This window comes from Bos grunniens, chromosome 24, assembly GCF_055505025.1.
Source record: "Bos grunniens cultivar Pamir isolate PY7600 chromosome 24, Bosgru_T2T1.0, whole genome shotgun sequence".
NCBI lineage: Eukaryota > Metazoa > Chordata > Mammalia > Artiodactyla > Bovidae > Bos > Bos grunniens.
Window position 1 is genome coordinate 62,994,652 of NC_141188.1, and position 220,454 is coordinate 63,215,105.

General features: G+C 49.0%; 1 protein-coding gene and 3 long non-coding RNA genes across 6 annotated transcripts; 3 read left to right on the top strand and 1 right to left on the bottom strand.

The window, feature by feature from the left end:
- Nucleotides 1–24,408: 24,408 nt before the first annotated feature.
- BCL2 (BCL2 apoptosis regulator) lies at nt 24,409–216,571 on the bottom strand. 2 transcript variants are annotated; one of them, XM_086373717.1, is made up of 2 exons: nt 214,958–216,571; nt 24,409–24,577 (listed from the first exon to the last, which is right to left on the bottom strand). In XM_086373717.1, the coding sequence occupies exons 1-2, from the start codon at nt 215,510–215,512 to the stop codon at nt 24,443–24,445; spliced, it is 690 nt and encodes a 229-aa protein (XP_086229843.1). In that variant the 5' UTR covers nt 215,513–216,571; the 3' UTR covers nt 24,409–24,442. The 2 variants fall into 2 exon arrangements, with proteins under 2 accessions (XP_086229843.1, XP_086229844.1); XM_086373718.1 differs by lacking the exon at nt 24,409–24,577 and adding an exon at nt 195,223–195,882 and having other exon boundaries at nt 214,958–215,656.
- Nucleotides 37,124–43,384, top strand: LOC147346417 (uncharacterized). The gene is made up of 2 exons (XR_015154181.1): nt 37,124–37,464; nt 43,162–43,384. It is a non-coding gene; the product is annotated as an uncharacterized LOC147346417 (long non-coding RNA).
- Nucleotides 55,314–61,258, top strand: LOC147346418 (uncharacterized). Its single transcript, XR_015154182.1, has 2 exons — nt 55,314–55,450; nt 59,391–61,258. It is a non-coding gene; the product is annotated as an uncharacterized LOC147346418 (long non-coding RNA).
- On the top strand, nt 131,368–141,005 carry LOC147346419 (uncharacterized). Of its 2 annotated transcripts, none has more exons than XR_015154183.1 (2): nt 131,368–131,880; nt 140,757–141,005. It is a non-coding gene; the product is annotated as an uncharacterized LOC147346419 (long non-coding RNA). The 2 variants fall into 2 exon arrangements; XR_015154184.1 differs by lacking the exon at nt 131,368–131,880 and adding an exon at nt 132,920–133,122.
- Nucleotides 216,572–220,454: the final 3,883 nt, after the last annotated feature.

The following is a 220,454-nucleotide window of genomic DNA, read 5'->3' on the forward strand; positions in this document are numbered from 1 at the left end:
TTTGTTTCTTTCAGAAAGGACATTAACTCTGGGGGCAGTAGAAACGTACCATATTTCACACCAGCCCCCTTCCTCGAACAAGGGAAATACCTTGATGGACCTCATTGATCCCTTAGGAAAGGTAGATTAGAATCCAACACAAAATGAGGTCTTAACGCAGGTTTTATGTTGTGAGAACCAGGACTCTGGTGCTCAGGAGTGCTTCTAAGCCGAAAATTTTAACTCCATTTAACTTTTTGCTTTTTGCGTTGAATATGTAGTTCATAGGCTTCCATCTTAAAAGCTTTCTGATCGAAAGCAAGGAGCCAGCTCTCTTATCTAACTGAACTCAGTTCCCACCTTCTCTCCAAAAACCCAGAACATCCAGGAAGGCCAAACAGATGGTAGAAGAAGTTGTCCTGTTCTTTCTTGTCTGATGCCGTGAGTGATCGAGTTGTAACTGAAAGGCACTCAACAGTTCCTCTCTCCTTTCTCCACTGGATGCTAAGTGGTCTCGCCAATCACAGAGCAAGCGTGTGGTTTGCTGTCCCCTGCAGCATTCTCTCGCTCACTCAGCTGGAGGTCTGAGAGCAGAGGAGTCACTCCCTGCAGTTGTGATAGCTAACCATAGACCCAAGGCCACCCAGTCCCAGAACATCCGCCTCCACCCACTTGTGATTTTCCCTACGTCAAAATGGACCCATTAGGACTTCCCCGGTGGTACAGAGGATAGGAGTCTGTCTGCTAATGCAGGGGACCCAGGTTCAATCCCTGGTCTGGGAAGATTCCACATGCCTTGGAGCAACTACTGAGCCCAAGTGCTGTAACGCCTGAAGTTCGTGCGCCTAGAGCCCGTGCTCCACAGCAAGAGGAGCCACTGCAGCGAGAAGCCCACGCACCTCCAAAGCCGAGAGAGCCCCCGCCCTCCAAAGCCAGAGAGAGCCCCCGCCCTCCAAAGCCAGAGAGAGCCCCCGCCCTCCAAAGCCAGAGGGATCCCACACACAGCAGAGAGGACCCAGTGAAGCCAAAAATAAAAGAACTTTTTTAAAAACATGGACCCCTTAGGGTTGTCCTGTCCAATGCATAGCCACTAGCCACACGTGGCTATTCACGTGGAATCAAATGATATGAAATTTGAAATCCAGCTCGTCAGTCACTCTAGATGCACGTCGTGTGCCCAGGGCGGCTGCTGTAATGGCCAGTGCGGATACAGGACCCTTGTGTCATCACAGAAAGTTCTCCTGAACCGCACTGCTTCAGAGATTAGCCAGCCAGGGGCTTCATCAGTGCTGAATTTTAAGAAACTGAGACTCATAAAGGTTGAATGACTTTCCCAAGGAGATCCAAGAATTTATAAAAAATATATATTTTGGCTGTTTTAGAATCCTGAGGATGTCCTTTATTTCAGTCTTGATTTTTGAAAGAATTTTCTGTATCATATGCATATTTGACTTTTAATTGAGACTCAAACTGTAGAAGTACTTTGAAAAGTGAAAGTGAAGTTGCTCAGTCGTGTCCGACCTTTAGCGACCCCATGGACTGCAGCCTACCAGGCTTCTCCGTCCATGGGATTTTCCAGGCAAGAATACTGGAGTGGGTTGCCATTGCCTTCTCCAAGAAGTACTTTGGGCAGTATGAAATTATGTGTTTCCATATTCTGTGTTGGTTTGCAAGTAAAGGAATCTAATGTAATGGTGGTCTTGCAGTATAAAAACACTGATTCTTCTTTTTTTAGTTAATTACTCTGTGGCAGTGCTGGGTATTCATTGCTGCTTGAGGGCTTTCTCTAGTTGTGACAGGAGGGGGCTTCTCTAGCTGCGTGCTCAGGCTTCTCACTGTGGGGGCTTCTCGTTGCAGAGTGCAGGCTCTGGCGGGGGCAGGGGGTGCAGGCTTCAGTACTTGTGGCACATGGGCTTAGTCGCCCCACTGCACGTGGGATCTTAGTTCCCGGACCAGGGATCGAACCTGTGTCTCAGTACTGGCAGGCAGATTCTTAACCACCGGACCACCAGGGAAGTCCCCAAAACACTGATTCTTTCTGGAGTTGCTCAACCTGTCATGGTTAATTATGTCTAAGTTATTTTCCTTTTTTTTAGTGACCTGTGAATTTCACAAGAAAAAGGAAGTCTGGGTTAATTTTTGGAGAAATTGCTTCATTTATTCCCTCTCCTGGACTGTGCTAGTAATGTTTGCTATGCCCCTTAGGACACTTGGAAACTGGAATCAATTAGATGAGAAGGCCTGGCAGTCACAAGACCCATCGTTCTAACATCGACGGTCGGTTAGCATCATTGGTCAGAATCAGGATGGGAAGACTGCTAGAGACTTACCGCTCGTGTGTGTCCCGAATGTTCTTTGAAGACGCTTAGCTTCACTTAGAGCCACAACAGACAGTAAATGTCTCTCTCACTCAGCCGTGTCGAGGATTTATGCAGTGCCGGGTGTGACGAGGGGCCAGGATTCATCTTGGGTGGTAGGGCTGAAGCCTGGCTCAGGTACAGAAATGAAAACAAAGCTCCACAGAGCCCTAGGGATGGGGAATTCAGGACTTGGGGACTCTTAAAAAAGGCCTCCCCACCCAGAGGGGGGCCCAGAAACTTCCTCTGAGAGCCCCCTTTGCTGCTAGGCTCCCCTGGATACAAGGAATTTGTCCCCATGGAGATCAAAGAGAATTCTGGACCATTGTTTTAAGTTATTAATTAAGTGAGATTGATCTGCAATTATTTCAACAGTTAACCAAACCACGGTAGAGAGAGAAGATAAAAGAAAGAATCTGGGCTCGCTGTGCTTCTTATTAACTTCTTCTTCATAATGAATACCTCTCCTTGTGTTCCACCAAGCCCTTGCCCATCCTCTTGCAAAAAGGAAACACCAAAGAAAGTAGCAAAGCCTCTTCTCTTGGCACAAGAGATGTGTGTCTCTCTAACTCTTGGGCCTTGACTTGCTGGAGGAGACACCATAAAAGGCTGATGTGCCCTGGGCATGCCATTCTATTGAACAGACACTGAGTTACTGGGGCAGTGGGAGAAGTTCTGTCCCAGTATTCCTGGGCTTCCGTGGTGGCTCAGACAGTAGAGAATCCGCCTGCAATGCAGGACACCTGGGTTCCATCCCTGGGTTGGGAAGATCCCCCTGGAGGATCTTGGGTGAATTACATGACCTGTTTGTGCTCAGTCGTGACCAACTCTTTGAGACCCCTTGGACTGGAACCCACCAGGTCCTCTGTCCATGGGATTCTTCTGGCAAAAATCCTGGAGTGGGTTGCCATTTCCTCCTCCAGGAGATTTTCCTGACTCAAGGATCGAACCTGTGTCTCTTGGGTCTCCTGCATTGGCAGGCAGATTCTTTACCACTGAGCCACTGGGGAAGAATTACATGATAAGAAAGTGCATTGCATTATAGCAAACCAACTAGTGGGATTTGAAACAAGAGACCAAGTCATGAAAAAACAGATGAAGCACTTCATCCATGGAATACTGCAGGGTGAGGCAACAGAGGACTGGAGCCTGGAAGGTTGGAGAATTTGCAAGCTTGGCAGTAGTGTTCTGGCCTCTGGGAATTCTGCCTGGTATGGCTGAGCAAGGGCTCCCCTAGATTTTTTATCATCAAGTGAAAGTTAACACACTCAGTCTTGTCCGACTCTTTGCAACCCCATGGACTGTATAGTCCATAGGATTCTCCAGGCCAGAATACTGGAGTGGGTAGCCTTTCCCTTCTCCAGGGGATCTTCCCAACCCAGGGATTGAGCTCAGGTCTCCCGCATTGCAGGTGAATTCTTTACCAGCTGAGCCACCTGGGAAGCCCTCCCTTATGGTCAAGAGGGAGGGTTAAAGTGGAGTAGAAGGCAAGGCCTCAGTGGCGATGCCGAGAGCATCCTCCTCTCCTGGAGCTGAGCCCGTCTCCTGCCCAGACTCAGCCTGGAGATGTGTCTGTGGTACCGGTTTCCGGAACGGGTCCTCTTTCCTCAGCACTCTGACCATCCAGGGGCTGGTGGCTCCACGCTCCTTGGAGATGACCGTCTGTTAAACCAGACATGCTTCCAAATTCCGAGGGGTTATAAGGAGGAGCTGGAGGAAAGGCAGCGCCCCTGTGTGCTCTGAGGAAGAGCTGGGGGATCTTAAGGGCTCCTGAGCGGGGAAGAGGGGCGTGGGGAGGACGACCTGAAACCGGAGAGCTGCCAGGCTGTGGCTGCAGACACGTAGGTGGGCTCTGGGCTGGGGCAGACCCCAGACCTGGACCCTGCGGGGCTGGTGCCCCGACTGCAGGTCTTCCCCATCAAGGTGTGCACGTTACTGGGAGACAGTTGTGTCGGTAATGGTCTTGGGAACCAAGATACCAGGAAGGGCAAAAGTGAAGGTTACACTTTGCACACGTGACCCTGCACTGAGTTTGGCCTCAGAGGCATTGCTGGTGAACTCATAGAGGAAGTCTGATGTCGCTGGAAAACGCAAACCTGAGCTGCACTGCCGTGAGCCGAGAGGCTCTGTGACAATAAACCAACCTCTTTGAGCCTCGGTTTCTACTGTGGTAGGCTGGATGATGACCCCGTTGCCCCCGAAACATCCACGTCCGCATCTCTGGAACATGTGAATATGTCACCTTACGTGGTAAAATGGACTTTGCAGGTGTGATTCTATACACTGAGCTGTGTGGCTGCCCTGGGTCTCGTGGCTGCCTGAGGGCTTTCTCTTGGTGTGGTGAGCAGGCTCCTCACCGGGCTGACTTTGCTCATGGCGGGGCACGGGCCCCGGAGGGAGGCTCCGCGGTGGTGATGCTCAGCCCAGCCGTCGCACCCCATGTGGAATCCTCCTGGACCGGGGATGGAGCCTGGGTCCCCTCCACCGGCAGGCGGGCTCTCACCCCCGGGCCGCTAGGGAAGTTGGCAGATGTGACTCAGTTAAGGCTCCTGAGATGAGGAGCGCCCCGTGTGGTCTGGGCGGGCCCAGTGTCGTCACAGGGGTGCTAATGAGGAGAACGCAGGTCAGAGTGAGAGTGAGAGGGGCTGGGGGAAGCAGAGGTTGGAGCGATGCATAGAGGGGGCCCCGAGTCAAGGCTGGGGGCGGCCTCTGGAATCCAGAGAAGGCAGGCGAGTGGAGCCTCCCCCGGGGCCTCCAGAAGGAAGGTGGCTCAGACGACACCTTGACTTTAGCTCAGTGGAACCTGTAAGACGCAGCAGTCACGGTCCCCACCCCATCGGGCTGCTGTGACATTTAAATGAGACCATGTATCTGAAGCACTTAACAAAGCAGAAGTCAAATACATGGTAGATGGCTTTATCATGTGTTTTAAAAAGTCATATTATCAGAGATGCTCCTGAGTCCATTGTCCCAGAAGACTTTGGGAACCCACAGACGTGTGACTGAAGTCCTGCATCCCAGCTCCCACAGCCGTGATCCTGAAGGGCGTTGTAAGGGCTGGAGGTGAACCCAAGGCACTCACTCCAGTAATGTCACAGTGGCGACTGAAGAATGTCACCAAGCCGTGTGGCTGTGACGGGGGCGAGAAGGACTTGGAGGATGCCATTAACAAAACGCTGGGTGGTTGCCAATATATGGCATAACCCTGATGACTTCATTCCACAACTTCCTGATCACTCCCTTCAATCCCTTCGGCCGTTCTGACAGCTTTGTTTTGCACCTGGGAGACTGCACACTCAAAGGGGCGGGGCCAGGCCTTATTTGAAAAACAGAGCTCTGACCCACCACCCGCAGCAACCAGCCCAGGAACCTGCCCACCACCTACAGCCGCAGCCCAAGTAGACAGCCTGCTCTCTGTAAATCAGACTGCAGGACATCAGACCTGGTCTCCAGTAACCGTCCAAGATGCCAAGCGATAGCCTCTGAAGCAGTCAGCCCTAATTGACCAGGATTTGGTAACTGGCAGCTTGCCTGATGTTTGCCCTCACTTCCGACTCAGGACCAAGCAGAGGAAGCCTGACTTGCCCCCCAGCCAGTCGCACAGGCTGCCACCTCCGGCTGGCTGTCCTTTAGCTTCCGGGTCGGCAGCCTCCAGTTGGGGTAAGCGCCTGCTTTTCTCCACTGGAGAGCCTTCCCATTCATGCTCAGTTGCTCTCTTGTGTCCGACTCTGTGCAACCCCATGCACTCTAGCCATCCAGGCTCCTCTGTCTGTGGGATTCTCCAGGCAAGAATTCTGGTTGCCATCTCCTCCTCCGGGGCATCTTCCCAACCCAGGAATCGAACCCACATCTCCCGTGTCTCTTTCCTTGGCCGGTGTCTTCTTCATCACTCCACCACCTGGGAAGCCTTCCCACTCCTCTGCCTGCCTTTGAGTCTCTGCCAGAGGCAAGGGAGGGTGACTGGCTCCCTTGCTGTTTATAGCAAGGTCTGAACAAACAGCCTTTGCTTGTTCTCACTGGGCTGGCTTTTGTTTGCTTGTTTTGTTTGGCTGGCTCTTCACTGCGGGGCACAGGATCTCTAGGTGGGCACAGGGGCTTCTCTGCCCCACAGCACGTGGGATCTTAGTTCCCCAACCAGGTATGGAACCCTCATCTCACACATTGGAAGGCAGATTCGTGTTTTTGTGTTTAAGGTCAACTCTTTTCTTAAAATACTTATTTTTCATTATGTATTTGGCTGTGCTGGGTTCTGGGTCTCTGTTGCTGCGGGGGCTTTTCTCTAGTTGCGGCGAGCGGTGATTCTTCACTGTCGAATGTGGGCTTCTCACTGAGGTGGGTTCTCCTGTTGCAGGGCACGCGTGGGCTTCCGTAGTTGTGGCTCCCAGGCTCCAGGGCACAGGCTCCACCGTGGTGCTGCTCGGGCTTAGTTGCTCTGCAGTAGTGTGGGATCCTCCTGGAGCAGGGATGGAACCCGTGTCTCCTGTATTAGCAGGCAGATGCTTCTACTACTGAGCCACCAGGAAAGTCTCCCTCTTTTTGGTATGCGAGATCTTTAGTTGAGGCATGCAAACTCTTAGTTGGAGCACGTGTGATCTAGTTCCCTGATGAGGGACTGAACCCATGCCCCTTGTGTTGGGAGCACGTGTGATCCAGCTCCCTGATGAGGGACTGAACCCAGGCCCCTTGTGTTGGGAGCTCGGGGTCCTAGCCCCTGGATCACCAGGGAAGTCCTGGAAGGCAGCTTCTTAACCGCTGGACCAGGGAAGCCCCTCCCATTGGGGTGGTCTTCATTTACACACAACTGGCAGGTTTGGATTTCAGAATGAGAGCATGCTCTATGCTCCCAGACAGGGATGAATTTGGTCACATGTTAACGGATCAGAGTGACAGCTGTGGCCTCATGAAGCCCAAGACCCTTCTTGGTTTCTCTCTGTGGAATGTGTGTGCCTGGCTTCCCCACGGGCAGGGATTGAATGTGATGACATAATGACTAACTTCTGAATTAGCTGTGGTACCACTGCATGAGACATAAAGGAAGTAATTAGTGAAGGCAAATGGGAAAGGTCCAAAATTGAAATTTTGTTTTTAAGTAACACTTGGGAGAGAACCATTTAGGAGTGAAGACAACATATTTCCCTTGTCCCCTGCACACTAATCTCATTTTAAAGAAAACAATGAGAAGGTAATGTTTAAGTGGTGTCGCAGGAAATGTTAGAAGCTAATGTTACTAATCTAAAAGCTATCAGGGCAAGACTATCCAGGTGGTTATGGGGTAGAGAGATTGCAGGAACTCTCCATAGACATCTCAAATTGGGGGTCTTTGAAAATAAGGTCCACGTGCAATGTTCTCTGTGGAGTCACTGTCAAGATGGTTATGAAGTTGATAGTTGGGTATTACCCAGGTGGATTCTCAGGGTGTGTACCTGGCTCCAAGGTCCGCAGTTATCCTGGGGATTATTTATCATTTTCTCTCTTTTTCTGTCTCTCTCAGTAAATACAGATGAAAAGTCAAGGTTGGAAATAATTAAGAAAATGATTAATATTGTGGGTAATTATAGGAATTTATTTCTTTGATTCAGTTTCCTCATATAAATCCTTCTGCTGTCTTTGTAAATATTGTGGATTGTGGTTTTCCATGGCTGCACAGTCTGTAATGCTTTGAAATAATAAATAGTGTGATTTTCTATTTTGGATGGCACTTCCAAACACCTTCACATTCACCATTTTGATCTTCACACCACTGCCCCAGATGGCCGGTAGGACATGCCGGGACTACAGCCCATGGAACCGATGAGAAACCTTATTTAAAAAGGTGGAATGCTTTCCCCAAGCTCGTACCTTTCGCCAGCCGGAATTTGAATCCAGATCTTCTGATAGCAAGTGTCCAAAGGCCGCCATGAGGGTTTACAATATTTTGATTGAACATACAGCAATATAGTTTCCCATATGACCTAAGAGCAAATATTTCAAAAGTAAGAATTCTTTTGGGTAAGTCTGAAACAGAGGGGTTGAAGTTTTGCAGGAAGGGGGACCCTCTCCAGAGAGTGGGCTCTTATGTAACACTGAGAAATGACTTGTCCGAGGAAGCAAGTGCGCTGACCGAGTAAGAGACTGAATCGGGAAGGAAACCGGGTGGAAGGCAGCGGGGCCAGGGACCCCAGGAGAGCTGCCCTGCCGTGTGGCTCACAGTGTCAGGCTTTATGGTGATGCAGTCACTTTCCAGGAGGTCTCCGGTCAATCGTTCCAACTCAGGGTCCTTCCTGTTGGCGCACGCATCACTCAGCCAGGACAGACTGCAGCGAGAAGGGTTCTGGGGGTTGGTAGGACTAGGCGCTGGGCTCTGCTCTCTTCTTTCCGCCTTTCCCAGTCCTTCCTGTTGGCGCACGCATCACTCAGCCGGGACAGACTGCAGCGAGAAGGGTTCTGGGGGTTGGTAGGACTAGGCACTGGGCTCTGCTCTCTTCTTTCCCAGTCCTTCTGGTTGGTGGTGGTCTGTCAGTTCCAAGTTCTTACCAGGACTTCGGGTCGTAAGACAACTCACGCAAGTGGTCACTGTCGTGCCTGGTCAGTTTCGGTCAGTGGGTCCCCTAACAGAGGCAGTAGGAGAGAAAGATGGTTTCCAGCCTTCCCGACTTAATTAGCACAGGGGTAGGGGGAGTGGGGTCCATGGACAGAGGAGCCTGCTGGTCTACTGCCCATAGGGTCGCACAGAGTCAGACACAACTGAAGTGACTTAGCGTGCAGGAGGACGGGGGCAGGCAGAGGAAGGCGTTTTACAGGCATATTGTTCACGTGTGAGCAGTAAACGTCTGCACAGAGTCTAGAGTGCGGCCGTGCAACGTGGGCGACACCAGCCCCTCATGGCACGTGAGCCCCTGAAACCTGGCTCTGGAATTGAGATGCTCTCCCACTGTCAATTCCACGCTGATTTCAAAGATTTGAGATAAAAAAGAGTGGAATTTCATTTAGTTTATGTTTTCCAGCTTCTCCATCTCTTTTTTTTTTTAATGTTCTTTCTCAAGCCTTTATCAAGTGCAGTAGAAAAGCTTTTGTGCGGGGCTTCCCTGGTGTCTCAGATGAGAATCCACCTGTAATGTGGGGAACCTGGGTTCTGTCCCTGGGTTGGGAAGATCCCCTGGAGGAGGGAACGGCAACCCACTCCAGTATTCTTGCCTGGAGAATCCCATGGACAGAGGAGCCTGATGGGCAGTTTGTATAATATATGTATTTTAGAAAATGTATGAATTTTTGCCTAACTAAAAAATTTATGACATTTTAATTCCACTTGTTTGACTTAGTATGAATAGAATTCTAGATTTCTAATTTTAAAAAATAGATATGCAACAAGCAACGAAGATTTACTGTATAGCACAGGAAACTACAGTCAATATCTTGTAATAACCTATAATGGAAAATAATCTGAAAAATAATATATGTGCATATGCATAGCTGAATCACATTACTGTGCTCCTGAAACGCTGTGTCAACTATACTTCAATAAATATATATATTCAGAAAAAAAAGGTGGAAACAACCTTATTCATCTTCATACTGATTGTGTGTTGATATGATATATTGGGTTAAAAGTGTTATTTAAATTGTTTATTCACTATTAAAATGAACTCCATGTACTGTTTTAATTTCTAAAATGAATCCTGTTTACGAAAAAGCACAAGCAAGGGTCACGTTCTATTTCTATTGGAGGGCGTTGCTCCAGAGGTTTCCCCTCGGACACAGCTTAGGTGAGGCTGAGTGAGGGCAGGAGTCCAGCCATGCTTCGGAGAAGACAGAACTCCTGGATCAGACGGCCAGGGGACAACTGGTCCACCCTGCCCTGGGGGTGGGCCCCCCTGTTATGCAAGCACGCTAGAGAAGCAGCAGGAGTTCCATGTGGCGATTTCAGTGGAAACGAGTTCACTTCTGAGACCTAGTTTCTTTCCTAAACTCCACCCAAGGCAAAATGGATTATTGCTTCCTGGAAACTCAACCAGGGGACTTGAAAGTGTTCCATATTAAAAACAGAGAAACCCAGAGGAGAAAAATAATTATATTTCTAAAAGCTTTTAGAACAAATGATTGCTTGTGAGGAATAATTTTCCTATAAATACTTGATTCCTCCTTTTCTTTCCTGGGTCCCCTGGCTGAGGAGTTCCACGTGGACACGGGGTTCCCCTTGGGTGTAAGCTCGGGGCCGCCGGCCCCTCGCTGTTGAGCTCTCCTCCCAGGCTGCGCAGCTTCCCCAGCCTAACTTGCTGGGCCCTGAGATGAAGTGGGCTCAAAAGTTTGGAAAAAACAGAAAAGGCAGAGAAAAATCCATAGCTACAAAGCATCTAAGCCAGTTTTTTTCAGACAGAACGTTCCAAGGCTTGGCTAGGAAGAGATGTTTATGAGTTTTGTCTGTAGGAAATTGTCCCTAAAGAACCCTTAAAATTTTTTTTTTAATTAATTAATTCATTTTTTGGCTTCACTGGGTTTTCATTGCCGTGTTCAGGCTTTCTCTAGTTGCAGTGAGTAGGGGCCACTCTGATTGCAGAGCTTGGGCTCTGGGCGGGGCACGTGGGCTCAGTAGCTGCCGCTCCAGGCTCTGGGGCACAGACTCCACAGCTGTGGTGCACGGCCTTAGTCGCTCTGGGGCAGGTGGTATCTTCCTGGACCATGAACCAAACCCATATCCCTTGCACTGGCAGGCAGACTCTTAACCACTGGACCACCAGGGAAGTCCTGCTGCTGCTGCTGCTGCTGCTGCTGCTGCTACGTCGCTTCAGTCGTGTCCGACTCTGTGCGACCCCAGAGACGGCAGCCCACCAGGCTCCCCCGTCCCTGGGATTCTCCAGGCAAGAACACTGGAGTGGGCTGCCATTTCCTTCTCCAATGCATGGAAGTGAAAAGTGAAAGTGAAGTCACTCAGTCATATCCGACTCTTAGCGACCCCATGGACTGCAGCCCACCAGGCTCCTCCGTCCATGGGACTCTCCAGGCAAGAGTGCTGGAGTGGGGTGCCACTGCCTTCTCCGAGGGAAGTCCGAAACCAACCCATTTCTGAAGAGCGCGTACTGATGTAAATAGCAAGTTGGCCTGATTGATGTAAGATGACCTCAGAAAACAAAGAGCTTATTCAATGTTTACTAAATCTTTGTCAGTAAACATTGAATAAGCTCAAAATGGATTAAAGATCTAAACGTAAGACCAGAAACTATAAAACTCCTAGAGGAGAACATAGGCAAAACACTCTCCGACATACATCACAGCAGGATCCTCTATGACCCACCTCCCAGAATATTGGAAATAAAAGCAAAAATAAACAAATGGGACCTAATTAACCTTAAAAGCTTCTGCACATCAAAGGAAACTATTAGCAAGGTGAAAAGACAGCTTTCAGAATGGGAGAAAATAATAGCAAATGAAGCAACCGACAAACAAATAATCTCAAAAATATACAAGCAACTCCTACAGCTCAACTCCAGAAAAATAAACGACCCAATCAAAAAATGGGCCAAAGAACTAAATAGACATTTCTCCAAAGAAGACATACAGATGGCTAACAAACACATGAAAAGATGCTCAACATCACTCATTATCAGAGAAATGCAAATCAAAACCACTATGAGGTACCATTTCACACCAGTCAGAATGGCTGCGATCCAAAAGTCTACAAATAATAAATGCTGGAGAGGGTGTGGAGAAAAGGGAACCCTCTTACACTGTTGGTGGGAATGCAAACTAGTACAGCCACTATGGAGAACAGTGTGGAGATTCCTTAAAAAACTGGAAATAGAACTGCCTTATGATCCAGCAATCCCACTGCTGGGCATACACACTGAGGAAACCAGAAGGGAAAGAGACACGTGTACCCCAGTGTTCATCGCAGCACTGTTTATAATAGCCAGGACATGGAAGCAACCTAGATGTCCATCAGCAGATGAATGGATAAGAAAGCGGTGGTACATATACACAATGGAGTATTACTCAGCCATTAAAAAGAATACATTTGAATCAGTTCTAATGAGGTGGATGAAACTGGAGCCTATTATACAGAGTGAAGTAAGCCAGAAGGAAAAACATAAATACAGTATACTAACGCATATATATGGAATTTAGAAAGATGGTAACAATAACCCGGTGTACGAGACAGCAAAAGAGACACTGATGTATAGAACAGTCTTATGGACTCTGTGGGAGAGGGAGAGGGTGGGAAGATTTGGGAGAATGGCAATGAAACATGTAAAATATCATGTAGGAAACGAGTTGCCAGTCCAGGTTCGATGCACGATGCTGGATGCTTGGGGCTGGTGCACTGGGACGGCCCAGAGGGATGGTATGGGGAGGGAGGAGGGAGGAGGGTTCGGGATGGGGAACACATGTATACCTGTGGCGGATTCATTTTGATATTTGGCAAAACTAATACAATTATGTAAAGTTTAAAAATAAAATAAAATTAGAAAAAAAAAAGAAAAGAAAATCAAATAAGCAAGACATGATGTCAAAAGCTCAGCTTCTCTGTACGCTGGTGCCAAATCAAATCTCAGAGACCCCGTTTTGGGTGAAGTGGGAAAAAATAGCTTTATTCAAGGGGGCCTCAGCGGCCTAATGCCCTCAAAACTGTCCCAACTTGGGGGAGATAATGAGAAGTTTTCTAGTAATTATTCAAAGATGGTGTGGTCGGCTCGTGGACAGTCTTCTGATGAGTTGGTGGTGAGGTAAGTAGGAGTCAGCATCGTCAACCTTCAGGTCTAAGTGGTCTGGGGTCTACATGCTTGTGGGCAGCATACCATCATAAATAGTTAACTTCTCCCACCTGGAGGGGTTTCAGTGTCTGTAAAATAGCTCAGAGGTATTCTTGTGTGTATCCGTTGATGGGGAAACAGGACCTAGCCCCAAAGGTGCTCTTGACTGTTTCTCCCTGGTCTTGCATCCCCTCCCTTCCCTAATTAGCAACTGCCTGTCTGCCCATTGAAACTCAGGGTTGGTCAGGGACGCTGAATGAAGACGGTTTCCCATAATCAAAGAAATGGGGGACACAGTAAGACCACGTGCCCAGGGGCCCCACAGGGCCCTGCATGGCCTTAGACACTAGGTAGAGAGCTCCTGGGACGACGACTGGCTCGGTCCCACGCTGTCCTAGGAGTCGAGCGCAATAAACATTCATTGAGCTGTTGGATCTGCTCATCACCCCGTGCAAAGAGCGCTGAGCAGGAGTGACCGGCCAAAGGTGTTGAAACTGAGACCCCCCAAAAACCAAGTTCCCCTCCTGAGATGACAATTAATCTCTTTATCCAAAACAGTATTCCCTTGCTTTTCCCGCCCCTCTGCCCCTCAAGACTGAGGACTATCAAAAAAAGGAGGGTATTTTATCTTTGAGGATCAGCAGCACTGAGTCAGCTCTTAGCTAAGGAACCATGATTGTATTTTCTGTAATCCTTTTAAAGAGATGTTGGTACACGGGGTGTGTCCAGTGGGGGGAATTAGGACGGAGTAGGGCTGAGAACTGTGGCTAGAACATTCAGCCTCAAGGAGCGACGCCCACAGGGGTTCATTTTGCAGTCTTTGCACTTAGGCCTGACCTGCAGCAGGGGTGGGCTTGTCGGGGTCACTCTTAGGAGACAGTTCACCACGGGCCTGTCATGTTTCTGTTGATGCTGCACGCGAGGCGCGGACTGCTCTTTGGTCCAGACCACCTCTCCAAGGATGTTGGAAGGCAGAGATTAAGTGTCTTCCAGAGCAAAGCTTTGTAGCCTTAGAGGAGAGACCTGGTGTCTTCTTCCACGGTGAAGGGCTGATGTGCCGACTGGTCACCGTCAAAGATAAGTGCTTCCTAAGCTCCTAAACTCGAGAAGGCAATGGCACCCCACTCCAGTACTCTTGCCTGGAAAATCCCATGGGCAGAGGAGCCTGGTAGGCTGCAGTCCATGGGGTCGCTAAGAGTTGGACACGACTGAGCGACTTCACTTTCGCTTTTCACTTTCAAGCATTGGAGAAGGAAATGGCAACCCACTCCAGTGTTCTTGCCTGGAGAATCCCAGGGACGGGGGAGCCTGGTGGGCTGCCGTCTCTGGGGTCGCACAGAGTCGGACACGACTGAAGCGACCTAGCAGCAGCAGCAGGCTCCTAAACGCAGAGCTCCTCTCCTAGATCATGCCCCTTTGCGTGCAGATGTCTTCTGTCCCTGCTTGTCATTTGGTGGGGCAGGAGTTGGATAGCCATCTCAGAAGTGCCGATACTGTGGCTACCGCCGTGGCTGTGAGTGACATGCTGTCCTTGTTGCTGACCCAGGAACTTCACGTTCTCACCAGCATCCATGAGATGGTGGCAGGCTGACATAGTAACTCGCAAGCAGGGGAGATTTCAGGCTCTCCAGAGTTTTCGACAGTTGCTCTGAGATTCTTATTCTGAGTCTGTGGGGGACTGTAGGAGACCAGTCAGAGGGCTCTCGGGGGTGAGGAAAGACAAAAGGAAAGGTCACACCCTGAGAGCCTTTCCTGCTGGAAGGTTTTGGTTTGTTCGTGTGGCTGCGCTGGGTCTGTGTTGCTGTGTGGGCTTTCTCTAGCTGCGGCGTGCGGGCTTCTCATTGCGGTGGCTTCTCTCCGTTTCGCAGCACAGGGTCTAGAGCGCCCAGGCTTCAGGAGTTTTGGCTCCTGCGCTTAGCTGCCCCGAGGCATGTGGGAGCCTCCTGGACCAGGGATTGAACCCGTGTCCCCCGCATTGGCGCCACCAGGGAAGCCTGCCTTTCCTTGCAGACATGGGCTCAGCACTTCATCAGCATAGATCCAACATGATACGAGAGCCACAGCCAAGGACACACAGGCAGAAAATTGACGAGCAGGGTAAAAAGGGCAATCAGCAGTAGTTTTGTGGGGTTTTTTAATGCAAAAGAAACAGAATTAAGGGATTTTAAGACATAAGTATGGAAAGAAAACAGTACATTTATACCTGACTAGCCTCCACACTTCTCTGTGACAGCAGTGTGCTTGTGCATTTAACTGAGTTTTTGTAATCCTAAGGCTTTGTTTTTATTTACTAATTGTTTTGTTCCTGAAATTCCCTGGCAGTTCAGTGTCAGGACTCTGCTCTCATTGTCAAGGGGGCCTGGGTTCCACCCCTGGTTGGGAAACTAAAATCCCATAAGCCCTGCAGTGCAGCCAAAAACAAAATAACCACCCCACAGGGAGAGTTTAGAGGGGCAGACAGGGCAGGGGTCTTCCAACAGCTGCAGACGTGCCCTTGAAAGAAGCGTGAGAAGGCACGCACCACCCTTCAACATGGTCAAGCTGACATTTAACTTTTAAATGTTAAATATAAATAGTTGCAAAGGATTTTCTTTCAGATTCGTTGTGAGTAGTAGGAGAAAGAAAACTGTCCCCAAACTACTTACGGCAGAGCTTTTTTGTGTGAGGTAATTTATAACCCCTTCTGTGAAGTACTTATGATTCTTGATAAAATGCTCGAGTAATTTCCGGATGGACTTGAATGGGATTAAGGAAACCTGAGCGGTCAGGGTCCTTGCTCAGCTCTCTTAAAATACGCCCATCAGACCCGGGCCGGCCTTTGGTTGTGGCACCATCCCTTCATCTCTGAACGTCTCTTCCAAGAAAGAACCCTGAATTGAGGCCAGTTTGAAACGGAATGTTGATACACACTGATGATGCGTTTATCTGAGAAGGCATTTCAGCAAATGACATTGTACGATACCTCTGTTGCCTCGATTTTTAATCCTAGACAGGGGAATCTACATACGATAATAACCTGATACTCAGCATCAACTACATGAAAAAAACAGGAACAAGTTATTTTTTGACACCAGGAAATCTTACATTGTTCCTTTTCTTCTCTCAAATTCATCTCTCTAATCCTCCATTTTATCCTAATATGGTATGTCTTCCAATGGAAAGTTTAAAGTTGGTTAACCTCTCATAACTTGCAACAACATAATAAGTCTATGAGTTTTTGTGACCATGTTAGTTGCTCAGTGGTGTCCAACTCTTTATGAACCCACGGACTGTAGCCCGCCAGGCTCCTCTGTCCATGGGATTCTCCAGGCAAGAATACTGGAGTGGGTTGCTATTCCCTTCGCCAGAGTATCTTCCTGACCCAGGGATCGAACCCTGGTCTCCTACATTGCAGGCAGATTCTTTACTATCTGAGCCACCAGGGAAGCCCATAAGGCTTTGTATTTTTGTTCCCAGGTTGAAGACTTCTGGAGTGGGTAGCCTATCCCTTCTCCAGTGGATCTTCCCAACCCAGGAATCGGACCGGGGCCTCCTGCATTGCAGGCGGATTCTTTACCAACTGAGTTATGAAGGAAGCCCATACAATATTATTACCCCACCGAGAAAAATATACAAATATATTATACATTTTGATAAACCATTATTAAATATAAATTTTTACTTTTATTGGAATACTGAATACACGTGGGTTTTGGTTTTGGGTGATATTTATGTATCTGGCTGTGCCGGGTCTCAGTGGTGGCGCTCGGGCGCTTCCATCAGAGCTTTAGTTGCAGAATGTAGAATCGTTCAGTCGTGGCAAGTGGAATCTACTTCCCTGACTAGAGATTGAACTCAGGCCCCCAGCGTTGGGAGCTCGGAGTCCGAGCCCAGGGACCACTGGGGAAGTCCCTGACTAGAAATGATAATGGAATAAATAGGGCTGGTTTGTCATCCTCCCCCTCCATCCTCCCCCTCCCCACCAAGAAGGACATGTATCTATAATACATGTTATTATATGTATAATATATACATATTATATATCGAAAGAGCTAGTAAGCCTCTTCTTTGTTTTTCAAGCCCATTCTTTGTTTTTATGGATGTAAGTGCCGAGGAATGCCGTTCGAATACTGAGAATGAGGCAGCGGAAGGAGTTTTGTTATAGTAATGTTACTCAGCTCCAGATTTCTGAGTTATATTCTGAAATCACATTAAAAAAAACCACACACAAACAGAACTACACCTGCCATCTGTCTCAGTAGGTGCTCTTTCACCTATGTTGAAAGCAACGGATTGGAAAAGCGATTTGCAAAAGGATTAGCTCCCCAGGCATTAGTGTCCAGTCCAGCCCAAGGATTTCCTATCGTATCTTTTGGTAACCGAGTGGTTTTAATACCCCAGGACAATGCCTAGGGGCGTGCAGGTAAACTGGCTCTCTGGGAAAAAAGGAAGAAGCAAGCACGCAAGAGGGACAGAAAGCTCTGCTTTGCAACCTGTGCTCATTTCTATGGTGTAAATCCTTCCACCGGGGCCAATTTCAAGCTACCAACTTGACTTCACTGACACGGAGTTGGGAAGAGATGATGCTCCCTGCAGTCATGGCGAGGCCGCTGGCACAGGGCGCAAAGCCTCACAGCCAGACTCCAGAAGGGACGGCTGTGTGTGCCTCTGTTTTATGAGCTGCTGCAGATGATCGTGTAGGGACAGTGGGAGAGGAGAACTGGCCTGACCTCAGGGCTGTCTAGGACAGAGAGCACCCCAGGATGCCCAAGAATGTGGATTCTTCCCATCACCCCAAGCTGGCCTACCCCTCACAAAGGCTGTGCCCCAAGGCTCCCGTGTGCGGACGACTGAAGGACACTGCTGGGGAAGCAAGGCCCGGGAGGAGCCAGGCTGCGGCTCAAACCCTGCCTCTGCAGTTCACGAGGTTTGAGGACTTGGGTATATTGTCTATGAGTCTCAGTTTTTGCCTATAAAATAGAAGCCAACACCCACCTTCCAAGGTCCTGAGAACCCGGGTGGGCAGCCAGCAGAGACTCGACAGCTGGATGCTGCCATCAGGGCCCGACCAGCTGAGTTGGAGGGAAGAGCCTTGGAGGACTGAGGCCTGTCTAGGGTAGCAGTACCACAGGGAAACACAGCCTCCCTGATGTGAGACTTGGACCATAAAGAAGACTGAGCGCCAAAGAATTAGTAATTTCGAGTGGTAATGCTGGAGAAGACTCGAGAGTCCCTTGGTCTACGAGACCCAACCAGTCCATCCTGAAGAAAATCAGTCCTGAATACTCACTGGACTGATGCTGAAGCTGAAGCGCCAATACTTAGACCACCTGATGCAAAGAGCTGACTCACTGGAAAAGACCCTGATGCTGGGAAAGATTGAGAGCAGGAGGAGAAGGGGACGACAGAGGATGAGATGGTTGGATGGTATCACTGGCTCAATGGACATGAGTCTGAGCAAACTCAGGGAGATAGTGGAGGACAGGGAAGCTTGGTGTGCTGCAGTCCAGCAGCTGAACAACAACAGGTGCCCAGCTATTTAAGGTCTTTATGTTCCAAAGCAAGTGACTGCTTTGGTTATCTTAAAACACTCACTTCAAACCGTAACTTTTAGATTCTTTCTCCCCTTTCCATACAATCTTACGCAACACAGAGGCTGGGATCCTCACTTGGTGTGAAGGAACACAGCCAGCAGGCACAATGGCTTCCTCCAGAAGTAGAACTCAAGGCTGGTCCACCTTGGGTCACAGCAGGAGGGTGAGTAACCAAGAAATAAAGCCTCCTTCTAAGGTGGCTTCTCCAGAAGGACAGATCCATAGACTGAGCCCCCAGGGCTTTAGGTTCCCAGTGGCTCTGCTGGCTCGTTAAGAAGTGCTTTGAACGATGGAGCAAAATCACATTACCACATTACAAACAATTCCAGGGCACAACCAACACCTTACACGGTACTTTACTTTTCTTCACAATATTAACTGAACAGACAAGGAGAGTTGAGTGGTAGCATGGCTCTCCCCAACAACACAAAGGAAACCTCGTGATATTTAACACTGGCCGACTAGAGACTCACTTTATCGTAACTGTCTAAAGCTCACTTAGCACATATTTTTGTGTGTGTACAGTGTTGCAGGATGTCAGCCACCCCTAAGAAATATCCATGTTACAAACAGCCCATGGAAGGGAGAAGTGTGAACATCTTGATAACAAAAGCTTCCAATACAAAACCACTTTTTACACATTTATTTTATTGAAAATGATCTCAGTAATTCAAAACAAAAGCAAAACTTGGTTGAAAACTTAAGAAGATAGTATAATAAAAACAGGCTTCCGCCAAAGAAATGTGATCGGGTATCACACCTTCAAACACTACCCCAGAGGCAAAAACAATGAAGTGAGCTGGCTGGAAGGCCTACTGCAGATTCCCTAAAAGGTTTAGGAATACGGAGTTACTGATACACTATAGTCATATTTAGTAACAGGCCTGGATCTTTTGATTAAGCCTTTCCATCTTCCACAAGTGTTTTTGTCTGCTGAGCTTACCTTGGGACCCAAAACAACCTTGTCATTGGTTTTTATGCATTGGCTTTCAGTCATTTTCCTGGGGTAGTTATGATGAATTGGGGCAATACCATTCATACTCCATGTGGTTTTCTTTCTGCCCTGGGAGATGTGTATTTCATGGCTGTCTAATGCTAGTCTTATGAGCACAGACATGGAGCTGAATGATTCTTTGGGTAAGGATAAGGGACTTGTATTATTATTACTTACCCAATTCAGTCTCACTTCCCCACCCCTACCCCCTGTATTGTGCGCAATAAAGCATTTAGAAATACATGTCCCTACCAACCAGAAGGTTTTCATTAACCATCCCATTGGTTAAAAATTGCAAATTTACTGTTTAAATAGCCATTAGACATATCCAGGCTTGAAATTAATACCATTGATGGCAGATGTTTAGAATTTTGGTTCATCTGCATCATCATAGAGCTGGACTCTGAGTGGTTCTGTTGTCTCTAGAAGCTAAATATACCACAGAACTTAAAAGTGTTTCTTGTTTGTTGCATAAAGTCTTTCCCAGAGGCATCACACTGATCCTTGTGAAGTTCTCACTTGGTTCTATTTCATATCCTACAGTCCTGGCTGTTCTGAAAGACTCCACACCCTGATCCAATCTTGAGAATGTTTTGCTCATTTGAAAATTCCTCCTCCCACCCCTGCAACAAATGTCCTTTGTCTCATAATAATTAAAAAAAAAATCCCTGGGAAGATTCAAATTGAGTAACAATAAAGATCTGATTAGAATGTTCATAAGCCTGACAATGTACAATTGTATTTCTTAAGAAGTGTGTAGCCACAGTTGTCTGGGCTGCAAAAGACACCACAGAATAAGATCAGAATAGAATTTCAACTGACTCCCTAATTTCCTTAGAATGGCTTATATTTCAAGCCCTTCCTGTTTTTTTCTGATAGAAGAGGTGTACATTACTAACTATAAGTGATAAGGAAGTATAAAACAGCCGCTGCCTTTAAAGTATAATTGAAATTAGAATTTAAGTTCACATTATAAATCTCTCGCTTTAGCATAAGTTTAATTGCAATACAATTTGCAATTCACCCACAGACCCTCGGTGTGAAAAAGCAGACATGTATGGGACTGCCCTACGTACTTAAGGCTAACCCTACTTATTAGAGCTTCTCTTGATTTACAGCCGCTTCCTAACTTCCCACACTGGGCTAGGACTAGCTCTTTAAATGGTAAGCATAAACATGTACTAATGAAACAGAAGTCACATCTAAATGGAAGGTCATATCTGAGTAGGCAGAGATAAGTGGGCTGGGGCAGAGGATGTTGGGTTTTGGCTTGAACCATAGCAAAGTGCTTCCTTCTTTCAGAATGTGACTTTAATCCAAATCTCAAGCCCATAAGACTTTTCAGCCACTGTAAAATCTGAGATGAGCTGTTTGCTGCAGAAGATGCGATTTGTCATTTGATCCCTCTTTCGGGCTGTCTGTGCAGCAAGGGCTTGGGAGGACCCAGGAGGTTCTTGAGTGCTTTGCTCCTTGTGGTTTTTTTTTTTTTTTAGAGCCCTGGAACTCCATTTCGGGAGTGCACCGTGTTCTGTTGAACCCTGACCTGGGTGGCCTGCGTACCATGCTGAGGGCAATTCTGGTGTGAATCCCTCCTCCCCACCAAATAGGTAGGAATTCAGTCTATGCTGTCCAAATGCAAGATAACTGAGAAAATGCAAAAAGGGTGGAGGAAAAAAAATGACTAGCCCAGGCTTTTATATACATTCATTGCTTCTAACGTTTTTAACAACAAGAAAAATGCAACTTCAACTACTCTTAGCGATAACATTTTGCTTAAAAATTAGAATCATTCAAAGGTCTGATCTCTTTGAGAGAGTGCAGCCACAATACTGTACAGTTCTGGGGTCAGGCAACCAGCAACACTTATCATTAAAACCAGATAATGGAATCCCACAGCAAAAGGAAACCAGCCTGAAATTAGCCTCTATGACCTTTTTTATATATACATTTTTAGAATACTCTGCAAATCTCAATTTGAACAATAAACAACAACAACAATAACCAAAGACAAACAAGTTTTATATTAAAAATGTCCGTGCTCTTCATGGTTACTTCTAAAGCAGCTTGGAGGAGCTCGCCAGTTGGAGTGTACTGCAAACTGACTCCATTACAATGATCTTGGCAGGATAGCAGCACAGAATTTGATATTCCATATTCATCACTTTTGACAGTGTAAACCTTTCATAAGATAACATTTTGCTTAAAAATTAGAATCATTCAAAGGTCTGATCGTCTTGTTCCCTGAGGCCCGCCAGGGAGGTCTGGCTTCATACCATGGGTTTCCAGCTTTCTCTGCATGGGGCCTAAGTGCCACTGCATTTCAGGAAGAACTTGAGGATGGCCACGGAGAAGGACCATGGAAGGAGAGTTGGAGGGCTCTAAATAGGTTTCCATGGAAACAGGCCCCAGAAACCATCTTTAAAGGTGAAACCATCAGAGCCAGAATTTAATCCCCTGGTCATTTTCCATCTGGATTTCAAAGTGAATGAACCTCATGGGTTTAACCAAACATGTATGCACTCTTAAATGATGTAAGTTAAATTCTGATTTGGCCAAGACAGGTGAACCTAAAGGAAAAGGGTCAAAGGGACAACAAATACTGTCCCTCACAATAAACAATTTTGTTGACATGGAAGTGGATGTAGATTGATTGACACAAAGTGGTTGAGTGGCCAGCAAGCTCCAGGATTTCTCAGGTAGCTGAGAACCAGGGCTTGTCTCACCTCCTCAGAAATTCTTTTAAAGAATTAAGAGCCAAAAATCTCAAAAGGGAAAAATGATCATTTTGCTAACAGTTAGTGTAGAGGCCATAACTAAACACATTTTTTAAAAAAAGATGCTGAGATGCATGTATCTTTTTTTTTAAAGCAGCTTTCGAAATATTAACCACAGCATTAAACACTGAACACAACTGCATTCCAAAGTTAATACAGATAAATGGTATACGGATAAATGTTATAATGCAATAATGCCGCAGCTGCTCCACATACATCTCAAGGCTGACTCTAAACTTGAAAAAAATATTTTGTAGTTTATGAGCTGGAGATTCTTCTTCTTTTGCTCCTCCTCTAGCGTCTTCCAGCACTGCCTTTTCTCTTCTCCTTTTCTAACGCCCCAGGATATATAGATAATCCCCGCATTCCACACCGGGAGCTTCCCTGCCCGCCCCGCCCCCATCCCTTTCCGTCAGGTTTTCAAATAAAACCAAACTACAATGACAAGATAATGCTTTACATCCTAATTCCACAGACATAGGTCAGTTAATCCATTTCAACGCTTCCTTTAGGATTTATAACGCTCCCCAGAGTCTTCCAAAACTCTCACTTCAGGCGGGGCGCGCAGGCTGGCGGCCCAACGCACAGCAGGCCGCGCGGTGCTCGGGGGCGGCTCCCATGCCTCCCCACCTGCGCAGTTTCCTCCGCCCCAGAGACGACTCCGACCTCCCGCTCCGTTTCCTCCACAGAGTCGGCGCCGTAGCGCGGAGGCTGGCGGCCGCGGCCCAGCGCGCGCAGGCCGCGCGTTTCTCCGCGGCGGCCCGCGTCGCTCGCCTCCGCCTCGGTTTCCTCCGGAGACGCGCGCCCTCAGAGCCTCAGCCCCGCTCCGCGCTCCAGGCGGGCCTGCCCGGGGCCCAGGGTGGCGGGCCCAGGCCTCCCGCCTCCTCTCCCGGCCGCCCGCGGGCACGCGGCTCGTTCCAAGGCTCGGCGCCAGGACGAGGCCGCAGGCCGGCCGAGGCGCGGCTGCGGGCCGCGGCCTCCGGCGCAGAAGCCGGCGCTCGGGGCGCTGGTGCCGACGACGTCACGGAGCGCGTCCGCGTCCTCGGCCCGAGGATTCCGCTTCCTGCGCAGACAGAGCCAAGCCAGGATTTGGAGGGGGAGCGAGTCCAAAATATGTGAAGAAGCACGTCAGGCCTTAAGGTACTGGATGATATTGTGTAAGTTGCTTCTCGGCACAATCGGCAGCTTAAAAAAATACTTTCCTATGGTTTAAGGGCATTCTTCCCGCCACGGGCCTTTGCGGTGGAGGTCTTGGCAAATACGAAGTCCAAGTAGACCAGAAGCTCAAACGCTTTTGGTCCAGTGAAGAGGGGCAGACAGCAAACCAAACTTACTAGTATCGTGGAGCGTATTAGGGGGTTGTAAGTGCGAACGGGAAAACAAAAGAGAAGAGCAGTAGAAATACTGGAGGCTGTGCATTCCCCGATGTTTTCTTCTTCCAACCTGGTGTGTACCAAAGGCGCAGTGCCCCTTCTTCGGGCCAGGGAAGAAAGGCCTCCCCTCCGAGCACCTTCCCTCTAAGAACACAACCTCCAGGCACCCCCCCCCCCAATTAAAAAAAAAAAAAAGCAAATGAACACCTTCTGCCGAACCTCCAACAGCCAGAAACCCGGCTTCTGGAACAGTCGGGTCCTTTGTCACTTTGTTTGCTTTTCAGCTGGCTGACTCAGTCCAGCCAACAGTATGGAACAAAAATCTGTGTTTACAGGCACGAGAGAGCCAGGTAGAGCCATCCAGGTGGGGCTTGGTAATTCGTGGTGGGGTTTCCAAAGACAGATTCAACGGGACTCTGTTAAATAAATAAATCTTATTTTTCTTAATAATGTAAAAAATAAATTGTATTTCCCTTTGGCAGTAAGTAGCTGATTCAACGTTGAGCCTGAAAGCTGTTTGTGGTGGTGGTGTTGGTTGATTGGTTGGTTATTTTTTTTTCTTTTTAAGAGACTACAGCTTCACTTCAGTGGTGCATCAGCAACAATGCATATTATTTCTGCTGCTTCTTGAATCTTCTGCATATTTGTTGGCGGCAGGCCTCTGGGCTTCACTTATGGCCCAGATAGGCACCCAGGGTGATGCAAGCGCCCACCAGGGCCAGACTGAGCAGTGCCTTCAGAGACAGCCAGGAGAAATCAAACAGGGGCCGCATGCTAGGGCCATACAGCTCCACAAAGGCGTCCTGTAGAGGGGGAGAGGGCGGGAGAAAAAGAGTATTAGAGTATTAAATATTTCCTGTTACTATAACAAAAAAAGTGCCAGCGCAGTGCCAGCTGACAGGGGCAGAGGCATCTGAAGTGCCTGTACCTTCAGAAGGCTGAGGGCAAAGGTCAAATGTACTTCGGGGATAATGATTTCAGACCCACTCCTTTCACTTTCATTCAGGAAATACTTCCTGAGACCTTACACACAAACCAGGCACAGCAGAGATACAGCCGTGAGTGAAATAGACCAAAAGCGCAAACGTTTTTGGTCCAGTGAAGGGGCACAGACAGGAAGCAGAACTTACACGTGTCGGAAAGCGCATTAGAGAGCGGGAAGTGCTAACGGGAGAAATAAAAGAGCAAAGCGGTAGAAATACTGGAGGCTTTGCAATTTTAGCTAGCGTGGACATTCATAAAAATAATTTTTAAAAACCCCAACTACTCCTTTACTGAATGCTTGCTGTAGGCCAGGCACTTGTAACGGATGCCGACATGCATTATTTTCTTTCTTCTTCATGCCCGTCTTAAAGAGTCCTTTACTTTGTTCTTGTGCTGTAAGGAAAAAGCTGAGACCATTGAATGCTCATTTCTTAGATTTGCTGGGGAAGAGTAGATTCTGTGTTTGGACCCAATGAGTATTTGGACAACTCTGTCTGAATATATGGGCTTCCTAGGTGACTCAGTTGGGTAAAGAATATGCCTGCAGTGCTGGAGACGCAGGCAGATGCGAGATCAATCCTCAGGTCAGGAAGATCCCCTGGAGGAGGGCATGGCAACCCACTCCAGTATTCTTGCCTGGAAAATCCCATGGACAGAGGAGCCTGGTGGGCTGTAGTCTTTTGGGTCACAGAGAGTTGGACTGGACTGAAGCGACTGAGCGTGCATGCATGCATATCTGAAGGTATAAAGCAGTAAGTGAAGTGTTTTCCCTTGGTGGATTAATCAGGTATGAAGGGGAAAACAAGGTATAGTTCCAGTTAGCCCCCCAAACCTGGAATTAGAGCAGAGAGTTTCACTGAGGGAGACGGAGCACACAGGTCCAGCATCCCTGTGTGAGGGTCTGATGACGCTGACTGTGCTTTTGTCCGCTGGGGGCAGGTATTGCAGTAGAGGGATCAGGTATTATTTTTGTCTACCCAGTGCTGTGCATGGTCTTAGTACATGTAGGTGTTCGAGAAATGTTTGTTCAACTAATGATTAAGGTTTTCCAACATCAAACATTGGTTTGAATTCTGTATTTGGCCTAATACATTACCCAGATACTCTGCCTATTTGAATTATTCCTTTTACATACAACCATCTATGGGAATCTTGGCAGTAATCTCGAAGGTGAACATTTAAGGCATCATTAGGGGAACTTCCTGTGTTAGTAAATATAAATGTGCACAGTTATTTTTCATGACTGCATAATTTTCCACCACGTATATTTATATATCTGTATCTATGCTGTACTTTATTTAACCAATTCTTTTTATTTTTTAATTAATTATTTTTAATTGGAGGATCATTGCTTTTCAACGTAGTACTGATTTCTGCTGAACAACACACAACCGCTCAAATACTCCCTCCCTCCGGAGCCCCTCTCCTCCCCCATCCCACCCCTCTAGGTCATCACAGAGTGCCAGGCTCGGCTCCCTGTGTTATAGAGGTACTGGATTAGCTTTTACCAGGAGAGGGCGCAAGGGCTTTCTTCTTTCTTAATCTGTTGTTAAACAGTTTTCTAAGTTTGAGTCTCAGCAAAGCCGGGCAGTAGATGCAGATGACACGCGTGCTGAGTGCCCTTGGCCTGGAGCTGAGCCAGCCATCACGGCTGCGTGTCAGGACCCCGGCCTCCCTAATGTCGGGGCAAATGGGGCAGGAGGAGTCAGGACCAGCACAGAGACTTGCCTCTTGCAGCGTGCGCCCCGGACACAGCCCTCCCCTCCCTGCTGTTTTCTCTCACAACGGGAAGGCTGGAACCCCCACACCAGCCAGAGGCGCCCCGACTCCTCGGAAGGGCGCACTGGGCGGTAGGCACTTCAGCTCCGTGTTGGGAGGGTCGGCAGCTGGGCCCTGCATCCCTTTAGTTATCGATGGAGTTGTCTTTGGCGGGATATGGAAGAGACTAAGGCCTCAGCCACCTGACCCTTCCAGACCAGGCGCCCCCCTCGGGAGATGGGGGAAGCAGGGAGACTCAGGCCGCTCTGCCTGGTGCTCGACCCGCCCTGGGGAGACGAGACGCCTCTCCCAGCACCCCACCCCCGGGGCTGGAAGACCTCCCTGCCCAGCCCCAGCCGCTTGTATAAATAACTGTGCTTCACGGCCCATTTCTGATGTGCATTACAAAGAAAGAAATCATTTCTGAAGTGGGATGAGCTAACATAGCATCTCTTAACCCAAAGCATGGGCACAGAGGGATCTGGGAACGAGCCCTGAGCTCAAGGGAGGAGGTCTGCGTGGAATCCTAGCTTTGACATTTTATTGCCTGTGACCTTGAACAAATTACCCGAGGCTGAGCTTCATTTATCTCACCCATAAAACTGGTTATTGTGAAGATAAACGTAGGTGACTCGGGCCATTTGTAAACGTGGCCCCGAGCGTGAACTGGAGGAAACATCACCGCGCTCTCTGGTCTGTCCTCTTGCTAACCTGTGGTGATACTCCTCAAACTGCCCTGGCCTCCAGGCGGTCTGCTGAGCCTGCTAATTTTCAGAAACAATTGTCCAACTCCCTCTAAGGTGTCAGCTCTTGGTTCTGAAGATACTTGGTGATTTCTAAAGAAATCGTGAATTCAAACATACACACATGATGTGTTCTGGTGGAAAATTGGAAGCGGTAACACACGCCCAGCTTTACTTCCTCATATATTAAGTCAGGCTGTAGGGCTGAGAGGCATCATTTAACGCGCCCCCCCCCCCCCCCCCCCCGCCCCTGAGATGGAATCTACCCCATAATCTGCCCATCTATGATTCTAAAGTGCAGAGCAGACCCTGTGGTTTCAGGAGTGAAGCTCCAAAAGCTGTTTTCATGGGGGAGTCTTCTTGCTTTTTCAAACATCCTGATCAGGGTGATTTCCGAAGTCTGTTTGAACAGTCTGTCATTATTTGTTTAAGTCTGAAAGCTGTTTTAAATAAACACATGCTCATTTTATGTATTAAAAGCAACAAAGAGGGAAGAAGAAAACCTGGGCCATCGTCATGTGATTTGGACAAAACCCCCGCCTATATGTTCAGGGTGCACTCAGCCCCTGGTCGTGTCGGGACTGGCCAGGGCTCTGCCCGACCTCAGGGATGGGCACGGCGGGTTTCCAGGGGAGGGCCCTTCTCCTTCTGTTAGCCCCCGACTTCAGAGGGGAGGCAGGCAGCACCCCAGCTCTGGAGGCCCTTTTGCAGACAGCTTCCCCACAGACTTCACATCCAGAGGCCACAGATGGCCGGCGTCTGAGTTCCAGCAGCGCCGACCTCAGAGGAGCAGGGCAGCTAATGCCCCAAGCCCAGGCTCTGGCTGCAGGGCTGGGAGTCGGCCAGGGAGGTGTGGACTGACCAGGTAGGAACAGACAGCTCAAGTCAGCGAAGGTGGGGGTAGGGGGTCAGAGGGTCTTCTCCCTGCGCTGGGACCACTCAGCCCCATCCCTCCCGCCCCCGTCCCCCCGACACCTCCCTCAAGGCAGCCCACTCTCCAAGATTTTCCTTTCCCCTTCAGATCCTTCAAAAAGTTTCATTTAAACCTGGCTCCGAATAAAATGAGATTTAAAACCAAATGAATCACAATGTCAAGAACTGAAGAAGACCACTGAGTTCCACTAAAACAGGATGGTGTGGGGATGGGGGCGGGAGCCCAGATACTCTCACACAACTCAGGGGCTCTCCGGAGCAGGGAGGTGGAGAGGCCGTTCATGTTCGGAAATGCACAACAGAAGCTTTAAAAATACCGTTCATGTGTTAGTGATTCTACTTCTAATTATTTATCTTGAAAAAATTAATAAAACTTTAAAACAAAAACATCTGAAAATATGATAATGAATATGTTATAGTTTAGTCGCTCAGTCGTGTCTGACTCTTTGTGACCCTGTGGACTGTAGCCCGCCGGGTTCCCCTGTCCATGGGATTGCCCAGGCAAGAACACTGGAGTGGGTTGCCATTCCCTTCTCCAGGGGATCCTCCTGATCCAGGGATCAAACCCGCACCTCCTGTATTGGCAGGTGGGTTCTCTACCACTGAGCCACCAGGGAAGCCCAATGGAATATGGATCAGTCACTAAAAATTGTGCCCTATATTTATTGGCAAGGAAGGATGTCCCCAACATAACACTGAGTGAAACGGCGCAGCAGCCTCTGCCAGTCCAGGCTCCCCGCTGGCTCTTAGCACTCACAGGGAAATGGAAAGGTGACCTCGGTCGGCTGTGAACAGACAGGAGATTCAGGTACGCTCCAGCCTTTGAGCTGACTGTGGACGCCTTACATGATCGTGGAAGAGGCTGAGTGGGGAGCCGTCCCGCCCTTAAACAGATCCTAGCCTAGAGAACGGGCTCGTGTGCTTCCATGAGCATGTGAACCTCAGCCAGATGGAGGCCTGCCGCCATTTCTGCTCTGCATGGAGCAAAAGCAAGGAGAAAATCAGAGGGCGCTAAGAGGAAGCCAAACGCTGCCATCAGACGCCTTCGGTATTTTCTGTTACCCGAGGCTTTACCATTTTACTCCACGGGGATCGCCTCCCACATGACCACCTGAGGGCCAGTGCAGAGCACGCACCTTCCGTCATTTCAGCAAGTGGCTAGGGAGCTGGGGTGTTTATACACCAACTCCTCCCACTCGCTGGCTAAGGGTTGCTCCTATGGAGGCATCCGTACTCCAGCACTTCTGGCTGGTCCTGTGCACAGGAAGGGGTTAGAGAAAGCCGCTGGGGGAAGAGGTCCAGATGCTACGTCTCCCGTAGCGTGAGGTCAGGCTAGAGAGCTCTGAGGTGGTGAGGGCAAGGCGAATTCTACAGGGCAGGATATGAGCCCTGATCTGGCCCCTCACTGTTTCTCTTGCCTCATTGCCTTCTCTCCCCAGGATCAGTGCTGGGATTTCCCACCTAATTTCTCTGCCTTTAGTCAAGTGCCCTACCCTTCAATCTTCTCTCCCTGCTGCAGCCAGAGGATCCATTCAGAAGCCAGTCTGTCACTTCTGTGCTGCGATCAAGATCCTTTAACATGGCACGCAGGCTCCCAGTGCTCTCCCCACCCAGCTTCCTGCTCAGCTCTTGTCACTTGATAAGTTCATCCAGTTCCCTCACGAATTCGGTGCAGTCGTGTACTGCAGGCAACTTTCTCCAGGTCCCTGGGCTGAGCTAAATAATCCGCAGCCAGTCCCTGCTCACTGTATTCTCTGAAGGTCATCTGTTTACATGTCTGTCTCCCCTCATTCAGCTATTAGCACCTGGAGGTGCAGGGACCATGTTTTATTTATCCTTGGATCCCTGGAGCATGTTTCTGTCACATGTCAGGCACTCAGCATATGCTTGTGGAGCTGAAATACACCTTACTGTAGACCAGGCTTTCCAAACACACTTTAATAGATGATGTTTTTCAAAAGGAGCATATACAAAGGACAAATAAACTTTGCACTGGAACAAAACCAGATGCCTTTTTTTTTGCTGCAGCAGCTTCTAGTGTCTTCCGGTGAAGAACTCAAGTTCAGATCGTTCAGAATGGTCAGCGCTGGATGTCACTGGTCGGTGTCCGTGCCACATTGGTGGTGGCATTGTGATATTCAACAGTTTTGAACAGTATCCCACCTGAACGCCCTGGAGTCTCCACAGGAGGTATAAGCTGTGGGGCATTTCCAAGCCCTCTGAACCATCTGTCCCTCTGTCAGGGAGATCCCTGTCTTGTGAAGACTGAGAATGCAGAGTGGAGCTAACAAAGCAGTAATTCTGCGCACGGCGGTAGAGGCAGAGCTGATGCCCCCTGTACAGGACAGGGCAGATGGTCAAAGGTGTCAAGGCGATCCTAGACCTTCATGGGAACATCAAGACCGCTGGTGGCTCCTTGTCTTGGAATCTCCTAAGAGGTATGAGTGTGTGTGCGCACACTCACTTGCTCAGTCGTGTCTGACTCTTTTTCGACCCCATGGACTGCAGGCTCCTCTGTCCATGGGATTTTCTCCAGGCAAGGATCCTGGAGTGGGTTGCCATTACCTCCTCCAGGGGATCTTCCTGACCAAGGGTCGGACCTACGTCTCCTGCATTGGCAGGTGGACGCTTCACCTAGGGCCACCTCGGAAGCAAGGGGTGTGAGCCTTGTTCCCAGTAAACAGGACCCATGGTTTCTCCAGTGCCCAGAGGCAACTGACGTCCAAGCCCCACTCGAGCAGGAATGGTGGGAAGAAGAGGAAGCCACGCAGGGAGGGAGACACCTGCAGAGCAGAGAGCAGGGCTCTGCCTGAAGCCGGGAGGCAGCGATGCCTGGACGCCCACTGGGGCTGAGATCAAAGGGGGAGCGGTGGCCAGGCCGCTGGGCGCGGTGGCCTGCGCAGCACACTCGAGGAAGCCAGGGCTGTGTCTACCTGAACACAGCAGCTGGTGAGGAAGTGACTCCACTTCCCGCCTTATCATTGGCCCGGCAGGATTTCCTCTGCAGCCACTTTGTGCTGAATGAGTCTGGAAGGTTCCGTCTGGAGCAGAGAGCCACGGTGGGCGGTGGCCAACTCCAGTCCCCTGGGCGCTTCCTCCCTCCTCCCCGCCCCGCCTTTACTCCCGAAGTATTGATTCCGGGCTCCGGGGAAAAGGAAACAGAAAAAACCTTGACAACTGGAGCATATAACTGAAGGACACACAGCTGCCTGGCCTGCAGATGGGGGCCCACGTGAGAGACGGCGGGACCCTTAACCGAGGTCCGCAGGGGCTCCCAGCCTCGCAGTAAAGGGGGCTCCACCTTGGAGGCACGCTGGGCCCAGGGGGAGGGGCTCGTTGCATCAGAAGCCAAGGACATAAAAATGAAACCTAATCCAAGTGTCATCTGGGTGTAACCAGAAACCTGCTAGAGAACCGATGGCAGGAGATGAGAAGCCCACACAGGACTGGCCCAGCCCGCCTCCGCCTCCTTGGATCCAGGGAAGACTGGGTGTATTTTGTGATGCAAATTGAGCTGAGGATGCAAATCAGGCAGGGGCCCAAAGGAGGAGCGAGAGAGAGGGCAGAAAAATGAGAACCCCAAGGGTTCCTTCCCTTCTAGAGCAGGGCAGAGTTTGAACCTCATTTGCAAAGGCGTCTATTGCTCTGGGGACCCCGCAGCCATGGGGCCAGCTCCAAGGCAGCGGGCCCCGTCCATGTGCTGGAGGCCGGAACCAGAGGCTGCCGGCCGGTGGGACCTCAGAGGTTCTGCTAGTCTCACTGCTCTAGGGCTGGGTAGTTGCTGCAGTCTGGAGAGAAGTGCAGTGAGGAATTCCAGGCTGCGCTGGCTGTGTAAATACTGCAGGAGTGGGGACTCGGCCACCTGTGGGCTTAGGAGGTGAGAACAGTCCAGAGATTCAAAAGGTGTCTGTGGAAATGGGCCAAGCAATCCATCTACAGCAAAATGTGCTTAAAACAAACAAACAAACATGTTAAATAATTGTACCGTTTGGTTCATCAGGTTCAGATGATAAACCAACGTGAGACTAAAGCCGTTTCTGTAGAAGACCCTGAAATCTCATCTTTGACTTGCTGATTCATTTGGGAACCAGACATTTTTTATAAGGTGCTGAGGAGTCTTAAAGCTAAATAAGACACAGGCCTGGATTATAAGAATGGCTCCTTGATATTCTCACGCATTCACAGCAGCTTTGGTGAGCAGGAGAGTTCTATAAATGCATGCGTGTGCGTGTGTGTGTGTGTGTGTGCGTGTGTGCGTGTGCGTGTGCGTGCATGTGTGTGTGTGTGTGGGTGCGTGTGTGTGTGTGTGTGGATGCATTCTGGGGCTTCCCAGGTGCCTCAGTGTTAAAAAGAATCTGCCAGTGTAGGACATGCAGGTTCAATCCCTGGGTCAGGAAGATCCCCTGGAGAAGGAAATGGCAACCCACTCCAGTATTCTTGCCTGGGAAATCCCATGGACAGAGGAGCTTGGCGGGCTGCAGTCCATGGGGTTGCAAAGAGTCGGACACAACCAAGCGAGTAAACAACAAAGGCATTTGCCCTTCGGGCTCTGGGGTTCGAGGAAGGAGACCACGGCTGCTGTCCTCCTTCAAAGGGTGGCTCCCCCAGGACCCTTCAGGCCCAGAGGCTGCAGGAAACTGCCTTGCAGGGTTTTGGCTTTGAAACAAAGTGACTTCATTTTTCTTCCTGACCTTCCTCATTCCACTACCTTCTTTTGGCAAGAGAGCCGTGCATTTTCTGGCACTTGGTCCTTTCTTGCTCTGGGTTTATGTTATTTTCACTGTTAGGGGGAAACATCCCATTATGATGGAATTTTGTTGGAATGAAAGCACATCAACAAAAAATAGTGTAATTATTATAACTCAACAATAAAAAGACGGATAGCCCAATTAAAGAATGGGCAGAGATTTGAATAGATATTTCACAGAAGAAGATCTCCAAATGGTCTAGAAGCTCATCAGTCATTTAGGGAAATGCAAATGGAAACCACAATGAGATGGCACTTCACCCCGACCAGCATGGCTTTCACGTCAAAAGTGGACAATAACCAGTACCGACAAGGAAGGAGAGAAAGCAGAGACCGCACCCATCACTCACGGGAAAAGAAGCAAGCGCGGCCTCTGTGGAAAAGAGTGGGGCTTCCTCAGAGAGGTGAGCGGTTACCCCCCGACCCGGAAATTCTGCTCCTAGATGTACACCCAAGGTAACTGAAAATATATGTTCACACAGAAATGTGAACACACATATTCACATCAGTGTGATTTATAATAGCCCAAAGTGGAAGTGACCCAAATGTCTACCAGCTAATAGAAAACAGTAGGGTGCCATCCCCACCATGGGATATTATGCTGCCACAGAAAGGGATGAAGCATTGATACGAGCCGCAGCATGGATGCAGCTTGGAAACGTTACTCTGGATGAAAATGCCGGGCATAAAGGGCCGCATGTTGCGCGATGCTATGGAGGGGCATCTGAGGCCTGGTGGCTCAGATGGTAAAGTCTGCCTGCGGTGGGGGAGACCCAGGTTCGATCCCTGGGTCAGGAAGATCTCCTGGAGAAGGAAATGGCAACCCACCCAGAACTCATGCCTAGAAAATCCCATGGACGGAGGAGCCTGGCGGGTTACAGTCCATGTGGTCGCAAAGTTTGAGACGAGACTGAGCGACTTCACTTTCATTTCTATGACATGTCCAAATTAGACAAATCCCTAGGGACAGGAGTGGGTTGGGGCTGGAGAGGGACGAGAGGACAGTGACTGCTAACAGGCACAGGACTTTTTTTTTTTTTTGCCAGAGTGATAGACAGTTCTGGAATTAGAGAACAGTGATGGGTCTCACGACCTTAGAAATACTAAAACCAAGCAGTCAGCTTCCCTCGTGGTCCAGTGGCTTCCCACTGGTCCAGTGCTTTGCAATAGAGGGGACATTGGTGTGACCCCTGGGGGAAGATCCCACATGCCACTGGGCAGCTGAGCCCATGCACCACAGCTGCCGGGCCCAAATATGAGCCGGCGGCCTAGAGCGCGCGCTCCACAGCAGGAGGAGCCGCCGCGGGGAGTGGCCGGCGCCGCAACTGGAGAGCAGCCCGCCCGCAGCGGCCAAGACCCAGCACCGCCGGAAAGAAACACTTTTTAAAAGTCAGTCACTTCGAATTGAATTTTAAGGTTTGTCAATTATTCTTTAAAATCGTATTTTTTACACTACACGAAGAAGGGCACTAAGCTATTTTTATGCCGCACGGAATTGGACTGAAGGAGCCGCTTGTTCTGGAATCCTTGCTCACAGGGGTGGCCCCCTCGCCAGGGTCCAGACCTGCCGGGGTGTGAGCGTGGCCTTCACCGGGAGACGCGCCCCCGCCCCAGAGGGCCCCCTCTGGGCTGCGCCGGCCACGTGGCCGGTGAACGCGGGGTCCGGCCGGCGAGGAACCCACGGCCCTCCCTGCCGCCCCAGAGTGAATTCATAGGCTGGAGACGGGAACTGGGCGGATGCTCGCCGAGCCCCGCAGCGCGGTCTGAGTGCTGTCATCGGGACACCTGATGGGGGCGGGGGTGCGTGGGTCCCTGATTTCCCAGACAGACCCGAGTCGAGGGCCGCAGGCCTGACTCTCCGCTGGTTTAAGTCAGCAGGTGTTGACTGAGGCTGGTGTGGGGAGAGCGCAGAGAAGCGCATTCCTAACAGGAACTTGCTGAAAGTGGCCTCGGACCTGGAGGGCGTGTGTCCAGTGGCGGAGCAGGAAGGGGCGCCGTCCTCGGCGGCCCGCCAGCCCCCGGCCTGACCTGCGCTGACACCTGCTTTCAGGACTGGCTGAGAAACCAACACGGCATCTCTTCTGGAAGCTCCGCGCCACGCCGGGCCCGGGCCTTCCCTCCAGGACGGGCTCAGGAACCCGTCTGCCGCCCCCACCGCGAGGGGGGCGCATCCCGCCCCCGCCTCGACGCTGCTGATCCTGGGTCCTCAGTCCGTGGCAAGTGAGTCGCTATTAATAGCCCTGCTTTGCCTCCCAGGACGCTCACATCCTGCAGAGAAGCACCCCAGGATACAATAAGCCGTACCCTGTTGCCATCTGCCCAGTGAGTCACTGTGCGACGGTCCCTGCGCACCCGGGACCCACCCGCCTTCCAGAAAGACTGAGCGCTGGGGAGGGGCCGGGGGCGTGGTGGTGACCTGCTCAGTGGGCTCCATGTGGGCGTGCCAGGGGAAGGTCTGCTTTCATTTTGCAGCTTATGATTAGTTCAGTTCACCTGGAAGGACTCAACACGAATGGAAACAGATGCATCTCGAGGCGCGCTGCCCGCTCTCGGACAAGCCTCCTCCTCCCGCACAGTCCTCCCACGTCCAGGGAGGAGAGCAGACCTCTCCTCAAGGAGCACGCGGCGGCGGCCTCCGCCTCGGCCCGCAGAGCCGGGCACCGGCCGCGCTCGGGTCCTGGACGTGGGCTCCTTCACTAGGTGCAGCTTTGCCGGTGTGGCTGCTCGTCCAGATAGATGCTCCCTGGGAAGGCCTTCTGACGGCGTGTGCTCTGCCGCCAGAACGACATGGGCTTTAAATACGCATAGAATGAGAGGGGCACTCACAGGGAGAGACAGAGGAGAGACAATCAGAGGACAAGAGAGACAGACAGAGGCAGACAGCAGAGACACAGGGAGACTGATACATACAGAGAGGGAGACAGACACACAGAGTCACAGAGACAGCGAGACAGAAACAGAGAAAGGGAGACAGACGAGAGACTCACGGGAAGAGACAGGAGAGACACAGAAAGAGAGACAGGGAAAGACTGAGAAGAGAGAGAAACAGAAAGAGGGGGGTGGAGAGACAGAGACACGGATGGGATTCTCAGGCCAGAACACTGGAGTGGGTTTCCATTCCCTTCTCCAGGGGATCTTCCCGGCCCAGGGATCGAACCCAAGTCTCCCACATTGCTGGCGGATTCTTCAAGAGCTGAGCCACAAGGAAAGCCCAAGAATACTGGAGTGGGTAGCTTATCCCTTCTCCAGAAGATCTTCCCGACCCAGGAATCCAACCCGGGTCTCCTGCATTGCAGGCGGAGTCTTTACCGTCTGAGCCACCCCGAAGCCCGTGCACATACACAGAGCCGGAGACAGACGACTCCCAGGGAGAGCGGGGATCCCGGATTGGCTTCGAGTGGGTGGAGGGGCTGAGAACCTTCCGTCAACACAGCCTCTGGGGGACCGCTGACTCCTCACGAGGGCCCCTTGCCGTGAAGCGAGCCGGCTGTGGACGCCAGCAAGGCACGAGAGGACGCGTGCGCCCTGAGCCAGGCCGTCAGTGTGGCTAGCGGTGGGCCCGCTGAGGGGCGGAGGGCCTGGATGGGGGTGGTGGCGGGTCTGTGGAGGGCGGCGGCCACGATGGGGGGCGGCGGGCCCCGCTGGGGGACAGCGGGCCCAGGGAGCCGAACTTCCCAGGCCACCGGCCCTCTCGATGCGAGCTCAGCCGAGTGCCGGGCTGGCCGAGTAGAGCCTGGGGGCCCGCCTCCAGAGGGGCTTGGGCGTGGCCGGCTGGACCCAAGGTGGGCTCTGACCCACACTCGGGCCTCCTCCACCATCTCCTCCTCTGCGAGTGGCCAGCCCGGGACTCTTACGTGGCCCCGGCAGGTCAGTGCAGGTGTCCCGTCCAAAGGCCCTGCCTCACAGCTCCTCCTGCCCTGACCCCTGGGAGCAGCACCACTGGAGCTGAACTCCAGGATGCAGGCTCACAGCTGTTGCCTGCTCCACACCCAGCCCTGCGCTCAGAGAGACTCAGGGGACCCTGGCTTCCCTGTGACAGTGCACTCCTCCACCCAGTTGCCGTTGTTCAGTCGCCAAGTCGTGTCCGACTCTTCGCAACCCACGCACTGCAGCACACCGGGCTTCCATGTCCCTCACCATCTCCCAGAGTTTGCTTAAGTCAGTGTCCACTGAATCAGTGATGCCATCCAACCATCTCATCCTCTGCCACCCTCTTCTCCTTCTGCCCTCAATCTTTCCCAGCATAACGGTCTTTTCCAATGAGTCAGCTCTTTGCATCAGGTGGTCAAAGTGTTGGAGCTTCAACATCAGTCCTTCCAATGAGTATTCAGGGTTGATTTCCTTTAGGATGGACTATCTCCTTGCTGTCCAAGGGACTCTCCCACCCAATGCCGAGCTTCAGATCAAGGACTCAGCAAATGTTCTCCTAGTGCGATGGCTCAGAGACGCAAGTATCCCCCTGGAAACTTCATTTACCCCTAAGGTCACAAGGATGAGTTCAAGTTTGGGGTGGTGAAGCCTTCAGGTAAGACTTTGGTTCTAACAAATTGTTATTTTCACCGAGGGAATCTCTTGGCCAAGAGCATGGATCTTGGATCCACGTGTAAAATGCTTCCTACAATAAAAATGGTAAAAATTCTGGACAGGTTTTGCAGGCACTGCATGGGGCTTTTTCATGAGAGCAGCCTTCATTCCTCTGGCTTTGATTTCTTCTTTGGATGCATCTGAAGCAAGCAATCCAACCCCAGTCAAACCACTCATCCCAGCATGTATTTAAAGTCGACTTCTGGGATGAGTAGAGAGAACTGCTGCACCAACCCCATGCGGTGACTCCTAAACAACATTACATATTGGCCTTCTGGCTAAGATCAAGTGCAGTATTGGGGTTTCCCAGGTGGTGCCGTGGTAAAAGAAAATCCACCTGCCACTGCAGGAGATGCAGAGACACAGGTTCGATTCCTGGGTCGGGAAGATCCCCTAGAGGAGGAAATGGCATCCCACCCCAGTATTCTTGCCTGGGAAATCCCATGGACAGAGGAGCCTGGCAGGATACAGTCCATGGGGTCGCAAAGAGTCAGACACAACTGAGCGACTGACAGAAAAGATGAGTTGAGGTTATTCAACTTGGTCAGAGGTCAGAGAGGTTATACAACTTGCCCAAGGTCACACAGCTGCAGTCAGAACTGTTCAGCCCCTAGGTATGGCTCCAGGCCTGCGGGAGTTTGCATAAGGGGTGAAAGGAGGTGCTGGATTTCAGCGCAGGAGACTCAAGGCAGGGTCGGGGCCACACCACGGTGGGTAAGCCTGTGCGTGCAGGCTGGGTGTGGGGCGCAGGGCGCCTCTAGCAGAAGCAGCGCCGTGAGCAGGGAGCACGCACAACTCCGGAGCCCCCCGCCCAGTGGCTCTGCAGTCTGGATCCCCTGGAACACGTGTGGCTTCCTGGAATCCCTCTCTGTGGTTTGGCCCTGGTGGCTGCTCCTGCATGCGCCTCCTCAAGAGCATTCAAAAAGGATGTGCAGAATATATTTTAGAAAACTTAGGAATTTTTGCCTAACTAAATTTATGACATTTTGATTCCACTTGTTTGGCTTAGTATGCATAGAATGCTAGGTTTCTAATTAAAAAAAAAAAAAACAGATATGCAACAAGCAACAAAGGTTTACTATAGGGCACAGGAAACTATAGTCAATATCTTGTAATACCTATCATGGAAAATAATTTCAAAAATAATACATGTGTCACTGAATCGCCTCGCTGTGCACCTGAAACAGCAAGTCAGCCGTGAAAGTGAGAGAGTGGAGGTGGTGGTCGCTCAGTCAGGTCCGACTCTGCGGTCCCATGGACTATACATAAATTAAAAAATAAAAATGACGTGGATAGAGATGTGAGTCCGGAAGGAGAAACTCCTTCCGCCTCCTTGCAGGGTTGTTTCACCGGGACGTCTGGAATGTGAAGCACTTTCCCTGCGTCTCAAAAACCAATCCAGCTTGAGGCCTGTTCAGCACACTAGCAAGGGAGACTCCGGCACCTCCCCTGTGGGGAGAGGATTTCGGCCCTTGCGCAGGCTCGGTTCACGGGCTCCGCTGAGTCACAGCGACCGTGTCCCCACCACCCCGTCGCGGGCAGCGCGGGGGGCCGGGAGGCCCAGCCACGGGCACAGACCCCGCCTGGGAGCCCACGCCCAACGCAGACCACGGGCCGTCCTCTCCGCTGACTTCCGCTCGGACGTGTTTTCATGACTGAACAAAGCCAGAGGCCTTTGCATCCCTAGGAAGCTGCCCACGGAGCTTTTTACAAAACCCGTCTGCTTGCTGGGCACGCCATCCTTTCATGTTCCGTTTGTGTCTGGCAGGCTGGACGTTTGCGGGGCGAGTTGGTGATTGTCGCGGTCAGGCCGAACTTCGAAGTGCTTTTTTCATTTTTAAACGATTCAGGAGTGGCAGCTGAGAGAGAGCATGTTCAGGACAAGGCCTCTAAGCAAACTAAAGACGCACAAACGCAGGCAGTGTTAGTCGCTCGGTCGTGTCCGACTCTTGCAACCCCATGGACTGTAGCCCGCCAGGCTCCTCTGTCCATGGGATTCTCCAGGCCAGAATGCTGGAGTGGGTTGCCATTCCCTTCTCCAGGGGATCTTCCCGACCCAGGGATGGAACCCGAGTCTCTTGCATCGCAGGCAGGTTCTTTCCCACCTGAGCCACCAGGGCAGCTCTGAGATGGACAAGCGGAGCACAGTGGCTCGTGTGCAGTGGCTCTCAGCCAAGCCCGCTCCCCGCCGCCCCCAGTACACGAGGCCTGGCATCCTGCCGGCGGGGCACTGGGCAGGGGAGGGGAGCCTCAGTGCTGGTTCCAAGCCGGTCCTCTGAGCCCCGCAACCCGCCTGCCTGAGTTTCCCGGGAGAGACTGATGTCCACCCTCTCGGATGTATGGAGGGCTGCATGTGGGCTCTGTGGGACCAGTGCCATCTCGGCAGCCACGGGAAGGCCAGGTGAGGACCTCCCAGCCCTCCTCCTGGCTCAGTGACCCAGCTCATGGGCACAAAGGGACCTGAAGGTCACAGGAGATGGGGCAGGGTCATGTGAGGCGTCCGTGTGGCCCTCCAGCCACGGTACCTGGAGAGGACGCCGGGCCTGAGATCCTGGCTGGAGTCTGAGCCAGCCGCTGGCTCCAGAATCCTCCGTTAACCCTTGTGGGGTTAAATGCCGGCAGGGGAGTGATGGGCCAACTGGAGAGGGATTTGTGCCGGATAAACGGGCAGAATGAAAATGTCTAATTGTGTGCTTTCTTTGTGAGTTTTCACCTCTGCCAAATTCTTGAAATTCTTAGGCCTTACAATTTTATGTGCTTTCCATTTCCATTTGAACCTGAAACGTCATTTAAATGTCTTCTGAGGTAATCCTCACCTACTCAACTCCCAAAATTGAAAAAAAAATTAAGGTTGACTCACACCTGGAGAGTTTTTGAAGGATATCTGACCACAGTCATAAGCTCTTGGTTGATGAATTGCAGATTCAAATAGGTAAGTTTTACTACTTGGTACATCAGCTGGGAAAGGTCATTTTATTAAGGGTCATTTTAAATGTTAAAAATTATAATTTCACTGCCATCATGTCTATAAGACCTTTTATATAAACTTCTATATATAAAATAAGTAATTCCTTTTAGCAACTTTCATATAGTATGTTTGAAAGTTGTTAAAAGAATTGATTTTATAACTTGGTGAGGGATGCTTGTTAATAAGACACCGTGGTGATCGTCTTGCAATGTATACACAGAGTGAATCACCACTGTGCATCTGAAGTGAGGCCGCATTTTACATCGGTCGTATCAATTCAGGACTTCCCCGGCGGCCCAGGGGTTAGGAGTGCGCCTGCCAATGCAGGGGACGCAGGTTCGACCCCTCACGAGCCAGAGAGCGAATGAGCCCATGTACCACAGCCGCTGCAGCCCAGCCCTCTGGAGCCTCAGCTCTGAAACGAGAGAAACCGCTGCAATGAGACGCTCACGCACCACCTCTAGAGAGCAGCCCCCTGCTCCTTGAAACTAGAGAAAGCCCACCCGCAGAAGGAAGACCCAGCACCGCCAAAACATTAAAAATTTATATTATTTAAAAACATGTAGGATTTGACTGCCATCAAGTCTGTAAGATCTTTGATGAGAGGGTAAGAAATTCCCTAGTTCTAATGTTGAACGAGGGAGCACACCCTCTTGGAGGCAAGAGCCTGAGCAGATGTGTGCCTTTGCTGAGAAGCCCATTGTACCTTCCTTATTCCCATGACCACCCACACAGTGGGCAAGCTATGGGGTCTGAGCGTCAGCTACCCCAGGCCCAGATCCTCTCCTTGCCGTCAAGGGAGTCTCTGCTCCAGGTTTCAAGGGCCTTATTTGTGGCAGGAAGAGAAAGGCCCCTCCTGTCCTCTGAAGGCCCTTTCCGGTCCTAAATATCGTAACTTGAAGATTCTGGGGCTCCATTTTAAGTGTCTGTGCACCAAAAGCAGGCAGAAAAAAGGTTACATAATTGGGAGACTGGGCGACATAGTCCACTAGGGACTTCTTGGTTCTAATTAAAAGTTCCAGGGTTGCCATTCCGTCTGTTCTAGGTACAGTGGATGCCTGGATCCTAGAGCTGATCTGGGGGGAGGAAACTGGAAGCTAGGAACATGCTGCTACTCTAGGCGTCAACAGCAAGAAGCACTCAAACCTTCAAGGCACTGGCTTCCCTGGTGGCTCAGCAGTAAAGAACCTGCCTGCCAACGCAGGAGACCCAGGTTTGATCCCTGAGTTGGGAAGATCCCCTGGAGAACGAATTGGCAACCCACGCTTTGCCTGGGAAATCCCATGGACAGAGGAGCCTGGCAGCTACAGTCAATGGGGTCGCAAAAGAAACACAGCTGAGCAACTAAACACCAACCAACCTACAAGGAACCAGAAATGAGACTCCTGGGCAGGGCCCCTGACGTTCCCACCATCCACTCCTGCTTATAAGTCTGTGTGACAGTGATACAGAACTACATTTCAAATGGAATGAAAACAGATTTCAATAACTCAGAGATGATTTTCCGAAAAACTAAGAGATGCCTTCCCTGGGTATATCCTGCTTCAGTTCAGTTCAGCTCAGTCACTCAGTTATGTCCGACTCTTTGTGACCCCATGGACTGCAGCACACCAGGCCTCCCTGTCCATCACCAACTCCCGGAGTCCACCCAAACCCATGTCCATCGAGTCAGTGATGCCATCCAACCATCTCATCCTCTGTCGTCCCCTTCTCCTCCTGCCCTCAATCTTTCCCACCATCAGGGTCTTTTCCAATGAGTCAGCTCTTCACATCAGGTGGCCAAAGTATTGGAGTTTCAGCTTGAACATCAGTCCTTCCAATGAACACCCAGGCCTGATCTCCTTTAGGACGGACTGGTTGGATCTCCTTGCAGTCCAAGGGACTCTCAAGAGTCTTCTCCAACACCACAGTTCAAAAGCATCAGTTCTTCAGCACTCAGCTTTCTTTACAGTACAACTCTCACATCCATACATGACCACTAGAAAAACCATAGCCTTGACTAGACGGACCTTTGTTGGCAAAGTAAGGTCTCTGCTTTTTAATATGCTGTCTAGGTTGGTCATAACTTTCCTTCCCAGGAGTAAGCGTCTTTTAATTTCATGGCTGCAGTCACCATCTGCAGTGATTTTGGAGCCCAGAAAAATAAAGTCAGCTACTGTTTCCACTGTTTCCCCATCTAGTTGCCATGATATCCTGCTTATCACCCATAAATAACACTCACTAGTGGTAACTTTGGATGATCTGTTAGTACCTCAACCAAAGGGATCCTACGGGTTTCATCCGTCCCTCAGATAACAGGTGGGTGCGTGAGCGCGTGCCGCCAGCGCATGCCCCTTGTGCTCCACTGTGTAGGGGTCTTTGTGACCTTTGGACTGTAGGCTCCACTATCCATGGGATTTTTTAGGCAAGAACACTGATGTGGGTTGCCATTTCCTCCTCCAGGGGATCTTCCCGACCCAGGGATTGAACTTCTGTCTCTTGAGTTGGCAGGCAGGTTCTTTACCGCTGAGCCACCAGTGAACTCAAGGTTGCCCGTTCTTTCTTTCCAGCCCCAGAAATTACAGAGAGAATGCATTCAGTCATTTTCGGGTTATCACGCTGTGGAAAATTTGTTTTTCAATCCAGAAGACTGTTGAACTGGTTTTTTTTTTTTTTTTTTTTTCATTGCAGATAACTCAAAACTGGTTTGGCTCCATGACATCAACCTTGGCACATACGGAGAGCAGAGAACTTTGCCTTGTTTGGAACCGAGAGGAACCTCTACTTTCTCTTTTCCATTTTTATGAAGACAGTATTTTTTCCTTTTAGCTGGATGATGTATACTTTTAACATTCCAGGGGGAAAGTGTCAGTGATATGCAAGTCATAATAAAAGAAAATCAAAAGAAATGCAATTACAAGGGACAAGGAACTTCATCATTTTTAGTATGAAATGCCCAGAGGAAAATCTGATTTTAAAAATTACCGGCACCATATGAAGGAGACAAGAATATACAGAAAGATTTGTTACTTTAAAAATTAACTTAATTCTTAATCTTTCTGGGTCTTGGGCTTTATTTTTAAAGGCCAAAAATTATCATTTGATGTTGGATAAGGAGTAAAGCTCACATCACTGCGATGTGATACTGGGAAGTGACAATGGAATGCCACTGGTCTCTGTTTCTGGCTTGCTGGCTGGAATGCAGCAGGGCACTTAACGAGTTATTAAGAGTGAATGTATATTGAGGATGAAACCATGTCTCTTTCCCATTAATATACAGGTACCTATTAAAAATGAAAACGTGGACTTACCTGGTGGCCCAGTGGTGGTTAAGAATCCACCTGCCTATGCAGGGGAAATGGGTTCAATCCCTGGTCTGGGGAGATCCCACATGCCTCAGAGAAACTGAGCCCACACCACAACTCCCAAGCCCCAGGCACCCTGGAGCCCGAGCTCGGCTGCAAGCGAGGCCACCACCACGAGAAGCCCTCGCAGCAACTGGAGAGTAGCCCCCAGTCAGCCGTTAAGAGAAAGCTCGCGCACAGCAGCCAAGACCAGCACAGCCCAAAATAAAAAATAGTAACAAATAAAGTGTTTTTAATGAAGATGAATATTCATGGGGCACCCTGCAGTTGATAGGACTCTTCCATATCCATCAACTGGCCTGATCCTCCCAACGACTTATAGATAAGTCGTGACTCTTGTCGCCTCTACTAGACGGATGCTCACGAAGAGGTTACTTTTCCAAAGACATATGGTCAGCTGATGGCGGGACCAGGACTCAAACCCAGAATTCTGACACAAAGCAACCCACTGTCCACTATCTCACACGGCCACCCTGATCGGAGTTCTATGACTCCCAGCTAAACGGGCTTGCACAGAACCAAGATGGCATAAGCTGAATACAGCTGTGATTTGCTTATTTATAACAGCTCTGTCTCTTTGAAAAAGAGACATCATTTAACAATTATGAGACAAAAAATCAAGCTCACTTCTATCATAAATGTTGGCTGACATTAGGGGGCTTTGACTTATTTCTAACCCAGTGAGATTTAATTCTGCCACCCTCAACCCATACTAAGAGAAATTGGAATCATTCATTATTTAGAGGGAGAGTCCAAATAATATTGCAGTATCACAGGCTTCCTTTAAAAGCCCTTCTCTTGATGGAATCTCTGATTTTCCTTTCAGGCATGAAAAATAACACTGTTATTATTAGAGGGGCCTGGCCGAGGGTTAGCAGTGAGGAAGGAAGGAGATGGCGTGAATAATATTGATTTCTTTTATCTAGTTTTTGGTTGGAATCAAGTTCAGTGTTCAGCTCCATAGCTTTCTCTATAGTAAGGATTCTCTTGACATAAGGCTTTTAGATTTGAGAAGACAAATTTCCTTTGTCCAGATGTGATTTTTCTGCACTTGGCTGGAGTCAGCCTGAAAGTGGAAGACACAGAGGTCTGGTAGAAAGATTCCTAAGGGTTCTGTCCTTTTCAAGAGTGGATTCCACAGAAAGCTCTCTGCCCTCATCTGCTAGCAGTGGCCGGTCTAGCAGGCTCAGAGGAGAAGAGAGGCATCGCTTTCCTGTCCACTGCCCGTTATAATGAGTTTTTTATTTTTTATTTTTTTTTTGGCAGTACCACATGACTTGCAGGATGTTAGTTCTCTGACCAGGGGTTGAATCTGGGCCCAGAGCAGCAAAAGCACCTAACCACTGGGCCACCAAGGAATTCCTGTTTCTTCTTTTATTGCTCTGTACGTCTACTCTTTGTCCTTCCCTTGTATCTCTTAATGTGCCATCCTTTCACCTTCTCTTTGCATCTGTCTTTGCTCCCATCTAGCTTGTCTCAAGGCACAGTCTTCCCAAGCTATGAAACTACACTACTGAGCCTTTCCTGAACCCCCACAGCCTGGCACAAATTCTAGAACCAGGCTCTGCCCAGGCTTCTAGTGAGGTGTTTTAGGTTGATACACCAACAGTCTCCACGTAGGGATAAACAAGTAGACCCAGATGGGATTCCTAAAAACCCTGAAGCTTAGTAAGCATGTTTTCTTAAAACTTCTGGCAGTAAATGTCCTTGGAATGCTGGAATGCAACATAAAATTTGCTGCCTAGGAAGGCATTACCAAGGTTTCGAGAATGGAGATGAATTCTCCAACCTCCACTGGGTGACTCTTGTCATGTTCTTCTAATTGAACAGGCAATATTCTTCAAAAAGTCCTAAGCCACGTCTCCACTGAGAAGGCAAATGGGCCTCTTTTCAACCTGCCTACACTGAGCCCTCATGGTGGTTTCAATAAACGACTCGAGAAGTCATCTCGGTTTCCTCTTCTGTAATGAGATGAGGGACACCCCCTGCTTCTCTTTCACCTCGCTCGCTGCTCAAAGGGAATTTTCCCCTTTCTTGTGCATTTTCTATAAATTAGCCTAGTAGATGGGTCAAATGAATCTGTTCAGACTTCCCCCCAAAATTCCCTTCCCTGCCCTGACAGTATCTGTCCTGACCCTAAGCTGCTTCCCCTTGTGGCTCACCCCTCTGCCATCCCAAGTGCCTGACCGTCTGTCCTACAGGATTTCCCGGGCATCAGCTCGGAGGCCAGTAGGACCTCAGCTCTGAGGTGGACTTGGGGGAGAAGCGCCGTTCCTCCCACCCGGTTGCAGACAAGTGTGCGGGAAGGCAGGAGGGGGTGCATGAGAAGGCGGCCCTGGGGCAGGCGTGTCATGGCCACGTGGCCCTTGAGTGGGCTCACAGAGGAGGGGCCGGGGTCTGCAGGCCATCCAGGCCCAGGGGCCTCCGTGCGGGAGCCCCGCGTGAGAGTGGAGGGAGGGGATCCATGTCCACGAGCGACTCCGGGCCGCTTAGCTTTCCAAACAAAAAGCTCCTGGAAAGGATAGTTGAAATGGACGTCACAGCCTGTTCCATTTCTGGAGGCCCAACCCAAGTTCTCCTCCTTCCCAGCCCTGTGGATACACGCTCATTTCCTTGGCAGCCTTAGATAAAGCTCTTAATGTGATCTGAGTGCCTCAGAGATTAGCATGATTATAAATATGAGTGTTCAAACACAAGCAAGTTGAAACCAAATGCCCCTCAAACACTGGCTCTCTGTGATAGGAAGGTTTTCAGTGGTGCCTTGAGCCCTTGGACAAACGAGCTGGAAAATAGAGTGAAATGGGCCCGCTGGTGAATCCCCAAGGCCAGGCTCCCACACAGCTAGGAGGAGACACAGTCGCTGCTCCCGATGTATACTATCTACGGTGGCTGGCAGCAGAGCTCTTGGCGAGAATCTGAGAAATACTAATTCAGAACTTTGGGCGATACAGAGGCTCTGATCAAAACAGGCGGTCTTTACTCCACAGCCAACCTGCAAAACATCCACTTCACGTTCTAACTGCCTGGTGGGGCTTATGAGAGACTCACTAACCAATAGTTATAAATAGCCATCAAGGAGTTTGTTTATTTAACTAAGAGAAAACACTGTTCAAGATTTTTAAAAACATGCATTTGACACCAAAGAGATATAACTGCTATGGGCGAAGAAACAACACGCCAGACCGAGCCTGCTGTTTTGATGTGGTCACTTTGCTCAGCAGACCTGCCGCTTGGCAACACTCTGTGTGCCCAATTCTAGTATTTGAAAGTTTAAAAACACACCTCTTTCAAGAAATTTTAAAATGAAAGATTTTTTCATTAATTCGTCAAAACCTTTCCCCAAGTTAGTCCAAAAGCCTGAGATTTCACTTGTCAAGTCATGTGAAGGCAGAAGGGATCCTGATGGCCAGATCTCTTCTTTAATCTCCTAGCACTGGTATTACCAGCTTTTGTCAACCTAACCGGCCAACTTATTTATAGAGCGCTACTCCTAAATGTTAATGATGAAGTGTAAAAAGTGTTCCCAGGAGGCAAAAGGTAGTAACTTAGAAGCCGACTGTCAGCGCCTACAGCTTTTTTTAATGTAAAAAGCTTTTGTTTGGGATATAACTGATTACCATGTTGTGACAGTTTCAGGTGAACAGCGAAGGGACTCAGCCATGCGTGTACATGTATCCCTTCTCCCCCAAACTCCCCTCCCATCCAGGCTGCCCCTCACATTGAGCAGAGTTCCATGCGCTCTACAGTAGGTCCTTGTTGGTTGTCCATTTAAAATATGGCAGTAGAATCCAGTGTGGGATTGGAAGATACAGTTATGTGGGTCTGGTGAAATTCTAGGACACCCACTGTATCAGGATGGTAGGTGATCAGGGGAAAATGCCTCATCAGTCTTCAATTTCAGTGTTTTCTACCTACGTATCTGACCATGGAGGGCTTCCCCGGTGGTTCAGCTGTAAAGAATCTGCCTGCAATGCAGGAGACATAGGGGACATGGGTCCAATCCCTGGGTCAGGAAGATCCCCTGGAGGGTATGGGATTCTCTCTGTGGGAGGATCCCATGGACAGAGGAGTCCGGTGGGCTGCAGTCCACGGGGTCACAAAGAGTCGGACTCGACTGAAGGCGATGAGCACACACAGTCTGACCACGGTGCCTTTGGCCGTGGGTACGGGAGGCTAGCACACCCATGGAACATGGTTCTGCCTGGATGCCAGCTCTCATCCAATACCACGAGATGCCAGTTCTATCCACAGCTAGGCTAGCTCAGAACTGGCATCCAGTCCAGCTGCATGAAGATCCACCACCTGTCACTCTGTCACCTGAAAACCTATTTCACTTGGCCTCTGATTCTGCACTCCACCCTTTGCCCCCCGGAGGCGGCGTGATGCTAAGGACAGAGCACACACGTCAGAGGAGACAGAACTGGACTGCGACCTCAACTCTGCAAACCCCCAGCCGTGTCAACGAGTCGGGTGAGCTTGTTGTTCTCTTTTCTTCCCCCGGAATGCTTCAATCTAACTTGGGAGATGAGATCTTCAACGTCTCGGAGCCTCCATGTCTTAATTCATAAAATACAGAAAAGAAGGCTCTAGTTCGAGTGTTGTCATCAGAATAAATGACTTCTGGAAGCATTTTAGCGTAGGCACTGCCATCAGCCATTGTGAATGCGTCTACTCCCCTCATCTTTCCGCTTAACTGTCAGAGGTCTCAATTTTCCTCTTCTTTCAAAGAAGTGATAGGAAATGCAAATATGAAAAAAGCCGTGTGGAAAGCTTGAAGCTGGTAAAGTTCTTTTTGCAGGATTTGTAGTTTTTGATTTGAGGATCTTATTAATATTCCCTTAACATCATTAGTCAAGGGAAGTTCTTGAAAAAACCACTCAAACTAGACTCGATACCTCTGAGCCATCAGACCCAAGCCTGCAAGAGCTGTGGAGTCAGAAACAGCTATGCCTTCCCGACCTCAGTGCAGAAGGGCTAGCCCGTCCTCATCAAGCTGGCATTTCCACCCCAACAGAAAAAACTTCTGATTTTTCCTCAGCCATGAGGTCCCCACCTGGAATATTCTATGAGAGCCAGCTACTTCAAAAAGTCAATGGCAGGTCCAGAGGTGGATGGACAGCGGACACAGTCAGGGTAGATGAACCTTCCATAAGACAATATTTAAAAATCATGAGTGGCTCTGGAAAGAGGAAACCTGAATACATATGCTAGAGATATTCATGTAACTTTTACTGGTACCAAAAGGATGAAAACCACTCCTTCGTCACACACCTGAACCTTCCAATTCTGGGCAATTGGAGTTTAGGGACTAAGTCTGGTTTTGGGACAAAAGACAATGCAACACTATATCACAAGATTTATGGAGATGGGCACATACCTTCCCCAAGGAGCTGACACCTCACATCCTTCCTAACAAGTCAGCTACAACCTTGCTAACAGGCTTGTAGGCTGATGGCTCCCAAATTTCTTATGAGCCCCTAATCCTAAATTGTTGTTGTTCAGTCGCTCAGTCGTGTCTGACTCTTTGCGACCCCATGGACTGCAGCACACCAGGCCTCCCTGTCCATCACCAACTCCCGGAGTTTGCTCAAACCAATGTCCATTGAGTCGGTGATGCCATCCAACCATCTCGTTTTCGTCATCTCCTTCTCCTCCTGCCTTCAATCTTTCCCCATCAGGGTCTTTTCCAAGTAAATCCTAATTTAGAATCAAATATATCCACATATCTCAGTGACTTCAAGCCCAGCAATCCCCAAAGGGAGCTCATTAAGCTTTCCTCAATCTGCCTTTAGAAACCCTGTCAGCTCCTCTGAAGCCATAGCCCCGCTAGAAGCCCGCAAGTGACCTTCCCCCTCTCTGCTCCCGCCCACCGCCGCCTGCGCCGAGGCCACCTCCTCTTCCTCGGCTCACCACTGCTGACCCCTCAGCCCCGCTGCCTCGCTCTAGTGCTCCCCGCCTCGCCTCGTCCCTCCAGCCTGCTCCGGGTGCTGCTGCCAGGGAGTGCCCCTCAAACAGCAGAGCAACTGCACCCTTCTCTCTCATTCCCAGGCCCTGAGCGGCTTCCCGTCCACACTGAGCTGGCCCCGCTGACGCCCTCAGCCCCACCTCTCCGCAAGCCCGTCTGCCGCCTTCAGCTCCCTGTGCTGCTGGAAGCATCAGCCCAAAGCCCGGCCTTTCAGCTGACCCCGGCTCACACTGCATTGCCATGCTCCTCAGGACTCTGCCCAGACGCAGAGGATGGACCGGTGGGCCCCGCGGGGTCGGGGAGGCTGGGGCGAACTGGGGGAGCAGCACCGAGAGGCAACAGCTCGCTGGTGGGGAACGGCTGCTCACACGGGGAGGCGGTCAGCGCTCTGCGGCAACCGAGAGGTGGGAGGCCCGCGCGCAGCAGGGAGGCGCGCGCGGGAAGGGACACGTGTGCTCCGGCCAGTTCACGTTGGTGTACAGCGGAAACCAACACAACATTGTAAAGCAACTCTTCTCCAATTACAATTCTTTAAAAGAAGATGCAAAAGAAAAAAAAGACTGCTCAAACACCACCTCTTCTACGAAGCCTTTCTTGACCAAGCCCCACCACCTCCCTACCATGCCCACTTCTCATCCTGCCCATCACCGCCCCCTGGTGAGCCCTCATGTGCCTCCTCTCCCCAAGGGCAGGGCCTGCATCTCATTCACCTTATTCACCAGGTTCCGACGGCGCCTGGCACCGGGTAAAAGCTGTGAAAGGATCTGTGGGATGAATAAATAAATAAATTGGAATCAAGACAATTGAAACAGCTCAATCCGTAAAGACTGTGCCATGCTCCAGGAAGATGGACTCTTGACACACGAAGCATCTCAGGACTGTCTGGAGCTGGGCCCGCGTGGTATGTGGTTGAGTCTAGAGCGCTGAGGCGGACTTCCGAGTCTACGACGTCGTAGCTCTAAGACTCTGCCTGAGATGTCCAGTCCCTCTGAGCACGTTTATTCATCTACAGAGACGAGGGCATGGCGCCACTGGCTCGCAGGGCTGGAGTGAGAGCGGCCTTGAGACAACTTTCCCCAGCGGGTCCCTCGGACGGGGCGTGGAGGGCAGGCCTCTCCACCCACAGAGGGCTGAACGGGGCCCTGCGGCCTGGGGCCACGGGACCGAGCACAGCTCCCGCCTCGAGGGACCGACGCTCCGCCTGAAGCGGCGAGGCGCCCTCACTGGAGAGGCTGAGAAGCCGCCCACGAGGCTGATGGTATCAGATGGGTCAGGAAGCCACACACAGCCAGGCTGGCGCGGCGGCGGAGCGGGGCGGGGCGGGCCTGCGGGCGGGCGGCAGCGGGGCCGGGGAGGGGGCGTCCGAGAGGCGCTCCGCCCGCGCCTCTGCTGCCCCCTGTCGGCGCGACGGAGCAGAGGGCGGGCAGGGGGCCTGCTGGCGGGCGGGACACCCACCCGGGCCTGCGGAGCCCTCTCCTTTCTGTCCCTGGAGTGCTCGTCACAGCCTCTCTTTTCTGCCCTCAGCGCCCCCCTCCACTTTCTCTCTCAGGTCGGAGGTCACCACCGGGGGTCTCCCAGGCCCTGGTGTGGACCATCGATGGGACGGAGAAAGGGCGCTGAGCACGGCCGGGCCTCCGGTTCTCCTGCCCGGCCTGCCCGCGGGTCTCCCCGAGGGGGCCCAGAAGCCTGTTGCCCTGAACGCCTCAGTGAGCATTCACTCAGTTAGATGGGGGGCGGCTGCGGACAGAGGGGAGGACGAAGAGTGGACGGCAAGGCCCTCGGGCAGCAGAGGGCTCGTCCATTCAACTTTTCCATTCAAACAGCCCAGCGCTTTCAGCTCACCGAACGCGACTAGGCCGCGGGCGTGGGCCACTCCAGGTAAACCTGTGCTGAGACGGGATTTCCAGCAGAGCCCCTGGCCTTCACGCACTGGACTCCAGGAGAAGCCCCAGCCTCCTCGGGACAACAGAGACACCGGCCGACCTTGCCACTGGGCCCTGGGAGGCAGGCTCGCCCTCCGGGAAGCCCTGCCGCCCAGCCCTGGGGGCTCCCCCAGACGCCAGGCTGGGCGTTCCCCTGCACCTCGCCCGACCTGACGCTGCAAGAATGCCCCCTGTGCTCGCCCCGTCCGCCTGAACGTCCAGAAAGAGAAACAAGGCCTGGGAGGCCCTCTCCCGTTCTGCTCAGGAACTGCCAACCTGTGGGTTTCGGAACCGCAAGGGGCTCTTCGCCTGCAGTCCTAACCTCCCCATGTCTTGGACACCCGGAGCCGCGGGTCAGAGCGCTTGCCCAGAGGCAGCTCAGGGCTGGAGGAGCGAACCCTGATGGTCGGCCAGCCGTCTTCTCCTCCATTTTCTCTTCCCTGCGCTGGCTGCTTGGTGAGAAAAAGACACAGCGGCGACTCACGTGAGCCCAAGCTGGAGCCCACCCTCCGACACACAGACAGTCCTGAAGCTGTTAATAAATAAAGCCTTCACACAAGTAAACAATTACATTAATTGTGGCTCTGACGGTTTTATCCTCAAGGAACCAAGTCCTCAACTGGGGTTAGGAAGAAGACAAAGGAAGCAAGAAAACGGAGTCCCAGAGAAGTGAAATGTCAGCCAGCATGGACGACAGGACCAGACGCCTCATGATGTAAAGGGTGGCCCCAGGGCACAAGGGGCCCTCAGTGAGTGTCACCCAATACGTCTGGACTGTGAGAGACGGCGTATCCCATGGAAATCCCTCACCTGGGTGGGGTTGGTCCGTAAAACAACAGAAGAGGCAACTGAACAGAGCCCCCAGAGGGGCTCCCCCAGCTGGCTCTGCGATGCTGTTTTCAGTGAAAATTAGTACTGGCTGCTTCCGGCTTTCACCTTGAACTCAGCTGACTGTATCTTCCCTCACTCGTTATAATGGTAACACCGTGTACGGCGTAAAGGTCACACCTGTGTTTATACGTCATATGTCATCAAAATACCGTGAAGAGAACACTATGTGGTCTCAATCAGAAGATCAAAAAGAAAAAAAGAAGAGCAAGAGGCAGGCCCAGCTTCTGACGCAGGGCATCTTGGCTCTTCTCGAACCCCATCCCGGGGCCCACCGAGGCCACCAGAGGTGGTCAGGCCAAGTACACACTGTTTATTGACAGAGATACAAACTGCACCTGCCTGGTTTCAGGGTGACCAGGGAATTTCCAATCTGGATACGAGAAAACTTTTACACTGTACCCATTCTTTTTTTCTTTCAAAAGCCAAAATTAGAAAGAAAACAAACATATTTGGGGCTCAACGTAGCAGGAAAAAGAAACTCAGAGGTCAAGAGATTTCATAAGAAAAGCTCTGACCGGGTCTCACCTCACCTGGCCTAGAGTCCAGGGGTCCTGGGATTGGGGTGGGAGCAGGCTGTGGCCCCCCCAGGGCCCTGGGAGGCTAGCTGTCCTCAGAAAGGTGCCCAGGTAGAGGTGCCCCTGGTTCCCCCGCTGCAGGAGCGGGTCACGAGGACGCCGGGGGAAGGAGGGCAGAGGATTCCTGGAGGAGCGTTTTTCAAGTCTACCCTGGTAGTGCCTTGAGGTGCAATTAATAAGTAACTGCCAAGAACAACTGGACAGGAGGCACTTAGCCACTGCCTCCCTCGGCCAACGCAGAAATAACCCGATACTGTTTACCTGGCCGCCTGGTGACCCGGCCCTCGCAGGCATCTCGCTAATTAGCATATTCCCGGTAGCCCAGGCCTCGGACTGGCTGTCACACACTCTCCTACATTCCAGGCCTCAGTCCCCTCGCCGCGGGGGCCCTCCAAGCCCCCCAGGCGGTCTGCCAGCCACTCAGGGGACAGTGAGATCCGTTCCTCCCTCCAGGGGCCCTTCCACCTGTGGGCACACCGGCTTCTAGCCCCAGGGTCCAAGACCCGCATCCATCTTCAAGAAGGCATCCTCCGAAGCGGTGTGGGAAAAAAGCTTTTTTGCTTGAGAATCACCTTGTATTGTACTGACTTGGAAACAGGTCAGTCAGCTTCCCTACAACCAGGTTGTAACTGAAACCAATCAGTCTTCATCAACACGCAAGATGCCAGGAGTGCTTTATAAAGCTGCCGGCAGCATCCGGGCAGTCGTGGGTCATTCAGTTTGCGTGAGGTCATTCAGGTTATGAGATACGGGATGAATCCATGATCTAAGACCATGTGAAGATAGGTTTATACTCAGGTGATTTTTTTTTTTAAGTACCTCAGTTGGGTTCTTTTCTCCCAGGCAGTGAAAATCAAGTTATCCTCTGCCCCGCCTTCTTCAGCCCCTGATTCTAAAGAGAGCTGAGGAAAATAAACTAAAGAGAGCTGGCATCAAGTCAGACTTAAACAAAACAGAGGTAGGGCTGGGCAAGTGATTTTCACCAAAATCACAAAGCACAACTGAAAGAGAACTATTCTTAAGAAAGACTCGTGTACCATAAAAGGGGAATTTCCAGAAGCCTCTCATATTAGCAATTCGCTCTTCCATTCCCTTCCTCTCTAGTTTCAAGATGAGATGATGACAAAAAGTCTGACTTGTCAGAAGGAAAAAAAAAAAAACACATGAAACTCCGTATACAAACGTGTAAACGGACAGAGTTGACACTTGTGGGAATTTCCACACCTGTTCTTCTGAGCGGCCATAAAGAGAAGAGAAGAGAGAGAGAAAGCAAAGGGAAGCTTTGCCCCTCACCCACATTCATTCAGAGTCGTGAACGCTGTTTTCTTACTTTTAAATAAATATCACTACTTACTGAGCACATGTTTTGTTTTTCTTGTGGGGCAAAAATAGTTTCCCCAAGTAAAAGTTCTGAAATGGATTCTTTTTTTTTTTTTTTTTTTCAGAAACTGACATAGCTGGGAATTTTCTGAAAACTGCAAGTGTATATGTTTCTCCTTTCACTTTCCATTTTTACACAAGCATTGGAGGCCAACATGCACTGGCTCATTTCAGTAGATTGTTCCAGAGCGTGGGGAAGGACACCATCCCAGGGGATGAGGGGACATTTCTTGGGCATTTGTTTTCCATAAGGCCTGGGATATCTGGTACTGTGGGGGAGTCAGATTCAGGAAATAGAAGAAAAAAATCCAATTGAATAGGGAAATAAGCCAAACAAAAATGGACATCAAGATAACAAACCACATATGAAAACACAGACGCATGCACATAAGCAGCTGTAGCTTCTACGAGCTGGGCTGAACCTGCTCACCTTGCAAAGATTTCCCGCACGGGGCGGTGGGGTGGGGAGGGGAGACTGCCCACGTATAGTTCTTAGTTTCTACTGGCCAGCTCTTAATGTTTTTGAAATCCCTTTCAGTGGAGTCATTTACATCATGTCCACTTTTTATTTTTTCCACACCCAAGCCACTTTATTAATCTTAAACATTTTCCTAGAGGTGTAATTTACCTATAGAAAAATGAACATTTGTGTGTGTGTATACAGTTGGATGGATCTGGACTAAAAGCGGAAGCCACTCCCCTCTGAAGATACGGACGCTTTTCCATCCTCCCGGAAAGATCCCTTGAAGCCATTTCAGTTTGAAAATTATTTGCATCTGAATGTTTCAGCATGGAGATGATCAGAGCCAAATGTGTGGGAAGCCAGCCTCATCATCAATCATTTACTGCAGACATAGCTTGTGAAGGTTCCGGAGACGCGAGGTGAGCCTGCACGGACACGCTGGCAGGGATGGGCGTTTGTAAGAGATGCCAAGGGACTTTTCAGGGACAATAGCACGTGGGCCCTTCTCAGCAGCCCTGCTGGCAACCTGACCGTGCCACTGGAGACCCAGAACGTTTCTTTTCTGGTTCTGTTCTTCAGGCATCGGGGTGAACGTGTTTAGAAAGAGGGAAGTTGAGGCGGGATAGTCAAATCGACCATATTCTCAAAGGAGCAGAGACTCTCTCTGACAGGGAGGGTGCGACCACGGCTCTGAGCACTCTTTTCCAAAATTCTATTGCAACATCGAAAGAGGAGTTCACATGACCGGGCAAATTAGACATTTTCTCCACATTTCCTGTTTCCCAAACTTCCGAGGAGACTTCAGGGGAATGTCTGGCCCGGAGTCACCAATTCAGGGTGAGGGACAGAGACTCTGTTTTTCGAGGCTGCAGCCCTACTGGCAAGGGCGGGGGCGGGGCTGGGAGAAGAAACAAGGCCAAAGGCACTTCCTTTGGGGAGCGTGGAGGGGTGCCCCGACCCACTGAACCCGAATTCTGGCAGAGAGGCCAGGGGCAGAAGACCAGACGAAGCAGGAGCCGCACCTCTAGTCTCGTTTCTCACGAAGGGCGGAGCTGCTTCATGGACATTTGAATCGGACGCCTTCAAAGCAAAAACAGAGTTAAAAAAAGTCCTAACACACTATGCAGAAAGCAGGTGTTTTGTTTTTTTTTTTCTAAATCACTTTTCCAAAATGGTACCCCGAGGTAATCCTTTCTTAAATCTTCCAGCAATCAAAACAATGTGGTTACAAAAGTTTACAACTTTAAAACCTTTCAAAGGTCACCTCCCTGCCTCACATCCTCTCATATAAGAGCATAACGGATATTTTGAGTCACACATATTGTTCTTTGTTCAATTTGCATTTGGTGAAATCCCTCCTTTGGGCTAATTTAGCAAGCAGTGCCTTGGCCTCCCTTGGTGATTGTTCTCTCGTCTTCTCTATTTTTTGCGTGTGTCAAAAAAGTTGAGACTCCCAACGGAGCCAATGAGGGGCAGCCTTTGTCTCTGAAGTGCTCTTTTTGCTCAGATGGTTTTTCCACCTTGCTTGGGATGGAATTCCTTCTCCTTCACGGCTCCGCTGAGGTTCCTGTCCTCCAAGACCCTCACAGACCTCCTCTCCTTGGCCCCTCCAGACCTGACCTCTTGTCCAGCCGAAACACTGCTCCATAATTCAGGCTCAGATGCTTGGTCTCCACCATCTGACTGTTACTGAAGGCCTCAATCAAGAGTTCTCACCGGTGCTCGGTGACAGCCTGGAGGGACTGGTGGGGAGGGGGCTGGGAGAGGCTTTAGGAGGGAGGGGACACCGGTGTGCCCGTGGCAGACTCATACTGATGTTCAGCAGAGGCCGTCACAACATCTCGAGTCCTCATCCTCCAAGCCATATGTGTAGATACACACGCGTTCTTGGGACTTCCCTGGTGGTCCAGGCATGAAGACTTCACCTTCCAAAGCAAGGGCTGCAGCTTCCATCCCTGGTCAGAGAGAACAGGTGCCTCAAAGCCAAAGCCCCAAACATAAAACAGAAGAATTGCAACCAGTTCAATAAAGACGTTAAAAATGGTCCACAACGACGACAACAGCAACAGTCTCAAAAAAAATCGAAGAGCCGTTGTGCCAAAGTGAGACTGTATGAGGAAGACAACAGTCGTTGTGCTGAAGTGAGACTGTATGAGGAAGACTGGAGTCGTTGTGCCGAAGTGAGACTGTATGAGGAAGACTGGAGTCGTTGTGCCGAAGTGAGACTGTATGAGGAAGACTGGAGTCGTTGTGCCGAAGTGAGACTGTATGAGGAAGACTGGAGTCGTTGTGCCGAAGTGAGACTGTATGAGAAAGACTGGAGTCGTTGTGCTGAAGTGAGACTGTATGAGGAAGACTGGAGCCGTTGTGCCGAAGTGAGACTGTATGAGGAAGACAACAGTCGTTGTGCCGAAGTGAGACTGTATGAGGAAGACTGGAGTCGTTGTGCCGAAGTGAGACTGTATGAGGAAGACAACAGTCGTTGTGCCGAAGTGAGACTGTATGAGGAAGACTGGAATCGTTGTGCCGAAGTGAGACTGTATGAGGAAGACTGGAGTCATTGTGCCGAAGTGAGACTGTATGAGGAAGACAACAGTCGTTGTGCCGAAGTGAGACTGTATGAGGAAGACTGGAGTCGTTGTGCCGAAGTGAGACTGTATGAGGAAGACTGGAGTCGTTGTGCCGAAGTGAGACTGTATGAGAAAGACAAGAGCCGTTGTGCCGAAGTGAGACTGTATGAGGAAGACAGGAGCCGTTGTGCCGAAGTGAGACTGTATGAGGAAGACAGGAGCCGTTGTGCCGAAGTGAGACTGTATGAGGAAGACAACAGTCGTTGTGCCGAAGTGAGACTGTATGAGGAAGACTGGAGTCGTTGTGCCGAAGTGAGACTGTATGAGAAAGACAAGAGCCGTTGTGCCGAAGTGAGACTGTATGATGAAGACAACAGTCGTTGTGCCGAAGTGAGACTGTATGAGGAAGACAGGAGCCGTTGTGCCGAAGTGAGACTGTATGAGGAAGACTGGAGCCGTTGTGCCGAAGTGAGACTGTATGAGGAAGACAACAGTCGTTGTGCCGAAGTGAGACTGTATGAGGAAGACAGGAGCCATTGTGCCGAAGTGAGACTGTATGAGGAAGACAAGAGCCGTTGTGCCGAAGTGAGACTGTATGAGGAAGACAACAGTCGTTGTGCCGAAGTGAGACTGTATGAGGAAGACAGGAGCCATTGTGCCGAAGTGAGACTGTATGAGGAAGACAAGAGCCGTTGTGCCGAAGTGAGACTGTATGAGGAAGACAAGAGCCGTTGTGCCGAAGTGAGACTGTATGAGGAAGACTGGAGTCGTTGTGCCGAAGTGAGACTGTATGAGGAAGACAAGAGCCGTTGTGCCGAAGTGAGACTGTATGAGGAAGACAAGAGCCGTTGTGCCGAAGTGAGACTGTATGAGGAAGACTGGAGTCGTTGTGCCGAAGTGAGACTGTATGAGGAAGACTGGAGTCGTTGTGCCGAAGTGAGACTGTATGAGGAAGACAAGAGCCGTTGTGCCGAAGTGAGACTGTATGAGGAAGACAGGAGCCGTTGTGCCGAAGTGAGACTGTATGAGGAAGACAGGAGCCGTTGTGCCGAAGTGAGACTGTATGAGGAAGACAGGAGCCGTTGTGCCGAAGTGAGACTGTATGAGGAAGACAGGAGCCGTTGTGCCGAAGTGAGACTGTATGAGGAAGACTGGAGTCGTTGTGCCGAAGTGAGACTGTATGAGGAAGACTGGAGTCGTTGTGCCGAAGTGAGACTGTATGAGGAAGACAACAGTCGTTGTGCCGAAGTGAGACTGTATGAGGAAGACTGGAGTTGTTGTGCCGAAGTGAGACTGTATGAGGAAGACTGGAGTCGTTGTGCCGAAGTGAGACTGTATGAGGAAGACAAGAGCCGTTGTGCCGAAGTGAGACTGTATGAGAAAGACTGGCCAAACGTGGAACCGATCCCAGCACCCCTGCTCCAGGGTGGGGGTCCCGCTGGCGGAGAGGCTCAGCCGCAGCTCCAGCACAGGGCAGCGAGCTCTCAGGCCAGAGACTCACTCTTCCCACCAGATGCACCATGCACGCCAGCTGTCACGGGAGGCCTGAGGGCTTTATGAGGCTGCCTGTTCACTCCCCCGGCTTCATGTGGAAGCCAACGGTGCTTGGCTTTTAGAAACATATTTCTTTCTCTATGAGTAATTTAAAAGTGACTCATGCTCAGCTTCACCAGCCAGTGCATGTGACCCGCGGTGCTGGGTGAGTGTATCTATAGATGTGTAAACCGAAGCAGTTCTTAGAACACAGACTCCCCCTCCCACGTGCTGTTTATTTCCCTCTACTTCACAGGCACTGAGCGATGATACAGATGAGCTGCTGGGGACCGCCCGCTCCCCACTCAAGGCTGGAATGGGCCCATGAGGAGGAAACAAAACACAGCTTCCAACAAGAGCAAAGACAAGACCGGAGGAGGCAAGAGCGGGGCAGACGGGCCAGTAAACTTCCTTCGCATGAGCAGATGATCATGGAGCTCTGAGCAAAGCCCAGGAAGACGCAGGACGACGAGCGTTCACCTGAGCAAGCAGCACCCTCTCTCTGCGTCCTAGTCGAGATTTCAGACGTAAAAAAGTAGAGACCGCAGCCTCACCACCTCCAAGCAAGCCACCACGGCCTTTCCTAAAACAGAAGAGTGTTCCTGGGGTCTGTGGTGGCTGGTAACTCACGTCGGGGGAAAAGCCTAATGCCTCCAGCTCGTCTTTGTCACTGGAGGATGCGCAGGGCCCGGAGTGGGGACGCTGCGGGAAGGGCCTCGGGAGACACAGCTGCCAAGCTCGCAGAGAGCCTGCAGAGAGCTCCTTCTCACTTCCTTTTCTCTAGACAACCACGTCTGAACACTCATTTGCCTGCTCTGTGAAGACCTCCGCAGTCTGGCCTCTCTCGCTTGACTTCCCGGTGCTGTCTGCGCTCACTGTGCGGTTCGCCCTCGGCCTGGGCCTGCCCTCGCTGCTTCCTCACCGAGCCGAACCCGTCCCCCAGATTCCCACCCGCCCCCTCCGAGCCCCCCAACACGCTTCACCCCTGCCTCCACCACCCAACTCCCTGTCACCTTACCACCTCCATCCCGCAAGTCTGCACCCTGTTTCCAAACTCGGATCATCCTTCCAGGAGCCTGGCTTGGCCACCCAGGCCAGCTGGCGTAAGTGCCTCCATCTCTGGAAGGCCTACCACACGTCACCTGTCTGCCCTCCAGCTCCACTTGAGGCCAGACAGTCACGTTTGTCCAGTTGGACTGCAGAGTCTTTGAGGAGGGGCATCCTGCTTTTTGTTCCCATTTATCCCCACAGTACTGAACCCCACAGCAATGGGCATGCAAAGTTCCCAGTTAAAAGAAATACTTTATTTTGGCCAAAAAAGTATTATATGTGAGGTCTTACCCCACCTTAAACCCTCAGCTGGGAGGTCAACTTCACTATGCGTCCTAAGTGGAGGCCATGTGGAGAGGAACAAATGCCCCGAATCTTCAACAAAATGACAAACATCAGCATAACAGGTACTCCAGAGCACTGTGCCCAAGCATGCATCCAAGCATTTAGCAAACGCCAGTTTATCTAGAGGCAGCAGATACTGTTAGAACCCCGCTTCTCACAGGAGAAGACTGAGGCAGAATAGGTGACTCATATAAAGCCACATGGTTGGAAAGTGGATCCATGGCTGGATTCAAGCTCAGGTCGTGAGACTCCAGGCTGCGCTCCTAGGTGCTATGCTGAATTCCCATTAACAAGTATGTTTGAGGTATCTGTCTTCTACACGGGTATCTTGCCCCAGTTGCTGCTGCTGCTAAGTCGCTTCAGTCATGTCTGACTCTGTGCGACCCCATAGATGGCAGCCCACTAGGCTCCTCTGTCCCTGGGATTCTCCAGGCAAGAACACTGGAGTGGGTTGCCATTTCCTTCTCCAATGCATGAAAGTGAAAAGTGAAAGTGAAGTTGCTCAGTCGTGCCCAACTCTTAGTGACCCCATGGACTGGAGCCCACCAGGCTCCTCCGTCCATGGGACTCTCCAGGCAAGAGCACTGGAGTGGGTGTCATTGCCTTCTCTGTTGCCCCAGTTAGGTATACTAACATCACTCAAGTGATGGTTAAGTATCATCCTGCAGGGAAACTTTTAAAAAGAGAAGCGTGGTTCTATGGGAGCTAAATAAATAGCATCTCTTTGCACGTTGGTTTATTCTTTACTTGGCTGTGTCAGGGCCTTCGCTTTGGGGCATGGACTCTCTAGTTGCGGCATGCAGGCTTGGTTGCTCTGCAGCACGTGGGGTCTTAGATCCCAAGAAAGAGAAGGTCAAAGTGTTAGTCACTCAATCTTCTCCAAGTCTTCGTGACCCCACGGACACCAGGCTCCTCTGTCCATGGAATTCTCCAGGCAAGAATATTAGAGTGGGTTGCCATTCCCTTCTCCAGGGGATCTTCCTGACCCAGGGATTGAACCCAGGTCTCCTCCATTGCAGGCGGATTCTTTACTGTCTGAGCTAGCAGGGAAGCCCCTTAGCTCCCAAAAGTAAGTGAAAGCCACTCAGCTGTATCTGACTCTTTGCGACCCCATGGGCTATACAGTCCATGGAATTCTCTAAGCCAGAACACTGGAATGGGTTGCCTTTCCCTTCTCCAAGGGATCTTCCCAACCCAGGGACTGAACCGGGGTTTCCCACGTTGCAGGCGGGTTCTTTACCAGCTGAGCCACCAGGGAAGCCCAAGTGGTGTTAGTGGTAAAAAAAAAAAAAACCCGCCTGCCGATGCGAGAGACATAAGAGACGCCGGTTTGATCCCTGGGTTGAGAAGATTCCCCTGGAGAAGGAAATGGCAACCCACTCCCGTATTCCTGGCTGGAGAATCCCACGGACAGAGGAGCCTGGTGGGCTACAGTCCATGGGGGTCGCAAAAAGTTGTACGTGACTGATGACTAAGCACACACACACCATTTAGTTCCCAACCAGGGATCAGATCCGAGTCTCCTGCATTGCAAGGCAGATTCTAAGCACACACACACCATTTAGTTCCCAACCAGGGATCAGATCCGAGTCTCCTGCATTGCAAGGCAGATTCTTAACTACTGGGCCACCAGGGAAGTCCTGAAAGAGCAAAAGAGCATCTTTAAAGTAAAGGGAGTAAAATCTCCCAGTCCATCCCAGGGACCCTGCAGAACGGCTCTGACCATGCTTAGCAGAAATACTAGGTTCAAACCTCTGGGCCACCTTGAGGGAGCATCCCCTTCAGGCCAATGTGACTATCCACCCACCAGAATCACCCCCAAATCCTTAATTTCTCCACATAAAGAAACCTAATACAACCCAAATCATAGCTGCTGTTAGATCTGTTTACTGCATTTTCAGTATGATCTTGCAGGCCCACACATGGCCTGCTTGAAAACCCCAGATTAGGTTCAAGAAGAAAAACCTCATCGTGGTGGTCAAATCATGGCAGGAAATGATGCCACCAGCAATTATTCATGTATTAGCAGTTGCTTAAGTACCATAAGGCTTTTAGGGGGAAAGACTGTGAGCCACTGGTTGGAAATGAAGCCCCATTATTAATGTAGTCAAGCAATTCAGCTGGATTCAATAAAATAAAAAGCCCTGCCCAGACCAGTGTCTGTAGTAGAAGATGCTAAGAGCTATTTTTTTTAAAAATCTGGTTTTATTGAATCCAGGCTTTATACACAGCATTCCTTCTTCCCGAATGGCTGAAAAATCATCCGTGCATTGCAAGCCATTGAGAGGAAATGGACTTAAACTGTATCAGGAAAGTACAGTTAGATTTAAGGACAGCACTTCATAATATTCCAGGCGATGGAAACCATGGGAGCCCTGGATATGCTGTCAAAACAGGCGGTGAAATCCTCCTTTATCAACTCAGTTCAGGTTCTAAACCGTTCCTGGGAGCTGCTGTGTGGCAGGCCCCCTCCCGGCCCTGGCAGGCCCTGAACAGCCCCCAGGCAAACAAGCCGTGAGCCCTGCTCGCGAGGGATTTACAACCAGGAGGAGGAGATGGGCATTAGGGGCCGACCAGCTCTGGCAGAAGCTGTCTTGTTTGGACGAACATATTTGCTATAATTCTGTCTGTGTGTTTCTCTATCCCTCTCCCTGGACTCATTGCTGTCACTTTTTACGTCTCTGGCTCCGTCTTCATTGTTCTGGGACAGTTTTATCCCCATCTCCTAGGCCCCAAGCCTCAGAACTCTCAGGCCTGGGGAGCCCTCAAGAATCACCTGTGTTTATCCCTCCAACTACAGCCTTGGCCAACTGGTCCCCTGTCTCTACCGCCCTGCTCAGTGGCCGGGATCTCAGTGGTCAGTAACGCAGGAGACCCTGCTGATCCCCAGTCTCACTCAGCCTCATGGTCTTCACAAGCTGAAAAGAAGCCGTGGGAATAATTTATTCCTTGGGTGAAGGCATCAGGCCAGGTGTGTTTCACATGTTCCTGCTCGACAAACATTTACAGAATGCCAAGAGCCAGGTACAGGCTTCCGTGGTGCTCAGACGGTAAAGAATCTGCCTGCAATGCAGGAGACACAGGATCAATCCCTGGGTTAGAAAGATCCCCTGGAGAAGGGAACTGCGGCAGCGGGAAGAAAGGCAGGATTAGGTGAGATGCTGGACTAGAGGGCCTTCGGGTCTAGCAAAGGAATAGAAAAGACCTTGGCCCCAGGGAAAGTGCGGATAACAGTCAAACTATACGACAAGGTTACAGAACACAGATGACTCCCAGGGAAGCTCTAACTGAGTCAATCATCGGCATAAACCAGGGTGCCCATAGTGTTTATTATGGGAAAGATATATTTTGAGTTAAATAGTCCTTTTTAGATAACCTGGGAACTTAACTGTTCTTTGTAATCTTTATAATGCTGTTCCCAACTGAAATAAAACCAGTTAAAAACTGGGGATTTACATAAGAAACTTGATTTTTAAAACTTAAAGAGTTCCTAATCTCTGAAACAGACGTACTGATCTATGAATAGCAACAGTCTAAAAATTAACGTACAAATGAACAAAATAGAGCATGTGAATAAGACAACTGACATTTTTTTTTGCCCTGTTTTAACATGTTGAATAATAATCTGGGTGGTGAAATTGTGGACCACTTGAGTTTTCCTCTTTGTACCGTTTGGTATGAAAAAAAAGTATATCATTTGAGAATGAAAACAACGAAGTGCCCCAGACGGGCAGAGGGCTTGCGCCAGGTCTCTTGCCAAGCTGTGCTGTCTACCGCAGAGCAAGTCCATCGTCCTCTGTTAAACCACGTGCCCCAATCCAGAATCCAGGACGGCCAGGGTGCAGGTCCATGGGGCCCCAGCGTCGGTGTGAGAAGCCGCCGCGGGCCGCGCTCCCCGGGAGGGGCTGTGAGCCTGGCAGCTGCTTGGGGCTTGGGAGGCTGCTGGGGACAAGGTCCCGGAGAGACGTCATGGGGACCAAAGGACTGCAGGGGCTGCCCGAGAGAGGGCTCCAAGGGAAGGAGAAGGAGACCCCGTGGAGGAGGAGAAACCTGCCCAAACCAACCTTAGACTGAGCCTGGAAAGACGCGAGGGCTTGGATGCAGGCAGAAGGACGTCACTCCCGCCAGGTCAGCGGCTGGGGGCCCAGGCAGGACCACACCCTGGGGGCTCGTTTCCGGGGGGGCTCGGCAGCGCGACCCCGGGCAGGTGGGCTGCAGTGAGGTCCCATCATGGCGCTGTCCCCTCCTCGCCCCCCCGAGGACGCCTCCAGGCCCCCGCCAGCCCCGATGCCCCCACGCCCCCCACGGCGCCCTTCCCGGGCTCCCTGGGTCCCGGGACTGCCAGCAGACCTCAAGAACCAGCTGGACTCCGTGGCCTCTCCGCTGACTTCCCACAGCAGCCTTTGGAGCCGGGACCCTCACCCCCATGACTTTCATCAGCCATCGTGTGTCAAGGGCAGCGTATCAGAGGACACAGAACACCCTCAACAAGAGGAAACGCGCTGCCCGAGGACATCTGTGTAAGGTTCGCTCGTGACCACGGGCCGAGACGATACCTTACCAGGTGTCACACCAGCTGTCACTAGCTGAGACCATACCCCAGGGCTACGGAAGATATACACATGCAAACACGGAACTCTAATGAAACACAGGGGGGAGATTATTTCAAGACAGACAGCATCCCGGTGAATCAGCATTCCTTAGAAAGGTATTAAATGGGGGTAAGTATCAACAAACCCTTCCAACGCCAGGCAAGTCATCCATCATCATGTTGACTTTGAGTGTGACAGCTCACCACTGGCTGAGGGGAAACAGAACATCAGATAGGCTAGGTCTGGGTAGGAAAGCACTCACGACTGCCGCATCAGCAGCGATCCACTCCTTTAAGGATGGAAGTTTATTCATCCTCTCGGTTGACCCACTTCCCTCCCTCTTTTCTTTTTTCCTTCCTTCCTTCCATGGAGCCAGACACTGGGCTAGATGCTAAGACTACAGACAAGAATGAGATAGGAGCTCACGCTCCAGCCACGCAGACCATCAGCTACCAAATCCTAATGCCGCGACATGATATGGTGCCATGTCAGAGGCATGTGGACAGTGCGTCAGGAACGTGACAGAAGGGGGCGTCTGTTTTGCACGGGGTTTGGTGGATTCATTGGCAAACAGTTCTTTAATAGGCGCTTCTCACGTGTCTCCCTGCTGGGGCTCTGGCCGTCTTTCACAATCACCCATCCTCACCCTTTCGGTCTGTCTCTCCCTCTCCTCTCCATCATCTGTTTATTTATCTCTCTCTCTTTCTCCATCATCATCTATCTGTATCCATCCATCCACCCATCTGTAACATTTTTAAATCACGTAACTTTCTAGGATAGGCTCCTGTCCTTGCCGCAGGAACAGCCTTGCTACCCAAGACCGTTTCGCTAAAGTGAGAGCTGACAGAGGGAGCTTGGAGTTGCTCCCCTCGTTTGCTGCCGCTAAGTCGCTCGGTCACGCCTGCCTCTTTGCGACCCCATGGACTGTAGCATGCCAGGCTTCCCTGTCCCACGCTGGCTCCCTGGCGTCCCTCCTCTGGAGGTCTGTGTCAGGATGCTTCTCATCTGTCTGAAATGGTGAGATGGTCCTGCCTAGAGGCAGCTGGGCCGACTAGAGGGCTCTTCAAGGACATCCTCATGTCCTTTGCTGCTAAGAGCCCCTGCGTGTCCTTGGACCACAGGCGTCAGGCAGCAAGCCAGCCTTTCTTCCTGCGGCTGCTACCCTTTCAGTACTGGGACGAGCTGCCCAAGTCAAACGCTGAGTTGAGAAATGGTGGCCCTGGAGGGTCTATTTCCATATTCTTAGAGGTCACTGTTGCAGCTGGCTGCCATTCTAATAAAGACTGCCAACTCTGCACTGAGAGTCACACCTGGGTTACAATCATTCATCGTTAACATCAAGAGCCAAAACTCCACGAGAGGCTTGGACTCAGAATTTTGTTATGTAGCTTGCATTTTCTAATGCCTTGAAGCTTCTGATCTGTTTCCAGCTGGAAGGAAAAGGAGACCGCTCCACTCACTGGTAAATTAATTTGGCCTCTGTAGCATGAATTTCTACAGGTTCCCTTATCTTCTGTTAAGGATAAAGTCTTCCCGGAACGGCAGGGGTTTTTAGGTGGTCTGCACATCTTCCATGGGAAGAAGAAAGGAACCTGGAGGGAAGTGTCTAGAAACACAGCTGACCAATGGTTACTGCTCTTTCTCTACTATGTCCAAACCCAAGGGATGGGCCACACGCAACAGCTGAACACAAGTAACATGGCACCCTGCACCCTGGCAGCCCCGTGGCCTATTTGTTTTCTCCCACACCCCTCAGCATGTGGGACCTTAATTCCCAGACCAGGGATTGACCCCGAATCCCTGCATTTGAAGGCAGAGTCTTAACCACTGGACCACCTCAGGTAAGTCTCTGCCTCAGTGGCCTTGAGTCTTTATTCTGGGGGCTTAACTGCTTTTGATTAGAGCTGCTTATTGGCCCAACAGCACTGAATCACAGCCTCTGGTTCTGAAGCTCCGGTTTATGGTCTTGGAGAGACTCCCACGCCTGATCTTAGATCCTGCCAGGGGCCCTGCAGGTCTCTGGGCACCTGATAATGCTTGTGACACGCAAGCCCCAGCCGATTCCACAGGGGTTTCTTTGAGTTGTCAAGCGCCCCAGGGTCTGCTTTCTCCATTAAATGCAGACAAAGAATCGCCTTTTGGTTTACAGATAGATACCAACTGTTGCAATTGCTGTTTAGTCTCTAAGTCGTGTCTGACTCTTTTGCAACCCCGTGGACTGTAGCCCGCCATGCTCCTCTGTGCATCGAATTCTCCAGGCAAGAACACTGGAGTGGGTTTTGCCATTTCCTCCTCCAGGGGATCTTCCCGACCCAGAGATCGAACCCGAGTCTCTGGTGCTGCAAGCGGTCTCCTGCATTTCAGGCGGATTCTCTCCTGACTGAGCCACCAGGGAAGCCCCTAAAGCAACTATACTTCAATTAAAAAAAAAAAAAGTGGCCTGGACCAATCCACTAGTTGATGGTAGAGATGAGATTCAAATTCAGATTCAGATTTTCGGACCCCCGCTCTTTCTTCCTCCCATGACACAGGTGACCAAAATCGAACCGTATCTTCTGCACTGGAAGGCGGATTCTTTACCACTGAGCCATCCAGGAAGCCCTAGATATCAATGAACATCATCAAAGTAATTTTAACCCTATCTAAAATTTGATCTTTTGAGGACAGCAGAGGTTATCTGTTTACATCCTTTTATATTTTTCAGTGTTTACTTTGTGATTACAGTGACCAAACTCCTATAACCAGCAGCCGGACTATAATTATAGTCAGTGAGCATCAGCACCTGAGAAGAAGCCTGTCGTGGTGGCTGACAGCGCACCGGTGTCATCACGGCTCAGCCACTTCCTACAGCATGATCTGGGGCAAGGTGCTAAATGCATCTCGGGCCTCAGTTTGCTCATCTGTAAAGTGGGATTAGTGACAGTACTGCCGCACGACGTTCGTGTGAGGATTAAATGAGTCATATGTAATATGCTTAAAGCAGTGTGGGCCTGGCACGTCGTACGTGCTGTAGGAATGAATAAATCATGGAGCTAATCAACAGCTAGCAGACGGGGCAGCACTCAGGAACTTGGTTTTCTCAAGATTTTTTTTTTTTTTTAATGTGGACCATGTCTTCAAAGTCTTTACTGAATTTGTTACAACACTGCCTCTGTTCTACATTTTGGCTTCTTGGCCATGAGGCATGTGGGATCCCAGCTCCCCAACCGGGGATTGAGCCCTTTATCCCCCTGCATCGGAAGGCAAAGTCTCAACCCCTGGACCACCACAGAAGTTCCAGAACCTGGTTTTAAAGGAGATACAATAATACAGCAAAGAGCTCGGAACAGTGCCTGCTGCGTGACAAGCGGGGTATTAATTGCTACCCGGAAGTAGTAAGCAGTAGCTGGGCCCTACTTCTATTTTGATCCGTTGTTTTCCACCTTTGACCTAGCCTTGCAGAACTCTGTGGCAAGGCACTTGGCTTCCTCTTTGCCATTCTTGGCATTCAGGGAGAAAAGGCCCACACCCCAGCCCGAGGCCGGGGGGAACCCTCGCCTTGTACGGTGAGACGCAGAGTCACAGTTTGACACGCGACTGTAAACTGGGTCCTCTGTGGGGTCCTTTCTCCCGGCTTCACTGTCCTACAGGTTTCCCTTCACGCCCTCTCTTTATACGTGAGTCCTCAAATCCTGGGGCTGCCTGCACCCTCTGCAACCTTCATCCACGTGTACTTCTTTTTTGCACATAAGGAGACACACGTACAAGTGATAACGTGAAAAGAGGGTCTGAAATCAACCAGGCTTGTCACCAGAGGTCACTGCACTGCTGCTGGCGGTTGGCTGGGCATCGGGACAAAGGAAAATATACCAATCAGGTGCCTTCTTCCAAAAACTTAAGGGTCAAAAGAAACAACCCTTTCATTAGGTATTCTTGGTAAATAGACTGTTTTTGAGAAGTTTTGGGAAAGGGTTAATTTATCTTTGAGATAATGTTAACCAAATAGCATAAACTGAGTTTCTGTGGGATTTTTGTCTCTGTTATAATTGATGTTTTCTTCTATTCTGAATGCAAAGTGAGCTTTTTTGTATAAGTCTAAAATCCATGTTTTGCTCCCTGATCCATAGCCACGTGTGTGATGTGAATCCAGCACCCTGCCAATGTTCTAATGTGCAATTTTCAAGTTTTAGTCCCCACGTTGGCCTAATGGGTTTAAAAACAAAACCCTTAATTTCAAAGATCTGGCCTTGTAACCTTTTAGGAAGGGAAAGGATTTAAATAGCCCACCAATACATTTCATAGTGTCCATCTCGCAATTCTACAAGCCCAGTGTGAATGAGCCCAATTCACTGCCTGGGTTAGGGAGGTTAGAAGATCCTGATGAAGTTAGACAGAGTACAGTGAAAATGCTTAGCAACTGGGGGCCCAGCAGGGTTCAGAAGGCTTGCAAGAGAAAAGCACTAGTAATCATGAGATGAGAAGGAAGTTACTGACAACCACCAATGGGTTGATAATGTCATTTATTCACATACAAGTCTAGTTAAGTGCATTCACAAAAGAACTACACAATGCAATGGGGAAAATGAGACTGGAGAACCATCTGGAAGAAAGTTAGCCAAATATATATGATAAACACGCTTCAAGTTCTAGGAGATGACGATAATACATATAATGAATAGAACAGAGATTTCAACTCTGACCTGTAGCTGGGCTAAGGTGTCCAAGACACAGATTCTTCCCATGACCCCAAGAAGGCAGAGCGCTGGGCTGACTCAAGGTCTGTGTAGTTAAAGACCCAGCGAATGAAACGCAATCTCAATGAACAAGTTCTGAAACCAGATGGAACAAACTGATTTGTTCTCTCACTCACTCACTCGGTCAGTATTACCCCCCATTCATTCCTATGGGTCCCCACTCATCTGTTCATGGAGCAGGAATAACGCTTGGCCTTGAAGAGCTGGTAAAATGGATCATATTTTTGAATCAAAAGAAAACCATTTTCTCCCCTTGGATCTGTACAGAACCAAGTCATGCTCTCAGAGTAAGGATCAAAATGGAACCTGATGAACCCTAAGCTGTCAGTTCTACCAAAGCCTCCAGGAGGTCATGACGGCAGGAAAGCCTGTCTACGGCGCATGCATGGGGCTGAGCTCAGCACTCGTTCTTCTTCTCATCTTTTGCCTCGTCTGCACCATTATTGGCATTTCCACTGGCTCTGCCCAGGATGGCTATAAATAGCAATTAAAAACCTGGGGGAAAAGGCAGTAGAGTGTCTACCCTGAAATTATCTTTTAAGACAACAAACATTTAGCTCTGACATAAAAGTTGGACTCAGTTGTCCTCTTTGTCTTTTTCTTGAAGAAATTAACACACCTAAGATGAATAAAAATTCGGTCTCAGCATGTTGCATTTGGGCTCACTGTCAAAATACACTAGAAACACCAATTCTTTCTGAACATTTTGGGTGTCGTTTCAACGTGTTTGTTTTCTTAGCTAACCTAAAAATGTTTTCCCCTGGTATTTTTGAAGGGACATTTAGACTAAAATAAAAATAAAAATAAATTACATGTTTAGAAAGTTATACTCATCAAACCTGGAGCAGAGTACAGAAAACGGATGGAGGAAGTGAATTTTAGGACCGGTGTGGTGGTTTTCCTATTTTGACTGCTCCAAATAGGTCTGGAAAAACAAACTGAAAGAAAAAAGTACATCTCCACCCTGCACAAGTGAGGAATGAAAAACTACTCCTCATACGGAGTTAAGCTTAGAAGTAAATTAATACACGTCCGTATAAATGTCCCTCCTGTTGCTACATAGCAAACCCCGTTACTATGAACTATAATAATTATACAGAACCTTTTATTGTACCTGACCTTTTATCATTTGGCGTATTATTAACTGAGCTTAGAAATCCTAGGCTTCTCTGGTAGCTCAGAAGGTAAAGAATCTGCCTGTAATGCGGGGGGAGACCAGGGTTCAATCCCTGGGTCGGGAAGATCCCCTGGAGAAGGAAATGGCAACCCACTCCCGTAGTCTTGTCTGGAGAATTCCGTGGACAGAGGAGCCTGGCGGGCTGCAGTCCACGGGGTCGCTAGAGTCGGACACGACTGAGGGACTGACATTCCCACTACTTTTTCAGTGAGCATAAATATTCACTGTGCGGTACTGACAACACTCAGATTTGATTTACAGTTTCCCTTTAGGTGATAAAAATATAATAAAAATTTTAGCACAAAAGGGACATTCAGCACAGGGTTTCCTCCCTTAGATAATAGAACTCTTTATTAGGATGTTTATAGTTTTGGGATTCCCTGGTGGCTCAGACGGTTAAGCGTCTGCCCCCAGTGCGGGAGACCCGGGTCCAATCCCTGGGTCGGGAAGATCCCCTGGAGAAGGAAATGGCAACCCACTCCAGTACTCGTGCCTAGAAAATTCCATGGATGGAGGAGCCTGGTGGGCTACAGTCCATGGGGTCGCAAAGAGTTGGACGCAACTGAGTGACTTCACTTGTGACTTCAGTTTAGTTTTAGGAAGTCCAGAAATTCCTTGAAAAGAGTTGGCTAAATTTTTTGTGTTCATGAATTTTTCTGGAGACAGGGGATATAGCGTCAGTTTAATTCTCCAAGGAGACACACAGATATTTAATTATGTATACACACACATATACTCATTGAATTCTCTGTGGAAAATTCTGAAAGAGATGGGAATACCAGACCACCTGATCTGCCTCTTGAGAAATTTGTATGCAGGTCAGGAAGCAACAGTTAGAACTGGACATGGAACAACAGACTGGTTCCAAATAGGAAAAGGAGCACGTCAAGGCTGTATATTGTCACCCTGTTTATTTAACTTATATGCAGAGTACATCATGAGAAACGCTGGGCTGGAAGAAATACAAGCTGGAATCAAGATTGCCAGGAGAAATATCAATAACCTCAGATATGCAGATGACACCACCCTTATGGCGGAAAGTGAAGAGGAACTAAAAAGCCTCTTGATGAAAGTGAAAGTGGAGAGTAAAAAAGTTGGCTTAAAGCTCAACGTTCAGAAAACGAAGATCATGGCATCTGGTCCCATCACTTCATGGGAAATAGATGGGGAAACAGTGGAAACAGTGTCAGACTTTATTTTTCTGGGCTCCAAAATCACTGCAGATGGTGACTGCAGCCATGAAATTAAAAGACGCTTACTCCTTGGAAGGAAAGTTATGACCAATCTAGATAGCATATTCAAAAGCAGAGACATTACTTTGCCAACAAAGGTTCATCTAGTCAAGGCTATGGTTTTTCCTGTGGTCATGTATGGATGTGAGAGTTGGACTGTGAAGAAGGCTGAGCACCGAAGAATTGATGCTTTTGAAGTGTGGTGTTGGAGAAGACTCTTGAGAGTCCCTTGGACTGCAAGGAGATCTAACCAGTCCATTCTGAAGGAGATCAGCCCTGGGATTTCTTTGGAAGGAATGATGCTAAAGCTGAAACTCCAGTACTTTGGCTACCTCATGCAAAGAGTTGACTCACTGGAAAAGACTCTGATGCTGGGAGGGATTGAGGGCAGGAGGAGAAGGGGACGACAGCGGATGAGATGGCTGGATGGCATCACTGACTCGATGGACGTGAGTCTGAGTGAACTCCGGGAGTTGGTGATGGACAGGGAGGCCTGGCGTGCTGCGATTCATGGGGTCGCAAAGAGTCGGACATGACTGAGCAACTGATCTGATCTGATAGAGTCAGGGCTACTTGGCCCCCATTTTATAGGTGATAAACTGAAGCCTGTGCTGTGCTGTGCTTAGTTGCTCAGTCGTGTCCGACTCTTTGTGACCCCATGGACTGTAGCCCACCGTGCTCCTCTGTCCACGGGATTCTCCAGGCAATAATACTGAATGGGTTGCCATTGGCTTCTCCCTGGGATCATCCTGACCCAAGGATCGAACCTGGGTCTCCTGCATTGCAGGCAGCTTCTTTACCATCTGAGCCACCAGGGAAGCCAAAACTGAAGCCTAGCAGAGGCAAACGACCTGTTCAGAGTCACATGTCATTCACGACCCCAGACCGCATATTTTCTAAGGTAGCGCTCGTTTCACAAGAAGATAAGGGACCCAAACAAGACTATGAAGCCTGAACATTACTCACTGAGAAGCAAGACTGGGACTTAAAATTTCTAGCAGGTGCTTTGGCACAACGGGTAGGTGAGGGGTGGCCACGTTTACTTTTTAGTCTCCCTACTCTTCTTTTCCTGGTGCTTGTGGGTCTGTCTCCTGTCAATTATATTCTAGTCTAAAATTAAGCACCAAATTGAACTGTTCTTTTCTGAGACCCAGCTGAAGAATGGAACATCACTGTCCTTTCTTTATAAGTCGCCTAAAGAGGGGTTCCGTGGCCCTCCCCAAATGTAATCGCATCTCTTGTCATCTCCAGCAAAACACTGCACTTCGTGGCATTCCAGTAAGAACCACAGAGAACACCCTCTTTGGAGGGCTGCATGGCCCGCGAGATCTTAGTTCCCCCATTAAGGATCGAACCCGCGGCCTGTGGCCCCTGCCATGAAAGTGCAGTGTTAACCACTGGGCCGCTGGGGAGGCCCCGTAACAAGCCCTACTGTGTGCCAGTTCACTTCAGATGTCACACTGGGTCACCAGCTGAAGTGTAGGGCTGCCGGGACATTCTAGAGAAGTCGGGAATGAATCGTATCTTGTCAAAAGTCACCTTTACTAAATACAATCTTCATCCAAAAGGCCGACACGAGTGCTCCTTCCGTCACTCTCTGAGGCTCAGAAATGATTCCTGGAAAATCAGGATGACTCAGGAAAAAATACTAGATAAGAGTGTTTGAACCTGAATGTTGTGTTACTTCTCCTTTGTTAAGACTCAAAAGATACACACTAATTTGAAGACTACTTATTTGTCAGATGATGAAAAAATATAAAGAAAATATATATTTAACATAACTCTTGGCAGTGGTGAGCATCCAAAGACCATCATCAAACGAGCTAGCCGTGTGCTGCACTGTCTACAAACTCTTTCACATAAATTATTTCCAGGAGTCATACTGAAAATAGTGAACCAGCATGGTGTGGGCCCAACAGACGTCAGCCGGCCGTAAACAGCTGGCACAGCTGTGCTGGGCGCCCCAGACGAATTCCAGTCCTGGTTAGTTCATCTGAGATCCCTTTGCTGGCGCTAAACCTGTTTCCGTCATGGGATTAAGAAGAAACTCGGCCGTGAGGAAACTCGAGCTCAGAGGTGTTCAGAGGTGGCCGAGGTACAGATGAATCCATCTGCAAAGCAGAACTGGAGCCACAGATGTAGAGAAGGAACATATGGACACCGAGGGGGCGAGGAGGGCGGTGTGGGGTCAACTGGGAGGTTGGGACTGACACGTGTGCACCACTAAGTATAACCCGGAAGCCCAGTGAGCACTCACCGTATAGCACAGGGAATGCTACTCGGTGCTCTGTGGTGACCTAAATGGGAAGAAAACCCCCAAACCAGGAGGGGACACACGTGTATCTGTAGCTGATTCCCTCTGCAGTACGGAGAAACGCAGCCCTGAAAAGCGGCTCTGTGGCGCTGGTTTCGGTGTGTTTGCTAAGTCGTGCCTGACTCTTTCGACCCCATGGTCTGTAGCCCACCAGGCTCCTCTGTCCGTGGGAGTCTCCAGGCAAGAACACTGGAGTGGGTTGCCATTTCCTCCTTCAGGGCATCTTCCCCACCTAGGGATCGAACCCGTGTCTCTCGTTCTCCTGCATTACAGGCGGGTTCTTTACTGCTGAGGCACTGGGGAAGCCCCTAAAGCAACTACACTTCAATTAAAAGAGAGAGAGAGAGGGCCTGGACCAATCCACTGTTGATGGTAGAGATGAGATTCAAATTCAGATTTTTCTGACCCTTGCTCTTCCCACCTCCCAGGACACAGGCTCGGGGGCCTGAGCCCATGCCCCGTGGGTCAGTGAGCTACCGGGACCACTGAGGAGATGATCTCTTCAGACACGCTCTCAGAGCCTGGCAGCAGGGGATCTCTGCTCTTGAGGTTTCTGTGCGGCCTGCGCCTCTCAGACCAGAGTGTCAGGGGCCACTCAGTAGCACCCACTTCACCAGGATCTCGAAGCCTCAGAGGGGAAGTTCTCACACCAGAGCTCTGACTTGGGATAAAGGGAGTCCAGCTGACTCGGGTGACAGGAAGGAGGGTGAAAGCTGTGGGTGGCATTTTCAAGCAAAGGGAGCTCTAAACAACCACCTCAGCTCCAACTACCACCTCTGTCGTCTGGCTGTGTGCGTCCCCGGACAAGCCATGCGGGTTGTGCCCGTCAGCGTTCTGCATGGTCCCCTGACAGGACATCGCTTTATTAGAACAGTGCGGCAGCGGCAGTGGAAACCGGTGCTCTGAGAGCCCGGTGATAACATCACTTGCAGACTAATCAGTATTTTCCATAATGATGGGACATGGCCAGAGAGGCGGGCCTGCTTCCGGTCCTCCCTGCACCCCTTTCTGACCCGCGGGACCCGCGGAGTGTGCGGACGGAGGCCTGGGAGGCCACGCGGGTGGCCAGGCCTCTGGGGACTAGGATTTTACAAGCTTCCTGCTCGCGGCTCCTGACAGGAAGCTCGCCTGCCTAGCGGCGTCTGGCGTGTAGGAAACGCTTGCTCAGATGTTTGTTGAGTGAGTGAGAGAATGAGGAGATGCAATAATCAACGAACGAGTCAGTGAGAGATGAGTGAGTGGCAGGCGTGTGGTGTGTGGCAAGAGCAGTGAGCCCGACTTCAGTCAGTTCCTGGGACACTCCCCGCCCCGCCGCAGGCAGCGTGGACCAAATACTTTTCCTAACAGCGTGCCTGCTCAGTCACTCAGTCGTGTCTGAGTCTGTGAGCTCATGCACTGTAGCTGCCAGGCTCCTCTGACCAGGGATTCTCCAGGAGAGAACACTGGAGTGGGCTGCCATGCCCTCCTCCAGGGGATCTTCCCGACCCAGAGACTGAACCCAGTCTCTTATGTCTCTGCATTGGCAGGCGGGTTCTTTACCGATAAGCCACTGGGGAAGAAAGGTGAAGGCCTAACTGTTCAGCCAATCTTTGCATTTCTCAGCTCCTGCATCTCTACCGCGACACGAAGAGTGGCACATGAACACTCAAAGGCGGAAAGCTCACCCGGGGCCTCCCATAGGCCCAGGTCCCCTCCAGGACGACACGTCAGGGGGCCCTGCGGTCTCTCTGAATACCTATCCTGACCCCCACCCCACTGTCAGCTGCCCGCCAGCCCGGGACACCCTGTCTCCCCCTCACCACCCCACTAAGAGCCGCTCCCCGGCGCCCGAGAGGCTGGCCTGGCCGCAGTGCTCACCACCTGCCCCCCTCGGCGTTGACCTTGGACTGGAATCTCTGGATGGCGAGTTCGTTGGTATCAGAGAACCTAGCGCCAGGCTTGATGGACGGATGTTTGCTGATGGAGAGTAAAGACATTCTGGCAAGTTAGACTTTGCCCTTCAAGAATCTTGGCTTTTACGCTTGCAGTGACCCTCAGGACGTAGCCCCGGCCCTGGAGCGAGCAGAGGCGATGGACTCTCAGAGGGGTTGGAGGAGGAGGCCTCCGGGATGTGTCTGAGTTTCCGAGCCTCCCTGTCTGCAGGTTGGCCAATCGCCAGGGAGGGGAACACTCTCCCCACCCAGAGGAGTTGTTGTTCAGTCGCTCAGTCATGTCCAACTCTGTGCGACTCCACGGACTGCAGCACGCCAGGCTTCCCTGTCCTTCACCATCTCCCAGTGTTTGCTCAAACTCATGACCATTGAGTCAATGATGCCATCCAACTGCCTCATCCTCTGCTGCCCCCTTCTCCTCCTGCCCTCAATCTTTCCCAACAACAAGATCTTTTCTAATGTGTTGGCTCTTCATATCAGGTGGCCAAAGTACTGGAGCTTCAGCTTCAGCATCATTCCTTCAATGGATATTCAGGGTTGATTTCCTTTAGGATGGACTGGTTGGATCTCCTTGCAGTCTGAGGGACTCTCAAGAGTCTTCTCCAACATCACAGTTCAAAGCATCAATTCTTCAGTGCTCAACCTTCTTTATGGTCCAACTCTCACATCCATGCATGACTACGGGAAAAACCATAGCTTTGACTAGATGGACCTTTGTTGGCAAAGTGATGTCTCAGCTTTTTAATACACTGTCTAGGTTTGGCACTGCTTTCCTTCCATGGAGCAAGCCAGGAGGGGACAAGGGTGGAAAATGAACCCACTCCTCCTGCTCGGAAGAACAGCCCCACCCAGCCCCCGGCACGGGGTGTAGGAAGGACACACATCTAAACCATGTCGGGTCATAGGCCGCTTCCCGATGCTCAGAGTCCCGGGTCTGTAGGGGTGGGAACAGAATCGGGGCCCCTGGGGGCCTCCTGGGTTGTGTCTCCTGAGCCAGGGGCGGCCATGAAAACACCCGGCTCGCGGCAGGTTAGGCTCCTTAATGACACCGAGAAACAGACTTCACCAGCCCCTCCTCTCTGGAGCTCACAGGCCACCTGGCCATGGCCAGCCGCTGAGTAGGAAAGCGCTCCAAGATTCCAAGAGACTCAAAGGCTCGTAACTGTTGTTGAGAAATGTAAATGGCCCTAAATTACAACCAGAGATAGAAATGCATCTCGGGGAGGGAGGGACGGTCTGTAATCCAGTCTCAGGGTTGAATCCAAGGCCCAGAGAGAATGCGGATGGTTTATAGGCTTTATAGACGAGGGAGAAGGTTCTCAGGGCGAAGAATGTCCATTTGCATCAGCGACTAAAATGCAGTTTGGGAAAACAATTACCTGCCCTGGATCCTGGGAAAGGAAAGCTTCCTGGTTTCTCTGCCAGGAAGAGCGATTGTAAAACAAGGGCTGAGAATCGTACAAACAAGATTTTAGAATTTTATCCAAACAGCTGCAGTTCACCTTCGAGGAGCCCAGACTCACTCGGGTCTGATGGATGTTGCGACACCAAATTCAAGGTCTCCCCGCCTGCTGCCAAGACTCGGCCCCACGGGGTAAAGGAAGAACAGTTGCTCTCTTAATGGGAGCAGAAAACAAAACTCTCTCCCCCACCCAACTGCCTGCTTTGTTGTGAAATTGTCACTGTGCCTTTGGGGAGAGATCAAAATCCGAGCCATGTCCAATTTAAAGGGCAGGTTCCCAGGCAGGGAAGGGAGAGGGTTTCAAGGCAGGAGGGCGGGGTTGGGGGAAGCCAGTGTATGTGAATTTATGGAGGATTTGGGGCTCACAGAAGTCATGGGACTTGACTCAATTAAAACGGATGGAAAAGCACAAGACTGTCATTCAAAAATAACAGTAAAGCTGCAAGAATGTTCTGGCTGGTTCTCTGCTTCCATCCTTGACCCTGCTTGGGAACCTCTGAACAGGTTTCCTGAAGCACAGCGCGGGCGCCGAGCAACGGTTTTCACCTACTTTCCCGTACTTGATACACACAGATTTCACAACGGAGAGCAAGAAGGAACGGTCCACCCACCAAAGAACATTTCCTGAGAGCCAGGGAGGTGCTCAGCCAAGTTACTGCAGTTGGGAAAGAAAAAGCCTCCAGTTTTCAAGGCAGAAGAGTCTACGCGCGTCAAATAGACGGTAAGAAAGCAGCCTGGTTTGGCAGCCTTGCCAGATTCTCAGACACACACCGGACACTGCAGCTTTCCAGGAGGCAGCCCTGGATGCCTCCAGAGCCCGAGTCTCATCTCAGCCCACGCCCGGCTCTGAAGAGGAACCCCTCCACACGTCCCCTCCTGGTGCCATTTGCAAAATGAAGCAAGAAGGGTGAAGCCAGAGCAGTTGGAGTCCCGTAGCTCCAGTTTCCAGAGGGCCACATGCTGGGTGTGGGAGGAAGGATCCCAACTCCACCTTAGGAAGGAAGGCACCTCTCAGCCAGGGGCTTGACTGCTTCCAGGTCTGAATGTTTCCGTTGATACTTGCACGGACATTGACATTGATCGCTCAAGCCAAGAGATTTCTATCAGATTGGCCCCTCCTCCCTTCTAAGAGGAGGGTGACAGCAGTGTCCGACCGACAGGCTAGAAGACGGAGCGAGCGCCTGTGAAGGCGTGCTGTGCTGTGAATGGCACCCGGCACACAGCGCGCACTCAACAGATACTAAATCTCATCACTGGCCTTTTTCTGACTGTTCCTTCATTTAGCCATTTCTGTATACTGATACATAGCAAAAAGATATTTTGATGAATATTCAATACTCTCTTCACTCATGAAAGAACTCCAGGATATTCCCGTGCCCCACCCCACCCCCCAACAAGCGTTAACTCAGTATATGGCAACCTACGGTATCTATCATTTAAGCACAATTTTGGATATGAATTTTAAAACCTTACATTTCTGCAACACTTCCTCTTTCTTTTCCCTTCTTCTCCCTTCCAAAGACTCCAGAGATCCCTAGCAGATATTTTATTAACCCCTGACAGGTCATGGAAAATGAGTTTTAGTTTTAGGAAGATAAAGGCCACTTAAAAGGTTCAAACTCCAGCACCCTCACCAAATCATAAAGGACAGAAAAGAGAGAAATTAAAGCCTTGCCCATAAAGCAGAAGCCCTTGGTGTTGCTAGGAATTCTTGTCCTTTAGCAAAGCCTGCAGCAGGAATCCCTTCCCCTTCATGAAACAAAACGAACCACAGGCTGCTTGTGAGACAGTGGCTCCCGGGACAGTATTTACCCCCCCTGGAGCGGGGGCGGAGGCGAGCTGCCCGCTGACCCCGCGGGACTTGGTCTCCATGGCGTTTCCACTTTCCCAGGCCTACCAGGGCCGTGTGAGTGATTTTCCACCAGCCAGCAAGTGGCCAGGCTGCTCAGAGTGGGAACTCTGCCTCCAAGAAGCAGTGGGGACCACACTGCAGAGGAAGGAGACCCCCTCCATCCCCTGCAGACCCCGACTGGCCGCGGGACTCCATCACCAAAGCCCCTCCAGCCCCCAGTCCTCAGGCCCCTACAGCAGCTGCTCCGCCGGGCAGACACACCCTCTTTTCCTATCACAGTTACAACGGAAACTATAAGCAGTAAATGCACTGGGCGTCCCTGTGGACTCCCACAGGCCGACACTCTCGCAGCACCAATGGAAACTTGTCCGTGCACAGACGCTTTGATTCACTGTGGTCCAAAGGGCTCCGCGTGCCTTTGAAAATAGATACTAAATGCTGAGAGGGTGCTGTTTCACTTTGCACTCTCCTAGCTGACGACTGAAGGCTCCAAATGCTTTCAGGGGCATCGAGCACAAAGACTGAGTGAGACGACTCGTTCTCGTCTCTGCAGGCAGAGAGGAAAAGGCTCTTGCCTTGTTTGGCGAGGGGTTACTAATTCGGAGGATGCCAGTTTTAGAGCCTGTCTCAGTTTGACTTGTAAATGAAAGGTGGAACCTTGCCAAAATTACCCCGCCGGGTGCCTGCTGGCCCTTGTCTATGTTGGGGTGGGGCAGATGTTCACCAAAATCATTAGAAAGTTCAGGAAACAAGGAGGTGAAGCAAACAAGTAGAAGGCGGTGAAGCTCCCTAACAGTGCCTCCTTGGCACCTACTACAGCTGATCCTTCTGGTTTTCACGACAGAGCGGGATGCAGCAGCTTTCCTTACAGAAAGGCTCCTGGGCTTTGCCTGTGTCAGTCACCCCGGAGGCTGATGTAAATATGAGTCCTTCTGTGAGCCAAGCCTCTGAGCTCTGTATTAACTCTCCTGAGCCAGTATTTCAGAACCACTGTCTTTCAGGAGAGCAGAGAGAAATAACGGATGCGAAGAGGTGGTAACTTTTTATTGAAATAGAAGTAGACATTTCTTCTAAAGCTTCTTACTATGGAGCAACCACATGCAGAACACCTGTCGCGCGTCACCTTCACCGTCATCCCATCAAATCCATCGCACAGCCCTGCCAGGGCCATCAGAGAACCCAGAAGCTCAGGGAAGTTCAGGGGAGCTCTGTGCCCTGAGACACACAGCTGGTACGTGGTTCACCTGATGGCAAGAGCAGGCACATCCGACCACACCTAGACCCTAGCGCAGCCTCGATCCCCATATTCACCCTGGGGGGCGTGGCCTCGATCCCCATATTCATCCCGGGGGGCGGCCTCGATCCCCATATTCACCCTGGGGGGCGTGGCCTCGATCCCCATATTCACCCTGGGGGGCGCGGCCTCGATCCCCATATTCACCCTGGGGGGCGTGGCCTCGATCCCCATATTCACCCTGGGGGGCGCGGCCTCGATCCCCATATTTACCCTGGGGGGCGCGGCCTCGATCCCCATATTCAAGCTGGGGGGCGCGGCCTCGATCCCCATATTCACCCTGGGGGGCGCGGCCTCGATCCCCATATTCACCCTGGGGGCGCGGCCTCGATCCCCATATTCACCCTGGGGGGCGCGGCCTCGATCCCCATATTCACCCTGGGGGCGCGGCCTCGATCCCCATATTCACCCTGGGGGGCGCGGCCTCGATCCCCATATTCACCCTGGGGGGCGCGGCCTCGATCCCCATATTCACCCTGGGGGGACTGGGCTGGCACACCTCCCTCTTGCAGGCAGCCCCAGGCACTTGCTGGTTAGGAACCGTCTCTCTCCACCACCCCAGGGCAGCCCTCCATTTCTTCTGTATTTCTCAATTCCCTTCTCGCTCTTACCCTGCTTTGCTTTCACCCTCTCTCCGTTCCTTATAGCAGTTGGTCCTCAGTCTTCTTTTAAATTACTTTTTACTGGAGTAAGGTTGGCTAAACGGGGTGTCAGTTTCTGCCGCACAGCAAGATGAATCAGCTATACATATGCATACACCCTCTCTTTCTTAAGAAGTATTTCGTTTTGGCTGCTCTGGGTCTTTGCTGCTGCCCAAGGGCTCTCTCTAGTCGTGGTGGGCGGGCTTCTCTCTGCAGAGCACACGCGCTGTGTGCGGGCTCTGTTAGGGGCAGCACGTGGGCTCAACACTTGCAGCTTGCAGGTTCGGTAGTTTGGCCCAAGGCCCGGTTGTCCCAGGGCATGAGGGATCTTCCCAGAGCAGGGAACGAATCCACAACCCTGGTATTCCAAGGCAGATTCTTAACCACTGAACCACAAGGGAAGCCCCATTTATTCCCTTTTTTTGGATTTCCTTCCCGTTTAGGTCACCACAGAGTAAGTCCTCAGCCTGGCTAACCCAATCACTCACATAGTCACTCAGGGATTCTGGCTCCCACCCATAGAGAGTCTGATGGAATTCAGTCTGGGCATCAGCCTACGACATACTCCTGGCTGATTTTAGGGTGCAGCTGGGATGGAGGCAGGTGGCCTTACTTAAGGCTGCCACATACAACTGGCAGAACCCGGAAACCCACCTAACCACACTCGTAGCGGTCCTCTGGCCACTGTCCTCCACAAAGCACCATGAAAATGCAGGAGGTGACCGCGGGTGACCTTCCAGCCACACCTGCTGAGAAAACGCCCGACTACTCCGGCTGACCACACGGGCGCGGGTCCTGTCCCTGGACAGGCTGCCTCATCCGGTCTCCGTGGAGGGACTTGGGGAGAGCCTGCATGGCTCCCATGGGGCCCGGGGGGCCGGGCGGGGGGTGACGGACGGGCAGCCACCTCGGCCTCCCTGCTGATTAAAAAGCCGGACCGGGAGCGGCCGTGCAGACTCTCCTGCAAGACCACCACCATAAAGACGCCTACACAGCTGGCGTCACGGCCCATTCTGCAACCCACTCCCAGCTTCACCACACACACACCCAAGAAGGGCAGGAACCTTCCGTGCAGCTCTGCTCTGCATCGGTCGCCTTAAGGACGTTTTTTGGACCAATACAACCTCATGTTTCCACTTCAGGCATCTGTCTAAGTTGTCTCTTTGGGACCCCATGGACTGCAGCCCACCAGGCTCCTCTGTCCATGGAATCCTCTGGGCATGAATACTGGAGTGGGTAGCCTTTCCCTTCTCCAGGGATCTTCCCAACCCAGGGATCAAACCCGGGTCTTCCTCACTGCAGGCAGATTCTTTATGGTCTGAGCCTATGGGAAGCCAAGGATGAGGACAACGCGTTTAAAGAATTCCTGGTGTAATATGGGTGCGGCCCACCAGGGATGAACGGGCTGGGAAGCGAGCCGCAGTAAAGCTTTAGGGGTCTTCTGAGACCACTGAGGTCATGGTACTGCCGCGGAAATCATGTGTTATATGTGACACACAGCTCAGTGCATGCAGGTCACCAATGAATGGGCAAATCCACGTCATATTGAAGGTGTGGCTCAAACCCACTATTTGCCACGGACTAGGACGTGCTAGGGAAGGATAACAAGCGTGAGGCTTTCCACGCAGAGTCAGACCAGTCAGCAGCTCAGAGAGCAAAGGGGCAGACCCTTCCGTCCACCTCTCTCTTGGCTGAAGGCCAAGACCAAGCAGAGGTGGGCAGAGGTGGGGTGTCTGCTCCTCCAGGCCCCCCAGTGAGGAAGCCGGGCCCCCGCAGGAGAGGCTGATGAGTGACCCGCCCGCCTCACCAGGCTCCAAGTCAGCTGAGCGCCGCCGCGGGGTGGGCAGGGGGCGCAGTGCTGCAGGGGCACCCTGGGCTCAGGATGCTGTTCCCCACAAGAGGGGCCCACGTGGCCACCAGCTCAGCTGTGCCCACGACGGCCTCGGAGAGCTGAAGCTGCCTCTACAAGAGAGGAATTTCTAAGACACCGGTAACTAACACAGCCCTGAGAAAGGAGCTGAAGACGCGGGCTGGCCTCTGAGCGGAGACAAGTGCAGCAGGGGTTCAGAGAACGGAGAAACCGGACGCTGCCCTTTGAACGCGTGGGGGCTTGAAAGCAACGTGTCTGAGGACTCGGTGTGGACGCCTGTGGTCACACAGCTGGAAGACTGAGCACTTGCCAGAGAGAAGCCCCCGCTCTCTCCTTCCTGCCTCTCGTGCACTTTCAGCAGCGTGATTTATTTTACCAAGAGTAACAGAATATGCCTCTCTTCTTGCCTGACTTTGAGCTGCCTCGGATGGCAGCTCGCCAAAGTGCACCAACACTCCGTTCCGGAGCTTGCCCCAGACCCTGCCCCTCAGACGTGCCCCATCTCTAGGACCACACAGGAGGCCAGCACAGAGGAAGAAAGGCACTCTGAAGACATCAAATGGATCTGCTCCTGAAAGCTTTGACTCCAACCCGACGGATGTATGTAGCGGATGACTGTGCCAGTCGGAAAGCAGACTGGTCAGTTGCAGGCCAGTGAACTGGAGAGGCCAACCTTGGCCATTTCCACGCCAACCTTGGCTGTGTAACCAAGGCAATCTTGGGAATAAGCATGTGATGTCATCTTGCTGTCATTGTTTTCAAACCGACCCAGTCTCCTCACTTTCTTTGTTCAGATCTTGTGCTCGCCAAGCTACCTCTGAAGCCCATCTGGTTTCTGAAGAAAACCTGCCTGGAGAGAGAGTATGGGCTGGGACAGCAAAGCACAAGCTGTCTCATTTACAAATGAATATACTGGCCTTTTGGTTGAACACCTGTCCAGTGGGCTGTTAATGGAGTCAGTCCCTAAGAGATGGATCTGTCCTTGAGGAATCAACAAACCAGATCTCCGGGCTGCCAGGATGAAGTTCAGACCTTGGGCGATGCTGGATTCAACAAGTAATGCCCCCCTCGGGGGTCTCCTGGAGGTCATCCTCTTAATCCTCCTGTAGTAACGGCCCAACAGACAGTGGAAAGGCTTCCACAGCCACTTGAATTACTGTACTTTTTCTTGAATGAAGACTCTATGTAGACTCAGAAATGACCTGTGTTTTACAGGCTTGGGTGCTGTGCATGGTTTCTATGGAAGCCATGAGCATCTGTTCTGCTCCTTAGGTATATGGAAAACTTCATGGCTGATAGAAATTCCAATCTGTTTAATCCTTCAGCCATGCCTGACTCTGGTATAATCAGACTGAAAGGCAGTCAAAAAGGTTGCCAGAAGGAGTTATGAAAGATGCTTCCTCTCGAAGAACACAGGATTTAAACATCAATGCAGTATATTAATGTATATATAAGGAATTTAGAAAGACAGTAACAACGACCCTATATGCAAGGCAGCAAAAGAGACACAGATGTAAAGAACAGACTTTTGAACTATGTGGGAGAAGGAGAGGGTGGGATGATTTGAGAGATAGCAGTGAAACATGTATATTACCATATGTAAAATAGATGACCAAATTTCATGCATAAAGCAGGGCACTCAAAACCAGTGCTCTAGAACAACCGGGAGGGAAGGGGTGGGGAGGGGGGGTCAGGATGGGGACACGTGCACCCATGGGTGATTCATGTCAATGTATGGGAAAACCACCACAATATCGTAAACTAATTATCCTCCAATTAAAATAAATTAATTAATAAAAAAAAGAATACAGAATTTAGTTGGGGAGATACAAACTAAAGTGACCAAACACACTCAAATTTTCAAATAAAAATAGAGCTCAAATGGATAGAGGAGTGAGCCAGAATTGGCTGGAGTTGAACTCAAAGGGCTTATTTTTAAGAAAGAGCAGTTAAGTGTCATGATGAAAAGGATGGGTCTCGAACCAAATAGACTTGGGTTCAAATACTTGACTGTGACTTCATAACAGACAGGCAAGATGAAGCAGTATGGGAACAAAGTGCTTGACACACGGGACGTGATCAAGGAAAGGCTGTTGAAAAACACCCAGCGTGGGGACCTCCCTGGTGGCCCAGTGGTTAAGACTCTGCTTGCAATGCAGGGATCCCCGCTCAGGGAACGAAGACCCCTTACGCTGTGGGGCGACGAAGTGCTCACTGCAACCACCGAGCCCTCACGCCACAACCAGAGACCCTGCACACCTCAACTGAGACCTGCCACAGCCAAATAAACACCTTTTTTTTAAATACTAAAAAGAGAAAAATATCACAGGGAAGGGAAAGGTTAAGAGATGACACGAGGGCGGCTCACACTCACTCTGCGTCGGGCGATGGGCCGAGCGCTTTTCTGCATCAAGCCACTTCACTGTCTCAACAACAGAGTGAGGCCGGGACTGTCAGCAACCCCACTGACTGAGGAGCAAGACCCAGCACAGAGAAGCCAAGTGACGTGCCCAAGGTCGACACAGCCAGGCAGCGGCAGAGCTGGGCGCTGAAGCCAGGCGGCCTGAGCCCCAGAGCCTGGAGTGTGACCCCTTTGTCTTTCCCACTGCGCACGCCACACTGCTTCTCTTTGAACCAGATATATTACCAAACAAATTGTCAAAACAGCTTAGATTTTTAGGATGAATATTTAAAATATTATAAATCCCTTCCTTGTAGGGGAGTGGTCTGTTGGAACAGTTTCTGCTGATCACTCAGGAATCCGTCCAAGACAGCGATGTGTACACACTATTTTTGTCTCAGTTAATATACAGTACCATATAAACACTGACTCAACCAAAGAGCCTGAACAATAAATTATCACTAGCCCAAGTGCTAAAATAGCACTTGATTTTCTCTCTGCCTGAGCATGCTATCTATTTATACTCTGCTTATTTCTGTGGAGGTTCAAAGTGCTTTATCCACATTTCATCATAGCCATAGTCATGTCGATTTACTGCCTTTATTACACACATGTGACTAATGTACCCGATCCTACGATGCTTAATATTTACTACAGGAGTCTCAGTTTCCAACTAGGGTTTTTATTGAAAGGAATTACGGACTGTCTTTAATTTATAATTAGTGGACATTTGCTGTCAATTAAAAGAATAGCATTTTGTTGTCTCTCTTTTCGCTAAATTCATTTCATATACGATCTGACCATGTGTACTGCGCTGTAAGTCACTCAGTTGTGTCCGACGCTTTGCAGCCCTATGGACTGTAGCCCGCCAGGTTCCCCTGTCCACCGGAATTCTCCAGGCAAGAATACTGGAGTGGGCTGCCATGCCCTCCTCCAGGGGATCTTCCCAACCCTGGGATGGAACCCAGGCCTCCTGCATTGTGGGTGGATTCTTTACCGTCTGAGCCACCAGGGAAGCTCATGATCTCACCATGCTTGTCCCTTAATATTAACTGCAAATTGTGTTAATTATAATTTTTTTTTTCTTTACAATTCAACTTATGGCTGACCTTGAACCAGAACAGATCTGTCAGTTTAAAATCATCATACAGGGATTTCGCTAGGAGTCCAACGGCTAAGACTCCAGGCTCCCAGTGCAGGGACCCCGGGTTTATTTGGTCCCTGATCAAGAAACTAGATCCCATATGCCATGACTGAAAAGAAAAGAAAAAGATCCCATGTGCCACAACGGGACTTTTCAGGTTGATTAGCCCATTGGCACAGAGGTATTTTCAAATTTGAACTGCACCCTTTCAGTTTTAGTACCCATGGGCAAAACCATAGATAAATAACTAAATTTAGGTGTTGAAACAGAATAAGGAAAAGAACTCCAAAGATTTTCTCGACTAGCCAGAGGGTAGATGAGACCCCAAACTCTGGCATATATAAATTGGGAAAAACTCGGTTTGTGTATTGTCTGAAGATAATACAGCTCAAGGTTCAGAAGCATGCTTCAGTGAAGAGAAGAGAAATAAGAGGAGAATTTTCATTTGGTGTTTCCATCAGCGACAAATAAAACAAGCCCAGACGCGCCGCCTGCAGCTGGAGCGTTCTGTGTTCCTTCGTCCTTCTCTTCTGTGAATATCCATCTTCGTTATTGAAAACAGAAACTCCAGCCTCAAACGTTTCCTGATTTGGGCAAAAAGGATATTATACCAACAGTCCCTTTTCAAGAATCGGCAGTTATCACTTCACTCTACACAAGTTCCTAAAGTTTTCACCTTGACCAGGCATATCGTCTGCCAATGTGACTTTAGGAAGAGAAGACTGAGAGATGCAGGAGCTATGAGTCATAAATTCCCACAGTATCAATAACGATGTTGGAGGGATTTTCAGGAAAAAAGCCATTGATTCCAGGAATGTTTTTGTATCCTAGTTATACTGATATGATGCGCCGTTAACAAGGTCAAGGGCCTACTCTGTAGCCAACATCCTCATTCAAAGACGCTTGGCGACACAGCTGGATCCATACGCAGAGTTCTTCCAGAGAACCTCTGGGCTTCTCTACATTCCGACCTCTCTTCCTGGATAACTGGGTGCAGCCGTTATCTCTTTCAGGTCTCAGAATCATTATCATTTCCTCTAAAAAGCCTTTCATAAAACTGGGTCAGGGCTTCTCCAGTCCAGAGGTTAAGAACTCACTTTGCAATGCAGGGGACCCTGGTCCGATCCCTGATCCGGCAAGATCACGCGTGCCTCAGGACGACTAAGACCAAGCACCACAACCACGGAGCACATGCGCCACAGCTTCTGAAGTCCGTGCGCCTCACAGCCCGCACTCCGAAACAAGGGGAGCCCGCGCACCCCAACTAGAGAGCAGCCCCAGTCTGTGCAACTAGGAAGAGCCCTCGCAGCAACAAAGACCCAGCACAGCCAAATAAATAAATAAATCAAACAAACTGGCTCAGACGGCATTTCGTGAACATAGCCCCGGTGCCAATCCCATTTTACTGGGTTGGAAATGCCAGGACCACTTTCAGACAAAAACGAGATCTAAGCAAAGAGGTGCGGGAAAGGAGGGAGGGAAGGACACGGAGAAGCCAGGGCGGCGGGGGCTGGGAAGGGCCGTCCGGGGCGCTGCTCTTCTCGCCCCGGGGCTGCCCTGCGCGTCCGCTCTGAGACTGCGGAAACCTCTGGGAGCAAAACCAGGCCACACCTAACGTGAGTTCAACTAATAAAAATGACACCACTTGAATGCTTTCAAAAGCAGATTTCACTCCTGTATTTTCCTTTGTTCTTTATCTCAAGAAAATAAACAATGGTATGGTGGTGTGGTGTTCTCATCCAAGTTGGGTCCAGCCCCGAAGGCTGGAGTGGCTCTAGACTGCTGGCTGCACTGGGCCCCACGCCCACTGAGTTGGTTCACACTATGGAAATAGCAGAGTCGAACGGGCTTGGGAGGCTTCCATCAGCTTCGTAAGCTTGTGTTCAAAGATCAGACACATGTGCAGCACAGAAGAGTTAATAATGATGATGAGTGGAATGTGCTAGAAATCGACAAGAGCCAACAATGAAAACGTGTTTTCTGTTATATCTTTTTTTCCCCAAAAATTATCTGTTTCAAAAGCAAAACAGACTCTCAGCAGTTAATTCACCAGCGCCGCGTATCTCAGGCATAAGGACGCGTGGAAATAGCAGGGTCTCTGGAGCCAGACCCAGTCTGAGCGCTAGTTCCCAAACTTCCTGGAGAGTTACTTCAGTTGGTAGAGCCTCTGTTTCCTCATCAGCTTTCAGAATTGTGTGCGGTTAAGAGAAAACATAAGTACAAGTGTTTAATACAGAGGTGGGGGTTTAACAAGTAATGTGATCACCACTACCTCCTACTGTCAGAAATACCATTAAAATATGGATTTAGAAATTATGAACGCCCCTAAGCTGAACCTTCCCAGTGGCACTAGTGGTAAACAAGCCGCCCGCCAGTGCAGGAGACACAGGCGACTCAGATGCGATCCCTGGGTCGGGAAGGTCCCTGGAGGAGGGCACGCAACCCACTCCAGTATTCTTGCCTAGAGAATCCCATGGACAGAGGAACCTGGTGGGCTACAGTCCATGGGGTCTCAAAGAGTTGGACACGACTGAAGCGACACAGCACACACGCACACAGGTTGAACTGAAGTTTAACTGTATATGTGATATGCGTAGAAGTCTGAATAAGTAAATTAGAATGTAAACTAGAAAATACTGAAACATGAGCAAATCCTTAAGCAATTTAATACCCATTTTACTATAAACACTTAATATGTGTTTCTCTACTCTTATTTTGTATTTTGTCATAATTAATCATTTTAATTCATAATGCTCACAATTATTGAATTATAGTAACAGAACAGTATATTGTATATCCTTCCAGAAAATGTTATGTGCATACATGCATATATGCATGTTTCTAATTTTTTCTCAACTATGAAATCATATGCTCCATACAGACCTCAACTTTTCCACTCTACAATAATTGGGCATCTTCCTGTGTGACTTTATGTCTATCACGTTTTTTTAAACAGTTGCATTTCAGTTCAAAACAATTTAATTTAGCCAGTCTTCTACATGGCTGTTTCTTTTTTTTCCCCACTTTGTTTTTTGGCTTTTTCTGCAAAAACAAAATAATGCCACAATGGATGTCCTTACATATATGTAGGAGAGTCTCCTAGAAATGAAACCAAGTCAAAGGGCACATAAAGTTAGTATTTTCAAAATCAAGGTCAAATCGCCCTCCCAAAATTCCCAAGACTCTTAGCAGCATGGGAAAAAAAACCCCACTAGATTTCTTCACACTTGCCCAATTCTCTCTTGTCCCAGAGATGAAGGTACAATCTGAAAGCATAATATTAACTGATTTCACTATTCACCCTTAAGTTCACGATAGTTCCCTGCAGTTCTCAAAAATGTAAACAAGGCGGGAGGTCCTAGCTCAGGCAAATCAAGTTCCTCCAGCCAAGAGGGAGGTGTGGGAAGAGCCCTCCAACGGCAGACCGAATGGATCACAGACAAACGCGTTCAAGGTGCCTCACGTTGACTGAGGGGTTCTTGTGTTCGACTCAGCACTGAATCCTTTCCATACCTTATCTCACTTTAGGGCCTGTGTATTTGTGAGTGTTTACAAGCCCAATAAAAGCCTCACATATTGCCTGATGAGCCCTGGGAAATGAGCAGTGGCCTTCACCTCTGGCCAACAGCAGCGAGGATATCAAAGCCTGCTCTTCACTTCCCCTCCCCCGTCTCCCTCCAAGGAAAAGCAGGTGCTATTTCCAACCAGCAGTCGCAGGCCAGCCTTCTATCAGCCCCAAGTCCCCGCCAATGGCCATGTCCGACATGACTGATGAGTTTCTCGATGACCTCTGGGCTTGGGGAAACCCTCAAATATCTTCTGAATCATTAAGACACATACGTATGTCTGGTGTAGTTGTGTGGTCGGGTGTGTTTTGTTGTATTGAATTCTGTAAAAATTAGTCAGAGAAGTGGTCTAGGTTTTTTTTTTTTTTAAGGGGTTGAATTAACCAGAACACCTCACTCTTCTAGCTAACAGAAGCATTTACTGTACTTGAGATAAACTGGGGTTTACCATATTCCTCACCCCGATCACACCATCAAAAGTTCACATTCTTTTTTTACACTTACTGTCAAACTGAGCAAAAGAATAGATGCCCACATCCTAGGATAAAAAACTTGAAAAAGAGCTATTTCCCATCATTTCCCATGGTCCAAATCTGAAGTAAGTCCACACTTGATAAAGATCCCCTAGCTAATTGGACACCATTGAGATGAGAGCACTTAATTCACTAGTTTTGAATGCAAAGTTTGACTAAATGATTCTGTGCCGTAGTATATATTCTCTGGGATTTGCTAATATAAATGTAGCCCGTATTTATTTATTTAATTTTCTAAAATCTTTTCAGAAGTCAGGTTTTTCTTTGCATTTTTTTTGCAAGATATTTGCTTTACAATATTGTGCTGGTGTCTGCCAACATGAATCAGCCACAGGTGCACACACGTCCCGCACATACATGCACACGTGTGCCCTCCCTCTTGGGCCTCCCTGAGTCACACGGCAACCCCCGGGCCGTCCGCTTTGCATATGGTCACGTATATGCTTCCGTGCTCCTCTCTCAGTCTGCCCCACCCTGCCCTCACGCACTGTGTCCACGGGCCTGAACCCTAGGCCTGCGTGTCCCTGCAGACGGGTCCCTGCAGACGGGTCCCTGCAGACGTGTCCATCGGTGCCGCCTCTCCACACGCGCGCTCGAACATGCAATGTCTGTCTTCCTCTTTCTGACTCACTTCACTCTGTACAACAGGCTCTGGGTTCATCCACCTCATTAGGACTGACTCAAATACGTTCTTTTTTAAAGCTGAGTAACATTCCACTGTATATGTGAACCACAATTTCTGCACCCACTCTTCTGTCGATGGACATCTAGGCTGCTTCCATGTCCTAGCAGAAGTCAGGTTTTTGAAACTCAATCTACATTTCCTCCCCCAATTAATAAGGTTACACCCCCAAGCACAGGACATGTTGCACAACGCATTAGAAACCAGACACCAGCTTACTGTGGGAGTGAAGACTCTACCTGCCAGAGTCCACATCTCACTTTTCAGAGAGCAGGGCCACAGCTCCTGTACCCCCTCCCCCTGCAAGGGAAGAAGGCTTTCTCCCAGCTCCCTTTCTGAAGGTCTAGCCCCCGGGGATGGTTTTCTAAGCTCTAGAAACCCTGAGGCTGCCCCAGCAAGTGAAGCTGCTTGAAGAATCTGTCTTTTAGTTACTATCAATCCCCTGGGTCGGTCTGTGACAGGCCTGTGTTTGACCGTATCCCACTTTCTAGCCAGAAGATTTTTCATGAGGTTCCAAGATATTCAGGAACAGATCATTTGTATTCAATAGTGTCACTAACCTACTCAAACGAAAAAGTGCCTTTCGCATGTGTGAAATCCATCAAACTCTGTTTAAGCATCTGAGACAGGTTTCAGGGAAATCAGTCACTCTGGGCATCCGTGCAGAGCAGCGGCTTATGGAAGAAGTGAAACCAGCCCTGAAGTCCAGGATAAGCCCTAAAGGGTCCTGATGCATGAAGTGGAGATTCTGAAATCAGTGCCAGGGAGTAAGGGTTTAGTTTAGTTCAGTCGCTCAGTCGTGTCCGACTCTTCGCGACCCCATGAATCGCAGCACGCCAGGCCTCCCTGTCCATCACCAACTCCCGGAATTCACTCAAACTCATGCCCATTGAGTCGGTGATGCCATCCAGCCATCTCATCCTCTGTCTTCCCCTTTTCCTCCTGCCCCCAATCCCTCCCAGCATCAGAGTAAAGGTTTAGGATAGCTTATTTGCAAAGCTTTAGAGAGCAGTGCATTTGGATCCCCTTAGGACAGGCTGTTGTATGTAACTGATTAATCTCTGACCAAATAGAAGTAAATAAATGTTGAAGTGAGTGTGAAATTTTTTTTAAAAAGGACTTTTTATTTCTTTTGCATTATTAATAAGATAACCTAAAACAGCTACTGTGGAGAAAAGTATGAAAATTCCTTAAAAAACTAAAAATAGAGTTACTACATGATAGCAATTGCACTCTGGACATATAGCCAGAGAAAACCATAATTTGAGTAGATACATGTGCCCCAATGTTCATCACACTATTTCCAAGTGTGAAATAGCCTGGACATGGTAGAAACCTAAACGTTCATCAACAGATGAGTGGATTAATAAGATGTGGCACACACACACACACACACACACACACACACTCTCACACACACACTCACACACTCACACACACTCTCACACACACACACTCACACACACACACACATGCACACACACACACTCACACACACACACACTCGCACACACACACTCACACTCACACACACACTCACACACTCACACACACACACACACAATGGAATATCACTCAGCCATAAAAAGAACAAAGTAACGCCACTTGCAGCAACATGGACAGACCTAGAGACTTTCACGTTCGGTGAAGCCAAGGCCGAGAAGGACAAATATGATATTGCTTATATGTGAAATCTAAAAAAAAAACGGTATCAAGGAACATATTTACAAGACAGAAATGGAGTTACAGATACAGGAAACAACTGTGGTTCCCAGAGGGAGAGCGGGGGAGGGTAAGCTGGGAACTGGGAACAGGCACCACCGCATGCTGAGCAGATGGCCAACAAGGCCCGAAAGAGCACGGGGAACTGCTCCGTACTCTGCAATGACCTTCCCGGGAAGAGAGTCTGGAAAAGAGGGGACACATGTCTGCATAGAACTGATGCACTGAGCTGTACAGTAGAAAGCAACACAACACTGTAAATTAACTACACTCTCACGTTTAAACAAAAATCTAAAAATACAGTCGCCGACAGTTTAAGTGCCTCCTTCCTTCATTGCTCTGTTCTCGTAGAGAATACGAGGCCTGGCGTGCTGCGATTCATGGGGTCGCAAAGAGTCGGACACGACTGAGCGACTGAACTGAACTGAAGACAGGCGTGGCCTCTGCTCTCAAGAAGCTGAAAGAGTGAGCACGCCAAGCCCTGACTGTAAAGATCCAGAGCATGAAAGTGGGGCAGCGGAGGGAAAGGACTGGCCGGTCAGCTGCTCTGAGGAGGGGCCATTTAAACAGAGGCTTGAAAGGCCAGGAGGCCAGTCCCAGGATGCTCGGGAGGGCTCCAGGCAGTGAAAGGCTCACCTCCTGAGTGGTGAGCGCGCCGTGTTAGAGCGTCAGGAATCAGCCCCTGTGACTTGTGAGCCGTGGGCTTCAGAGTGTGAAGGGATCGGGGTGAAACGCTTTGTAAATCAGGACGAGGAGTCTGGGGGTCATCCTAAGCCTCCCAAGAGGTACTGGGAGTGATCAGATGAACTAAAACCCAACTCTTCTGCAAAGACCCCAAACTAGAGGGACCCCCAGAGACAGCGGGGACAGGAGCAGCTGAAGCACCCCCGTCCCCAGACACCCCTCCCGCACACGTGGGAAGCGCTGAGGGCAGCGGGCTCCTGGGGCAACAACAGCCTGTGACCCCCGGCCCACAGCCATGACACCAGCCCAGGTTTAGTCAAGAGGGCCTCAGGGGTGAAGAATCCGCCTGCTAATGCAGGAGACGCGGGTTCGACCCCTGGGTGGGGAAGATCCCCTGGAGAAGGAAATGGCAACTCACTCCAGTATTTTTGCTGCCAAGATTCCCCGGACTGAAGAGCCTGGTGGGCTACAGTCCCTGGGGTCGCAAAAAGAGTCAGACACGACTAAACAACAGCAAAGCCAACCAAAGACCCTTCCCTGCTCCTGCCCCAGCTTCCAGCTTCTCACTCCTCCCCAGGAACGTGGCCCCGGTCCCATCTCTGTGTTTAGACACACAGAAGAATTTGGGCCCCCAAGTACTAGCAGATCCCATACTTCTGCTAACTGTTACTTTTGGGGACAAAAATACCTCTGAAATCCTTATCACATTTCATCCAAGAAACGAGGTGCATCCACTCTGTGGCCGTCCATAAATATGTTTCATGACACGAAGAAAACTCCCGAATATTAGCACCCCGTGATGAATGTCCTAATCAACCATTAAAGACTTATTTTTAGCAGAGCCAACCACTAAGTTCTGAGCCAAATAGAATGTCATGTGTTATCTGAGAAGCACATGTCACTGTGGTCATCGGCCAGCTAATCTGGGGTGAGGTGATTTCTGGAAGATGCTTCTTGTGAGAGGAGAGGGTACTTCAGTGATCAGCGCCATTCACAAGCTTAAATATATTGACATAGACAGAACATGGACTTAATAACTTCAAACATCTCCATTGTGTCCAGTGAAATAACATTACTAGATATTTTTTATTATGTACACTGGCAAAAAAGTGCCCTACATTTTTTCAACTTATACTTCCATACTAGTATGGTGGCCAGACATCAAATATGTGGTTCTAAAATGACGGGACCAGGGGCTTCCCTGGTGGTCCAGTGGTTAAGAATCCGCCTGCCACCACAGGGGGCATGACTTTGATCCCTAATCCAGGGAGATCCCACCTGCCCTGGAGCAACTGAGTCCGTGGGCCACAGCTACTGAGCCTGCGTTCCACACCCCAGAGCCCCTCTCCCTGTGAGACGCCACCGCGGTGAGGGGCCAAGCGCTGTCATGACACAGCGGCCCCCGCTCACAGCAAGAAGGCCTGAGACAGCCAAAAATAAACAGATAATAAATTTTAAAATGATCAACACTAGCCTATTTTATCTCTGAAAGCTCGAAAGCCCCATGCCTGCACTATGGCAGTCCAGCCGGTCTGTTGTGAAAAACCATATGTATAGAAACCACAGATGATAATAGGGGAGGAAAATAAGGAAGGAAAAGTCACTGCTTCACCCTCTTTTCAGGAATTACTGCTCACAATTGCTCACATCTGGCATGCCTCAATGGTAATCATTTGCAAGGTTCAAAAATGTTGAACCTTGAAAGTGAAATAAAGAGCTTTATCTTCAAAAGAAAAATTAAAGACCCGGAGCAGAACCCTTGGGACCATTTTTATTACACCTGGATAATGGCAGGTATTACTACTCTATGCAGAAGTATGTTTTTATGAATAGGCTAACACATACCCTTAGGCTGTAAAGTCGTGCTTTAGGATATAACATGTTGATTCAGATACAAAATAAAATACTGTTTGCATGGTAGGTTTTTAGTGAAAAGTCTAAAAACACACCTATTTAACAAACCTCTAATTTTTATAAAGGGGGCCTAAAAAAGCCTGCTTTTTTAAAAAAAGAAAATCTAACTATGGGTGGTCTCACACCTAGAAGTGGTACAAGAATCCTTTGTCAGACCACATGTCTTAATTTTGGTATGGAAAATGTGGTCACCGTAATTATAAGCCAGAGAAAGTAAAGAGCTGAAAAAGTTCTATGCAGGAGGGGAGTAATAATTCGTTAGCATTCAATAAAACTGTAATTTAACCAGCTTTTAGGTATGTAATAATCAGCTTGAAAATTACAGCACTTGAGAATTTTCTATTTTACCTTTTGGCTATGTGTCGAAGTGGCTTATTTCCTCCATGAAACCTATGCAGTGTTTCCCACACCCCCTAGAACCACCCCCACCAGACCTGGTACATGGCTTGTTTTTTGTGTTCAATGAACCACAAAGAATGTTTCAGGAACAACCCCAGGAAAATCAGGCGAGAAATAATTCAGGGTAAGAGGAAATCAATGCATAACTTGTTTCGAAGCTATTCTCTTAGGCTTCAAGATATTTCAAATATATCCTTTAAAAAGCTTCAGTTATGGAAAAAGTTCATTTGTGCAGATTTTAAATAGTTTTGGCCAAGAAAAGAGTCAATATTAATTAACACAGGAGGAGGGAGAAAGTTTAGTTGTGTAACTCAGTCACTTAGTTCCCAAGACCTTTTTTCCTGAAAGGTATCACTCGGGGCTGAAACGTGTATGTATTACAATACACACTGGAGGAAGAGACGCAATGTGACTGCTTCTCCCTCCATATGGTCTTCTTGGACCTCGCTATGAAAAGATCCAAGTCAAGTGAGCCTATGGAAAATTAATGAGAGGTGAGCATTTCATGCCGTTAAGGTGCTTAGCTACACAGGCAGCAAGAAAGCGTCACGTGGCCCTTATCACAGGGGTAAAACACAAAGGCCTTTCTGCAAGGCTGGAGTAGAGATGAACCGAAATTCCCAACACCTGGAAACGTTATAGCTGCTGGTCTTCTCCGCTTGGAGTTCCTATAATTCTCAGATTTCTTAATTCCACGTTACACCAAATTTTCCTCTTAATTGCTGTTGCTGCTGTTCAGTGGCTAAGTCGTGTCCAGTTCTTTGCGACCCCATGAACTGCAGCACATCAGGCTTCCCTGTCCTTCACCATCTGCTGGAGTTTGCTCAAACTCATGTCCATTGATTTGGTGATGCCATCCAACCATCTCACCCTGTCACCCCTTCTCCTCCTGCCCTCAATCTTCAATATACATATGATAATCAGTCTTACAAATCCTAATGTTGTAGCATCTTAACCTGCATCTCCCAGACTGCACCTCAGAATAAGAAGTGGCCAAAAACAATTTCGAAATCTATCTTCTTTCCATGTTTTGATTTCTTAGAACAGAAAATAGGATGGTGATGTCAAACCAAGTGAGAAAAGTAACATTTCCCTGAAGCATGTAAGAAAGTTATGGCTAAGTCAACTATACTTCAATAAAATAAGTTTTTAAAAAAGAAAGATATGGCTTGGTGACAAGTGGCTACCAAACCCATAAGGGCTGAAATTGACTTGAATATGTTCCCCAAGGGCTCGGCTTCTTTCCAGGGTGCTGCAGGGACCAAGAGCTTTGTCTTCAGAGTTTGCCCTTGACTCAAGCCCCAGGCTGGCCCTTCCGAGCCACTGTCCACAGACCACTCGCTTTCTTGGAGCTTCGGGTCCCGTGTCTGTAAATGCTTGCACCAGCCTGTGGTCTTCTGGACTCAGATAGAGCAAGGCGACCAGCACTGTGACTGTTACGTGGTAAGAACTCAGGACCTGGGGGCTCTTATGGTCCCACCTTCCGGTCTGTCCTACCTGATTCGGGGAAGGTAACACCTGGAAGCCAAACCATGGCCGCGCCTCCTGCAGAGCTCCCGCCTCGGAAGGAGCGCGCCTGGTGGGCACAGGCCCTGCAGGGGCGGCCTTCTGCAGCTCCCACTTGGAGGCAGGGGAGGCCGGTGGGCAGAGAGCTCTGTTCCAGCTCTCAGCGCCCTTCTCCAGCCAGCACCGCTGACCTGGGGTTCCAAAGCAAGTCATGCGGAGAGGTGGGAGGCGTCTAGGAGACGCTTCTTTTAAAGTGGGGCCAGGGGCGGAAGAGGCGGGACCGGAGAGGACTCAGGCTAAGCTGGCCTGCCCTCCCCAGCCCGGGATGGGCCTTTGTCCGTGGAAAATGTTTGCTTTTTAATACTGGGTCATAAGGTGGATTTTATTTGAGTTTTTCAGATTATTTGGTCTTCATTTCGTGAGAAAGTCGTTGTGTCTGCCCTCCCAACAAAGTCACTTCAGGTTCAGGAAAGGAGAGCGGTGATGCTGAAGGAAGGAGGGTCAGCCTGAAACCCTATAGTCCTGCATCCGCATCCACAGACACACACTGACAGACACACGGACACGCAAACACACACAGACACACACAGACACGTACAGAGACACGGACACAAACACATAGACATACAGGTAGGCACAGAGACACACAAACACACCCGGACACAGACACACAGACACGCACACAGGCACACATACATGGACACAAACACACACACACACGGACACACACACACACACACACAGACGCACAGAGGTACCTAGACACACACACACTGAGACAGAGACACACGCAGATAGATACAGGCATACAGATAGACACAGAGAAACACGCAGACACACACACGGAAACACACACGCGCACGCACGCACACACACGCACGCACGCGCGCACGCATGCACACGGCCAAGCTGGACTCGTCCCACGTGCTCCGTCCTGTGGGCAGCAGCATCTTCTCTCTCCTCCCCTTTTTATCAACAAAATCCCAACACTGGCAGCCACACCCCAGGTAAGCACGGTAGTAAGAACCACAGGCAAAACAGCAACAAACCCCACCTCCCCCCGCAGGGCCAGCAGAAGCACCTTTCAAGAGAGCAGGTCTGCAGGAAGTTTTCCAGGCCCATTGCAAACTCTTTACTGCTCAGAAAGCGCAGGGCTCACTTTCAGACACGTTCTTGTTTTGTTTGTTTGGGTTTATTTTTGCCTTCGTTCTGCAGGAAGCCTCACAGATATGACAGGGTGATTTAATTCGGTACAAACCTCGCCTCCCTAATTCTTAGAATGTAGATAGATACCACTACCGGTATTCTTAGAGTTACACAGCCTCCCACACCAAACCTAGCGAAGTGGAACCCACGTTTCATTGGAATCCCTACTTTTAGTTATTTGCAGGTTTTTCTTGACGACACAGGAAACCAAATGTGAGGCAGTGTTGTAGATATCGATAAATGGGTTTCTAGAACATGTTCAGTGGCTGGCAGAACAATACCTGGTTTCTATCCCAAAAGGAGAGAACGACCAGCCCTGACCCCTTGCAGGGGAGAGGGAGCCTCCAGTCCCACTTTTCCCAGGTGAACGGATTCACGACCACAGACTCTGGAAGACACCTCTGTGAAGGCACTGGAGAGAGCTCTCCTGTGTCCCAGCAGCCAGTCTAGAGCCAGAGATGACAGAACATGGTGGAAAGAAAATCAGTTTGAAAGAAGGGGTGACATTCGCCTGGATGTCTGAACCCACTGAGCTCTAAGCCCGTCTGGAGTAAGTCAGGCACCTTCTGCGTGAAGCGGGCAGTGAGCCTCCCGCACTGCAGAGGAGCCAAGTGCGAGGTCAGGGCCTCTTCCTTAAGGAGACTTCTGCTCCTCCTGGTACACTGATATCTAGCCCACCACAGAGCACACAGACCAAGCTCAGCCTTGGCTGAGCTTCCCCGACTCCCAGTCCATCTGCACCTTGAGCTGATAACAAATCATCAGCAAGTTCAGTTTTTTCTTCCAATCCTGATGTTTAAGACAAACCAGATTCCTGAAGGCCCTTCAAAAACACTAACCAGTTCATCCTTATAGCCCTCCTTTTCCCACCACCACCACCAGGATGTGCCAGCTGGGACAAGACTTGAGTAAATAACTTCTGAATGCCTGCGGGCACGCTCAGTTGCTCAGTCATGTCTGACTCTTTGCAACCCCATGGACTGTAGCCCACCAGGCTCCTCTGTCCGTGGGAATGCCCAGGCAAGAATAACTGGGGTGGATTGCCATTTCCTTCTCCAGGGGGTCTTCCCAGGGAACAAACCCACGTCTCCTGCTTGGCAGGCAGGATTCTTTACCCTGAGCTACCTGGAAAGCCCTTATCCAACTTTTAAATAAGTTTCTTTAAAAAAGAAATTAATTTATTCATTCATTCCCATAACTTTCATAGAGCACTGGGCGGCACAATCCGCTGACAAGTAACTGTACTAAGATTTAGAAGACCTGGCTCTACCAGGCAAGCCACCCCAGGCCGTTTTCCTAACTTTCCTGTGCCTCAGTTTACTTCTCCCTAAAATGGGAGCCTGGGCAAGATGGTTTCCAAGGTTACACTGAACCTTAGCATCTGGGGACGCCATGCTTCTGCTCAGTCTACTCTGTAAGACACCACTGGATACAGCAGAGAGGCGGACATGCAAAGATGAGGTTCCGACTCATCCTGTTCACAGTGTCACTGCCTGGCTCTATCTCCAAACTTCCATCACAGGCTCTTTTGACTCGGCATCAAATTTCTATCTTCCTTTAAACATATGCGTCTCTTTGATGCGTAGAGATTCTTAGTCAGACGGGGCCCCCTTCTACTTGCACAGGATTGGACTAAGTATCTTTCCACTCACCTGCACATCACATTCCGTGGCCTGTGTCTCGTGGCAGCGGGCGCCAGCAGGAGTTCTCTCCACAAGGATGACTTTGGCCTGAACTGCCACGTTCTTGGGGAGATTCTACAATGTGGGGTGACTCCTGATCCATGAGGCTTGCCCTGCTCCCGATGTGCATCCATCCCCCTCTCCTGCCTCAAAAACAAACATTCTGGCCTGCAGCCCGCAGTCCTGGGATGAGAGACCTGGTTTGAAATCTGTGCATGTCGGACCCGTCATCATCCCAGCTCCTGCAAACAGGCTGCCCTCAGGCAGAACAGCTTTGCTCATCAATCAAGCTTCAGGGAAGTGGGTGGTTTGAGTGTGGGGCCCACTTCGCCGTGACCGAGCCCCTATGAAAACATCTGAGTGTGAATGAAAAAAAAAAACTCAACAGTCTACTTTCCACGTCCGCTGCTGGAGGGCCAAGACAAGGTTTTATTTAAAAATAACTCCCTCCTCTTTCCTGAAAGCTGAAAGCAAGCACATGAGCTTAAAAAGAATTCCTCTTTCAAGATTTACTAGTGACTCAGATCAGAAAATACAGCTGTCAACGATGTCACATGCAAAACAAGAGAAATATTGCGGGATGTTTCTCAAGTATTCAGAACTTAGAAATGACCTATTTCTGATTTTCTTAAAAAAGCCTCCTGAGAAGACGTCTCATGTGATTGTGAGGTATTCGGAGGGCAGTAAGCAAGTGGAGCACATGCATGTATCTGAGGCTAAGACAGGACACTGGGGCCGTGCTGTGCTCTGTCCCTCGGTTGTGTCCGACCCTGTGACCCTGTGGACTGTTGCTCAGCAGGCTCCTCTGTCCATCTGAGGCTAAGACAGGACACTGGGGCCGTGCTGTGCTCCGTCCCTCGGTCGCGTCCGACCCTGTGACCCCGTGGACTGTTGCTCAGCAGGCTCCTCTGTCCAAGGCACTTCCCCAGCAAGAGTACTGGAGTGGCTTGCCAGCTCCTCCTCCAGGAGATCTTCCCAACCCAAGGACTAAACTCGTTTCTCCTGCATGGGCAGACGGGTACTTTACCACTGAGCCACCAGCGAAGCCCGAGACAGGATACAACACCAGTCCCTACAAAAAGAGACGCAGTTCATGGGATGAGTCAAGTTCCTTGCCCCAGGGCTGGAAACACAGCCCGACTGTAATCTGTGACTGGGGCAAGTCAGGTAATCCTCGAAGTCTTAAAAAAAAGAAAAAATACTTACATGTACGTCACACCTATGCACATATTGTATGTATATAGTGTATATTTACTTATAATCAATAATTATATGTACAGTCAATCCTAAAGGACATCAACCCTGAATATTCATCGGAAGGACTGATGCTGAAGCTGAAGCTCCAATATTTTGGCCACCTGATGCGAAGAGCTGACTCACTGGAAAAGACCCTGAGGCTGGGAAAGATTGAGGGCAGGAGGAGAAGGGGACGACAGAGGATGAGATGGTTGGATGGCATCACCGACTGGATGGACATGAGTTTGAGCAAGCTCCAGGAGCTGGAGGACAGGGAAGCCTGGGATGCTGCAGCTGATGGGGTTGCAAAGAGTCGGACAAGACTTAGTGACTGAACAACAATACATAAATATAAATAAAATGGGGCCAATTATATCTTCAACTCATAAAATTCTGAGCACTAGGACATTACAAGCAAACTTTCTATACGGTAAGCACAATACAAATGTAAAGCATTATTATAATAATAAGCATATTTATTCAAATACATGTTACCCTGTTCAAAATTATTTGATTTCTAGTCTAGCTTTCGTCCTTTAAAGAATGAGTTTTTAATTAATTCAGTTTATACATATTTCCTGTCTGAACTCTTCACATTTTCAAAGCTCCTACAGAAGTGACTGAAGAATACAAGCTTAAAATCACCTGAGAAACAGCAGAAATAGAACAGACAGATGATTTAAAAAGCATCTGCCCTTCGCCCCAGCAACCCTTCTGGTATGTCTCCTGCCCACATTTTAACTGACTGATGACGAAGGTTATCTGTTAAAGCGTTATCTGTAAGACCAAATGATTGGAAACGACCAGGTGCCCATCAATAAGGGTGGTCACGAAACGTGGAGATGACAGCTGCATAGCGGCCTCCAGGGAAGCCTTCCCTGGCAGACCCTTCACCCTGACGCTGGGCTGGACCCTGTGACCTGCTTGGGTAATGGAACATTAGCAAACATGCTGCAAGTAGAGCCTTCATAAGCCTTTTTATATCGGGGCATAATCCTTCTCCGCGTTTGGAACCTAGTCACCGCGGGAAGAAGCCCGTGCTAGTCTCCCGGACACCAGGAGCCAGCGGCGGTGGACTCTCCTATCAACACGCAAGTGAAGCCATGCTGGGTCATCGAGGCCAGTCAAGCCGCCAGACGGACCCGTTCATACCAGTAAATCCATGAAAGAAAAACTACCCGGCGGAACCCAGTCCGACAGCCCACTGAAGAACTGTGAATAAATAAAACCGTTGTTTTAGTTTAAGCCACTAGGTTATGGAGCAGTTTGTTACCCAGCAATAGATAATGGATCCATTATAATATTCTGCCAAACAGTGAAATACTATGAAGGTAGCGGCTTACCCCTGAAGAGAGGAAAAGGATGCGCTGACATGCTAAGGCTCCAAGATGTACTGATAAATTCACAGGCCAACCGGAGAGCAAGGCTGCCTTTTATGTAGCAAAAAGGAAGATTTAAATAAATATATATATATATACACACGCTGATTTTGCATGAAAAGAGTCTGTATACATACTCAAGAAATTAACATACATAGTCACCTGTGTCTAGGGAGTAAAGGGGTGAACTGGGGGGACAAGGTGGGAGTGAAACTCATCAATAAAAACGTTGTTGACTGTTTCAGTGTGAGAACCATGTGGACCTATTACCTATTCAGAAATCATGTTTTTAAAGTAAAATATCAGACTAATCCAAGGTAGCAATGACAAAGATAGAAAAAGTAGACTTTCAAATTATTATAATTCTAGCGTGATGTCATCTGTCTCAAGCGTTCCTTTGAACCAGAATAACCCTCTCTCTGTAATGCACAAGGTGATCTGTAAGCACAGCTTATCTTGCCTGCTAGACGGTAAATGCCTTGGAAGGAAGGACTGTGCCTCATGCATTTCTGTTTCTTCTGAAACTGGCAAGAACCACGCAGGGCACAGAGCACGTTCCTCATCAACAGTTGTTGAGTCACAGAAACAGACAACACTCTGACATCCCCAGGGTCTCCCTTGTTAGTGCTGATACGTCCTCGAAGGTCTTCAGCAGCCCAGCTTTCCTGCCTGCACACAAGCTCCACACACCAGCTCTGAAGAAAATGGTGAGCACCCATCGTATTTGGGGCCAGCTTCTCTCACCAACTTACCCTGAGCCACTGGGCAGGGTATACCTACAAGCTAAATTTGAAGGCCATGAAAGGAGAAAAAGCAAAACAAACTCCCCCATTTAGAAAGAAAACAACAACACCCATAGAGGAAGTCTAGAAAAAGAAAGATCTTTTATTATTTCTCATCAGTAACAAATTTCACTTCTGTGGTTGAGTAAGCAGCAACCTGCAGCAAACTAAGCCTGCAAAGCCAGGTCCAGACAAGCCAACCGTGGGGATGGGAAGCCGGGCCCACCCCAGGCCTCCAGAGAAGCCGGCGCTCAAGCCACCATGAAGGGTTTGTCTGTTCCAGTCTAGTGTTTCCAGGAAAGAGAAGGCCACAGCTTTCTGCATAACCCGATTTGGGGTTTGACAGTTCTCACTGGAGCGCGGCCCTTACTTGGAACCTGTAGCTCTCCTCCTGGCCCTCGCCTCTGCCCCTTCTGACATGGGTCCGCTGTTTCCGGTCTGACCCTATGAAAGCGTCACCTCTTCAAGGAGGAGGTCTGAATCACCCCCTTCCCTGTGTTCACATCCTCCTCTCCAGATGTGCTCGGCCACGGCCATCCCAACCCCTGGGGCCTCCTGGACCGCACCCTCCAACAGCACCCTGCCGTGGCCTTGGTGCCTGCACTCCGCCAGCACAAGCGAAGATAAAAGCGGTGAACAGGCAACAAACAGAAGGCGGACCGCCTGGGCTGAAGGGCACACACCATCCTCTCAAGACAGCCAGGGCAGCAACGTCTCCCTCCCGCCAGTTCTCACCATCTCTGCTTCTCCCACATCAAGTAATTCTGATTCCTGGGCTTCCCTCCCTGATTTCATGCCCCGGTTTGTGGATTCGCTTCACTGTTCTCGGCAACGCTGCACTTTCCCCACAGCTATGACACCAGGGACTTCATCACCGCGGGGAATCATCTTAGAAGGTTCCGCCAGGTAAAGAAAGCTAGGAAGTGAGGCTGACAAGCTAACAGGCCGCTATGCTTCTGCCAAGAGAGCAACAAGCACTGGTTATGCGCCAGCTGTGTGTGAGCAGGTGAGTGAGACGCTGTCAAGAGTAAGACATCACCTCTGCCGCTTAAGAGAGACACGGGTGAGATGGCATTTACAACGGGAACGTGGGCTTGGACGCGCAGAGGTCACCGACGGGCCCGGCAGGTGTCAGCCGTCAGCCCAGGTAGAACACAGGCCATGGAAAAGGCAAAGAAGGAGAATGAGCAAGATCCTCAGAGGAAGGCTGAAGGCTGATTCCTGGGCACAGGGGAGAAACGCATGCCACGGGATGCTTTCCGGGTTTCAGGTCTTGAAAGAAGGAAACTTGTACCACTCCTCACAGAGGCAGAAGGGAGCTGGCTGTCCTGAGGACACCCTGAATTTGGGGGAAACAAGAGGAAATTTAATACTCAACTTTAGATGGGCAACCAGAATTGGGAACGTAGCTTCATAATGGAAGTCATGAAAATAAAAGCCTTTGTGGAGGAGCAAAGACACAGAGCTGAGCGCCAAAGAATTGGTGCTTTTGAACTGTGGTGTTGGAGAAGACTCTTGAGAGTCCCTTGAACTGCAAGGAGATCCAACCAGTCCATTCTAACAGAGATCAGTCCTGGGTGTTCATTGGAGGGACTGATGCTGAAGCTGAAACTCCAATACTTTGGCCACCTGATGCAAAGAGCTGACTCATTTGAAAACACCCTGATGCTGGGAGGGATTGGGGGCAGGAGGAGGAGGGGACGACAGAGGATGAGATGGCTGGATGGCATCACCAACTCGATGGACATGAGTTTGGGTGAGCTCCAGGAGTTGGTGATGGACAGGGAGGCCTGGAGTGCTGCGATTCATGTGGCAAAGAGTCGGACACGAGTGAGCGACTGAACTGAACTGAACTGAATTGAAAGACACAGAGGAGGAGGAGGGCTCAGAGGCAGCGGCAGGGCCGGCTTGTTCATCTTCGTAGAGACCCCAGCAGGTGAGCGTGGGCCTGGCCCCAGTAGGAGCTTCACAAACGCGTTGTAACTGTTTGGAGAGGGGAGAGTAACGCAGTCGTCAGAAAAGTGAGAAGAAAACCAGCAACAGAGCCCAGTCCCATCAAAGGAGAAGAACTCAAAGACGGTCAAGGACGAACACGTCGTGCAGAGTGACAGGATCTCCTGCAGACCCAACGCCATGCCAAGGGTCCAGGCTGCCTGGTCCCTAACAACGGCTGGGTGGGCCAGCCCATGGCCCAGAGGACCACAGAGCCTGCACAGACCCCCAGGGTGGCGATGCCTTACTTGGCATGAAAAGAACATCCCTGGGATTTATAATATTTTCAATTTACTACCTGCGCTGTGTCAATTTGACTATGAGATCTGGGAACTTCGAATGGAAGTCTGAAAGGAAGCGGGATGTTCCGGCTTGCATGGACTCCACCAACACTGTTTACTCTAATCTCAACTTTGGAGAGAGGAAAACTGGAATGAGAATCACCTTTATTTCTTTAAAAAAAAAAAAAAAAAAGACTAACATTCAAAGACCCTGGCAGTTGATTAAACATCCAAAGGAAGGTTCTTGATTAAAGGGACTCTTGACAAGAAGCACTGAAGGTCTAGGTAAATATCCCCATCTGGTCTGGGGCCTGCCACCTGGCCCTTTACCCGCCTGCTCTGTGATAGGTTTCAACCGGCGGATTCTGCTTTATTTGTACCAGTGGAGAGGCCACCTGTCGTGGACTCGACTCTCGCATGAAACAAAGTGAACATTTCTTATTTCCGTGCTGCCCATATGATTTTTTAAACACAAAGCACTCCCTTCCACCTTGAGCAGATTTAAGAAATGCTGACTCTGAAGAACAGGTATAAACAAGGCAATCTTTTGTTTATGAAGACTGTTAACGACCCACTTGTAGAAGGACCCCTCCTGTCCCCGGCACTGGTGAATTAATCCATCCACACTCTTTAGCTCATTTCCCTGGCTGTTACGAGCTAAAGTGGAGAAAAAAAGGTTTTACAAGGGGGACGTGGTGTATTTGTGCTAAAAACAGGCACCACACAAATCCAGACACAGAAGCGAAAAAGAATTCCAGGTGCAGGGACCAGTGTAAGCGCAAAGGGAGGAGGAGGGGGGCGCCTGGTGGGGGGCGTGTGGAGGCGGGCGGGCAGCGTGGAGGGGGCACGTGGCGTGGAGGGCGGGGCGCGGCCGGCGTGGAGGGCGGGGGGCGGCCGGCGTGGAGGGGGCACGTGGTGTGGGGGCAGGCGGCCGGCGTGGAGGGCGGGGGCGGCCGGCATGGGCTGAGGACTTGCAGCCACGAAGGCTGGAGAGGGGGTTATTCTGCAATAGAGCGCAGCCGTCCAGTGGGGGAGGCCGGGCTCTCCGGGAGCCGGGCCCCGGGGAAGGACCGATCCAGGAGAGGAAAGGTCGCAGGGTGCCCTGCAGCGCCGGGACAGGGAGGCACGGAGAGCTGACACCACGGGGACCCCAGGCCCCAAGCCCCCGGTCTCACTGGCGGCCGCAGTCTGGAGGCACCGGGTCTCCTGGAATCGGTGTCCGTTTGGATCCCGCGTCCCGCAGTCCTCAAAAGTCAGGCGTTTCCTTTTCCCCAATACACTGTCACCCCGGTAAAAGGTGGAGGTCCCTTTAGGCAAGGCTGGGAGACAGGCTAAGAGTATAAATTTTGGGGGAGTGCAGCTGGGTCCTTCCTCAAGGGGAACCAGCCTCCCCTTCATTCAAGGGGCCCTGGGTCTATAAATTGGCCCAGGTTTGAGAACTGATTGACGGTCCATGACTCTTCATCTTTATGATTCAAGTCTGACTTCTGTTGACTAGAACTGACTTACGACCTCGACCTGCTCTGCTTACACAGATCAAGTAAGCCTTCAGGAGCCTGCCCACAGCTGTCACGTCTAGAAAGACGGTGAGGACAGAGGCGGAAGTGGAGGAAACGAGGCGCAAGGGCGGGGTGTGGACGACGGTGGGAAGGTGGCCAAAGCCGGCTGGGACGCGGGGCCAGAGGCAGGCGCGCCAGGGCGAGGGGGCGTCTGGCAGAGGAGCAGACTTAGTAGGAAATAGTGGGGAGCCCCCCGGGGCATGTGAGCAGCAGAGAGCGGTGAATGTGGGATGGAGACGGGGGCTGAAGGTCAGAGCCCAGGGGTTCGGGAACCACGTGCACACAGGCAGGAACGTTCAGGGGGCGGAGATGTGACCCGAGAGGCAGACAGCAGAAGGCCCGAGCTGGTATCTGGATTTACCCGGAGGGAGTGGAGAGGGGAGCTAGGAAGCTGGTCTCCGGGCCGCTCAGGGCGAGGGCAGGGAGAATACGGCTTGTGCAATAGACGTAAGAAGGTCCAGTGTTTCAGAAGAGGTGTTTCCTGGGATTCCAACTGCTCCAGCAGAGTAAGCCAGAGTGGCTCTGGATGTCCTCAGAAACTGGTGAGTAAGTAAGACAGCTGTTTCATGAGAATGATGGAAACAGAAGACCCATTGGAGCGGTGGGAGGGGTGGGTAGGGACAGGGAGCAGGGAATGAGGCGGTGGAGTTAGAGGCAGATCATCTGCTTAAAAACCATGGGGAGGAGACACAACGGTAGCCCAAAAGGAGCAGCAGAATTAAAGACCATTTACCCCATGATTTGGACATCCTAAGTACACTTGTGGACAGTGAAGGGGAGGTAGGGAAGATTCTGGAAGGTTCCGGAAGTTTCTGGAAGTCTGGGGAGCCCTGGAAAGGCCTGGACTATTGAATGGAGGACAGACGTAAGTCTACAGGAGGTACTTCATGAAGGCCTCAGGGTTATGACCCCCTGGTAACAGCCTTGGTGGTGAGGAAGGGGCTCAGTGTGGACTCAGGCCCCAGAGAGAACAGTCTTTTATTCTTTCCAAAATAGTGAATGCAAAATTAGCATTGCATCTGTATTATCTTATTGTTGGCTTCAAATTTCATACCCGTGTTACACTTTCCCAGTGTGTTTGGTTAAAATTTGCTTAGCTGGTAACATTCTCATCAGTAAGGAGTCTGCAGCCAGCGGTCTGCACCCGCAAACGTGTTCCCTTAAATGCATGCTGCTCTTTTGTGAATGAGACACAAAGAAACTGAATTTCTAACTAATGCAAGATATTGGATTCACAGATAATATTTTATCTGGGTTCCAGTTCAGTCATATGTCTCAAAACGAGCTTATCTCCCCCTTAAGCCTTCTGCTTCCCTCTGTTCATTTTTTCCCCTGCCATTCAGAGCGGGTGGCGGGTTCTCGTTTCTTGCCATTCATTTCTGCAGGGCTCTACGGAATAAATGGGTGGCTTCTTGCTGAGCCTGGCTTTGAAGGCCGGGCCCCGCCTGTCCCCCCTAACCCTAACCCTAACCCTAACCCTGTAGCCCACACGCTCTCTTCTCACTTGCAGTCTCACTGTTCTCTGACCTAGTTCCGAATTGCCAGTTCTTGTCTTTACTTCTCTCCACTTGGCCCCAAACATCAAGTCCCAGGCTCAGACACTTCTCTGTCCAGAAACCGCCTCTCGAGAGCGCCCTGGCCTGTTTGCTCTGCCCAGTCCTTCAGCTCTGGTCTTCTGCACCCACGGCGGTCCCTGCAGGTGGTATCCTCTGGGCGCGTGCATGCTCAGCCACTCAGTCGTGACCGACTCTTTGTGACCCCATGGACTGTCTCCCACCAGGCTCCTCTCTCTGTGGGATTCTCCAGGTGAAAAGACTGGAGTGGGTTGCCATTTCTTCCTCCGGGGATCTTCCCGGCTGAGGGATGGAACCTGTGTCTCCTGCACTGGCAGGCAGATTCTTTACCACCGTGCCACCTGGCATTCTTTACTTCCAGTTTTAAGCTGACTGTATATTTTAAGTGGTCACCTCAATTCTTCACTAAGACTCTTTCTGGCCGAACACTGGAGCTTTGGCCGTCCCTTATGGTCCACATCTTAGGGAGTATGGCCTGATTTCGGTCCTTTACCGCGTACAGTGAAATCAGTAAATGACGAGAACGATGGTGCTGACAGGTAGAGTCTTTTTCTCCTGAATGTAGAATAGTGTGGTACATGGTGTTACTCTGCCTTGGCTACAGTCTCTGCCTCTCCCTGGTAATGACACGCCTGCCAACACAACAGAGCCATGCGGCTCAAAGGCACTTACAGAGGCCCCAGAGGGACACGCTCACATCGTGAAACCAGGGGACAGACTGTCCTCAATTCTCCTGTCCCTACACAGGTTTTTATCAGAAACGTAACCAGTTTACTCTGGGGTGGGGCGGATTTTAATGACCATGATAGTAGAACACTGCATTTCTACTTGCCCTCTATTGTTACAGGAAACTTCTAAGGAGCCCTAAAAATACTGAATGTGACAGTTTTGAAGATTATGAGCTTCCCCACAGGAAAGGAGAAAAGGGAAGGAAGGCATGATGTTTTCAGTGGGCGTAGGATTTAGGGGGTCCCATTTTAGAGATCAGAAAACCAAGGCCAGAGAGTGAGTCTCATGGTGACAAGGAGCCACAGGGCACAACCGGAACCGGGCACCTTAGGCCTAAATCCCAAGCCTTATCAAGTACAGAGCACTGTCTTTATAAGAGGGATGGAAAAGTGTGGAAAGGAACTGCAAGAGAGGTGGGTGGGAGAGAAAGAACATATGGAAAATTCAAACCTGTTAACATCCATGGCCCATAGTTCATACATTGCTCCTGATTAGGAAAGTGACCTAAATTCCTGTACACAGTGAAAGGGAAGAGCAGGCACACAGATTCATGCTGACTGTATACGTTACTTTCCCTCCCCAAACTATAAAGGCTGGTTTCAGATTCCCACATAAAAATGCATGTAGAAACAGTGAAGCAGGCAAATCTGTTACTCTTGCAGCCGGTTAGTGACTCGGGTGCTTTTCTTGGCAAATATTCAAATGTCACACGCCAGCATCACATGCTCAGTACTATTTCAGTCAGTATGACTTGTGTCAAAGTCACCTGGACTGGGTGATTGTTTGATCTTAGTATCACCAGCAGGCCTCGCACAACAGCCCTCACTGCTAATAAACTCGCAAGAAAGACTTCAGTTTAGGAAACTAGCATTTTCTTAGAAAAGGGAAAAAAAAAGCAGTTCTCAGTAAAAGATAAACCACAGAGCTACTGTGTTCAGTCAAGTTGTACGTATAAAACCACACACACACACACTCTCTCTCTGTCTCTCAAAATAAAATTCAGGCTCTGTCTAATCCACAAAGGTGGGTAAGCATAGAATTCAGGCATCAGAACCAGAACCCTGCTCGTGGCCCCTGGACCTCGAGACGACACTGAGAAATGGCGGCGCTGCCTCTGGGCGACCCCGTTTGTTTGACGTGCAATTCTAATTCCCGTAATTATGGAGCTGGTTTTCCTGGGGACACCAAGGGCTGACAGTCGTTTGCACAGAACAGACTGGTCAGAGACGGGACCTATTTCTACCTCGGAGTACAAGGAGGCTTCAGGCCCTCAGGGACTCAAGGACCCAACATGAGTTCAGATTTAAAAAATGAAAGGTGGGGGGCGTGGGGGAAAGCTTTCTGTCAGGTGGAGAGCCATGAGCAGAAAAATCAGGGATGAAAACCACTGAGACAGGTCAACGGCCGTGAGGCTGCACCCAAAGGGACGTGGGAGGCAGGGCGGGCCGCATCGCCTGCAAATGCCGTGTCTCTCTGGGGGAAGGCAAGAACAAGGCCGAGCTGGAAGGGAGAGGGACAGAGGGAGCGGAGGAGAGAAGCAAGGGCAGCGGCAGGGCGCAGAGCCCGGCCTCCAGGCGAGAGTGGACCGCGCCAGGGCCCAGGTGTCGGGGAGCAGGCAGTGAGGAGGGAAGGGGATGGAGCCGGGCCCCATCTCGGAGGCTGAGGCACAGCCACAGCCCGGCTTGGGAGACGGGCCCACCCTCCTGCCTGCAGATTTCTAACACCACGGGGACAGTTGTTTTCAAAGCACTGGAAATGTAAACTGTGTAGTGGGAACTCTCACAGATCCCATGTTGCCATTCATCCACGTGTGTATTTTGAACGCAGAGGTTCAGAAATTGTGTGTGATACACTTCACCTTTTGAGTTCTGCCAAAACTTATAAAGAAAAAAAACTAAAGCCAAGAGGGAAATTTCTAGCTGCCATGCTAACCAAGTTTGTCTGCTTTAAAAAAAAAAATCCTAAGCATATGACTTTGAAGATGGAGAAAAGGCGCAGGTACTCTTTTGAGGCTGGAAAAAGCGAAAAAGTGCATTCTCCTCAGCCCTCCTTACTTCTTCATTTGAACCCAGTGAGATCTGCATTGTATATCTGACCTCTAGAATGTAAGGTAATAAAGTTATGTTGGTTAAAGCCAAAATAAAGATCCTAAGCATAAAATAACACCTTAAGCTATAAGATTCATTTTTACAAATATTTCTTCACCAGAACCCAGTTCATGAAAATCATACTCTCTTCTTAATGAATTCTCTTATATACGTTACTGTGATGGTCTTGTGTGGCTCCGTGTTAGTCTTGACGTTTGGGACTTCAAAGGGCCCCCACTCCCTCCCCTCCCCTGTGATTCAGCAGCAGTGCTCCCGGGGTTGACGCGTCACACCACGTGCAAGGACACACGAGCAGCCCCTCATACTCCGCTGGTGAAGACAGACGCAGCTACACCAGTCAGAAGGCAGTCTGGACACATCTATCCAAAATCGAGAATACCATCATGGATGAAATCATCGCATGTCCCTGTGACTACAGCACTGTTTGGAACATAATCATTCACTAGTTATACTATGGTCAGCCAAGGAATAGTATGCAGCCGTGAAAAAGAAAGATGAAGAATTTCAACAATGTATCACTATAAAGTGAGAAACAAAAAGATGCAGAGAGGAACATACGATTTAATCCGATTTTCATGAAGCAATGACAGAAATCACATGTTTGTGTTACATCCAGATGTTTAATACAATTACATGTGTTAAAGGGGAGTGAAGTACAGAAGCATAACACACAAGGCTGATAACACTGGCAACGTGGGGGAGAGGGATTAGGGTGGAGGGAAGGAAGGGAGTGGGGGAAAGAAATAAGTGAAAATGAAAGAAGAGGGCAACCATAAAAACCACATGGATGCCACGAACCCGTTTATAGGAAGTCGTGTGTGCTTAGGCACACGTCTATAAACAGAAAATGGTAGTTTTATTTCAAGGTGTTGAGATGTTTTTAAATATAATTTTTTTACTTTGCTCCTTTTATATATATTTTAAAACATACCGCCTCTTAGATTGTTTACAGAATCAGAAAAAAAGCATTGAGAGGTAAATATGAAAAGTCCTATGCACAGCAGTACAGGTTCCCAGAGAGGAAGCAACTAGAGAAAGAAGGTTGCAATGTCAGGGTTGGGGTCGGACTGGGAAGGGTCTCTGTGTTAGGAAAGACAGAACAGCTTCTAAGCTGTGGATCAACATAGTAACCACAGACTGTCGTTTTGGTAGTAGATTATAAGTGACTTTTTTTCTTCCTGTTGCTCTTCTCTATTTTCCAGATTTTCTGCAAAAACCATACCTTGCTTTTGCTGTCAGAACCAAATATATATATATATGTATATATACGTAATTTTAAAAATTATGCCATGAACCTTTTTAAGTGGGTGGGGGTAGCAATCAAAGTGACATTTTAGTATATTATGCAGCGGCCCCCCGAAACAGAGACTGAAAGTCATTTATGGGACATTCCTGGTGGCTCGGTGGATAAGAATCTGCGGGCCAGTGCGGGGGACAAGGGTTTGATCCCTGATCTGGGAAGACTGCACACGCCCGGGAGCAGCTCAGCCTGTGCACCGCAGCCACGGAGGCCCACGCCTGAGCCTGTGCTCCCGCGAGAAGCCCACACGGCAACGGGCGGCCCCCGCTCGCCGCAACTAGAGAAGGCCCTCACAGAGCAATGAGGACCAGCGCAGCCAGAAACAAATGCAGTTATTCTAAAAAGTCATTTACGAAGGAGTAGTGTCAGTGAGAGTTGATAATGGCCCCTAATTAAGAAGTGGTGGAAATGGAAAGGAACACCGCGGGCCTTGAAGGATTTCTAAATAAAAAGATGAATAAGCGAAACAGTGAAGAAGAAGAATTGGTTAGTCTCAGCTGTTGTTATTTAGTCGCTAAGTCATGTCCGACTCTTCAGCAACCCCCAAGGACTGTGGTCTACCAGGCTCCTCTATCTATGGAATTTTCTGGGCAAGAATATTGCGGTGGGTTGCCACTTCCTTCTCCAGGGTATGTTCCTGACTCAGGGATTGAACCGGTATCTGCTGCACTGGCAGGTGGATTCTTGACCGCGGAGCCTCCGGGGAAGCTGCTAAGCTCTCAGTAGCCCTCTGTAAAGTTTATGTGGATGCCCACAAAAACACAGCCAGATGTCAGTCAGTTGATTTAGTCCAAAATTAGAGAGAACCTAATTGTTGTAGAGACCAGTCCATTTAATAATATCACGTCCCTAAATGTAGCCACATCTTGGAAGCCACATCAAGGAAAAATACAATACCCAAGGGAAAGACCAAAGTGCTAGAAACCATAGAAGGTCAATTTTGTTGATAAGAGGACATAAAAAGCTTTCCTCCACCTCTAAAAAGACAAGTCAGTGACAAGCCCTGCATCCAACAAACACTGGGATTTTGTAGATCAAATAAAACTATTAATATTCCCAGGGAACTTCTGGCTTGCATTTATTTTAGGCTGTAGCCAACTTAAAGTTTCTGATCGATGTTAGGAGAAATCAATTTTAAGTTTTCTATCCAGTTGTGGTTCGCCTGTTTCTACAAGCTGGCACGTTCTAAGAACCCCCTTGCATTCAAAGTGTTCAAGAAGGTGATGGCACACGGCTTCCAAAGGCCTTCCAGCTTCAAAATCCTCTGGTGCGAGATGAGACGTCATGCCAACTGCCAGACTTGACGCTTTCTCTCTCTCAGATGTTCCAAAGGAGGTAGTTTACTAAATAAGCCATGTTTATGCTTTCTGGCATTCCTGAAGCAGATGTAATATAACTGAAAGCAAACAATTTTAGTGATGAGAATTCATGCATTGCCATCTGAACACCATGTAATCACGAAACTAAAATGTTTACCCAATAATCAAAGACCGAGGCAAAGGAACCAAAACGCATTTTGTGAGACAAAGCACTGGCCAGTAGGTCCAATAAAAGGATTTATGGAGAGTTAGCCTGAAATGGCTCATGAGGAAAAGTCACCGTGACTTGGTTTCTAATCACACAAAAAGACTGCCCGCTATTATTCCAAATGGTCAGAAAAAAACGGGCAGGAACCGGACTGGTTGTCACAGAGAACCTGGCTCTCCCGGCAGACTTCCAGGGTAAGCTCTCCAGAAGGCAAGCAACACCCTAGCCTCAGAAGAGGCCCACCACTCACCCACGACAGTCCTCTACAAGCAAAGCCACCTCTGATGGTAAAGCACATCCCTTCCCCTCTTCACACGGGTGGTGCGTTCCCTTCCAGGCATCTGCCCCTGGTCTCAGTGTGGCTCTTTATCACCTACAGCCCTCTCTTCCTCCACGTCTGGCTAAAAGCCCACCTCTCCTCCGTCTGACACCCACCAACTTGGGTCTTTCATCCGATCGGAACCCTCTCCAGGTTTCTACGCTCAGTTAACGACATCAAAGTATTGGGACTTCTTGGTGGTCCTGTGGCTAAAACTCCACGGTCCCAATGCAGGGCCCAGGGCCTACCCCCGGTGAGCAACTGGATCCCACAAGCTGCGACCAAGAGTCCCAGGGCCTACCCCCGGTGAGCAACTGGATCCCACAAGCTGCGACCAAGAGTTCCCGTGCCACAGGAAAGCTCCCGCCTGCTGCAAGTAAGACCAGGCACAGCCAAGTGCACACACACATAAATATTAAAAACACACAAAAATTCGAGTATTGGCAAGCTTCCTGATGAGACGAGCCCCGGGGCACAATTCCCACTGGATCTCCTAAAACCCTGAAAATCCCCTAGAGCAGAGTGAGAAGGAATTCCCTTCCTTCCTCTCCGTCATCCCCTCCTTCTTTCAATCCAGGGTTTATCCAACATCTACTCCATGCAAAGCCCCATTCAAGGTTTCTTCATGTACCATTCACATAACCCCCTCTCAGACCTCGTGAGAAGTCAGGGACTCGCTCCCAGCCTGGCTCTGCTCCTCTCCGGCCTTCTTGTCTGCGGTTGTGTTTGGTTCTTCTCTCCTGCTCAACCCGACATGCAACCAACTGCCCACTCTCTATCGCCTATCTGGCTCCTCCTCTTTAATTCCTCTGCCTTGATCTCTCTCCTAAACACCAAAGCCTCTTCATTACTGTTCTCCCTGCAACTGGGTTATTATCCCCATGCATGAGTTACTTGATATCACAGCAAGAATCCAACACTTCATGTGATTCCCATCCACATAACACAACCTGAGTTCCCTCGCTTGACATTAAAGAACATCCTAATTATTACAGCTTATCTTCCAGGCGCACAGGACTTCCGATTTCAGATGCCAAGCAACTGGACTCCTATAGGTTTTTGTTTGTGCCATTTCCACTGCGTGAAATGGCCTTCACCCAACTTTGTCCTAAAGTCCTACTTTTCAAACCCAGCTAACATGCCAGCCAACTCCCCCAGATCCAAACTGATTGTTCTTCCCCCTGAACTTTCTTAGATTTAGTTGTTTATGCCTCCAAGGCTGCTTCTAGATCATAAAATCCTGGAGGGAAGAGATTGTATCTGTTTGTCTTTGCATTCCAACACCGTGGCCAACCACGGGCGGACTCCTTTGGCACCAGCAGGGGTGGAGGTACCAGCACTGGGAAGTGAGTGGACTGGCCACCATCGTCTGCCGAGTGTTCCTAGGAACTTCAAGCTAACAAACACGTAGGACACACTGGGTTGGCCAAAAAGTCCATCGGTTTCCGTACGACTTTGCCTACCGTGTATGTTCCTACAGAGTACTCTGGCACGAGACGTAGAAGCAAGCCAGCTAGTGAGCCACGGAGTGTGTAAGGAGTCTTTTTAAAGACCTACCTCACCTACTGGGCTTCCCTGGTGGCTCAGCAGTAAAGAACTGGGCTGCAATGCAGGAGACATGGGTTCGATCCCAGGGTCGGGAAGATCCACTGGAGGAGGCCATAGCAACCCACTCCAGCACTCTTGCCTGGAGAATCCCATGGACAGAGGAGCCTGGCGGGCTACAGTTCATAGGGTTGCAAAGAGTTGGACACAACTGAAGCGACTTAGCATGCATGCACACACCTTACCTCCTATGCTAAACCACCAAATATACCATTATATTGCGCTTCCCTGGGGTCTCATGGTAAAGAATTTGCCTGCTAATACAGGAGACGTAGGTTCCACCCCTGGATCAGGAAGACCTCCTAGAGACGGAAATGGCTATCCATTCCAGTATTGTCATCTTGGAAATCCCATGGACAGAGGAGCCTGGCAGGCTGTAGTCCGTGGGGTCACAAAAAAAATCAGACACGACTTAGCAACTAAACAATAGCAATATACCATTATATGAAGACACATCCAGTTGTGAAGATCAACGGGCATTCACAGACCTTCCCTCCATCACTGGATATACTAGAGCTAAGAGCACAGGTTTCAAAAGCACCCAAGAAAACAAGGCTCAGAACTCTGAAAACTGGGGCTATTCTTTTCTTACAGGATAGAGAGCGGGTTGATATGGAAAATAAAGGCATTTGTCTCTTAGTGGTAATAATCCTCAAACTCATCGCTTTCTTTAAGTTCAACTACAACAAGCACTTAAGGCTAGGAAAGGAGCTGAGAAAACATGAACGTCTGGGAAAACTCAACATTCTCTCACCTGCGAAGCTGTGCTGGTGGATGAAAGCTCTTGTAAGGGATAATCATTTTTTTTTTTTAATTTGAAGACTGGTATTTTGGTAGCAGTTGAGCAAAGTTTTCTGAAGGGCTCAAGGTGATCTATGCCATAAGGTGACCACATGTCCCTGCTTATAAGGAAGACTCCCAGTTGCCATCTGTGATCCCTGCAGAATTATTAACAGAACTGCCCCCTTCTCTCTCATAACTGCCCCCATCTGAATGATAAATTAGATGACCACTCTGTCTATGAGTGCAGAGTCAGAATACAGTGGCCTGTCCATACAAGGTAAGACAGTTTGCTCTAAAACACCAGGGGGCTGATGCCAAGAATAGGGCAGAATCCAGGTTTCCTGACACCAAACCCAGGCTCTATCTCAGGGAACATATTTCCTCTAAGTTGTTTCCTCATCAATTAATCACGAAAAACACTTTGGGAAATGGTAAAGATGCACAAGCGTGGTTTCTGCAAACCAGCACTTACCGTTCAGTTGAGGAGACAGAGCACATCCACATTCAATAATGAAACAGGGTCAGACAGATTCATAATCTGGTGCCAATTATGTGGTTCAAATGACAATTTCAAAAGGAGTTAGAGGAATAAAAAACCTCGGTGGGCTGCTGACTTCAGGGAAGGTTTCTGGGAGATGATGGAACCTGAACTGGGTCTTATGACCAATCTAGATAGCATATTAAAAAGCAGAGACATTACTTTGCCGACAAAGGTCCGTCTAGTGAAGGCTATGGTTTTTCCAGTGGTCATGTATGGATGTGAGAGTTGGACTGTGAAGAAAGCTGAGTGCCGAAGAATTGATGCTTTTGAACTGTGGTGTTGGAGAAGACTCTTGAGAGTCCATTGGACTGCAAGGAGATCCAACCAGTCCATCCTAAAGGAGATCAGCCCTGGGATTTCTTTGGAAGGAATGATGCTAAAGCTGAAACTCCAGTACTTTGGCCACCTCATGCGAAGAGTTGACTCATTGGAAAAGACTGATGCTGGGAGGGATTGGGGGCAGGAGGAGAAGGGGACGACAGAGGATGAGATGGCTGGATGGCATCACTGACTCGATGGACGTGAGTCTGAGTGAACTCCAGGAGTTGGTGATGGACAGGAAAGCCTGGCGTGCTGCAATTCATGGGGTCACAAAGAGTCGGACACGACTGAGCGACTGAACTGAACTGAAAGGAAGAAAGGAGAAGAGAAAAATGATATTTTTCCTTAAAAAAAAAAAGGCAGAGGAATAAACCACTTAGGTGATGCTATGAGCACTCTGACACTATAACCCAGAAGATTTAAAAACAAGACGAAACCAACACTAGCTGTCTCTGCATCCTTCCCAGAGCTCCCTGTGATTTAAGGCACAGCAGTCACCAGCGTGGGGCGTCTTGCAAGCAGACAAGCTCTGGCTGCTAGATGACGGCGTTCCTCCCTGTGATGTGGTGAGAAAAAAGTGGCCACTTTGACTTCTATCCTCAGCTTTTTCACTAACTGGCCGTGTGTCTGTGGGCAAGTGGTTTCATCAGTTTTGAGCCTCAATTCCCTTCAGTAAAACGCTACGGGTGGATAAAGTGATCTCTAAGAACCTTCTATTTCTGGCCCTTTACAGTCAATTCTAGGTTGTGTTTAGTTTTAGTTTAGTTTAATTGATTAATTCTAGATTTAGCTCAATAGTGGATGTGAGTGTTCATTTCTGGCAAAATGGTAAACACTGGGCTGATCCTATGGATTCCTTTTTACTACAAAGATAAGAAATGTTCAGGAAGAATCACAATGCTGCACCTGGCAGGAAAGAAGCAAGGGGGGAAAGCATGGGCTCCAGAAATGAAGAAAGACTGAAGCCTGATCTTTAGAAATAAGTCGACTCCTTGGTGTCCAAGTGAGTTTCAGACTCACACCAACGCCCTTGGGGATCCGGGGACAATGAGCAGATTCTAACACCCATGAAGAGATGTGGGCTTCATCCTGGCTGAGGTGGAGGGAGGGAGGTGGAACTGAGCCCTTTTCATAAATCTTACAGTCACCCCGTCCATGAAAAAGGGACAAAGACCATGCCCACTGCCTCAAGATGAAGGGCAGACAACTGCCTTAGATCCAGAGACCAGGCTGCCTCTGAGAAATCAAAACCCCAACACAAATCACATTCAGTTGTAATATCAGAATTTACATTATCTGTGTATCTGGGTATAGGACAAGAAACGAACATAAACACAATTCCAGGACCATCAAAACACCTTTAATCACTGAAAGAAACAAATATGTGACTATTACGTTGGGACAATTTCACAAGTCAGGACTCACAAGATTCCCATTGAAAAAAAATCTCAGTGAAGACGAACTTGCCGACACACACACACCCTGAGCATTCAGTACCATGAGGACCAGCCGTAAAGAGGATTTTTTAACTAAAATCTAAGAACTGGAAAAATATCACAATCTGAAATGCGCTATGAAATAAGATTTCTTAAAAACATAATGGATTAATAGGAGTGAATTAAAAAAGAGAAAGAAAATAGCAGACCTGAAAAAGAACAGAATGGAACTCCTGAAAATAACTTAATGGAAAAGTTAGACAGTAGAGTGAGACAAATATGGAATTAGTGAACTGGAAAAAGAGAATGAAGGAAATCAAGCAAAATGTAACACAGGATTTCCAAGTGAAAACGGAGAACTGATCACACTATATCTAACATGGGTCCCTCTGAAACCTCAATACGACTCAGGAAAGTGACCACTTCCAAGACATAAACCCAGAAGGACAGGAGAAGCGGTGACGGGTCACAGCAATAACATTTCCAGCAATAAGATGGAAAGCAGGTGGGCGAGTGGTAACAGAACTAGCAGAACCAAGAAGGCAGAACCCTGAAGTAGGAACAAGGAAAGTCAGGAGCGACGTCACAGGCTCAGAAGCTCCGGGAACAGACAGCACTGGTTGCCTCTGGAACTGGGAAGCGAGGAGAGGGGAGGAGTGACTGAGTGAGGAGGTGGGACCAAAGTCGCTCAAGAACCAGTTCGGCTTCCCTGGTGGCTTAGCCAGTAAGGAATCTGCCTGCAGTGCAGGAGACGTGGGTTCAGTCCCTGGGTCGGGAAGATCCCCTGGAGAAGGAAATGGCTGCCCACTGCAGTTATTCTTCCCTGGAGAATCCCGCGGATGGAGGAGCCAAGAGTCGGACGTGACTAAGCAAGTAATGTGTTCACTCTTCTATTCCCAGGCCTCAGGTCCCTTTCCCAGCTCTACCCTGCTGGGCAGGAGTCTTTCTCCCAACTGGTGAAACTGGAGGTGTGGTCTCCAGAGACAGGGTTCCTGGACTGGGGAATACCATACGTCACACAGAACAGGAAAACACACACTGAACCCTGGCCCTTGTCTCACTCGGCTCAGCACTCAGCCCTGGAAGAGGCAGAGCTTCACCTCCCCGAGCAGAGTTTGGAAGGGTGCTCCCTGGACAGTCTGACCGTCTCTGTAAGTTCTTCCGTAGGAGACTTTAGGGGTTGACACGTGGAATTCCCCAACAAGTGGCATTAACGTATTATTCTATGGTAATGCTCGAAGTCGATAAGCCCCACACATCCTCAGAGCTTCCAAAGAAATGATTAGCTCTTCACTCTTCAAGATGACCAACCACTCAAGGATTACCAGGCATGCAAGGAAGCCTCTACAGAAAGACAAAGTGCAAAGCAAACAAGCAAACCAAAGGCAACACGGAGGAAACAGAGGCCGTGAAGGGAGAAGACAATGTCCAAAGAGAGTAATATTTTTTCAGAAGACTGAGAGAATATCACACATGAAAACAGAACAGAATGCTTAAAAAAAAACTCAACTATTTATAGATGAAAAGAGGAAATTTAAAACAATAACAGAAATGAAAACCCAACAGACAGGTTGGAAATTGAAGAAATCATCCCCCAAAAGAGCAAAAGATAAAGAGATAGAAAACAGGAGGAAATCAGAGGACTGGTTTAGAAAGTGCAACACCCACAGAATAGGAGTTTTGGAAAGAAAGACTTGCCGCCAAAAGCGAATTCGACAGCTTGAAAGAGCGCGCTGATGGCTCAGTACAATAGGTGAAAACAGACTCCCACATAGGAAAGTTACTGTGAAATTTAGAATACTGGGGAAAGGAAAAGATTCTACAAGGTCCCAGGGGAAAGAAAAAAAAGGTCAGGTACAAAGCATTAAGAACCAGAATGGTTTCCCCCTTTCAGCAGCAACACTGGGGGGGAGCATACAACAGAGCGATGCCTTCACACTTCTGAAGGTGATTTAGTTTTGACCTAGAATTCTTTGTACAAGACAGACACGCCTTCCGGTGAGAAGATAGAGACCTCTCAGGGGACTTCCCTGGAGGTCCAGTGGCTAAGACCTGCGCTCCCAGTGCAGGGGGGCCTGGATTCCACCGCTGGTCAGGGAACTAGATCCCACAGGCCCCACCTGAGTCCACACGCCACGAGGAAGATCAAAGACCCTGCACGCCACGATCAAGGCCGGGGCAGCCTAATACATACATAATAAAAATATTTTTAAAAAACATATAAAGTCCTTTCAGACATTCAAAGTGTGAATCTCTCTCTTGGATCCATTTTGGAAAGGTGACTTATAGATTGGGAGTCACAAAAATGTGTGAGCGGGAAAAGAGGAAATTGATGTGATTTCACTCAGGGATAAAGCAGAGGGGTGACGTGGTGAGGGGAGCTGACCGGGCCAGTGGATCAGGAAAAACACGTGGTGAGGGCCACCACCAGCATGGCTAGGCTGTCATCCTGACCCTGAGGGGGACATGCTCACTCAAACAATGGAGTGGATCAAGAAAAGGGATCCAACTCAAACGTCAAGGAAAGTTCTAGAATACCAAGGAAGAGACATCCCAGTATGCAGCTATGCAACAGGCCTGAAGAAACATCCAGACAGAAGGGAAATGGAAGTCTCCAGGAGGAACGTTACCAAGAAACTCACGGATTTCCAGTATGATCAGCCTGGCGGAAAAGTGTACTGTGAGCCTGTGAGAGACACAGGAAGAACAGCTTCCCCTACAAGGATGGAGAACACGAAGGAAATGAAAACGACCAAAAAACCAAGACACATTGACACCCAATACCGCTGATACCCGGAATCTTAAAAAGGGGTAAGAATGAACTTAGTGACAAACCAGAAGTAGGGTCAAGATGTAGAAACCAAACTCGGAGTTACCAGGGGTAGTGGGGACACTGAGACTGGCACACGCACAGTGCTCGACATAACACAGATGGACGTGAACTTGGGCAACCTCGGGAGAGGGGCAGGGAGGCCTGGCGTGCTGCGGTCCACCGGCCGCGTAGAGTCAGACACGAGTGGGCGACCGAACGACAACGAGAACTTCCTGGAGAGCACACAGAACCCGTCTCGATGCTCTGTAATGGACCATATGGGCGAACAGTGTGAAGAAAGCACGGGTGTATGTATATGCATAATTGACTCACTTGGCTGTACACCTGAAACGAAGAAAACATCGCAATGCAACTGTGAAAGTGAAGTGAAGTGAAGTCGTTCAGGCGTGTCCGACTCTGTGACCCCATGGACTGTAGCCTACAAGGCTCCTCTGTCCATGGGATTTTCCAGGCAAGAGTACTGGAGGCGGTGGCCATTTCTTTCTCCAGGGGATCTTCCCGACCCAAGGATCGAACCCAGGTCTCCTGCATTGCAGCCAGACGCTTTACCATCTGAGCCACCAGGGAAGCCAATTCAACTATAATCCAATATAGTTTTTCTCAATAAGATGGATATTAACTTCATAAAACTTACATTTAAAAATTTTAACTGCTAATGCTCTTTCCATAGGCCAGATAGTGAAAACACTAACAACAGATTTAACCTCGTATTGCAATATAGTCATATTGAGAGAACAGGGTTGGCAAAGCAACAGATATTGTTATGTAAGAGAGCTAAATCTATATTTAGTATAATAGGAAGTTAAGACATCGTGAGTAACATTGATAAAAGATCACAGCATACACATTATTTAGAAATGCCAGAAGTGTGAGAGTGAGTCGCTCAGTTGTGTCCAACTCTTTGTGACCTCATGGACTGTAGCCCACCAGGCTCCTCTGTCCATGGAATTTTCCAGGCAAGAACACCAGAGTGGATAGCCATGCCCTTCTTCAGGGGATCTTCCTGACCTGGGGATCAAACCCAGGTGTCTTGCATTGCAGGCAGATTCTTTACCATCTGAGCCAACAGGGAAGTCCCTGACATGCCAGAAGAAAACGCTAATATATAGAAAGTGGACTTCCTTGAGAAGCGGGGTGGGGGGAAGTAGGGTGGGGTAGAATTAATTTGTTCCCATAGAAATTAAGGAACCAGCACATAAGTAAATATGTATGAGGATGTTTTTATCTACAGTGTGTGTGTAGACATAAAACTGAAAATGACCTCAATGTTCATGAGTAGTGGGACAGCTGAACAAACTACTACGCCCATGCCATGGAATCTACTTAGCTGTTTTTTTAATTGGTTAAATTTGTATCTACTTATTTGGAATATATCCTTAATGTACTATTAACAGAGAAAGTCAAGTTGTAAAGTCATGTACAAGGCATGACTGGACTTTTTGCAAACAACAACAAAACACTGTTATTTAATTTACTGGACTATATATGTGCTTATACATGAGTTTGGAGACACACGTGGAAGGATGCATACCAGCTGTTGACCTTATTTACCTTAGGAGAACAGGAATGGACACAGTAGGGGGAGACTGAAAAAAAAAACAGACCACAGAAAAAAGAGATATGGGCAATAAGAAAAACAGTTTGGAGAAGAACAAGACCTAGGATCTCGGGGTTTTATGGGGCATAAACCCTTCTCCTTGCATGGCCCTGCAATAAACCTTTCTCTGCTCAAAAAACAAAAAAAGAAGACAGTCTAACAACAAACAACAGAGGATTTTTTTAAAAAAAGATAATAAGGAGAGCTGGGAGGAACAATACTCAGAGATTTTGACAGAATTTTTTAAAATCAATTAATATCAGAATCCTTAGATTCAAGAGACATATTGAATCCCAAATAGGACTCTGGTGAAACTGCCAATCATCAAAGACAGGAACAAAAAGAAAAACAAAGATCTTTAAGACAATTTGAGGGAAAAAAACTTCTAAACAAAAGACAGGCTGACGCTGACTGCACCCCATCAGTAATAGATGTCCGAAAACAACAAAATAATATTCAAGATTGAATAATAATTTTCTAGGTATAGAATTCTACATAAATATTTTCCCTCAGCATTTGAAAATATTATTTTGTTGTTTTCGGACATCTATTACTGATGGGGTGCAGTCAGCCTCAGTCTGTCTTTTGTTTAGAAGGTTTTCTTTTTTGGTGAATTCGGAGAAGTCAATGGCACTCCACTCCAGTCCTCTTGCCTGGAAAATCCCATGGACGGAGGAGCCTGGTGGGCTGCAGTCCATGGGGTCGCTAAGAGTCGGACACGACTGAGCGACTTCACTTTCACTTTTCACTTTCATGCATTGGAGAAGGAAATGGCAACCCACTCCAGTGTTCTTGCCTGGAGAATCCCAGGGACGGGGGGAGCCTGGTGGGCTACCATCTATGGGGTCGCACAGAGTCGGACACGACTGAAGTGACTTAACGTAACGTAACGTAAGGGTGAATTAAAAATATTTCCAGATAGAGAATGACAGAGATAGTTTCATATTCCCAAATCCTTGATGAAATAACTACTCAGAGATGGATTTCAATAAGAAGGAATTTGAACTGAGTTGGGGAAACAGAAGCCAAGAAGCAACATCAGTAACATTTATTTATGAGGGCCTGCTCTGCACTGCATCCCAGGAACCATTCTAAGTGATTCACAATTAAATTGGGATTCAAATTAAGGCAGTCTGGTTCTGGATTTCATAGTCTTACCCACAATGTAAATAAAATGGCATCCATTTTGATAAATTTTAAAAAGTAGATTTGTCAAAAAAAAAATGTATGCAGACATAACAGAAGCAAGATGATACAGGATAAAAATAGCTGACTGTGTCCTATTAGAAAAGGAGAGAGAGAAACTGGGGTAGAGGTCAGCACTCTGAGAGATCTACAGTATATTGTTTGGGAAGCAAACAGAGATACAAATAACACTTGAATTTGAGACTTTGGAACAAACATGATTTGTAAGGTTAACAGCTGAGACACAGAACAAAACGTGACAAATCAAGAGGAAAAGAGTGAGCGTCGTTTTAACAGCATGACTATTTCTGTGCTTGGGAGGCAAGCTGAGAAGGAAGGTGGGGGAGTCTGGAGTCCCCGGTAAGGGGCCGCGAGGTCTCTGCCGGACCCATTGCTGAACGAGAAGCCCATTTCTCTTCATTCTCCCCTAGGATTCTCGAGCTCCTTGAAGTTCTTCAGGATGTCGTCATGTAACAGCACAAGCTGTCACTGTCAGGGTCCCTGTGGAAGCCTTCCAGCTTGGTGTGAAGGGTGTTCAACAGCTCAAACACCTTCTCCAAAACTTCGCATCTTCAGTCTGAAGCATCTGCACCTGCGGTCAGGCGGTGGCCCTGATGACCGCTCAGTGACCGCTCAGGTCCCGGCTCCTGGTGCTGCCAGAGGACCTCAGTCCTCTCCGCGCCATTCGCTCAGCCTCTGGGGGGACAACTGCCTTCATCTCCCCTTTGCTTTTTCCTCTCTGCTCCCCTTCTCCTGCTGTTTCCTGCATTCCTCCTCTTGCTTCTGGGCTGAAGAGGCATCCAGACAGCTCAGGTTAACTCCCCGAGAGCTGGTTCCTTCAAAAATGCATCCACCTCAGAGATCTTGGGGACGTAGCTCCCACACAGGTTCTGCCTTTCTGGTCGTCATGAAACATATCCGCCTGGGCTTGGACCCTGAGCACAGCTGTGGCTGGGGGCCTGGTAGTGGTGGTTCAGTTGCTAAGTTCCTAAGACAGGCTCCTCTGCCCATGGGATTTCCCAGGCAAGAATATTGGAGTGGGTTGTCATTTCCTTCTCCAGGGAATCTTCCCGACTTCCCACATCTCCTGCACTGGCAGGCGGACTCTTTACCACTGAGCCACCAGGGAAGGGCTGGGGCTACTGCCACACAAGCAGCAAGCAGTGGGTGCACGGAAGAAGCGGAAGCAAGAGGACAATGCCAGTGACCCAGCAGAAGACAGCACAGGGGTGGGAAACACGTAAAGCGGCACGCTAGATGGAAAGCATTTGGATTCTCCGTGAATTCCAGACATACGACATCATAATAAACGAAAACGGCTTAAACTAACTCATTAAAAGGCAGAAATCCTCAGAGTCAATTTTATAAAACTTGAGCTGTTTATAAGAGAGAAGCCTAAAACATGTCACAGGAAGGATAAACATAAAAAACTGTATTCAACTAATAAGTGTTTTTACAAATAATAAATGCTTAATAAATATATATTTTAATGGAATGACAATTAATATGATAAAATAGATATTATAGCCAAAAGCATTTGGGGGAAATAAAGAAGACCACTCCTTAATAATAAAAAGATACAGTCACCAGAATCCTTCCATATACCTAATCACACAGTGTCAAATATGTACAGCAAAATTATTTAATTATATGAAGGTAACAAATTCAAAATTATAGTGAGAGATTTTAGCACATATCTCTATGAAATCAACAGACCAAGCTTAAAAAAAGTGACAAATTTAAGTAATCCATATTACAAACGTCATTTAATGGATATGACAAGAAACTCTACAAAATAAATAAAGAGTACACATGAAATGTTTACAAAAGCTAACCAGGTTCTAGGCCACAAAGCAAGTCTCAACAACCTTCAAAGAACTGCTAACATTCAGACCACACTCATCAACCAAAATACAATAAAAGTTGAAATCAATAACAAAACCACAGCCCCAAACCCCAGTACATCTTAAAATTTCAAAAACATGCTGCCAAACTATTAAAAAAACTGAAATGAAAGTAACAAACTACTTGGAACTGAACAAGAGTTAAAGCCCTAGATATCAGTAGGCGTGTTTAGCATTAAATGCAATGATCAGAAAACAAGAAAAAATTTAGATTAAGAAAATAAAAAGGTTAAGCAATAATGCAAACTCAAAGACAACAGGAGGAAATTCTTTTCCCACAAATGGATAAAGTAGTGGGAAGGCGATAGGAAGGCGATAACGAAGGTAATAACAAATCAACAAGATAAAACAAAGAGACACATAGGAGCCAATGTGAACTCTTTAAGAAGACTAGTAAAACAGGTAGATATTCAACAAGAATGAGCAAGAGAAACAAAGAAGGCATAAATTAGGCATGAAAAGGAGTCATAACTACAAATACAATCAAGTTTTTTTTAAGTATGAGAATTCAATTTTCTACTTTCAAGCAATAAAACTAAAAGCAGATGAAATGGAAAATCTCCTAGGAAAATATGTTACCAAAACTGACACAAAAAAATAGAAAAAGAACAAAAGCTCCTGAATGTATTTTTTAAGTTCAGTCTAAAGCTATATATTTTAGAAGCAGGTAGTACAAAACCAGAAAGCAATAGATCAATCTAAGCTAAAAATATCAAAGCAAAAATCTAAATATTAGTAAGCATGCCCAGCAGTGTAGTGTGCATAGAGATGTATATTTATTTATATTTTGATATGATATATATGATCACATATATCATATTTATCACATGGTAAATATATAGTGTACATGTGTGTGTGCATGTGTGTTTGTGATGATGAGTAAAGTTTATCCCAGAAGCTCAACATTAGACTCCAACATTAGAAGATCCTACTGTAATTCACCACACTGACACATTAAGGGAAAACTAATTATCACAATAGATGCAGAAAAACATTTTATAAAATGTAGTACCCATTCACAATTTAAAAATACAATAAAATAACTAGCCAATCAAGAACAGAAGGAAGTTTGTCCTGAGCAGTTTCTACTGAGAACCTACAATAAATTTTAGGGACATATTTCCTTTGAAGCCAGGAACTAGATAAACACGCATTTTCTATCGCCACTCTACTCATCGTCACGTGAGGTGTCTGGCTGATACAATAAAGCAAGGGAAAGGAGTAAGAGACATAAGGATCTGAAATAGAGAAACAAACAAAGAATCATTTGCACATAGGACTGTCTACATAGAGAACCCATGAGAAACTACAAACAGTTACAAGTCATAGGAGAGTTTTGCAAGAATACTGGAGACAAGATTAATATATTGTACAAACATCCATGGCATCCTCAGCAGCAACAACCAATTAGAAAATGCAACTTTTAAAAGATCCCATTAGCAATAGCAATAAACGATGACAAACCCAGGAATGAGTCAAAAGAAAAGGGTGAAAGAGTTAAATGAAAACAAGTTATGAAACTTCACTGAGGTGCTCTGTGACAACTAGAGGGGTGGGATGGGGTGGGAGGTGGGAGGAGGTTAAAGAAGGGGACAGTGTATGCCCATGGCTGATTCATACTGATGTATGGCAGGAGCCAATGCAATATTATAAAGCAATTATCTGCCAATTAAAGATAAATTTAAATTTAAAAAACTTTAAAAAAACTTCACTGAAAGTCCTAAGACTTAAGTAAAGAGAGCTATATCTCATGCTCGGAGATGAAAAGATTCAACATTGACATCAGTGCCTCCTAAGTTAATACATAAATTGAAAATAATTCATAGTAAAGTCTCAGAAAGGTTCCTCATGAACGTTTTTACCTAGTTTTAAAATTCATGTAGAAGAATTAGGGTCAAAAGCAGCCAAGACAATATTGAAAAACTGTAAGACGGACCCTTGTCCTACCAGATATCAAGACATTTATTAAAGCCTTATAATTAAGACCCAAATGGTGCAGCTGCTAGACCAACGTAACAGAGAGAGCCCTCTGTGAACAGGAACGGGGGTGCGACAGCAGCAGCATTATGAAAACTGTGGGAAATGACTGAGCTGTTCACTAAACAGTCCAGAGACGATGTGTAATTCACAGGGAAAAAATAGACCTCTAACTCATGCTATATCAAAACATGAATTCCAAGAGCATTAGTTAACTCTAAAATATTTAAGAAAAATATAGACACTTTTTATAACCCCGGCCTAGGGAATGACACAAACCAGAAGGCAATAAAGGAAGAGAATGCTGACCAATTTGACTTTAAAACTCATGTGACAGAGGACATCAAAAACAAAGGTTACAGGTGAGATATAGAAAGGGCAGTTTTTTTTTAATATATAGAATGTGTAATGAATGCTTGATAATCTGTAAGAAAAAAAAAAAAAACCCACTACAAAAAGATGAGCAAAATCTATGAACTGGCAATACATAGAAAAAGAAACCCAAATGACCGAAAATCGTGAGAAAGAAAAGCATAAATCAACAGAAACCAGAGAAGTATAATTCAATACCACAACAAGATATCCTTGAATCTATTTTATTAGCAAAATGTAAAAAGACTGATAGCGCCCAGATTTGGAGAAGATACGGGTCAGCAAGAAGAATCTATTTTATTAGCAAAATGTAAAAAGACTGATAGCGCCCAGATTTGGAGAAGATACGGGTCAGCAAGAACTGTCACACATGGTTCCAGAAGCGTAAACTGAGAGCCAGTCAGTGTTTATCCCCTAAGACCCCAAAATCCACATCTGCATCTACACCAATGCAGGAGACTCTGTTCGATCCCTGGGTCGGGAATATTCCCTGGAGAGGGAAATGGCAACCCACTCCCATCTTCTTGCCTAGATGCTACCATGGACTCCGAGGGGCCCCTAAGGCAAGTGATCACTGGACAGGGGATGAGAGGTGGGGACCGGCGTGGTGGGCACAGGGCTTCGGAGTCTGTGGGCTCAAACCCCTCACCGTGAGATCGCAGCGCTCACCCCACTCATTCAGTGATTTACCCACACAGGGAACTGGAACCTGGTGCAAACGAGGGTAGGCGGATGAAGGGGAAGACAACCTCTTCCCCCTGGAACAAACCGCAGCCCGAGCAGGGCGATGACATAACCTGATTAAAAAAGGGAAGGAGCCATGCTGCCCCGGTCATCTGATGACTTCTCAATGAGTCTGGAACTCCCTCGCGGGGGTGCTGCCGTCCCGGTGCATCTGCCGAGGAAGCGGAAGGGGCCGGGGGAAGTGAGAACGGTGACCTCAGGCCTCTCGGAGGACGTCCCTCGGCCCCGGGCCTCCAGCGGGCCGGCCGCCCTGGTCCAGCGCTGACCCCCGCGCTCTGACTTTCAGCTCCTGATCTTCAAGAAACTGCGGGGCTGAGCCACCATCTTGAGGCCAGGGAAATTCTAGAGTCCTTTCTGGTTTTCAAGAGTTTTTCCTTAAAAACAGGACCTCTTAAAATCCAAAAGAGTGGTCCTTAACGCTGGCACGTGGGTGTGAGGCTCATTCCTGGACACGTGGCCGCGACGTCCTCTCCTGGTGACACACGCAACGCCCAGGGGGCAGGGCAACGGCACCGTTGTCTGCAGTCGCGGTAAGGCTGCTCCATGCTGCCCGCGGTGCAGCCGCACCCTCGGGCCCTGGGACCGGTATGGACACGGCGATCCAATCGTAGCTTCCAGAAGCAGCAACTCGCAGGCCCCGCCCGCTCTCGGAGTGACGCGCGCCCGGCGGCCCCGCAGCCCCGGAAGCAGCACACACGCACACGGCAGGCTGCAAAGAGGCTGCAAAGAAGTAAGCATCTCCCGACGGTGCGAACCGCCACAGAGCAGGGTGGGTAACCCAGGGGGCTTCCAGAATCTTCTCTGGAGGCCTGACCCATCCGAGAAGGCATCTTTGCAATCCTGACTGGCGGCGCTGGTGTCCGTGTCCCCAGGCATAGCCGGACCTGGCCTTGCTTTCTCTTTCTCTCCGGTATTATTCCCCCCCCCGGCCCTCCCCCGGGACCACACTTGCTGCACTCTTTCAGGCTTGTTTTCATTCGACTCCTTGCCTCCTCACACCTTTCCTTGTTGTTTTATGGAAAGCTGCTGGTCAGAGTTGCCCAATACCCACGCATAGCTGGGTGGTGGCATCAGATACCCAGGAAAACAGAGCGACCATTCCAGTCCCAGCCTAGAGCCCAGAGCTGGATGGAAACACGAAAATTAGTTGTTGCTAACAATCCATTGTAATGAAAATATGATCCCAGTAATTGATTTTAAATAGAATTTTTTAAAGACTCCTTGGCCGCATTTCATCAAGAATACAGAGTTTCAAAAGCGTTCATTCCAGGGTTGGATTTTTTCCCCCTTTCTTCTGGCTTAAACCCCAAATGGCCCAGATCCGAGTCTGAATAAACAGTGTGGGTGGTGAGTGTTCTGTGGGGCCCAGCAGAGGATGCAGCCACTCTCCTATTCGGTTCAGCATTAAATCATGTGAGACTAGCCTGATGACTCCGGAGAACTTTTACTCAGTAACTGGAGGGCCACATAACACGTCCTGTTTCTCCGCTTTTCGGGGAGAAAAAAAAATTTAATTCTCCTAACTGCCAAGGTTTAATTATGTATAAAGTTCATTGACCTCACAGGCGGCTGTCAGATGATCTTGCGAAGGCCCAGAGAAAGGCATCCCAGGAATGCGGTGATGTGGGCAGAAACCGTGGATTCAAGCCACCGAATGCTTTCAACGGGCCGGAATCGGCAGCCGCTCAGAAAGACTCCAGTGCAGACAGAACTTTAGGGTAATCAGTCATTTCATCTCACCTAAGCGTTGGTAGGCCTTCAAAGGGATTGTTACAGATCAGAAAAGCTCAGGCAGAATCCCCGAGGGACCGTGAGGAGGCGGGTCCGTGAGGAAGGGCTGGCGGCATTGTGTGTGCCGCCAGCTCTTGTGTGGATGCCCGGCGTTCTCTCCCCGTTTTGGAGGCAATGCCTCTGACCCCCCGATACCGACAGGAAGAGCGAATGAGGAAGCAGGCCCATTCATAAAGACACGGTGAGCCTTAAAGGAGGCAGGAGAGTCCGTTTTGTTTCAGACGGTTTTGATAGAAGACAGCACGGCGTGTCTCTGCAGTGACGTTATCTGTCTGCCGATAAAATGCCCTCAAGTGTGTTCTTACACAAGGGCTGGGTTCTCCTCTGAGGGCTGAGGGAGGGGAGGGGGAGGAGCAAGGAGAGCTTCCAGAACATGTGTCGGTCTTCTGGTCTTTACCTTGGGACACCCCTGTCGATTGGTACCCCGGTTACTGAGAACACTTCATCTGGGCTCCTTGGTAACGGGAAGGCGGAGCCCAGGAGGCGGGTGAGGGGGGTGTTAACTTCAGGGGTCCTCTGATTCAGAGGGAGCAAATGCGAAATATTTTGGCTTGGCGTTTCCAAAGATTAAAATGACCTGATGGGGTCCAGTATCACTTTCTTTCAGGACCTTTCTCACTGAACATACTCACTTTATCAGTCAAAATATTATGATTTCAGTGGATGAAACGTCCCAGGGTTGTGTTCTAACCTAAATAAGCTGCACTTGCTCTATGGCTTTACTGTTACGAATATAGAGAATGGGTGACCAGAATTTAACCAACATTTTTCATCCTCTGATGGCAGCAGAATGGAGAGATTCTCACTTGTTTCATTTTTAGATAAAGCTGAAATTCTGGGCTTCTTTAACCAAAATCAGCCACCTAGATTTTGAATAGACAGCGTCAGGGGGCTTTCAACCACACGAATTCAATAGATATTTGGGAAACAGAAATAGTGGGCGCTCTTGGTGATGCAGATGTCAAAAAGGGAACCTTGCCTTCAAGTAAGTCACGAGTGAAGAGGCAGACACTAATCCCAGCCGGAGGCCCTCCCTGGTGGGGGGTGCAGTGGAGAGGAACGTACCTGCCAACGCAGGGACACAATTCCGATCCCTGCTCCCACAAGATTCCACGAGCCAAGAGGCAGCTAAGCCCGTGTGCCGGGAGCCCGTGCTCCCCAACAAGGGAAGCCACGCACGGCAAGTGGAGAGTAGCTCCCACTCACCGAAACAAGAGAAAGCCTGCGTCCAGCAGCGAACACCCAGCACGACCACACACACACACACAAAATCCCAACTGGAGGATTCGGGAAGGCTTCCCACACGGAACCTTCCAGGGAGAGGTGGCATCTGCCTGGAACCTTCAGCCAAAGCTCCCTTCACACCTGTTGGCTTTGGCATTCTAAGTCATGAGTCATGCTTGGTCATGGCCGGGGGTCTGGAACTGTACCTTGTTTTTAACCCATCTCGTATCTGAGGGGCTTTAAGACCCAGGCCATTTAATGTAACTTTCTTCAGGGAACAGGGATGAAGGAAAATGCCCTTTGTCTTCCCACTCTGAAGAAGGAAGCCTTCCTTCCAGTCTTTAACACTTCTCTAGAAATAACGATTATCCCCATAGTTCCAGAAGAAAAATACACTTCCAGGTAAAGAAATCTGGACACGAAGTACTATCCTAAATCATTTCCACTCTTTGGATACAACGATTTATAAAATTCCATGAAGGAAATGACTCTTCCTTCTCATGAAGTTCCCGTGGGGAAATCAGAGGGAGCCACGGTCGTAAAAAGCTATCCTCCTCCTTGTCCCAATCCCTTGCCTTCACCCAGGGGCTTGCCGTCTCTCAGCCACACAGCAGTTTAGTTCTTTCTTGTCTACTGTATGTGTTGCAGGAGGTGGCAATTTGAGTTCATGACTTGTCTCTGTTAATGTGGAAAGTTCCTGGACATTAAGGACTGTTTTCTTTTCTTTTAAAAAATAAAAATTCTCAAAACTGAGTTTATTTATTCCAAAAATATGCAAGGTTAACTTAAGTGACTGATTTTAAAATATCAACCATTCTAATTTGCCAGTTACTAGAATGAAAGAAAACTTATACAGTTATTTCAAGAGATGCAAAAAATTATAAAATCTAACACCCTTTGTTGTAAAATCTCTTAGCTAACCAACAGTAGGAAAGCACTGAATCTGATGAAGAGCATTGCTTACTTCCATTTCCTATGAGATTGGGAAAGGGACAAGAAATGCCTGTTCTCCCCCACTGCCGTTCAACAGTTTTTTAAAAATTCATTTCAAGTACAGTTTATTTACAGCCTCATGTTAATTTCTGATATACAGCAATGTATCAATCTCACGGGGACGTGCACTCTTTTCCATATTCTTTCATTAAGGCTTATCCCCGGATGGCGAATGCAGCTCTCTGTGCCGCACAGCAGGGCTGCGGGGTGTCTGGCCTGTTTACTCCAGTCTGCATCCGCTCGTCCCATCCTCCCAGTCCTCCCCTCCCCCACCCTCCCCCTGCTTTCTTCACCTCCACATTTCTCACGTGTCTTTAACAGAGTTGGTGTTCACTGAACAAGTGAATGAGTGAGTAAATAAATATCATAGAGATGTCTTTGATGAGTTGGGACACTTTCAGTAAAGGTGTAGAAAGCAAATATTTTAAGGCATTCGGCGTCTTTTATAACCACTCAACTGTGTTTTTATAATGGGAAAGCATCCACAGACACTCTAGAAGCAAATGAGTATGGCTGTGTTCCAATAAAACTTTATTCACAACACCAAGTGGCCAGGGGTGCCCCACAGGCCGCAGTTTTATGATCCCCCATCTACGGCGCTTATCTTTGGCAGAGTAAAGAAAGTAGAGGGTATTAGTCACTGAGTCATGTCTGACTCGGTGATTCCATGGACTGTAGCCCGCCAAGCTCCTCTGTCCATGGAATTCTCCAGGCAAGACTGGAGTGGGCTGCTATTTCCTCCGCCAGGGGATCTTCTCAACCCAGGGATCAAACCCGGGTCTCTTGCATTGCAGTCAGATTCTTTACCATCTAAGATAAGCCACCAGAGAAGCCCTGTCTTTGTCATACATCTTAGGATATTCTTGACATTTCCATAGGGCACCTGTATTTTTCAATAATTGTAGTGAATGCAAACATTCAAGAGTTGTTTGGGAACTCCACATTAATGAATTCATTAAAAAAAAAAAGAAACAGGAAGTAAGAACTTAAAGTCACTTATTTTGTATATTGTATGCCTTTAAAAGGAACAATTCTTATTCCCCAAATGAGAGTAGTAGTTTCGCCATTTACATCATGATTATTGAGTAAACTTGATATGAGAGCTCCGAGTTATTGGGTGAAGGGTGTGATGCTGGAGCATGGTGAACTTGACACTTTCCTGAAAGAGGGAATAAATGCACCGCCACCACCCCCAACCCACCTTTCCTGTTCTCCACCAGATGGTCTGGTCTCTGATTTTACAGCTAAAATTCTTCCTGAGGTTATTAATGCAGAGGATACTCCTTTCTCTTGATGACCCTCTGGAAAACATCCAGCTACAAAGAGCACAACGGAATCTGAAAAGCTCAGGGAACACACAGAAAAGAGGCAGCCACGAGAAGGTGATGAAAGCAAGACGCCCCAGCCTGCCGCCCTGGCCTGACTCGAGAGCGCCCTCCCTGGCTCATCCTTACTCTCTGCCTCACTATCAGCCACCTTCTGTGTGTATTTACAGTTCAAAAAAAAAAAAAAAGATTTGGATTTAAATTATGGTGTAAACTCATAGGGTGCCAAGTCCTAAGGTCAACTGCTTGGCTTGGAAAAAGTCAACCTGTGCTTTTCGAGGTATGCGGAAATGCAGGAAACCACATCTGTGTGAGCACCCAGCTGATGATCTGTGAGACGGGCTATTCTAAGGTGAGGATCTGCAAACTGGACCCATCATCGCCAGGGTGTCACGTACAGGTCTAGAGATTTCTTGGAAGAAAGAAAAAAATGAAATTGGGGCCCTTCCTTACACCAAGTGTCTCAACACCCAGACCAAACAATTAGAAGGATTCCGTGCCTTAAGAAGGGGCTTCCCTGGTGGCTCAGACGGTAAGGCCTCTGCTCACAATGCGGGAGACCCGGGTTCGATCCCTGGGTTGGGAAGATCCCCTGGAGAAGGGAATAGCAACCCACTCCAGTATTCTTGCCTGGAGAAGTCCATAGAAGGAGGAGCCTGGTAGGCTACAGTCCACCGGGTCACAAAGAGTCGGACACGACTGAGTGACTTCACTGTGCCTTAAGAAAATGAGGAACCATGAGTTGCGAATGGAAGGTACCGCTGGGAGGCTGAAAATACTGAATTCAGATCCCATGTATTCAACCTGTGTGACTTGAAGCAAATTATCTCAGGTTATTGTAGGCTGTCCTAACTTTAACACAGGCCTAGGACAGCACATGGCAGAGGGGAAGTCTGGAAAACAGAGGCCATGCTGCGTCTGGCCCAGTTCATTCCAGCAACTCTGGAGCGTCCACTACGTGCTTGCGTTAGAGAGTGGGAGATGAACAGGCCACAGGCGCTGGGCCCAAGGAGCAGGTGGTCACCGCTTACAGCTTCGGCAACACTGCAGAGCCCCATCCCCGTTATCAGTCATCCCACTGCAACACCCCACACCCACCGGCTGCCAAACACGAAGCCCACCGCCACTGTCATTCAGAACACAGCTCGAGTGAGCAGCATCCGTATGTGAAGGGGTATTATTTATACAAATGTAACTCCTATTTGATAAAACTCCCAATTGCTTAAAACCACCTATATGGCCAAGGCACATAGGAATCTCATTGCAATGTTGGTTGGGACTAAGATGCATAAAAATAAAGACAAGTTAACAGGATTTCCTTGGTGGTTCAGTGGTTAAGACTTGGTCTCTCAGCACAGGGGTGCGAGTTGATCCCTGGCTGGGGAGCCTTGCTGCCAGAAAAACTAAAACATAAAACAGAAATACTGTAAAAATGTCAATAAAGACCTTAAAAATGGTCCACATAAAAACGTCTTAAAAACAAGAAAAAGAAACCATATACTAGAGGAGAGGACCCCCCCCCAAAAAAAAGATGAGCTAAAAAGAGGGAAATGTGAGCTAGACAATCAGAGGCAAGGGTAAAGTGAGGGTGTATTGTGAAATTCCCAAAACCACTGTTGACGATAATTGAGGACCACCTCTTCCATCTCCGTTGTGATGACCTTCCGGGTTCGGATTGGGTGGTTGACGTTCTTCAAGCGAAGAATCTCAGAGCGTGAAGTGTTCACGTACCGGCAGCGGCTGTGCCAGCGGGGTGGGGGAAAGGTGACAGGCCAGCAGGGAGCCCACGACTCCCAATCCTCTTTGGCTTCCACCCAGGGAGATGGAGAACAGGCAGGGCCACGGGGAAGAGCTCCGTTTCCTTTTTTCTTTCTTTTAAAGATTAACTGAATTTGTCCCAATATTTCTATTTTATGTTTTGATTTTTTGGCTGCGAGGCATGTGGGATCTCAGCTCCTCGACCAGGGATCAAACCAGCACCCCCTGGTTTGGAAGGCAAAGTCTCAACCCCTGGACTGCCAAGGGAGTCTCTCTATTTCCTTTAAACCAGCTTCTTTACGAGACACAAACAAGTAACGTGCGAGAGAAAAGTAATACTTAGCTCAGGAACTTATTTGCAGTTCAATTTAGCATCAAGAGATGTTCTTAATCTCTTCCAAGGCTTCCTGTGAACTTATCTGCTCGTCTCTCCTGGTCCCCAGCTTCTTTAACACTGAAAACTTCTACCTGAAATACGAACCCTTATGTGGAGTAGATCTGGAGATTCCAGAGGTTTTGTTTAGCAAAGTAAATGGGCTCCTCTGATTAGTGTGTCTAGAACAATCCAGGTAACATGTCTTTTTAAGTCAGTCATTCCAAAGCTAGCTTCCAAGAAGTGCTACTCCAGCCTCGAGAAGCAGGCCCACATTAATTATTTCATCAGAACCCTGGCAGCTCTCTGGGTAAAGCAGACAGGAAATCTCGAGGAGAGAAAGAACCTTTCAGAGCCCGCTTCGGGCCCCCTTGCATTCCTTTTTTAAACATCACAAGATTGATCCTAGGCCACAGACGCGGCATTTGGACATCAGATGCAGGCAGATGTTTTCCCTTAAATCCATTGTCTCTCCCTCAATCTGTTTATTGCTATTTCCCTCTCGGCCTGCACCTCAAGCTCTGGCTAACTGCATGTCCACACACAAGAGGCATCTTTCTAGCATTGCTTATTTTCTGTAAGGATGCGTCCACTCAGGAGGTAACCTACCTACTCGCTACCAGCGTGTGTGCATCCTTGGCCATCCTCAAGAACTGCTACAGGAGAAGTCCCTCAGGGTTTAGTCTTCCCTGGTGGCTCAGATGGTAAAGAATCTGCCTGCGGCGCAGGAGACCTGTGTTAGGTCCCTGGGTCAGGAAGATCCCCTGGAGAAGGGAATGGCAACCCATTCCAGTATTCTTGCCTGGAGAATCCTATGGACAGAGGAGCCGGGCAGGCTACAGTCCATGGGGTCACAAAGAGTCCGACATGACTGAGCGCCTAATACACACACACAAGATTAAGTCCCCAAAGTTAAATCGGGACTTAATCAGTAAGGGTTTTCTTGTTAGAAGTGACCTTTGGCGGTCACATGAGCTGGTGTCAGCCTCTTAAATCAACTGATATCAACTGACAGGCTCTCTGAATGAGGTCAGGGCTATTTATTCACATCTTTTTTCTTCTGGGCTGATCAGTGCTCTTCCTACAAGTCAGACCAAGGATCTCCATCTGTAAGTCAGTTATGCAGATCCCATGGCAGCCAAGCCAAGTGACAGGTTTCAGAGACGTATCCAACCTCTCTCACTGCAGACTCACCCAGAATATGACCCAGACAAGAAACAGGGTAACATCTGCTGCTGCTTCTCACACCCAGAAGCGCCATGAGAGAAGGGAGTTTCTTGAAGGAGATGGAATAGTTCTATATACTGATCACGGGGGTAGCTCTAGGATCCTAGACATGGGATACAGTACACCCACACACAAACAAGTATGTCTAAAAACTGGTGAAATCTGAATAAGGTCTGGAGATTACACTAATGTCAATGTCCCGGTGTTGCTACTGTATATACTATAAACATTAGACTAGATGCTACAATTACACTGTACTGTATGCAACACACCACTGGGGGAGGCGAGGTGAGGCTACCTGGGACCTCTCTGTGCCACTTTGCGACTTTTTGCATCTATACTTACTGCAAGATATAAAGTTTAAAAATGCCATGAGGTATACATGTCTTTTTCAATTATGGTTTCCTCAGGGTATTTGCCCAGTAGGGCAACTGCTGGGTCGTTTGGTGGTTTTATTCCTAGTTTTTAAAGGAATCTCTATGCTGTTCTCCATAGTGGCTGGATCAGTTTACATTCCCACCAACAGAGCAAGAGGGTTCCCTTCTCACCACACCCTCTCCAGCATTTATTGTTTGTAGATTTGGGTGGGAGGTGGGGAGGAGGTTCAGGAGGGAGGGGACATATGGGTACTCGCGGCCGATTCAAGTGCTTGTGAGGCAGAAGCCAATACAATACTGTAAAGCAATTATCCTCCAATTAAAAATTTTCTAAAAAGCGCCATGATAAAAAGTTCCTGTTCTTGTCTAGCAGCTTGCCCAACTTTGCCTGACTGTATCTGAAGTTCTAGGCTGCTGCTTTTTCTCATCATCTAAACTAGTCTGCCCCTCCCCACTTATCAGGCATTATGTTTCTGGTGTCTACCAAATCCTGACTTTTTTTTACTAAGGCATCATCTGTATCCCTGCCTTCATACAGGAGCTCCATGAGAAGCCAGTGGCTTCTGTTCACCAGTGAATCCCAACACCGAGGACAGCACAGTCGTTATTTGTCAGCTGCATGTCTGAAGAGTGGATGAAACACCCCCAAAGCAATGGCCCATTCTTAGACTGCTGCAATTCTCAAATCCACAGGTCGTTATAAAATGACACAGAAATCATTCGGGCTGCTTTATGGATGTCAAGATCATTCTGTTTGGTTAAGAGAATAAACACATCAAAAATTTGAGTGATGTTTTCAACGTGAGCAGCTGAGTTCAAGAGCCATGGGGATCCCAAAGGAAAGATACTACCTCCTGTTGAATTTTCTGTCTGAGGCTTAACGAGACAGTAGTTGGTAAATAGATGGGGAGATAGGACGAACGTGTATCGAAACACACACACACTTTCTCATCTTCAAAGATGCAATGAGATCTTGGTACTTCCTTTACCTGTAGTAAACAGGGAGCTCTGGGCAAAGGGCAGAAAAGTACCAGTGAGACAGGTGGGGGGCGGGAGGAAGGGAAAAGCAGCCCTGTGAGATGCTGAGAGACACGTGGGATACAAGAGTAGGGAGAGGTTGCGCGGGAAGGCCGCCCAACCGACCCCCGGAGACCAGTCCAGAGCTGTCCTCCCGAAACACGTCACATCCCTGCTCGAAGCAGGAGGTCCTTTGGGCACCACCCATCGTGCCCAAGATGCCAGAGTTAAACTCTTAAGAGTTGTGTTCTTAGATGCGGTGAAAGGTTTTATTATAAATAAATGAGAAACCTTACATGCATCTGCTTTAGTGAGGGAAAAAAAAAAAACTTCCCCCCAAAGACCCCTCAAAATCGTGGGAATAAGTAGGCCACTGACCCCTTCGCTTGAAAAGTCTCCTTGAAGCCAAGAGCCTGAAGTCTGTCTTTCCATACCAAAGCCAGCCTGTGCCGACTCCCCTTCATTTCACGCTTCTCTTAAAAGAAAACAGGCTGGACTGTTTCGGTAAATAACAAAAGGTCAAGAGAAATGCTACTCACAACATGAGCAAAATAACGGTGCAACCTGCCAAAATGTTTCCTAAGGCCTGACCGGCAGAACGCTCGAGTGGTGAAACAGCCCACAGATCTAGTGAGAGCACATTCGTCCCGGTAAAACCCGCCACGAGGCCCAGTTCACAGCTCATCCGTAAGGAAAAACAAAAACAACACAGAGATGATGCCATCGGGCTCGAGCGACATCTGAAGACCACATCTCGTGTTAGGGAGCCAGCGGCCTGTGTGTGTTGCCTCTCCTCTGCTTGTATTTCGACGTGAGAGCCAGTGTCAGTGTGACGTGTTGTCTCTCCTCTGCTTGTACTTCGACGTGAGAGCCAGTGTCAGTGTGACGGTGACACACCCAGCAGCGGTGGCCTCTGTGTCCATGAGGTCCACGGCTGTGCCTCCCCCAACTGCAGATGGAAAACAGTCAGAAAAAGCATTCCAGAAAGTTCCAAAAAGCAAGGCAGGAATGTGCCGCAGGCTGGCAACTATTTACACAGCATTTACATTGTATTTGCAACTGTTTACACGGCAACACACCACACTAGGCAACGTCAGTAATTTAGAGGGATTTTAAGTGTTCCGGAGTCCAGGCTCGGGCTCAGTCGCGACTTTCTGCGACCCTGTGGACTGTAGCCCGCCAGGCTCCCCTGTCCATGGGATTCTCCAGGGAGGAATACTGCAGTGGGTTGTCCTTTCCTCTTCTAGGGGATCTTCCTGGCCCAGGGATCGAACCCACATCTCCTATGTCTCCTGCATTGCAGGCGGTTTCTTTACCTGCTGAGCCATTCAGGAAGACGGCGTAGGTTATATACAAATACTAGGCCATTGTATACAAGGGACTTGGGCATCCTCAGAGTTGGGTTCCAGCAAGGGGGGGCGGGGGGCGGTGATCTCAGAACTGAGCTGAGAACTAAAGCTCAGGTTTGTAAAAATCTCCTGAAACTTCCAACTTGACTGACTCCATTTACGGTGGGCACTGAATGCTCATTCTCTCCTTGGAATCTCACTAATATGAAAAGAATTTTAAAATACCCATTATAAGAACTTTAGAGAGGGAGAAATAAACACAAGGTATAAACCAGGACTGTTCACCCTCAAGACGTGACCTCACTGACTCTGCATCGGTTACATTCGGGGACCCTGTCTGCCGGCCCATTCCTGCCCCGAGCCTGGTCACCAACCTCACGCCTGGAGTCCACTCACCAGGATCGTTGCAGTGACTGGATCTTACTCATGTCTAGCCTCTGTGGGGTCTTGCAAGTGGTCAACGCTTGGTGTATTCATGGGCTGAATCGATGGTGTCCGTGTTCTACCACATTCCTGGTTTAAAACCATAGAGCAGTATTTTGCAAAATATGTCCCATGAAATACTAGCCTGGCAAGATGTTACCTGAGTGCAAAATAACTCTGATTCCATGATGAAATACGTTTTGGATAAACTTCAGACAATGAGTCCACTCCCTCATTTTGCAATCAGAAAGTATTTGAGGATCTGAAAGATGCTGAAAAGTCCCACAGGCAAGAAGGGCTTCCCAGGTGATGTTAGTGGTGAAGAACCCACCAGCCAATGCAGGAGACATAGGAGATATAGGAGATGCGGGTTCAATCCTTGTGTCGGGAAGATCCCTGAAGAAGGAAACGACAACCCACTCCAGGATTCTTGCCTGGAGACTCCCATGGACGGGCGGCCAGGAGGGCTGCAGTCCACAAGGTTGCAAAGAGCTGGACACGACTGAAGCGACCTATCGACCTAGCACACACGCACAGGAAAGAAACCTGCGAAGTCAGAGGCTCCCGTGTGATTTTCAGAAACCTTTTTTCAACTCATACCCATTACCATCTCGAGGAACTAAGAGTTTTGTGGAGGACATACTGAGGAACTTGACTTGAGAGCAATTTCTGATCCATGTCTAATCACATCCAGTCTGTCCTTAAGTCCTCCAAGATACATTACTGCGTTCGATTCTGCCCACGTAACAGCCTGTGAGTTTCCTCTTCTTTAACCTATCGCTTTGTAACATATTCAGCTCACAGAAAGTCAGAGCTGGAGTGCTCTTAGAAAGAAACACAAAGTCAAGGTCAAGCCCTGAATTTAACAGGGTTGTTAGCCAAGGACCCCACGCTGAAGGGCCTGGCCTAGGGTTTTTGTTGTTCAGTCGCTCAGCCATGCCCGACTCTGCGGCCCTATGGACTGCAGCACGCCAGGTCTCCCTGTCCATCACCAGCTCCCGGAGCTTGCTCAAACTCATGCCCATTGAGTCGGTGATGCCATCCAACCATCTCAGCCTCTGTCGTCCCCTTCTCCTCCCGCCTTCAACCTTTTCCAGCATCAGGATCTTTTCCAATGAGTCAGTTCTTCTCATCAGGTGGTCAAAGTATTGGAGTTTCAGCTTCAGCATCAGTCCTTCCAATGAATATTCAGGACTGATTTCCTTTAGGATTGACTGGTTTGAGCTCTTCGAGTTGGCTCTTTGAATCAGGCGGCCAAAGTACTGGATGACAGGATACAATACAGTTTGGTTCCCTAAAGGGAAGGGTGGTTTCAGGCACCTCTGCTCTGCTGTCCAGGTATAATGAAGGCAGGGCTTATGCAGGGAGGGCCCTCCTGGGAGAGAGAAGATGAGCAAAGCTGGGAAATCCCAGAGAACCCCCACTAACACCAGGCATGTGCACCCCCACCCTCCCACGTGACTCCAACATCTCCCATCTCGGAGTTTCCTCCACTCCTGGGTCAGGCAACTGAAAAGACATGGCAGCTCAGGGCCACACAGTGAGCGAGAAACCATGTCAGGGTCTGAGCCAAGGACAGTCTGATTTCAAAACACATCCTCCTGCTAGTGTATTACACTCCCTCCACAAAGAGGCCCTCAAGTAAAGCCTGTGGAATTACATATGAAACCAGGAATTTGCATATCTGAAATTAGTGGCAGAGACGATGGCCAGTGCTGCAAGGAAGAAAGAACAGAGAGAGCCTTTGTTCCATCAAAATACTCTCTCACTTGTGAAAGTGAAGGAGAGAGTGGGTCTCTGAATTCCCTGTTAATGGAATGAAATTTGTTTTAATTAATCAAAATGGAACCATGTGAATCAAATGTAGTGCCTGCGAGTTCGGTTACGGCCGACTCTTTGTGACCTTATGGACTGTAGCCCGCCAGGCTCCTCTGTCCATGGGATTCTCCAGGCAAGAATACTGGAGTGGGTTGCCATGCCCTTCTCCAGGGGATCTACCCGACCCAGGGATCAAACTGGCATCTCTTGGGTTTCCTGCACTGGCAGATGGAATCTTTACCATTGTGTCACCTTGGAAGCCAAGTGAGTCAAGCAATGAGAATTCAATTCTGCTATTACTGAATATCACACATAATACATTTGCAAAGCTTTGCATGCCCATTAATGTGAGGTGTTACTGGCTTCTCTCGTTACATGCTGATCACTTTGGTCATGAAATCAGTGAGGGGCACAAGCACGAGCACGGGCACTAAGATGACGGCGACGGCGGTGGAAGCATATTTTCATTCCACATCAAAAACATGCACTTTTCAAAACTCCTGTGGTTCTAATGAAGGAAGAACTATTTCAAGATGCAAACAACTGATAAATTACGAGTATACTTTTTCACATTCGTCTCTCAAGAATCTAAAAATTCAAAACCTTCTTCATCTGCATTTTTGAGTTACTCTGAACACTAAGTAATTCTTCCATTTACTAGAGGAAGTCCTGTCTTCAGGAGAGTTTCTAAAGCAACATGTGGTCCAAGTATTAAGACTGACAACAATAAGCCAACAACAAATAATAATGGTCACAAGTCTATGAATAATCAAATTAAACAAAATACTGGCCTGGGAGGATTTATAGTGCTCTTTATAATAATTATTGTGCAACTCAGCTTATGTATAACATGGAGGTTCAACATTGGTAGAAGGGGAAATTTTTAATTTTAATACATCAAAGTCAACCATGACTGTAACATTAAGAAAAAGAATGACTAAAGAGGGTATTTTATACTTGAATGTCAAGATGAATTTTTTAGTCAGTGTCAAATAGTACACTCATTAAGTTTGCCATTTGGAAATTTTTTAAAAAGACAAAAATGAGTTGCAAGGGCAAATTTATACCTATACTAATATTTTATTCTTCAAATATAAAAAATGCTAGTTTTTCTTAGAGCTCAAAAAAGTTATCCATGAGCTCTTCATTCACTAGATTTTTATTAGATTATTAGTATTGTTGTTATTCTGTGCTAAGTCATGTCCGACTCTTTGCGACCCCATGGACTACAGCATGCCAGGCTTCCCTGTCCTTCACTGTCTCCTGGAGTTCGCTCTAAATTATCTCCATTGACTCAGTGATGCCATCCAACCATTTCATCCTCTGTCGTCCCCTTCTCCTCCTGACAATCTTTCCCAGCATCTGAGTCTTTTCTAGTGAGGTGGCTCTTTATATCAGGTGGCCAGAGTATTGGAGTTTCAGCTTCATCATCAGTCCTTCCAATGAATATTCAGGGTTGATCTCCTTCAGAATGGACTGGCTGGATCTCCTTGTAGTCCAAGGGACTCTCAAGAGTCTTCTCCAACACCACAGTTCAAAAGCATCAATTCTTCGGCACTCAGCTTTCTTTACAGTCCAACTCTCACATCCATACATGACTACGGGAAAAACCATAGCCTTGACTAAATGGACCTTTGTTTGCAAAGTAATGTCTCTACTTTTTAATATGCTATCTAGGTTGGTCATAACTTTTCTTCCAAGGAGCAAGCGTCTTTTAATTTCATGGCTGCAGTCACCATCTGCAGTGATTTTGGAGCCCCCAAAAATAAAGTCAGCCACTGTTTCCACCATTTCCCCATCTATTTCCCATGAAGTGATGGGACCAGATGCCATGACCTTAGTTTTTGAATGTTGAGTCTTAAGCCAGTTTTTTCACTCTCTTCTTTTACCTTCATCCAGAGGCTCTTTAGTTCCTCGTCGCTTTCTGCCATTAGGGTTGTATCATCTGCATATCTGAGGTTATTGATATTCCTCCCTGAAATCTTTATTCCAACCTAGGATTCATCCAGCCCATCATTTTGAATTATCTACTCTGAATAGAAGTTAAATAAGCAGGGTGACAACATAAAGCCTTGATGAACTCCTTTCTCAATTTTGAATCAGTCCTTTGTTCCATGTCTAGTTCTAACCGCTGCTTCTTGACCAGCATACAGGTTTCTCAGGAGACAAGTAAGGTGTTCTGGTATTCCCATCTCTTTAACAATTTTCCACAGTTTGTTGTGATCCACACAAAGGCTTTAGTATAGTCAATGAAGCTGAAGTAGGTGATTTTCTGGAATTCTCTTGCTTTCTATGGGCCAGTGGATGTTGGCAATTTGATCTCTGGTTCCTCTGCCTTCTCTAAACCCAGCTTGTATTAATACATCTGGAAGTTCTCAGTTCACGTACTGCTGAAGCCTAGCTTGAAGGATTTTGAGCATTACCTCGCTAGCATGTGAAATAAGTTCAGTTGTGCAATGGTTTGAACATTCTTTGGCATTGCCCTGCTTTGGTATTAGAATGAAAACGGACCTTTTCCAATCCTGTGGCCACTGCTGAATTTTCCAGGTTTGCTGGCATGTTGAGTGCAGCACTTTAACAGCATCATCTTTTAGGATTTGAAATAGCTCAGCTGGAATTCTATCACCTCCACTAGCTTTGTTCACAGTAATGCTTCCTAAGGCCTCTTGACTTCACACTCCAGGATGTCTGGCTCTGGGTGAGTGACCACATCCCCATGGTCACTGTGTAGGTCTGGCATGGAGAAGAAATGCCTAAGAAATCTACTAGATCTAGAAGAAAAGAGGAATAGCAGGTGGAAATTAAGCAGAAAGCAGGTACTTCCCTGGTGGTGCAGTAGATTAAGGCTCTGCACTCCTAATGCAAGGTGCCCAGTTTTGATCCCCGTTCAGGGAACGAGGTACCATGTGCTACAACTGAGACCTAGTATCACCAAAAAAAAATTTTTTTCCTCCTTAAAAAAAGAAGGAAGCAGAACAGGCAAAATAAATAGCTTCCTGCTGCTGCTGTTTCAGATCTGTCTTCTTTATGCGACTGCATAGACAACAGTCTGTTGTGTTAGTCGCTCAGCCGTGTCCAACTCTGTGATGCCAAGGACCCGCCAGGCTCCTCCATCCACGGGATTCTCCAGGCAAGAACACTGGAGTGAGTTGCCATTTCCTTCTCCAGGGGATCTTCCCAACCCAGGGATGGAACCCGAGTCTCCTGTATGGCAGGCGGATTCTTTACCACTGAGCCACCAGGGAAGCCCCAACTCTATAAACAAAAACATATTTTAATGGCAAATAGAATCATCCCTGAGAGGAACACAGCTCCTTGTCCACCTCATCATGACAGTAACAGTAGCCACCACCAATAGTGTTAGGGCAGGCCAGGCAACGATCTAAGCTCTCGACTCCTATAAACTCTCAACACGTAACGAGCAAGGTGTTATTATTGTAATTGGCGCTTCTCAGATGAGGAAAAGGAAACATCGAGAACTGGGTGGAGAAGGGCAGAGCCGAGACCTGAATCCAGGCAGGCTGTCTCGGGTCCAGGCTGCTAAGTCCTGACACCAACTGTGGAGCTCAAGCTGGGTTTCCTATTCTGACCCGCCTGCGTGAGAAGTACATTCAGAGTAGCTGACACCACTTCCCATATAGAAATATACACACACGAAAGGGTTAAAGCATTCTGCGATCCTACCGTAACTGGGTCAGCCTAATCACTGGCGAGATGGAGGTTTCTAAGTGCTGTTTCCAAACATCAGTGACCGGGGCAAACACGTCCCTAAGAACACCAGCTGTTTACAGTAGAAATACAGGGTGGAAATGATTTGAGGTGCACATAGAGACTTCTATGATTATAACAAGTTGATGATTTCTTTGACATCCTAGATGTGAAGAACTGAAGAATTTAATTGCCAGAGTTAAAGACTTGTCTATTTTTTTAGGAAAATGAGATTTTTATCTGGGATTCCCCAGTATATTAGAAAGATGATTCTTAGTATAATTGTGGGCAAGAAGGAAATAATATACATATTTGTGGCTATGAGTAGCTAACCAGAAAAAAAAAAAAAAGAAAGAAAGAAACTGTCTGGACTTGCACAGTTCCAAAAACTACTGAATGTTTTCTTTTTTTTTTTTTTTCCCACCTATGAGGCATTTCTTTCTTTTCAAGGAGGATTCATTTCCCACCTGTGTCTTTTACATTTTTGAAATACATATAAAGTTAATGTTTATCTTCCACCCATTGAAAGCTTATCTAAGTTATTATGACTTTGGGCTTTTACTTTCAGGAGTCACAATCTGTTTGGCCAGCTTCTGCGTGAGAGAAAGCTTCCTTTTATGTGCAGCAAACTCTCTACTACTTAGAATGTTTTCTGGGAGATAAAGTGATACTTGGTGGGTTTTTACTTTATCATGATTCCCATGTGCAACACAACTGGACAAAACTAATGTCCCCGCGTTGAATCCATCCTTCTTGGATGAGTAGCTCTCATAATTGGGGCCAGGGCCACCAATGCAAGTCTTGTTTAAAAATAGTCCAATATTACGTAAAACTTCTCAATGTCTGTATTGTAAGTTAACATATACATTCCAAACATGGGTTCCGCAAAAGATGCAATATGAGCTGGTTCAATACTTTGGCCACCTGATGTGAAGAGCTGACTCACTGGAAAAACACCCTGATGCTGGGAAAGACTGAGGGCAGGAGGAGAAGGGGACGACAGAGGATGAGATGGTTGGATGGCATCACCGACTCAATGGACATGAGTTTGGGTAAACTCTGGAAGACAGTGAAGGACAGGGAGGCCTGGCGTGCTGCAGTCCATGGGCTCTCAAAGAGTCGGACACAGCTGAGCAACTGAACAACAACAAATCTTTGAGATGCACTTTCTTCCTCCTTCACACTAAAACTCTGACTTCAACTCCAGTGTGGATCGTATCTTTAGGTAGATCACAAGGCATCATCCTGACAGCACACCTGAAACATAGTCCCTGGATTTCAGCAAAAACCACGGGATGGGAGCAAAAGAACAACAGCAAGGGATGCGGTCTGCGGAGGGTCCGCGTGGAGCTCGGGCAGAGATGAGACACGGGCAGGCCGTGACGTGGGCCAGGCTCGCCCTGCTGGAGCAGGGCCCGGACTCGGGGGGAGGCCCGCTGCTGGGCGGGACGCCTCTCGGGGAGCGTCTGGAGTGATCAGAGCTCACGGTGGGAAGGGCCCGTCGCATCCTCTGCCTTCATCATTCTCATCATTCACGTCATTTTCCCGTTTGACTGAGCGCACAGCTAAGGTCTTAAAGGGCCAAGCGCCACAGGGCTAGAGAAGGGCAAGGCCAGCCCCGTCGCCTTCTCCAGCTCCAAAAAACTACAGCTGGACCTTTTCTGTAGGGTCCGGTGCTGGTCGGCGATGAAACGGGGTGGTGAAGAGCCCTGCTCCTAATAAACAGATGTAAGGATGCTGCGGGTTTGGAGCTCCTCCCTTGATGGGGACGGGGTGCCCTCAGGAGCACGGAAGCTGTCTCTTCCTCCATTTCTCCAAGGCAAATGTCCAGGGACACAGCTCTGTACTTCTAACCGGAAATACCACGCTCGGCTCATTTATTAAACTGTCTGTCGTTCAGTTCTTCAGAAACCAAACTGGTCTGGTGTGAATCCTGCAAGTCAAGAGTATGGACTCCGAGAAATGCCACTTGCTAGCCGAGAGAGGTGACGCAGTTTCAAGAGACTGAGTGACTTTACTCTGCCCGGGACTGCTGAGTAAACTTGGGCCACGCATGTCTTAACCTTGGTCTACCTTGGATTTCCCCCGTGTGAAAAACGTGGGAAGATGCTGTCTGACTGCTTCTCAGGGATGATGTGAAGATCACCTATTCAGTGTTCTAAACCACATGGTCCCAGGGCAGTGCAGTGTGCTGTATATACTTTTCCTTCACTTGTGACTGTCGTGGTTGGTTACACACACACATACCATTTCTTACAAAAAAAAAAACAACAAACTCACAGCAAGGAATTAATTCCAATCTTATTTGGGGAGACTTCATACAATGTCATATTTAAAACGTGAACATTCTAAAAACTAAATTCAATTGCATATGGCAAAGGAACATACTAAAAGCTCGATATGATGATATTCCCATACATAAGTGCTTCCCTCATAGCTCAGTTGGTAAAGAATCCGCCTGCAATGCAGGAGACCCCAGTTCGATTCCTGGGTCATGAAGATCCCCTGGAGAAGGGATAGGCTACCCACTCCAGTATTCTTGGGCTTCCCTTGTGGCTCAGCTGGTAAAGAATCTGCCTGCAATGAGGGAGCCCTGGGTTTAACCCCTGGGTTGGGAAGATCCCCTGGAGAAGGGAAAGGCTACCCACTCCAGTATTCAGGCCTGGAGAATTCCATGGACTGTAGAGTCCATGGGGTCGCAAAGAGTCGGACACAACTGAGCAACTTTCACTCACTCTGCCATACACAAGTGCTTCAAGGAGAGAAAGAACTCAAGCAGATGGTTAATTCATCAAATTTATTTATTGGGATAAACAGTCAATAATCTCATTCTGTTTTAGATTGTGTTTAGTTTAAAAACTCTATCAAAATGCTGTCATTGGCTAACCATCAAGTACTTAAGTTTGCCAGTTCTAGAACCTCAAGTCCAAAATGGCCCTGGGAGAACACAGATGGGCACACTGTTTTGTGACCACTTAATGGAAAAAGAAGTTAAGACAGAGTTAGAGGGTGACTCACTCCAGGGCTACAGACTAGATTTGCATGTGTGGACTTAAACCCCTTCACCTGTTTGCTCACATGCTCAACACGCATACTTAAGGGCTGCTCAGGGGGCCTGGACTAGCGGACACAGTTAGGGATTGGAGGGTCTATTTCTAGATTGGGGTCACAAGACAGGGAGCTCAACCTGCTCACCCCACACGGAGCCTGTCCCCAGTCTTGAGTGTCTTTCATAGCAGGTACTAAAGAACCAACCTAACCAGCCAGGAATAAGTGGAGATATTAACAGTTATGTTCAAACATCCATTAAAACCAAACACAGGTCCATGAAACAAGGCTGATCCAGGACACCGTCCATCCAGTCCACACAAAACGGGGAAGATAGGGAAAGTGGGATTTTTAAAGTTAGATTCATTTCCTTTAAAATTGTGCCGTTTAGGACTTCCCTGGTGGCCCAGTGGCTGAGACTCCGTTTCTCCCAACGCAGGGGCCCACCCAGGTCGATTCCTTATCACAGAACTAGATTTCACGTGCTGCAACCAAGACCCAGCACAGCCAAATAAATATTAAAAAACCAAAATAGTGCAATTTACCCTAATATTGCAATTTACCCTAAAATATGTCCTTCCTATTTTTGATGTTAAACAGACTTTATTTTATCACTGGGAATAAACAGTAGCTGATTTTTTAATATCCCAACTTGGCAAAACAAGAAGTCAGAAGCTCTATACTGGCCCTTAAATAAAAAAGGTAAAATAAAAAGACTTTTGAAATCCACAAGTTAGGCTGGCTCTGCCTGACAATGAGTTACCTGCTATTAGAAACTCCTAAAGAGTAGAGACCCATAAAGAGTGAGTATTATTTTATGTGATCAAATATTTCCTAATAAGACACAAAGATTCATTTCAACCTGTAATGCAAAAGAATTTTAAGCTGTACTAATAAATGGAGTTTACAACTAAGCTGGAAAAGTATGCTGTCGTCTAAAATCAAATGAAATATAAATTCTAAAGCACCGTAAACTCACTCTTATAATCCCATTCTTCCAAAGGTAGAAAGCATTTTAATTATTGCTTTCTGATGCTAACTGCTTTTCTGGTTAGTCTTAGTGAGTCTTAGTGAAGTCGCTCAGTCGTGTCCGACTCTTTGCAACCCCATGGACTGTAGCCTACCAGGCTCCTCTGTCCATGGGATTTTCCAGGCAATAGTCCTGGAGTGGATTGCCATTTCCTTCTCCAGGGGATCTTCCCAACCCAGGGATCAAACCCAGGTCTCCGCATTGTAGACAGACGCTTTACCGTCTGAGCCACCAGGGAAGTCCTAATCAGGCAAGAATAAGTGGAGAAATTAACAGTTATGTTCAAACGTCCATTGGAACCAAACATATGTCCATGAAACATATGAGACAGAGCGTATGAAGACAATGCAATCCAGCAAACACACACACAACAGAATGAAAGCTTGTGTACTGTTCCTCCCCTTGTAGACCCCCTGATAGAAGCCTCAGAGAAACATCAATTCTGCATCTGTGGGCAGATGGCAAAGGATTTAACCATTCAGCCAGCCACAGAGAACCCAGGAGTCACCAGTCTTGGCACTAGCTGACAGAGGTTGGGAGGTGGGAGGGAGAAGGGGAGTCAGGAGAGAGAGTGTTCCCACTTTTTAATGGGTAATTAAATGATCATCTCTACGATTAATGGAATAAGAAATGAAGTTTCAAGAATGCATTTGAAATGTAAGCAACACCCTTGCGGGTGAGGGGCTGGGAAGGGTGACATCACCATGAAGGGGAGAAACTCGGGGGAGAAATGGGGCTGAGTGAGGCGTGAGGTCAACAAAAGCAGAGCTTGCATTAGGGGCTGAATCGTGCCCCCTTTTCTTCATTTCTTAAAAAACTTTTATTTTGTTTTGGCGTATAGCTGATGAACCATGTTGTGATGGTTTCAGGTGGACAGCAAAGGGTTTCAGTCATACATAAACATGTATCCCTTCTCCCCCAAACTCCCCTCCCATCCAGGCTGCCACATGCCATTGAGCAGAGTTCCCTGCGCTCTGCAATGGGTCCTTCTTGGTTATCCATTTTAAATACAGCAGTGTGTACATGTCCATCCTGAACTCCTTACCTGTCCCCTCCCCGGAAACCGTAAGTTCATTCTGGAAGTCTGTGCATCTGCTTCTGTCTCTAAGCACGCCCACTTGCATCACGCCTTTTCAGATTTTGCACATAAGGGATGTCATCCAATACTTCCCATCCTCTGTCTGACTTAGTGTCTCAAATAGTGTCCGTTTTTGATACATTCCAGTCCTAACTCTGGTACCTGCCAGTGTGACCCATTTTGGAAACGGGACCTTTGCAGATGTAAGACTGTCCTCTGACCCAGTGACTGGTGCCCTCGCAAGAAGCAGGAAACACCACGTGACGACAGACTCAGGGAGGGCTCGCGCGCCCGCAGAGGCGACAGCAGGAGACACCACGCCAGCGGGGCTGAGGACAGCCACCCGCAGCCGAGGGGGCTGGGAAAGCTGCTCCGGGCCTTCGGGGGGAGCACCGCTCTGCGACACCTCGACTCTGGGTTTCCAGTCTCCAACCGTAGGAGGATAACCTCCTGCTGCGCGAAGCCACCTGCTCTGCGGTACTTTGCTCCAGCAGCCCTACGACCTAAGTCCAAATGGTAAACGTACGTGGCAAATTCACGTCAATGTATGGCAAAACCCACTACAATATTGTAAAGTAATTATCCTACAATTAAATAAATAAATTAAAAAAAGAGCTCCCTAAATATTAATAATATATAAATAATAATAGTAAACATATATTTAAAGAGATAAAGAACTCTTTTAAGTATACTAATAATATAATAATACGTCTATATATTATAGATAATATATAACAATAAACACTATTTAAAGATATGAAGAACTCTTTAAATAACATCAACATTTATATATTATAGATAATATATAACAATAAACATTATTTAAAGATATGAAGAACTCTTTAAATAACATCAACATTTATATAATACATATAATATAATTATATATGATAATATACTTATATTATCATATATAATATAATTATAATACTATCTTATATAAATATATTAATTATATTAGTTATATTAGTTATATTATATATAATATACATACTATATTATAGATGACATATAACAATGTCATTAACATTGTTTAATAAACATTAAAGAGATGAACTCTTTAAATAATATAATATATATTACATTACATATAATGTATATTATATATACTAATATAATATGATAATAATAAACATATATTATTTAAATCACCAAAACAACTTTAAAAAGTGTGGGAGGGTTAAAAGATATTCCCTCTGGGAAGCAAGTCTAAGGGAGGAGCGGTGCAGTACAGGCCGTTATTTTGTATTAAACGCCTTTGTCCTCTTTGACTTTTTAAGCACACGCCTGGGTTACTCCAACCTCTGAAAAGCATAAATGAAACAGCCCTGAGGGCATCACCGGGAACCTGGTCAGCCCTCCCGGCGGTGGATGCTGAGCCCTGAGCACTGAAGACCCCCGCGTCCACCGCCCCCCGGCCGCCTCCACCCTGCAGCGGACCGCCCTGGACACCGTCCCCCTCTGTCCTCAGGGACACACGGCGGCTGAGTGTGCACATGCGCGCTCACATGCCTGCTGGCCCCATCTCAAGTATTTTTGAACTTTCTGTGGGTTTGTCTCATCAATGACAGTAATTTTCCCTCTTGACTTGGATGAGTAAGAATCGACTCCAATGAAAACAGAGAACTTGAGAGAGCCTGTCACAGGCTTCCTTCCCGATGAACACGCAGAACAACGCCTGACAAAGATTTCCGCAACTCCGCTACACAGCATCAGAAAACCTCACAATAGGGCTTACTCACAATCATTCGCTCATTGACTTTTATTTAACCCAGAAAAAGAAATGCTGAGTGCTCTCTGGTGGCCTGGATTAAGTCCCTTGGATCCGTGATGCGAGCGGTGACTTTCTCGGATGGACAGATGGACAGAAGAGGTCCCATGCCCTCCGCTCGCTCTAAGAAGAATGGTTACATTGAGCCCAGCAGCCAGTGATGCTGTGGCAAAACGTGTGGTCACCTCCCACATGAAAAGGCCTATTGATGACCGTGGGACCTGGTGCAAGGGCCCCGGCAGCCGGCCGGAGGGGCGGGACAGCGGGCAGCGTTCCCAGCGCGCCCAGCCCGGAGCGGCAGAGGACACACACGGCGCGTGCGCACACTCTGCTCACACCCACGTGCGCGCGGCTCCCAAGGCAGCTGGGGGTACCTCGCCAGGCGCTGGCGCTGAAGCTGTGCCAGGTGGATGAACACGGAATGAAACACGGAACGGCCATCACACGGGATGAAAGCGCCAGGAGCAGAACAAAGGGGCGGCGTTTCATCAGGAAGAGGATCCGACTGCAGTCAATGCCCTACCCCCGGGGCACCCGCCTGCTTGTATTCCCATCTCAGCATCCGGCTTCCGGGTAACCCCTCCCAGCCTTCCAGGGCCTCACCTGCCCTGCCGGCCAGGCTCTAGATGTCCAGACCCAGCAAGGGCTGTCCCTTCCCTGAGTGGACTTCGCAAGGCAGGTATGAACTGGGCCCACGAGAAATCAAGTCACAACTGGCAAAGCTACTGGATGAGTGAATCCCTACTGAACACAAGGAGCAGGACGGCTGACTGTTATTAAGTTGCCTCTCAGGGACCTCCCCCTGCAGCCCCCCAGAGAGAGAAGTGAGTGTGGCTCCACCTAGAAGGGGCTCCAGTCAGACACACACATCTGCTTTCTCACTGTCTCAGCCGCCCTTCTCCACAGCTGGCCTTTCCCTCCTTCTTGCTTTTAAAACACCACCTCTCAACATATCATAATGAAGACCAAACCTCGAGACTCAGATGTTCCAGAAACCTGAGATATTAGATGTGCTTTGATCACTTCTGGCTCCTCCTCACCTTCTTTGTTCTTGATCACATCAGTACTGCCATAAACAAATGCTGTCTTTTTAGTTATGATGTAAGCCTAACAAGTCTTTCCCTAAAGCACCCAACAATCGACTATCGCTTTTTTCTCAGTCCTCACATACACACGCATATGCACACACAGGCTTGTGCACACAGCAAGGAGTGCACGGCGGAGTTCCCTCGCAGCATAACTGAAAATATGCCAACACCCTCAAGATCTCGAGTTCTGGATTTATTAGGCAAACTGTTTGAGAGGCCCGTGATGGAGGGCTTCACAAGCTCCTTTTACAAAAAGAGACTTTAGAAGCTACTAGTCTATAGAACAGGCCTCCCCGATGGCTCAGCAGTGAAGAATCTGCCTGCCAAAGTAGGAGACGCCTGAGACATGAGTTCAATCCCTGGGTTGGGAAAAATCCCCTGGAGGAGAAAATGGTAACCCACTGCCGTATTCTTGTTGGGAAAATTTCATGGACAGAGGAGCCTGGCAGGTTACACTCCAGGGGTCACAAAGAGTCATGCCTGAGCAACTGAACACACACACACACATTCCATAGAACTTTCTCACGCTACAGGGTACCTCCGTAAGGAGCTGTCCCATTCAAGAGCCAGGCTCACCTTGGTCAGCTGAGACAGGATGGCACAGGCCCCAAAGGGACAAACAGGCCGCGATGGTTCCTTAATCCCGAGGAAGTAACATAAGCCAGTTTCTTAGGGGTCAACTAACGAGGCTCCACATTATGTAACAAACTCACTGGGGGAAAGGTGACTATCCTTAAAGAGGTCCAGCCAATTGACTTAAAAAAAAAAAAAGGACCAAGTGCATCCTCTCTCTCCCCATCCCCCTGGCAGATGATGCAGACTGATGAAGTGGGGGAGCCACAAGAGGAACAATAATTCTATAAGCAAGAGGAAATAAAACAAAAAAGAAAAATAAACATGAGCTGGATCAGGGGCAAAAAAAAAAAAAGGCAAAACAAGCAGAAATGATCTTCTGATAAGAACGGTATTACATAATCCAGCACCTATAACACGGAAAGCCACTTTGCACTGCAAATCACTTTTCCACCAAGAATTAAAAGAGACAGAATGAACACAAAAATCAATTAAGGTCCGAAGAAGGGCTCCATTTCCCCTTGAGGGGCTTGTTCTTATCCAAACACTAATGCGGGTACTGTCAGCCTGCCTCCTGAAGGGTATTTTTTATTATCCCCTGAGCCAGTCTGTCCAGGGAGTGATTTTCCCATTTGAGTTTGCAAGGGAAGGTTAAATAGGAGGAGTAGAATGTTCTTTTACTTATAAAATGATACAATCGATTCCAGTGCTTCAGGCTCAGGAGGCCTCTGAGGGTGTCTCAGCTTCCCAGGAGCCCCCCTCGTTGTATCAAGGACCGGTTGCTGGGATGTGGGGGAGACCAGGCACCACCCACTGCTTCCAACCACCCCCAACAGGAACCAGGCAGGCGGCGGCGATCACCAGCACGGCGCTGGGCCCCAGGGAGGCGTGAGAATACCATTCAGGGAAGAAACGAGAGGCGGGAAGGGCACCTCTGACCCAAAGTGATAAAACGCCAGAGCCAGTGAGCTCCCTGGATGAGCTGTGGGGCAGCCATCCGGCCTCACGCAGGATAACTCAACATGTACTTGTCAAAGCAGTAAGAAAAGGGGATGGTCCTGAAACTTTCACATAAACTCAAGCATTCTTCGGGAGTGGATCCTATTTTTATTATTCCATCTATGCCGCTTGGAATGCAGTGATAAATTTTCTAAGAAACAAAGTGTCCTCCTTTGTCTTACAAAACTGAATTTCTATAACCTAGATTTGCCTAAAGAAGGGAGTGCATATACTTCTTTTTTTCCCCTTTGGCTGTGCCAGGTGGCATGTGAGATCTTCGTCCCCGACCCGGAATTGAACCTGTACCCCCTGCATCGGAAGCGTGGAGTTTTAACCACTGGACCGCCAGGGGTACACTTCCTTTCCTTTGGAGTAGAAGGACAAGCACTCTACCCAAGTACAGAATAAAGGGAAATGATGGGCCGTGCTTTCTCGTTGACAGTGTTCACTAGTAACTCGTGCTGACCTGGCCGATGGAGCTGAGGAGGTGAGTGTAGCCAGGACTGCAGAACCCCGGAGGGCTGGAGCTCACGCCCGAGCCGCCACTCACTCCCGTTCACACTGAGCGCGTTTCCTGACCGGATCAGGCCTCCGCGGGCCTGCCGGGTAGCTCCTCTGCGTTTCGGGAAGGAGGCGGATGAGCGGCTACTCTGGTCTGCCTGCCCACCTGGCCGCGCTGTATCTGGCGGTGCAGCCTCCCGGCTCCCAGTCAAGAGCCTCGGCTCTGAGCAGCCAGCCCTCCCAGCACGGCCCCGCCGCTCACCGGACACAGAAGAGGCCCCGCAGGAGGCACGTTCGCCCCCACGATGCAAGTGCGTCCCTGCCACTCAAGACGGGAAAAGACATCAGAACTCGACAGGAACGAGCACAGAGCTGTTGTCCCCAAATAAAGAACTCACATCAGCAGGGAATGTAAAAATGTTATTTAGAACTTCTGTTCTCAGATGTTTAACACAAAGGAGGGATTGTTGTGCCAGGGAACAAAGCGATCCAGTATTCACAAAGCAGGGATTCTCACTGCACATTCTGTTTCCAAAACACTCAGGACCACAGCAAGTTTTCCAGCTGGGGCAAAGACGCTACTTCTGGAAGCGAGAGAGGAGATAACAGAAATCGTTCACAGAGGAGCTGAACGCCTTCCAAGGAAAAGCAAAGCAAGTGTCGGCCCTGAGGGGCGGCCGGTGTGGATGGTGAGCTGACCCGTCCCCCTAGGATGTGGGGGAAGTGAGGGCTGAGCGTCCTTAAGGCTGCAGAACATGCTAGCAACATACCACGGGAACTCAGGAACCTCAAGCGGTTTTTACATTTAACTCCTTGAGCCTGGGTTCCAGAAGGTGCCGGTGCAATTGTACTTCCCCTGGGACTGCAGCCAAGAGGGAACAGGCCGTGCTTCTTTATTACATGTTTTTAAAACCTGTTTTGTTACCTGCAGGGGAGGCAGCTGGTGAGGGCCTTCTTTTATCAAGCTGGGGGCTGCGGAGCAGGACGTGGAAGAATGGCCTTTCTCTCTGGCACGATCACCATCTGAGCTGCAGGATGGAATTCCAGGCCCAAGTGACCAACCAGAAAGAGGGTGCAGGGCACCCGTCGCTTTCTCTTCTTTTCGTGTCATTGTTTTTCCTCTTCACTGCAAACAGTCACGTCCTTCTTTATTTCTCTGCGCCCTTTACCAGACTCTATGTTCCTGGAAGGAAACGCAACACCCGGGCAAAGACCCTGGAAACCCTGGGAACCAGGTTCACCGTCTTAACCCTGCCTCTGCGACCACAATGGGGTCAATGTCAACTTCTCGTCAACTCAACTTCCAAACAGTCAGAACAAAGATGCCCATCTTTTAGGATAGGCAAATCTCAAATGTAAAATTCTAAGTGAAGTGCCTACGCACAGTAGGCCCTGCCTCTGAGTTCAGGGGCTGTGACTCACTCACCATGGTAATCTATCCCCCACAAATAGAGGGTTCCATCTGCCCTTGAACCATCTCTCTGGCAGCGTACTAGCATGCTTCCTATGAGTCATGATTAAATTTGGTACAGCCCACCGTAAAACTCGGCACTGTGCTCCAAGCGGTATTTTGTTAATGACAAGGACAGTGGCAAAAGCGAATATGAGATGATCTTAGTGCTTTGCCGCAGCTCCTGCCACTGGAATATCAAGGGACGATGTTAAAACTAAGTCCACAAAGGAAATACGAAAAGAGGCAAAGGAGGAGTTAAAAGAGACTGACAGAGACGCAAGTCAGCCAAGTCCGAGTTCTCAGTGCCTTTGAACAGCTTCCATTATCTTAAGTCTTTTTTTTCCCCCAAAGAGTTAGCATCTATGACAATTCAGTAAAATTTTAGTAAATATTAACAGAAGTTGACATGATGGAAATTTTCAGGATGATCATCCACTAAAAACCTACTACTTGGGATTATCCTTTCCTCATGGTCCACGGGAATGCACACCAACCGAGCCAAGCTGCTTCCGCCTCTTACAGTGAAAGCCTCCGCCCTCCCAAGCCGCTGGGCCACAGCCTCTTCTGGGCACAGAGCAGAGCAGTGCCCCGTGTGGGGGCCTCTCCGCCTGTGAACGGGCGCCAGCAGTCCGCAGGGGCAAAAAGGCAGAGGAGCGGCTGCCCACACGACCCGGGACACTGTCCACAGAGGCGAGGGACCGGCAAGGCGGGGCCGCGGGGTGCTTCCGAGGAAGAACGCGGACCCTCGCGGGTGACCCACGAAGAGGAGCGCGGTTGCAGGCCTGGCGGGGCGCCGGGCCGGGAGCACGGCCGCGCGGCACGTCGGACGCCGCGGAGAGGCACCCGACCCGCTCCAGGCGGCCCATCGAGAACCCCAAGCCTCGCCGCTCAGTCAAGGCAAACAGCAAAGCACTCGGAACGGACACTCTAGCGCTTCAGCAGAGCCCGGGCTGGGGGCGGCGCTGGGAAAAAAAGAGGGGACTTCTGTCCCCGCGTCCACTATCATGGAACTTGGAGGAAACAACAACACGATAAGGACAGCCATCAGCAACCAGACCCAAGGCACCTCCCTGTGCTGCTCCGCTTGACCGTCATAGCAACCCTCGGATGCAGGTATTAACAACCCATCTAAAGATGTCACCCGATATTACAGAACAAGTCAGAGATGAAACCAGGGCAAAACGTCGGGTCAGTTCGACTCCAGAATCTGCTTTCCAAGCTCTTACACTCTACTGATTTGCTCTCTGAAACAACTTTATACATACATGCATGCACATGGAGGAGAATTTTATAATCTAGGCATGGGCCAGGCCAGCCTTGCTATGACTCAAACTCCAGAGGCTACAAAAGAAAAAAAAAACTGATAAATCTGATTACAGGAAAATAAACATTTTCTGCCTGGGAAAAATACACCCTAAACAAAGACAAAAGATAAACCAGAGAACTATTGGGAACATAAATCATAGACAAATCATAGACAAAGGCTAAATTCATTAACATATAAGGAAAGCCTACAAACCAATAAGAAAACACCCAACAAGACCAAATGGACAGGCAGCTGATATAAAAGAAATTGAAAACAATTCAAAACACGTTAAGGCACCAAACTTCACTCATCATAAGAGAAATGCAGACCGAACAATGTATTAGGGTTGGCGAGCACTGAAACGTTTTATTTTACAAGCATTAGTGAGAGTATAAGAAAAGAGGCTCACTCATAAATTACTAATGAGAGGCTAAATGCATGCATCCGTTAGGAAGACAATCTGGCACTATCTATCAAAATTATAACTTGTCTTTACCCTCTGACCCAAAACTCCAGTTCCAGGATTTTATCCAGCAGATAAACTCACACACATGCAAAATGATGCCCATAGAAAACCAGTCTTCACAGCAATGCTTGTACCAGCCAAAGTCTGAGAACCACCTAAATATCCACCCCAAGGAGACTGATTAAATAAATTATGGCATCTCCCCATAATGGCCTATTATTTAGCCATAAAAGAGGAGAGGAAGCTCTTAATGTGTTGATATGGAATAAACCCCAAGGAATATTGCTAAGCAAACAGCACAGTAAAAATGGCAAGCAGGATATGTGATCACAAATGTCAGAACACAATTATGTAGCGTATACACACGTGTTTGTGTGTACCTCATGGAGAGACACTCGAGGGATTGATAACACTACGTGTCTATGGAGAAGGGAAGTGCTGGCTGCAATACAAGGGTACGCAGGAGACTCCTTTGCCATTGTATACTTTATATCTTTTAAATTTAATAATATGTACTTATGCCTATTCAGAAAACAAGTGTGTGTGCACATATATATATATATAACATATGTTTATATAGAGACCATTTGCACTTCAACAAACCTGGGACCTGACCTACCATCTTACCTCCACCCCCCACCAGCTCTTTCTTCTGAATTCCTTCTCAATGAGTTGAATCTTGGGCTTCCAACAACCCCAGTCAGAAGTTTGGGAATCATCCCGGTTGCATCTTCTCCACCCTCCCCCTGAGCCACCAGGAAGTACATGCTGTGAAAAGAAAGTGAAAGTCACTCAAGTAGTTTCCAGCTCTTTGTGACCTATACAGTCCGTGGGATCTATACAGTCCATGGGATTCTCCAGGCCAGAGTACTGGAGCGGGAAGCCTATCCCCGCTCCAGGGATCTTCCCAACCCAGGGACTGAACTTAGGGCTCCCGCACTGCAGGTGGATTCTTTACCTGCTGAACCACAAGTGAAGCCCAAGAATACTGGAATGGGTAGCCTATCCCCTCTCCAGCAGATCTTCCCGACCCAGGAATCAAACCGGGTCTCCTGCACTGACTGTAGGCGGATTCTTTACCAACTGAGCTATCAGGGAAGCCCATATGTACTGGCAACTCAGTGGTAAAGAATCCACCTGCAGTGCAGGAGACCCCGGGTTCCACCCCTAGGTTGAAAGACCCCCTGGAGAAGGAAATTGCAACCCACTCCAGTATTCTTGACTGGAATATCCCATGGACAGAGGAGCCTGGAGAGTAGAGTCCATGGGGTCACAGAGTCAGACAAGACTGAGCGACTGAACAACAACACACAGCACGTACCCTTCTCCAGGGGATCGTCCTGACCCAGGGAGGGAAGTCAGGTCTCCCGCACTGCAGGCAGCTTCTTTACCGTCTGAGCCACCAGAGAAGCCCGTTCACACACACATAAGTGTATGTATGATATACGCTGCACACAGTCAAAGTCAGATGCCAACAGGGGCAAAAGCTGGCTTCTGGTCCAGCCTCGCAGCCAGTGGGCCAGTGAGAAAAGCTGTTCCACCAGTGCTCTTAGTTTCCTCATCCATAAAATAGGAATGATAATCCTTCCTCTTGTGGTTTTGAGGAGTAAATAAATGACTCTACATAAAGCCCTTAGACCAGCGCCTGGCACACAGCAAATGTACACAAGTGTCTTTTAAAATAAGTGCCATTCATGCTGAGCTCAGAAAGATCTGCAGGAGTCAGACCAGAAGGAGGGAAGCAGGCGGAAGCAGAATGAGCCACGCAGGAGGCACAGCAAAAGGCAGGGGACAGGAGAGCTCAGGGCCGAGTGGAGAGCATCCTGTGGGGGAGGGGAGATGGAGACGGGGCTCAAGGAGTGAGCATGGGCCAGACTGGACCGTTTTTCTGTAGGGGGCAGGCAAACGGAGCGGTTCAGGCAGGGGAATTCCGTGATCGGACAGGCTTTCCTAGAAAGAGTTCTCTGGCAGTGGCCTGGAAGACAAGCTGGAGAGGCACACACTGGGGGGGCAGAGGGGCCGCTTAGAGGCTGTTGCAGCAGCTCAAGAAGGAATGAGGAGGCTGTGATCCGAAACAGAGGCAGCAGGGAAGCGGGAGAAGCAGCATCTGGGAGACAGAGGAGGTGGGATCTACTGGGCTGGTGGCCCTGGAGGCGGGGAGAGTGGAGAAGACGCGACCAGGAATGATTCCCGAAGGTCTGTCTTGGGTTTCTAGAAGCCCAAAGATGCAACTCATTGAGATAAGGAATTCAGAAGAAAGAGCTGGCAGAGGGTGGAGGTTAGAGAGTAGGTGAGGTCCCAGGTTTGTTGAGGTTCAAATGGTCTCCTAGGTAATCCAAGGTTAGCTACAGGCATCTAAACTCAGATGATGGATTCGGGCTTAGCCTGAGCAATACAGACAGATCTGCAGTACTTAAGGGTTCTGGACTGTGGCGATGGCAGCTGGTACCAAGTGGCAATGGTCTCTCAGGTCCAAGTGAAAGGGTTTTGAGAAGACACATTACCTGTGATGCAGGTAAGACCCAGGCTCCTCCCTCCATCCCTCTCTTCTCCTATCCTTCCCTCTCTCCTTTCTTACACTCCCTCCTCTTTTTCTCTCTACCCACCTCCTCCTTCCTTTCCAAAAATGGGAAAAAGTTTTCATAAGAGGTTTCTTTAAATGTTTTATGTGAAGCAACCTTCTTCTGACAGTCCCTGCTAACTGGTGATGAAGCCTTTATTTTTTTCCAACATTCCTGCCCCCGCTTTTGCTTCTGTCTCTATACAGAGCAGAAGTCACTAGAAAGCTGTCACTGTCCTGTACACACGTCTCCACTTGATGGGGAGCATCCCAGAAGACCTCATTTTTCCATGTGTCTGTCTCAACAGCTGCACCATCTAGATGTTTCTTAGAAAGGGCGGTCTATGGTCTTCTCTCCTGCCGAGGGGCTTCGGAGAAATCAATCTCATTTAAAGAACACCTCCCGAAGGATTTTACTAAGAGCCCTGAGAACTGACTTCTGAAAGAGCGTACACTTTTCTACTAAAATTAAAATTATGTTTAAGCAATATTTCTGGAACAACCAGGATCCTGGGGCCACAGCTTTACTATTCGCTCACTCACCACATGATGCAAAGCTTCTCTTGCCTTTGGTCTCCTCCGCTGCAAAACTGGGACCAACTACTGGACTATCTCCAAATCCCCTTCTGGCTCTAAGACTGTGCGGTCTAGAAGGAGGGTAAAAATTGGTCTCGTGACACTGTGGACTATTTCAGCAATTCAAAAGTGCCAATTAAATACTGAAGGCAATTTCGTTTTTAGAAATTAGTTGATTTCCTGACTGGACAATAGAATGATTCCAATTTTATCACTCACCAAGGCTGTTGCAATGGCACATACACGCATCCTAAAGGGAAACCCCAATTATTAAAATACAGCAAGTGCCGCTCACTTTTCAAAAGTCCTACTTGCCAAAGAAGCCACCTCTTTTCCTGAAGAAACCACAGCGAGGGACTCTTGAGGGGAGAGAAAATACCAGGCAAGGCATAGATGACTACTCAGTCTTTAACTATGTAAATTACAGGCTTGCCTTTTTAAAACGTAAGATAGAAAGTTCAGTCTACCAAGAAATGGACAACGTACTTTCCCAGTTGTAGAGATGTATGTGACTTGAGAGAACAAGCAAGAAATACGGACAAGGAGACCTAACTGGGTAACAGACTGCCTGCCTCCTCTCTCCCTCTGGGGTCACGGCGTCATCCAGATGAATTCAGTTATTACAGCGAGATAAGACTCAGCATAAACAGCCATGAGAGGCTGCATGTAGAGCTCAACACAAAGAAAAATATCCAGGAGAAAAGTGACCATTTTTTAATCTAAAAAGACTTCCTTTTCCCCCAACGTGTCTGTCAAAGTGTGATTTTCCTAGAATCTGTGTACTCTCAGTAAAAAGGAACATGTCAGCGTTTAATTGACTTAAAATATTGTATCTTCAAAGATATCAGGTAATGTACCCTTATAAACCAAAGCCTGGATTAGATTAGTTTGAAATGCATCATCCTCAAAAATAATTTCAGTTGAAACCTGATTTCAGCAGCATGCTCCAGTAATCATATAAGGGAGAATATTAGGTATCTTCCAACATGTTCAGCGTATGCACTGTTAGTCACACAGCGGTATAGACATGAGCTGTCTAATCTACTAGAAACCAGATATAGTTTATCAGCGTCTTGAGGGGAGGCACAGACAGGCTTCCATCTGGGAAATGTGTGCACGCTGTTTACATTGCTCACATGCCCAACTCAAAACGGAGAAAGGACAGACAGACTGACCCGTAAACGCAGGCGGTTACTTCACCTACTGTTTTCACAAACGTGAGAAAGGCCACCGACTACCTGGACCGTGGGTGCTGCTGTCAACTGCTGACTCCTACGGAGGGCAGGACGGGATCAAAGCGCCAACACATGCACTGTGGCTGCGGCATCCTGCCTCTAGGATTTCTTTCTGCGGCCGCTCAAAATAATTCGATACAAGCTATCCACCGCATCATTATCTGTCCCAGAACAAGTCGGAAACAGTCTAAATATCGATCAGTAAGGGACTAGTGAATAAGCCATAATAACAAAGAAAGAGGGGGCTCGCTCTTAACTTACTCATACACTGAATTCCAAAATGGATTTAAGTGAAAAGCCCACGTGCAGAACAGCATCTATGCTTGCCACCCTCTGTAAAAAAAGGGGGAAATAATATATACACACACGTGCATGTGTGTACTTAAATGTACACCCACATACACCTATACTGATGTACCGAATATATGTGTATACACAAGAATTAATGCACACATACGTACAAGACCCTGATAACACAGAGAGTGCTGGGAAAGGAACCAGGCGCTCGGGCAGAGGGGTGGCGGGGGGCGGGGGTCCCCTCCCTTGCAGACCTTCCAGGACCTTTTGGAGTTCCTGTTTGTTTTTTACTGAAGTACAGTTGATTCACAATGCTGTGTTAGTTTCTAGTGTATTGCAGAGCGATTCCGTTCTGCACACACTCTTTTTCACATTCTTTTCTGTGGGTGCGTGTGCCGCACCACAGGACTTGGCTGTTGCTACCCGCTCTGTGCCTACGAGCCCGCACCTGCCGGGCCCTTTGCACTTGTGAATCATGTGAACACGTTACCTGTTTGAAAATAATGTGACAAACATAACTAATAACAAATTGTTCACAGGGAAGCAGTAAAGACACTCTATTACTACTTTATAATATGAAGGACCATAGTTTTTAAACACTAAAACATTTAGGCCAAGATTGGGGCTTTCTCCTACTTTTTGTTTTTTTAACTTTTTATTGTATTTTGGAGTATAGTTCATTAACAATGCTGTGTTAGTTTCGGGTATACAGCAAAGCAATTCAAATACACATATATCTGTCCCTATTCTTTTTCAAATTCTTCTCCCTTTTAGGTTGTTAAATAATATTGAGCAGAGTTCCCTGAGCTATACCATAGGTCCTTGTTGATTATCCTTTTTAAATATAGCAGTGGTTTTTTAAAAATAAGGTCATGAAGAATAAAAATGAGGTGATCTTCCTCTTTCTATTCTCTTGGAGCTCTTGTAAAATAATAAATGACATATAACAGTTTGGAGGAAAACCAATTAAAGGGATATAAATCATCATTAACCCCCTTCCCCAGATGAATGACAAAGAGACACATGTTCTAATTAACACCGAGTAACATTGTGTAAAGAGCAGTTTGCAATGGAAGCGAGCAGATGGCAAACAAGCATGTGAGGTATTGGGGTGCAAGACAGAAAACGCGATCTGACACCACAAACTTCAAGCCAGTGAAAGAAATTATACCTGAATGAAAGCTGTTCCACAAATATGGAAGTGCCCCCATTCAACTTTCTCTGTTTTTAGGGGCATTTGCGGGGCTGGGGGGTTGCTGCTCTCTGTGCTCAGTCCCCACGGGGCAGACACTGTTCCGGAGCCCACCCCACTTTCTGCACAGGCAAACACACCATACACCAGCCATGCAGCCACCCTTTTACAACAGAAAGATTTCCTATCCCCAGGCGACGGGTGGCTCCGTTTATTTCAAACCAATCTAGCATTTCAGTTCAACAAAAGGTTTGGGACATCATCGTAGAGTGTGATGTAATAAGAGCTGACCCAGAGGTTTATGCTTTAACAACCCTCTCTTTTCTTTCCTTTGAAACAGAGATTTATGACAGGAGGCAGAGAGAGAGACAGAGATCGCAGGGTTGATGAAGCGCTCTTAGGAAGCACAGAGCAGGTACCAAGGGGTACATGCTTCTGACCGCTCTTTGCTCAAAGGCAGACCAAGTACGGAAGGCGGCTCAGCTTCCTCTTGTTTACAAGTTCATCCCATTCTTAGACTTTTCTCTGTGGAAACACAAGATGCAGCAGCAGTGGTGGTTTCATTAGCGGAGCCCTCAGCAGAGAGCCAGGGCCTGGCTCCCCGAGTGGGAGGCCTCAGCCCAGCTCACAGAGGCTATTTCCCCCTGTGACCCCTGACCCAGGCTGGGGAGATGGCACGGTTCAGACAGGATGCCCTCCCAGAGTCGTGATGCAAGCCTGGAAAAGCAAACACCTATTCAAGATCCAAAACCAGGATCTGACAATTCAGAACCACAGAGACAGTGGCTAAGACCCTGGCCTTTGCAGAAGGTATGCTGAATTTTACATACATAACAGCAGCAGCCACTTCACACTCTTCTGTCTTAGACTGTTCTACCTACATCTAGGGTTTTCAATGCATGTTCTGTAGTGAACAACAGCTGGATAAAAAACATAAAACTCTGAGTAAACACCAGATACAGTTCCTGCTCTCCAGGCAAAAAAAGCAGGAGACGTTTTTGTCTGTTTGAATTTGGGACTTCAAATAACTGCTCAAAGGAAAAACAACAGCACAGATAGCGAGGCAGCCAGCTATATGAACTGACATTCGCGGCCAGGAATTGCGAGTATAATGATTTGTGCAATCTGAATTTTTGGATTTAAACTGACACTTTAATTCCTGTGTTTGAGAGGAAGAGATATTTATTACATACATATGTACACACATATGCAGATTTATGTATAAATTTTATACAAAGCCATTTCCACTAAGCTATTATTTAAAGTATTGGGATTCAAACCCAATTCCTTTCTCCATCTGAGACAACAGACTCCTCTGGTTTGAGGATATTTTTAAATATAAAAACTAATTATCCTATCTCACTGCCTATAAACTCAATTTCTATTTCTGAGCCTGCTTCTGTTGCATGTCTCTTGGCAGTCCCTTGCATTATGGCTTGTTTACAATCTAGTCTCAAATCACAGCAAAGACAGGGATCAAAGAAAAATAAGCTCTTCAACCTTTTAGGAGGGTTTGGGAATGCAGCAATATTTCCATAATGCTATATATTAAAAAAAAATCAAGTCTACTTTCTATGAAAGGATAATTCTTTTTAAGCAGCAAATTTCATAGACAAAATGCAGAGTGTATAAATTGGACGCATAAAGAGCGAGGCTAATGCCAGTGTCAGAAGGCCTTGTCTTGGCTGGATTTTCCTGCAACACCAATCAATCAATGCACATGGAGATGTATCCAGGCAGACTTTTGCAAACCAGAGCCGTTTTGTGTCAGCCCACTAAGAACTTCCAAGGCCACTCTGGACTGGATCACAGCGTAGGGGTATGCAACATACAACACTCTCTCTCTTCTCAACTTAACAAACTCCTTAAAAAGAGAGGCCTTCACAAACTTGTCAAGGGAGGCAAATTAACAAGCACAATTTACGCTGCCCAGCTGGGGTGGTGAAGGTCAAAGGCAAACCAAAATAAACTGACAATGATAAAGAATGAACACAGCCTATACCTACTGGGAAAAAAAAATCTGTGAAGTCCATTTTACTCTCTCCTTTTTTCAGTGGGCTTGCCTGGTGGCTCAGGTAGTAAAGAATGCCCCTCCGTGCAGGGGTTCGATCCTGGGTCGGGAAGATCCCCTGGATGGCAACCCACTCCAGTGTTCTTCCCTGGAGAATCCCATGGACAGAGGAGCCTGGCGGGCTATAGTCCACGGGGTCGCAGAGTCAGACACGACTGAGTAACTAACACGCTTTCTTTTCAGTTCTGTGAGCCTCTCTTCACAAAGTTCCTCATTTAAGTATCTGCCCTTGGACTGCTGGCCCAGCCACTGATCCACAGGCTCAGCCCCTGGCGTGCACTTTAGTTTTCTCATCTCAGAGACGAGGCCACAGAGCAAGGTGACTAGGCTCCTTGCAGCTCGAACAGGTGGCGGTGGTGATCGCAGGTGCGGGCTCCCCGCCCACTCTGACACCCCCAGCCCTCCTCCGGTCTCATCGCCTCTGAGGCTTGGTCTCCACTGGTTTCTGGGCCCTGAAGCAATGGCAGTGGCTGAAGACAAGACTTTCTCCAGACCTTCCTGGTCAAGATGCTGTCTATTTCCTGCTTTTACAAACATTTCATAGCAAATGAGTAGTAAGGAGAGGATGCAAAGGATGAACCAAGAGGATTAAGAGGGCATGCCTCGGAAAGGAAGAGAGACACAGCTGGGAGAAGGGAAGGGCCACTTCCGGAAAGGCTGGACTGCTTTCTCAAGAAGGGATATAGGAAGACCCTGGCATACTCTGCTCCCTTGCTCCCCATTTGTGAGGCTCTGGTTCTTCTTATTTTCCATCCCCCATTAAGATCAGGAGAGACAGAGAGAGAATTTTTCTATCTTTTGGTTAAGCCAGATTTGGATCATTTCTTCATACACTGAATTCTGAGACTTCCCGGGAAACATTAATTAGGTCCATCTGCCATGCAACTTGACCTTAATTCTCCCTATTTAATTAATGGGCTGTGTGCTTATATATCGGAGAAGGCAATGGCACCCCACTCCAGTACTCTTGCCTGGAAAATCCCATGGACGGAGGAGCCTGGTAGGCTGCAGTCCATGGGGTCGCTAGGAGTCGGACACGACTGAGCGACTTCACTTTCACTTCTCACTCTCATGCATTGGAGAAGGAAATGGCAACCCACTCCAGTATTTTTGCCTGGAGAATTCCATGGACAGAGGGGCCTGGTGTGCTACAGTCCATGGGGGTCACAAAGTTGGACATGACTGAGCAACTGAAGAACAACAAATGGTATTTCAAATAACACTTTTCCCACACTGGATAGCCACAAAGGCTAGCATTTGGATTCTTCCCACCTTTATTTTAGAAGCAATAAAGTTTTCTTCAACCTGCCACATATGAGCAAAGGCACTGGGTGTGGAGCCAGCAGCAATTCTGCCATGCACCCCACCTTCCCCCAAAGAAGAAACTTCTAGGCGCTTGGGTGAATCCAGGTATTTGTCGACTTAACTGGCTGCTGTTGTTGTTCAGTCGCTAAGTTGTGTCCAACTCTTTGCAGCATGACAGGCTTCCCTGTCCTTCACTGTCTGCTGGAGTTTGCTCAGACTCAAATCCATTGAGTCAGTGATGCCATCCAACCACCTCATCCAAGTCCACCTACACCCAAGCTACAAAGAGCACAGTCCTGCTGTCATTACATTCTAGGACCCAAAACATTCCCTCACCAATATACTCAACAACAGAAATAGGTTCGGCCACACGCTATCTGCGTGTGGTCCTTAAGGGAGATTTATTCCTCGGTATTATATGCAGAGTACATCATGAGAAACACTGGGCTGGAAGAAACACAAGCTGGAATCAAGATTGCCGGGAGAAATATCAATCACCTCAGATATGCAGATGACACCACCCTTATGGCAGAAAGTGAAGAGGAACTCAAAAGCTTCTTGATGAAAGTAAAAGTGGAGAGTGAAAAAGTTGGCTTAAAGCTCAACATTCAGAAAACGAACATCATGACATCCGGTCCCATCACTTCATGGGAAATAGATGGGGAAACAGTGGAAACAGTGTCAGACTTTATTTTTCTGGGCTCCAAAATCACTGCAGATGGTGACTGCAGCCATGAAATTAAAAGACGCTTACTCCTTGGAAGGAAAGTTATGACCAACCTAGATAGCATATTCAAAAGCAGAGACATTACTTTGCCAACAAAGGTTCGCCTAGTCAAGGCTATGGTTTTTCCTGTGGTCATGTATGGATGTGAGAGTTGGACTGTGAAGAAGGCTGAGCACCGAAGAATTGATGCTTTTGAACTGTGGTGTTGGAGAAGACTCTTGAGAGTCCCTTGGACTGCAAGGAGATCCAACCAGTCCATTCTGAAGGAGATCAGCCCTGGGATTTCTTTGGAAGGAATGATGCTAAAGCTGAAACTCCAGTACTTTGGCCACCTCATGCGAAGAGCTGACTCACTGGAAAAGACTCTGATGCTGGGAGGGATTGGGGGCAGGAGGAGAAGGGGACGACAGAGGATGAGATGGCTGGATGGCATCACTGCCTCGATGGACGTGAGTCTGAGTGAACTCCGGGAGTTGGTGATGGCCAGGGAGGCCTGGCGTGCTGCGGTTCATGGGGTCGCAAAGAGTCGGACACGACTGAGCGACTGATCTGATCTAATGCTACTATGGTAGCTACTACAGCGTGCACATTTGCTCATTTGCTGCAATCTCCTTTTATATCAAAAATCAATAAATAATTTTTGATAGCCAAAGTGTGGGTGATCTGAAGACCATTAACAACTGAAAGTGAAAGTGAAGTTGCTCAGTCGTGTCCGACTCTTAGCAACCCCATGGACTGCAGCCCATCAGGCTCCTCTGTCCATGGGATTCTCCAGGCAAGAATACTGGAGAGGGTTGTCATTTCCTTCTCCAGAGGATCTTCCCAACCCAGGGATCGAACCCAGGTCTCCCACATTGCAGGCAGATGCTTTAACCTCTGAGCCACCAGGGAAGCCCTGTTAAGAACTGAGGTCATATTCAATAACGTTAGATTTCATGAAAACACATGCAAACTCTGTGACAACTCCACAGTGTCCTTTGAGCCCCCAACCCTCAACCAAGCAAGGCACGTTCCACTGGACATGACCGGTACTGCCCTTCAACCTGATACCCGTGGGGCCATGAGGTGGAAGAGAACTTAGAACAAGCCCTTCCCCCGGTACTAAACACCACAGAGCCTGACTTTTCTAGAACATGTTCTGAGAGCGCCCCGGTTTCATGACTAAACGAGTTAAACTGTTGTTGAGAAACAAAAGATGAGTTTTAAGTGGTTTCATGTGCAAACAGCCCCTCTCGGAGAAGCACACCACCGACAGTGCGTGCAGCTTTCTTTGTTATTGTTAGCAGTTTCCAGTTGAGGACTTATCCAATTATCTATCTATTGTCTGGCAGGCCTGGCACGGGGATTCCAGTTACAGGAAACGCTTCTGCTTTCGCAGACCCCAAGAAAACCCTGGAGCAGAAGGCAGCACAGCCAAGAGGGTGTGTGTGCACCCGAGGGGGTCAGGAGGGTGGGAGGGGGCCTGCGGGGCCAAACAGCCCACGTGTGAAGTTCAGCTGCAAAGCTGCTTCCAACAAGTTTGCATGGATTTCATCTTCACTGTAGGAAGCGGTTGAAACTGGATTGGGGGAGTGGATGGGAAGGTACTGATTGAGGTGACTGCCAACACCTGTACTTTTATTATAAAGTGTTTGGGGTTCAGAGGACCCCATGGAGATGCCACTGTGCAGCGGACAGCAAAATTCTGCTGAGATATTTCAGAGAGGCCCTGGGACGGGCGATTTGGATGCTCTAGGACAGACAGACAGATGGACTCTGGACCGGAAGGACTGAGGTCATGCACCTCTGTAGCTCTCCTGGGGGGTGAGGGAGGGTTGAGTTCTTGCTGAGAGACTCTGAAACCTCAGTCTCCACTCCATCGTGTGCATGCAGGAGATTAAAGCACAGATCATGGGGCTTCCCTGGTGGCTCAGTGTCAAAGACTCCACCTGCTGATTCAGGAGACATGGGTTTGATGCCTGGTCCGGGAAGATCCCACACGCCCCAGAGGAACTGAGCCCATGTGTCACGACCGCTGAGCGTGCACTCTAGAGCCGGGAGCCACAACTGCCGCAGCCCGCACGCCTCCCTGGAGCCCATTCTCCGCAACGGGAGAAGCCCGCACCCCGCTCCTGGAGAGCAGCCCCACTCACTGCAACTAGAGAAAAGTCTGTGCCACAGTGAAGACCCTGCACAGCCAGAAATCAATCAATCAATAAAATTGTTATTAAACACACACACACAGATCACTTCTCTACTCAAAGCTGTCTTCTCGCTGCACATCACACACAAAACAAAACCCAGGAAGCCTGCCAGAGTCTACCAGGCCTACCTGCCGTGTCCCCCGGGAGCAGAGTCGCCTTTGGGGCACCGGGGGGGTCCCTGGAGGCTGATCCAGGGCTCCCGTGACAACTGAGGTTATCAGCTTCGCTCTGAGGGTGGACCTGAAACGCCCAGAATGGTCCACGCAGCCCAGAAACGCCCCACGTGCCCTGCAGTGTCCAGCGCCCGCTGGGCATTCCTGATGCCCTGTGACATGTCAACACGAAGTGCTTTCCCTGCTCATGAACATCCGACCGCGAGGAACGCGACAGGGGAGGACGGGCTTTGCTTTGTTTGGAACCTGACTAAGGAGTTTCGCCGTATCAGAAGCATCACGTCACAAAGGGCGGCACGGAGCATCACCGAGTCACGCCGTCACACCTGCGGGCTGCCTCCGTCGCCGCCACGAGCCCAGGGAGCCTACAAGGACGTGCAGAAGCCACTGCGACTTCCCGTGCAGTCAGGCCTCCGCCGACGTGTGGAGACACTTCCTAGAACTGCCTCTCCTCTGTACGTCCGGGACAGCGCAGTTAAGGCGTCGGAGGGATGGCTGGTAATGGATGTGGGTGGGAGGCTGCATTTTGCACAGCTTTCGCTGCAGGAGGGTGAGAGCACTGTGGCTGCAGATGGGCTGTGGAAGCAGGGTTTGGGTCTGGGCTCCTTCTCTCCCCAACACTCCAGGGCCCCCCTCAAGCTCCGAAGGCGCCCCACTTCCGCCCGAGGACACCGTGGCCCCCTGGACGGGCGCCTCTCACACCCACAGGCCTGCTTCTTGCACCCTCCCGCCACCGCTGCTCCCCTTTAAACTTTCTCCTCCACCATCTATCGACTTTCTCTGCCACCAGAACTATGTCTGTGAGACCAAGGACTTGGCTCCCGTTCCTCAGCACCAGGAGCAATGCCGCCCCGTGAAGGCAACTTGTGAGCACCTTCTGACAAACGAGGAGCGGGGGAGTTCGGCTCCACGGAGGGGCGCGCCCTCCCGTGACAGCGAGCCCCTGCCCGTGACCAGCCGCAAAGCGAGCTCTTCGTTTCCCCGACCCTGCTTCTCGCGCTGCACCCTCTTCAGACTCAAAAACGAGTAGGAGAGCAAGCAGCCAGGGGAAAGGAGGAGGGGAAAGGCTTTCAAGTGACCGTCTCTTCAGGACAGGCCGTGTGGGACGGACTGCGCTGCGAGCGCTCCTCTCTGGGACCCCTGCCCGCAGACGCACCGCGGAGCCCAAGGCGGGGCTCCCTAGGACGTCACAGCCCCTCAACAAGAACCAGCGTCTACGACTCCATACACAACGGAGGCCACTCGGAAACCAAAACAGGCGTTTCAGGACGGCCAAATCCCGGTCCTCCTTCACTCCGTTCTGTTCCTGACCCCGTTCTTTGAGATGAATTTCATTCAGAAATTATCGGTAAGTCATGTTCTTAATCACAATCCCAACAGGCATTTTTGTTGAAGTCGGTGAGCTGACTCTGAACATCACATGGAAGCCAAGAGGCAAAGACTGCCGAGTCACTGAAGGACAAGACGGTGGGAAAACAGCCCACCTGCTGGAGGCCAAAGCCCCAACACGGAAGAGAGGGGGCACCGGGCCACCGCGGCAAACGGACGAGCGCAGCGGAGCAGAGAGCCCGCCAGCAGACCCACACACACAGACGCCGCGCTTTGGAGAACTCTAACACTGCAGAGCAGTAGGGAAAAGACGCTTTCCCAGTGAACAGGGCTGAGCTGACTGGATAACCACACGAGAAAAACTTGCCCCCCTGCCCCAGCTCAAAACATTCATATAATTCCTGGTGTACTGCATAAATGTAAACGAGTAGCAAAAGGATAACACTTTTAGAAGGTAATATTAAAGAAAAGTCTTTGTGACCTCGGGATAGCAAAACACAAGCAGTAACCGTAAAGGGAAAGACGACGGGCTGGCTACACTGAAACATCGAGACTAAAGGTCTGGCATCGCACAGCGAAGACCGAAGGTCCCGTGTGCTACAACCTAGACCTGGCGCAGCAAAATAAATAAATATTTTTAAAAAAAGAACTTCATTTCATCAGGAGATGCTGTTAAGAGAGTGAAAAGGTAAGTCCCAGAGGGGGAGTAAGATATTTGCAACCCTATGACTAGTGAAAGGTAGTACCGAAGAGGTAAAGGATGCCTAGAAATCCACAAGAATGAGACAAGGAAACGCAGCTGCAAAACGGGCAAGAGACCTGAGCAGGCATGGCCCAGACGAGGACAGCCAAGAAACCTGCGGTAAGCAACTGGTAGTGAGCAATTAATCATCAGAGAAACATAAAAACAAGCAAAAACAATGCTGTGATATGATTACGAACACAGCTGATTTTCTAAAAATAAAGAGACTGACAAGTCTAAGGTTGGAGAGTAAATAAAACATCAGGAACTCTCATACATACCAAGCAGGAATTTAAACTGATATAAACATTTTGGACAACTGTCTGGTATCACATCTACAACAATCCCACCACTTGATCGGTACCCAAGAGAAACGTGGTCTACGCAGACAATGCGATGTGATTCAGCCTTAAAGAGGAAGGAAGCTCTGAGACTCCCTGGCAGTCCAGTGGATGAAGACTTGGCCTCCCAATGCAGGGAGGGCAGGTTCGACCCCTGGTCAGGGAGTTGGGATCCCCTATGCCCTGCAGCCAAAAACACCAAAACATAAAGCAGAAGCAACATTGTCACAAATTCAATCAAAACTTTTAAAAAATGGTCCATTCAAAAAAAATCTTTAAAAAAAGAAGAAAGTCCTGACACATGCTGCAACGTGGATGAGCCTTGAAGCCATGCTAAGTGAAACAAGCCATCACAAAGATAAGTCCACTCACAAGCGGTACCTCGAGTGGTCAATCCATAAGAGACAGAGTTGAATGGGGATTGTAGGGGTTGGGGAAGAGAGGAGAATGGCAGTTGAGGGGCATGGAGGTTCTGCTTGGGCAAATAAAAAAAAAGAAATGGTGTCAAGTGCCATTGCAAGGTACGTCCCCAAACCAGAGAAGTTAATTTTAACGTGTTCCCAAGAGAGAGGAACCAGCACATCCACGTGGCTCCAGGTTACTCGGCTGTGCAGAGTTTCTTTCTTTAATTCCATCTAATACTCAATATAAATACCTAAAGGAATTTCTTATGGTGAAGAGTGAACTAAAATTACTCCGCAGCAGTAACTAACGTTGTCAGATTTACTAAGTATTCTTAGTAAATGCCTGTACTTTGATTGTAGCATTCATTAGCTAAGGTGGACTCGGTGCTGGTCAGGTAAATTAAAGATGGTGGTTGAGTGGAAGGGCATTGATGTTACCTGACTTATCACTCATTTCAATTAGGGTTGGCATCCCAAGTTCTCGACGCGTGTGATTAAGAAAGTTAAGCTTCAGGTCACCCTTTGATGATGCCTAACTGCAATTCTGATTATCTTTAAACGGCAATTCCAGTCCCCAAGATGCAGCTAGCAGTTACTTCTCTCATGTGCCGAAGGGCAGGAATTTACCCTGGCGGTTTATCTGAATTGCTTCCAATCTTCAAAACCCCAGATTTATATGCGTTGGCCTACAGTGGCCTTGAAAATAATCTGCCCAAACACCCAGTTTAACCCATGCTTTAAGCTAAAAAGAAAGCAGACTTCATTTTTCTTTTTTTTCCTCCTGAATGGAGGTCCAGTTTGTAAAACATGTCACAAGAATGGAAATCTTATTTTCAAGATTAGCTTTCACACACAGCTAAATAATATTTCAGATGTCAGATTTCACAGAATCAGATTACAGATCTTACCTACTCCAAACACCAAAGAGTTGGCGTGGGGACCCTTCCATGATGCACTGATGACTTCTGGGACAGGCACTGAATCTGCGTAATCACCAAGAGCAGAATCATGAATGTCAAAACACAGGTCCTGGCTCACAGGAAAATGTTTAATAAATGGCAGTTAAAAAAAAATAATAACATTAGCAAGAGCTGCATGTGCACGGTCCATGGAAGCTATGAACGCCTTATTCCACTTCAGCGGATTTTAGAACAGTCAGTGATTCCACTCTCCTCTGTAAATTATCAAGCTGTACCTAGAACAGTCAGTGATTCCACTCTCTTCTGTAAATTATCGAGCTGTACCAGTTCAGAGATTCTTCGGAAACTCAATTTCCAGGCATTTGGCTTTTGTTCCTGGGATTTCCACTGCTTTAGAGGATCCAGCTTTAATGGGCTCTTTCTGAGAAACCCTTCATTGATTCTGAGAAGTACTTTTATTGAACGCTCCATTTAACTTCATTTTGCAATTAATGAAACTTTCAAGACATATTTCCCCTCCCCTGTTTTCTATTCGAGGGATTTTTTTTCCCTTGCCTTCTGGGTAATTAGGCCCAGAGCACCACTCCCACCAGGATTAGGCCTTAAATATGGTGCCCAAATGCCAAATGCCAAAGCAGACGTCATTTGCAGAGTTCTGGAAAGCCCATCTCTCAGATTTAAAAACATTCCATGTCACGGGTAAAGGTCTTTGGTCGGTAGGTACCAAACGAATCACTTTCTGATTTCAGTGACATTCAACCAACAGTAAAGCTTTTTGAGTTTTCAGTCTTTCTTGACAAGAATAGTTAACCTTTTCCAGTCTAGGAGCTGGACTCTTCCCTGCCTCTGCAACTTGACCAGTTTGGTAATAAAGCAAATCACCAATTTGGTTGTTTATTTTCTTAGCCTGAAAACGTTCGCGTGTTTAACTAAGAGCCAGCGTACCGCATCTGCTCTTCTTCTTTCAAAGTTTTAAACAAACAATCACTGAACATAATCAACTAGGAGCGATCCTCTGCTCGTGTGTCCTCCAGTCTGGAAACACAACAGAAAAGAGTGCGATTTATGGGATCCGTCGTCTCTCCAAGTTACTGCCCACCGTCTGGTGAAAAAACCGTTTCGATCATCTTCTCAGTCACCCAAGGCACGGCCCAGAATTTTCAGTTCAATGACAGTCCTAGGAAGTCACGGGGCCACTTTGGCCCGGTTCAGAGGAAGCCGAGACGCACTCAAAAGTGAGAATAAACCGCTCCCACGGGATGCTTTATGCTTCCTAGTCTTAGGTAGATCAAGAGCACTTTTAAAATAAACTTGGCGTTTGTTTCCTATTCCAGTGGAAAATCTGACTTCAGACTTTGCAGTGACAGAAAAGAAGCCTTACTTTCCTGGGCAACCAGAACCTAGTTCTTGTCACAGGAACTGCACGGGTCAACAAAACGGGAATGATGCCCGTTTCAGGGTCCTGATGAAAGTGATGGCTCAGCCTTGCCTGGGGGAGCATCTCTGAAGCTTTAAGGTATGCCCATTCCGGGGCCTATCCTCCACTCCCCTGCCTCCCCAACATTCTGATTACATTGGTCTGGGAGCCGGCCTGGGCGCTGGAATCCTTTAATCGGGGTACAGTTGCTTTACGATGTTGTGTCACTCTCTGCTGTACAGTGAGGTGACTCAGCTGTGTGCACATACACCCCCTCCCTGCGGCGCTCTCTCCCCACTCCCCAGCCCACCCATCTAGGCCACCGCAGCGCTCTCTCCCCACTGCCCAGCGCTGTGTGCACACACACCCCCTCCCTGCGGCGCTCTCTCCCCACCGCCCAGCCCCCCATCTAGGTCACCAGAGCATCTGTGCCGTGCAGTGGGCTCCCACGAGCTCACTGTTGTACACATGGCAGTCTGGACACTGGGCTTTTACACGTTCCCTGGGTGATCTTAATGTGCAGCCAAGGTTGGGAGCCCCTGTGTCTTAGTCCATCTGGGCTGCTATTACACAATACTGTGGACGGGGAGGTTTATAAACAACAGACATTTATCCCTCACCATTCCAGAGGCTGGCACGTCCTAGATTAAGAAGCCAGCAAGCTCAGCGTCTGGGGAAAGCCCACGTCCTGGTGCGCAGGACAGTCTTTGTGTGAAAAGGGGGGTGCTCTCCAGAGTCTCTTTGATGAGGGCACTGATCTCTCAGTCTTGAGGGTGCCTCCCTCATGACCTCTTCACCAGCCCCAGGTACCGTCACACTGGGGTTAGGTTTCAACATATGAATTTGGGGGGAGGATGCTTTAGTTATTCAGTCCGCTGCATCAGTGGTAAAGAGCCCGCCTGCCAATGCAGGAGACATAGAGACACGGGTTTGACCCCTGGGTCGGGAAGATCCCCTGGAGGAGGGCATGGCAGCCCACTCCAGTGTTCTTGCCTGGAAAATCCAAAGACAGAGAAGCCGGGCGGGCTAGTCCATGGGGTCGCCAAGAGGGGGACACGACCCAAGCGACTAAGCACCACACACTCGTGGGCCAGTGGCAGGGCCCTTGGGCACAGAGCTCAGGAACGCTCTGTGAGATGGGAGAGGCCAGCGCTGAGCTGAGGAGCCGGTGCTGCCTGGAAGGGAAAACCTCCCCAGCAACCCGCCCTGGTCAGGGGTGGCGTCCTCCCAACTAAGACGGCCAAGGACCCCCACACCGGGACAGGGAGGGTCACGGACAGTCCTGCAGGGCTCTCGAGCAAAAGGACCCAAATGTACCCATCAGTCTCTCCTATAGACATTCCTAGGATCTGGGTTGTACCAAAAGCGTTCAGGCTCTTCACAAGGTCATTCACAACAAGGTGGTCTTTGCTAGGGTGGCCCTGGATCCCATAGGCCTGGACCAGACTCAGCCTTTGCAATAGTGACAGGGAACATAATCAACATTGTGGAATTTTAAATCCAAACAAGGCAGCTTCAGATCTGTGATTCAAAAGCAAAAGTATTTAGAGCAGAGAGCTCTGTGCCTTCCTGGCGTTTGAGCATCTTCCTTTAAAGCGCCATGGGTGCATCTGGACTAGACTTTTGGACTCAGTGCACCGGGGTCGAGGTCGGGGGAACGTGGGGTTTGCTCAGAACTGTCCTCTCCTGGGTTCATGGAGGCGCGTGCAGCTCTGGCTCCAGACTCAGGGCACCGGAGGGGCTGCCCCCTCAGGCTCCGCTGCAGCGAGTGCAGATGCCCAGGGGAGAGGAGAGAGGCTCTGCGGGCACCCCGGGGCACGGAGGTTCTCCACCCCGCCTTTCAGGGCCCACCACATCTGGCCTACCTGCAGCTGCACCACCCCAGGCACAGAGAGGGGCATCTGTGCAGCTGAGGGAGGGCAGGAGGCTAGAGAAAGGACGCTTTTAAACGGAAAAATAAAGACCATGAGGGGAGACTTCTCACCCGCCAGAGAGCCCTGTGTACTCAGCTGTCCCGGCCAGGAAGGAGGGCTGCTGTTCGCTGCTGGGGACCACTGTCCTGGAGACTGGCTGGGGGAGGCAGACAGGTGTCAGCGGGGGCTCCGTCCTTGATGCCTTCTCTCGAGGAAGCGAGCCTGGGTGGGGAGGCCCTGCGACTCCCCAGACCCTCACCAGGGATGCACGACCCGGGTGGGAGCTGCCCTGGGAGAGAGGCAGCTGCAGCCGGCATCCTCCTCGTGTCTTGGTAAACTGAACACAGGCAGATACAAGATGGGAGTGGTTGCAGAGGGCTGGATGCCCCCGGGGCTCGTGTGGGCCACAGACCGAACATGTGTCAGCCACGTGCTCCGGCTCTTGCCCTGGAACGGAATCCCGAGCGTGGGTTTCACAGACGGGCTCAGGGAGGCAGTGAAGTGGGGGCGATACCAGCTTCGCGGGAGGAGTGTGCTGTGTCTCAGCATGGGCTTGGAAGACTCTGGAAGGTCATCCACTCAACACCTTTAGCAAGCATGTCTCTGTGATCCCAGGCTTCTGTTGGCAACTTCGATCTGACAGCACACACAGGACTTGATGGGGGTGAAGGGTGAGGAAGGGTGGTGGTCAGGTGCCCCAGGCCATCGGGGGGCCTCCCCCCAACTCTTCGCAACAGCAGGGTGCCTGGCTGTGTCACTGCGGGGAGCCCTCACCGCTCCAGGTCTGCCTGGACTGAGTCCTCGGCTTGTGCGCACGGAAGGCCACCTGAGGAACGCTGACCGTCCGACGGCTGTTTGAAACCAGACCGCCTGATATATTCACGACTGCAGGGAACATGCAAGACTGCAGCCTGCCCCATCACAGACCAGCCACTTGAGCATAAAAATAGGAGCAGGATGGGGGGAAATGCCTTACTTTCTTTTTCACTATTCTCAAACTATTTAGGAAATAATTTCGTTTCATCAGCCATGAACTGAGATCCTTCAACAAAGCTCAAGAGGGAGGAGAGAGACACAGATGAATAATTATGATACAAAACCTAGGTACGTATGAAAACAGAGAATGCAGACAAAAGGGACATCAGTTGGGACTGAAGTGGGGACAGGATTCAGGGAGGCGGAGCGGATGCCGCTGGGGCACACGTGGGGCTGCACTCCAAGGTAGGGGCCATTGAGGGTTTGGGGCGATGCGGGGTGAGGGGCAGGATGTAAAACGAGAGGCTCCAATGGCCCAGAATCAGGGGAAGAGCGTCCGAGCCCCGCTCACTGCCCCCGCTACCTTCACGGTGACCCGGGAAGCAGACTCCTGTGTAGACCGGGTCCCCTGATTCCCTTCTCAACACGAAGACCCCCTCAGAAGGCACCCTCCCAGCCCTGTGGGACTTGAGGGGGGTCTCTCGTGCAGGGGTCCCCGGGCACCCGCAGGCGACCTGGATGCTCCGGGGCCCTCGTCCTGGCTCCCCCTGCAGGCCCGGCCCGCCTGCCACAGTTGCTGCTTCCCCGGGTCCCTCCGTCCTTCTACCCCAGCAGCTCCGGGGCACCGCTGCCTAATCAGAGCGGCGCACCGCCTTTCTGGCCTCCACGAGAGTCACTCAGGGTCCTCTTCAGGAGCCAACCTTTGGAGGAACAGGATTCTTCTAGCTGGGTGGGGAGGGAGGTGGGAGGGGCTCAGGATGGCGGGGACACCTGTGTACTCACAGCCGATTCACACTGATGTATGGCAAAAACCATCACGATATTGTAATTATCCTCCAATTAAAAAAAAAAATGAATTCTTCGGGCTAATTACTTTACACCCTTGCCCAGTCACCAGCAAATGGAAGTTCAGAGAAATTAAGGATTTCTCGAGGTCTATGATAGAGATGCATTTTAGAAAAATATGGCATCACTGAAAAGAAGGGATGGACTCGGATCAGGTGTTCAAAGAGAGGAAGACCAATTTATATGACGTTTTGGAGACGGGGTGGGAAAAAGTCAGTGGTTACCAGGGCTAAGGATGGGGGATGATTTGACCACAAGGGGTAGCAAGAGAATAAATATTTTTCAGGTTTAAAAAAGTTTTTTTTTTTGACTGCTCCATAGTGGGACCTCAGTTTCCCCACCAGGGATTGAACCCCATCTTTGCATTAGAAACACAGAGTCGTAACCACTGGGCCACCCTGGAAGTCCCAAGAAAACTTTTTTAGGGGTGAGGAAACTGCTCTGTGTCCAGATTATGGTGATGGCCACATCTCCATCCCTCTGTCAAAACTCACCAAACTTTACACAAAAGTGATCTTTACTGTATATCAATATATAATGCCAGGGGGACCGACTGAGAGGTTAGAGAACCGTCCAGGAGTAATGAGAAGTCGAATTCAGCAGAAGCAGGATAAAAAAGGAGGGGATCTGGATGAGAGAGATTTCCGAGGTAGAATTCAGAAGGACAGGGCCTACGTCTGAAGAAGGGGCCTCAGAGGTGCAGACGTGTAGAGCAGGAGAGGACCTCCCAAGAAAGATCTGCCTCCAGGACAGCTCTACCTTACAGATGAGAAAACTGAGCTGAAGGTGACGCAGGAGCTGGGGCTTTGCCTGGGCGGACGGTGGTGTCATTAACCAGACAGACAGACAGACGGACTCGGGAACAGTGGGTTCAAGGAGGAAGCTGAGGAGTCCACTTGTGGATGTTTTGAATTTGGAACACTGATGTCACCAAGGTTTCTCTTTTTAGTTTTCAGGAATTTGAAAACAAAACTGTTGGGTTTTGGCATTGAAAGCAATCTCTCCGCAAACACCATTTCACAGTAGTTACAATAAAAAAAAAAAAAAAAGGAACTCATGACTCTAATGTCCTACATGAAAACAGCACATCAGAGCAGTCTGAGTTTGTGAGCCTGTGAACAATAGTCATTCAAAAACACAAGTAGAGAATTGTCCTGATCCAATCAAGATTTTAGGCACATTCTCCATTAATGCATTTGTCATTAACATTGCCATAGTTTTTTTTCCTTTTTAAATTTTTAATTGGAGGATAACTGCTTTACGATGTCGTGTTGGTTTCTGCAATACATCAACATGAATCAGCCACAGGTATACCTCTGTCCCCAGCCTCCGGGAACCTCCCTCTTCCCTCCCAGCCCATTCCACCCCTCTAGGCTGTCACAGATGCCCCGTGTCACTACCACCCACTATCTAATTAACACATGGTAATGTATATGCTTCCACAGCATATTTTTATGAATCCACACAATAGTCTTTCTTCCTCATCCATAACATAGTTTAAACTTTGAAAATAAGTTGCTTTCCACGGTATGGATGCTAAGATGTAATTCACTGCTGTTTTATTTTTGCTTTCTTTGACGCCATGGACTGTAGCCCACATGGCTCCTCTGTCCATGGGATTCTCCAGGCAAGAATACTGGAGTGGGTTGCCATACCCTCCTTCAGGGTATCTTCCCAACCAAGGGATCGAACCCAGGTTTCCAGCATTGCGGGCAGATTCTTTACCATCTGAGCCACCAGGGAAGCCCAAGAATACTGGAGTGGGTAGCCTAGCCCTTCTCCAAGGGAACTTCCCGACCCAGGAATCGAGCCTGCATTGTTAGTGGATTCTTTACCAGCTGAGCTGCAAGGGAAGCCCTTTTGCTCTACAACATGTACCAAATAACCAAAGGAAAATGAGCACGGACTTGGTTCTAGCAAACTGGCAGCTGCCTAGCAAGAGTTTCAACACTACAGGTAAGACTGGAATCTAGGGGACCTCTGTCACTATTTCAGAACAATCTGTAAAATGACTTGATTTCACGGTCAGGCAAGGAAAAGCGGTAGAGTTTTCATCATAGCCACTGGGATGCAGCGTCAATTCTAAGAGTCAGATCCTCAAAGCTGCAAACTACTAAGAAGGCATAATGTTCGTGGAAGCCAAGTTTAATCACGGAACAATCTATAATCACATTTACAATGCTTCCCGTTTCTTCAAGAGCTGAGGAGCATGGGTGCAAGGATGGTTTGTCTTAGGGAGAAGCTAGAATATAAGCACCTTCTGGGCAGGGATCTGAGCTTCGTTTTGTTCAGACGTATCTACACACTTGGCACTAGAGCAGATTCTCAATTTATTGCTGTCGAAAGAATGAAGGAAGGAGAGAAGTAAACAGGTCTTCAATAAAAGATGGCAAAGCCACTAACCTCATTTACTCAGCAAATGTAATTACACGTAGGAGACTTTTTTAGGCAAGAAGATACCAACAAGTTTATAAGCTCAGCAAGGAGGGGGAAGAAAGATGGCAAACACTTGTGTATCAAAGCCATATCAGACAGCATGTCACAGAGCTTTGAATGGAGTCACAACAGGGATTAGGAGGGGATACAGATGTGGAAGCCAGCCAGGTCACCTTCTTCCAGGAGGTCTGAGCCTTCGGGATGGAGACTTTCAGAAAACAGATGAAAGCAGAGCCTTCTGGGATGTACAAACAGCAAGAAAATGTAACACCCAGAGCAAAGAAGACAAGATGAGTTTAAAGAGTAGGAAATCTTGCTCAGGAGTAGCAAGGGCTGCTGAAAGCTGAAAATTCACCATTAGAAGTGAATTTTCTTAAAGAGTGGAATCCTTTATCTTGGAGGAGAGGAGAAGCCCTTTTTTGACAAAAAAAAAAATCAGCGAAGAATTCTGATCAACTCTGTTACAAAGCATAAGATAAACTGGAGTGAGGCGAAACTGAGGCAGGTTGAAAGAACCACCTGGCAGGAGTTAGGGGTGCAAAATGCAGGGAGAACCAGGGAAGTCGGGAGTGAGTGAGCAGAAGCAGGAAGATACAGCCTCCATGGCACCCCTGGGCTTCCCTGGAGGCTCAGACGGCAAAAAATCCACCCACAATGCAAGAGACCCAGGTTCGATCCCCTAGTCAGGAAGGTCCTCTGGCGAAGGAAACGTCAACTCACTCCAGTCTTCTTGCCTGGAGGATTCCATGGACAGAGGAGCCTGATGGGCTACAGTCCACGGGGTCACAGAGAGTCAGACGCGACTGAGTGACTCACACTGCTGCAACGGCACACTAGGAGACCAGGAGAACAGTGATCACACGAAGGGAGATTCGCTGAGCCCAGGAAAGGTGCTGGGGCGACCGTGAGGAATTAGTCCTGAATTAAAAGTTCTGATCACACGTGAAACGGGAGCTGCCAGCAGAAAATCAGGTGGAAAGGCTCCTCGGCAAACAGCACAGAAGCAGAGCTGGGGCTCTCGGAAGTGCCCGTCCGAGAAGCAGCTGCCTCCGGCGACTTTCAAGCTGCCGGGAAGGAGGTCACTCACCAGAGTCAAGAAAAGGCAGAGACAGACTGACTAATGGACAGACAGAGGTGTCAAGGCTAGCCGTATTAAAGGACCTTCCAAACCGCTTACTCAACACATTCCCCCGAACACAAAGCAAGTTCCTAAAACTCGTTTCTAACTTGAAATGAAACACCTCACCACCTCATTCATAATAAAGGCGAGAGCTGCAGTCCTTTACAACCGAAGCTTAGGCTAAGCCCCACTGCTGACGTTTCGTTTGAGAGAGAGCGCGGGGGAAGGAGGGAAATACAACTCAGGGCTTGGACAGCTCTCCTTTCACAGGCTTCATTCCCGCTTCAGGCCGCAGAAAGAAGGAACACAGGGCTTCGAGTGGTACTTCTATTATCGGTAGAAGGCAATGGAAACAAACAATCTAATTCATTCACTCTGCAGCAGCCCAGACACTAACCAAGAGAAGATGCGAGCGCTGTGTGGGAAGCGTGTTTCTTTCCTCCTCCCACGGCCGTCCCGCGTCTCTCTTCCCCAGCTCATTAGGAACTCGTTTCAAAGGCCCCGAAGACGCTGAGAAAGCTCTCCGTATCTGCCAACTCCTCCACCACGGAAGACCAACGCGGCTCAGGACCGAGCCTTTCCACCTTCGCGTGGAACAAAAGCCCGACCTCTGCGCTCGGCGCCCACAGCTGTTTTCCACGAATACAAAGAGCCCAGCAGCCCAACTGGCTCTTCATGCTTTTCCTGTGGCCTACTTGAGCTGCAGACTGAAACGTGCAAAAAAAGCAAAAAAAAAAAAAGGATAAGGTTTTCACAAGAGGTACTTGGTAAGACGAAGCTGGTTTTCTTCCAGTGTCAAGTTCTTGAGGGCGTGTTTGCTGGGTTTCCATTCTTCTTTATTTGTTGAAAGAATCACTGAGTTGTTCCCCAAATGTATTATTATTTTGAATGGGCAGATGGAAGTTAGTGGTTACAAAAAGAAAATTCTACATTCTTCAAAAAGTCATCACTTTTCTTATCAAAGACTCACAACGCGGTGTTGACGGGAAAGTTACGTGGCAGGGCAGCCACTGTCGCATGTGGCGTGAGGCTCTTCAGCAGGTCAGCCTGAGCATGGAAGCTGATGCCCATCGAGGGTCGGCAGACTCACAGCCCTGCCCTGGGCACCGTTCACAGACAGTGAGACACACAGGGCCTCAACCCTCTCAGGGGGCTTCCCTGGGGGCTCAGAAGGTAAAGAATCTGCCTGCAGTGCAGAAGACCTGGGTTCGATCCCTGGGTCAGACGATCCCAGGAGGAGGAAATGGCCCACTGCAGTAATCTTACCAGGGGAATCCACGCACAGAGGAGCCTGGCGGGCTACAGTCCATGCAGTCGCAAAGAGTCAGACACAACAGAGCGACTTTCACTTTCACCCTCTTGGAGTCTGCAATTTAAATCAATACCTATCCCCCCTGTAAGGCTGCACAGAAGGGCAGTTTCAACAGCACAGAGACAAGCAAACAGCCCTAGAACTCAGTCTGCATGGAACCATTTCTGTCCCACCAACAAGGTCCCGGGCTACTCACGACTGTTCTTTTTTCCCCTCAATGAAACAAACAAAACTGCTGCAAGCCTTCTTCAGATACATCCCTTCCTCACGTAGGAAGGTGGGAGACAACCTTGCCGAAGCAGACAGAGTCTAGCTTATGTCTCTTCCTCCTATTCTTAGTCTCCTAAACAAAGAGACGAATTTGTGTGAGAGAAGAATCCCATGGGAAGGAAGTTCAATTACAGTCCAAGAAGCCTAGAAGCCACTGTAAAGCAGAGCTGAGCTCACAGGAGAGCCGGGCACCAGGAACTCGCGACCGGACTTCGTTCCGAGGGTGGGAGACACAGGGCCGGACGAGACCTCGAGAGACCGAGTAGGAGAAAGGTGGTTCTAGTAAGTTTGGGGGGTGAGGTTTTAGCAGAAGGACACAGAAACCCACAAAGCAGTGCATCCAGTTTTCAGAAAAATGCTGGAAGACGGCACAAAACTGAAAAAATAATGGTGTCCAGTCCTTAAAAAGATGGATGTGCCAGGGTTATTGCTATGCATGCCAGTTTGCTGGGACCACCCATTTACCCTGACGTCCAAGAGTAAGAATTCCTAATACCTTCTGTTCATTCTCACAAGTACCCCAGCTTGGACAACAAATTTTATGGTCTTCCTAGATCTGAAAGAATGGTGATCTAATAGGTTAATGTGAACACTGAAACAGAATATCACAATTTTAGAAAGTTCTAGATAGCGCAGTGTATCTAATAAATAACCCAGCCTTCCTCTCCTGCACTTACATAGGACACTCTGGGTTGGGAGCTGCAGTCTGATGATCAAGAGGGGGGCTCACACACAGAAGAAGAAGGCATGTCGCGTGGCCCCTGGCAGGCACTCAGGACGGGCAGCAGACAGACTGGTCTTTGAAGGAAGGCAGAGCCGTTCCTCCAGGGTCTCAAATGAATGGTTCTTCAGCCACAGGACATGCCACTGAAGGCTGGCTTAAAAGTTCTCGGTGATTCTGTGAGTGAAACAGGTGTGTGTAGGTGGGAAGAGGGACTGTTAGAAAAGGTGCCTGCTGCAGGAGTTTCCACCATGAGACGCACCCTCACAGAGCACGCACACACACACACTCACACACACACACACACACTCACACACACACATACTCACACTCACACACACACTCTCACACACACACACACACACACTCACACACTCACTCACACACACACTCACACACACAACTCACACACACTCACACACACACACACACTCACACACACACTCACACACACACACACACTCACACACACACTCACACACACACTCACTCACACACAAGCAAAGAGGAGCCGGTGCCCGCAGGAGGTGCGGGCTCAGGCAGAAGCCGCTCTGGCCTCTGGCACCTCTGTCCTGCCGCAGGTGACCAAGGGCGGCTCTCACCCCACCTGGTGGTCTCTGGAGCCTCTCTGTGGCCGCGGGCACACGCTGAGGAGGGCGGGCTGGCGGAGGATGACATGGTCAGACAGCATCACCGAGTCAGTGGACGTGAATCTGAGCAAACTCTGGGAGACAGTGGACAGCGGAGCGGGCCTGCTGCAGTTCATGGGGCGGACCGAGAAGCTGAACAGAAACAGCAGCACTCAGATGGGGACGCTCCAAAACGAAGAGCCCGTGAACACGTGACCCGCGCAGCAGGCAACCCAGGCCCCCCAACCATCGCGGCCAAGCCGGGCTCCCAGCAGCTGCCCCTCCACCTCCACCCTGCAGGGCGGTCCAGGAGCCACAGGGATGGAAGGAAGGAAGGTCGAGGTTCAATCTTAGGAAATCTAAATACTTCTCTGGACAGCACCGCCCAGAATGAGAGGTTCTCTGAACCACTGAACACCTTAAACCAAAACACACTCGAACCCTACCATCAGCAGAGCCCCCTCTTTTGGGGGGGCTGAGAAGGAAGGGTGGGATGCTGCACAGAGTTAACAATTTTCAGCGAAGGAAACCCTACCACACGGGCTGACGCCTGCTTCTCCCCTCTCCTCGCGGCTGGGCACAGCCTTCACCAGCAGCTCTTGAGCCTAAAGCCTCAGCAGGGTCAGAGAAGACAGTGACTGGGAGAGAAACGCGCGTGGTGAACGGGGGTGCTCCGCGCAGAGGGAACGCAGACTCAAAGGGGCCGCGGCGAGTGGGAACGCAGCTCTGAGCCGAGCTGTTGGGGTGCGCACGTGCCCGCTGGCACAGGCCTGGGAGAGGCGAAGACAGGACACACGGAAGACGCCGGGCCCCTTTTTCTCCAGCCCCTGTACAAACACAAAGACGAGGTTCAACCGCAGCAAGGCCGCCAGAGCAGCCCCGCTTCAAAACTCACAGGAAGGTTCCCAAACGGGAAACGCTCTCATAGCTCACGTCAGCTTACGGCAACCCTTCCTGACCAGGGACCTTCGACAGGGACCAGTTACGAAACAGTTCAACTTTAGTCCTTTTTCAAGACGGAGCTGGCTGCCGACCATAGACCGTCACATCCATGCGTTTTTAACAGCCAAACCCAGCATCTCCGTGCCGCGTGTTACCACGTGTGATGCTCAGAGCTGGCACAGCCACAGCCTGTCATTCTTAAAATGCGAAGAGAATAATTCAGCGCCTTTTCTGTGATCACAGAGAATGCGATTAATACCCAGGCTGCCTTGGTATGTAGACTAAACCTTCTGCACAGTTTGCTGGGGCTGCTGTCTAGGGCACCTCAGCCAATCTTTTCATTCCAACAGAAACCGTGCCAGGCTCCTTGGCGCTGAGCGGAGGAGACGAGGTGGGGGCGGGGGTAGCTGGGCCCCCGCGGGGGCCTGGGCTCCAGAGCGATGCTCGACCAAATTCAAAGCTACCTTGGGATCGGAGGGTTTTTGTCTCCCGCACTTACTAAAAGCAATTAAAATATCGTCTTTGAAAAGGAAAGGTGGTTAAATTCTTACAGTGTTCTCCAGCTCAGCAGTGGCCCAGAAACTTCTTAAACTCACAGGAAGTAGAGGGTAGAAAAAACAGTGGTAGACAGAGAACAGGAGTGATTTATTAAAGCTCGTGATCCATGTGGGAAAACGGCTACCTGAGACTCTCAAGATATGAGAGGAGAAATAATTATAAATCACAGAAGGTATGGGGAGGAGAACAGAGAGCGCCAAGAGTCAATTAAGTGTGCGTGTTTTCAGCTGTTACACTGCAACACACGTGTGCTGGCTGCAGCCGCAAGGCAACCCCGACCCCACCTCTGCTCATCTGGGGCCAAACGAATGGTCCAGACCAACGATCGTACTGACACTTGCCGTGGGTCTCAGGGCCCCCGAGTAGATGAGACAAAAGGAAGGACAGCAGTAAAAACCAAACCCTACGCTCTCATGGATACCTTATTAATACCATCCCAGCTCATTCTCTGGCCTTCAAAGCTCAGAGAATCACAACATTTTAGACGGACCTTCTAACCTACCTCCCTGGTTTGCAGATGGAAGTAACTGAAGCTCAGAGAAGAGTGTGACTCTCCCGAAGAGCAGGTTGCGGAGGAGCAGGAGGATACAGCCAAGACCCTCGGCTCTCAGGGCCCTGAACACTGCGCTAACCTCACTGCCACCCCTCCTCCTGGCTGTGGCCCTGACAGCTCCTCTCTTCTTCCCCGGAAGTCCACCTCTCCATCCTCTGTCCGTGTTCGCTGTGTGACACGATGAAAAAGAGGCATTTGGCCTTGTCTCCAGTCCTGGTGGGCTTCCCAGTGGCTCGGTGCTAAAGAACCTGCCTGCCGGTGCAGGAGAGCCGGAGACGTGTGCTCTGCCCCTGGGTGGGGAAGATCCCCTGGGGGAGGAGATGGAAACCCACGCCGGTATTCTTGCCTGGAGAATCCCACGGACAGAGGGTCCTGGGGGGCTGCAGTCCACGGGGTCTCCCAGAGTCTAGACGTGACTAAGCGACTCAGTGTGACCACCACACCGACCTGTTCCAGGCACAGAGCTCTGAAAATCCTCGTCACTCCCTGAGAGCCGGGGAGAGAGGAGCACCTGTGATGGTGTGTGGCCTCTCCCCAGTTCCTGACCCTTGGAATCTCCAGTGAGGAGTGTCCTTTGTGTGCTAAGGAGATGCCTGAGGGCTGGGGGATCCCTTCAGGGTGGAGACTGGTCAACCAGGAAGGCCAAGGCATGCTTGGGGGTTGGGACCCCAGACCTCCCGGGGAGAGGGGAGGAACTGGAGATGGAGTTGATCACTAAGGGCCAGAAATGGATGACATTAATCCATCATGTCTACACAATGAAACGGCAGTAAAGCCCCTCCACTATGGGGTTCTGAGAGTTTCCAGGTCGGCGAGGAATCTGGGGTGCTGGCAGGTGGCACAACCAGAGAGGGCACGGAGGTCCACGCCCCTCCTCCACATCCTGCTCCCCACGCGGCTCTTCTGAGCTGTACCCTTTAGAACAAACCAGCGACAGTAACAGAAGCACATCCCTGAGCCCTGTGAGCCGTCCTAACAAATCAGCAAGCATGAGGAAGGGGCTCCAAGAGCCCTTCAGTGGCCCAGACTTCCAACTGGAGTCCACAGTGCGGCAGTCCTGAGGGACGGAGCCCTTAATGTGCGGGGGAACTGATTCGAACTCCAGGGAGTCAGCGTCCGAACTGAGCTGAAGTGTAGGACACCCAGCTGACACCCAGGAATTTGGAGAACTGCTTGTTGGTGTCCGGAAAACCCCGCACGTTTGCCGTCAGAAGTGTTGGGAGTAAAACTCGGATGTGAATTCCTGCATCTCGGCCCTTGCCGCTTCAGCCCAGGGTCCTGCTCTGTCGTCCACCCCACAGACGTCTGTCCTTCCATCCCACGAATGACCCCACTCAATCTCAGACCTCCCTGACAGGTGAGATCCACTGACTCTGCTTTTTGCTACCAGGAGTCGGACACGACAGTGGCTGACTTCCAACAGAAGGAACGGTCCCCCGTCATGACTCCATGGCCTGACCCTCCACTGCCCTTGACCTGACGGATACAAACATTCCACACGAGTCAATTCTTTCCACTGAACACCAGCTACACTCTCTGATTAAAGCGTCGTGTCGGGCTGGAGGACATGGCTGAGTCCCTTTACAGACACAGACTTAGTTACTTTAGATGGGACCTCATTCCACTATCTTGACATGGTAGATATTTCCACAGGTAATTTTCAGGTTATTTCTTACAGGCAGTGAACTGTAAGTCAAAAGTCTGAAATTATACTTGCGAGTGAAATCATCCTTGAAAAGCATTCAACTATAAACTAAGTGTGGCCAGGCCTTTGCTACCTTGATGGACCGACAATGGGATCACCCAGAACCTGGCTTTAACCCACTTGGTGAAGTCACACAACACGACACAAAGCTGTCTACACTGCGCGCCTTTCTGCCGTCCTCTATGCTGCTGCTGCTGCTGCTGAGTCGCTCAGTCGTGTCTGACTCTGTGCGTCCCCATAGACGGCAGCCCACCAGGCTCCCCTGTCCCTGGGATTCTCCAGGCAAGAACACTGGAGTGGGTTGCCATTGCCTTCTCCAGCCCTCCTCTATAATAACATCCAAACACAGGAATCAAAAGAGGGCCACACTACGCGATAAATGGTGAGCAGTCTAGACCCACGCATCCAATAAAAATAAAACGTGGGCCCTGGATGTCGTTTTCAATTCACTAGTAGCCACACTGAATATATTTATTCCATTCAATATATCCAGAATGTTATCATTTCAACACACAATTAACAGAAAAGTGACTAATGAGTAGCTTGCATTCATTTTTTCACACTAAGTCTTTGAAACCTAGTGTGTATTCTACAGTCCAGTTGCATCGATCCCTGGGTTGGGAAGGTCCCCTGGAGAAGGGAACGGCTACCCCCTCCCATATTCTGGCGTGAATTCCGTGGACCGTACAGTCCATAGGGTCGCAAAGGGTTGGACACGACTGAGTGACTTTCACTTTCACCATTTTTCACAGGCCCGGAGCCACCGTGCCTGGGGGCCCATACCGGACAGCGCAGGGTAGATTTCAGACTCAGGTCCACCCTTTGCTGGCACACGTGAGCCTCTGATCAGCGCTGAGCACGCTGCTTCGCAGTGAGTCGACGTGTGGGATGCCAAGTGCTGAGAGGCAGACTGGGATGAGAGGGGCAGTACAGGGCTTGAAAAGCCGGAGCAGACTCCAGGGGGCAGTGACGTCAGGGAGCCCTGGCATGCTGCAGGTCACAGGGTCTCGAAGAATCGGACACAACTCAGCAGCTGAAAACAACAACAGCCACCAGTCCGTGCCGAACTGTTCCTGCTCTCACAACATGGAAGCCCTGGTCTCAGGAGCCAGAAGGGACGCTGCTGCTCAGGAGGAAAGGCCAGCAAGGTCTCCACGGCGCTCCGAGCCCTTCCTCCAAGGTATCCTGAACCGGCCGCACTGCGGGTCTGGCCTGTGACGCGGCTGCTGCTAAGCGCCCAGGAGAGGCTGAAAACAGACGAGCATGTAGCCCCGGGTCCTGCGTCCCTGTGAAACCATCTGCATTCTGTTGAGCAGATTTGCGTAAGGTTGGAGCCAAGGGGACGTGGCTGGTCTCCAGGCTGCGCCCTCCCTCTGGGCTGCGACGGCCACTGCTGTGGTCCCCAGTTACGAGGGCGGGAGAGCAAGAGAGGTCCCCCAGTCAGAATCAGCATCGCAACGGAACCCTCCCACACTGACACGAAAATCGAGGTCCTCCGGGGTAAACGTGAAGGAGCTCTGAGATGTGACCTGACCGCCACCTCCTTGCTTATGACAAGAGTTTGCTTTCCACGACTCGGACCTGTGGCCTGTGTTTACAGCCCCACGCAGGGCTGCACCCATCCAGGCAGACACACGCACCTGAACGCCGTGGGCCCCCAGGAAAACCAAACTCACCCCCTCTTCCTTCTAGAAAGCCACAGGCTGCTGCCCTGGGGGCAACGCTGACCCCAGCGGCCCCTCCAGACGGCAGCCCCGTGTGCGAAGCACGCTCGAGGTAAAGGGGGCCTCGGGGGGCGCGCCCGCTCCTTGTCTCTTCCTCCGGGCCGAGGCGTCCGACTGCAGATGGCGAGTGAACAACGTGAGTCACACCGCCAGGCAGGCAAGTGTCACGGGGAAAACACGCAGAAAACTGTTCGACACTATTTACATCTTTGTTATTTTATTTCAGCTGCCTATCTCTTTCTAGGACGACTTCCCAGAGAAATTCCATTTTCATTAGAAAAGCGGTTTCTCACGCCAGGGAAAAGACTGTGGCGCGGTGATTACTGCCCTGTTGCTTCTACTGCGGTCATCTCAGATGGTGCGTCTGCGGGAGACGAGTGGTTTCCTAAACAGGCTGCTCCGCGTCCTGCCGCGGGTTCGGTTTGCCCGAGTCATCTCTTCTGGGGCCTCGAGAGAAGCAGTTTTCGGGAGACTGTGGAAGGAGGGGAGAGGTCGTGAAGAGCGCCTAACCCTGGCTCACCGACGGCCGGAACAAAGGGCCCGATCACGCAGACAGAGCTTCAGGAAGCGTCCGGCACGGAGCGCGCACCCCAGGAACCTCTGCTTCATCACGAGCACAGCCGGGCGCCGCGTGAAGCCTGCAGTACCGCTCGGAGGGCCCCACGGCAACTGTCCATGCCACCAGCGAGACAGCTGGCATCTACCGGGCACCCAGTCTGTGCTGGCCTCGGAGTGTTCAATGACGGTCAGATGGCATCCAAAGTCCTCAACTCCAACGAATCTCACGGATTCTACCTTTTCTGGGGAGGACGCTGCATGCGTGGCAGGTGGGATCTTAGTTCCCCAACCAGGGGTCAAACCTGCAGTGGAAGCGTGGAGTCTTAACCCCTGCACCGCCAGGAAGTCTCTGACTCTGCCTTTGAAAGGCTACTATGGTTGTCCCATCTCAGTGGGAAGACGGGGCAGGCGTGCAGGGGACCCCCGCCCCATCCCCCATCCCGCTCCGTGCTGCCCTCCCCCCAACACACACATACACACCACCATCCTGGAAGAAACCTTCACCAGATCTCCACTGCATGAAAAATCAAATCTGAATTCCCTAGAGACATTCAGGGCCTTAATGAATGAGCCTCACTGTGCGTCAGCGTCATCTCCTTCCTTTACCCTGTAATCCCCACGTTCTGGTCAGGCTGACCCCTGTACCACTGTCAAGCTTGTCAGACCCTTCTTGGACTCCGTTAATGCGTACATGGTAGCCTGTCCCACTGTCCATGGGACAAGCTCCTACTCATCATTCAAGACCCAGGCCAAATGGCTCATCCTCTGAGAAGCCACCTTAACTTTCTCAGAAAAAAACTCCCTGGACTGTCGCATGTATTTGTGTCTGTCTTCCCTGGAGACTGCCCTCCATGAGGCCAGAGATCACGCCCAGACCCCCAGCAGGCACAGAGAATGTGAAATGAACGAAGGACCACGTTTCATTGTGAGATGGTTTCAGACGGAGGGTTCCCCAGGTGGTGCTGGTGGTAAGGAAACCACCTGCCAATGCAGGAGACTCAAGAGACAACGGGTTCACTCTCTGGGCAGGGAAGATCCACTGGAGGAGGAAATGGCAACCCACTTCAGTATTCTTGTCTGGAAAATCCCACGGACAGAGGAGCCTGGCGGGCTGCAGTCCACAGGGTCACAAAGATTCAGACACGCACACGTTTCAGATTGAAGTCATGAGTCAGATGCTCAGAGTTCAGGCACTGACTATAAAGTAGCTCCTCACACGAGCTACTCTGCGTCACGTGGCTCTTCTAAATATGCCAGCGATGTAATGTGTGCACGGAGAGGAAGACTGAAGTGCAGCGAGACAGCAAAAGCGCCCTCAGAAGTCACAACAGTCACAGCCACTTGGGTGAGTTCCTACTAATTCTCCACTCAAAAAAACGAGGCAGGAGAAGAAAAATTACAGCAGGTAAATAAAAATCATTTAAGGTCTTTTGGTCTTTTTCAATTTTTTTTTTTACACCATTACTGCTTTCCTTCCTCTGTTTCACTCTCTGGAATGAATCATTTCACTTAAGTGGATTTTTCAGATGACTGAAGCCTAATCTTAAAAAGATAAATAAATAAATAACAATTCAGAATGGATAAGATTCAGAAGTACTTCTGAATCTTATTACCCACTTTCCCTGAACTCTTCAACTCTTCCTATGGAAAGGAAGCCTGCGTTGATGAGGCAGCAGCATCCTCGGGAGTAAGGAAGACCGCCCCGCTCACATCCCACTGATAACCTCAGGGGCGCCGAGATCTTCATTACTGCCTGCCCCACACAGAGGAGCCTCACACGGCCGTGCTCTTTATTCCATGGCTAATCTTAATAGCATTTTTATCTTGTTCCTTGCAATCAGACTCTTAGAAATAATTTTTCAATAATTTGCTGGCCTCCTCTGCCAACTCAGTGCTAATTAACTATATCCACAGTTTCTACTGGCTGGGGAAAAATGATAACTAACCTTGAGAGAAGATGTATTTTTTTTTAATTGGGTGGAAAATTATTCAACCTTAAAAACAAATGAAATTCCCAGCCATGCTGCAACATGGATGAACCTTGAAAACATTACATTAAGCAAAATAAACCAGACACAAAAGGACAAGCATTGTATGATTCCACCTACCTGAGATACCCAGTGTAGTCACGTTCATAGAGACAGAACCCAGGACGGTGGCTCCCTGCACCTAGCGGGAGGAGGCGCTCGGGGCGACGAAAAGTTCTGGGCATGAATGATGGCACAGCTCAAAATTGTTTTTATTGTAACAATGGTTATGATTTATACAGTGATAACTGTGTATTAGGCACTACTCCAGGGGCTGTGCATGTATTCACTTGTTAATTGTCACGACAGTCCCTAGAGGTAAATACTATTTATATCTCCCTAGCCCACCAGGCTCCTCCCTCCATGGAATTCTCCAGGCAAGAAAACTGGAGTGGGTTGCCATTCCTTTCTCCAGGGGATCTTCCCCACACAGGAATTGAACTCCGGTCTCCTGCGCTGCGGGCAGATTCTTCACGTCTGAGCCGCCAGGGAAGCCCTGGATGATGGTGTGAACGTGCGTATTAGAGCACTGAACTGTGCCCAGAAATGACCAAAATGGTGCATTTTAGTTACGTGTGGTTTATCACTAGATACACACACATATGTACAGATATGTAATATATATATATATGTATTTTAGATCAAACCTCTTAAGAATGATGGCCATGCTTTTATTCGTCACGTGCTTTTATGTGATGAACTCTGTGACATCCCTCTGCAAGGCAGGGGTTGAAATTGTTCCTATTTGGCCTGAGGATCATCAGAATCACCAAAACAGAAGTCTCTGAAGGCGTGAATGGCGTCTGCAGTCCCAAAGGCCTTTCGCTCACAAGTAACGATACTGGTGACAAAGGGGTGCTCTCCCAGTCCCCAGGGCACCATGGATAATCCCAGGGAGAGCTGGCGCAGAGGAGGCCAGGAAGCCCGTCTTGGACACAGACTCCAAAGCCTCCTCTCATCCTGAGGTCCAGCCAGACAACCCTGAGGTCACGTACTTGGTCATGAAGAGAACAAAGATCCCAAATATCTGGAGTCCCTGGGATGTTTGAGGATTTGTAAAAGAGCAGAGGCAGCCTTTTAAAATACCATGCCATTGGGTGAGAGCTTATAAACGAAACACGTCAGGTTATGTTGGAACAGCATTCTGAAAGCAGTCTGGTCCATGAGAGAGGGGCGTATCTGGTAGCGCGTCAGTTTGGCAAACACAGAACCCAGGGCTTGGAGGGTTTGATGCTGAACTCTGTCTCACTTAATGAAAGGTTACTATTGTCCCTCTGCCTGAATAATAATTCCCCTTCCTTTTTTGCTTCCTTATGAAATATCATGAAGGTCTACTCTAAAAGTTATAATGCTTTATTAAGCAAACCTCTTAAAACTGTTTTTTTTTTTTTCCCTCTTGAATTTGAGTTATTTCACTCTGTACATGAACCTAAAATTAAACATTCCATCTCTACATGTTTAATAACATCAAGAGATACAACAATTAATGAGATTGCGGTGGGGGTGGGGAAGAGTTTCATAAGGAGCCTAGTAAGAGTTTCCTATCTTGTCAGAATTTGGTGTTTTAGTTTCTTTTAAGAAAATAGTTTCCTGGCCCATGCGGACACTCCCTGAGCCCTGAGATCAACACAGCATCCTGTTCGAATGTTATGCTGGAAACACTGTGCTGTTCTAGGCCAAATGTATCCAATCACACCGAGGAGGACGGAAAGAACTCTCTCTTGATGCACCACAGTTGCTGGAGGTGGGTTTGTTTATGAGTAGAATAAAATTTACAGCTAAATATAAAAACAGATACATCGTCATCTTGTAAAGGGTAGTAACATGTCATTCCAACTCTGGACTCTTGGAAAAAACATGAAGGTCATGCCTAAAATAAGAACAGTGAAAGGCCAAGGATCAAACCAGGGGTAAAACCGCAGACTCGTCCCTGTTTTGATGAAGGCATTAGGCAGGTTACAATTGGACAGTGAGATCATTTCTCTTGAACCAGGAAAGCACTGTGGGTTTGTTATTCCAACACACACACACACACACACACACACACCCCACCCCACGCGGGCCCTGGGGAGGGTTTCTGAATCAGGTGTCTGGTCTGGGTATGAAACAGTGATTACTACGTATTTTTCAAAGGCTATTTATACAGACTATTGGAGCCAAAGAGGAGAGAGACAGAAGAAACACTTTGTTTCTCTGTGTGTGCGCGTCTCTCTCTCTCTCTTTTCAACTATAAAAGAACTTTGAAAGTCCATAGAGTGAAAGATTTCACCTCCTAGTTACTAAAATAAAGACGGCTAACTGGCTTCCTAAAAAGATGCAAAAGAAACCAAAAAGTCACATGCATCAGATTGTTATTTTTCATAATTTCTGCTTTTAGATTTTAAAAAGTTTCTTGACGTCTCAGAGGCTATCAATGACCACTTGGATGGCCTAAAAAAGGATCTGGTTTTGCCTCTTACTAGGCAGTGACTTGATTTTGCAGAACCTCTATTTCCTCATCCATAATTCTACTTCCTACCGTCAGAGGGGAGGTTACTGGGGTTAAATAATCTTCTATCCATAAAGGTGTTAAACTCAGAGGCTGGCACATGTTGAGGTCCAATTAATATCAGCTTCCTTCCTTCCTCCTGACTCCCAGTGACTGAGGCCAATGACCAGTGTGGGGGGAATGGAAGTAGGGGTGTGGCAGGATTGGCAGGGGTATCGGGGAAAGCGCTCCAGGCACTGAGCCAAAAATAGGAGGTCCGGGGTTCCCCTGGTGGTCCAGCCGTTAGGAACCCGCTTTCCAATGAGGGGTGTGAGTCTGAGTCCTGGTTGGGAAACTGAGATCCCACATGCAAGGTGACACGGCCAAAAAATAAAAATAAATTTAAAAGACAGCAGGTCTTCTTTAATCCTGTATTGATCATGGACACCCATTTTAAACTCATATGCAGGCTGTATTATATAATATATATATATATATAGAGAGAGAGAGAGAGAGAGAGAGGCATTCACTTTAAGACACAACACCATGTTCTCAGCTGTTACTTTTTTAGAGGCATTCAGGATAAAGAAGATATGGCACATACATAAATGGAATATTACTCAGCCATTAAAAATAATGCAAACATGTCGTTTGCCACAGTGTGGATGGACCTGCAGACTGTCACACCGAGTAAAGTCAGTCAGACAGAGCAGGAGACACAGCACAGACATCCCCTATACGCACAGTATAAAAAGAAACATACAAATGAGCTTATTTATAACACAGAAACAGACTCACAGACATAGGGAATGAGCTCAGGGCTGCCAGGAGGGAAGGACGGACGGAAGAGATACTTGGGGAGACTGGGATCAACATGGGCACACTGCTGCATTTAAACCGGATCACCAGCAAGGGCCTGCTGCACAGCCAGGGACCTCTGCTCAGTGTTGTGTGGCAGCCTGGATGGCAGGGGAGTTTGGGGGAGAATGAATACGTTTATACGGCTGAGTCCCTTTGCCTGAAATGATCACATTGTTAATTGGTTATACTTCAACATAAAATAAAAATTTTTTTAAAAATGAAAAATCACTCATCCTCTGGGTAAAAAACAATACTACTGGAAAAACTCAGAAATGAATACAAGACATTAAATTCCCCCATCAGCACTCCTGTACCTAATCCCCTGTTTTTGCTTTGCTGTAGCCCAGGGACAGAGGAGCCTGTTGGGTGCCGTCTATGGGGTCACACAGAGTCGGACACGACTGAAGTGACTTAGCAGCAGCAGCAGCCTCAGTATTGATTATACTGTCAACCACTTGCCTGTTTACTGTCCTGCCTTCCCCGCAACATTGGATTCACAGAGGAATGAGAGACAGTCCCTGGCGGTCGTGATTTCTGTTACAGATCCAGCACTCTTAAATTATTCGTTGAATGAACAAAGTTGAACTGAAGTATAATCCACATGCCCCTTAGGAACTCAGGAAATTCTACTGATCAAAGCACCATCATTGTTTCAGTTCAAAAAACCCTTCACTCACCAAATTGATGTTGGTTCCCTAAAGACAGGAGGCTGATCTTAAAAGTAAATAAAACCACAGATTGCTAGTTAGGTGCCAGCCAGCAGCAATCACTTACATTCATACAATCCCACTTGCTCCCTGCTGAAAGGGGCTGTCTTCCAGAACCCTCACGTGGCGATTTAGCAAATTCTCACATTCACTGCATTACTGACCCGAGGAGTTTCAAGGTCAAGAGTACCCAGCTCAAGAGCGTCCTGTGGCAAACATGAGACGTCCCTCTGCCGTTCACACAGAACACATCTCAAAGTAACCTGAAATGTTGAGACCACGTTTTACTTTTCCTGAAAGTGCTTGAGATAAAGAGCAGTAAAGGATACTACTTTCCAAAATCAGATGCACTCGTTTAGGTTTCTATTAAGAAATCCGGTGTCCTTATGAAAACAGACTCTGAGAAGCAGCGCAGAGAGAAGTATCTCCTGGACTCTTGAGTCGCACTGAACTCCTGCTTCTCTGGACTTACTGGGTCTCCTGTAGCTTTGTGAGTCAACGTTTTCTCTTCATGTGTGAATAAACAAATAATAAAAAGGGTGTGGGAGGGAAAGGCGAAGAGAAGTGGGAACATAACCCCGCTCTGCCTAGAGTTTTGTGAAGATGAAATGGGCCCAAAAAAAAAAAATGGGCCAACAGATTCGAAGCTCCTTTGGAAAATTTAAAATACACCATCAAGGCAAGAGACCACTGTTGTGATGTTTTCCCCTGGAAACACAACTCTAGGAAACCTGCCTTTCCTAACTGAATTCTTTCTTCAAATACACCTTTAGTAACTGATTGTTAATGAAGAATTACCGCATTGTAACAAAAAGATTCATGATTTTTGTGAATTCTAACTAAAAATGTTTCAATATGGCAGTGTTGATTTAAGAGAATGGGAAATTTAAAAACTACTCATATATAACCAGAACACTGACCGTATTCTTTTCAAAGCGACTAGAGGAAAAAGACCACCAGAACTGAAGAGGACACGAGTGACGTTTTGAGGCATTCAGGCAATTGCACATCTTCCTACAAGTCTCTCCAGTCCAGTCGTGGCTCCAAGCGAGCGGCTCCTCGCGGTCCTCGCTGCACGTCTGTCTGTCGGCTCCCAGGGTCTGCAGGGCTCCTGGGCCAGTAACATCACTGGCCTCGTTAGCTGAGTGGAGCCAAAGTAATTTTTCTAGAATAAACCCCTCATGGAGGTACACTCCAGCCTCACCTGCTTTTTTGGCAGGGTGCGGCGGGCAGGGGGGCAGGTAGTCCTGGTTCCCTGAGCAGGGACGGAACCCTCACCCCCTGCCTGTGCTGGAGGCAAGGGTCCCACCCTCAAGCCAGCCTGGACCCCTCTGTCCCCGGGCTCTGCCTGCTGGAGGCACTCTACCCCCAGCCCAGCCTCTGTAGCACCTGTCCTGGGAGGACCTGCCAACTCTGATAAATGCTGAGACAGGGGCGCACGTCTTCATCCCCAGCACCCGCCTGTGCTCCTACAGTCGCTGTCGAATGAACTCTACCCCCTAGACTCCAGCTATCCCCTCTCCAAGCTGGCCTACAGCGTGCAGTCAACTCAAAAAAAAAAAAAGTGGGATAAAGGAATAACCCATTTCTTGCTCTGTCTGCTTCAATTGTAGGCTCACACACACACTCTTTTACCAGAAAGCACAGAGATGCAAGTGGGTCCATTCTAACATGAACGAGGACGTCTGTTTCAACTTCACGATAAGCCAAACAGGTAGAGACGCTTGAAGGAAGAGTCAAGTGTCTCAACTTGTACTGAATTTCCCCAGAGTCTCCACATCTGCAAACCACTGATTTACTCACTGGCCATGCCCTTCCAACAGTCCCTACAAAAGGCATTTTCAAATTCCATTGGACATGTACTTTCATCAGTTAATTTTTAATCGAGCCAAATATTAAATGCTCACATTAACCTGACAAAGCGTGTGGAGCTGCTGATTTGCAGTGACAGCTTGTGTTATTCTCACACACAGGCCAAGCATGAAATAGAAAACTAATAACCCCTTAAGTGTATTCTCCAAGTATCATTTATGGGAAAGAAAACTACATTCAAAGGAAACTTGTGCAATGGCTGTCATTTTCCCCCCGAGCCACAAGCTGTTACAATGCAGGGAAGCTCATTTTCCCACGGAGCTGGAGGAGCTCAGACCCCACCGTCACTGCACGGACTCATTAAGAGGGAATCTGGCAGCAGCTGAGGGGACAGACACTCTGGAGAACCGGCCAATTATCTGGGTGTCCTTTATCATCTGAAGTTTCTGAACTCACCCACAGATAAGCCCTTGAAGAGGGCCCGGCAGTGGGGACATAAAGCACAGAAATGAGAGGGGAGAAGGGAAGATGGGGGGAGCATTTGCCTGTGGTTTTATTCATGGGGACAGGTCTGTAAGCTGACACATCCTTCTTGCAAAGGCCCCTGGAGAAGTATGGTCAAGCTTCATTACAAGTAAACAAATCACACGCTCTTTCTCCAACAGATGACAAATGATGAGCAACGATGCTTTTGAGTCTGCTTCATGCCAAGGAACGAGGATTCTCAACATGCAAATTCCACCAGTTCTTAGAAACCACAGAGAGCTGTGATGTCTGCTTCAGCCATAACAGAGAACCGAGCCCCAGGCTGCCAGGCCAGTGGGCTGCTCCCTGCCACCCCTGGGTGGTCTTCCTGGTGGTCAGTGTCTGGGGAAATGAAATCCCGGGTGCTCTCTCCCCTGGGAACACTGAGCTGCACTGACTCCCACCTTCCATTGCTGCTTGTTTTCCAGGGAGAACAACTAGGGGGCCACTTGCCCTCGTGACTTCATGGCACACTTCTTTCATACTTGCGCTACCATGTTGATAAGAAAGGAGAAACCACTTTTCCCCACCGTGAGAACCATGCAGGAGTCCTCTTTCTTAAACGGTAAGAAAATGAAAATAATCCTAGACGTCAAGACTGTCTGAACTGGGTCTGAGACATAGAACAGCAGAACTGAGAGCAGCTGTACATATACAGGGCTGCCCTGGGGCTCAGACGGTAAAGAACCTGCCTGCATGCAGGAGACCTGGGTTCGATCCCTGGGTTGGGAAGATCCCCTGGAGAAGGGCATGGCAACCCACTCCAGTCTTCTTGCCTGGAGAATCCCCAAGGACAGAGGAGCCCGGCGGGCTGAAGTCCATGGGGTCACAGAGAGTCGGACACGACTGAGTGACTGACACGTGCACATATGTGCAGACCGAGTGCGTGTAGTTTTTATATAAACAGATACAACGAGGCAACTGAAGGGTCTCTAATACTAGCATTAAGGACTTTTATGAAAGTTCAATGTTTAATATAAAGCAAAATCTAAAGGATTTCTTTTCAGGTATGAATGACCTACTTTTTCAATTCAATGATGGGTGAAATTAAAACACTTAGGTATTTTTCTTCATTTGCTGCTACTAAACCTCAACAGATCAGTGGGACAGGACATTTGGACACATCTTTTTGTTGTTGTTCAGTTGCTAAGTCGTGTCCAACTCTGTGACACCATAGACTGCAGCACGCTAGGCTCCCCTGTCCTTCACCATCTCCTGGAGTTTGCTCGAATTCATGTCCATCGAGTCAGTGATGCCATCCACCCACCTCATCCTCTGCCACCTCCTTCCCCTCCTAACTTCAATCTTTCCCAGAATCAGGGTCTTTCCCAATGAGTTGGCTCCTCTCATCAGGTGACCAAAGTACTGGAGCTTCAGTGTCAGAACCAAGGGAACACACACATCCCTCTAATGGGACATCATGGAGTGGGACACATGTGCCTATAGAATAGGTGGGGACAGTAGTCGTGAGGGTGAGTTTGATGTTCGAAGCCCCTCTATCCCACTTCCCTGCTGGCCCAGTGGATGAGAATCCGACGGCCAGGGCGGGGGACACCGCTTCGATCCCTGGTCCAGGAAGATCCCAGAGGCCGCGGAACAGCTGAGCCTGTGTGCCAGCATCTACTGAGCCTGTGCTCCGGAGCCTGGGGACCACAGAACGGGAGGCCACAGCCTGAGAAGCCCCAACACCACCACAAAAAGCAGCCCGTTAGATGACACTAGAGGAAAGCCTGCACAAAGCAATACAGACCCAACAGACCCAAAAATAAAATAAATAAAAACTAGACTAAAAATTGCCTCTGTCACAATCCATCTATTCAATCAACAGTCACTGCACACACCTATTATCTGCTACGCTGGGTGCAGCTTAAATGCGATAGGAGGACTGTTTCTTTTCTTGTTTTTTTGGCGGGGGAGCTGTGGTGCATGTGAGGCATCTGGAATCTTAGTTCCCCAACCAGGGACTGAATCTACGCGCCTACAGTGGGAGCTCAGAGTCTTAACCCTCGACCGCCAGGCAAGGCCCAGAACTATTTTATCAAGTGAGAAAGTGCCAATGAAGGAGAACACCTTGACCGTGTAAGATCCCTACAAAGGGAGGATGCTATAGGGATGCTGGGATAACACTAATCTGACTCAGTGAATTATCTTTTAAGTAGGCAACCAGTAGTGGAGAGCCAAGCTCTGAAGCGTAAAACTTCGAGGTAAACACCTCCATTCAATTGCTAGATGCCTACAGAGGACTTTGGCGGGAAGGTGCTGTGGGAGCAGCAGTAATCAAAGAAGGCAGAGCCAGCAGGGGAAGCCAGGACCAGGCTGGGAAATGAAGAAGGGAAACGGGCGATCGACGGGGACTGGGAAAAGGCAGAGCGTACTCCAGCCTCAGAGTCTCTCTCGAGCTCCTGATCCTTAAGACCAACTGCCACGGGGCATTCCCACCCGGGCATCCTATTGGCGGGGAGCAGGGGGACTCCCAGGTGGCTTGGTGATAAAGAATCCACCTGCAGTGCAGGAGACAGAGGTTCGATCCCTGGGTCGGGAAGATCCCCTGGAGGAGGGCATGGCCACCCACTCCAGTATTCTTGCCTGGAGAATCCCATGGACAGAGGAGCCTGGCGGGCTGTAGTCCATGGGGTCACAAAGAGTCGGATATGACTGAGCAATGAGGATTCTATTAGGAGCTCAAGTTGAAATTGTCCAAAATTCATTCCATCACATTTATCCCACCAGTCACGTTTCTTAGCATTCCTTGCTCTCTGAAGGACCACCGCTGTTTTCTGGGAAACAGCCTGGGTTTGGACTCGCGCCTCCGCTTCCTCCCCTGCCTCCCTGCTCACGTTCGGTCCGTTCAGTCCTCCGGGTCCCCACTCCCCAGCCGCCGTGATGCAGGCCTCCCTCCTGGCTCCCACAGTCCAGCCTCAGCCACTGTCATCCTCCTCAAGCCCACACATCCCGCCTTGACTCAGAACGCTTTCAATAACCCTTTTAACATCTACCAAGTTAAACACAGACTTAGGACCAGTCTTAGCTCACCAGGGCTCTCTATGCCCCAGGCCAGTCAGACTCTTAACCCCCCAGTGATGCCGCAAGCATTCCCACCTGTCCTGCCTCCTCCAGCTCAGCTACCCGGCCTGCCCTCCCCTGTATCTCCTACCCATCATCTCCTGCATGCAACTCAGCCAGATCCCCTCTGGCTGGACTGGATGGCAGTCCACTGAAGTGTGTCAAGGATTACAGCAATTTACACAGCACTTATCTCAGTCTCACTACTGGTCAGAGAGTTCCTTAGATGCAAAGGTTATCTTCCACATTTTTCACTCAAGTGAAACACTCGGCATAGAGTTTTGCACATAGTAAGCCCTCAATAAATTTTTTTCAATGGAAATAGGCAGTGTCCGTGCCCTACACAATAGCAGGATCGTTAAAACCCTTCCGTTCCCATCACTGCCCGTTGCTAGGAACTCCTCGTGGTTACGATTTGCAAACAATTGCTCATTTTCCTTGATTGAGACTTCTTCACATCATTTTTCTTCTTATGTTGTCACTTAAATAGTAAGTGACTCTGCATTATTATATTTACAACTTTGTTAGAAAATAGCTTCAAACCACCTGTAAAAATTTTCAGTGTTAAAAAGAGAGAAGTCAAGAAAGACAATCCTGGCAGGAATTCATAAAGAAAATGGGAGGAGACAGTCCTGAAATTTAGACTTAGAGGTGTCAACGAACATCCTTTATAGATCTTTTTCCCTCAAGAAATAAAATATCAATATCTAAATATGATGATATAATGATGCAATTAATTTTATTCCTATGCTAATTGTAAGGAGGCACTGAACTAAGGGGACTAAGTACTTATCCCATATGCTCTTCGAAAATTCTATTTCAGAGGTAACACATAGGTATGACATTCATCGTGCTTAAAGCAGAAGAAATCTGAGTATTGGTGAAGAAGAGTTGGAAAAAGTCAAGAAAAGACAACCCACAACGTTGATGCCTGGTCGGGCACTCCAAGCACCAGAAGTCAGAAACTCTCCATATTCTTCTGCAGCTTAAGAAAAGACAGTTTAAAAATACAGAAATGCAGTAATTGGGACTGTCACAATAAAGATGTATTGTTCTCAACAGTAAAATCTCCCTTGGAAAATTTCAGCTTCACTTGATACCACAGATCCTTGGGTCGGTTTTAGGAGAAATTTCAGCTTCACTTGATACCACGGATCCTTGGGTCGGTTTTAGGACCCAGGAATAGAGAGGTGAGGGGGCTGGTCATAAGCTGACTCGTTATGCTGAAGCTCCAGAGCACAGATGAGCTGATTATTAACTGAAAATGGAATGTGGCTCGATCTCTGAAATTCTGAAGGCAAAACAAGGAGCAGAATGGAAATATCAGGGAACTTTCTCATAGAACCTGGTCCATCGCCTGAGAAAATCAGCCAAGTAGCCCTTAGTGCGTTTATAACTGCTACCAACGGCCACACCAGCATGGCAGGGAGATTCCCTTTCTAACATGCTTAAGAGGGTGTTTGGGGAAGTAGTCTTCAGTATAAGCTATTTTAGCTGCGTTGAGTTAGTGAAACTTCATCTCAGGCTACAGTATCAGCCCCACTCTAGTCTCCCATTGCAGAGATCGGAGCCAGTACACTCTTCCAGCAGATCCTATCTTTTTCCTGCACAGGGTTGGAATTTATGGTCTCTGGAGGGAAAGCCATCATATCTGATCACAGAATTTTTCCTTGCCTGGCTGCTTGTGGCGAGAATGCAGATGGGGTTCAGATATCCCAGCCTGGACAGACCCCTTTCCTGCCCCTCTCCCTTGCTATCCAGACACAGTGCTCTTCCCTTCAGGTGAGCCCCCCTTCACGTGCTAGAGGCTCACAAGGAGCTGACCTTGCAGGTCCCCCAGCGTGGGATGATGGGCAGGTAGGGGTCAGTGATGGAGGCTGGTGCAGGGTGGAGGGGGGTAGGTCCTGATGAGAAAGCCCACGTGGCTCTGGAGAGAGAGAAACAAACACCCCGTCATCGTGCTCACGGAAGGACAGCTGGGTTTATTTTTTGTCTGACAAATAAAGAGCAGAGAAATCATGTTGGCACTACAGAATCGAGCAGATCAGAACAAGCAGCAATCTACAAAAATACTTTTAGAAACGAAAATGGCTTTGTCGTGATTTCGAAAGTTTTACAACCTTCATTAGAGAAAGACGACCACGAATAAAAGACGTTAGATGGTAAACACCTGCTCTTCAGGAACAGGAATGTCACGGTGGACTAGGAATTTCCGTATGTAGAGTTTTGGAAGAGAAGCCTCTTAACAAACAGAAACAGGACTAGAATCTAAAACCAAGCCAAAACCAAAGCTTTTCTTTTCATCTCTCCCCTGTTTTGGTTCAAATCGACTCTGACTTTTCTGCATACCAGAATGATTTAAGAAAGATAGTTCTTCAAATTAATCTATTCCAACCATCTTCATCAGAGCTTGATTGTCTCTTACTGAAAAAGAATTAATGAAATACTTTAAAAACTGCAGACTAGTGTTTATTAAGTCTTCATAATATGTATAAACAGCGCCTAATGGGTAAATATTTAACAAGGGAACTCCCCTTGCCTTTCAGTTCTCTTAAGCACATGTCTGTGTAACACAGTATTTTTTCAAATTATCTATATTCCTCTCTAGTTAAATCAGGCCTAATGCACACATGAATAGCCATATGGTTAGAAATAACTTTTTCAGACAAATACTGAAGTGTATGCAAAATAACACATACTAGCTTTTTTTTTTTCCCCTCTAAATCTGAGAGTTTAGAATCATCTCATTGGGCTGGTGGCAACAGAATTCACGACATCTCCAGCCCCAGCTCGTGACAGCAACCAGGGCAGGGAAAACGCCCTCCTCCCTGAACCCCGACCTGACCCAGGACCGGGCACAGAGGGGACTCAGCCTGACCTGACCCAGGACCAGGCACAGAGAGGACTCAGCCCGACCTGACCGAGGACTGGGCACAGAGGGGACGTGCAGTCAGGTCTGCTGAATAGCCATCCCTGTCCTCGGCTAACTTTCATCCTTAATCCTGTTTCAACCTCACGCACTCACTTGGTTTGAATCAGACCAAGAGGGATGAAAGAAGAGCCCCGTGCTGGGCTCACTTCTCCGAGTGGTCCCCTGTATGAAGCTGGGGGAAGGGGGCCAGCGTGCGAGGTTACCGCCATACCTGAGTCAGGCGCTATTAGATGACTTTAAAAAGGTTTAACAGAACCTTTGAACCTCAAACACAATGTATCTCTGGGGGTAAAAAAACCTTTTTAGTCGTACACTACAAAGACAGTGTTGTTTTTCTAGCACAAATGCTGCACCACTGCTGAAATACTGCTCCTGCGAAGACACGATGGATGACCTCAGCAATGGGTGTGGGGTGTGCTGAGTGGGACAGACTGCTATTAACACACACAGCACCCACACACGTGCTTTATGAGTGGGCTTATCAGCCTCCAAAACGCTGACTAGGACTGGGAGAAGAGACAAACTATAAGAGTTTGGCTTAAAAAAAAAAACGTGGCTTTCTGTTACCTGGTGCACTATGCAGCCTAATGACATTTAGGGACTCTGAAATGTACCGGTTCAACCAAGGATTGCTAAAAAGATCAATCCGTTCTCACTAGAAAGCACAGCTAAAAGTAACAGGATGCACAGAAGAAAGCCATGTTTTCGACTGACACTAAACAGCAACAAAAGCCCTAAAACAGAAAAGAGAACTGAGTGAACTGTCAAATTTTACAAAAGTCCCCAAATGTGATTGCTCAACAGCACATGACTGCAAACTCTAGGAGCCCTAATGTATCTTTTCTCTACCAAATAAATTATTGAAAGGGGTCATATGATTCTTCGCAGGCAGAAAGATGCACTTTCCCAAGGAAAGTTCATCATTAAATATATTATCTAAGACCGGATCGTCTTTGGGCTATTTTTAACCCTATCATTTTGCTGCCAAAACTGGCCTTAAGCAGCTAATGCTTAACCACTGAAAACGATGCCTTCTCATGAATTTTGTACACTGGCCTGAGAACGGTCTTGCTTTCCAGCTAATCGAGTGAGTGGATGTGGACCATGCACAGAAAAGAGAAACTGCTTGCTGACCAACTAACAAAAAGGAAGCCAACCTCTACTGGATGTGGAGAAGCAAGTTCCTGTCTTCCTAAACCACAGAGACCAAAACATGAGCACACAAAAAAAGCTGCCCCACCATCTCAACAGAAGGAAGCCAATCGCCTATTAAAGCATCTTTTCCTTGCAGTTGTCAGACGTCTCCCGCTCTCCTACGACATGAAGCAAAGGTCACGTTTCTCAGTTCAGAGTGCACCGTTCACCATAAACCTGCCTACATCTCAAGCCTGTGCTTGCAAAAGCCACCTTGGCCGTGAAGTGGTCCCAGGGCCCCTAAACTCATCTACAGAAATTTGAACTGAGTTACAAGGGGATAAAGCAATACTGAATATAGCCATTAAGAGTTTAAGTTTCCTGTCTTGAACTGGAGTGGGAAAGCTATCTCACCTCAACGGGGCCACCAGTGTGAGAACATATTGTCTTGTGCTCAGCGGCTTCAGCCATGCCCAACCCTCTTTGACCCTATGGACTGTAGCCCGCCAGGACTGGAGTGGGTTGCCATGCCCTCCCCCAGGGGATCTTCCTGACTCAGGGACGGAACCCTTGTCTCCTGCATCGCAGGTGGATTCTTTACCGCTGAGCCACCGAGGAAGGCCCCCAGATTATATAGTTACCACAGAAAACATCCTTGAGAGGTCAGAGCTTGTGATCATTCCACTCCTGTCTCTACAGCATTCCAGCCTCTCTCCTCCAAAGCTCAGCCCGTCTAGCAGATGCCAGATGTGCTTGGCATCCTAGGTACTACCACGGATCCCAGGAGGCCACTGGAAGGGGACGCTGCAGGACCCCTCCCAGACTCTCGTTTTTCCTAAAAGACGTCACGGGAATCAGTGGTCGGTGATGGTAGCCGGCACCTCTAACCCCCCGTGCACCCCAACACCTGTAGACGTGCGAACCACAGGCTCTGACTCAGAGGCTCTGGGTGGGACCTGAGGTGCCACTCCTCCAAGACGCTCCCAGGGGACGCCCGCGAGCTCCCAAACGTGGAGGGGCAGGTCTCAGACGCTTCCTAGAGCCACTGCTGTCTCACCGCTCTGCTATCCTGCTCCCTCTGGATGCTTTATTCAGACTCAGGGATAGAGCCCCGTCCACTCCACAGCCAGTCTCTTCTCCAGTGTTTGTGTGATGTGCAGACTTCTGAGACCACCTCTCAGACACTTACCATCCCAGGCCCTGCTTTCTGCAGCTTACGGAGCATGGAATGCAAACCATTCTCCCTCAGCCTCCGAAGCAGCAGCAGCAAAGAACAAGTGTCACTTTGAGTCTAAAGCCCCCATCAGAACAGATTCAGCAGATGGGCTGATCCACTGAGTCCTGTAAGCAGTGCAAGTTACTGTCCAACGTCAAGAGAATGTGCCAGCTCTCCTCTGAAACTTGCTCATCCTCACCGAGTCCTTTATGCCGCACAACACGTGTTACGAGAGAAGCAACTCTGATTGGTGCAAATTGGGAGGAAAATCTGTCTGGATGCCAAATGCTCAAAATAAAAATTTAGGTTCATAATGCATCTTTGGAAAGGACATGTAAATCAGTCTCCCAAACATACTTCTCAAATAATACTGCCTCTTTTATTATTCCAAAGTGTCCATTTATGATAGCATTTCCTCACACTTTTTTCTGCCAAAGTCCTTTGTTTTCCTACTTAGCCATCCATCTCTATGTTGTCCTGAATGCTACACATTTCACCATCAGCAATTTGTGCTTCTATATGATTTATTTTTACTATAAGAGGTTTTGTCAAGAAAAAGTTTATCATGTTCTATGATACGTAATTGTGGTTTGGCATCATAAAATGTAGCCTCTACATTTATCAACCTCAGATACCTGTTGACCACAAAGATAGGCTCTACTAAGAAAATTCTATTTTGAAAGGAGGAACGAGCGGGCCTTCACTTAAAAAGAAAATTCAATTGTATGAGACGTTAATGTACCACAATTTGACAACAAAGATCAAGATTACATCTTAATTTCTATCATAAACATATGTCTCCGCTTCCCATCTTTTTATTGAATTACTTGACACATGACAGTTACCACCTTGGCTTTCTTTCAACTAGAAAGAAACATTTTTTAATATTTTTTCACAAAAGTTATGTAATAGTCAAACTGTTCAGTTAGTTTTACTTTGGTCTCAAAATGATCCTTTTGGTGTCTGGAAGTCCCTACCTCTTTGGTTATAGTGGTTAAAAACAAAACCACCTACTTAATCAAACATTTAACAAAAATATTCCTTACACCTTCTACAGAACTCTTCCAGAATTACTAAAGATCTGATAATTTGGGATCTCAAAGAAACAAACAATTCACAAAAAGCATTTATTAACAAATTTCAAAGATTAAATAGGGATTTCACTTTCAAACACTGAACAGTGGTATCAATGTTTTGTCAACTTTGGTCGCGTGGGGTCAGGTGTTCATGTCAGTCACCTACTTTTCTTGGACTTTTCTCTTTTCAGCCCCCTCATACTAGCACACTTTGTAAGCTGTATAAAATATGTAATGTGCTTCTTGAAATCGAACCCACGTGTAGTGACTTCTAAGTTTTTTGCTCCTGTTAGGTCCTATAAAATAGTAATAGTAGTAATCCTCCTGGAGACTGTAAAAGGAAGCACTGCATGGCATCCTTTTTCAAAGATAGCTCTTCAGATTAAAACAAAAAGTCTGCAAAAAACTTGAACCAGAGTTATTCCTCTTTTACTCTTTCACAAATTAATCATTTCAGATATGAAGTATAGATGTCAATGACACTTCTTCAGTCTTATGAGCTGTACTCCTCTCCCAAAGAATCACGCTCACAAAAGAACTTTATGGTGATATGACAGAGACTGTCTAGCACAACAGTACCAGGGAAAAAAAAAAAACAGCTCACAGATGTTCTTCAAAAATACAAGCATCAATCACTTCAACTAAAGTCACAGCATGAGAATCCACAGCTAAGAATCAATTCTTCTATCTTTATAAAGATACTCTGGACGCAAGTTTGCCCAGCAGAGCATCCCACCAAACGATGTGCATTGTAGGTTAGGGTGGAAAATAAAATATTCTAAAAATTCCAGCAAACTTCTAAATCATACACAAGTTATAGAAGCAGAACATAAGGTAGGCGGCCAATGCGAAATCTGTCAGTGATGCAACAAACACCCATAGCCCAGGGTTCTTCAAGACACAAGGTCATGCCCGCTATGAACGTGCCACAAATTGGAGGTCAGTGTCAACAGACTCTGGAAGTCAACTTACCTTTTCACAATCATCCAAGTTTTCTAGGGAAAGGGGCTACAATGGTTTTCCTCTTTGGGTAGATTTTACCAAGTGAGTCAGAGAAGGCAGGCCCCTGGGCCTCTAGAGGAGTCTGCTCTTCTAATCCAGTGGTTTTCAAATCTTAGGACAAAGCAGAAACCCCCAGGGGAGCTTATTTCTGATGCAGATAGTCAGGACTCAGCCTGGTGTCCAGTTTATGAGTTGTCCCTGAAAGGCTCCTTTTCAATAAGCTACTCCACCAGGTACTGTGATCATGGGGATCCCTGGATCCCCAAGCTTCGGAAACCTTGAAGGGATGCCCTTTATCCCCAAATTCTACTGAGCAGCAAAGGCTAGATCTTTGGACCTCAGTGGCTGGCTCAAGGGAAGCAATGTCTCCAGGGAAGGAGTGATCACGGTAGGGTTGGCAGGGAGAGCTCTCTGCAGGGGAAGAGAAAGGGAGGCCACACACGTGGTTTTACTCCACCGGCCTGCCCTTGACCCTGGGCCCAGCCACACCCCACCACTCGGACCGCACTGGGACCGAGGTGTCCCGCTCAGACTCACATCCAGACGAGCACCTACCCAGCCTCCGTTGTCCTGGATCCAGGTGTGCAGGTGCCGGTTCAGGTACTCGGTCATCCACAGGGCGATGCTGTCCACCAGGGGCGACATCTCCCGGTTGACGCTCTCCACACACATGACCCCTCCGAACTCAAAGAAGGCCACGATGCGCCCCCAGTTCACCCCGTCCCTGAAGAGCTCCTCCACCACCGTGGCGAAGCGTCCCCTCGCGGTGAAGGGCGTCAGGTGCAGTTGACTGGACATCTCGGCGAAGTCGCGGCGGTAGCGCCGAGAGAAGTCATCGCCGGCCTGGCGCAGGGTCAGGTGCACCACAGGCGGCACCGGGCTGGGCGCAGGCCCGGCGGCGGCGGCCGGGGGCGGCGGCGGGGAGGTCCTGGAGGGCGCGGGTGTGCGGCCCGGCTGGGAGGACAGGATGCCCGGCGCGGGAGCGGCCCCGGGGGGCGCGGCGCCCGCGTCTCCGGCATCCCACTCGTAGCCCCGCTGCGACAGCTTATAGTGGATGTACTTCATCACGATCTCTCGGTTATCGTAGCCTGTTCCCCCCGCGTGCGCCATCCTTCCGCCGCGGAAAGGCAGCCGGGTCCCACAGCACCTCTCGCCCCCCGCTGCCCGCCCCACGGCCCCGCAAGAGGGGTGAAGAGTTATAATCCAGCTATTTCATTGGATGTGCTTTGCATTCCTGGATGAGGGGGTGTCTTCAGTCACGCGGAACACTTGATTCTGGTGTTTCCCTCTTGGCATGAGATGCAGGAAATTTTTATTTAAATTCCTTTCGGATCTTTATTTCATGAGGCACATTATTAATTACTGTTAATATCAGTCTACCTCCTCCGTGATGCTGAAAGGTTAAAAAACTAATCAGTCAAAATCAGGTGCGTTTCCCTCTATACGCTGGTTGAAAGCAGGGCACACACACAAGTTACACGCTGAGAATATATTAAACTGCCTGGAAATTAAACTTACTCCAATGCACTTAAAGTGAAAATCGCAAAGGTTCCCATTGACAGTTACATTAAACCAATTTCCTGTGCAAAGAACTTACTTGTATTTTTTAAGGACAGCATGATCCTCTGTGAAGTTTCCTTTTTTGTGAAAACAAATGAAAAGGCAAAAAGATTCCCTCAATCTTCAGAACTCTCCAGTTAGAGCTGCTCTGAAAACTTCCAAATGAATCAGGAGTTGGGGGAGGGGGGTGCAAAAAATTAGGAGAATTTCCAGTTTGATTCCTAGACTTCTTCACAGAAATGTCAGTCTGTAGGAATCCCAACCGGAGATCTCAAGAGCACGAGCAAACGGAAGGCAGCGGCGGCGGCGGATGAATTACCATTTCTCAGTCGGTATTTGCAGAAGTCCTGGGATTTTCCCCTTCTCGGCAATTTTCACGCGCGCACACACGCGCGGGCACACACATGGATCTGTGTCCGCGGGGCCGCCTCACGCCTCCCCGGGGAGAGAACACCGGGCCGGAGTCGGCGGGCGAGCCGCGGACGCGGGCGGGGATCCTCTCCGGATCAAACTCCGAACGGCCAATGCATTTTCCGAAGAGCTGCCGATAGACGCAGGCTGGCCGCGCCGGCCCCGCGGTGCCGAGCGCGAGGAGCCCGCGCTGTGTGTGGTGCAGCGAGGGTGGGAGGCGGCGCTGGCGGGGGAGGGCTTTATTTTTTTTCCCCCTCTTTTCCTAAAAAGGGATGACTGCTACGAAGTTCTCCCCCCCCGGACCCCTCTTCCGCTGCACCCCACCGGCGCACCCCGCCTCCGGGCCGCGCACCCTCTCCCCGCCCCCGCGCCGCGCGCTCCGGCCGAGGACGCCGCCCGGGGGGGCCCGGCGCCCGCACCTTCGCGGCGGCGGGGGGACCGGGCGCGGGGCGGGGCGGCGGGAGGAAGGGGGCGGCGCGGGGGGCCCGGCCTCTGACTTCATTCTCCGCTCGAACCGCCCGGTTTCCTGTGCGTGCGTCACACGGTTCATTCAAAAAAAGAAGAAAGGACGGGCCCTCCCCGGAGCCGCCCCCCCGGCCGGGTTAAAGGCGCCGCGGCCGGCGCGGAGCGCGCGCCCCGCCGGGGGCTCTGCGGGCGGGGGCCGCGGGAATGGGGGGGTCCGGGACGCCCCGCCCGCTCCGCGCGCCCGGCCGGGGTGGGGGGCGCGGGCGGCGCGGCGGGCGCGCGAGGGGCCTCCTCGGGCCTGCGGCGGCCGGGCGCGCGCTCGGGGTCTCCGGGGCCCGCGAGGGGCCGGGGGCGCCCGGGGACCCGCCCGCGGCCGGGGTCGGCTGCCGGGGGCAGAGGCGGGGAGGGGGGGACACCGAGAAAACCGGCGCCGGGAGTCGCCTGGACCCTTTCTAGCCGCGGGCGCGCGCGTGCAAGTGCGCGCGCGTCCGCACCCCGGGTGTCCACACTCGGCCGATGCTGACCCCGAGCAGGGGCTTCGGCGCCGGCCTCCCGAGAAGAGAGGCCACGCCGCGCGCGCCTCGGCGAGGGAAGCCCCGAGCCTCGCGTTTCCTTCCAGCTGCTTCCTGGCTGTCCACGCAGAGCGCGCGCTTCGGAGACCCCACCCGGGCCCAGGCTAGACGCGGCTCCCGGGGCCCGCGGACGGACGGCCCGGGCGGCCGAGCGCTGTCCGGGGCGAGTGGTGGTGGAGGGCTCTGCGACCCCAGGGACTGCGGCCCGCGGGCTCCCCTGTCCATGGGATTCTCCGGGCAACAAGACTGTCCCTTCTCCAGGGGATCTCCCTGACCCAGGGATCGAACCCAGGTCTCCTGCATTGCAGGCAGATTCTTTTTTCCTCGCTCCCAACCATTTCGGCCCCGGGTTATTAGGTGCCGTGGGGCCTACGGGGCAGTTTCAGGCCCGCAGCCCCAGTCAGGGCAGGTGGGTTTCTAAAGGCCTCCCGGTTGTCCAGCACTCAGTTCTAGACGTCCGCACCTTCTCGAGTTATCTATACGTACACCAACCTATATATACACATATGTGTACACATTTTTAATATTTTTATACACATTCATATATATTTTATATACGTAAACATTTTAAAAAATTCATCAGTACAAATGGCCTCCAGAAAAAAAGCACAGAGGGCAGACAAGTTGCATGTGCTTATTTTTATTTCTAAAAGTCTTTGACAAAGTGCCAGGGAAAAAAATGTTTACTAATAGCATCGGGCTTCCCTGGTGGCTCAGACGGTAAAGACTCTGCCTGCAATGCAGGGAGACCAGGGTTCCATCCCTGGGTCAGGTAGATCCCATGGAAAAGGGAATGGTTACCCACTCCAGTATTCTTGCCTAGAGAATTCCATGGACAGAGGAGCCTGGCGGCCTACAGTCCACGGGGTCGCAAAGAGTCGCGCACACATCACTGAGCGACTCACACCTGATAGGGCTCAAGTAAAACTTACGGGAGCCTGGTTTGTTGTGGGCTTAGAAATACAAGGATCAACTACTGCCCTGTCTACACGTACCTTCTCACACTGTATTTGGTCTCCTTCCTAGACTAAAATCAACACGTTCATTCTTTGGTAAAATAAGCACAGCAAATTATTTTCATTTCTTCATTTATCAAAGCCAGTCAGCCAACATGCCAGCCCACCTCTTGCCTGTAGGAATGTGTACCTGGTACAAATGTCTTATCCAGGCAAGGAGTGAAGGAAGATGGCCCTTCCTGCTTTCAGCTGCTGGGACCGTCACCTTTTCTCCACGGCAGTGACGACGAAGCGCGATGGCCTGGGGATCTGTTCTCGCGGAAACAGAGGAAAGCCAAGCTGAGGCCACCCGTCCTGGTTAGGGGTCTTCTCAGAACTTGCCTTAACTCCTGAAGTTACTTAGGAGGAACTGAAAGCCTCAGTGCTTGCGACCCAGCATGCGAGTGAGGAAACGAGAGGCCAGAGCTGGAACCAGGCTGTCCTCCTGCCAGGGGGGAGACCAGAAGGAAACAGAGCCCATTCCGAGTGAAGGAAAGCCTGCCTCGTTCTCTCCTTTACTCCACAGATGATTCTTCCACACTTAAGTGGCACCTTGATCATAATCCAACATTCTCAGGACAGGTCTGCATTAATCTTGACTAAGGCTAAATATTCCCTAGGAATGTTCTGGGACTCCTTCAATCAAAATAGTGAAACCACTCCTCCATTCAGATTGCATGCTTATCAGATTCCACCAGAAGTGTCAGGGCAGGCAGTCCTCAGAAGTGTGTGAATTAACTGAGTATTGGTGACCTAGTCGGAGGAGCACCAGTCTGAGTCAGGAGCCCTAGGTACAAACCTAGAGGCCTTCCAACAACCTTTCGAATGCAGGCACTGTGGGATTTCACTTGCCGAGACGCCCTGCACTTTTAAGGGCTGACGGCTGGTCCTTTTCCCAGCTTTGCACCAGGAGAGAAAAGGACAAGACGCAGGGAATGGAGAGCATATCCAGCATCTCAAAGGCCTGCGCTTCCCTTCTTTATTCTCCAATCTGCCAAACAAATAGGGTTTTATTGCCAGTTTTCACCACCTGCTGGTTGATATTTAATGGTATCATTCAGAAAGTTCTCCTCATCACCAATATTGTTGTTCAGTTGCCAAGTCATGGCTGACTCTTTGCCGCCCCATGGACTGCGGCACACCAGTCTTCCCTGTCCTTCACTATCTCATGGAGTTTGCTCAAACTCATGTCCATTAGATAGCATAGGTGCTATCTAACCATCTCGTCCTCTGTCACCCTCTTCTCCTCAGGCCCTCAATCCCTCCCAGCATCAGAATCTTTTCCAATGAGTCAACTCTTCGCATCAGGTGCCAAAGTACTGGAGTTTCAGCTTCAGCACCAGTCCTTCCAACGAACACCCAGGACTGATCTCCTTTAGGATGGACTGGTTGGATTTCCCTGCAGTCCAAGGGACTCTCAAGAGTCTTCTCCAACACCACAATTCAAAAGCATCAACTCTTAGGTGCTCAGCTTTCTTTATAGTCCAACTCTCACATCCATACATGACTACTGGAAAAATCATAGCTTTGAATACATGGACCTTTGTCAGCAAACTGATGTCTCTGCTTCACAATATTCTGTCTGGGTTTGTCATGGCTTTTCTTCCAGGGAGCAAGTGTCTTTTAATTTTGTGGCTGAAGTCACCATCCACAGTGATTTTTGAGCCCAAGAAAATAAAATCTGTCACTTTTTCCATTTTCCCCCCGTCTATTCATCACCAATATAAATGTTCCCAAAGTTTATGAAACCCAAAAGGACATTATTCTAATTTAAACATACTAATATTTAATATAGGTATGTATCAAATTCTTCCAAACCATTAAAATTTTTATTTAAAGCAAGAATAGAAAGATAGTGTTAACTGTGTGGGAATCGACAACTAATAGGTAAGATGAAAGAGTTAAAAATAAAACCATGACCCCAACCAGTTAGGCAAACAAGTGCAAATGAATCCATAAACTGAACTAAGGAAGGAAAAACAAGCAGGGCGCCTGCAAAGAAGACAAACGAGCTGCTTAAAACTAACTTCTCACAGGCACAGACAAGCA

What these genes read in the sequence shown, in the direction of transcription:
- BCL2 (XM_086373717.1), bottom strand. Translation starts at nt 215,512, where the DNA reads ATGGCGCACGCGGGGGGAACAGGCTACGATAACCGAGAGATCGTGATG. An exon ending in TCCAGGACAACGGAGGCTGG is followed by an intron (nt 24,578 to 214,957) that starts GTAGGTGCTCGT and finishes CCCCCTCTACAG; the next exon opens with GACGCCTTTGTGGAGCTGTA.